At 42.0% G+C, this 288,358-nt stretch overlaps 2 protein-coding genes across 7 annotated transcripts in view; one reads left to right on the plus strand and one right to left on the minus strand.

Moving 5' to 3' along the window:
• The first annotated feature begins 1,113 nt into the window (after positions 1–1,113).
• ATAD2B (ATPase family AAA domain containing 2B) lies at positions 1,114–168,208 on the plus strand. 6 transcript variants are annotated; one of them, XM_042933579.1, is made up of 28 exons: positions 1,114–1,419; positions 23,696–23,847; positions 28,830–28,901; positions 29,339–29,395; positions 30,584–30,686; positions 32,940–33,048; positions 35,210–35,326; positions 37,638–37,713; positions 58,226–58,324; positions 61,484–61,595; positions 64,364–64,479; positions 66,031–66,205; positions 71,203–71,291; positions 87,050–87,209; positions 93,521–93,611; positions 98,889–99,200; positions 101,529–101,664; positions 109,635–109,821; positions 120,594–120,779; positions 133,344–133,479; positions 135,449–135,645; positions 138,730–138,889; positions 151,299–151,421; positions 154,773–154,910; positions 158,005–158,688; positions 161,497–161,624; positions 162,087–162,215; positions 165,194–168,208. In XM_042933579.1, exons 1-28 carry the CDS (start codon positions 1,204–1,206, stop codon positions 165,242–165,244), a joined length of 4,311 nt encoding a protein of 1,436 aa, XP_042789513.1. In that variant the 5' UTR covers positions 1,114–1,203; the 3' UTR covers positions 165,245–168,208. The 6 variants fall into 6 exon arrangements, with proteins under 6 accessions (XP_042789513.1, XP_042789510.1, XP_042789511.1 ...); XM_042933576.1 differs by having other exon boundaries at positions 28,830–28,879; positions 29,242–29,395; XM_042933577.1 differs by lacking the exon at positions 165,194–168,208 and adding an exon at positions 164,107–164,394 and having other exon boundaries at positions 28,830–28,879; positions 29,242–29,395.
• Positions 168,209–195,081: 26,873 nt separating this feature from the next.
• KLHL29 (kelch like family member 29) overlaps positions 195,082–288,358 on the minus strand; it is a 144,512-nt gene continuing 51,235 nt past the window's right edge. The window contains exons 2-12 of the mRNA XM_042933582.1: positions 256,361–256,502; positions 253,331–253,843; positions 217,355–217,493; positions 208,444–208,646; positions 207,463–207,722; positions 204,837–205,035; positions 204,511–204,693; positions 204,124–204,304; positions 198,835–199,028; positions 198,331–198,475; positions 195,082–196,282 (exon numbers count right to left, since the gene is read on the minus strand). Of these exons, the coding sequence (XP_042789516.1) occupies positions 196,099–196,282; positions 198,331–198,475; positions 198,835–199,028; positions 204,124–204,304; positions 204,511–204,693; positions 204,837–205,035; positions 207,463–207,722; positions 208,444–208,646; positions 217,355–217,493; positions 253,331–253,843; positions 256,361–256,502 (2,343 nt within the window). The 3' untranslated portion in view covers positions 195,082–196,098. The remainder of the gene's footprint in view (positions 196,283–198,330; positions 198,476–198,834; positions 199,029–204,123; positions 204,305–204,510; positions 204,694–204,836; positions 205,036–207,462; positions 207,723–208,443; positions 208,647–217,354; positions 217,494–253,330; positions 253,844–256,360; positions 256,503–288,358) is intronic.

Consider the following 288,358-nt stretch of genomic DNA (forward strand, 5'->3'; position numbering starts at 1 on the left):
AGCAAACAGGAAGAACCTTTTACCCAATGAATAGTTCGCTCTCTATCGCTAATGTACCAAGCATTTGGTGAAATTAACATAATTTCTCTTTTACTGGAGAGCTTTTCATATTCTCTTAATTCTTGAAAGTTAAATCACAAATTTAATATTTTGTGTTCAGCTTTTTGTATTAATTCTTCCGCGGGCGGGGGCCCGCAGTGATAAAGGAGACTCCTACGTGAAAGAAGTCATTCTTTGTGACTCCGCCTTACATCTGGCAAAGGTTATAGAAAACAACCCTTTCTTGCTTTGTTTAAAGACACAGCGGTCTAGCGTTTGTTCTTTCTTCAACTTACCATGTGCCAGAAGCCGCACAGATCTAATTTACCATAGTCTCATTTTCACAGGCACGAAAAGTGCGACTCAAGTTCGGTGTCCTGCCTCGGGTACCTCTGGGATTCCAACTCAGGTCACCGCGCCCTCGTCCTCCCCTGTCCCCGCGTATCCCCCCGCCTTTGCCGGTCGTTCCTGGCTGTATCCAAGCCACCTGGAGCGATGGTGGAGATACTAGGGTATTCTGGCCTCGCAGGGCGTGAGAGTCCCAGGGTCAACTCCAGCGCTCTAGCTCGTTCCGCGCCGTTTCTGGTTATTCCCATCCCCCTCCTAGACTCGGGGCCAGACCTATGAACCATAGAGCTCACATAGCCCAGAGCGTCCCTTGCCCCCCCCGCCCCCGCCGCCGCCGAGCGCTGACGCCGCGCCGCTGGGCGGGGCCTGCTGGAGGGGCGGAGGGAGAGGAGGGGGAGCGGACAGGAGAAGGGCTGGCCGACCCTGCAGCGCCCCGCAGCGGCCACGGCCGGAAGCGGTCTCGTCGGCCCTGCGGCGCTGGATCCCTGACGCACGGAGCTCGAGAGCGAGAACGAGAGAGAAAGGGGCAGAAATGGCGGCTCCGCTCGGCTCCCGCTGAGGAGGGCGAAGCCGGTGGAGGGTCTGAGCTGTCGGCCTGGAGTATCGCTCCCGCCTCCCGCTTTCTGCCTTCTCACGCCTACTTCCCTTCGTCTGCCCTACTCTCGCCTGTCCTCCTCTGCGCTCCGCAGAGTCCGGGTCGGCTCGTCTCTCCCGGCCCGGCTTCACTGGCCCTGACTGCCCGGCCGGCGGGCCGGCCTTCCTCGGCTCTCCCAGGCGCGGCGGGCGCTGTGTGGACCCCGTCCTCCTGGCTGGACCATGGTGAACACCCGGAAGAGCTCTCTGCGTCTTCTCGGGTCCAAGTCGCCTGGGCCTGGGCCTGGGCCTGGGGCCGGAGCAGAGCCTGGGGCGACCGGAGGCAGCAGCCATTTCATCTCCTCTCGGACCCGCTCCTCCAAGACCCGCGCTGCCAGCTGCCCCGGCGCCAAGGCCGGGGGAAGCGGTGGTGCCGGCGTCGCTCTGGAAGAGGCCCGGGTAAGAGCGCGGCGGCCCGAGTCCGGAGGCTTCCGAGTGCCGGCCCGGCCGCCGGGGCTTTGTCTGGCCGGGTTACGGCAGGAAGCCTCCAGTGGAGACCGCTTGGGCGGCTGGGGACCGGGTCTGCGGGTGCGGTGAAGGATGGTACCCGGCTAGGTAGGGCTGCGATAGCTTTGCTGCTCTGGCTCTTTTGTGTGAAGAACAGGACTGGGTTCTGGGGGAGAGGGCTCTGGGGGGGGGGGGGGGGGGTCTTTTCGGGGACATTGGAACAGTCTGGTTTCCGTGTCCTTGCCCTGCCTTAGAGGGGAATTCTAGGGGAGCAAGAGCGAAAGGCCGGAGTCCCCGGGTGGAAGGGCTGGGAGAAGAGAAGTGAAAGTTTTCTGCGGTGTCAAACCCTTCTCGTAAGTGTGTCAGCTCCTGCCGGTGTCTAACTCCAGCTTACTCTCAAACTGTTTGGGGGTGGTTCAAGTTGGTGAGGAAGTGAACGGAGAGCTCCAGTTGGCAGCCAGGCAGGGATGCTGAAAAAAGTTTGTAGCGGCTCTGACACCAACTTTAAAAACAAAATCAACGCTATCGCCTCTCCAGGCAGGAGAGATCGAGCATGATTTTGTAGCTGGAGAATCAGCCAGCCAGCTAACCCAGGTTCTAGTAGGGACCTGGTAGAGCTTTCAAGTCACAAAAGGGGCATGTCGAATGTTTTGGAGAGTAGACACTGTTTCCAAATTGTATGGTTTCTTGGATGTGTGCGTTTTTGTTATGGGAATAGTTGATTAGAAGGTGAATTAACACCATCGTTGTCACACTGTTGCCAACACATTTGAAGAAGGCTGGTGATTTAGGTTTTTTAAAAAGTGGTTGAAAGATCTTGAGATTTCATTATAGTATAAAACTCTAAGCTAAGCACTTGTTTTAGCACTTTAAGGGAATTGATAAGTTTGTGTTACAAGATTGGTTATGAATTCAGAAAAGAGTATTGCTTCTGTCTAGCAAGAGGGTAATTTAACCAAGAGTAATTTGGCTGGGAATTGCTATTCATTTAAAATGCTCCTTTAAACCCACACCATTTTGCTATTCTTGTGGGAGGGAAGCAATATTTTATTTTCTATGGGGTCTACAAGATTATGGTTTGTGTGTGCTTTTTCTCTGTGTGTCATACTGTTCTGACACTGATCGGAATGAATCGAGGCAAATACAACAGATATATTTTACCAAAATGTATTTATTGTATCTTTGAAAATATATTCGGCTTTTATTTTGCTAAGATAAAAATGTTTTGAAAACTGTCTTGTTAGTAGACTGTTTTGGGGTTAACAGATCTCTTAGGTTAAAATATGAAAGCTAGATCTTAAAGTTGTGCAAACTAGAATAATTTTTCTGAAAACTTGGCTTTTTGTAGAGATTATTCCAAACGTGTACAGACTTACTGACTTTTTGAAGCTAACATTTATTTTAAAATAAAAGTAAATTTAAGAAAGGTCTGTTCTCTATACCTAAGTTCAAATAAAATGTTTAGTGTACTATTTAATTGTAGTATAATGGTATGAATGCCCAGTCTATTAGAGCAGTGTCTAATTCATCTGAAGCAATTAGCTCATCTGTCACTGATCAGTTTGTGGTCCCATTTTGGAATTCATGCATAGCATGCTGTCCTTATCCCCTGAAGAATAAGGTGAAGTAATTTGTCAAGCAGCTGTTATGGAGATGTTAAAAGGCAAGGAATCAATAATCTAATGTAGAAATGAACATTTGGTAGCTTTTAAATTGCTGGAGGAATGAAAGATATTAGAGCTTTTTCTAGAAGGAGGCTGATGAAACTTTGTTTCAGGGATCCTTTTAGAATGTTTTAAAAGGTCATAAATAATACGCTAATGAAGATTTACTTTAAAATGTTTGTTTTTCAGTTTTAAGAAGACTTGTCTTCTGGCTGTAGTAGGTGATAGAATGCTCTAATGGCTTTCTCTGAGAAATGTAAAGGATTTTCTAATCCTATATTGTGATTGATCCTTTAAAAGAGGAAAGTTATAATTCTGAATTTGTTAAGCTTATGGACTGTATATTTATGAAGAAATTTGTGTATTTTTCGTTGCTGTATATTTCTCAAATGGGTTGATTTGGGTCTGGTAAACTCTTCCTCTCAAGTTGGTTTTATGAATTATAAGAATTTAGTACTCTTTCCAGTGTATTTAAGGGTACTCTCTCTCTGTCTGGAGTTTTAGATATTTGCTGGCATCTGTGAAGACTTGATGGAAAATGGGGTTGTTCATGCTGTTGCTTTAGGAGACTCTTTTTATTTTGGTAGGAAGAAATGATGTATTCTTTATAAGATACATAATTGAGGAGGTTCTTTTTCTGCTTTTGTGTGTTCTTTACGCTTGATGCTGATCTTCCCTCTTTCTGCCCCCCAGGATTCTTTTCTTTCTTTCTTTCTTTCTTTCTTTCTTTCTTTCTTTCTTTCTTTCTTCTTTTTTCTTTCTTTCTTTGTTTCTTTCAGTTCTTTCTTCCTTTCTTTCTAGAGAGAGAGCACAAGCAGGGGAGAGGGGCAGAGGGAGAGAGAATCCCAAGCAGTTTCATGCTCAGTGTAGAGCCTTGATGTGGGCTCAATCCTACGACCCTAGGATCATGACCCGCGCCAAAATCAATATTGGACCCTCAACTGACTAAACCACCCAGGCGTCCCTCTTTTTTAGATTTCATGGGTCGTGTCTACATATTTCATTTGCTTTAAAAAGCCATAGGACCTGAGCTGTGCGTATAGTTTGCCTTTCTCCCAAGTAGGTTATTGGAAGGATTTTCTTGAACCCACACTTTTTAAATGTCAAGCTGACTTCTGCTCTGTAGTGAGTTATAATTACTCTCGTTCCTGGCTTCTTTTGTTTGTTTAGTATATTTAAAGTTTGACCTCTTTTAGGTCAGTTAATCTGATGATCGGTAATTAGCCTTTGCTCCATCAAAGAGTTCCTCTCAGCGAACTAATAATTGTATTCACAGAATTGGAAAGCAGTTTTGAACAATATTTCAACTCTTTTTTCTATTAGGCTTGTTTGCTTTTGGCTTCATCACTAGCTTTTTGTGCTTTTTGAGAAGGTTTTATAGTATTCTTTGAGTCCACATCTTAGTTGAGAGGGTCAAAATAAATATTTTGAGTAACTTTATAGGTAAATTTGCTTTATCGTAATTTCATTAAAAAAAAATCCTTGGGTCCTTCTGTAGTATGCTCCTTTATCACCCTGTACTTATTCTTTTCCAACACTCGTGCATTTACCGATATACTACAACAGAGTGGCTGAAGTTGATGGTTAAACACAGAAAAGAAGTCTGAGAGTAAAATGTAATAACTTATAGGACTCTGAGATAAGTAGGGAAAAATACAAGTCCTTCAGAGTAGAGCAAGTTTTTCCTTATATGTATTATGGAAATGTAATACACATACGTATACATATGTGTGTGTATCTTGAGTAATGTGGTAAACAATATCCCTTCACAGCTTTGAACCAAGGTAGCTGTGGAGTTCATAGGATTATCTGTGGTAACCAATTGAAAATGCAACTTAAAACAAATCAATTACTGATCATTTCTGTAGTCCAGATATTCAAACTTGCAGTTAAAAAAATTTTTTTTTAAATGTTTATTTATTTTTGAGAGAGAAAGCCAAGTGGGGTAGGGGCAGAGAGAGAGGGAGACAGAGAATCTGGAGCAGGCTTCGTGCTGCCAGTGCAAAGCCGGACATGGGGCTGGAACCCATGAACTGTGAGCTCATGACCTGAGCTAAAGTCTAACTACCGCTCAATCCAGTGAGCCACCTAGGTACCCAAACTTGCAGTTTTTAAGGTCCTAGATGAAATTTACAACACCTGTAGAAGTGAAGGATGTTAATTTCTTAAGCTCTTTTCCGTGGCAGGTAGTCTTTGTGACCATTCTTTGATAGATCCTTGAGTGCTTGTCTCTTAAATACCTAATTATAGATAAACCTCTAGCCTCTGGAAACCAGCTGGACAGGTGATAGGATTACTACTTGTTAGAAGAACTAAGGACCAGACCAGCGACTTCAGCTGGATTGATTTGTTGATATTTGGGGTTTTGGTCTTATATTGGGAGTATATTTGTTATGCCTTCCTGCTAGGGAAGGATTTTGTGAAAAGTGAGTTATTGAGTAAAAGGGATTTGGGATTTTTGGATAAACAGTTGTATGAACGTACAAAGGGGAAAAATCATACATTGAATGTTTGCTTACCATACATAAAAACAAGAAAATTTTCCTCTAGACTCTAGACTAGAAGATCAAATAGGTAGTAAGTGATAATAAGTAGATAATAAGTAGATTTAATATTTAAATTTAGTTCTTTCTTCTCTGCTTGTATATTTTACTATCACATCTGTATTTATCACTACTTTTTGTTGCTGTGCAAGCAGTAGTTTCCACAAATATCTGAAAAGGAAAGAAGGCAGCTATTGTACAGTCAGGAAATACTCTATATACTGTGTATAGACAGATTTTTACTAGACTATCTGGAGTTGTGCCTAGGATTGTATTGGGACTGAAAGTGGGAACAGTAGCCTGTAGGGATGTGAAATACAGGATAGCGATTTTCAGTGATTGTTTGCTACCTGATTTCAGGGAGTGGTTGTAGGAAGAGGAGCAGACATGTTGTTCAGAGATCATTTTGCAATATTGTAAAGATGACTTGGAGAAAAAAATCCCTGTGGAGTAAGTCTAGGGCATTGTGGTGGTCTGCATTAGAGGTGTACTTGGGCTGCCATCTTTCCCTTCCGCTTGGCAATATTTATCAGTGTGTACATTTTTTTCTTTGTTAAAAAAACGTTTACTTATTTTTGAGAGAGAGAAAGTGCGCAGGCATGAGAGCAAGTGAGGGGCAGAGAGAGGGAGAGAGAGAGAATCCCAAGCAGGCTCTACGCTGTCAGCACGGAGCCCACCGTCGGTCTTGAACTCGCAAACCATGAGATCTTGACCTGAGCCAAAGTTGAATGCTCAAACGACTGAGCCACCCAGGCGGCCCATACATTTTCTTTCATGCTCTGAGAATCTATTTTGGAGGTACATGTTTTCCCTTTGAAAAAATGTTTCATGTTTTAAAACCTCTTGAAGAGACATTATATGGCATATCTATAAATGATGATACATACTAGTGAATGAAACACATTTAGCATTATTAGTGTTTGTATTCTAGGACCCAAATTAGGATCTTTGAGCCAGGGGTGCTTCACATAACCATAAAATGATATGCTCTCTGATCTTGTGAGATAAGAACTTGGAGATCATTCAATCTGACTTTTGGTAGTGGGACTTGCTTACTCCTTTGTTTTTGCATTTAATCAATCCATGTTTATGACACACCTACCACATTAAAATGTAAGTGCATTATGGGCAAGAAGTTTTGCCTCTTTGGTTCACTGTTAATAGGGCTGCCATATTGCAAAAAGTCAAGAAGGCACCATTCACACTACAGTCTATGTGAAGGGTACCCCCCCGGAGTTGTGCAGTGCAGTCTTTTTGTTATATGCTGTGGTTAACCTCCTCATGCTGTTAATATTTTTTGCCCGTTTTTCTGCTTTCTACTAAAGTTAACTTTTCTTGTTTTCCAAAAGTATCAGTGATCGGTAGCTTTTAACCTTCTTTGTGTCGTAGTGAGGGATACTGTTTAAATTATGATTCTTTTCACATGCTTGATTTTTCCTATTTAGATCTTTGATTTATAACCTATTGTTTATAGTGCTACTTGCTAATATCTATATTGCTTTATTGCTAATATGCTATCTTGCTAATATAGTGCTGTATGCTAAGTTCCTGTATATGTTCTGCTCTCATATTTTTGTTGGCCTGTTCTGGTGTCAGTACCATACTGTTTTTAGGACTAGTTTAGGAATATATCTTAATATTCTAAAAGACAAGTTCCTTCTCTTTGTTATTTTCAAAGTTAACTTAAATTTTCAAGGATCTTCATTCTTTTCATAAACATTTCCAGTTAAGATTAGAATTCCTCAAAAGATCCAGCTAGAATTTTAATTAGGAAATTATTTGAATTCCAAGATTAATTTACAGAGAATTGACACCTTTATAATAAATCCAAGAGCAAGGAACATTACTCACATAACCTAGTATGGAATTAGATGCTTTTTCTTGTGACCTAATACACTGTCAGTTTTGGTAAGTGTTATTTGCTTAAGAAAAATGCATATTTTGTATTTGGTGTAGAAAAATATATATGATGGAAAACATTAGGAGATGGGAAACATTATAGTGTGGATTTATTGATTATTTAGATACTTAAATCTCTTGTTCCATATTAAGATTCTACCTAAGTTTTTGTTCAAATCCTGATGTATATATGTATGCGTGTGTATACATATGTGTATACATACGTATGTATGTATCTGTGTGCATATACATAGGTATACAAATATGTGTATGTATATGTAAAGTTCTTTTATTTTGAGACAGAGAATCCTAAGCAGGCTTCTCACTGGCAATGTGGAGCCAGATGTAGGGCCCAACCCATGAGCTGCAAGACCATGACCTGACCCGAAACCCAAGAGTCAAACGCCCAACTGACTGTGCCACCTAGCTACCCCTGTGTGTGTGTGTGTATATATATATATGTGTGTGTGTGTGTGTGTGTGTATTTATTTATTTAATTTTTAAAGTTTTTTTAGAGAGAATGCAAGTGGGGTAGGGGCACAGAGGGAGGAAGGGAGAGGGAGGGAGGGAGAGAGAATATCAATCCCAAGCAGGCTCTGCACTGCCATTGCAGAACCCATGCAGGGCTTGAACCCACAAACTGTGGGATCATAACCTGAGCCAAAGTCGGACGCCTAACCAACTGAACCACCCAGGCATCCCCTATATCTATACATATCTACATATATCCATAGATATATTTTAAGTAAGCTCTGCACCAACTTGGGGCTTGAGCTCACGACCTCAAGATCAAGGGTTGCATGCTCCACTGACTGAACCATCCAGGTGCCCCTCTTCTGATGATTTTATCTGTCTGTCTATCTATCTATCTATCTATCTATCTATCTATCTATCTATCTATCTAAAATGTTACTGAGTTTTGAGAGAGAGAGTGGGAGGAATGGAGGGGCAAAGAGAAAGGGAATCCCAAGCGGTCTCTGCACTGTCAGCCCATGAGATCATGACCTGAGGCAAAATCAAGATGGTGACCTGAGGAGAATTAAACCAACTAAGCCACACAGGTGCCCCATCTCTTCTGATTATTTTAAAGTTAAATATTCTGTGTGTGTGTGTGTGTGTGTGTGTGTGTGTGTGCGCTTAATTGCTCATAAGACCTAAATTTCTGTTTGTTGACTTCTGTTTTTTTTTCTTTAAAGCCACATACTATTTAACATTCTCTTATAATGTTCCACCTTCCTTCCTATGCTGTATTGTCTAGAATTTTAGTTCCGATATTTTTATGGATATAAGTACTTTGTCTTTTTCTTTAATTTGGAATTTTTTTTCCAGTAACAATAAATTTTTCTCAAGTACCGATATGATTACCTTTTTTTTTTCCTGATTTTTAAAATAGTCTCTTCACCCAGTGTGGAGTCCAGTGCGGGGCTTGAACTCATGACCCTGAGATCAAGACCTGAGCTAAGATCAAGAATTGGTCACTTAACCGACTGAGCCATTCAGGCGCCCCTGATGATCTTACTTTTTGTGTCTCATATTATTCTTTATTTTTCTTTTTTGTGAATATTTCCTCCAAGAATATTTTCAGTTTGGGACTTTTTGTAACAAACTTTCTGAGGCATTACATGGCTGAAAATGTTTTCATTATGTTCTTTCATTTAAATAAAATTGGCTGGATGTAAAATTGTAGGTCTAATACTTAAAGAATATGACTTTATTGTCATCTTGTATCTAGTGTTACTTTTGAAGTTTGATGTTGGTCCGATTCTTTTTCTTTTGTAGGTATTCTTTCTCTTTTGAAGCTTATAGGTTTTTTTTTTTTGTTTTTTGTTTTTAGGTCTTTGTTCATACATTTTGCTAATTTTAGGCTTGGGTTTTTCCTTTACCCTTTTTTGGCAATCTTCGCTCTTTTAGTTTGTGGTTTTTCATGTTTTTTAGTTTGAGGCCAGTTTATCATGTCATTTTATTTTATTTTAATTAGTTTATTTATTTTTAAGTAATCTCTACACCCAATGTGGGGCTCCAACTCATGACCCCAAGATCATGAGTTCATGCTCTTCTGAGCCCCCCAATTTATCATTTCTAATGATAATTTAAAATGATCGTTTCTTCCAATAATACTAATTTCTTGGGGCATCTGGGTGGCTCAGTTAGTTGTGTCTGACTCTTGGTTTCAGCTTAGGTCATGATCTCACGGTTTGTGGGTTTGAGCCCCATGTGGGGCTCTGTGCTGACAGTGTGGAGCCTGCTTGGGATTCTCTGTCTTCCTCTCACTCTGTCCCTCCCTTCCTCACATGTGCTCACTCTCTCTCTCAAAATAAATAAATAAACTTAAAAAAAATATTACTGCTCTCCCTTTTCATTCCTTATGGAACTCATAATATTCAGATGTTGACACCTAGAAAAATTTTATTCCTAAATTGATAATTAAACTATTTTTAAGCACTTTTGATGGTATGCTGGAGAAATTTACTGACAGTTACTTGACTAAACGAGAAACTGACGGTTACTTGAGTTATTTGGTGCTTCTTTCACCTGACTCTTGTTGCCTGTGTGTAAAGTGGCCCATTTGTTGGGATAAAGCCTTGAAGTTGCTTGATAAAAATTCATTTCCTTTACAACTTATTAACACCCTTTAACCAGAGCATACTTGAATACTCACACTTTGGATGAGTGTTGTGGTTGTGTACATGATTGTGCAAGTTAAGGGAAAGCTACTTTTGAAAAACCAAACCCCATTGCAGAGCTATACTTCCTTTTTAATGAATGACACCTTATAGAAGTTTTAAATGTATGTATAGAAACAGGTGAAGCTTCATCAACAGGTGTGCACAGATAAGATGGCGGCACAAATTCATGAACTGGTGGGTGGATTCTATGTTAAAAATTTGAAAATACTTTAAAATTTAGAATTTTTTAAATTTATTTTTTTAATCTTTATTTATTTTTGAGAGAGAGACACACACACAGAGAGTGCAAGTGGGGGAGGAGGACAGAGAGAGAGGGAGACACAGAATCCAGAGCAGGCTCCAGGCTCTGAGCTGTCAGCACAGAGCCTGATGCGGGGCTTGAACTCACAATCTGCGAGTTCATGACCTGAGCCGAAGTTGGATGCTAAATCGACTGAGTCACCCAGGCGCCCCTAAAATTTAGAATTTTAATTTAATTTTAATTTTTTAGTTTTTACTAAAAAATTATTCCAAATTTATTAGATGGAAGAATTGAGGGGAAGTGATAGTTGCTTAAGGGCATGCAGTTAATTATTCAGAAGCAGCATTTCAACTGAAAATGGGTATTTTTTTTTTTTGTAATCTATGCATCCAACTTGGGGCTTGAACTCATGACCCTGAGCTCAAGAGTCGCATGCATTTCTGACTGAACCAGGCAGGCACCCCAGGAAATTTTAAAAAATTCTTTGATATCTTTAATTGGGTAACACTGTGTACCAGATAGACAACTGAACATAAAGGGTACACAAGACGCATGACCTTGGATCTTTGGCAAAATATTTTATTTGTATTAAAATATATGAAGGGGTGCCTGGGTGGCTCAGTCGGTTGAGCGTCCAACTTCGGCTCAGGTCACGATCTCACGGTTCGTGAGTTCGAGCCCCGTGTCAGGCTCTGGGCTGATGGCTCAGAGCCTGGAGCCTGCTTCCGATTCTGCGTCCCCCTCTCTCTCTGCTCCTTCCCCATTCATGCTCCGTCTCTCTCTGTCTCAAAAATAAACATTAAAAAAAAAAATTAAAAAAAATACTTTAAAAAATATGAAATAAAAAATTATAAAATAAATATTTCAAACAATATGGAAGTACACAGGAAAAAAAATAAAAGACCTTCCCCTGTTCCCTAATTCCTACAGTTTGTTTTTCCTAGGAATAACCACTGTTAAAGTTTGTGTACATCTTTCCAGACCATTGCATATGTATTTATGGGTAACTTATATGTGTATATTTTACATATATGGAATTATAATCTATATGCTATTTATGATAGTAAACTATGTATTGTGTATATTCTTGCATATTCTTCTTGATAATTTTCTATTTTGTTGTGTTATTATACCATCACTTCTGTAGCTGTTCCCTATTAGTACACAAATTATCTCAATTTTTTTTGTTTTTTTAAATTTTTTAAAATGTTTGTTTATTTTTGAGAGAGAGAGAGAGTGGAGAAGTGGAGAGTGGAGAGAGTGGCAGAGAGAGAGAGGGAGGGAGACAGAGGGTCTAAAGCAGGCTCTGCACTGAGCAGAGAGCTGGATGTGGGGATCATACTCACAAACCGTGAGATCATGACCTGAGCTGGGGTCTCAGGCTCAACGGACTGAGCCACCCATGTGTCCCTCTATGTTTTTAATATTATAAAAGATGTAGCAGAAAATTACTTTTTTTTTTTTTTATGAAGTGGAATTACTTGGTTAAAGGTGTATGTATTTTAAATTTTTATAGGTTTTTCCATATTGTCCTCTAAACAGGCTAAAATCAATATGCACACCACTCCCCAATGCTCTCAGCACTCTTCTTATATACTTCTCACTGGGTAATTTGAGGAGTTAGGCTTTAACTTTCTTTTCTTTTTTTAAATTTTTTGTGTGTTTGCTTATTTTTGAGGCAGAGAGAGACAGCGTGAGCAGGGGAGGGGCAGAAAGAGGGGGAGACACAGAATCCGAAGCACGCTCCAGGCTCTGAGCTGTCAGCACAGGGCCCCAAATGGGGCTTGAACTCACAAACTGTGAGATCATGACCTGAGCCGAAGTCAGACACTTAACCTACTGAGCCACCTAGGTGCCCCTACTTTAACTTTCTTGAAGGGCAGAGATTATCTCATCATCAAGTATCTTTAGTATCTAACACAATAACAGGTGCTTAATAAATTTTGTTTGTGAAAAAGAATGAATCGCTAAAGGGAATTTAATAAGCTTATGGAATTATATTAATCCTAGAAAGCCAAGCAAGTATCCTTACTTTAGACTGTATCCACTGTCAGGCTGTAGGTTTAATATTTGTTACTTCTACTACCTCACTGGTTCTTCTAAATAATCTTAAGAGGTAAATGGTAGTTTTTAATTCAGTGGTAGTGCTGCAATATAAGACTGGTCCTGTCCAGTATTTAAATTTTGTGGCATTTTTCTGTACCCATGTCTCTCGTTTAAAGTATGTATTATTTTCAGATTGAAAATTATCTTCCAGGAAGAAAAATGCATTAAAACTTACAATAGATTGTTTTTGTCTTTTTACAGTTCCTCAGCTCACTTCTATATATTTTGTCTGTCTATTCTTTCACATATTCATTCTTGCTTAGAAATGTTAAACTAGTAAGCCATTGCTTTTGGGATGTTTGAGGAAAATGTAGGACCTTTTGTGTGCCTGAAGTTTGAGGACTTTGTAGAATAATATTGGCCCTAAGCAAATAAATAGCAGTGTGAGTTTTGTTTTCTGCAGTCATGGTAACTGCTGAAAGAAAAAGAAATTGACCGCACTTCTAAGCTTTCTCATGAAAGCAGGAGTACTTATTTTTTAAAAAGGTAGGGAAAAAGACTGTCTTACAAAGAAAACTGGAAAAGATTGATTGTACTCATATACTTTTTGATCTAACCTGGGCGATAATGTTCTTATTTTGTTTATGTTTTGTCTCTTTAAGGATCTTTTTCTCATCAGTCATCTTACTCTTTAAAATTTTATTTTATTCTCTTCTATGTGTCCTTCTATTTACAAGAAACCAGGTCATCTTATCCTTTTTTTTTTCTTTCTTTTAAAGTAGGCTTCATGCCCAGCTCAGAGTCCAATGCGGGGAGGTTGTGGCGGGGGTGGGGGAAGTGGGGGCTTGAAGAACCTTGAGATCAAGACCTGAGCTGAGATCAAGAGTTAGATGCTTACCTGACTGAGCCACCCAAGTCATCTTATCTGTTTAAAAAATAAAATTCTTAGGGTGCCTAGGAGGCTCAGTTGGTTAAACATCTGACTTCAGCCCAGGTCATAATCTCAGAACATACGGTTTCTGGGTTTGAGCCCCACATCAGGCTCTGCACTGACTGTGTGGAGCCTGCTTGGGATTCTCTCTTTCCCTCTCTCTCTGTCCCTGCCTCACTCATGCTTTCTCTCTCTCTCTCTCTCTCTCTCTCTCTCTCTCAAAAATACATAAATAAACCTTAAAAAAAGAAAAGCAAAAGAAAATTCTTGGGGTACCCGGCTGGCTTAGTTGGTAGAACATGTGACTCTTGATCTTGGGGTCATGGGTTCGAGCCCCATGTTGGGAGTAGAATGTACATGAGAAAAAAAATAAAGGGGGCATTTAAATAAAATAAAATTCTTCCCTGACTTCTTTGACTTTGTAACCTCTTTAGACTATTGTCTCTTCTTTCTTCACAGTGGCACTTCTTAACGAGAGTTGCTCATAGTTATCCCCTGTACTTTCTCACCAAGTACCCAGTTCTTCACCTAGCGATTTCCGCCCTGCATTTCACAGAAGTTGCCCTGTTAGAAGTTATAGTAACTTTTTTTTTTTCATGTTTATTTATTTTGAGAGAGAGAGCACATGTGTGTTTGGTAACAGAGAGGAAGAGAGAATCCCAAGCAGGTTCTGCATTGTCAGTGCAGAGCTGGAAGTGAGGCTCCATCTCACAGACCATTAGATCATGATGTCTTGAGCTGAAATCAAGAGTCACTTAACCAACTGAGCCACCCAGGTACCCCTATAGTGACCTTCTAATTACCAACCCACATTTTTTATCAGCTTTTCTCTCATTGAGTTGTTTCGGAACAAACTTCCACTCCCCAGTGTTTTTATTTCTTTTTTTTTTCTTTTTTTTTTTTTTTTTTTTAATGTTTATTTACTTTTGAGACAGAGAGAGACAGAGGATGAACGGGGGAGGGTCAGAGAGAGAGAGGGAGACACAGAATCTGAAACAGGCTCCAGGCTCCGAGCTGTCAGCACAGAGCCCGACGTGGGGCTCGAACTCACGAGCCGTGAGATCATGACCCGAGCCGAAGTCGGATGCTTAACCGACTGAGCCACCCAGGCGCCCCTCCAGTGTTTTTATTTCTATTTTATTATTATTTTTTTTTTTAGAGAGAGACAGAAAGCCTGAGCAGGGGAGAGGGGCAGAGAGAGAGAGAGAGAGAGAGAGAGAGAGAGAGGGAGAGAGAGAGGGAGAGTCCCAAGCAGACATCACATTCAGAATGGAGCTGGATGTGGGGCTTGATCCCACGACCCTGGGATCATGACCTGAGCTGAAATCAGGAGTCAGATGCTCAACTGACTTAGCCACCCAAGTTTGCCCTACCCCCCGTCCCCCCGCCCCCCCCCCACCCCCAAGCTGTTTTAGTAAAAGACTATATTTTTCATTAGTTTGTACAAGATCCTGTCTGCTCATTGCTTGAATATAGGCATTTTTTTTTTTTAACAGTTTACATTTATTTATTTTTAAGAAACAGAGTGAGACAAAGCATGACCGGGAGGGGCAGAGAGAGAAGGAGACACAGAATCTGAAGCAGGCTCCAGGCTCTAAGCAAGCGGTCAGCACAGAGCCTGATGCAGGGCTTGAACCCACGAACCGTGAGATCATGACCTGAGCCGAAGTCAGACGTTCAACCGACTGAGCCACCCAGGCGCCCCGAATATAGGCATTTTTTAAAGAGTTTTACTTCTGCCCTCTGTTTTTCATTCTGTATATTATCTATGATCCTTTTATTGCCATTTCATATCTATCCTCTAGTCCTCACCTCACTCTGTCTCAGAGCTGCATTTCCCACAGCCTGATACACCTCTCCCTAGATTTCTGGCTAGAATTCTAAACTTAACTTTTGAAATTAGAGTTCAGCATTATGCTTCTTCCTTTAACATCTGTCTCCCGGCTCCCCCCCACACTCACTGAAAAAAAATAACCACTTTTTACTAACCTGCAGTTACATTGTGTTTATTTGAATACTGGTGTCACTAATTTCTCAGTTACTCTACTTTCTGGAATCAATTTATTTTCTGCTTTCACAATTCTACACGAGGCCATCATCAAGACTCGAATTAATCTCATGGTCTGCTAATTCACTTACTTCCTTGACTGTCTCATTTTTTTTATTTTATTAAATTTTCTTTTTAAATGTTTAATTTTGAGAGAGAGAGAAAGACAGAGTGCAAGCTGAGGAGGAACGGAGAGAGATGAAGACTCAGAATCTGAAGTAGGCTCAGGCTCTGAGCCGTCAGCACAGAGCCCGATGTGGGGCTCGAACCCATGAACCGTGAGATCATGACCTGAGCTGAATGAAGTTGGATGTTTAACAGACTGAATACCCAGGCGCTCCATCATTTTTTTTTTTTTTTTAATGCTATACTTGGATATATTCTTTTTGTCTTTACATTAAAATCCTAGGTTCTAGATTTCTGACAAATTCTGATTTGGGCAGGAAGTCTTCCCTAAAAAGTAGAGCAGCATAAGTTCTCTGCTTTATTATTCTCAAATTCTTTTGCCTACTTTTATAAGATTTGTGGTAGAATAGTGGCAAGTATTTGTAGTAGCTGATGAGCACGACTAAAGAGCCTCAGACTCCAGGAGAACATGATTTTTGCTAACTGGAAAAATTTAACTCTTCTTGGGGTTAGAATTCCCACTTAGGTGGGAATAACTTTATCTTTTCATTTTACTTTTATTTTTTGTAGCATTTGGCACTTACTATTATACTTCACTTGGAAGTTTTCTCATCTTTGAATCATGTTCCTCACTATATTATGCCATATATTATCCTTGTGACTGTCAACCCAGTAGATTTTGTATTGAGTTCAAATGGGTCTTAATCTTTTTTTACCATTGTCCTCCAAGTCTTACGTACACAGTAGAGTCCTCAATAAATGTTTGTTAAATGAAATTATTCCCTTAGTCAGAGATGCCTTTCTTACTCATGGATTGTAATCACTCCGACACACATTGCTAAATGACTGTGGGTAGATTGCATAATCTCTCTTAAGTATCTTTGTCCTGAAACTGGCAACGCCTTCCCTCAAAGGGTTAGGTTATAATTAACTAGCAAAATGCTTTGAAGATGAAAAAGTTGAAGTTGAGCATTATGATCATCTTATTAAAGGTTAACTGTTAGTATCATCAGGTTTGTAGGTAAAAGCTTTCCCAAAGCTTGAAGTTAATTAAATGGTGAAGCAATTATTTTGTATGTATTTACATTTTGGTTATTTGCTTTGCTTAAATCCCTAGATTTCTTTGGAGGGAAGGAGCTTTTTATAATGTTACTTATTCTGAGGTTTCTGTCACAGAGGCAAGTCAAAATTAAAACCCTACCAAGATAAGAAAAATACAGTAGAATAGTGCAGCAGTTAGAATGATGTGCCTCATGTACTTAAACTGTTTTATATGGGAGAAGTCCTCAAACTTTGGATACTAAGAATCATTTGGAGGCCCTCATTAAAAATATTCCAACTCCAGAGATTCTAGTTTAGCAGGTTATATTTCTTTAATGAGGAATCAGGTGATTTCTGATTCAGTTAGTGTGCAGATAACGCTTTGAGAGACCTTCCTGAATAGAACTGAAAAAAGCTAGTAGAATATGAGAGAATGACCAACAAATAAACCTACAGACTCATTTAAATTGATATTCAAAGAGTTATGTAGTACCCAAATTATTTAAAAAATGACTGGACTTCAGGTATTTTACTAATGTCTGTAATTCAATAAGTGTGTAGTACTTATTCCCAGAGTATGTTTGTAAAACTTCAGGATCTGTAGATGCTCCATGAAAAAAGAGTTCCATCAAATAAGTCTGTGAAATGTTATATACTGTCCTCCATATTTAGAGGTTTACAGTGCATATTAACATATTAAATAAGACTCGTAGAAGTCCTACAGCAGAAGACCTTGAACCTAATTATTTCCAAACTTACTAGATTCTGAACCTTCCTTTTTTTTTCCTAATAATTCCTATTAATAATTTACTGAATGAACTTTGGGAAATCTTGAGCCCCCACCCTGGTATGGTGTGCAATTAAAAAGAAATGAAGTATTTTTTTTGTACATGAGAACTTAAAATCTTGCTAGAATCTCAAGACTTAGAATATGATATTTTAAAGATGGTAAACATATTATACTAAGTTGAATATAATCAAATGCCAAAATATATAATAGAGTTGCAGCTAGTAGAGGAAAAAGGTCAATTTATATCAGATCCTTCAGGTAAGATTTTCAAGAAAAGATGGGTCTTTTTTTTTTTTTTAAAGTAAGCTCTGCTTACTGTGGGGGCCTGAACTCACAATTCTGAGATCAAGGTTGCATGCTTTACTAACTGAGCCAGCCAGGCACCCAGGAAATGATGGGTCTTGAAGGGTGAGTGATGGGATTTGATTAGGAGGAATAATGCAGGCCTGAACTATCTAAATTGAGGAAGTAGTTCACAGGTATCTGTTCGGTTTCTGTATTCACAAACATGCTTTAGCTTAGAACACATGACATTGCTTTCTCAGTGACTATTTGATAAGTATGTCATATAATAATGCTTTTCAGACACTAATGTGCACAAGAATCACCTGGGGATCATGTAAAGAAAAATGATTTCTGATTGGTTAGGTCTGGGGTGGAGCACATTTTGTAGTGACAAATGTAGACAGTAATTAAGTCTTGGATGAGTAGTTGAGTTAGATGACGATTAATACATACTTTAACCTTAGTATTTTTATAAATATCTAAGGTAGAGTGTTTGAGATAGTAGTAACAGATGTATGTTAGGAATGGCAGGACCTCATTTTTTTTTTCTTCTGTCATTTGTTAGCCATGTGACCTTGGGCTAGTTAATGTACTCTGAAAAGGGTGGGGTTAGAGAAGGCAAGAGCCTGAGGAAGTGAAATAGTACAATTTTGAAAAGCACTCATTTGTTAAGTACAGTAAGCATGTTTATTGATAAAGCACTATTACATGATTGAATTGCTTTTAAATAGTTTTTCCCCCTCTACTGATGATAGTTTGGAAGTAGCTAAACACTTTTTCTTGATAACTTGAAGTGGTACTGTATGTTACACAACAAATAGGTTAATTTTCCTTAATTGTAGACACTCTGAATATCTAGTTGTTCCCTCCTCCTTTTTTTTTTTTTTTTTTTTTTTTTGTTTATTTCTGAGAGAGTGAGTGGGGAAGGGCAGAGAGAGAGGGAGACACAGAATCCGAAGCAGACTCCAGGCTCTGAGCTGTCAGCACAGAGCCAGATGCGGGGCTTGAACCTACGAACAGTGGAATCATGACCTGAGCCGAAGTCAGATGCTCAACTGACTGAGCCACCCAGGCGCCCCATTCCCTTTGTGTCTTTCAGTATGAGTGTGGTCTTGTGGCTGGCTGGCAGGCTTGCTTGTTTGTTTATTTATTGTTAATTGTTTATAGAGTGAGAGCACGAGTAGGGGAGAGGGGCAGAGGGAGAGAGAGAATCTTAAGCAGACTCCATACTCAGCATGGAGCTGGACATGGGGGCTCAATCCCATGACTCTGGGATCATGACCTGAGCTGAAATCAGGAGTTGGATGCTCAATTGACTGAGCCACCCAGGTGCCCCTGGTCTTGTGGCTTTAGAACTAGCTCATGGCAAATTGTATTATAGCACAAAATTAGAAACTGGGCTTTTTGTAAAAAAATTTTTTAGCAAAGTAGGCTCTGTGCACAACATGGGGCTTGAACTCATGACCCTAAGGTCAAGAATCACATGCTCTATTGGCTGAGTCACTCAGGTGCCCCTATTACAAGTATTTCTTTTTCTTGCTTTCTTTCATTCAAGTTTTTATTTATTTATTTTGAGGGTGAGGGAGGAAAAGAGAATCTCAAGCAGGCTCTGCACTGCATTTCTTAAGTTTGTTTGTTAGGCTACATTTTGACTAGTTATTTGTGTAACGTAGTTGTCTTACTTTGGGAAAATATGATTTAGAAATGTGCATTTATGAAATAAATAGTTCTTATATTTTTTTCTTAAATTTGTGGCATAAAAAAATAAAATAGTATATATGGTAGTATATTGAAAATGGTCATATATACCTTTGAAATACTGATCTATAATGTCAAGTAATAAAGCATTAACATATGAATTAAATCTTCTCTAAAGGGAAGGTTAATCTTCCCTCCAGTCTCTTATCCATTTGCCCAGTATCCAGGGAATTGAGTGGTGAAGACAAGAGCTGCTGTGCGGATACTGACCTTCCTGTAGTCAGAGGACATGTGGCTGGGGAGGGAATAATGGAAATGTGATAAGTGGACATCTCTGGTTGAGAAATTGATTATGTTAAGCAAATTAATTGAAAGAGCAAATAAACGGAAGCCAGGTTTCTCCCCGAGAAGAGCTTACAAACATAAAAGGGGAAAGTCTAGAAAGAAACTTAAGATGTGGAATTAGAATTAGAAGCCTTGGTGTATATGCATATGTTATTATTTATGCACAGGTAAAGAAATAGGTATAGATATGTTTATATGTATGTATATATATTCATATATTTCCTGCTCTCTTCTGAGAGGACTCTGTAGCTGTGAAACCCTAGTAACAATGAGCACACTTAATGCCCAGATCTTGGTTTCTAAATACTATCCATGACTAAAAGGTATCAGGTATCTCTTGGAGAAATGGCTAATTTTAGAATCAGGGAGGGAAAGTATAAGATGAATTTAGAGATGTCTTTTGTGTCAGAAAGCAAGGAAGTAGTCAAAATGATGGGGACATATCAAAAAGGTACAGGAACCACTTTCTAAGGGCCCTTGATTGCCAAATGTTGTATAATTTGAGCAGCAAAATGGAATAATGGATTATAACATATAGTATAAAATAAGAATCCATGAATCTACACTGATAAAAGTAGTAAGTAAAGGAATTCTGACAAAGGGATGGAGGGAAAGCTCTTTAAAGTAGAATGCCAACTAAAAAATGGAGAAGGAATGTTGGGATTAGGTAATCACCATCACAATGGTATTAGATCAAAACAGAAATAGTCAATGAATGCTAATGGCTGGTGGATGGGTGAAGGTTTGATGAAGAACAGGATATTGGTGAATTATCAGAATAATTCCACCTTGAGTCTAGATCAAACACAAAGGGAAAAATAGTGACTTTATTGTGGAGAAACCTGGCAGATGCCAAATTGCCCAGGTGATGAAAGTTACACATAATGATGGGTAAGTAAAGCATGCACAGTATCATTTGTGCATATTCTTCGCAAGAATGTGGTTATTTGGAGCATCACATCCAGATTGAGGGTCATCCTAGAGAACAAAAGGCCTGTACTCTTTACAGTCAAGGGCATGAAAGATGGGGGAAGGCCTAAAGAACTATTCCAGATTGAAGGGGACTGAAGAGATCTGATAACTAAATGCAATATATGTTCTCTGATAGGATCCTGAATCTGGATCAAGTAAAGTTTGAATGTGTTTGTGCATTGGCGCTGCACTTTATCAATGCTGATATCCTATTGGGAGGGTTATATGACTCTAATGTATCAAAATATCCTTGGTTTGGCATGTATGCACTGGAGTATTTAGGAGAGAATGAGGAATCATGTCATAAAAAGATACATACATCTTTTCCGTAGGCCTGAAACTATTTTTATTTTTAAAATTTATTGTTTAATTTACATCTAAGTTAGCATATGGTGCAACAATGATTTCGGGAGTAGATTCCTTAATGCCCCTTACCCATTTAGTCCATCCTCCCTCCCACAACCCCTCCAGTAACTCTCTGTTTGTTCTCCATATTTAAGAGTCTTTTATGTTTTTGTCTCCCTCCCTGTTTTTACGTTTCCCTTCCCTTATGTTCATATATATATGTATATTATATATATATATACACACACACACATATATATATACCACATCTTCTTTATCCATTCATCTGTTGATGTACATTTGGGCTCTTTCCATACTTTGGCTACTGTCAATAGTGCTGCTATAAACATTGGGTGTGTGTGTGCCCCTTTGAAACAGCACACCTGTATCCCTTGGGTAAATACCGAGTAGGGCAATTGCTGGGTCGTAGGGTAGTTCTATTTTTAATGTTCTGAGGAACCTCCATACTGTTTTCCAGGGTGGCTGCACCAGTTTGCATTCCCACCAGCAATGCAAAAGGGTTCCTCTTTCTCCACATCCTCGCCAACATCTGTTGTTGCCTGAGTTGTTCATGTTAGCCATTCTGACAGGTGTGAGGTGGTATCTCATTGTGGTTTCGATTCGTATTTCTCTGATGATGAGTGATGTTGAGCATGTTTTCGTGTGTCAGTTGACCATCTGGATGTCTTCTTTGGAGAAGTGTGTATTCATGTCTTTTGCCGATTTCTTCACTGGATTATTTGGGGTTTTTTTGGGTGTTGAGTTTGATAAGTTCTTTATAGATTTTGGATACTAACCCTTTATCCAATATGTCATTTGCAAATATCTTCTCCCATTCTGTCGCTGCCTTTTAGTTTTGCTGATTGTTTCCTTTGCTTTGCATAGGCTTTTTATTTTGATGAGGTCCCAATAGTTCATTTTTGCTTTTGTTTCCCTTGCCTCTGGAGACGTGTTGAGTAAGAAGTTGCTGCAGCCGAGGTCAGAGAGGTTTTTGCCTGCTTTCTCCTCGAGGATTTTGATGGCTTCCTGTCTTACATTGAGGTCGTTCATCCATTTTGAGTTTACTTTTGTGTATGGTGTAAGAAAGTGGTCCAGGTTCATTTTTCTGCATGTCGCTGTCCAGTTTTCCCAGCATCACTTGCTGAAGAAACTGTCTTTATTCCATTGGATATTCTTTCCTGCTTTGTCAAAGATTAGTTGGCCATACGTTTGTGGGTCCATTTCGGGGTTCTCTATTCTGTTCCATTGATCTGAGTGTGTGTTTTTGTGCCAGTACCATACTCTCTTGATGATTTCAGCTTTGTAATAATAGGTCTTGAAGTGTGGGAGTGTGATGCCTCCAGCTTCCGTTTTCTTTTTCAAGATTGCTTTGGTTATCTGGGGTCTTTTCTGGTTCCATACAAATTTTAGGGTTGGTTGTTCTAGCTCTGTGAAGAATGCTGGTGTTATTTTGATAGGTATTGCATTGAATATGTACAATTGCTTTGGGTAATATGGACATTATTATTATTTATTTATTTATTTATTTATTTATTTTTAACGTTTATTTATTTTTGAGACAGAGAGAGACAGAGCATGAACGGGGGAGGGTCAGAGAGAAAGAGGGAGACACAGAATCCGAAACAGGCTCCAGGCTCTGAGCTGTCAGCACAGAGCCCAACGTGGGGCTTGAACTCACGAAATGAGAGATCATGACCTGAGCTGAAGTCGGACGCTTAACCGACTGAGCCACTCAGGCGCCCCTATTATTATTTTTTAAACATTCACCTTTGAAAGGCAGACAAAGCACAAGTTGGGGAAGGACAGAGAGAGAGGGAGACACAAGACCTGAAGCAGGTTCCAGGCTCTGAGCTCTCAGCACAGAGTCCAATGCGGGGCTCAAACCCATGAACTGTGAGATCATGACCTGAGCCGAAGTTGGATGCTCAACGGACTGAGCCACCCAGGTGCCCCTGGGTAGTATCAACATTTTAACGATGTTCTTCCAGTCCAGGAGCCTGGAATATTTTTCCACTTTTTTGTGTCTTCTTCAGTTTCTTTCATAAGCTTTCTATAGTTTTCAGTGTATAGATTTTTCACCTCTTCTGGTTAGGTTTATTCCTAGGGAAACTATTTTATTTTATTAAAAAAATTTTTTTTTTAACATTTATTTATTTTTGAGACAGAGAGAGACAGAGCATGAACGGGGGAGGGGCAGAGAGAGAGGGAGACACAGAATCGGAAGCAGGCTCCAGGCTCTGAGCCATCAGCCCAGAGCCTGACACGAGGCTCGAACCCATGGACCGCGAGATCGTGACCTGAGCTGAAGTCCGACGCTCAACCAACTGAGCCACCCAGGCGCCCCTAGGGAAACTATTTTAAAATAAAAATAAGAAACTATATACTTTTCTGGTTATAAATTTAATCTTTCTAACTCCCTTGTTTCTGTATTTACAGAATACTACATTTGCTATACCTGTAGAGAGATTCACTTAGTAAATATTTATTGGTTGAATATTTTATCAAGAATTTAAGAATTCTATATTTTTTAATAGGGATAATAAATACATTTTTACCTTTGTCTTTCAGAAAGCTGAAGTTGATGGTAGTTTAAGTGATAGCCACGTGTCTCCTCCAGCCAAACGCACTTTGAAACAACCTGATTCTGTTTGCAAAGACAAATCAAAATCACGAAGTACTGGTCAGAGAGAGGAATGGAATATATCAACTGGACAGGCCAGGTGAGAAGTGAGAACTCACCCGTTGGTTTTTCATGAATTATTTGATATGATTTAGGGCTCATATCAATGCTAATTTTCTTAAATTATAAAGCCACTAGTGTCTTGAAATACTTATAAATTATTTATTTTATAATTGTTTTATGTTTTAATTTTCTCTAAATATGACATAGAACATATTTGTTTTATAAAAATCTATAGTATTTCATAGAAACCATTATTTCTAAATCTAAAATGGTAAGAAATTTGATAGGTCTTAAATATGCATACATATTTGTACTGAAAGTTTAAAGACATTTGATTAGAATTATATTTTTATTTGAATGTAAAGTAAAATCTCCCTTTTCTAAAATTATGAAATATTACATTTGAATTGATATGCCAAAATGTAGTAAAATCAAAATTAATTTTTAAAGAAATCTTTTCATTTGTCCGTTTTCAACTTAAATTTACTTTGTGTCTGGTTCATTATGTATCAGGATAACTTATTTTTACACACTTACCAAAGTAAATAGTAATGATTTGTTGTAGGTAGGATAGGTACACACACAGAAAAGATTTAAACATTGAACTCTTAATTCTTAGCTTCTCTTTTCTCCAGTCTTTGATGTAGAAGTGTTGATGATGTGTGGACTACAAACAAAAGTAAAAAGGAAATCCTTTGGTTTCTTTCCTCCTTCAAATACCTAAAAATTATTTGATTTTATATTTGTAGGTAAATTCTGGATGCTGTTACTCTTTAATGAAAAAAAATCTTTGGTGTTTTATAGACTTTCATAGGCAGTGTATATACTGGTCCCTAAAGAGTCTGTATCTATTTCAATATATTTCAGAAGATGGACCACTTTAAGTTTTTTATTTGCGTTGTCTGGGAGCTAAGTAGAAAAATCTTGAATCAGAGCCTTTGATTTTTTTTTTTTTCTTTTCTGATATTCATCTGTGAGATAAAACAGATCCAGGTCGCTATAATGATGTTACTAAAATGAGTACTGCCCTTTAATTACACTTCTAGACTTGATCTACCTGTTGTAATCTGTATCATATTTATTAAATGAGTGAATCAGGCTTCTTTTTCTAGATAAATGTTTCTTAAAAATGTTCTTTTAGTGTTCAAGTTTGACCTTTAACTGTAAGATAATTTTAACAGTTTGTGTATATAGCACATTAGATTTTCTACATCTTAGCCACTCTGAAGGCCTTTATGTAAATTGATCTTGATCATGTCTTTTGTTTAAAAAAAAAAAAAGTCCTCACTCGTTTTGGGGAGAGAATTTTGCTTCCATTTAGGTACCTCAGTATGATACTCCTTTTTAAAACAATGCTAAGTATATCTTGAATAAAAAACTTAAGAAAGAATGAATACCAACAGAATTTATTACTTATATTTTGGCAGAATAGCAATTTAAAAGGTTTTTTCAGTTAAATTTTCATCTAGAAATGTAAGTGCTACAGGGTTAGAATATTTTGGTATTTCTTGTTTGAAAAAATGAAAAAAAATTTTTTTTACATTTATTTTATTATTGAGAGACAGAGTGAGACAGAGCATGAGCATGGGAGGGGCAGAGAGAGGAGGAGATACAGAACCTGAAGCAGGGTTCAGGCTCTGAGCTGTCTGCACAGAACCCGATGCGGGGCTCAAACCCACCAACTGTGAGATCATGACCTGAGCCGAAGTCAAACGCCCAACCGACTGAGCCACACAGACGCCCCTAAAAAAATTTTTTTTAATGTTTATTTATTTATTTTTTTTGAGAGAAAGAGACAGAGTATGAGTGGGAGAGGGGCAGAGAGAGAAGGAGACACAGAATCCACAGCAGGCTCCAGGCTCTAAGCTGTCAGCACAGAGCCTGATGTGGGGCTTGAACTCATGAGTGGTGAGATCATGACCTGAGCTGAAGTCGAACGCTTAACCGACTGAGGCACCCAGGCGCCCCTATTTTGGTGTTTCAGATGACCCAAATAGAAAATGCTGTTTGACCTATTAGCTTCAACAGAACTGAATTTTAAGGAAACCTTGTAAGTACTTTAGATTTTGAGATAGTGTAAATATGAAAATCAGGATTTATTTGAAGGATTGTATTTGTTTTTATGTCATGAGCCTAAGAATCCTGATTCCTTTATTTTGATAATCTATGATGAGTAACTAAAGTAAAATTATTAAAGTTCTTTCAAAAAAACTGTGCTAAAAATATAATTTATTTGGGGGAAAAGTGAATGTATATAAGAATTAGTCTTAACCATGAAAAATAATGAATCCTAAAGGACTTTGTAATGACTACTAAATTAAAAACTATATATATATTTTCAATGTTTATTCACTTTTTTGAGAGACGGAGACAGAGTGTGAGCAGGGCAGGGGCAGAGACAGAGGGAGACACAGAATCTGAAGCAGGCTCCAGGCTCAAGCTGTCAGCACAGAGCCTGATGCGGGGCTCGAACTCACGAACCATAAGATCATGACCCGAGCCGAAGTCGGACGCTCAACTGACTGAGCCACCAAGGCGCCCTTGACTACTAAATTTTTAAAAGAAATTACTGTGGGGGCACCTGGGTGGCTCAGTTGGTTGAGCGTCCAACTGTGACTCAGGTCATGATCTCGCGGTTTGTGGGTTCGAGCCTCGCATCGGGCTCTGTGCTGACAGCTCAGAGTCTGGAACCTGCTTGGGATTCTGTTTCCCTCTCTCTGTCTGCCTCTCCCCAGCTCACACTCTGTCTGTCTACCTATCTCTCAAAAATAAACATTTAAAAAAAAAAAAAAAAGAAATTACTGTTGATTGGCAGAACAATTTTTATTTATTTAAAAATGTGTGTTTGTTTATTTAATTTATTTATTTAGCGAGAAAGAGAGAGAGGAGGAGGGGTGGAGAGAGAGGGAGAGAGAGAATACCAAATGAGCTCTCCTGACAGCACAGAGTCTGATGTGTGGCTTGATCCCATGAACTGTGAGATCATGACCTGAGCCAAAATCAAGAGTCAGATGCCTAACCGACTGAACCACCCAGGTGCTCCAGGAGCTTTCATTTAAACAGTGAACTCACCTAGTTACATTTTAAGCGATTAACTTTTGGGAACTTTGATTCATGGGGCTTTTTAGGCTTATGTATTATTATACAGGAAGGCCAACTCCTAAAATTCTAGTGTTCTCTTCATATCCAGATATTTACTATTCTGTCTCTTTCTTGTTTTTCATTTTTATAAAGAGAAATGGTAATGGAAAAATGATAATCTATGATTGTAAGATAATTGGATTGATTGAAGAATAAGTTTTTATTTTTCCTTTTTAAAACAGATTTCATTAGCAATGAAGTAAAAGCCAAGTAAGCATTGTCTTCTTCAGAGGGACAAAAAGGCTTATTGTACTTTTTTCTCCCAGTGATGTTACTGTTCAGAAAGTTTTAGGTTTCTTTTGTAGAATTATTTCAAGGTTAGCATCTTATTTTTTTTGGATAATTTAAATATGTAAAATTTCAATCGTTTGGTTTTTGCATATGCTAAAATTCATTTTGAGCCCTCACTTGTAAGTAAACTCATCATACTGAGTTAGTATTATGTTAGGTTCAAAGTCAAAGTAGATTTATGATGTAGTAAAATTGACTTTTCTGTGTGGTTTTAAGTGGGTTCCCGAGAATTTGACATGTATAATCTTTTAAGGAAAGACCTGTTAATATACCAATTTCATTACTTTATAGTGTACTTTGTATATAAAGGTACTAAAAATAAAATACTTTGAAGAGGTGTAGTATATTAGAACAAGGTAGTTTTGTTTTTTTCTGGGGGAAAGGAGGGCTGGAGTGTTTTTGTTTTTGTTTTTGACAGTATGTGTACATGTAACAGCTTGAGTTTTTGTGTATATCCTTTAATCATCTGATCCATGACCTTTATTAGGCAGGAGCATTTATCATTAACATTTAATATTTAACATTTAAAATTGAACACGAAAAGTGCTGGAGTAACCAAAAACAGAATATTTTTGTTAAGAAAATGTGTACAAACAGGAGCGGGAGATACAGGCGTCCACTTATGGAATGAATAAGTCATGGGGATAGAAGGCACAGCATAGAGAATAGCGTCAGTGGTGTTGTGTGGTGAGATGGTAGCTACACTACTAATGAGCACAGCATAACGTATAGACTTGTCCAATCACTATGTTATGCACCTTAAACTAATATAATATTGTGTATCAAGTATACTTCCATTAAAAGAGAATTTTGTGCAAACCATACAGAAGATCATGTATTTACTTTTTTCTGAATGTCCTTTCCATTTTTCTTAATTTTTGAAAATACTAATTGTTGGGTATTTTAGAAATATCTTAGTTTACATCGACACTTCTTTTATTATGTAGCAATTTAGTTTTTGTTTTCACAAAGCATACTGTGAATTTTTTAAGTCTTGATGTTTTGATGATCATTTAAGTATCTTCCTGCTGAATTAACATTTCTTTTCCTCCACCCAAAAGGGAGAATTGTACAGTGACTGTTTTGAGAAATTAGCTAAGTTTTCATTTGGTGGGTTAGAATGTGAATTAAATATATTGGAGAAATTATTAAATAGTTTTGGTGTTCAAAGACTTTTTTCTTCTTACAGTCTGTTGTTTGAATAAATTTGTCACTGTTTGAATTTTATTTTGTTAACCAAAACCAATAATAAATGTCTGTAACCATTGCTGCTTATAATATCAGTTAACTTTATACTACATGTTAAACTTAAGCTTCTTCTTTGGACTTTATAGAGTTGAAGACAGAGTAAGTTCAATTTTTAATCTGTTATTAAAGCTTTTCTTGAGGTAATGAAATGATGCTTAGCTGGTATATTTTATTAATTGGTGCATTACCAATCTTAGAGTAAAAAAAGATGTTGTCTTTAGTATTAAAAAGTAATATTGCTGACATTTTAAAGATTAAAATGATTCCACCAGTATTACGTTTCTTGCTTCTTTAAATGAATGTTGATGTGTTTGCATATTAAATATAATTGTGTTCTAGGTTAACTTCTCAGCCTGGTGCTACATTACCAAACGGACATAGTAGCTTATGTGAGTATTCTGTTATGAAATGGTTAGTATTGAAATTCTTACTAATGTTATTAGAGTAAGTGTTAAAGTGGGGTAAAACAGTGATTTACTAGAATGTTCAGCATATCGTTGGAAATGACTGGATTTCAGTCATAGCGAATACTTATGTAATTGTTAAACATTGAGAAATCAGTACAAATGAAATAATTTAAATTGTTATGATGGGTTATAAACAGTTATCAAAAGTTTAGATTATTGGAGATTAAAACTATTTAAGAGGTTATATTGAATTTTTTGTAGTCTTTTAAAAGTAATTTTTGACGTATTTTTTTTTTTCTTTTTATACTCTGTACTTTGAAATGTAAATCTCTCTCTTCTTGTAGCCCTTCGAAGCCATCCCCTTCGAGGGGAAAAGAAGGGAGATGGGGACCTTTCTTGTATAAATGGTGACATGGAAGTCAGAAAAAGTTGTCGTTCCAGGAAAAACAGATTCGAAAGCGTGAACCAGAGTTTGTTATTTGATCAACTAGTAAATAGGTATGAATGCTTAAACAGTAAGCAGTTTCATTTAATTAATTTATTCCCTTGATTTTTCAGATTTCAAAATTTCAAAATCAAATTTCAGATTTGAAAAAACCATTGATTTTTAAGGTTGTTATGTTTTAAAAAATAAGCAGTGACTTAGCGATAAATGTAATTATTTTAAAACTTACTTTGAATTAGCAGTGATTAGCAATTACTATCAGTTTCTAGTCAGTTTATTAGTTTTAGTAGTTTATGTAATAGCTAAATTTTTCTCCTCCTTTTTAAGCTCTTGTGTGTAAATAGTATAGAAAATAATTTTTTTCTGTCTTCACTGTTCTAGTCCTTTATTATTTGTTCATTAACAATTTGTTTTTGACAATTTTCAAGCAACATTAGGTTCCATTATTGATATGTAGTAAGTATAGTTTTGCTTAGTCAAGATTTTGAATTAAAGGTTTTTTGAGACTGGGTATATGGGATATAGCTAGTGAATGAGCCTAGTCGATTGCTCAGTATCTACATGCAATGAAATTTTTCTTCTCAGATGATAAATTATCCTACTTAATCCTTGCAGTGGCCTTGAGAGGGCAGGTCAGTACAATCCCATTTTAGAAGAGAAGAAATTATATTCTATAGTGGTAATGTCAAGTTTGAGTATTAGTTATTATTTGTTAAGTACTTAGATCATTATCTAGACACATAGTAACTACTATATAAATGTGTTTAAAAGGTAAAATGTGGTAATGCCAGCCTGTATTTCATGGAGGTCAGTGTTCTCTAATTTTTAAAAAATATCTGTTCGGTTAACCTTATGTTGGCTTTAAACTTTTTACAGATTGTTTATCCTATAAATTTTCTTAACACCATCTTCAAATAGAAAGATTGAATTCTTATTATTTTCATTGCCTTGGATCTAGTAGTTATTTATAGTGGCATTGTGGAGTTAAATATTTGGAGTATTATGAACAAAAGTTCTATTTTGTAAGTTTTAAATATATTAAGGTAGAAGATGTTCTGGATTTTTAGGGGGGACATTATCTTCTGATGGCTGCTGATTCAGAAAGATGTTTAATTAGGATGCTATCTACAGTTACATATCAGAGATAATTAAATTATGCTTTGATGAAGAGTGCTCTTTCATGTGTATGCCACATGTGGTCTCACAATTGTCTAAATCCTAGTTTTATTATGTGATTGTAGTACTGCTGAAGCTGTACTACAGGAAATGGACAACATTAACATCAGACGGAATCGTCGGTCAGGAGAAGTAGAACGACTTAGAATGTGGACAGATACAGAATTTGTGAGTATATTTACTTTAACAACCTTTGCAAATATTTTTTATTTTGGTTGAGGGATTCAGATGGAGAGTGAGCAGCACTGGATTTTCTTAAATTAACAGAATTGTTCCTTTTCTTTGGTTTCTCTTTAGTTTGGGATTTTATGTTTTCTTCTTCTATCCTTAACTGTATTTGCTGCAACCTTTCCCAAAAGATTCCCTAAACTTTTGCCAGAACAGTTATCTTAAAGTACGGCTCTGATTCTGTTACTTTTCTTTTCTTTTTTTTCTTTTAGTTTTTTTTAAGTTAAGTTTATTTATTTTGAGAGAGAGAGAAGGAGAGAAAGAATCCCAAGCAGGCTCCACTTTGTCAGCACAGAGCCTGATGCGGGACTTGAACCCACGAACTGTGAGATCATGACCTGAGCCAAAGTCGGACACTCAACCGACTGAGCCACCTGGGCGCCCCTGATTCTGTTACTTTTCTGATCTGAACCTTTGATGTTCTTTTTATTGTGTACTGAATTAATTAGAAATACCTTGACCTTCATAATCAGGATTCAACTTTATCTTCTCACACACTATTGCCCAAGTATAAACAAATAATTCTTCCTTTATCTTTTACTTCTGGTAATACTGTTGGTTAGGGACTGCTGTAGTCCTACCTTTGTTTCATGGTTCGTCTCAAATGCTGCCTCCCTTCCCCTTAGCAACAAGAGGATCATCTCTCTGAATTCTAGAGTATGTTGTACCTTTTTTGTTTTTAAAGCATTTTTTAAAAGTCTTTTTAAATTTTTTTTATTTTTTTTTATTTTTAATTTTTTTTTTTTTTTAACATTTATTTATTTTTGAGACAGAGAGAGACAGAGCATGAACGGGGGAGGGGCAGAGAGAGAAGGAGACACAGAATCGGAAGCAGGCTCCAGGCTCTGAGCCATCAGCCCAGAGCCCGACGTGGGGCTCGAACTCACGGACCGCGAGATCGTGACCTGAGCCGAAGTCGGACGCTTAACCGACTGAGCCACCCAGGCGCCCCTTTTTAAATTTTTTTAATGTTTATTTATTAAAAAAATTTTTTTTAGCGTTTATTTATTTTTGAGACAGAGACAGAGCATGAGCAGGGGAGGGGCAGAGAGAGAGGGAGACAGAATCCAAAGCAGGCTCCAGGCTCTGAGTTGTCAGCACAGAGCCTGATGTGGGGCTTGAACTCATGAACTGCAAGATCGTTACCTGAGCCAAAGTCAGACGCTTAACCGACTGAGCCACCCAGGAGCCCCTAATGTTTATTTATTTTTTAGACAGAGAGAGACAGAACACGAGCAGAGGAGGGTAGAGAGAGGGAGACACAGAATCCGAAGCAGGCTCCAGGCTCTGAGCTGTCAGCACAGAGCCCGACGTGGGGCTCGAACTAATGAGCTGTGGGATCGTGACCTGAGCTGAAGTCGGACACTCAACTGACTGAGCCACCCAGGCGCCCCTTAAAGCATTTTTTTTTTAATGTTTATTTATTTTTGAGAGAGAGAGCATACACAAGGGAGGGGCAGAGAATGAGGGAGAGATTGAATCCCAAGGGATTGAATCTGTGCTGTCAGTGCAGAGCCTGATGCGGGTCTAGAACCCATGAACCGTGAGATCATGACCTGAGCCGAAATCAAGAGTCAGACACTTAACCAATTGAGCCACCCAGGCCCCCTACTACCTTTCTTATTTTTTAAAAAATATTATTTTAACATTTATTTATTTTTGAGAGAGAGAGCGCAAGCAGGAGAGGGGCAGAGAGGGAGACAGAATCCCAAGCAGGCTCCAGGCTCTGAGTTGTCAGCACAGAGCCTGATATGGGGCTTGAACTCAAGAACTGTGAGGTCATGACCTGAGCCGAATATCAAGAATCAGACACTTAACTGACTGAGCCACCCAGGCACTCCTACATTGTACCTTTTTTTTTTTTTTTTTTTATGGCATTTAACTTGTTTTACTTTGTTTTATAGTTACCTGTGACTTATCTTACTCCATCCTACTAGGCTATAATTTGCTTGAGGGAGAAAGTGTGTTCATGGCACTGTAGTTTTAAATTTTCAAATATTTTGTAAGTTTGTTTTATTTTTCCTCCTGACTCTTACATTTATTGATTTCAGGAAGCTCCGTTTTTCATGAATCTGTGTCTTGCAAATAGGTGCTCAGTAAATTTCAAGAGTGGTCATATCCCATTAGGTTAATGATATTTATAGCCAGGAATAAATTCCATGTTAATGTTTGACAGATTTTTCTCTTTAACAGGAAAACATGGATATGTATTCAAGAGTGAAAAGGCGAAGAAAGTCACTGAGAAGAAATAGTTATGGGATACAAAATCATCATGAAGTGTCTACTGAGGGCGAAGAAGAAGGTTTGTAAAGCACCTTATGAAATAAATACTACAGAGTTCAGGGGGGAGGGAAGAAAATTATATACAAGTAATACACATGTAATATTGCTGAGTGGGTGATTTTTGGCTTTAGAGGTCTGTATTGTGTAATTTGGAATAATTTTTATTTGATTGGCATTCTGAGTTTTCACCTTCATTTGGAAAAACACCTTTATTTGTAGCTAGCTATTGGTAGCCCTCCAGTGACCTAATCTGGTGACATTTGCCATGAGCTGATTTGTTGTTAGGTGAGGCTTCTTTTGTGTTTCTAATTGGAAGCCCTTATCCACAGTCACCTTCTACCCGTATTCTCTGAATCTCTGATTATTTGGGCCCCAAATTTAGTTATGGACTGAGGAGTCAGTGGTAAAATTTAAAGAAAGAGGGACTGCTAGTTCTAGTGGAGGGAGTGGTACTGCTCTTTTCCAAGGCTTGTCTGGGTTCTGAACTAAAGAACCCCAGCTGAATTTGTGGGACTGCAGCTAGGAACATGATGAAAGTACATTTGCCCCAAAGATTATAAATCCATGACTAGCACACTGTAGGTTTTAATTCTGTAGGTGTTAATCTTCATTGAAATGGATTTTCAGAAGATTTGGTGTATTGTAAATGAAGGATAGTTTTATTTTACAAGGAAATCTTACTAGTTCCTACTATGTGTATACCTTTGATGGACAGGAATGGGTTTATTTCTCAAATTCTGTAATTAATATATTATTAGCAAGTTTTGAAGAGCTGATATTTCTAATGAAGGTGCTTTATTGAGCAAATATTGTTGTTGTTACAGTTAGAACCTCTATATTGCTTCCTTTGGAGAAAATCAGTATAGGCCAGACAGATTTATAATGTGATTTTTGCCTTTTCATTAACTGAACACCTTTATAGAGTTTTCAAAGTAGATTTGCCATGTTTAGAATTTCTTCCCATAATAAATAGTGTGTTATAGTGCAGGTGTTTCTCAAAAAGCAATATTTTTCGAAGGTTTAAAGAGATTTATTTGGGTAGGAGTAATTTAGATAATACTATATTTGGTGATTTTGTCTAGAACTTAATAAAAATATTTATAAACTTAGAATATGCTTTCGGATGTCATGACTAAAATATAAAGTGCTTTGCATTTTAGTATCCTATTTCACTCAGTATCACTAGTGGTTTTATGGTTTTTCCTGTGCTTTAATATGGTTGTGTTATATTGATAATTCCTATGGTTAAAAAGTTAATCACAAAGTGTATTGCATTTGGAGACCATAAACCAGTAAATTTTCATATGACTTAATTAATTTTTTAAAAGATTTTATTTTAAAGTAATCTCTATACCCAATGTGGGGCTTGAACTCAAACCTGAGATCAAGAGTCATAGGTTGTATGACTGAGCCAGCCAGGCACTCCAGACTTTTATTTTAAACTATAAATGGATGTCATATCATAGCTATAGCCAAACCACTTTTTAAAAATAAACTTTTAGATTTGTGTATGTTATAATTTATTTTTAAATAAGCTTTTAAGATTTATGTATATTATAATTTATTTTTAAATGTATAGTTAGGTGAATTATAAAGTGATCACTTATGTCAAGAAATAAATGTATTAACACCCCAGAAATCTGCTTCATGCTCCCTCCCAATTCCTACCTGCATTTTCCTACCAAAATAGAACTAATTTGTGCTTATCTCTTGTCAGCAGGCCTAACAAACCATTGTATTGCCAACAAAAATTGCTCTTGCTGTAACATTAGTAATTATCTTGTAAGCATATTTTTTTGAACTACCGAGTGGTATTTGAATACTAACATTATTCACTGGTGGATAACTGGGCATTAAAATGAAGTTTGCTCTAGTAAAATTTTGATTTGTCTTCTATTATACCTTTGTATGACCAAAGAGATTGAAAGATCATAAGAATACCTAGGTTATTTAGCAGAGAACTGTATTATTTGTTGGAAAGGCTTTTTTTTTTTTTTTTTTTACATCTATCTAGGTTGGTTTTTAATTGTAGTGATACATGCTGTATCATAAAATGTTGACACATTTAAATGTTACCTGTGCAGAAAGAGTAAAAGATAAAATGTAAATATTCAGTTCTAGAGTGAACCATTCCTTGTGGATTAAAACAGTTCTTTTTCCTTTTGTGTGGGGGAAACTAGAATCTCAAGAGGAGGATGGAGACATAGAAGTTGAGGAGGCAGAAGGGGAAGAAAATGATAGACCATACAATTTGAGACAAAGAAAAACAGTGGATAGATACCAAGCACCTCCAATAGGTAAGAAATGCTGAATAATTTCGTTTCTTTTAAAAATTTTTTTTTAATGTTTATTTATTTTTGAGACAAAGAAAGACAGAGCATGAATGGGGGAGGGTCAGAGAGAGGGAGACACAGAATCTGAAGCAGGCTCCAGGCCCCGAGATGTGAGCCCAGAGCCCGACACAGGGCTTGAACTCATGGACTGTGAGATCATGACCTGAGCCGAAGTCGGACCCCAACCGACTGAGCCACCCAGGCGCCCCTGAATAACTTCGTTTTGTAGTTGAGTAGCTTATTCCGTACCACCCCTTCAAAAATACAAGTGTTGTGGAGTTTAAAGTTTTTATTTATTTATTTGTTTATTTAATACTCTTTGTTTTTTTAAGTTTATTTATTTTGAAAGAGAGAGAAAGTGTGAGTAGGGGAGAGGCAGAGAGAAAATCCCAAGAGGGTCCACACTTGCAGTGCGGAGCTCAACATGGGGCTTGATGTGAGGCTTGATGCAGGGCTCAAACTCAGGAACCTCGAGATCATGACCCAAGCTGAAGTTGGGTGCTTAACTGACTGAGCCACCTAGGTGCCCCAATTCACTGGTTTTGAGTTTATTTACAGGGATTATGCAGTCATCACCACTGTTTAATTCTAGAATATTTTTGTACTTCTACACTTTCATCCCCCCAGCCCCTGGCAACCATTAATGTACTTTCTGTCTATAGATTTGCTTTTTTTGTGACCTTTTGTGTCTAGCTTCTTTCGCTTAGCATAATGTATTTAAGGAAGGACTGAGATATTTGTATGAGATACTCAAACTCTTATGCTCTAAAATGATGTTTGATTCTCTGGAAGGAGTGAATCAGAGTTACTATGGCAGCCCTCTAGTACATGCAGCCTAGGTATGCAGACATTACTCCAGTTAGGAGCCATTATCACAGATAGCCTTGTTAATAATGGGGGAGATGTGTAAAGATAGAAAAAAGATTCTGAATCATTTCTTTTTAGATTAAAAAAAATATTGAGGCATGAATGAAATACAGTTTACTGCAGTTGCACATATTTAACATGTAGTTTGACAAGTTGGAAATACCTTAGATATATACCTATGAAACTATCATTACCATCAAGGTAGTGAACATGTTTATCAGCCCCCAAAATATCTTTCTGCCTGTTTGTAATCTCCTTCTAACCTTCTTATGCCATCCGCATCCCAATCCTGAGGCAGTCACTGATCTGATTTGCTTTCTATAACCATAGATTAGTTTACACTCTTTTGAATTTTATGTACAATATACCCTTCATTGTCTTTCTTTCACTCACCATAATTTTAAGACTCATGCATGTTGTTGAATATAACAATGTGTTTCTTCTTGTACAGAGTAGCTTTCCATTGTATGGGTATATCATAATTTGTTTATACATTCATTTGTGGGTAGATATTTGGATTATTGACATTTCTAATATTTAGTTATTATAAATAAGTTGTGAACATTCACGTGCAAGTCTTTGGGCATATTTTTTCATTTTTCTTATAAACACTGAGGAGTGGACAGCTGGGTTTTGTGATTAGGGTATGTTTAATATGCTAAGAAATTGCCAAACTGTTTTCCAAAGTGATTGTACCAATTAGATTCTCCCTGAGAGTGTATGGGAGCCCAGTTGCACCATTCTCTTGCCAACACTTGCTACAGTCAACTTTTTGAAATTAATTTTAGCACATAGTTATTGTAGTTTTAATTTACATCTCCTCAATGACACTGAGCATCTTATGTGCTGATTTGCCAGTGTTATCTCTGGTGAAGTGTCATTTCAAATCTCTTGCCCGCTTTTTCCAATTGAGTTGTTTATTTTCTTAATATGGAGTTTTTTGAGAGTTCATTATGTATTCTGGGTATCAGTCCTTTATCAGATATGTGATTTGCAAATATTTTATCCGTCTGCAGCTTATTTCTTTTATTTTCTCTTGTTTTCTTATTTCTTTCACTTATTTTCTTAGTGTCTTTCAAAGAGTAGAATTTGTAATTTTGATGAACTCCAATTTATTAATTTTTTTAATGGATTATGCTTTTGGTGTGGTAACCAAAAAAAATCTTTGTTTAACCAAAAGTCACAAATACTTAATTTAACATCTTTTTAGAGTGTTTACTTGCAACTTAAGGTATCCACAAAGTTTTTATTTTTGTTGTGCTCCTTCTAGATAGTATTTGGAACTTGAACACCTGTGACTAGCTTTCATTCAGAAAGTTAACAGAAGTAATTTCTACTCCTTTGATAACATCAATTTATCAATTTGTTATTAGTTATTTCTGTGTTGTCCTTTTTTATTTTCTTTAAGTCCCAGCTCATCAAAAAAAGAGAGAAAACACGCTGTTTGATATTCATAGATCTCCAGCAAGAAGAAGCCATATCAGGTATGTTTTGTTGGTTTTCAAAAGGAGGAAATAATCATATCTGTCATTTAGATATATCCTTTAAATAATATATAACAACATTTCTCATAATTAGAATATAGGTATTGATAGTGTTAATAATGCCAATGAGGGACTAAATGGTTTCTTTCTCTTCTTTGCTTTTCTTTCTTTGCTTTCTTTCCTTTAAATGTTTATTTATTTATTTTTGAGAGAGACAGAGAGAGAGTGAGCTGGGGAGGGATAGAGAGAGAGGGAGACACAGAATCCGAAGCAGGCTCTAGGCTCCAAGCTGTCAACACAGAGCCTGATGCCGGGCCCGAACTCACGAACTGTGAGATCATGACCTGAGCTGAAGTTGGATGCTCAACCAACTGAGCCGCCCAGGTGCCCCAATATCTTTCTTTTTTTAATTAGTGACTAGTAGTTATTATGCTACATGTGACTATTTTCTTCCTGGTTCAGTTTGCCTGGAATAGTTACTGTTTTAACAATTATGTTCCCTAATGCTACATAGCTCTCTGCTCTCTTGGTAGAGTTGAATCTAAACCACTCACATTGCTTTCATTTGAAACACTGGTTCAGTTAGTCTTTCCTACCTTTTTTCCCCCCTTTTGCCCTTTCTTTTATATATAGATACAAAGGACACTGGTTTTGAAACTGTCTTATCTATTATGTTTTCTGAAAAGGTAGTATACTCATGGAATAAGCAATTAATAAAAATTTAAAAATAGATATGAAGAGCTTCTTTTTTTCTAGTTTTAGTAGTCTCTCACTCTCCCATAGTAACATATGTTCATATACATGTATGTGTGCTTACACATTGTTAGCCCTTCTTTTTACACAACATATATTGTGCACATTGTCTTATACCTTGTTTTTTTCACTTAATTCATTTTAACTGTCTTTTCATTTCTGTATAGTGAAATTTCACATTTATGTTTATAGTTACCTATTACATTTATAGATATACTCTAATATTTAAATTAGTCCTTTATTGAGAGATGTTTTGGTCTTTGTTATTACAAAATAGGACATAATGAATAGCCTTGCACAATCTTCATTTTACATGTTTACAAATGTATTTGTAGGATAAATTCACAGAAGTTGGATCTCAGAGTTAAAGGGAATAGGAGATTGTAACTTTGATTAGTTTGCAAACCACCAAGTAGTGTGTGAAAGGGCCTATTTTCCCATGTTTCTACAAACAAAATGTATTTTTAAACTTTAGCATTTTTGCCAGTCTGAGAGTTGAAAAGGAGATCTTGGTTTATTTAAAATTTCTGTATCTCTTGTCAGAGCATTTTTTCATATGTTTAAAAGCCATTTGTTTTTCCTTTTTTTGAAACGTGTACAAAGTTTACCTATTTTTCTAATAGATTGTTTTTCTTTTATCTACTTTAAGTAGTTTTTTTACATCCTGAAGAGATTAGTCCTTTGTCATAAATTGCCAATGTTTTTCCTTGGTTCAGACTTTGTCTTTTTTTGACATTGTTTTCAGTTGTCTTTACGAAGAGGTTTTTATTTTTATGTAGTCAAATTTATCAAACTATTTTTTTAAGGCTTTTAGATTTTATTTTATTTTATTAAAAAAATATTTTTGAAAGAGAGCGGGCATGCATGAGCGGAGAAGAGGCAGAGAGGAAGATAGAGAATTTCAACCAGGCTCCATGTTGTCAGTGCAGAGTTGGACATGGGGCTCAAACTCATGAACTGTGAGATCATGACGTGAGCAGAAATCAAGAGTCAGACGCTTAACCTGCTTGAACTACCCAGATGCCGCTAGATTCAAATCATAGTTGGAGAAACCTACCCAAATCCAAAGTTTTCAAGGAGTTCATCTTTGTTTATTTTTATGGTATCATTTTTTTCACGGTTTTTATTATTTATTTATTTATTTATAATATGAAATTTATTGTCAAATTGGTTTCCATACAACACCCAGTGCTCATCCCAACAGGTGCCCTCCTCAATGCCCATCACCCACCCTCCCCTCCCTCCCACCCCCCATCAACCCTCAGTTTATTCTGTTATTAAGAGTCTCTTATGGTTTGGCTCCCTCCCTCTCTAACTTTTTTTTTTCCTTCCCCTCTCCCATGGTCTTCTGTTAAGTTTCTCAGGATCCACATAAGAGTGAAAACATATGATATCATTTTTTTACTTTTAAATTTTGATTCATTTGAATTTTATGGTGTAAGATTTGTAGTACAGATCCAACTTTTTTTCACAGATGGAAAAATGAGTTTTCCCAAGCTCATTTATTGAATCAGTTCGTGATTTCTCCATTGATTCTCTTTGCCACATTTATCATATATCAGATTACATGTTTTGCTCTGCTTCTGGATATTTTTTCCATTCATATTGAATACTGTTTAAGTTGTTGAGGCTTTTTAATATGTTGTAATATTTATAACTAATCCCTTAAATTTCCTTTGAATGTGATTTTACATTATTTGTGTTATTTTTGTTTTTAATATTATTCAGTTATGTTTTAAAGTGTTATGTGTGGTTCTTGCACATTTATTGTTAATTTTTTCTTACCTAACTTACTTTTTCTGTTGCTTCTGTGAGATTCCCTTGTCATTTTTTTTCCATTATATTTTCTCATTATATTTCATTTTTCCATTATATTTTCTCTCTGATTCATATATATAACAATTTCAGCATATTAATTTTGTGTACCCCTCTTCTTTATTGGGGATTCTCCTAGCTTGTCCATGTTATGATTGATGCTTAAGAAAGATGTACTTTTGTCATGTTAAAGATTTATTTATTTTTTATTTTATTTATTTATTTTTAAAATATTTATTTTGAGAGAGAGAGCATGCATGAGCAGGGGAGGGGCAGAGAGAGAGAGAGAGAGAGAGAGAGAGAGAGAGAGGGAATCGCAAGTAGGCTCTGTGCTGTCAGTGCGGGAGCTAGAACTCATGAACCGGGAGATCATGACTTGAGCCGAAATCAAGGGTCAGATGCTTAACCTAAGGCCACCCAGGTGCCCCAAAGATTTATGTGTTTTTTAAGTACTTGAATTTTCTTAAAAAAAAAAAAAAAATCAAAACAAGAATATTGATCGAATGTTTTCAAATTGTTAAGGTCTATGGAGATCTTTCATCTCAGATTTATTATTAAGATTTATTAATTATTTTAATAGATTTTCTAATGTTGAATCTTTTAGATGCAAGTGCCTTTTGTTTTCTGATTTTGTAATTAATTTCTATATTTGTTGCACTGTGATTAGAGAATGTTGTTTGTATTGTACTTAGTGAAGTTTCCTTGTGGTTGAATATATAGTCTATAGGCATTTGAAAAGAAATATTCTTTATTTTTAAACCACAGGTTGAAACTCAATTAAGTATGTTATTTATCATATTTTTTAGGTTGCCTTTATTATTATACTTTTGTTCATTTTGTATTCTTTTCACTTTGGATGTGGACGGAAAGGGTGAATTAAAGTCTTCCTAGTACTAGGATGTCTATATCCCTTTCTTCTTTTGCGTGCTATAAGTTTTGTTTTTTGGGTGTTGTTGCTGTGTTGAGTTGTCCATAACTACTTACAGTCAGAAACTTTATTATGATTTGTCATTTTGCCTTTGAAAATATTCTCCCTTTGGGGCGCATGGGTGGCTCAGTTGGTTAAGTGCCTGACTTTGGCTCAGGTCAAGATCTCGCAGTTTGTGAGTTTGAGTCCCAGGTTCAGCTCTGTGCTGACAGCTCCGAGCCTGGAGCCTGCTTCAGATACTGTCTCCCTCTCTCTCTCTCTGCCTTTGCCCCACCGCACTCTATCTCTGTCTCTTTCTTTCAAAAATAAATAAACACTAAAAAAATTCTACTTTGTTTCATTTATTTCTTTTATACTAATTTATAGTCTGATGTTAGGTTTTTACCCATATCTTTGTTTGGCTTGTATACTTTTGGTTCTTTTATTTCTCATCTCTCTGAATCACATTGAACATCTCCTGTTTTCAGCATAGAGCCATGTTCTGATTTTGCTTTTAAAGTTTTATTTATTTATTTTTAGAGAGAGCTTGTGTGTGTGCATGTGTGGGAGAAGGATAGAGAGAGAGAGAGAGAGAGAGAGAGAGAGGGAGACAATCCCAAGTAGGCTCCATGCTGAGTGTGGAGCCTGATGCAGGCGCTTGATCTCACAAACTGTGAGATCATGACTTGAGCTGAAACCAAGAGTCAGACGCTTAACTGACTGAGCCAGCCAGCTGCCCTGAGCTATGTTCTGATTTGAGATTCAGTCTAAAAATCTTATTTTCATAATTGTGTCACATTTATTTCCATTTGTTGATATGACTGTTGTTTTTACTTCCGTTATTTTATCTTACTTTTGTTTAGTTTTTATGGTCTTAAGCATTTCACTGTGTGATATTTCTTTCTTCAACATTTTCTCATGGAAATTCTCAAATATCTAGAAGAGTTGGAAGAATTTTATAGTGAATACTAGCATACCCACCACAAAGATTCTACAGTTTTCATTTTATACTTTCTTTTTTTATTTTTGTTTTTATTTTATTTATTTTTTAATTTTTATTTAATTTATTTTTTTAATTTACATCTAAGTTAGCATATAGTGCAACGATGATTTCAGGAGTAGATTCCTTAATGCCTCTTGCCATTTAGCCCATCCCCCCTCCCACAATCCCTCCAGTAACTCTCTGTTTGTTCTCCATATTTAAAAGTCTTTTATGTTTTTGTCCCCCACCCTGTTTTTATATTATTTTTGTTTCCCTTCCCTTATGTTCATCTGTTTTGTATCTTAAATTCCTCATGAGTGAAGTCATATGGTACTTGTCTTTCACTGACTAATTTCGCTTAGCATAATACCCTCTAGTTCCATCCACGTCACTGCATGTGGCAAGATTTCATTCTTTTTGATTGCCAAGTAATACTCCATTGTGTGTGTGTGTGTGTGTGTGTGTGTGTGTGTGTGTGTGTATATATGTACATGTATATATATGTGTATATATATATATATATATATATATATACACACACATCTTCTTTATCCATTCATCTGTCGATGTACATTTGGGCTCTTTCCATACTTTGGCTATTGTCAATAGTGCTACTATAAACACGGGGGTGCGTGTGCCCCTTTGAAACAGCACACCTGTATCCCTTGGGTAAATACCGAGTAGGGCAATTGCTGGGTCGTAGGGTAGTTCTATTTTTAATGTTCTGAGGAACCTCCATACTGTTTTCCAGGGTGGCTGCACCAGTTTGCATTCCCACCAGCAATGCAAAAGGGTTCCTCTTTCTCCACATCCTCGCCAACATCTGTTGTTGCCTGAGTTGTTCATGTTAGCCATTCTGACAGGTGTGAGGTGGTATCTCATTGAGGTTTCGATTCGTATTTCTCTGATGATGAGTGATGTTGAGCATGTTTTCGTGTGTCAGTTGACCATCTGGATGTCTTCTTTGGAGAAGTGTGTATTCATGTCTTTTGCCGATTTCTTCACTGGATTATTTGGGGTTTTTTTGGGTGTTGAGTTTGATAAGTTCTTTATAGATTTTGGATACTAACCCTTTATCCAATATGTCATTTGCAAATATCTTCTCCCATTTTGTCGTTGCCTTTTAGTTTTGCTGATTGTTCTTCCTTGCTCTGCATAGGCTTTTTTTTTTTTTTTTTTATTTTTTATTTTTTATTTTTTCAACGTTTTTTATTTATTTTTGGGACAGAGAGAGACAGAGCATGAACGGGGGAGGGGCAGAGAGAGAGGGAGACACAGAATCGGAAACAGGCTCCAGGCTCCGAGCCATCAGCCCAGAGCCTGACGCGGGGCTCGAACTCACGGACCGCGAGATCGTGACCTGGCTGAAGTCGGACGCTTAACCGACTGCGCCACCCAGGCGCCCCAGCTCTGCATAGGCTTTTTATTTTGATGAGGTCCCAATAGTTCATTTTTGCTTTTGTTTCCCTTGCCTCTGGAGACGTGTTGAGTAAGAAGTTGCTGCAGCCGAGGTCAGAGAGGTTTTTGCCTGCTTTCTCCTTGAGGATTTTGATGGCTTCCTGTCTTACATTGAGGTCGTTCATCCATTTTGAGTTTACTTTTGTGTATGGTGTAAGAAAGTGGTCCAGGTTCATTTTTCTGCATGTCGCTGTCCAGTTTTCCCAGCATCACTTGCTGAAGAAACTGTCTTTATTCCATTGGATATTCTTTCCTGCTTTGTCAAAGATTAGTTGGCCATACGTTTGTGGGTCCATTTCGGGGTTCTCTATTCTGTTCCATTGATCTGAGTGTGTGTTTTTGTGCCAGTACCATACTCTCTGGATGATTACAGCTTTGTAATACAGCTTGAAGTCCGTGTTATACTTTCTTTATCAAATATATATCTCTACCCATATGTCAATCTATCTTAGTTAAAAAAAATTTTTTTAATGTTTATTTTTGAGAGAGAGAAAGAGAGAGAGAGCGCACACAGGGGAGGGGCAGAGAGAGAGGGAGACACAGAATCTGAAGCAGGCTCCAGGCTCTGAGCTGTCAGCACGGAGTCAAATGTGGGCCTTGAACCCATGAACTCTGAGATCATGACCCAAACTGAAGTTGAATGCTTAACTGACTGAGCCACTCAGTCTCCCCAATCCATCTCAGTTTTTAGATGCATTTCTAAGTATGTTGCAGACATCAGTATACTTAAATTCTTCAGCATGTATATCAAGTAACTAAAGTTCAGTGTTTATTTAGGTTTTTTTTTTTCTTTTAGGTAAAATTTACATGCAAAGAAATGCACAAATCTTGTTTGCCTTTGCTTTTTTAAAAAAAGTGAACTTCTAAAAAAAAAAAAAGTGAACTTCTTATTGTAGAATAGGTTTAGATTGACAGAAAAATTTTGAAGCTAGTACAGTGAGTTTCCATATAGCCTATACCCAGTTTCCCTTATCATTAACACTTATCACTAGTATGGTGCATTTGTTGTAATTATTGAACTAATAGTGATATAATATTATGTACTAAAGTCCATACTTTATTCATATTTTCTTAGTTGTTACCCAATGTCCTTTTTCTATTCGAGGATTCTATCTAGAATACTACATACATTTTGTAGTCATGTCTTGTTAGGCTCCTATTGTGTTTCTTTAATCAACTTCATTGAGGCATAATTTATATAAACTTTACCCATTTAAAGTATTTAAAACAAAATTTTTTTTTTAAGTTTATTCTTTGGGGGCACTGGGTGATTCAGTTGGTTGAGCGTCTGACTTCAGCTCAGGTCATGACCTCACTGTCCGTGAGTTCAAGCCCCGAATCATGCTCCGTGCCTACAGCTCAGAGCCTGGAGCCTGCTTCAGATTCTGTCTCCTTCTCTCTCTGCCCCTCCTCGCTTGTGCTCTCTCTCTCTCTCTCTCTCAAAAATAAAGAATAAAAATAAAGTTTATTTCTGAGAGAGAGGGAGAGAGAAAGGGAGAGGCAGAGAGAGAGGGAGAGAAGCTCCCAAGCAGGCCCTGCGCTGTTCACTCAGAGCCCAGGGCAGGGCTCAAACTCATGCACTTTGAGACCATGACCACCCGGGCGGAAATCAGGAGTCAGACATTTAACCGACTGAGCCACCTACCTGCCTGCCTCCTGGCCAATTTAAGGTATTTAATTAGATAAGTTCTGACAGATGTGTATTGTTGTGATTTCACTGTTGCAATCAGGATGTAGAACATTTACATTGTCCTCAAGAGTTTTCTTATGTCCTTTTTCATTCGGACCCTAGGCAAGCACTGATCTTCTTTTTGTTATTGTATATTTGTTTCCAATTTCTAGAGTTTTGTTATTATATAGTATGTACTCTTCTGCCTTCACTCAGCATAATGATTTTTGAGATTCATCCATGTTATGTATGTCAGCAGATTATTCCTTTTTATTGCTGAGGAGTATTCATTGTATAGACATACCAAATGTGTCATTTCTTGATGGAAATTTGGGTTTTTCTTGTTTTTGACTATTGTGCATAAGGCAGCTGTGAATATTTGTGTGTAAATCTTTGTGTGGATATAGGTTTTAATTCTCTTGGGTAAATAGCTATGAGTGGAATGTGTAGGTCTTAATGATAGGTGATGTTTAACTTTTTAAGCAATTACCAATCTTCAAAATTTTTGTAACCATTTTACAGTTTCACTAGCAGTATGTTTGAGTTCCATTTGCTTCATATCCTCCTTAACACTTGGTGTAATTTTAACCATTTTTTTAAGTCTGTTTTGGGAGAGAGAGCGAATGGGAGAGGAGTAGAGAGAGAGAGGGAGAGAGAGAATCCTGATCTCTGCCCTGAGAGCGCTTGAAGCCACAAACCATGAGATTATGGCTTGAACTGAAACCAAGAGTTGGTCGCTCAACCAGTTCAGCCCCAACCAGATGCCCCAACTGTAGCCATTCTGATAATATATACTAGTATCTCATTTTAGTTTTTACTTCGCTGTTCCTGAGTCTTTAACCATGTTAAGCATCATTTTATTTACTTATTGGCCATTTTTATATCTTCTTTGTAAAGTTGGTGTTTAAATCTTTTGCCATCTTAAAATCAAGTTGTTTGCCTTCTTATTGAGTTTGAAGTGTTTTTATTATTTATTTATTTATTCATTTTAATGTTTATTTATTTTTGAGAGAGAGACAGAGCATGAGTGGGGGAAGGGCAGAGAGAGAGGGAGACACAGAATAAGAAGCAGGCTCCAGGCTCCGAGCTGTAAGCACAGAGCACGATGTGAGGCTTGAACTCGGGAACCGCGAGATCAGGACTTAAGCCCAAGTCGGATGCTTAATTGACTAAGCCACCCAGGTGCCCCAAGTTTCAAGAGTTTTTAAAATATATTCTGGACATAAATGTTTTGTTACATATATGTTTTGCGAGTGTTTCCTCTGTCCTTTGACTTGCCATCTGTTCTCATAATGATGTGTTTTAAAGGGCAAATGTTTAAAATGTTTTTTAAATGAATTTTTAATTTTGGAACAATTTTAGCTTTGCAGAAAAGTTGTGAAGGTAATATAGAGGTTCCCTTATACCACTTACCCAATTTTTGTCATTATTAACATGTTGTGGCATGTTTGTTAAAACTAAGAACTGACATTGGTACGTGACTACTTGCCAACCTCCAAAATTTATTTGGATTTTAATAATGTTCTTTTTCTTTCCTTTCTTTAAATTTATTAAATGTTTATTTTGAGAGAGAGTGCGTGAGCACGCGCAAGCAGGAAAGGGGCAGAGAGAGAGAATCCCAAGCAGGCTCTGTGCCGACAGTGCAGAGCCCAATATGAGGCTTTACCCTACGAACTGTGAGGTCATGACCTGAGCTGAAATCAAGAGTCGGATTCTTAATCAACTGATCCACCCAGGTGCCCCATTAATGTTCTTTTTCTGCTGCAGAATTGAATTCAGGGTACCATATTGCATTTAGTGTTAATGTCTCCATAGTCTCTGGTCTGTGACAGTTTTTCTGTCTTCCTTTCCTTGTTTTTCATGATCTTGATAATCTTGAGGAATCCTGTCTCTGTATCTTGTGGAATGTCCCCCCAAGTTGTCTAATCATGTTTTCCTCTTTATTAGACTGGGGTTGGGGATTTTTGGAAAGATAGAAAACAGTCCATCTTGTATCACATCAAGGGGAAGCGTATCCATATGACATCACTGATAATGTTAAGTTAACCTTTATCACTTGGTTACAGTCATGCTTGCCACATTTCTCCACTGTAAAGGTACGATTTTTCCATTTCCGTAGTCTGTTCTTTACGTAAAGAGCCACTAAGTCTAACACACCTTCAAGGAAAGGTAGTGGTTTGAGAATTAAAGCTCCATCTCCTAGAGGGGGGAGTATCTACCTATATTACTTGAAATACTTTTGTAAGACATTGGCATTCTCCAATTCAAAAATATTTGTTCAATCATTTATATCAGTATGGATGCATGCATATTTATTTTATGCTTTGGGTTATAATGCAATCCTGCATTATTTTGTTATTCAAATTTTACCTGCTTTAGCTGTTGGAAGCCTTTTCAGGTTGTCTCCTCTGTCCAGTTTACATGCCTCCCTTCTTTTGTTTTTTGAGTACTTCTTTATTTCCTGTCATTACAACATGTGCTAGGCTCATTGTGTATATTCCATGTCCCAGCTCTAGGATAAGCCATCTCACTAAGGAGCCCTGTTTCCTTTTATTGGGGAATAATATTTAGAAGCCAAGATCTAGACACTGTGTATGTTTGTTGGTACAAGGCCTCTCAGATAGCTAGTATAGTGTATGTGTATACACTCACCTATGGATGCAGGCACATTTATAATTGTTTCTGTATCCATCTGTATCTATGTTAAGCTAAAGATTAGTTTGTACTGAAGTTGGCTACTCTAATCCAGTATCAAAGTGTTTGTTCTAACCTTTCTCCTTTATCTTGTAACTTTCAGACATTGAGAAACCTGACTCCCACTATCTACTGTCCATCTCTTACTGGTTTCAAATTTTTATGAAGATCAGAATATCCATTTTTCTTTTATAGTTTGTGCTTTTTGAAACTTTCTTCCACCATAAGATTACAAAGGTTTTTATCCCATGTGTTTTAATAGAGGTTTTATAGTTTTAGCTTTGTGTATTATAGGAGGTAAAAGTTGTGGTTCTTTTTATGTACATGAATATCCAATATCTCAACATCACTTTTTGATGAAAAAGATGCCTCACTGAATTGGCTTGGTACTTCTGTCAAAAATATATTTTCTATATACATGTAGGTCTGGTTCTGGATTTTGTTCTACTTATCAAGCATTACCACATTGTCTTGATTTCTTTTGCTTTATAGTATATCTTGAAATCAGGTACTGTAAGTCCTTTAACTTTAGTCGTCTTTTTAAAGATTACTTTGTATATCCTAGGTCCTTTGCATTTTCATTTAAATGTTATAATCAACTTGTTAATTTCTTTCTTTTTTCTTTTTTTTTTAAGTAATCTCTATGTGCAATTTGGGGCTCAAGCTCATGACTCCAAGGTCAAGAGGTACACACTCCTCTGACTTAGCCAGCCAGGCTTCCCTGTTAATTTTTTTTTCTTTTTTTTTCTTTTTCTTTTTCTTTTTCTTTAAAGTTTATTTATTTTGAGAGAGCATGAGTGCTTGTGCATGAGTCAGGGAGGGGCAGAGAGAGAGAGGAGAGAGAGAATCCCAAGCAGGCTCTGCACTGTCAGCACAGAACCTGATGTGGGGCTCGATCTCATGAACCAGGAGATAAGTGATATGAGCTGATACCAAGAGTTGGATGTCTAAATGCTTAAGCGACTGAGCCACCCAGGTGCCTGCTCCTCTTAGTTTCTTTCTTTCTTTTTTAAGTTTATTTATTTAGAAAGAATGAGTTGGGGAGGGACAGAGAGAGAAGGGGCAGAGGATCTGAAGTGGGCTCTGTGCTGACAGCAGAGACCCCAACTCGGGGCTTGAACTCACCAGCTGAGCCATGAGATCATGACCTGAGCCAAAGTCGGATGCTTAACTGACTGAGCCACCTTAGGCACCCCCTGTTAGTTTCTATAGTAAAAGCCTTCTGGGATTTTATTTGGACTATAGTGAAGCTGTAGGTCAATATGGGGAGAATCAATATTGTAATAATATTTAGCCTGCCAATTCATGAACATGGTATATCATTTAAGTCTTTTGAAATTTCTCTTAGCAATGATTTGTAGTTTATAGTGTAGAGGTTTTTTCTGTATCTTAAATTTATTTTTAAGTATTTTATGTTTAATGATTCAATGGAATTAGTTTTAAAAACTACCTTCTAGGCTGGCTCAGTCAGAAAAGTATGAGACTTTTTTTTTTCTTCAAGTTTATTTGTTCTTTTTTAAAAAAAAATTTTTTTTTTAACGTTTATTTATTTTTGAGACAGAGAGAGACAGAGCATGAATGTGGGAGGGTCAGAGAGAGGGAGACACAGAATCTGAAACAGGCTCCGAGCTGTCAGCACAGAGCCCGACGCGGGGCTCGAACTCACGGACCGCGAGATCATGACCTGAGCCAAAGTCGGCCGCTTAACCGACTGAGCCACCCAGGCGCCCTCAAGTTTATTTATTCTTGAGAGAGAGAGAGCATGCACGCAAACGGGAGAGACAAACAGACAGACAGACACACACACATAATCTGAAATAGGCTTCAGGCTCTGAGCTGTCAGCACAGAGCCCAGTGTGGGGCTCAAATTCTGAATGGTGAGATCATGAGCTGAGCCAAAGTTGGATACCCAACCAACTGAGCTACCCAGGTGCCCCAGAAGAGTATGTGACTCTTGATCTTGGGGTTATGAGTTCAAGCTCCATGTTGGGTGTAGAGATTACTTAAATGAATAAATAAAAACTTAAAAAAAAAAAACACTCTGGGAGTGCCTGGGTGTCTCAGTCAGTTAAGCAACTGACTTTTGATTCCAGTTCAGGTCATAATCTCATGGTTTATTAATTTGAGCCCTGCGATGGGGCTCTTTGCTGACAGTGTGGAGCCTGCTTGGGATTCTCTCTCTCCCTCTCTTTCTTCACCCCCTCTCTCTTTTTCTCTCTCTCTCTCTCAAAAATAATAACAATTAAAAAAATACTGTGTAAAAAAACTACTTTCTAATTGTTTACTACTAAGATTTAAAAACAGAATTGTTTTGTCTGTTAACTTGGTATCCTGTGACCTTGCCAAATTTTGTTATTCTAGTAGTTGTTTTGTATATTACTGAATATTTTCTACATAAACCATATCATCTGCAAATTGAGGCAGTTTCAATCTTTGTGAGTTTTCTTTCCTTATTGTTTCGCTAGGATCCTTGGTACAGTGGTAAAAAGAAGTTGTGAGAGTGGGTATGTGTTGTACTTGATTTTTAGGGAAACGTTCACTATTTCTCCAGTAATTAGACTGTTGAAGGTTGTTTTTTGTTTGTTTTGTTTTTGATGCTCCTTTCTAATTGAATAAGTTTCCCTCTATTCCTGTTTTATTGTGAGCTTTTACATAATAGGTTGAATTTTGGTAAATGATTTGTGTTCTTCTAATTGGTCATAATATTTCTCTTTTATTGTTAATGTGGTGAATTATATTGATTATATTCTCTGGATAAACTTTTTTTTTTGTCATGATATATATGCTTTTATTGTTTGCTGGATATAATTTGCTAATGTTCTCAGGATTTTTTTTTTTTTTTTTTTTTGTTTCTGTTTGCGAAAGGTGTCGGGTTGTAATTTTCTCTTTTTGTAATGTCCTTGGGGGTTTTGGTGTTAGTTATGCTGGTATCATTAATGGAGTTAGGAGGTATTTCTCTCTTTTGCTTTCTGAAAGGGTTTGTGTAAGATTGGCGTTACTTCCTCTTTAAATTAAAAAAAATTTAAAAAAAATTCTTTTTTTTTTTAGACAGAGAGAGACAGAGCACAAACGGGGGAGGGGCAGAGAGAGAAGGAGACACAGAATCCAAAGCAGGCTCCAGGCTCTGAGCTGTCAGCACAGAGCCCCATGCGGGCTCAAACTCACAAACCGTGGGATCGTGACCTGAGCCGGTCAGACGCTCAACTGACTGAGCACCCAGGCACACCCCCCCAAATTTTTTTTAATGTTTATTTATTTTTGAGAGAGACAGACAGACAGACAGAGCATGAATGGGGGAGGGCAGAGACAGAGGTAGACACAGAATCTGAAGCAGGCTCCAGGCTCTGAGCTGTCAGCACAGAGCCCAACGCAGGGCCTGAACCCGTGAACCACGAGATCATGACCTGAGCCAAAGTTGTACGCTCAACCGACTGAGCCACTCAGGTGCCTCTCCTCCTTAAATGTTTGATAGAATTCAGCAATGGGGAAGTATCTTGGGGAAGATTCTTTGAGATTTTGCATAGATCTTTTTTGCTTTTCATCCATTAGTTTTAGTGGATCTTGCCTTGTGGAGTGGTTTTTGATAATTCAGATAGAATTTCACTATGTGGTTCTTTTTGTTGTGTTTTGTATTTATTTTTGTACATAATTATTCTGGTTTTATTTAGGAAGGCATTTTATAGTGGTTTTTACTTTAAATTTTTATAATGGCCTCATCTTTTTTGTTAGTAGTAATTAGTTTCTTATTCTGAACATCATCTTCCCCTGAGCAAGGGTCTATTTCTGTCTATTCCCTTATCTTTTCTACTGTCCATTTTCAATTTTACTCTTTCTTTTCAGAGTTTACCATTGTCCTTTTACATAAACTTTTTTTAATTTTAAGTTTTTATTTTAATTCCAGTTAGCTAACATACAATGTTATAGAAGTTTCAGGTGTACAATATAGTGATTCAACACTTCGATACATCACCTTGTGCTCATCACAGCAAGTGCACTCCTTAATCCCCATCACCTATTTAACCCATCCCCTAAAACACCTCCCCTCTGATAACCATCAGTTCTCTATAGTTAAGAGTCTTTTCTTACTTTTTTTCTCTCTCTCTCTCTTATTTTTTCCCCTTTGCTTGTTTGTTTTGTTTATTAAGTTTCACATTTGAATGAAATCGTATGGCATTTGTCTCTCACTGACTTCACTTAGCAATATACTCTCTAGCTTCATCCATGTCATTGCAAATGGCAAGATTTCATTGTTTTTTTATGGCTGAATAATATTCCAATGTATATATATACCACATATTCTTTGTTAATTGATGGACATTTGGGTTCTTTCCATATCTTGGCTATTGTAAATAGTGTTGCGACAAAGATAGGGGTCTATTTATCCCTTTGAATTAATTTTCTTGTGTTCTTTGGATAAATACTTAGTAGGGTGATTGCTGGATCATAAGGTAGTGTTATTTTTAGCTTTTCGAGGAACCTCCATACTGTTTTTCATGGGGGCTGCACCAGTTTGAATTGCCACCAACAGTACACAAGGGTTCCTGTTTTTCCATATCCTCGAAATCTACATTTTTGAGAGGTTTTATTTGTAAGTTTTAATGATAACCCTGACTTTCTTGCTGTTAAAATTGAAGTATTTGGCTTACTTACCTTATTTGACATCTTTGTCTTTGCCTCCCATTTTTTTTTTTTTTTTTTTTTTTTGGTACAGTGCCATGGATGTTCTCCTGTCACCTTATTTTGTTGCTTTAGTTTTAGAACTATAGGTAAATATATTGTGCTTACAGCCAGCCTATCCTTGTTGCTGCATTTTCCTATTCGTATCTTCATTAGCTGGGATTTGCGCCGTAGCAGTTTTTATGCTTCATGGTCTCAGTATTTCTTAAGTTCTTGCATGTTCTAAACTGTTTGTAGTCTTCATACTTGAAGGACAGTTTGGCTCAGTATAAATATTTTGGCTTATATATACACGCTTGTCTTGAGTATCTTGAATGTATTTTATTGTGTTATTGACATTGAATGCCGCTATGTTGAAACAATGTTGAAATTTGAGGGTAAATTTTTTTTTTTCCCTTTATAAGTCTGTTTGCCCTTTTGGGTGGCTACCCAAGGATTTTTTTCTTTATCTTAAAAGACCAGTAACTTGATTAGTAGCATGTATTTTGTAAGTGATCATCATCTTGAGTCATTTTTGTCTGTTACACATTTTGCCCTTTCAAGTGAGTAATAACCAAATTTTTAATTTCAGTATGTTTTCCTGAATTATATTTTCAAATGTTTGCTCTTTCCTATTATTCTGATTTTTTATTTGAAGATTTCAGTTATTCCCATGTTGAATTTTTCTTTTTTATATCCATCATTTTCTCTGCTTTCCTTTTTAAATTTTTGTTACATTTTGTTGGCTGTTTTCAATTCTCTAGATCCTTTTAGGTATTTTCTAGCTTTTTATAACTAATGTTGTATTCAGTTTATCTTTATTTCTTTGTTGAGTGTTTTCCCTATGTATTTTGAAGTTTCAGTAGCTTAGAGTTTTGTCTTCTCCTGTTTTCTTATGGTGTCTTCAGTTCTTATATTTTTGCTCTATAGTTCGGCTTCATGGGTAGTATTGCTTGATAACATTTTGAAAGTTTATGGTGAAGTTATTCCTACTTTTCCCATGAACTGTGAGATCATGACTTGAGCTGAAATCAAGAGTCGGACTCTCAACTGACTGAGCCACCCAAGGCGCCCTTGATTCATCACCTTTAAACAGTGTTTTCTGATCTTCCTCATTCTCATATAGTGATAGCACTAATCTTAATTCTTCTTTAGTCACATTAAATTTGAATCATTTTACTTGAATGTCTATTTTGTTTTATTAACTGTAAATAGTGCCTTTTCACTCCTACTTTTTTTTCCCTACTATTTTGTAGTCTGAGTTTGTTTGCTTAATGTATGATGAATACATTTCTTGGTCATTAAATATTCTATAAGGTCATTTTCATGACTTCATATCATTTTTATTTATATTGATAATATACCTAATTCCAAATTATTAGACAATAAGATTATTATTATTTATTTAGGTATTTATTTTTTACATTTATTTATTTTTGTGAGAGAGAGACAGCACAAGTGGGGTAGGGGCAGAGAGAGAATGAGACACAAAATCCGAAGCAGGCTCCAGGCTCCGAGCTGTCAGCACAGAGCCCAACATGGGGCTCGAACTCACAAACCGTGAGATCATGACCTGAGTCGAAGTCGGACATTTAAGCGACTGAGCCACCTAGGCGCCCCAGATTATTATTTTTTAATTACAGTATAGTAAACATTCGTTAGTTTCAGGTGTACACTGTAATGATTCGATAATTCTCTGTATGACTCAGTCTTCATCAAGATAAGTGTACTTTTGGGGTGCCTGGGTGGCTCAGTCAGTTGAGCATCTGACTCTTGACTTTAGAAGGTGTTGTGATCTCGGTTTGTGAGATCCAAGCCCTGTGTTGGGCTCTGCACTGAGAGTGTGGAGCCAGCTTGGGATTCAGTCTCTCTCTTTCTCTGCCCACTCCCCCCACCCCTGCTTTGCTCTCTTTCTGTCTCTCAAAATACATAAGCAAACTTTAAAAAGTAAAGGTAAGTGTACTATTAGTCCCCTTCACCCATTTCACTCATTCTCCCACCCACCTTTCCTCTGGTACCCATCAGTTTGTCCTCTGTAGTTAAGAGTCTGTTTTTCGGTTTATCTCTTTTTTTCTTTCTTTCTTTGTTTTCTCTCTTAAATTCCACATAGTTCACTCCTTACTTTTAAGATTAGGACACAAACATCCACTTCCTTCCATTCTACTCCTTCTATCTTTTTATATTATCAGGGCTGATAACATTTATATTTTTCCGTGACAGTTATTAAGTCTTGATTAATTTGCAGGTTAATCCTGAAAGGTCAAAAATCTTGAAATCCTGAAAAGTCAAAAACCAATGAATAGTTTTTACCTTTCTATGAATAATGACAGTGTTTTTCACTGTAGAGCTAAGTAAGGTGCTAGGATTAAATTTCCTTCTTGGTGGATCTTTTTTCACTAACTGGCCATTCAGTGGGAAATACTCCTGTATTATTAAATTTATTCATTCATTCAATGATATATATTGCTGCCTTCTCTACTCACCAAGGGTCATTCAAAGCACTGGATGTTAAGAAGTTAGAAGTGTAAAAATCCCTGTTTTCTTGGAGCTTACATTTGAATGAAGATAAACTAATGGATATGTAAAATACTTAGTATGTCAGATGGTGACAAGTGCTTGGAAGAAAATAGAGCAATGAGGGGGAGCATTGAGTTCACAGGATAGGGATAGGCGTGGAGGAGATTGTATCACTTTCTGCATAGCCTGACAGGAACATAATGTATGCAGGGCTTCTTGTAGTGATTTGTGTATGTGGGGAAAAAGGACCCACTGAATTTATCTCCTGATGGTCTTCAAAAATTTCAAGAGTTTTTTTTTTTTTTTTTATAATTTTTTTTTTTACATTTATTTATTTTTGAGACAGAGAGAGACAGAGCATGAATGGGGGAGGGTCAGAGAGAGGGAGAGACAGAATCTGAAACAGGCTCCAGGCTCTGAGCTGTCAGCACAGAGCCTGACGCAGGGCTCGAACTCACGGACTGTGAGATCGTGACCTGAGCCGAAGTCGGCCGCTTAACCGACTGAGCCACCCAGGCACCCCCTTTTTTTTTTTGTTTTTAAACATTCAGGTAGTTTAACAGTTTTCTAAATTTCTGATGATGTGAAAACATTCATATTCTTTTTGTCAAATGACCTCTCCCCTAGTGTCATCTTCCTGTTCCACTTCAGAGGGATTGTTTTCTAGGCCTGCTGCAAAGTGAATATGCTAAAAGTTAATACTGTTTTCATGAGTTGGATCCATTGTTTACTAGATCCCATGTGTTTTTTCTTTACCATTTCATTTTGTAGGAATGTAATCTCAATAATTTACTAAAAGAATGTGTAGAAAGTAAATTTTGTATCTTTGCTATCTTAAAATGCCTTTTATTTTGATAGCTGGCCACTGGTTTTGTGAATTAAGACAACTCTAAATCCAATACGTTTCCCTTAAACCTTTGAAGTTCTTCACTGATATCTATATCTATATCTATATATCTATATATCTATATCTATATCTATATCCATATCTATATCTATATCTATGTCTCCACACACAGACACATATATATATCTCCTCTTTGATGTATTGTTGCTGATGAGAAGTCAGTCTGGTTTATTTTGTTGTTTCTTTGTAGATGCACATGAATATGTAAATGTATCTTTCTAGGTATCTTAGAGATGTCATCAACTATTTTAATGATATAGTATTCGTTAAATATTATTTTGTTGAGAATGAATTTACCTTGATACATTTTTTAATTCTTCCATAGTAGTTCTGATTATAAGTCATTTTTTTCTTCAAAAATTCTTTATACATTTTATAAGAAATTCAGATAGGATGTATCTTAATTGGGAAGTAATTTCTCTCTCTGTAAGCCAGTGGATTATTTTCTTTAGTGTCTGGATTGTTTCTGATTATTTGGGAAAAGAAAAATAAGAGAAAAAGCCAAACTTTCTTTTCCAGTGAGATTCTAATGTAATTTTTAAATCATTGATAGATATTCCCTTAATAGGGACGCAAATTAAATTTGTTGCTTGACTCCATTCCTGCACAACCCTATTTGAAAAATTATAGACTCCTTTCTTCTTTTTCCTTTGTAGAAGTTGGCATGTTTATACTTCATTAGATATAAACTAGATGAGCTGAAGGATCTTAGTAATATTTGCTGAATAAATGTACTGTAATTCTATAAGTAAATCTACTGATCTAATTAATTATAGATATGATGCTTACAATGTGATTTATTTATTATTTTTTGTTGTTTCAACTTTTTATTTAAATTCTAGTTAGTTAACATACAGTGTAATATTGGTTTCATGAGTAGACATTAGTAGTGAGTCACTTACAGATAATACCTGGTGCTCATCACAAGTGCCCTCCTTGCTATCCATCACCCATTTAATCCATTCCCCACCCATCTCCCCTCCAGCAGTCCTAGGTTTACTCTCTATAGCTAACAGTCTCTACAATGTGTTTTTTTTATTTTTTGAGAGACAGAGAGCATGTGCATGTGGGTGCATTTTAGTGGGGGAGGGGTGGGGAGAGAAGGAGAGAGAGATTCTTTATTTTTTTAATTAAAAAAATTTTTTTTAAATTTACATCCAAATTAGTTAGCATATAGTGCAACAATGATTTCACGAGTGGATTCCTTAGTGCCCCTTACCCATTTAGCCCATCCCCCCCTCCCACCACCCCTCCAGTAACCCTCAGTTCTCCATATTTATGAGTCTCTTCTGTTTTGTCCCCCTCCCTGTTTCTATATTATTTTTGTTTCCCTTCCCTTATGTTCATCTGTTTTGTCTCTTAAGGTCCTCATATGAGTGAAGGCATATGATTTTTGTCTTTCTCTGACTAATTTCACTTAGCATAATACCCTCCAGTTCCATCCACGTAGTTGCAATTGGCAAGATTTCATTCTTTTTGATTGCTGAGTAATACTCCATTGTGTATATATCCCACATCTCCTTTATCCATTCATCCATCGATGGACTTTTGGGCTCTTTCCATACGTTGTCTATTGTTGATAGTGCTGCTATAAACATGGGGGTGCATGTGTCCCTTTGAAACAGCACACCTGTATCCTGTGGATAAATGCCTAGTAGAGCAATTGCTGGGTTGTAGGGTAGTTCTATTTTTCATTTTCTGAGGAACTTCCATACTGTTTTCCAGAGTGGCTGCACCAGCTTGCATTCCCAGGAGAGAGAGAATTTTAAGCAGGCCCTATGCCTAGCATGGAGTCCCACAAGGGGATTGATTTCACGACTGAGATTATGACCTGGACTGAAATTAATAGTTGGACACTTAACCAGCTGAGTCACCCATGTGCCCTTCTACAACGTGATTTTTTTTTTTTTTTTAAGTTTATTTATTTTTGAGGGAGAGAGAGGCAGAGAGGGAGAGAGAATCCCAAGCTGGCTTGGCGCTGTCAGTGCAAATCCTGATGTGGGGCTTGAACGCATGAACCATGGGATTATGACATGAGCGAAATCAGAGTTGGACACGTAACCCACTGAGCTACCCAGGCACTCCATGCAATGTGTTTTTAAAAACAATTTGATGCTGTATAGTGATTTTAAGGATTTTACTCTCTTTAAATAGGAGAAAGAAGCACGCCATTCATAGTAGTGACACAACTTCTTCTGATGAAGAACGCTTTGAAAGAAGGAAATCAAAGAGCATGGCGAGAGCAAGAAACAGGTTAGTAAATTTTTTTATTGTTATATCCATGGTAGAAAAAAGGAAGAAGAGTTATTTTTATTTATTTATTTTTTTAAGTAGGCTCCATGCCCATTGTAGGACTTGAACTTACTACCTTAGGAACAAGAGTCATATGGTTGAGTTACTGAACCAGCCAGATGCCCCAAGAACAGTTATTTTATTTATTAAAAAAATTTTTTTTCTAACATTTGTTTATTTTTGAGAGAGAGAGAGAGACAGAATGTGAGTGGGGGAGGCGTGGAGAGAGAGAGGAAGACACAGAATCTGAAGCAGACTTCAGGCTCTGAGCTGTCAGCACAGAGCCCAACATGGGACTTGAATCCACAAACTGCAATATCATGACCTGAGCCGAAGTCGGATGCTCAGCCAACTAAGCCACCGAGGTGCCCTTGAACAGTTATTTTTTTTTTTTTTTGTTTTTGTTTTTTTTAATTTTTTTTTAACGTTTTATTTATTTTTGAGACAGAGAGAGACAGAGCATGAACGGGGGAGGGGCAGAGAGAGAGGGAGACACAGAATCGGAAGCAGGCTCCAGGCTCTGAGCCATCAGCCCAGAGCCTGACGCGGGGCTCGAACTCACGGACCGCGAGATCGTGACCTGAGCTGAAGTCGGACGCTTAACCGACTGAGCCACCCAGGCGCCCCGAACAGTTATTTTTTGAATGGGATTCTTATCTATACCGCTATTTTGCTAACACCTATATTCAGTACATATTCTCTCTTCTCTCTTCTCTTCTCTCTTCTCTTCTCTTCTCTTCTCTTCTCTTCTCTTCTCTTCTCATTTATTTATCATCTTTTTTTTTTTTAAGTTTATTTATTTTGAGAGAGAGAGAGAACAAGCTGGGGAGGGGCAGAGAGAAAGAGAAACACAATCCCAAGTAGGCTCTGTGCCATTAGTGTAGAGCCTGATGCAAGGCTCAAACTCACAGACTGTGAGATCATGACCTGAGCTAAGGTCATGACTTAACTGACTGTGCCACACAGGCACCCTACTACATATTTTAGACCAGATTAAGGCACTGATTTGGTTTTTACTTACTAATTTTTTAAAAAAAAATTTACTTATTTTTGAGAGAGTAAGAGAGAGAGTGTGAGTCGGGGAGGGGCAGAGAGAGAGGGAGACATGATTCCTAAGCAGGCTCCAGGCTCTGAGCTGTTAGCAGTGAGCCTGACGCAGGGCCCAAACTCACAAACCATGAGATCATGACCTGAGCCGAAGTCAGATGCTTAAGTGAATGAGCCACCCAGGCACCCCTACTCAGTAATTCTTAAAATAGATGTCTAACCTTGGGAGAACTTCTCATAAATTATTTACTATGTAACTACTCAGTGAATGTGCAGGAAGGTAAAGGAGGAAGACCCAAAGGGAAGCAGCCAACCCCTCTGGTAGTCTTTTCTTTGGTACCTCTCCTCTAATCCAAATCCATTTAATAAGCCTGATTTTATGTAATTTTTTTATTAATATTTAAAAAAATATTCATTTTTTTTGGGAGAGAGAGAGCATGAGCATGAGTGCGGGAGGGGTGGAGAGAGAGGGAAACAATCCAAAGCAGGCTCCAGGCTCTGAGCTGTCAACACAGAGCCCAACATGGGGCTCAAACCCATGAACTATGAGATCATGACCTGAGCCAAAGTCAGACACTTAACCAACTCAGCCACCCCTAATGAGGTTGATTTTATTAGATGCTACAATGATTACAGCACTCAGAGTGAGATTTGGTTTCTAATAGAATCATCTCAGGAGCCCTGGATTTTATTGCAAAATTTGTTTTGTTTCATTGAGTGCCATCTGGTGGTCTTTCCCTAACTAGGGTAAATGACTGGTTACTACATGGTTCACTAAAACCTCAAGAATGTTCGCTGTGGGGCACCTGGGTGGCTTAGTTGGTTAGGCGTCTGACTCCAGCTCAGGTCATGATCTCGAGGTTCATGAGTTTGAGTCCTGCCTTCGTATCTGTGCTGACCCATCAGAGCCTGGAGCCTGCTTCAGATTCTGTGTCTCCCTCTCTCTCTGCCTCTCCCCTGATTGTGTGTGCGCGTGCGCGCTCTCTCTCTCTCTCTCTCTCTCTCTCTCTCTCTCCTCTCTTTCTCTCAAAAATAAATAAAAACATTTAAAAAAATGAAAAAAGAATTTTCACTGGGTGAAAACCAGTATTTTGTCTAATAAGTAATTAGAACATCAAATTATAATTTATTCTTTAAAATTTGAGTTAATTTTCTAGCTTATACTACTAGAGATAAATTATATTTAGAAAATGTACATTTAGCAAAGTATTTCTATAATTTGGTATTATGTATCTATTGTAGAAATACCAAATTTTCAGTTAGTATCTCTTGGAAACAAGTTTGGATTGTTGCAGATTATATGCTGAAAATAATTCCACATGTAGGTGATGGAAAGAAGATGTAAGAGAAAAAAATAAGTTTATTTTATTTATTAATGTTTATTTATTTATTTTGAGAGAGAGACAGAGCAAGTGGTAGAGGCAGAGAGAGAGGGAGAGAGAATCCCAGGCAGGCTCTGCACTGTCAGCATGGAGTCTGATATGGGGCTTGAACTCACAAACTGTGAGATCATGACCTGAGCTGAAACCAAGAGCTGGGTGCTTAACCAACACCCAGGTGCCCCCAAAATCTAAGTTTAAATAAAAGAATTTAATGTCTACTTAATCTGAACTATTTTGATACTTGCTTTGGAAATATATTTTTAAGGTAAGTTAAGATTCAGAAATGTGTGTGAAAAGTACATTCAGTTTATACTGAAGTCATACTTTTTTTGAGGCTGTTTATGTCATCTTTTGGTAACTATCCAAGGTTAAAAGAGGAAGTAGATTGTATTTTCTTAAGGGTAATAAAATTAATACAGTATAGGATTTTAGGTGGCTAAAGATCTATTTTAAAGGAGTTAAACAGAAGATAAAGGTTAGCTATCAAGATGTGATCTAGAATTGGTTAGTTTTGAATTAAAGGGAAAGAAATTTCTTTTAATCTTGTAAACTGAGTAGACATACCCATGTAATGCCTGAGGAGTATTAATGTGAAACTTAAAAGTTAAATGTTAAACTTCTAAAAAATTTAAAGTTAAAAGTTAAATGTGAAACTTTTAATGCTATCTACTTGAATTTTTATGAATTTCAGATGTTTGCCTATGAACTTCAGAGCAGAAGATTTAGCTAGTGGTATTCTCCGAGAACGTGTCAAAGTGGGTGCAAGCTTGGCTGATGTTGATCCAATGAACATTGATAAATCAGTAAGTTTTGTAAATGTTTTTCTAGAAGTAACTTAAAAAAAAAAATAAAGGTTGTTCCTTGTTTCTAAGGCAACACATAATAAAAATAAAAACCCAGACATCATCATTATTAGTGTTTTGATGTATGTGTTTTGGAACCTAGCACTCTGGTCACAGGTGATACTTAAGTCCCCCCCGCCCCCCTGTATCAGTGATACTGACGTATATAATAAAAAATGGGTAGGAAATGAGGCTGACAAATATGGCAAGGCCCATAAACCATGATATGTAGTAGGGTATTGTTGAAACTGCTTAGATTTCATGATCAGATTTACATTTTAGATGGAACACTCTGATTCTGATGTAGTTAATGAAGGGAAGCAAGGCTGGCATTAGGGAGACTGGTCTGGACATAGTTGTAACATAGTAATTTGGAGTAATGGTCATGGTAGGGTAATGATGGAAAGAAGTAGGTGGATTTGACAGAATCTTGAGAGAATTTGGTTTGATGGAATTGGGTGAATTTATTGCTTTTGGGGAATGAAGGAGAGAAACAAGTTGAATGTATGACCTAGGTTTCTGGCTTAAGCGACTGGGTGGGATCTACTCTCTGATGTAGGGAACATTAGAGAAAATGTTTAGAGGGGTTACGATGATTTAGTTAGTTGTAGACATGTTTAGGTGTCCATGGCACATCACAAATGGAAGTAACTTGTAGGAAATTAGTTAGGTTTGGCCTTAAGGAGAACTGTATGGGCTAGAAATTCAGATATGGGTGTCAAATATAAAGATAGTTGAGATCACTATGCGAAGTGGGTTATAGTACCCAGGGAAAGTCTGAAAAGAAAGGCAAGATTTAGAGGATGTCATAGATATTTAGTGTTACTAGAATCTTTCTAGGGAGTGTATTTTGGAATAGGTTACTGCCCACCTAAGATCATATTTGATTTTTTTTTTGTTCCCATAAATGTTTCTATATGACATAATTTAACTGATTCTCATATGACAAGCTTGAGTTACCAATGGAGTTGTGTATATATTTAAAAATGAAATGTTATCTCTTCTCAATCTGAAGTCATAGGGGAAAATATTTTATTTAAATATTTATTTTAATATTTATTTTAACGAGGACTTTAGAGTATTGAATTCCCAGTCTCATATCTACTAGTGTACATTCTCAGAGAACCTTACTTAATATTCTTTGCTTATTTTGTTGACCAGCACCTTACTGTCTTGAATCAGTTAACTTTAGATGTCTCTGCCATTTATTTAGAGTAGTATTTTTTTAAATTTGATATCATATACAAATACAGTTTTTCTTATTTAAACTCTGTGTTTATTTTTCTAGATTACTTAAGTTTTTTTTTTATCATAGTAACATTTCACTTTGAAACATTTTCAAGTACTGTAACAGAATAAAGATACAGGGGGAGGCGGTTACTGTTAACATTTTGGCAGTATTTCCTTCAAGTACTTTTTTCTGTACAATATTTTACTCTACAAAGTCTTTTAGGTATTTAAACTGTTATGGACGGGAGGAATAATCTCTCTTGTTTCTTATGGTAGGTCAGTGTTTCTTAAATCACTTTTTCATTGTTGTCTCCTAAGGAGAGAAATTAAATTTCTATCTAGATAAATTAATATTAAAGAATAAGACATGGGGTGCCTGGGTGGCTCAGTTGGTTAAGCATCCAACTCTTGGTTTTGGCTCAGGTCATGAATTCACAGTTTGTGAGTTCGAGCCCCACATTGGGCTCCGCACATAGCCTGATTGGGATTCTCTCTCCCTCTCTCCCTGTCTGTCCCCCACTTGTTCTCTCTCAAAATAAGTAAATAAGCTTAAATTTAAAGAAATTAAAAAAAAATGGGGTACCTGAGTGACTCAGTCAGTTAAGTGTCTGACATCAACTTAGGTCATGATCTCACGGTTCGTGGGTTCGAACCCTGTGTCTGGGTCTGTGCTGACAGCTCAGAGCCTGGAGCCTACTTCAGATTCTGTGTCTCCCTCTCTCTCTGCCCTTTCCCCATTCACATTCTGTCTCTCTGTCTCTCTCTCTCTCAAAAATAAAATAAAAACATGAAAAAAAAATTTTTTTTAATTAAAAAAAATTAAGACTTGGGGGCACGTGGGTGGGTCCGTAGGTTGAATGTCTGACTCTTGATTCTGGCTCAGGTCATGATCCCAGGGTTGTGGGATCGAGCCCACATTGGGATCTGTGCTAAGTGTGGGAACTGCTTAGGAAATTCTCTCTCTCCCTCTCTCTGCCCTCTCCCCCACTTACATGGGCTCTCTCTCTTTAAAAAAAAAAAAAAAGAGTAAGACTTAGTTTTATAAAGTTGAGCTTTGGAGGGTCTCAAACCATTGTAGTAGCTAAGATGTTTTTCACCCTACTTCTAAATCAGTTTTTGCTCCCTTAGGGACAGTACTGCCTTTGCTGGCAAGGCATGTGATAGATGGTATTTTGAAAGGCATTTAAATCATTAGAGTATAAATACAATTTATCATCTCCTCTAGATACCCATTAAAGTGTTAGATTGGACATTAATCTTGTCCTTAGTTACTAGGAGATTAAAGAATGGTAGCTTTATTTAGCTGAACTGAAATGTAAACTTGAATTTTACTGCTGACTTTATTTTTCTGCACTCCAGAAGTGTAATTTTTTGAACTTTATGTTCAACAGTTCCTGCTGAAGGCATGTATTTCTGAATCATAAGACAATCTCATAAATTAAAAAAAATCTTTAGTAGTTAAAATTATTTTATATTGAACTTTTTCCCTTCTTCCCAAGGTGCGGTTTGATAGTATAGGTGGATTGAGCCATCATATTCATGCACTGAAAGAAATGGTAGTATTCCCACTTCTATATCCAGAAATCTTTGAGAAATTTAAGATTCAGCCTCCAAGGTAAGTAATGTCCTAGATGCTTATTATTGTTATTACTGTTAATTTATCAAATTTCAGTTAGTAAATGATTATAGATATAAATATTTCATATGTATTGATTTGATGTGTTCTAGCAATGAGAATTAGGAATGAAATTTTATTAATTAGGGTTCAAAGGCTGTGGTAGTAAGTGTATCCTTGAAGTTTACATTTCAGCATTTAAATGTCAGGTATAAGATCTAAATCTCTGCGCAGGCCTTGAATATACAAGTGGATTGCCCAAATGGATTTTCCATAATTTGGCATAGAGTTTGATGCTGTATGTTGTTTAGTCTTTGGAAACACAATTTCAGTTAAGTGTATATGTGACTTGATGCTGGTAGTTTTGAAATGGTAAGCTTTTTTTTTTTTTTTTTTTTTTTGACATCCATTTTTATGATCAGATTGTGTTTGATCATGAGATAGATAGCTAGGTAGCTATTAGAAAAGGCTGAGAACTTAAGGGAAGTTGGGAGAATAAAGTATTCAAGATATACATGTAGACCATTACATTTTCCATCTGTTTCAGGATGTAGAAAATCTTTTTTAAAGAGTCATCTTCTGTTTGAGCAGATTAAAACTGTGGCTTATAATTCTACAGTGGCTTTTTAAAATCAAAAGCAATGTATTGTTTTTTGTAGGATATAAGTTGAATTTTGAAAATAATTATTACTTTTCCCAAAGTCCTTAAAGTAGCATGGCTGTGGGAGAAACTGAAATAAAATGGAGAGAGAAGCAGAAAGTGTTACAAGTAGAGAGTAATTTTACTTCTTAGGGATGAACAATTTTGTATATTCTTTATAAGCTTGTTTTATACATATATGTGTATGTTAAGTTTAAATTTTGCCTTTATTATGCATATATAAACATTTAATATAAAATTATTTAGTAATGCTTTTATATAACTTTTTTCACTCTACAGTGTATTCTAGACACCTTCCCATATCAGTAATGTGTATATTATTCTTTTTGATATTTTAGTAGTATTTTGTTTTATAGATATAACAGTATATTTATTTATTCCTTATTATTTTTCTAAGTTTTATTTATTTAAGTGTTCTCTACACCCAGTATGGGGCTTGAACTAAGCTGAAGCTCAAGAGTCATGCACTTCTCAAACTGAGCCCTGTGCCTTATTAATAGCATTTAGATTTTTTTAGTTTTTCACAAATTAGAATTGATCCTTTTTTGAACATTCATTTAAAATCTGTATTCATAATATTTTGAGTATTTATGATGCATTCTAAGATGTGAAATTTCTGGGTCATTGGGAAGACACATTTAAAATTTTGGTTTATCTTGCTAAATGGCTCTCATCTCTGATTTGCCTACCAAGGTTTGGTCGTTGAGAACATCCTTGAATACTCTCAGCAAAGTGAAACTTGTCTATATACTACAAAGAGCTTTCTCAATATCTAAGAATTGTCATATATTCATTAATAAAAAAATTCTATGGGAGGTGCATCCTTATGTATTGGTTATTAGTGGTGGCAGTAACATTATCTTATTCCTATTGATTCTTTTTTCCTCTAGGGGCTGTTTGTTTTATGGCCCTCCTGGCACAGGTAAAACCTTGGTTGCCAGAGCATTAGCTAATGAGTGCAGTCAGGGAGACAAAAAGGTGGCTTTTTTTATGCGAAAAGGAGCAGACTGTCTGAGCAAGTGGGTTGGTGAATCTGAACGGCAACTTAGGCTTCTTTTTGATCAGGTAAGTGAAATCACCTAATATGAAGATATTTTCTTCAAAATAGAGTATTTAGGGGACGCCTGGGTGACTCAGTTGGTTAAGCGTCTGACTTCAGCTCAGGTCGTGATCTCATGGCTCGTGAGTTCGAGTTCCATGTCGGGCTCTGTGCTGACAGCTCGGAGCCTGGAGCCTGCTTCAGGTTCTGTGTCCATCTTTCTCTGCCCTTCCCCTGCTCGTGTGCTGTCCCCCCACCCCCCCCAAATATAAACAAACATTCAACAAAAATTTTTTTAAATAGAATATTGAGTGCATTTAGTCTGTAAATATAAACTGTTCACAAGGAGGCATATTTCTAGTAAGTATGTTTAGGTTCAGTAATCTGAATTTGTAAACTTTAGATGTATTTAACAGCAGTTTTACTAGTACTAATTTAATGATGTGATGATTCACAAGATATTTATTAAGGTGGCTACTAAGCATATAATACCACGTTAGATGTTTTTGAAAACCCTGGGTATAATTTCATATATCATGAACTTATAGTCTAATTGAGGAAATGGAACAAGCATAGAAATCTTACAGGGTAGTACATTATTTTCATAAGCTATAAAATATGATGCTGGAAGAATTCTGTAATGAATGCTTTAAAAAGGCAGGGTTAGGTGGGGCGCCTGGGTGGCTCAGTCAGTTAAGCATCAGACTTCAGCTCAGGTCATGATCTCACAGTTCGTGGGTTGGAGCCCTGTGTCAGGCTCTGTGCTGACAGCTCAGAGCCTGGAGCCTGCTTCAGATTCTGTGTCTCCCTCTCTCTCTGCCCCTCCCCTCCCCTGCTCATACTCTGTCTCTCTCTCTGTCTTTCTCTCTCAAGAATAAATAAACATTAAAAAAAATTTTTTTTTAAAAAGGCAGGGTTAGGTGACTGGATATCATGTAGGCAATCTTTTTTTTTTTTTTATCTCTGTAACTTTAAAAGTATTATTTCCTCATACTTAATAAAACTTAGTCCTGATATAAATTCACTTTTGGTTATTGGAACTAGTGAAGGAAGTCATTCATATTTGACAATGCAGCTTCTATTTCATAACATCTAAGGAAATTACATGAAATTAAAAGAAAGCTTTCGACAATTTTCAAGCTGCCATTACTTGAGTTGATGTGTTTCAAAGTGTTTTGTAATTGGTAAAGCACTTCAAATATTACTTTTAGTTAGTATGAAAAAGTGCCATGTTCTAGATAATGTGAGTAGAAAGGGATATAGTAAAATTTTTGCCTTCAAGGTGTTCAGTGTCTATTGGGAAGTTCAACATGCAGTTGGTCTCCTTTAAGAGTATGTATGGGGGTGCCTGGGTGGCTCAGTCGGTTAAGCATCTGGCTTTGGCTCAGGTCATGATCTCGCAATTCGTGGGTTGAAGCCCCGCGTCGGGCTCTATGCTGTGCTGACAGCTCGGAGCCTGGAACCTGCTTCGGATTCTGTGTGTCCCCTTCTCTCTCCCCCTCCCCTGCTCATGGTCTGTCTCTCTCTATCTCTCAAGAATAAATAAACTTAAAAAAAAAAAACAAACAGTATGCATGTAGTTAAAATTTTTATGTTATGTGTATTATACTGCAACAAAGCTGTTTAAAATTAAAAAAATATTTTTTTTAATGTTTATTTTTGAGAGAGAGAGAGAGAGAGAGAGAGAGAGAGAGAGAGAATGAGTGAGAATGAGTGGGGGAGGGGCAGAGAGAGGGAGACATAGACTCTGAAGTAGGCTCCAGGCTCCGAGCTGTCAACACAGAGCCCAAAGCGGGGCTCGAATCCATGAACTGTGAGATCATGACCTCAGCTGAAGTCAGACATTTAACCGACTGAACCACTCAGGGGCCCCTAAGAATTTTTTTTCAGCAAAGCTTTAATTTATTTTGAGAGAGAGTGCATGGGGAGGGGCAGAGTGACAGGAAGAGAGAAAATCCCAAGGAGGCCATGCACTGTCAGTGCAGAGCTTGATGCAGGGCTTACAAACCTTGAGATCATGACCTGAGCTGAAATCAGTAGTCGAAATCAAGAGTCTAATGCTTAACTTCCTGAGCCACCCATGCACCCTCATTATTGTCTATTTATTTATTTATTTACTTATTTATTTTTATAATTTTTTTTAATGTTTATTTATTTTTGAAAGACAGAAACAGAAACAGAGTACGAGTGGGGTGAGGGCAGACAGAGAGAGAGGCAGACACAGAATGCAAAGCAGGCTCTAGGCTCTGAACTGTCAGCACAGAGCCTGACGTGGGGCTCAAACTCACAAACCGTGAGATCATGACCTGAGCCGAAGTTGGATGCTTCACCAGCTGAACCACCCAGGTGCCCTTCATTATTGTCTTTTTAATTGAATGAGTCCACATTCCTAAATTGACGTGATCTATGCACTAAATGAAATGATGGGGGTATTATATATTGGCCAAGAGTTTGGTCTTAGGTGTCAGAAAAATGACTGAGGTCTGACTTTATATTTAGTATGCAACTTGAAATAAATGAAAACATCTGATTTTAGTTGTCTCTTTTATAAAACAGAGGAAAAAATACTAATCTCACTGGACTACTGTGAGATTTCACAGAAAAGAAGTAATAAAGTGCTTGTCACAGTGAAGGGCACAAGATATACCGTACTTTGATATTGTAATTCTGCGAGGCTGTAGTTCTGAAAAACAGCTATGTGTTTCATGTATATAAAAGTGCTGACCAAATCTTTGTTCTTTCTTTCGCTTCAAATACACTTATTTATTTATTTAAGTGATCGATTTACCCAGTGTGGGGCTTGAACTCACAACCCAGAGACCCAAAAGTCACATCTTCTACCGACTGAGCCAGCAGGTTCCCATATTCTTTTTCCCTCAGTATATAATTCTGGTTTTACAAACTTTTTTCTCCTAAAACCTGTTTTGTGATTGAAATGCCCTTCATTTTAAATTATTAGAAAACACTGGAGGTTTAATGCATATCAACCAGGGAGAGATGTGAAATTTGTATCTGGTTTTTAGAAGGTTGTCCTTCCTGTGAACTAAGAATTTGCTGTAAGTAATTTTGAAACATACATAAACTGTATATGAGTAAATTATACAATATAAAGACTTAACATTTGTAATCTAGTATTTATATTAAATCAAATTAGGTTGCTGCTACATTTAAGATTTAAGTGAAAAATGACAACTGTGAAAGTAATAGAAGAAAACTCATGATTTGTTCCTAATATCAGAGTAGGGAGAGTTTTAACTATCAAAGAACAGATTCCCTATATACATTTTATTTTTAGATTCTGCATTGCAACAAAGTATCATAAGCAAAACCAAAAGATAAATGGTACCCCTTGCAGAAAAATATTTGCATTTCCTTTCACAGAGAGAAGTCTTAATTTTTAAAATGAATGGCTCCTAGAAATCAGTAAGCAAAAGAACAATGATCCAATAGAAAAATTGGCAAAGATCTGACCAGAACTTTCATTAAAAAAAGCATTACAGGGGTGCCTGGGTGGCTCAGTCGGTTGGGCGGCCGACTTCGGCTCGGGTCATGATCTCGCGGTCCGTGAGTTCGAGCCCCGTGTCGGGCTCTGTGCTGACAGCTCAGAGCCTGGAGCCTGTTTTGGATTCTGTGTCTCCCTCTCTCTGACCCTCCCCTGTTCATGCTCTGTCACTCCCTGTCTCAAAAATAAATAAAATGTTAAAAAAATTAAAAAAAAAAAACAGTACAAATGGCTCTTAGAGATATGAAAGTGCTCATTTTTATTGAGAGTAGAAATAAAAATCAAAATGAACTGAGATATTTTTTATTCTAAAAAATCAAAGTTTGATAATACATTTTTGGTGAGGTTTCTTAAATATTGGTGGTGATCAGTGGAAGGCAATTTGAAAATAACTATATTAGAAATGACGTTTGCCTTTTGAACCACTTTTAGAATTTATTATATTTATGTGTTTATGTCTATATTTATATAAAAGGCCAAATGTTTATTCAGGCATTATTGATAATAGGAAAAGATTGAAAATAGCCTAGGGCCACCTGGGTGGCTCAGTAGGTTAAGCATCCAACTCTTGATTGCTGCTCAGGTCATGATCTCATGGTTCATGAGTTTGAGCCCTGTATCAGCCCCACATCTGCACTGTCAGTGCAGAGCCTGCTTGCTGCACGCTCTCTCTCTGTCTCTCTCTCTCTGTGCCCCTTTCCTGCTTATGCTTACTCTCTCTCTCAAAAATAAATAATTAAAAACTTAAAAATAAAACAAAATAGCCTACATGTCCACACATAGGAGACTAGTTTAATTATGGCACACCATACAGTGGGGCATTTTGTAGCTGTTAATAAAGAATGAGGCAGATCATTGTGCACTTATATGGAAGCTAATTAAAATATATTGCTCAGGGGTGTCTGGGTGGTTCAGTCTGTTGAGCATCCAACTCTTGACTTGGTCTCAGGTCGTGATCCTAGGGTCTTGGGCTCCAGCCCTGAGTCAAGCTCTGTGCTGAGTATGGAGCTTGCTTGAGATTTGTCCTCTCCCTCTCCCTCTCCCTCTCCCTCTCCCTCTCCCCCTCCCCCTCCCCCTCTCTGCCCCTCTCCACCCCTCTCCACCCCTCTCCGCCCCTCTCCGCCCCTCTCCCACATGTCCACGCTCTCTTTCTCTCTCTCTCTCTCTCTCAAATAAAAAAAATAATGAAAATATATATAGTTACATAAAATAGACTGTGTTATTTGGTAAAAGCAATGTGAATACTTTGTTTAAAATGCATTAAATAAAATAGTATGTTTAAAATATTTGTGTACATATATAAATGACACACACAGAAGGGTAAACAAACTGGGAACAGTAGTTGTCTACTGGGAGAGGCCTTGTGGTTGGAGAGTGGGTGGTAAGGAGTTTTCATTTTTATTCTATCTTTCTTAATTACTGCATGTTGTAGCATTTGCTTATATTACCTATTAAGAAAATACAATACTTAAATGTAAAAAATGAAAACTCTAAATAACACTTGTTTTCTTTTTATACTAGGCATATTTGATGAGACCTTCTATAATATTTTTTGATGAAATAGATGGATTAGCTCCAGTTCGCTCCAGCAGACAAGATCAGATCCATAGGTAATTTTTCTTAATCAGATTGTGTTGGATTCTTCTCACTCACTGACACAGTAGTTAGCTTTAGCCTTTGGATAAGTGCTAGGAGGCTTACAAAAATGTGAACTGTGTCCTTGAGGAAGACTCCTTTGACTTAGCTCAAGGGTGAGCAAACTGTAACCTGTGGGCCACTTCTAGCCTTTTGCCTGTTTCTGTAAAGTTTTATTGGAACATAACCATGCTTGTACCTTTCACATGGCTACTTCTGTGCTGCAAGAGAAGAATTGAATGAGTAGTTGTGAGAGAAAGATTGTATGGCTTGCAAAGTTTACATACATTTAGTTTCACGCCTTTTATAGAAAAAGTTGCCTAATCTTGAAATTTTGATCTGTGTCATGTATACTAATATTTTGTTCTTTTCCATTTCTGAGTAGTCATCCTTAGTTAGGAAGGGAGGGAGGGACTAAGAGTGAGGGAGGGAGGAAAAGTATGTATATGTACCACAATTTATTTATTTGTTAATCCATCTGAGGGAGATTTAGTTCACTTCTATTTTTGGCTGTTATGATAATGCTACTATGAACATTTGCATACACATTTTCGTGTGCACATTTGTTATGATTTCTGTGGAGTAAATACCTGAGAGAGGAATGGCTGGGTCCTATGGTAAGTGTATGTTTAAATTGGCATGGTTTTCCAAGTTTGTTATATTTTATGTTCTTACCTGTAATGTATGAGAACTTGGGTTGCTCCTCATCCTTGCCAACGTTTGGTTTTGCTGTTCTTGTTAACTTTATCCATTCTAGTGGATTTATTTTGAGAGAGAGAGAGAGAGAGTGAGAGAAAGTGAGATAGAGAAACAGACAGAACACAGGTGTGCAAGGGAGTGGGGGAGGGGGAGAGAGAATCTCAAGCATCCTGATCTGTGGCTTGATCTCCCAAACTGAGAGCCCATGACCTGAGGTGAAATCTAGAGTTGGACACTTAACTGAGGAGCCACCCAGGCACCCCATAGCTTCCCTTATTATTAACATCTTTCACTAGTGGGTACATTTGTTACAATTGAGGAACATACAGTAACACATCATAAACAAAACCCATAGATTTACCTTAGGGTTCACCGTTGGTATTGCACATTTTATGAATTTGGACAAAAGTATAGTGACATGTATACATCATTATCATGTCATACAGAGTATTTTCACGGCCCTAAAAATCCTATATATGTATGTTCTACCACTCACCTCCCCTTGCCCTTGGTAACATAGACTTTTTTTTTTAACTGTCTTTATTTATAGTTTTGCCTTTTCTAGAATGCTATATAGTAGGAATCATACAGTATATAATCTTTTCCAGATTCGCTTCTTTCACTTAGCAATATGCACTTAAGATTCCTTCATGACTTTTCTTGGGTTTTGTTTTGTTTGTTTGTTTTGGGTTTAATTTTATTTTTTCCCCAGATTATTAAAATGGAAGCTTAGAGTTTTTTTGATTGAAACTAATTCTTTTCTAATATAGGCATTGAAAATTGTAAGTTTTCTTTTAAACACTGTTTAGCTGCATCCCACATTTTTTGATCTCTTGTATATTCACTGTCATATACTTCAAAATAATTTCTAATGTCATTTTTTCTGACACAATGATTAGTAGTGTGTTTAGTTTACAAATTGTAGGTTTTTTCTTGATTATCTTATTATTTCTTTCTAATTTAAGTTTATTGTGATAAATTTTTTTTTACTGAATTTTTTGGGTCTAATTATTCTTATTTGTTGATTTATTTATTTTTGAGAGAGAGAGAGAGAGAGAGAGAGAGAGAGAGCGTGCGCATGAGGGGCAGAGAGAGGGAGAGAGAGAGAATCCCAAGCAGGCTCCGTGCTATCAGTACAGAGCTTCACACAGGGCTTGAACCCACAAATCATGAGATTGTGACCTGAGCTGAAATCAAGAGTCAGATGCTTCACCGACTAAGCCACTCAGTTGCCCAACTTTTCATTTTTAAATCTGTTTTCATCTGTGTTCAGTGTAGACTTCTCATGCTTTTTGTTCAGGACATTTCTTCTATTAATTTACTATAAACTTTTCTGTGTCTTTATATTTACAGTGTTTTTTAAATAGATAATGTGTAGTTGGGTGTTTTTGTAATCTGACACTCTCTTGATTTATTTTGATGATATAGTCTGTAAATGTTTCTGTAATTACCTGTTCGGATTGGAGGACAACCTTGTTTTCTATTTGTGTCAGTCGTTTTCCTTTTCTATTTCTCCTTTCTTGCCTTAAAAATTTTTTTTTTAATGTTTATTTATATTTGAGAGAGACAGCGAGTGAGTGGGGCAGGGGCAGAGAGATGGAGACACAGAATCCGAAGCAGGCTTCAGGCTCTGAGCTATCAGCACAGAGCCTGATGTGGGTTTTGAACCCACGAACCGTGAGATTATGACTTGAACTGAAGTCTGATGCTTAACTGATTGAGCCACCCAGGCACTCCTCCTTTCTTGCCTTTTTAAAAAGAATTTTTGAATATATTTTAGAATCTCCTTTTTATTTTACTGTTGATTTTCAGTTTTTTTATTATAATTTTTAAGTTTATTTTGAGAGAGACAGAGTGTGAGCAGGGGAGGGGCAGAGAGGGACGGAGAGAGAGAATCCCAAGCAGGCTCCACACCATCAGCACAGAGCCCTATGCAGGGTCCGAACTCACGAAACCATGAGATCATGACCTGAGCTGAAACCAAGAGTCAGATGCTTAACTGACTGAGCCACCCAGGTGCCTCCACTATTGGTTTTTTATTTATTTATTTATTTATTTATTTATTTATTTATTTTTATTTTTTTTATTTTTTAATATATGAAATTTACTGTCAAATTGGTTTCCATACAACACCCAGTGCTCATCCCAAAAGGTGCCCTCCTCAATACCCATCACCCACCCTGCCCTCCCTCCCACCCCCCATCAACCCTCAATTTGTTCTCAGTTTTTAACAGTCTCTTATGCTTTGGCTCTCTCCCACTCTAACCTCTTTTTTTTTTTTTTTTTTTTTCCTTCCCCTCCCCCATGGGTTTCTGTTATGTTTCTCAGGATCCACATAAGAGTGAAACCATATGGTATCTGTCTTTCTCTGTATGGCTTATTTCACTTAGCATCACACTCTCCAGTTCCATCCATGTTGCTACAAAAGGCCATATTTCATTTTTTCTCATTGCCACGTAGTATTCCATTGTGTATATAAACCACAATTTCTTTATCCATTCATCAGTTGATGGACATTTAGGCTCTTTCCATAATTTGGCTATTGTTGAGAGTGCCGCTATAAACATTGGGGTACAGGTGCCCCTATGCATCAGTACTCCTGTATCCCTTGGATAAATTCCTAGCAGTGCTATTGCTGGGTCATAGGGTAGGTCTATTTTTAATTTTCTGAGGAACCTCCACACTGCTTTCCAGAGCGGCTGCACCAATTTGCATTCCCACCACACTGTTGGTTTTTTAAAAGCTGTTTTATTGAGATATAATTGACATACAAAATGTTTATGCAGTGTAAAGAGTACATTTGACATATTTTAACATATGTATATACCTATGAAAATGTAACTATAAACCAAGTAATGAATATGCTCATTTCCCCCAAAACAGGCTTTTTACATTTCATATAACTATTCAAAAAATTTTTTTTGTTTAACATTTATTTATCTTTGAGAGACAGAGCATGAGTGGGGAAGGGGCAGAGAGAGAAGGAGACACAGAATCTGAAGCAGCCTCCAGGCTCTGAGCTGTCAGCACAGAGCCTGATGTGGGGCTTGAACCCATGAACTGTGGGATCATGACCAGGCCGAAGTTGGATGCTTACCGACTGAGCCACCCAGGCACCCCCATATGACTATTGATAAAGTTAAATTTATCATCTTGATGATTGTTAGCTATTTGTCCATCTGTTCTTTGTTCTGTTTTTTCCTTTTTGTTCTTTCTTCCTTCAATTAATTGAATATTTTTTTTAACGTTTATTTATTTTGAGAGAGTGAGTGTGCTCGTGAGTGGCGGAAGGGCAGAGATTGAGGAGAGAATCCCAGGCATGCTCTGTGCTGTCAGCTCAGAGCCAGAGGCTCAATCCCACGAACTGTGAGATCAAGACCCGAGCCAAAATCAAGTATCAGGTGCTTAACCGACTGAGCCACCAAGGCACCCCTGAATATTTTTTTATGCTTCCATTTGACTTCTTTTGTTAGCTTGTTACATTTTATTATTTTCATGGTGACTTTAAGGTTTACAGTATGTGTCTTTACTTTGTCATCATCTACCTTCAAGTGACAACATGCCATTTCACATATGGTAGAAGACCTTAAAATAGTGTGCTTGCATTTCTGCTTTCCTGTGCTATTGCTGTCATACTTTTTTTCCCACTACACATCCTTTTGAAGAGATTTAAATAATAATCCTAATAACCATCATCATCCTTAAAGATTCATTGATGTAGTTACCTTCCTGATGTTCCTTGTTTTGTAGCTATCTCTGTTTCCATGTGCTATAATTCTCTTTCTGCCCACATTAAAAAAAATTTTTTTTAACGTTTATTTATTTTTGAGACAGAGAGAGACAGAGCATGAATGGGGGAGGGTTAGAGAGAGGGAGACACAGAATCTGAAACAGGCTCCAGGCTCTGAGCTGTCAGCACAGAGCCCAACGTGGGGCTTGAACTCACGGACCGCGAGATCATGACCTGAGCTGAAGTCAGCCACTTAACCGACTGAGCCACCCAGGCAGTTTTTTTTTTTTAATTTTTACATGTTAATTAATTTTTGAGAGAGAGCATGAGCGGGGGGGGGGGGGGGGGTAGAGAGAGAGGGTGACACAAAATCCCAGAAGCGGGTACCAGGCTGTGAGCTATCAACACAGAGCCCGGTGTGGGGCTTGAACTGAACTCACAAGCCATGAGGTCATGACCTGAGATGAAGTTGGACGCTTAACCAACTGAGTCACCCAGGTGCTCCTGCCTCCGTTTCTTACAGAGTAGGTCTGCAGGACGTAAATTGTTTCACCTTTTCCATGTCTGAAAAAGTTAACTTTTTTTAAGAAAGCAGTTCTATTTAGTTTTATTTTACATATCAGTTCACTGATATATAAATATCAATATTTAGTTTATCAATAAAACTGTAACAGTTTTTTTTAAGACTTCTTTTTTAAGTAATCTCCACATCCAGGATGGGGCTTGAACTCACAACCCTGAGATCAAGAGTCACTCACTACTGACTGAGCCAGCCAGTGCCCCGTAACAGTTTTATATATTTTATATATTATATATATATTATATATATATGTGTGTGTGTGTGTATATATATATATATATTACATTTTATATATATATATTACATTTTTTATATATTTCATTTCAAGTATAAAATGCAGTGATTTTTTAAAGCAGCTTTTTAAGTTCATTTATTTTGAGAGAGGGAGAGAGCACGAGAAGGGGAGGGGCAGAGAGAGAGGGGCGGGAGAATCCTAAGCAGGCCCCATGCTCAGCATGGAGCGTTATGTGGGGCTCGATCCCATGACCACAAGATCATGACCTGAGCTGAAATCAAGAGTCAGTTGGATGCTTAACTGAGCCTCTCAGGCACCCCTAAAATGCAGTGATTTTAAAAATAACTATACCAAGTGGTACAACATTAGAATAAAGCAATTTTAGAACATTTTTCTTCCCTCTGTAAGATCCACCATGTCCATTTGTAGTAAATCCTTGTTTTCCCCTCCAGCCAACCAGTAATCTAATCTCTGTCTCTATAAAATTGCCTCTTGTGGAGCCAAAGCATAAGAGACTGTTAAAAAACTGAGAACAAACTGAGGGTTGATGGGGGGTGGGAGGGAGGGCAGGGTGGGTGATGGGTATTGAGGAGGGCACCTTTTGGGATGAGCACTGGGTGTTGTATGGAAACCAATTTGACAGTAAATTTCATATATTAAAAAATAAAAATAAAATAAAAAAAATTGCCTCTTGTGAACATTTCATGTGAATGGGATCACACAGTATGTGGTCTCTTATGTCTGGTTTCTTTCAGTGAGTATGATGGTTTAGTGGAGCATCCATGATTTGCCATGTGTTGCTGTTTTTTTCCTTTTTTTTGCTGAGTAGTACCCATTGTATGGATAAGGCACACATTGGATATGTATTTAGATTGTTTCCAATTTGGGCTGTTATGAATAATGCTGCTGTGAACATTCATGTGTAAGTCTTTGTGTTCACATGTATTTTCATCTCTTTTGGGTAGATACCTAGGAGTGGAATTGCTGGGCTGTGTATCTTTTTCCTCTAACTGCTTTTAATGGTTGTTTTCTGCTTTATTGCTTGTTTTGTGCAGTTTGTTTAATGATATTCCTTGGTAGTGTTTTCTCCATTTATTTTTTTTCTCATTCTTGAATTGAGCTCCTGACATATGTGAGCTTCTAGTTTTCATCATAGTTTTAATGTTTTTGGCCATTATTTCTTAAAATATTTATCTGTCTCCCTTGTTTTTGTCTTTCCTGTCCTTGTGGTCCTCCAGTTATAAGTTGCTTGATCTTGTCTCACAGTTCACTGATGATAAGTTAATTTTGACTTTTTAAAAAAAATTTTATTTTATTTATTTATTTATTTTTTAAATTTTTTTAACGTTTATTTATTTTTGAGACAGAGAGAGACACAGCATGAATGGGGGAGGGGCAGAGAGAGAGGGAGACACAGAATCAGAAGCAGGCTCCAGGCTCTGAGCCATCAGCCCAGAGCCCGACGCGGGGCTCGAACTCATGGACCGTGAGATCGTGACCCGGGCTGAAGTCGGACGCTTAACCGACTGAGCCACCCAGGCGCCCCCAAAAATTTTATTTTTTAACTAATCACCACGCCCAACATGGGGCTCCATCTCAACAATCCCGAGATCAAGAGTCGCATGCTTTACCTACTGAGCCGGCCAAGCACCCCTAAGTTTGCTTTAAACTATCTCTTCAGTGTTTCATTTTGGGAAGTTGCTTTGCTCTTTTAGTCAACTAATTTTTTAAAGTGTTTAATCTGTTCTTTGTCTGGTTCATTATATTTTTCATCTTACATGTTTTTATTTTGATCTCTACAGGTTCTGTGTGGGTCTGTTTTGTATCTTTTGTAGAAAAATATAAGAAACTTTTCAACATTTGGAATATCTTTATAATGACTACTTTAATGTCCTTATCTGCCAATTCTAACATCTTAGTTTGGGGTTGATTTTATTTGATTAATTTTTATTATATACTGTATTTTCTGGCAAGTTTATTGGATGCCAGACATAAATTTTGCCTTGTTGAGTCCTAGGTAGGATATTATAAATAAATATTCTTGAGTTTTTTGAGGGGACACCGTAACTTACTTGAAAACAGTTTGATTGGGGCGCCTGGGTGGCTCAGTCGGTTGAGCGTCCGACTTTGGCTCAGGTCATGATCTCACGGTTCGTGGGTTCGAGCCCCGCGTCGGGCTCTGTGCTGACAGCTCAGAGCCTGGAGCCTGCTTCGGATTCTGTGTCTCCCTCTCTCTCTCTCTGCCCCTCCCCTGTTCATGCTCTGTCTCTCTCTGTCTCAAAAATAAATAAAAACATTAAAAAAAAAAATTAAAAAAAAAAAAGAAAACAGTTTGATTCTTTTGAATCGTGCTTTTAAGAGTTGTTACGTGGATCTGGAGCAGTCTTCAGTGTAGCTAACTATTCCCCACTAATGAAGGAGGGTCCTTGTGTGTATTATACACAATGACCTGTGAATCATGAGGTTTACCAATCTGGCTTCTGGGAACTGGCAATACTCCTGGTTCTTTGTGAGTATAAAATACTGTTACTTCTAGTCCTTCTGGGTGTTTTTTTCCCGAAGCTGTGAGTGATTTCTTCACAAGCGTGCAATATTTAGCTGAAGTCTGGAGAGGCCCTGTGGCTATTTCTTAAGTTTTCTTTCTGTGCAGTGGTTTCTTCTCTGGTACTCTTTTTGGTGAACTCTAAGTCCTCTTGGGGTCCTTGGAATCTCAGCTTTGTCTCTTCTACTTACTGAGTCAGTCAGCTGATTCCCACCAGGATTCTATGTCCCCTACATTACAGCCTAGAAGTAGAAAGCCATTAATTGGATCATTCTTCCTGTGCTTTATATAATATATGGTTTTTCTCTTGCTGCTTTGAATATTTGCTCTATAGCTTTGGTTTTTAACAGCTTAGTGGTGATATGCCTCTCAGTATGGGCTTTCTGTTTACTCTTATTTGTGGTTATCATGTGTCTGCTAATTTGTCTTTTTTTCAATCTTTTTGTCTCTTCATCTTGTGTAATTTTTATTCATCTGTCTTCAGTCAGTCATTACTTTTTCCTTTGTCATGTCCATTTTGCTGTTTTGTCCAGCCAACACATTTTTTTTCCAGAAATTATTTTTCAATTGTAGAACTTACATTTAATTATTTTTCATTATTTATATTTTTCTAGTATGATTTTCACGCATTTAAACGTATTTTGTTTTACTTCATCAAGGTTAGTGATTGTTGCTTTAAAATCCTTTTTTGTTAGCTTCTTCAACATCTGGTTTCATCTCACTGTTAGGCCTGCTTGATTTTATTTTCTCATTGGTTCTTCATTTGTTGGGCAATTTGGATTGCATCCTGGATATTATTAATGTTAGTTTATGAAGGCTTTGGATTTTATTATTTTCCTTTTATGCGTAATATTTCCTTTGTTTTATAGATGATTTTCTGTTTTAGGCTTGAACTACAGAGCTGGCAGCTTTGGCCTCCTTTCAAATGTTTTATCTGTGGCTGGTTTCTTTGCTCTCTGCCTTTGTTTGTTAGGGGTCATTTAGAGATGTGGGCAAATAGAGTTTGGAGATGTCTTCACCTGCTCTTGCTCTTGTGGGATCTCCCACACTCTTTTCTGAACTCTCAGGTTGGAAAGCTAAGGAGTTTCCCTACATCATCTTCCTCACCTGCCTCACTATACTTAGCCCTGTGCTGAAAGCCAGAGAGAGGGGGGAGCTTGCTCTCTGTATGTTCTCCTTTTCTGCAAGTGACCATGAACTTCCAACAGAGTCTCTGTATCTCTGTTTACTCACCAGTTCCTTCAAGTATATGTTTATGTATTACTATGTACAGGTTTTATAGTTATTTTCTGAAGTAGAGTAAGGGATCATCTGGCAAAGTCTTCATCCATCAAACTTGGAAGGGGAACCTTTGAGATCCAAGTATGCAGGTTTTAAGTTCTAGAGTAATTACTAATAGAAACATAATTTCTAAACTGTTAGTAAGGGGGAATAGAGTAACAAAAATATCAGTCCAGATGGAATGAAGAAAGGGAGGGGAATCATAGAACTAGTGTGCGAAACAGCACAACATGTAATTGTAGGTTTAAACCCAATTATATAAAAAATGACATGAAATGTAAAGGGACTAAATGTTCTTTATATTATTTAAAAAATTTTTAAAAATGTTTATTTATTTTTGAGAGAGAGACAGAGTGTGGGGAAGGGGCAGAGAGAAGAGGAAGACACAGAATCTGAAGCAGGCTCTAGGCTCTGAGCTGTCAGTGCAGAGCCCGATGCAGGACTTGAACCCATGAACTGTGAGATCGTGACCTGAGCTGAAGTTGGACGCTTAACTGACTGAGCTGCCCAGGCGCCCTAAATGTTCTTTATAAAAGACAAATTTGTCAGACTGGGGAAGACCAAAATTTGATGACATTTTGTTTATAAGAGACATATCTATGTGTAAAGAAAGATATAGAAAGATTCCAAGTAAAATTGTGGGGAAAGGCATGCAAAACCTCAGTTATGAATATTCATAGCAGTGTTATTCATAATAGCCAAAACATGGAAATAACCCGTATGTCCATCAACTGCTGGATGGTTATATAAAATGTGTTATATCCATACAATGGAATGTTATTCCACTTTGAAGAGGAATGGGTGTACCCTGTACCGGTAGATGTAACATGAATGAACCTCAAAGACTTAATGCTAAGTGAAGTAATTCATACATAAGAGGTTACATGTTATATGGTTTTATTCATATAAAATGTCCATAATAGTCATTTAGTAACAATTTAGAATTTGTAATTCCCTAATGACTGTGTTTCCAAATTGTATAAAACAAAAATTGACAGATCTGCAGAGTCCAATTGACAGTCATTGTGAGAGATATGTGCCTCTGAGTAGTTAAAAGACCAAATGAGGGAAAAAAAAAATACGTTAATGCCCTATAGATTATTTGGACAACCTTATTTTATGATCTAGTGGGTATACTTACCTGAGACAAATATAGAATGAACACTGTTTTCAAACATACACAGGATTTATAAAAATTGATCATATATTGTGTCTTAAATCATAACTAATTTTCAAAGTTTAGTGATATACAGAATATAAGAAACAGCAAAAAGATATAAGAGAATTTTGTTTGCTGTTAAGAGCTGTTACTCTAATTCAGTGTTACTAGTAAACAAAAAATAGCAAACAATATGAACTTGAAACAAAGACGTATAGATATCAACAAATCAAAAGTTGCTTCTTTGTAAAAACTAATAAAATTAACAAACCTGTGGCATGATTGGTCAGGACAAAAAGGAGACCTTGATATGCAATATTAGGAATGCAAAATGTGATGTGTCAGATTCTTTAAGCATTAAAGGTTAAGAGGATAAAGGCATGAACTTAAGAGATAAATGTGTAAAACTTTTAGGAACAAACCTATGGGAAAATCTTCATGACTTGTATATGAATGTTCATAGCTGTTTTGATAATAGTCCCAAATTAGGAACAATCCACATGGCCATCAACATGTGACTCAGTAAACAAATTTTGGCATATCCATATAATGGAATATTGCTTAGCCATAAAAAGGAAGAAACTATTAGTAAACCAACAGTGTGGTGAATCTCAAAATAATTATGCTCAGTGAAAGAATCCGGAAAAAAAAGAGTATTTAGTGTGCGATCCCATACATATAAAATTTTAGGGAATGCAAGCTAATCTGTAAGTAAGAACACAGATCAGTTGTTGCCTGGGTATTGGATAGAGGTCAAGGAAGGGCTGTAGGGATGGATTACAAAGGGACATGAGGAAGAGCATGATGGGTAGATTACTTATTTTGAGAGTGATGGTAGTTTCACAAGTGTGTATTTACTTCAAAACTTACCCAATTGTATACTTTAAGTATGTTCAGTGTATTGTATGTCAAATATATCTTCAAAACACTTAATTAAAAAGAAAAACTTATGTAGAATAGTATGAGAAAGTTAATTGGAACCCAGTTTCACTTGTGAACATGGATATAAAACTCCTAAAGAAAATAGTAACGTGACTTCTAGGAAGCTTTAAGAAGGATAATAATACATCATGACCAAATTGATTATATTTAACATGTACAAGGTTTGTTTAACATGAGAGAAATCAATTAAGGTAAATTAATCACATTATCATATTAGTGAAAAATCATATGGTCATCTCAATAGATGTGTAAGAAATGGATGAAATTTAATATTTTTGATAAGATCATTCATCTTAGAGAATGAAGAATATAAGGTATCTATAAGAACCTATAACAAACATACTTAATGTTGAAAGATGAAAACTTTTAATATGAGGTATTATAAGCATGGCTGCAGTGAACAATTCTGATCAACAGTGTACACTGATCCCAGTTAGTGTAGTCTGGCAAGAAAAAACAATACAAAGGTGTGTGTATTGAAGAGGAGTAAACAATACTGTTGTCATTGTAGGTGATATAATTATGCATGTGGAAATTCCAAAGCTGTCTCTAGATAACTTCTTTTTTAAAAACATTTTTAAACTTTATTCATTTTTGAGAGACAGAGAGAGACAGCATGAGTGGGGGAGGGGCAGAGAGAGAGGGAGACGCAGAATCCAAAGCAGGCTCCAGGTTCTGAGCTGTTAGCACAGAGCCCAACGTGGGACTTGAAATCATGGACCATGAGATCATGATCCAAGCTGAAGTCAGATGCTTAACTGACTGAGCCACCCAGGCACCCCCAGATAACTTCTTAAGTATAGTAATGAGCATCTTGCAACATTAAACCAATCATTATAGAGAATTTTGTTTTTCTGTGTACCAATTTTCTGCATAAAAATGCAAAATTACTATTTATAAACTCACTTAGAATAGAAGATACCGGGAATAAATTAAGTTCCATGTACAGTTTTGGGGGGAAGAATAAAACTTTGTTCAGAAACATTAAAGGAAAATAAAATAAATGGAGAGAAATACCATTACATAAGTTGGAAGACTGGATATTTAAAAGTTGTTTGTTCTTCCATATTTATCAATAGATTCAGTATAATCCTGTTCAGAATCAACTTTTTTGGGGCGGAACTTGACAAAATGATTCTGGAATTTGTATGGAAATAAAAAGGACTAAGAATAGTGAAGACTTTTGTGGAAGAACAAGGTGGGAGTATTTGCTCTACTGGTTATTAAGGCCTCTTAGGATTAAGATGATTTGATGTTGGTAGAAGTCTTGATAAATAGACTGATGGAAAAGAGCCAGAGCCATATATAAATCTACACATATATAGATGCTTGATTTATAATAAAAGAGACAGTGCAATACTATTGGGAAAGGATGACCTTTTCAATAAATAATGCTGGGAGAATTGGGTATCTGGTGAAAAAATTGGATCCCTCTTCATACCATACAAAACAATTCCAGTTCATTTTATTTAGATCCATATTTAAATTACAAAAATGCTTTTAGAAGATAATGTAGGAGAAGGGTTAGGGCAGGCAGGTAGGCCTCAAATATAGTATAAAGTAGTTTGGACTTTATTTTGAACGTAATAGGGGTTACTAGAGGATTTTGATCCAAGGGCTGGTCATTTGATTTTTTTTTTTTTTAAAGAAGACAACTGTTGGTAGAATCTAAGCTAAGTTATAATTCTGTTTCTGGCCATGTTTAAGACTTTGTCTTCTGAAAATCCTTGTAGAAAACACTTAAAATGTTGATAAATCTTAAACACTTGACATGCCTATCTGTGATTGGAATGTGCTAAGGAAAAATTTGAGGTAATAAATATGAACTTAGGCTTCAGGATGCTTATTGCACTCTTTATATCTGAAGTGAAACACTTAGGTCATTAATTTTCTCTTATTTAATTAGAAAAGAACAAGCACAGGGTGCCTGGGTAGGTCTTATTGTCAAAACTGGATAGTAGGTGGAGACCAGGGGTGCTGTTAAACATTGCATAATGCACAGGGCAGTCTTTCAGAATAAAGAATTATCCAGTCTAGGGGCGCCTGGGTGGCTCAGTAGGTTAAGTGTCTGACTTCAGCTCAGGTCATAATCTCAGGGTTTGTGAGTTCGAGTCCCACATCGGGCTCTGTGCTGACAGCTCAGAGCCTTGAGCCTGCTTCAGAGTCTGTGTCTCCCTCCCTTTCTGCCCCTCTCCTGTTCAGGCTCTGTCTCTCTCTGAAAAATTAATAAACATTAAAAAAAGAAAAAAAAAGAACAAGCACAAATCCTCTATATGCATGTACACTGGATCTCTAGCATTTTGGTTCCATTTATAGTTTTGAGAAACATTTAGAACAGTTTATTTGGGAGTGAGAATGATTTCTTTAACATGTTGAGCATATTGGAGAAGTTATTTCTGGCAGGTATTAGCAGTAAGAGTAAAGGATATAAATGAGAACAGTTGGGAAACACTAGGAAGACCTTTGTTACTAGAACTGATTTTTGTTATAATTAGACATGTAACAAATTTATTCAGAAATGTTTAAGTCATAGTTTCAAAAACTACTCTAAAATATGCACAAGATTATTTTGAGTTGAACTTAGTTAAAATAGTAGCCATTGTAAAGAAATTGTCTGAAAGGATAATAGTAATGCACATGTAATTCTTTCTTTTTAATGTTAATTCATTTATTTTTGAGGGAGAGAGAGCACAAGCAAGGGAGGGGCGAGAGAGAGAGAGAGAGAGAGAGAGAGAGAAAGAGAGATAGACACACACACACACACACACACACACACACACCACACACACACACACAGAATCCGAGCTGTTTGCTCTGAGCTGTCAGCACAGAGCCCAACCCGCGGCTCGAACCCATGAACTGCAAGATCATGACCTGAGCAGAAGTCAGACACTTAACCAACTGAGCCACCCAGGCACCCCTAATGCACATGTAATTCTATAGGAACTCTAAACATCATATAAATTGTCAGATATAACCCCTCCCCCCAGATTGCTATATATTAAAACAGACTTTTAGATTTTTTTTTGAGATTTTTATATTTATTTTAATTAACTAATTTTTAGTAATCTCTATACCCAATGTAGGCTCAAACTCATGACCCCTAAGATGAGTCACATCCTCTACTAACTGAGCCAGCCAGGCACCCCTGTATTTCTTTTTAAAAACAGCTTTATTGAGATACTGTTCATATATCATACAGTTCAGTCACTTAAACCACATGTTCAGTAGCTTTCAATATATTTCTAGAGTTGTGTAACTGTCACCGTAACTAATTTTAGAACATTTTCATCTTCCCAGAAAGAAAGAAACCTTTTAATCTTTACCCATAACTCTCCAATCTCCTCTTCATCCCCCACTAAACCCTAGGCAACCACTAATATACTTTGTATTTCTGTAGATTTGCCTATTGGATATTTCATATAAATGGAATCATACAATATGGGGACTTTTGTGACTGGCTGTTTTCAGTTAACTCAATGTTGTCAAGGTTCATCTGTATCATAGCATCTATCAGTTCTTCATTTGTTTTTATTGACAAATTCTATTTTATTGTATTGATACACCACATTTATTTATCTGTTGATGGGCATTTGAGTTATTTCTGCCTCTTAGTTATTATGAATACTGCTGTGAACATTTTGGTACAAGTTTTTTTTAGACATTGCTGGATCATATGATCACTCTATGTTTAATAGTTGAGGGAACTGTCAGACTTTTCAAAGGAGGCACACCATTTTACATTTCCATCAAGCACTGTGTGAATGTTCCAATTTCTCCCCATCCTTGCCAACATTTACTATTATCTGTCTTTTTTATTATAATCATGCTGGGGGTTCAAAGTGGTACCTCATTTGGTTTTGATTTGCATGTCCCTAATGATGGGCCCTTTGTAAATCTTCTGTGGAGAAATGTCTATTTAAATCTTTTGACTTAAAAAAAAGTTTTTTTTAAGTTTGTTTATTTTGAGAGAGAGAGAGAGATTGAGAGCACAAGTGGGGGAAGGTCAGAGAGAAGCAGAGACAGAAATGAGAGCAGGCTCTGCAACATCAGTGCAGAGCCTGATGCGGGACCTGAACTCACGAACTGTGAGATCATGACCTGAGCCAAGATCAAGAGTCAGATGCTTAAGTGACTGCCATGGAGGCACCCCTTTTTTAACTATTTTTAAGTTGGGTTAATTTTCTTTTTATTATTGAGTTGTAATTGTTCTTTGTATATTCTGGACCTTAGACCCTTATCAAGTATATAATTTGCAAAAATTTTCTCCTATTCTTTAGGTTGCCTTTTCAGTTTTCTTGATAGTGCCCTTTGAAGCAGAAAAATTATTAATTCTGATGGAATCCTTATCTCTTTTATTGTTGTTTGTTTGCTTTATGTGTCTATTAATGAATTGTTTGAATACTTTTAAAAATAATTTCTGTGCATTATTTTGCGTTAAGATTTATTCATGCTATAATTTTATTAGCATTTAAGACTGATAAAGTGTAGTATAAGCAGCAGTTTTTACAGTTTTTTTCTTTCCTTTTTTTAATTTATCATTTTGTCTGAAACTTTTGTTACAGCTCTATAGTATCAACCCTCCTTGCTCTTATGGATGGATTAGATAACAGGGGTGAAATTGTTGTTATTGGTGCTACAAACAGACTTGATTCTATAGATCCTGCTCTCAGGAGACCGGGTCGTTTTGACCGAGAATTCCTTTTCAACCTGCCTGATCAAAAGGTAAGTTTTTGTTTTCAGTGTGTTAAGATTTATTTGTGATCCATTTATCAACCATGTATGTACTGTGAGAGTGATATTTTATGAATTTTCATTTCTAAAATTTTGTGCTTATGAAATATCTTAGGTTAATTCTCAGAAAAAGCTTGTAATTATTAAATAATTTAGTCTATTTCTATTAATAATTATTCAGGAAAACTCTTGATTAGGTTACTAAAATGCTTACTTTAGTTCACCAGATTGTAGTAATTATCTTGGATGGCAGGTTATATGTCTCCAGTTAGCCAAAATAGCTTTGTTCCCATAAAAATAATGTTTTTAGAATATTAGTGAGCTTATAAATAAGAACCCAATGTGCAAATTTTCATAGAAATGACCATAACATCATATTTAATTTAGAGCAGCAAAAATTATTCATTTCAGTGTATTTTTTTTTAAAAAGAATGTATAATTACACAATGTATAGTCATTGTGTAAAATGTTAATATATTATACAAGTTTTTCCCCTAATTCTGCTTGATATTTTTATTATTCTTGGTTTGGACCAGTTTATTCATTGACTTGTCTTTTCACGAGGATCTCAAGTTTGAGAGGGAGAGATATATGTAGAGAAGATACTATATTTAACAATATTTTCTATGTAATTTAACATTTTAAGCATAATTAAAACATTTATAACATATATCCATACAAATATAACCTAAGGAAAGAAGATGCTATTTATGAATATATAATATACACACATGCACATTTGTAATTGTTGCATAGCTTTGATTTAGATCTCCATGTAAAATGCCTGGTTTACATACATAGATGTGAAATGCTGTGATTAGTAGGACAGTGTAGAAGATTATGGGGAAATGAAGGCAATGGTGCTGTTGTGTAGGACAGTTAATACTTCAGTTTGAAATCGGTCTACACATCCACATTTGTAGTTGTCTCAGTTTTGGACTATCTAACTTAGAGGCTTTACTTTGGTACTGAATTTACCTGACTTTGTCAGGATAGGAAACATAGAATATACAGCATTTTCATTACCCAAGTGCAGCTTCCAGGACTGTATCAATGTGTAGAGGTGTGCTTTGTTGTGGGGACAAGGGTAGAAGTGGGAACAGTCTATTTCAGCACGGGGAAGCACCAGTTATCTTTGTTTGGGACAACTTCAGTCCAAGCACATCTTTTAGGGTCTAGCATACGAGGAGAGTGTGTTTAGTTCTAAGAGACACAGTCTGTGTTCATTTTAGCACAGGAAAGCCATTATCTGAATTAAATGATTATCTTCTATATCGCCCTAGTCATGTGGACCTCAGTCATGTATGCCGTTCACAATCCTCACAATTAATGTACGATCCACACAAAAACAATAAACAAGGTCTAAAACAGCACTGTCCAATTGAATTTTCTCTAATGATTGAAATGTTCTGTGTTTGCATTGTCCATTAAGCAGTGTCCAGTATGGTAGCCACTAGCCACATGTGGCTCTTGAGCTCTTTAAATGTCACTTGTGTGACTAAGGAACTGATTTTAAATTTTCTTTAAATATTTAAATAAAATAGCATTTGTGGTTAGTGGCTTACCATATTGTACGGCATGGATCTCAACATAGTTTTCCATGTTATTTTAACTGTCTACGTTTCAAGGAAACTGCTTTGAGACCTAAACCTAAGATTATTTTTCTTGGACTGTGTCTATGGAAAAGGCCTGAACTAGCTTTTTTTTTTTGCTTAGATAATAAAGTCATGAGATTATCAAGATTAGATGAGATTATCAAATCCTCTGTCCTAGGGAACAGTCAGTAAGGTAAGAGGAAAACTATGTAAGTGGATTCTGGAAGCCAAGTGAAGAAGTGTAACAATGAGTATATGACTAACTTTGTCAGATGTTGCTAAATTAACTCAGATGAGGACAGAAAATTGGCCATTGTATTTATCATTATGCTGGTCATTGGTGAACCTGATGGGAGCAAGTTGATTTAGTGGTGGGTGCAAAAAAGTTTGTCTGGAGTATGGTTAACTTAAGAGAGAACAGGAGGGGAGGAACTGGAGACAGTTAATGAAGGTAAGTCTTTCAAAGAGTTTTGCTGCACAAGGATACAAAGGATTGAGGTAAGGTGAGAGATGTTGAGGGGATTGGAGGCAAGAGAACCTATGTTCTTAAAAAAGCTGAGACAGTTATTCCGTAGAGAAGGAAATTTTGGTGATGAAATTGAGAAAGAATTACCATAGTGTGTCCTTAATAGGCAAGAGGGGGGATAGTATTTACTATATGAGTGGTGAGAATGACTTTACATAGGATTTAGATAGTTCGTCTCTGATACTAGGGAGAAGACAGAATATTATGGGTACATATGCTGACAGGTGGATCCAGTTGCTGTGGAGAGTCTTTGGAACTTCTCTTTTGACTGCTTCGGTTTTCTTAGTGACTTAGCAAGCAAGGTCTGAATGAGAAGCTGAGTGTGCAGACAGAGAAACTGAACTAGTCTGCTAGGAGATAGGCCTAATGAATGGCTTAGGGAAGGATTGAGAGGAGTGTTAAGGTTCCATTTGGCCATTAGTTTAAAGCAATAACCAGTCAATGTCTCATGTTAGTCCTGTAGTTTGAGCGGTGGAATATCATGACCCCTGTTGTTTGACCAACTATTATAAAAAAAAAAAAAAGTAAAAGGAAGCTCTGGTTCTTCCAAATTTTACTAATTTTGTTAACCCTTTATTAGCAAAAAATAACACATATCTTCTTGAAGCAGTGATGCTTTTTAATTTCTTTTGTTTCTTTTTATTACCACCAACACTTAATGATTATTGTTATGTGTTATGTGGGTATTTATGAATCCTGAAAAATAAGAGCTTGAATATGGCTTTGAATCTTTCTTTTTTAATTTGAGAGAGAGAGAGGGAGAGAGAGATGGAGCACATGTGTATGTGCAAGCAGGAGAAGGGTAGAGGAAGAGAGAGAGAGAGGGAGGGAAGAAGGGAGGGAAAGAAAGACAGGGAGAGAGAAATCCCAAGCAGGCTCCATGCCCAGTGCAGAGCCTGATGTGGGGCTCAGTCCCATGACCCTGGGATCACGACCTGAGCTAAAATCAAGAGTTGGATGCTCAGTTGACAGGCGCCCCTGACTTTGACTTTTTAATAGTAGAGGAAGCTACTTTCTAGTAGGGGAAGCCATATAACTTATATATACGGAGGGGGAGAGAGTTAAAGTGCATAATGAAGCATTTCTAATTTAGTTAATTTCATCTTCTATTTCTTGTTTTTATGATAAAGAATGGAGACTCTGGTTGATTATATAGAGAAAGAGCAAGGCACTAAATGTTTTAGAGACCTGACAATAACTTTTGACCTTAAGTAATTAATTTCATTTCTCTAAATCTTTACTTATTTTGTAAAATGACAGGGTAAGAATAGATATTTTTCAAGGTATCTTCCAGCTTAATTTTTTTTTTTTAATGTTTGTTTATTTTTGGGAGACAGGGACTGAGAGACAGACAGAGTGTGAGCAGGGAAGGGTCAGAGAGAGAGGGAGACACAGAGTCTGAAGCAGGCTCCAGGCTTTGAGCTGTCAGCACAGAGCCTGACGCAGGGCTTGAACTCACAAACTGTGAGATCATGACCTGAGCCGAAGTCAGATGCTTAACCAACTGAGCCACCCAGGCACCCCTTAAATTTGTTTTTTTGATGTGCTTCTCATTCTATGAGGGTCTTCACTAAGTGGTGCCTGTGCTGCTAATGAGGTAAAATAGATTCTTGATGTCATCTTCTAGAGAATATAAGCTCTCAGGATGACATTCTTTTTGGATCTTGATTTTATACTTTTTTTGGTATCTATTCAGGCAGATACTTTGAGTTCGAAGAAAATAAATGTCACATCATTGCTTTAATTTTGGTAGCTGAACACCTAACTTAGAACTTGGAATTAGACCAATAGCGAGTGATATCAAATTTTACCAACTTTTTATTTTTCATTTATTTAAAAAAATTTTTTTAATGTTTATTTATTTTTGAGAAAGAGAGACAGAGCATGAGTGGGCGAGGGGTAGAGAGAGAGAGAGAGGGAGACACAGAATCTGAAGCAGACCCCAGGCTCTGAGCTTTCAGCACGGAGCCCAATGTGGGCCTTGAGCTCATGGACCGTGAGATCATGACCTGAGCTGAAGTCGGCTGCTCAACCATCTGAGCCACCCAGGCGCCCCTTTTATCAACTTTTTAAACAAAATTTTAATGTGTATTTATTTATTTATTTATCTATCTATCTATTTATTTATTTATTTAGAGAGAGAGAGGAGGGGGAGGGTCAGAGAGAGAGAGGGGAGAGAGAATTCCAAGCAGGCCCTGTGCTATCAGCCCTATGCGGGGCTCAATCCCACAAACCAGGAGTTCATGACCTGAGCTGAAACCAAGAGTCGGATGCTTAACTGACTGAGCAACCCAGGTGACCATCAACTTAGCTTGATGACTTTGAAGTCCTTCTTGTTCTGGTGCTGGACCCCAAATTCCTCATCAAGCCAATAAAATTATCCTCTTGGTTATAATTTGCTTTTTCATAGTCTTTAAGAAGCTCAAGTAGCAGTGTTGAAGGAACAAGTGTATTCAAGTTTTACAAAGTGTTGTTTTTTCCTTGAAAGAAGGCAAATGTGAAAGTAAAATTCTGATATGCCTCTTCATGATGGTAATATCAGCTGATTATGGATTCTTACTACTTCAGTTTCTTTTTGACTGTGGAAGAAGAAGACATTTCATTTAATTTGAAACCAAGATGTTAAAATTTTGATTGTACTATATAGTCAGATTTAAGGTAGAGAATGCTATTTTGAAAAAAAAAATCAAGGTAGAATTGCTCAAACATTTGACTTTTTAAAATGAATTATATTAATATTTACTGAAATACTACCTTGTTATATATTAAATGCCAAAATATCAACTAACCTACAAGATAATGATATGCATTATATTTCTTTAGTTCATTGAAAACTTTTTCTTTTTTTTTTTAAATTTTTTTTTTTTTTTTTTTAACGTTTATTTATTTTTGAGACAGAGAGAGACAGAGCATGAACGGGGGAGGGGCAGAGAGAGAGGGAGACACAGAATCGGAAGCAGGCTCCAGGCTCTGAGCCGTCAGCCCAGAGCCCGACGCGGGGCTCAAACTCGCGGACCGCGAGATCGTGACCTGAGCCGAAGTCGGACGCTCAACCGACTGAGCCACCCAGGCGCCCCGAAAACTTTTTCAATTGAAAACTTTTTTTCAAGTTTTAAATTGTTGTTTACTTCATTGGCAGTCATAATACCTCATGCATGTGATAGAACCAAACGTTCTGTGAAATCTGAATCTGTAGTTTCAAAGTTATCCCTGACTGGGGTGCCTAGTTGGCTCAGTCAGTAGAGCTTGTGACTCTTGATCTCAGGGTTGTGAGTTCAAGCCCCATGTTGGGCATAGAGCCTACCTAAAAAGAAAAAACAAACCAAAAAACGAAAAACAAAAATAAGTTAGCTCTGAGTAACGTATGCAATTGTTGAATCATTATGTTGTACATTTTAAACTATTACAACACTGTACAATTATAATTATATTTCAGTAAAAGATTGTAAATGTTATAATACATTAAAGTGTTTTTTATATGTATTTAGATGGTAAAAATGATCTGATGTAAAATATTGAAACTTAGTTTTGAATCTAGTCCTAGATGAGTCAAGATCAGTCACTTAGTCACATGTGCCACTAATCGATTCCTTCACGTCTCAGAATATTAAATATCTTGGTTTGTTAAACAGAGACATGATCTCTACCACATATTATTGTATTGTTATTATGGAAAATTAGAGCTGACGTGGATGTCATGGTATTGAAATGTCTTTTAAAATAAATAGTTGCTGGAGCGCCTGGGTGGCTCAGTTGGTTAAGTGTCTGACTCTTGATACCAGCTCAAGTGGTGATCTCTACGGTTCATGGGATTGAGCCCCGCTTCAGCCTTTAGGCTGGCAGTGTGGAGCCTGCTGGGGATTCATTCATTCATATTCTCTCTCTCTCTTTCTCTCTCTCTTTCTCTCTCTCTCTCTCTCTCTCTCTCTCTCTCTGTCTCTCTCCCCCTCTCCCTCCTTCTTCCTCCCTCTCCCTGTGTCCCTGTCAGTCCCCCTCTCCCCCTGCAAACCACCTGCAAGTCCTCTCTCCCCCTTTTCAAAATAAATAAATAAATAAACTTAAAAAAAAAAACCCAAAAAACAACAGTTGTTTTTCTGGGGTATGGTTAGTGCATAAATTTGTTCCAGCTAATACACTTGAGAGGTTGGTGATATTTTATTTATTTGTACTGTTTTTCTTAGGCAAGAAAACACATTTTACAGATCCATACCAGGGATTGGAATCCAAAATTATCAGATGCTTTTTTAGGTGAATTGGCCGAAAAATGTGTTGGTGAGTGCTATTATTTGAATTCTTTCATTGTTACTGTTTGTTCTGCTGGCCCTTTCCCTTTATGTTTGGAATGCGAATGAATATAGTTATGTCTGTGTGCAATAGATGGCTGACTTTGCCTTTAAATGTAACACTTATTTTGAACATTTCACTTGAAGTTTGAACACTTCTTAATTACAATTTTAGCTGCCATTAGGTGTTTGATTATTAACAAAGCTAGTAGTAATATGTTTTCATTGAGTGCTGGATTTCCATGATATTACTGCATTGTGTCCTTTTAGGAATTGTTCTCTCTCAGAAATTTTACTAAGAAAAATAAGCTTAACCTTGAGACATAAAGGTCCATGTCAAAGGCAGGACTACAGTCTTTTACTTTGCAGATTGATTACCTGATGGGCTCATCTTCATGCCTGTGGTCTAGAAAGAAGTTGAGTGAGAGGAGTCTTCAAAGAAAATACTTACTGGCATCTGCTAGTATTTCTCAAAATACAAAACTGTCCAATTTAATGTTATATTATTCACAGAGTGGAAGATCCTCCCCACAGAGTGAATGAATACAACTGTCCTAAAAGGATATAGTGAGAGTATTTTATGTACATACATGATCATACATAGGAGATGGAATTCAAGGGTTTTGGAATTCAGGGTTTTGGCTCTAATTAGGTCTGAAATAAAACTGAATACAGTATTAAACAACTGAATATACACCCCGGTATTTCCCCTTCATTCTTTTTCTGTCTTTTGTCTATTTTCTTCTTATTCTCTCACAAACAAAAATTAAAAAATCTTTCTCCATGAACTTTTTAAGCATTATGAAAAAACCCCCAAATAAGTTCACTAACTATCAGCAGTCTACTTGGGAAAACTTTAAAGTTACCAAAACCAGAAAGAGTAACTTAGTTAAAAAATCATTGTGATCCACCATCAAATATTAAAACTTAAATAGAACATTAGTCCATTCAGTTAGCTACATCCGAATTATCCTCTTCATCCACAGGGACCTCCATCTCCGAAGCAGCATACCTCAACTTTTGAACCACAAAGACCTCGACATCTTCTGGTGAGGAGAAAACGTAAATCTCTCCAGCACTACTCCAGTTTAAGCTTTGCCTGGTATAAGAGAGCATGCGCCAAACCCATTTCATGTAAATTTGGCTTGACCTTTGCAAAGCCTTGTGCTGCTTTATGGGAGAGGGTGGTATTTGGTACAAAATCCAGTCTTTTCCCTTTTTGAAATTTGCCCCCTTTTATTTCCTGCTACTTTTAGGATATTATTTTATTAGAGTACGGATCAGACTGGGAAATCTTTGTGGATTCTTCTGTGAATCTGTCACAGAATATCCTTAACTGAAATAAGCAGAAGTCTTCAAATAATTTTGGAAATTCCCTAAAAGATAGGTATTTTAAAATTACTTGCTATTACCCTATTTACCATCTGAAAGATTACACTCTAGTTCCTCATCCTAAATATTAGAATCCCAGTTTCCCTTTTCATTTCCAAAGGTCACAACTTCTCATTATTCCAAGTGATTTATTTTAGCTTTAAAAGTCAGTTTCTTAAGTTTAAACATTTTTGAGACATAATTTCTTATAGGACTAAAAAATTTCTCTTGCCTTTTGGGGATGGTGGTGGCAGTGGTGGTGGTTTAGAAGAATCTGCTTTTATGGATATACACCATTTTCTTCCTGGAGAGTGACATAAAAATCCATTATAATTAAATGACTTCTGTTTTTGATTTTGACATTTATTCCATTTAAGAAGCCAGTTTTACATAAAAAAATGCAGGTCTTCAAACAGGAACAGAATAGTAATAAGTTTTAAATTCATTATGAACTTAGCGTTTTCTGTATCCCAAACATGTTTTGACATGTATGGGTTAAGTCCAGTAAAATATAGGCCTAACAAAAAGAGTATGTAGTCTTGATGAAAAACTGTAGAGACAACTGACCTCTTGTAGAGGTTATGGATTTGGTAACTTTTACCTTGAAATAAATTCCCAAGTACTTGGAGGTGTTTGCATGCATAATAGGTGTGATTTTTTTAAAGTAGTCCTCACATAATTTCGGTGTCCAGATCACATGCATGAATAGTAGGAGCTTAAGGTTATGGGGACCTCAAACCTAATCATATTTCTCTATTTATTTTCACTGAGAGGGCCAAAACAATGAAAGTTTATCAGTGAGGGGTCTATCTTGTGGACCTTTGTTATGTTTGATGTTTTACTTAAACAGTAACTTCCTAAAATTTTATTATTACCCTTGTCTAGTCTATAACCTATTTAATAGCTTGTATTTTTAGTTTTTCAGACAAATTCCATTTCAGTGGCAATATTTAAGAATGCTTTTTCTTGGGGTGCCTCGCTGGCTCAGTTGTTAGCGCATGAGACTCTTGATTTTGGCTCTTAAGTTCAAGCCCCCACATTGGGCATAGAGCTTACTTTAAAAAAAAAAAGGAATGCTTTTTCCTTGGTATCTAGATATTTGTGTGTGTTCATTAGTATTAGAATTGTAATGGTAGAATTAATATGATTATGGAATTCTTATGAAAGGGATGTTGGTATTTTCTTTAACGTCAGCTTTTAACTTTCAAAAGGCTGTAGTGTGTTTTCTGTATATCTAGGATGATCATATTACCTACATCTAGTTTTCTAAATCAGGACCTTTTAGAAAGTGAAAAAATATACTGTTAATTATGATAAGACAAGAGGCCTAAACCAGGACACATGATACTAAATATAACTTTTTAGCCATGGTTTTCATGTAATTTTAATTGTTTTAGAGTCTAGTAAAGGAAGTATATTATTAATCAAGTAGTTCTCGATGTTTTCTTTCGTATATGAGAATCACTTGTAAAGCTTTCTCAAAATATACATTTATGATATTAAACTGCCAGAGATTCTGATTCACTAGGTTTGTTGGGAATCTGGTGTTGGAGTTTCATTGTTGAGTAGCCAAGACTGAGAACCCCAGATATAAACGAATAATTCTCATTCACGGGCAAATGTAATGAAGATAAATCCATTCTTTTAGTCTATTGATTATGATAATCCAAGTGAAAATTTATTTCTTTAAATGGGATCTATTGTGAGAAACTTTTAAATTATCTTTAGTAGATTAAGAGAAAATGAACAGCGCATTACTATTATGTATGTTGCTGACATTATGTCAAACATAAATGTTATGGGCACCACTTATATAGAATACCTTCTAATGTTTTTTTTTTTTTTTTTTCTGTTTTGCATTGTTTCTGAGCTTGTCTTTTTTAAATTTAGGCTTTTGCTCTTAGAAATAGGATCATATAATATATTCTCCAGCTGTGTATACGCTTTTAAAGAAGAAAAAGAAATGTAGTTGTTTATGTTGTTTGAAGATGGTAGTTTATTTTTTACGTGTTCTGAAATGGTTTATTTGATTAATTGTTTTTAACTGAGCTGGCATTTTATTAAACTAATATAGCTACGATATATATGGCATAGGAAAATGTACCTTTTTTTCCAGGTTTATTCATAGAGAAATAGAATATAAAATGAAAGACTATTCGTAGTTTGAAGAATTATTTGGTAGATTGATTGCTGTCCTGGGACAGTGTTAGTGCTTAATCTGCTTATAGTTTTCTGAATTAGATTCCTAACAGTCATACTAAATTTTCCCTTAACTGAATAAATATTTCTTGAAGAATGCAATATTTTTCTATGTTTTTTCATAATTTTCATTGAAATTTTTATTTTTCATTAATGATTAAAGAATTTAGACATCTTCAAAAAAGATGAAAAATCTAGTAGATACAATTCCTCCACTTTTTATGATCCTATGTGGTAACGTTATAGTCTTAACTAACCAAACTATAACCCTGGAGTTACGCCTTTCTTTTTTTATTCATTCTTTCACTCAAGAAATATTTATTGGATATCTACTGAATGCTAGGCCAGGTATTATTTTCAGTATATGAGATATGTTAGTGAACGAAACTGATGAATATGCGTACACTCACAAAACTCACATTCTAGTTGGGGTAGGCAGACAATAAACATAATAGGTAAATGATACGGTGGTACATGTTATGGAAGAAAGGGAGCAAAGAGGATTTTTCTGTTATTTGTGGGACTTGATGAACAGGATTGCCCTACTAACAGTAGAGGTACATTTCATTATAGATGTGTGAGTTACTTACAGTTTGCTTTATCTGATTTTGTGCCTTAATGTTCTTTTTCTGCCAGTTAGTCTGGGGCTGTTTCTTTTCTGCTCATAGTTTTCCTAATCACCATTTTTATTTCATTATTCAAGTGTTCCACAAGGTCATTGCCTGGAATAAAAAGATAAATAAGCTTGATGCCACTCTTTGAAGAGCATAGCGTTTAGTTTTAAAACTGGTTCAAGTAGTTCCCTCTGCTGGCATAACTGATAAAAGTGACCAAATGCAAGTTTAATTGCTGATATAAAAACAACATAGCTGGTTTGAGTTTTTCTTCGTTTTTGTGGTTAAGACCTAAGAGTTTATTTGTGTTTTTGTATGTATTTGTTGCTTAAATGAGTGAAATGACTTCAAAGCCCTGGGGGCTTGATCTGTTAACTACAATAATTAGTTACATATGGGTAATGGGTAATGTAATACACTGTGTTTGTATAGACTTTAGAACTAGATTATCCATTGTTTTAAACGTATATAAAAAGGAAATTAATATGGAAATTTAATGGATTCTTATTCCCTTTAATACCTTTGAAATTATGATAGATGGTGACAACTTTAAAGTATAATTTTTCAGGTAATTACATATAAATTTGTGGTTGGCACTCAAAGTTGGTAGTAGAATGACTCTGTTTTTGAGATTTCTGCATATATTCTGCTTTGTACTGCTCCCTTATATGTGTTTGCAAATTAATGATATTAGAAAAATTTACAGGTAAGTGTAATATCTTGAGGACTAAACTGATAATTGGGAATACTGATGAAAGATTGATATGAAACTTACTCTTTAAACACCTTTCCTGAAGAAAATTGTACATTATAATCAGTGTTTTTGGCACAAAGTACATGGCTTCTTATAATATCATTAGTTCATGTTTTGTTAATGAAAATATTCAGAATACTTTTATTACTGAGTAATTTTATTAGGTGATTTAAATGGTCAGTTTTTGCTAACAAAATTGCCTATAGTTATTGATTTAGTATTATTTCTTAATATATACATTAATAAAGATGTATATATTTGCAAACTATAGTTGGTACTGTAAGAATGAACTTATTACCTTTGTTATTCTTTTCCTTTTGTGCATTAGGCTATTGTGGAGCTGATATCAAGGCCCTGTGCACTGAAGCTGCCCTCATTGCCCTGCGGAGGCGTTATCCCCAGATCTATGCTAGCAGTCATAAACTGCAGCTAGATGTTTCCTCAATAGTGCTCAATGCTCAAGATTTTTACCATGCAATGCAGAATATTGTGCCTGCTTCTCAACGTGCTGTCATGTCTTCGGGACACGCACTATCCCCCATCATAAAGCCGCTACTGGAAAGAAGCTTCAACAACATCCTAGCAGTCTTGCAAAAAGTGTTTCCTCATGCTGAAATTAGCCAGAGTGACAAGAAAGAAGGTACTATAAATTACTTTTTCATATTGTTAAAATGAAACAAGTATAGGCATAAATAAATTCTGAGTTTCGTCATAAGGTTATTTATATGTTATTCTTTTATATTTGCCATGAATATAGAAAATGTCTCTATTTCACTCACCAGGATATATTCCAGGCCTGGCATATTGCCTAGCATATGGTAGTTGCCTAGTGAATGCTTATAAAAAGAAAGAATGAATGTTCTATTTGTTATTGCTTGGGAGATTCTAAACATAGAAGTGTTACTCTCTTTAGAAAAGTTGACTATAATAATGATGGCTTACATTTAATTAATTAATTTAAAGACTATTAAAAAATATTTTTTAATGTTTATTTATTTTTGAGAGAGGACAGACAGAGAGCTTGCAGGGGAGGGCCAGAGAGAGAGGGAGACACAGAATCCAAAATAGGCTCCAGGCTCTGAGCTGTCAGCACAGAGCCTGATGCGGGGCTCGGACTCACGAACTGTAAGATCGTAACAGCCAAAGTTGGATGCTTAACTGACTGAGCCACCCAGGTGCTCCAAGACTTTATTTTTAAATAATCTCTATACCCAACAGGGCTCAAATTTAAAACCCCCGAGATCAGGAGTCACATGTTCTACTGACTGAGCCAGCCAGCACCCCTGTATTTAATTTATTATAAAGCCCTTACATAAATTGTCACTTATTAACCCCCAAAACAGTCCAGTGGGGCAGGTACTTTTATACTGTAAAGGAGGAGACTGGAAGACTTAGGGACGTATTCACTTATTTAGGGTCATTCAGTAAGTTCCAGGGCTTACTCAAACCTAGGGCACCTAACTCTAGAACCTGTGTTCTTAACTATGTGGCTTATAATGTCCCTCTGGATTCAACTCATCAAATATATTTTGTTGTTCTTGGCAGTGCATTCTGCAGTGTGCAGTGCAAATGGAGTGTAAATCATTAGTAAGGGAGTAAATCAGAACCTGGTTGTATAAGGTCTTGAATTCTAGCCTCAAGATTGGACCTGAGATACAAATAGGAAGTTACCTTTGAAAATTCATTAAGGGGCGCCTGGGTGGCTTAGTCGATTGAGCATCTGACTCTTGGTTTCAGCTCAGGTCATGATCTCAAGGTTTTGTGGGTTTGTGCCTTGCATTGGGCTCTGTGCTGGCAGCAAAAGCCTGCTTGGCATCCTCTCTCTCTCTCCCTCTGTCTGCCCCTCCCAACTCACTCTGTCTCTTTCTCTTTCAAAATAAACAAACATAAAAAAAAAACAAGTCATTCATTTACAGGGAAACTTTAGGTTCATATACTAACCAAAGTAAGGCCTGTGAACTTTGAAGAGAAAGCAATATGCTTTTTAAAAAAATTTTTTTAATGTCTGTTTATTTTGAGAGAGACAGAGCAAGTGCAAGGAACGGTGGGGCGGGGGTGGGGGGCTGGGGTGGGGGGGGGTGGGGTGGTGCTGGCAGAGAGAATCCCAAGCAGCCTGCATGCTGTCAGTGCAGAGCCCAATGCAGGGCTCTGTCTCACAAACTCTGAGATCATGGCCTGAGCCAATATGAAGAGTTGGATGCTTAACCAACTGAGCCACCCAGATGTCCCCAAAGTAATAAGTTTTAATTATCTTAATTTTCCCAGTTTTTAGTACCTTATTTGGCAGGTAGTCTGCACCAGAAAATTGTTCAATTAATTATACTAACATAAAAAATATTATATATAGTAAAATCATCAACATTCAACGCATTTTGCTGTCTTTATAATTTCTATTTTTCAAAAACTATATTTTTCAAGGATAGATTCTCATGAAATATCACATGAATTACTTGATTTCTTAAGTTTGTCAAATAGGAGGTTAAATATTTTATTGTGTATGAACTAGGTACTCTGCTGCGAATTGAACATTTCTTTTCTCTGATTTTCATAACTGAGGATATGTATCTTTCTCCCAATTTTTTTTAAGTTTATTTATTTGAGAGAGCTCATGGGTGTGTGTGCAGGTATGCACAAGCAGTCAAGGGCAGAGAGAAAGAGAGAGGGAGAGAAAGAATCCCAAGCACGTTCTGCACCATCAGCTCTGAGCCCGAGGCAGGGCTTGATCCCAGGAACTGGGAGATGATGACCTGAGCTGAAATTGAGAGTCGGATGCTTAACCTACTGAGCCAAATTATTAAAAAAGACTGCAGTTTGTCAATTTGCTTGGTTGATTTGTATTTGATAGGTAACTTGTTAATGGTACATGATTTTTAAACCTGTTGTCCTTAGCTTTGGAGGGGCACTAATATTAAATGACTTTGTAAGTCTCATAATCTTTGGATTTTTTTTTTTTTTTTTTTTGGAATAGATATAGAAACTCTGATTTTAGATGATAGTGAAGATGAGAATGCTTTATCAATTTTTGAGACCAGTTGTCACTCAGGATCACCAAAGAAACAGTCATCAGCTGCTGCTATACATAAACCCTACCTTCATTTTACAATGTAAGTAACATACCAATTTTTTAAAAATTTAGAGTAATATTTACCACTTTATGGTTAGAATTATGGTATATTATTACTTATGGTTGTAACTTTGAAGACTTTGTTTTTTTCTGTCGTTTGGATATAATTCAGGAACATTTTTACCGTGTATGCTTTTTTTCTGTGGTAATAAAGTGGTGTATTGGTCAACTAAAGATGATTTTTTCTAAGCTGATTGTGTGATTTCTTCCTTTCTCTTTCTTTTTCTTTCTTTTTCCCCTCTTTCCTTTTTTCGTTCTTTCTTGCTCTTCCCTCCCTTTCTTTCTCTTTCTCTCTCCTCTTTTCCTTTTCCTTTTCCTTTTCCCTTTCCTTTTCCCTTTCCTTTTCCCTTTCCTTTTCCCTTTCCTTTTCCCTTTCCTTTCCTTTCCCTTCCCTTCCCTTTCCCTTTTCCCTCCACTCCCCTCCCCTTTTTTCTTTTCCTTCCTTCCTTCCTTCCTTCCTTCCTTCCTTCCTTCCTTCCTTCCTTCCTTCCTTCCCAGAGTGGAAGGAATGTCCCCGATTTTATGTCTTTTATTTTGAACTAAAATGCTCACAAATGAAATATTAACCGTGATCTGGAATATTTTAATTTGTAGCGTGAGATGATAATTTAGGGATTCTAAGAGTACTAAAGAGATTCTGAATTAGAAATCTCTTAGTAAACAGATAAACAGATAACTTTCTGGTTCTTCAAAACTTCATTAGTTTACACTTCTCTGATTTAGATTTTATGGGTTTTCTATTTACATTTACCTTTATCCGTGTTAAAGCAGCTTTCATTATGCACTTTTTATTGGGTAAACAATTTTAATGCTAATGTAATTTTTAAAATTTAAATTCAAGTTAGTTAACATGTAGTGTAATAATGGTTTCAGGAGTAGTGCTAATGTAATTTTAAATTAAGAGACCAAATAGTTTTCAAATAGTAGCAGCTTCATTTACATAATTAGCATGAATGTTATAGGATCATAATGTTTCTGCCAGGCAGGTCTATAATAGCACTTTTATTAGAAAAGGCTAGATTGATTATACTTTTAAGTAATTTTTTCAAATCTATTCTGAACAGATTTAAATCTTCCAACTTGAAGTTTCTCTTATGTAGATTACAGTAAAATGTTAATTTGATTATTTGCATTGATAACATTCTTTTTATTTTTTAAAATGAGACTAAGTTATTTTCATTTACTCTTTTTTCTTTTGTTCTTTAGCAGCAAGCTCTTTTATTAGTAACTTTTCTTCTGTTCTGGATCTTTATGTCCTTAGGGACATTTTTTGGGGGACTTTTTCAGTAATTTCTCAAATCTGTTTTATTGATGGCTAAGGGAAAACCAAACAATCATTTTTTTTTTCTATTACCTGGCTACCCTATATGCGTGTGTATGAGTGTGTGATTTGTTTTGACAGTTTTACCTGTTTGTATTTGAAATATATGATAGGAGCTAGGAAACTATCAAGACTTGTTTCAATTTTATGAGATAGTTCTGTTGTTAGTAAAGTAATATAGAAATAGATTTTGATATTAGAAAACTTCATGTGTAGTTTGGAGGTTGACTTTTTATTAACATTCTCTGTCATTGATTTAATGCGTATCACTGGTATGGCTTTTTTAATTTGGTTTAAACCTTTTTGAAGGAATTGGCTGAATTTTAGCTTCTTTAGGTAAACTTTTCTAGTTCATGATATGATCTTTATTTAGTAGGAAGCCAGCTGTATCCTAGAAATAAGCTTGTTTTGTTTTAGATGTTTTGATAAATTCCATCCATTTATTTCTTTACTCACCTAGCCATTCTGCCAGTTTTTATGTGTTTATGCCAGGCACTGTACTAGGTGCTGAAAAAATATTCATGCTTATGAATAAGATACAAAGTAGGTCTTACTCTGGAGAAGTTCTTGTTATTGAAGGTGACAGACGTTGTGATATGGCTGAAGTGATGTGTTAGAAGAACTAGAAGTTTCCATTGGGAAGTTCAGGTAGGCTTGACAGAAGAAATGGTGATATTTGCTGTCTTTCTGAGTATAAAGGGTTAGGAGTTCGTATCTGATGTTCATTACAAACTAAACATGTGGTAGGTATATAAAGCTTGAGGCTTTATATGTAGCAATACAAATAGGCCTCTCAGCAATCATATAGCATTTGTGGTATCATTGTTTTATAGATTAGGAAACTGAACCACAATGAAAAATAAGTAAATCACCCATGATTAAGCTGATAGTAGGTAGCAGAGCCAGACTCTGTACTGTTTGTTTCCTAGGATCCTATTTTTTTCTATTACTGTATGTGATTTCTAAATTGCTTTCTGAGCTTAATAGGTAGGTAGGGAATTGTATTGCTTTTTTGGGTAGGTTGGACAATACAATTTTCACACTTTCCAAGAAGCATATACTTTAGAATATAAACTTTTGGTAAGGGCTGTACATTTTTGTTGTTGTTGGTTTGGTTTGGCCTTCTGTCTGAATGCTTGTTAGCATGCCAGGTCAATACAGAAAAAGTGCTAGACAAGTAGAAAGCATGATTTTAACACTGGTCTCCAGTAACACTAGCTTGGGCATTGCTGGTGGGTTTCTGTTTCCGGGAATAGTTTCCTAAAACAATGTTGAAACCTTTATTTAGATTAAAAAAAAATGTTCTTTAACATTTATTCATTTTTGAGAGACAGAGCACAAGCAAGGGAAGGGAAGAGAGAGAGGGAGACAAAGAATCTGAAGCAGGCTCCAGGCTCTGAGCTGTCAGCGCTGAGCCCAACGCGAGGCTCGAACCCACAAACCGTAAGATTATGACCTGAGCTAAAGTCAGATGTTTAACCAACTGAGTCACCCAGGTGCCCCAAACCTTTGTTTAAATTTAAGGTGAAATAGAAGTCAAGATGTTTAAGGTCTATCAATCTGACAGAAAACTCTTATGATGGAAAAAAGTTTTCTTTCTTACTGTATATTACCTGCCATAAGGGGATTAGAAACAGATTTCTGAGGTTTTCTAAATGAAAATAGCTTTGTTTTTTCTGATTAGAAAGATGATATACTCTGTAGAAAAATTCAAGTAATAAAGAAGAGCTTAAAGAAGAAAGTAAAAATTAAAGCCCAAGCAGTTGAAGGTAATTTTTGTTAAAGTTTTGGTGACCACACTTCCATATTCTCTCTATGCATATAGATAGACCTACATATTTTTTTTATATAAATTAAAATCCTCCTGTAAGTCTCTTAACATAACTTGCTTTTTTATCCACTATGTTGGGAACATTATTTCATGCTAGTATATGTTTAATGTCATTCTTTTAATATTTTATATTTTGGGTGTTCTGTAATTTTTATAATCTTATTGATAAATATTGAAATTTCCGATTTTCTTCTTTTATGATAGATATGTGGATCTGGATAGGCATCTTTCTCAGTATACATTTTTAGTACTATCTGGTTGATGGTTTAGGGTAAATTTTAAAAACAGTGATTGTTCTATCAAAGCGTATATACATTTAAAAACTTGATACAGGTTGTTAAATTGACTTTCAGAAAGGTTGTACCAATTTACATTTTTATCACTGATGTAGGAGAGGGTTATTTTTCCTATAACCTTGTTATTTCTGAACACTGTTTGCCTTTTAAAATTTTTGCCAACCAGGTAGATGAAAATAATATCTTCTTGCTTGTTTGAATTGTTCATTTGTTCTTTCATATTTGCTCAGATACATTATCAAAGTGTCCATCATGTGCCATATGTTGTCCTAGGTACTTGGAATATGTCTGTGAACAAAATGGACAAAGATCCCTGCCCTTATTGAACTTACATGTTAGATGGAGTGTATCTAATAAGTATCGATGAAACAATAAGTGTAATATATTAAATATTAGAAGATATATACTATGAAAAAAATTTAGAGAATGCTTAAGAGGTAGGGGGTCCTTGGGAGTAGAATGAGTTGCGGAATATCCTTTGTAAACATTTCAGCATATACGTGACATAATTGCCAAGTTTAATTTTGGAAAATTTTGCTTTTTTCCATTACCACGAGTCATGAGAAAACCCAGTTTTCCCAACATCTTCTCACTAATGGTATTAAAATTTATTTTTAGTATATCAATCTAACATTTTCCTCATAAAAGATGTTTTTTTTTTCGTTATTTTCAAAATTTTGTCATCTGTTAGTAACTACCAAATATTTCTTTAAAAAAAATTTTTTTTTTAATGTTTATTTATTTTTGACAGAGAGAGACAGAGCATGAGCGGGGGAGGGGTAGAGAAAGAGGGAGACACAGAATCCGAACGAAGCAGGTTCCAGGCTCTGAGCTGTCAGCACAGAGCCGATGCGGGGCTCGAACTCATAGACTGCGAGATCATGCATGACCTGAGCCGAAGTCAAACACTCAACCAACTGAGCCACCCAGGCGCCCCCAGATATTTCTTTTTTTTTTAATGTTTATTTATTTTGAGAGAGAGAGAGAGTGCACACACGCACACACAAGTGGGAGAGGGACAGAGAGAGAGAGAGAGGGAGAAAGAATCCCAAGCAGGTTCTGTGCTGCCAGCGTAGAGCCTGACGCAGGGCTGGATCTCACCATTTGTGAGCCCATGACCTGAGCTGAAATTAGGAGTTAGGTGCTTAACTGACTTAGCCACCCAGGAGCCCAACTACCAAGTCTTTCTTAAGCCAACATTGGTCTTGAGCTTTAGACCATCTCTAGCTGTCTCTCACCCTTTGTGTGCCACAGATCTTTCATTATGTACTGGACTGGGTCTCCCCTTCTCTTCCAGTGGGTATCAGAGCTCCCATGGACCCAAGGTGATGTTGCAACTAGAAATGGGCATCTTCCTCAACTCCTTCCTCTTTCTTTACTCTGTACCTAGTCAATGTCCAGGTCCTGTAATTAAGTCTCATCTCAGGCTGTTCCTTCTCACCTCTTCTGACACTGTTCTTGTCTAGACTGTCATTACTATCTCATGCCTGGGTTGATACTGCAGACTCCTAACTGGTCATCTTTCCTCCTGTTTTGCCCTCATTCATTTCCTATCCTGGCATAGTGATAATAGAATTTTCTTCTAAAACATGTATATGATTATATCACTTCCCCTGCTTAAGTATCTTAATGCTTCCTCATGGTCTTCAATGTGTGTCCCAAACTTTTAACATGGCTTACAAAACCCTTTGTAGGTTTTCATGGTCTGATTCTCCTTTCCCCTAACCACAGAACCTTTATACATACATGGCTTTAAAACCTTAAAAGAAGCTAGTTGTATGAACTATTACTCCAAAGGGCCAGGAGCCTTTGGTCCTTTGCACATCCTATTTTTGTTTCTTGGAATTGTCCTTTCTGCCTCCGTCCTGTTGGGTTTGTGCTTTTGTAACACTGTCCAGGAAAGCCTTTGTTGAGTCTGTAATTGTGGTCTGCCATAGCATTCTGTACTTAAACAGTGCTGCTTGTTAATCACACTGAATTATTTTAGTTTGTAGATTTCCTTTTTCTACTTCATACCATTCAAGTGTGAGCTCTATGATAACTGGTATTGTTAGATACCCAGGGTGAGGGACTTAGCATAGGAACCATTCTCCAATTATTAAATGAATGAACATTTTAAGAAATGTTATCTGTTTCTATTTTCTTTTTGAATTGTCTGTGTCCTTTGCTCATGAAGCTGTTTTTTTTTGTTGTTGTTGTTGTTGTTAAAACACTTTGAACATAAGCTCTTTATACATTAAGAACCATTCCTGTTAATGGCAGATTGTTTGTCTCATTTGATTGTTTGCCATTTGATTCAGATTGTATTTTTTGAGTTACAAAAGTTTGTAGATTATGAATTAAAAAATACATAATCTTGTGTTTTTTCTTTGTTAGAATTAATTTTGTTCTGTGAAATGAGGGTCTGAATCTTCCCTATTTAAAAAAATTAAAAAAAATTTTTTTAAATGTTTTATTTATTTTTGAGAGACAGAGTGTGAGTTGGGGAGGGGCAGAGAGAGAGGGAGACACAGAATCTAAAGCTGGCTCCAGACTCTGAGCTGTCAGAAAGAGCCAGATTTGGGGCTTGAACCGTTGAACCATGAGATCATGGACCTGAGCTGAAGTCGGATGCTTAACTGACTAAGCCACTCAGGCGCCCCTCTTCTCTATTTTAAAATAACATTTATTTTATAATCTCCCTTCCATTTATTTTTTATGCTTATTATCTTGTATGAAATTCTTTGAACTATGATGATTTGTTTCCTGGCTGCCTATTCTATTGATCTGTTTCTTTTCTTTGGTGTATTCTACATTATATTCTATTATTCTGTTCTGTAATACTTTTTTTTTTTTAAGTTTATTTAAGAGAGGCAGAGTAGGGGAGGGGCAGACAGAGAGGGAGAGAGAGAATCCCAGGTAGGCTCTGTACCATCAGCGTGCAGCCCAATGTGGGGCTTGTACTAATGAACTGTGAGATCATGACCTGAGCTAAAACCAAAAGTCGGACACTTAACTGACTAAGCCACCCAGGTGCTCTTGCAATAGATTTTTTTTAATGTTTTTAAATTTATTTTGAGAGAGAGAGTGCGAGCAAGTGAGGGAGGGGCAGAGAAAGGAAGAGAGAGAATCCCAAGCAGGCTCCATGCTTAGTGTGGAGCCCAACGTGGGGCTTGATCCCATGAACCTGTGAGATCGTTACCTGAGCCGAAATTAAGAGTCGGATGCTTAATTGACTGAGCCACACAGGCGCCCCTGTAATATATTACAATATAGAGTAGTGTACGTGTTAGCATGGTGGTTCAGCTTAGCAATTATATGGACCTGAATGAGATTTGAACTCTTTGACCACCCATTTGTAACAGTCTCATACCTAACTTCTCTGAGTCTTGGTTTCTTCATCTGTTTAATAAGAAGAAACTATGTGTTTCATAGAATTGCTAAGAAAACTAAAACTATGTGAGGTACTTATTATTGAAACAGGTTTAACTGTTCTAAAATTGGGTCTAGCACACTTTACCAAATAGCATGGAGCCTGCTTGGGATTCTCTCTCCCCCTTTCTCGCTTGCTCTTATTATCTCTCTCTCAAAATAAGTAAATAAACATTAAAAAAAGAAAGGATCTTCTTTCCTTCTTTATTTTGGTTATTGATGGTGTTATTATGTTTTGATTTTTCTGTTTCTGTTTTCTGACTTGTTACTTTTGGTAGATTCTGACAGTTATTAATTAGTTGATTCTCTTGGATTTTTTTAGTGCATAATCGTATCCTTTACAAGTAACAGTGTTTTCCTGATTTCTTTCTATTCCAGTTTTTATTTGCTTTATTCTTACTGCATTGCTTAAAATTTCCTATGTTATCTATAATGATAGATAAACTTGTTTCATTCATCATTTTAATGGGGTTGTGGAATCTTGAGAGTGTAAGTTCAGCTTGGTTTAATACATTTTCCTAAATTTGCTTTCTGTATTGTAGGTCTTTAGACATCATGTATTAGGGTGTGGACATTTAGTTTGTATTGGCCCCAAACCAAAATTTGCTGCCACTGAAAAAGTCCTACATTTATTTTCTATCTTAAAAATTGTGGTAAAATATACATTAAATTTACCATTTTAACCATTAAAAAAAAAGTCCTACATTTTGGGTAATCTTCAGATATACCTACTTCTTTGTCAAAATGGGATTCTTAACATTTGATTTTGAATAATTAATAGCTATGTCTCCTTAGTGTCTGAAGTGTTTTCCAAGTAATATGTATGGTATGATAGAATGAATACCCAGGTATTATTACTTTGTTTTAGAATGAGTTTTTATACTTTTACATCATGGTTATTAAAATTGTCAGGGAGATCAACATTTTAAAATGCTAATTAATGAAAAAATGATTCACTGTACTTGAAGTAAAAGAGAAAATTCTATTAATTTGGAGTTACATATTTAGTGTAAATATTTTACCTAATACTTCATACTGATCTTCAGAGTGTATCGTTTTGAAATAATTATCATGTCTTATATGTATTCCAGGTCACCATATCATCAGCCAACCTCTTACAGGCCAAGATTATTGCTGTCTGGAGAAAGAGGCTCAGGTCAAACTTCTCACCTTGCTCCAGCACTTTTGCACACTCTAGAAAAATTCTCTGTGCACAGACTAGATCTCCCAGCACTTTATTCAGTTAGTGCCAAAACACCTGAAGAATCATGTGCACAGGTAGGTTTGTACCGTATCAGAGTACTTCCAACTTTCTTAATTGTTTATATCTCTGTATCTCAGTAGTGTTTATAAAGTCTTTTCAAAGAACAGTAATGCGAATATTAACTCTTTGTTGGTTACTCATTAGCATTCTAATATTAAGGCCAGGGATCCTTTTGATGTATAACATGTTTAAAAGTGAGCTTATTGTTTTCCCCATATTTCATTCTTTTCAGAAATTTTAATATCCTGTTTCTTATATTAAAGTTTTATTAAACGTTATAGAAAGGAAGCTTCTTTTGCCTTCTTCTGACCCTCTTTTCAACACTGTGGTTTCAGAGTCTTTCCAGATTTCAGTGTGTACTTAGAGCCTTACTGTATGTAGTTGGGGAAAATTAACACAAAAATGATAGCAATTTAAAAATTATATATATTTCTATCAGTAGTCAAGTGTGTGTGATATTTGACTTTTAACTACTTTGTGCCGGTTTGTGAAGTGCAGAGTTCTACTGGGGTGTTCGTATAACTATGAATTTATTATAAGTGTATCATGTTGGAACAAGTTAGGGCAATGCCACTTTCAACTCTGATATTTAGCCTACTTTTAGAGATTACATGACCAGAGTAGTAACACTTAAGAGCATTGTGCATAATTATGTTGTGTTTTTGAGTACATTTTATAACTATTTAATACATACACATATACTACCTAATTGAAAACCATTCTGTATCTTGTAGAAAGAAAACATATATATATGTATATATTTCATGGTCCACAGCATTGATTTCGTTTCTCTTTTACTTACAGTTGTCTGAGTATCAGCATCCTAGCATCATTCACTACTTAGAAAACTCTATTTAAAAGTTTTTTTCACCCCAAAACCCATGGCTTAAATAAAAACTATATACAAATAATTTGCTACAAATTTTGTACATTTAACTCATCCTGGCTGGGAGTGTTTTCCAATAATGTTGATTTATATGTTTGTTCATATTTTTCCTTTTTAGTGAGACAAAATTATTGCAGTTTGTATGCAAGTTAAGAGAATTGCCCAGTACCATTAAAAATAAATCCAGTGGAGAGAGGATCTAAACAGACACTAAGTGTGGAAGGAGAAATTGAGTATCAAAAAGTACTAAATCCAGATAGTTTCATGGGTGAATTCTTTTAATCCTAAAGGATAAGATCATTTTGATGCTAAACTGAAATACAGAGGAAAACAGAGTAATTTCACTTAGGCAATGGTGATAAAGTAAATATTACAAATGGATTCTAGTAGCACATCAGAAGTGTAATATGCCATTATTAAGGCATGCAAAATTGATTCAGTTAGACATTGAGAGATAAAAATATTGGAACAGACATTGAAGTTATAAATATTTGCCTGTGATATGATTGTATATTTGGAGACTTTTTAGGACTTACTGAAAAATTATTAGGGACAATAAGAGAATTCTGCAAGGTGGACACCTTTCAAAGTTAATATTATAAAATAAGTAGTTTTCTTTTATACACCCAGTAACAAGTTAGAAATATAATGGAAAAAATGGTCCTAATTAAAATAGCAACTAATTTTACCTAGAAATTAAATAATTAATTTGCAGTGTCTAAAAGAAGAAAAAACAAAAAAAAAACCACACCTTGTTTTTAATTACTATAGTTCAAAGTATGGATTCAAGTCAAATTGCAAATTGATTAAAATATTAGCTACTTGGCTTATTGGTTGTGGCCTTGGACAAATTGCTTAACTTCTTTGAGACTTAATTTTCTTACCTATGAAACAAAGGTAATGATACTGCATAAGGTGGTTGTGACTACTAAAATCAGTTCATCCAATAGGTTTGGTATATAGTAAGTACCCTGTAGCTCTTAACTGTCATTATATTTATCACTGCTACTGCAGCTTCCTTACATAGCTGAGGGCTGGTAAGACTCAAAATTGGAAAGCTGTGAGTTCTTTTCTAAATTAATGTATAAATTAAGTTCAGGCTCAAGTATAATATTCCCAAAATTTAAGAGGAAAAGTTAAAAATAAAAAAAAGTGCTTTGCGTTTCTTCTAAAATGAATTCTTCAGAAAATGAATATGAGCATAGCAAGGAGAGTTCTGGAGGAAAAAGTATAATGAAAGGAGCTCTACCAGATTTTTAAAGGTGTTACAGAATGTAGTAATAAAGAATATGTAACGGTGCAAGAATGGACAGACAAAGTAATAGAAGAGAGAATTAACCCTTAGGCCTACATAGAATGAGAATTTAGTATCTGATGATGATTAGCATATGATGATGGTAAATGATGATGATGATGATAACGATGACATTTGATATCATACAGTAGATGGATTATTTAATAAATGGTCTTAGAAAACTGACTCAATGAGGGGAAAAAGAAAAAAACAAAACTGAGTTTCTACTTTTTATTGTAGCCCCAACATAAATTCTACATTGTTAATGGAAGTGTAAAAGGGGAATTCACAAGGTCAATATGTTTATTATCTTGAGTATGAGAAAGTAGTCTCTAAGCAGTGAACACAGCCAGAAAACATAAAGATATGAACAAATTTGACTTTATAAAAGTTTTAATTATACATGGCAGAAATAATTGTTTTTGTAAAATTAATAGACACAACCTGGCGAAAAAGTGTGTGTGTAACACACATGTTCAGGATAAGTTTCTGAAATATACAAAAATATGTTAAAATCAGTAAGAAGCAAGAATGACACCCTAATATAAAAATTGGTGAAATAGCATGCCATTTATAGGAAGAAAACAATAGAAAAAGCAACCAATAGAAGTTTGAAAAGATTCTTAGCCTTACAGCTGAAGAAAATGCAAATTAAAGCAACACGAATTTAAAAAAATTAAAAAGAAAAGAAAAGAAGGAGCGCCTGGGTGGCTCAGTCGGTTGAGCGTCCGACTTTGGCTCAGGTCATAATCTCACAGTCTGTGAGTTTGAGCCCCACGTCGGGCTCTGTGCTGACAGATCGGAGCCTGGAGCCTGCTTTGGATTCTGTGTCTCCCTCTCTCTCTGCCCCTCCCCTGCTCATGCTCTGTTTCTTTCTGTCTCAAAAAGAAATAAAAACATATAAAAAAATTTAAAAAAAAGGCAACACGATACTATTTTGAAGCAACTGTCTGGTTTGTAAAAATAAAAAGCTTGATGATGCCTGATGATTTTAGAGTCATTGACACCATTTAAAAAAATATTAAGAACATATTCCTTTTGTTCCAGGAATTTTACATTAAGGAATTTTTCCTAAAGATGTATTAGATCTAATAGTCACTGCTGAATGTACAAGGACATTTATCACAGCATTGTATGGAATTCCCAAACTAAATAAGACCAACAAACTAAGTGTCCTTTAATGATGGATGGGCTGTGATAAATTATGGTATATCCTTACATATTATGAGGTCATTAACAAGAATGAGGTAAATTTACATAAGGCTGATATGGAGAGATGAAGGAGATATTTGTGAAAAAGCAAGTCATAAATTGGTCTATTAAAATAGAATCTTTGTGTAAAAAACCTTAAAAATGTATATTCATGCTTTTATATATAAATCGTGTGCAAGAATATCCTAAAAAACTGTTAATAATCATTGCTTTGGCTTTGGGGAAGGAATTTAGAGAATTGGGAAATGAATAAAACTTTTTCATTTTAGGTTACACTCTGCTGTACAGTTTAGGTTTCTTTTTTTGACATGTGTATTTGACAGTATGGAGCAAACTGAAGAAAATCACTCTGAAAGAGGAACATTTTCAAAGTGAGACGGTATTCTGTGTATAGCTGTTCTTTATGGCTAATACATGTATATACATGTTCATAAATCCATTATTGAGTATTAGGTGAGGAGATACTTAGGATCCATTGTAGTAAATCATATGTTGGTATTACTGAGATCCTAGGATATTTTTTTTTGTATTCTACTGGGCATCATTGGGCCAAATTTGAATTCTAACTGTATACTTTTTGGTCTCTTACTCAGTTCCTGGCTTTTACTTTTTTGTTGTGTTCTTGGAGAGGGTGGAGAGAGATGTCCCTTGGCAGTGTAAAGGAAGAAAAACTTAACATTTATTGTTTTGGTTGTATTACACTGCATTTAGTACATCAAGAAGTCTTCTGTTCCTTGCTTTTGCCTACAAGATTGTGGGTTAGAAGTAATGCTTATTCTTGAGTGACCACACCTGGGTGTCTAGTCTGCTCAGGACTGAGTCAGAATTTTGTAGCTATGGTAGCTGAAGCTCGGACTTCTGAACATTGGCCAGAGACCAGATAAACTGTCTTGATTAATCCCTGATTATTTGTATCTCAAGTGCATTTTTAAAGTTATTTTAAATCGTAAATATATTACTGTCGCTCCCCCAGATTTATTTATTAAATGTTTACTTTTTATTAATTTTTTTTTTTTTTACATTTATTCATCTTTTGAGAGATAGAGACAGTACGAGTGGGGGAAGGATCGAGAGAGAGGGAGCCACAGAATCCAAAGCAAGCTCCAGGCTCTCATCTGTCAGCACGGAGCCCAACGCGGGGCTTGAACTCAGGAACAGTGAGATCTTGACCTGAGCTAAAGTTGGATACTTAACTGACTGAGCCACCCAGGCGCCCCAAATGTTTATTTTTATTTAAGAGGAAGAGAGAAAGAGAGAGGGCGAGGGAGCAAGGGAGGGGGGAGAAAGCAAGAAGGACAAGGATCCAAAGCAGGATTCTGTGCTGACAGCAGAGAGCCCGACGTAGGGCTCAAACCTACAAACCCATGAGATCATGACCTGAGCTGAAATTGGATGCTTAACCAACTGGGCCACCCAGGTGCCCCCTAAAAGATTATTTAAAAGGAGACTATTATGTAATAAAACTGAGGAATTTTTTCTTTCCTTTGTCTATTTTAAGTTTATTTATTTATTTTGAGAGAGAGAGTGAGAGCAAGCATGTGCACGAGTTGGGGAGGGGCAGAAAGAGGGGGCAGAGAAAATCCCAAGCAGACTTCTTACTGTCAGTGCAGAGCCCCGATGTGGGGCTCAAACCCACAAACTGTGAGATTGTGACCTGAACCGAAATCCAGAGTCTGACTCTTAACTGACTGAGCCACCAAGGCACCCCAAGAAGTTTTTCTTAATTTGTGGATCTGTAACTGGGTAGAAGAAGGCATAAAAGTCCTAGGTAAGAGAGCATACTAGTCAGGTGCTAAAATGTTGGAAAGAGGTGGTGGGTATTAAGTAGGGTGGACAATTCTTATGATGAGCACTGGGTGTTGTATAAGTGATGAACCACTGAATTCTGCTCCTGAAACCAAAATTGCACAGTATGTTAACTAAAATTTAAATAAAATTTTGAAGAAAAAACAAAACAAAAATAAAAATGCTGGAAAGAATAAAAGCCTCTTCTTTCTATTCCTCTGTTCTGTATTCCCTTTCTTTTGCCTTACTTCTCTTGAGAGCTAGTCTTCCTATAGGCAGGATTTTCTCAAAATAGATGTGGTTTCGTCTGTGGCACATTATTCTTCTGTGTTTTTCTCTTTTCCCTAGTCTCTAAGATACTTAATATAAATTAAATTGGATTATTTAATAGTGTGACACAAACATGGAAAGAAGTCTTCAATTACTTTTAAAGGGCTGTATTTATATATATGATAAGATGGGAAAGGGGAAGAGCCCAGTTTATAGTTCTTTATACATTTTTAATTGTCTTTTCTTTAAAACATATCCACATACAAGCATATATATATTAATCCTTCTTTTCTCCTTCATACTGTCTCAGCTGATGATGAATATTACAAAGTGTGTGAAAATGGTAGAGGAATTCGTGTCTACTATAGGGTTTTGTCATTGTTTCTTAAGATTTAGTGGGTATAAGCCTCTTCTGGGAGTGCTTATTAAAATTTCTTATTCCCTGGCTCTACACCCAGGAATTCTGGTTCTTTAAATTTGGGGTGAGCCCCAGGAATCTGTGCTTTAAACCTGAATCCAGGTGTTACTATTCTAGGTCTTAAGAGATCAGTCACACTTGGAGATTTAGTACTTTGGGTGATAACTGGACACTAGACATTTATTACTGAAAACAATTGCCAGAATTCATAAAGTGGTTTTGTCTGTGTGTATGTCTGTATCTATCTATCTGTCTGCCTGTCTATGTATGTATGTATGTATGTATGTATGCATGCATGCATGCATGTATGTATGTATCTATCTATCTATCTATCTATCTATCTATCTATCTATCTATCTATCTATCTATGTTACTGAGTATTTTATAGTCTCTCAAAAGCTCTAGAAGGAGAATGGAAAAGCCTGGGGTAGCCTGGAAGATTTATGGTTGTTGAGTAAAATTCACAAGTAGTTACTGAGACCTAAAACAAAGCTGGAGATGTTAGTAACTGTACTAAAAGACTTATCTGTATTAACACTCTAAAAAACCAAAGAACAGCTATGATTCCCTTTTTCTGACATCTTCAAATGTATTATTTATATTATTTCTACTGTTGATTTAGGAAATCAGAATTGATAAGTGTATTTTCTTTTTCATTAATGATTGAATTGATAAATTTATATATTGTGTGCCACAAGCTTTGGAGTTTGGATATTATATGTTGTTACAAATAATTTGGTCAATAAGGTCTTTTCTTTTTTCTTTTTTTTGGTGAAAATTGCAGTATTTTTCTTTTCCCAGAAAGAAATTGTATTTGGAAATGTTCAAGGAAAATCCTTTTTGGTTAAGTAGCAGGAAGGAATTAACATACTTACCTATGTGTATTCTTTGGATGCTCTTGTGTTTATGCATAAGGGTTTCTGGATTTCTCCATAGCATTCTGTGTATACTTTGGGTACTCTTGGTTTGTGCACATGGGTTTCTGTGTTTTACCATAGCAACAACCTTTTTTTTTTCTTAAGTTGTAAAAAAGTTAAATTATCCTGGTCCAGAGTTTGTCATATCACATTTACTGAAATTCTTAAAATTTTTAGGCAATGAAAATAACAGAAAAAGAATTTGGGTGACTTAATTTTCATAAAATGTTGCTTTATATTACAATCATCGATCAGAAAGTCTAGTATAGTTATGTTTTATAATAGGCTGATTTGTATGCTTAAAGAAATTCAGCACTTTATTTCTTGCATCCTGATCCTAGACGTTGCCTCCTTTTCACAGAGATGCTCGATAAATCTTAGGTGAATAGAATATAAATGGAGTAAAGTGATGGATATGACATGAAGTTATTAGTATTGCAGATATATTATTAATATTTATGATAGTATGGTCTAAGGAATTAAATACTTATTTTAATAGTGTATATTAATAGTACTTTTTAATTTTTATAAAAATCAAGAATATTTTAGCCCCCAAGATTTTTCTTTTCTCTCTCTTTTACAATGTTAGCACATTCCTAGTACTACAACATGACCAAGACAAATTCTGGAAGTTTATTGATGACAGAATTGTTTCTCTCTTTCTTATAGAGCTTTTTTTTAGGAAAGTGAAAGCTGTGCTGGCATGAGCTTTCTGCTTCATTTACATTTGTGTTTAAAATTACTCTAGTTTTCAGTTTCTCAAGAAAATGGCTTGTTATGGGCTGTATAGACTTAATTTTTAAAATACAGTAAAATTTCATGCACCACATACTTTAATTTGCTGGCTAAAATACTGACTTGAAAGTTTAGCTTTTGAGATGATAAGAACTTTTATAAATATAGGTTCAGTTTATATAATTAGTGCTGCTTTGTGTGGATACTTTTAACTTCAGTGGCCTGATTTTTTTGTTTCATATCTTTAATATTCATAGGAAGTAGTTTGTACTTTTTTTTTTTTTTTTAATAAAGAAACCTTTAAAACAGTTACACAAGGGACCATGATGTCTGGGGCAAGAAGAAGCCAGAAGGAAGTAAAATATATTGTTTAAAGAATCAAAATGAACAGTTCACATACACTGGTGTTTGTTCATTTTATTTGTGCAAGAGTGCTGGTCATGTCAGAGGTGTTTTGAACGGTTGGTTCAGTAATTTGGCCTACTGTCTTTTTTTCTCTATAACAGTTTTTCTGTTTTCTACTACACCTTGCACATCCACCAATCCAAGACACCCTATAGGTGAGTATTTTTCTAGTTATCAAATGGCATCACTTGTTCCCAAGACAGTTGCCGCTTCACTAAAACTAGGCTTTATTTTTCTACTCTGAATCTGGTTAATTGATTTCAGGGAGTGTATGTTATTCCACAACTTTAAAAGTTATCAGCAAACTGCTGAAGAGCTACTTTTACATTATGGAAAAATCACGATATGATTAAACTTTTTTTCTGAATTTTAAAATACTGTTTTTAGACCATTCTTTTTGAATTTTCATTACAAAAACTGGAGAATTAGAACAGGTTGGCTATATATTTAAAGAAATTATGGAAGTTTAAATGTTCTGAAATCACATGGAGTAAGGAATTAAAAATAAAACTTGTTTTAGTAGTGATTTTAAATTTTTATAGAAATTACAGATATTTTTCCTGTAAAGGCTTAGGAAAAAAATTCTGAAAATAGCCCCTGGCTATTAATATTGCATGTAGTCAGATTAATTGTAAAATTAGGTAATTATACATTCATGGATAAGCCTAAGCCTTTTTATTTTTCTATATTTGTCTTAGACTTTTTTCTTTGTTTTCCCCCTTTAGGTTTTCAAATATAATTTTTTAAAATTTCACTGATAAAGATACTTTCCTAAAGGCTTTAGAGATAAGATCAATAGAATATCCAGTTCATTCTGTTGTTTTGGGGAGAATTGAATGAAAAGAGGAAAGAAATAGAAAAAAAAAAAAAAAACAACCCTCAACTCTTTCAGAGCTGGTGATGCTTATGTTTCTAGTTCAGCCTTGCAAATGAGTTAAAACACCTATAGTCCTGCATTATTTAATTTCTGGCTCTATAAAGTTTTTATCACTTAACCTTCTGTTGCTTTGCCCTTACTCTTTGATACTTATTTTGATACTTATTGGCAATTAGATGTTCTCAACAACTATTTCTAGAAAACCTAACCTACAAGTACTAGAATGAGAGGCTACATTTTGTTTTTTTTAAAGGCATGTTTTCTCATCTCTCCTTGGGCATGTGGTAAACTTGCATGGCTGAATTAGGTGGTTAGTTTTGTGAGGTTTCTCAGTAAGTTTTATAAGCTCATTAGTGTTTTTCATGTAATCACCATTCTCTCCCTGCTGACTCTCCCTAGTTTTACTAGCACAGAGTGGGAATTGGAAAGACAAAAGGCATCGGTTATTGTCCTCCACATACCATCCCTGATTTGGGTGGCATGTAGCAATTTTTTTCTTTTTGGGGGGGTGGAAATTAAATGCCTCACTTGCCTTTGTGCTCCTGTGTGGTTCCTTCCTTTTGCCAATATTTATGCTTGTTTTTCTCTTATGAATCTTCTACAAGAACTTTGGAAAACAATAATCCTTGGATTTTCAAGATCCAGGATAAGAGGGTGCGTGTTTGCAGAAAAGGTCAAAATTTGAGAGTCCTGGAGTTGTACTGTACAACTGTTCTGGATTGGTGGATATGCAAATATTAAAGGAAGGGAAGGAGCAAATATTACTTTTGATGTGAGTGATCATAACATCTACATTTCCAATTTGGGGGAAATTTTTTATTTGAGCATCTTTCATCTGGTTTATTAAATTGGCAGTACATTTTATTTTACACAGAATGTTTAAAGCTTTATAAAATGTAGCATTTGAAAAATTCATGCAAGTGATAGGCTTATTCATTAAAGAAAAATAATCATTTTGATTCTCAGGAACATTTCTAATAATCCTAATCATTTTAAATACTAAATCATTATTTCTCTATCTTGCACATTATACAGGTTAATTGAAACATGTTTAAAGGGAAGTAGTAGAGAATTTTAGAAATGGAATTCTGAAATAAATTGAAGGAAGATTTTTACATTTATTCTTTCATTTGTTAGAAGTATTGAAGAGATGCCATATCATCCCACAAGAATTTGTTGATGGGCCATTGAGCTATTGTTGACATCTATGTAAAGGGCAATACTTCTGCTTGGCAACTTACTAATAGCCAACCTGGTCCTTATTGGCATGTGTTGGCAGAGTGTGACTGAAGCTATGGTTAGGATTCTTTTTTAACACCTGAGGAAACTTTATTTTGTATTTTCTGATGATGGGAGTGTCTCAGAGCTTTTTGCTAATTTATTTATTGCTCTTTAGTGATGTGAGGGTATTTTGTGACTGCTCTGTGGAGGATTGAATTAAGGTGATAGGAGGTAAACAAGTGGTTCAGTAGGTAGTTCATAATCTTAAGCTCTAGGGTGATGCATCGTGGTGAAAATATTTAATCCATATATTTAGTGATTTTAGGGAATGTGCACAAACACGGAAACTATGTCTTTTCTTCTTTGTGCTTACTGATCTCATTCTGACGTGGGTGACATGTTGGTGCATGTTTATCTCTTTATTTGCAGCATATTTTATAATGGTGTTTTGCTTTGTTATCTTTACATGATAGATAAGTGGAACAATTTGATACCTTTATATTATTAATAAGTACTGAATAGAAATAATAAAATGGCAAAAAAAAAAACCCCTTCTTTTTTTAGGTGGAGCAAGGGTAGATAGAAGCTATATGTGAGGCTTATGCATCACATCTTGAACAGCTTAAATATTTGAGCTGAGAATAATTACAGTCACAGGCCTGACACATTTCATGTATTTGGGGGTTACTAAGTAAACTTTAGAATAATATCAATTTGAACATTCTTTTCAGTTTGAATTTTTAATGCCAGTTCTTTCCTTAATTAGATTTTTCGTGAAGCTCGAAGAACAGTACCTAGTATTGTTTACATGCCTCACATTGGTGACTGGTGGGAAGCTGTCAGTGAAACTGTGAGAGCAACTTTTCTGACATTGCTACAAGATATACCATCATTTTCACCTATATTTTTATTGTCTACCTCTGAAACCATGTACAGTGAACTGCCTGAAGAGGTAAGTGATTAAATATTTATCTTACTGTTTTAAAATAGTTGATCTTGTAAATTGTACACATTTAAATTTATTTAATAAATTTACTTATTTAACAAAATAAATACTGTTTAGGTTCATGCCTTGTTATACCACTTGTTAGCACTGTGACTTAAGCAAGTTAGCTAATGATTGAAGTTTCAGTTTCTTTTTTGATATAATAGTGATAAATTTGTCACTGTTGCCGTGAAGACTGAGATAAATCATGTTTGTCCCAGAGCCCGACATATGTGTGGTATGTACTCAGAAGGCCTAGGCTCTATCACAGTCAGTTCCATTACAGTTAGCCTTCTCGTCCTTACCGTCTGGTAGATAATTTGGTGGGATTTGACCTTTCAGGTGGTAGCATCATGGTAATTTGACTATTACTACTAGTGTGCATATTTTTAAAATCTGATATGTAGTTTTTGAGTTCAAAGCTGTCTCATATTTAATATATTAGACTCAAAGGTAAAATCACATTTGTTTCAGAAAAAAATAGTAGTCAACTCATGTGAATAAAATTGATATTTAAAAAATTGTGTTTTTAACACCCTGTGCTTACTAGGTCTTGAAATTATCACCTTTAGAAATGCTTAGAAATATTTTGCCCAGGTGACACAATTTATAGAAAAGATTTTGCGTGTTTTAAATGCTATACTGTAAATCTTGATTATGCAGAATTTTATGATTAAGATATCTGTTAACTGATATCTTCTGTTTAGCACTTGTTAGCTGTCTTGTTAAAGTTGACTTGTACATGTACTGATTTTTGTAAGAAAAGTATATTAAATGTAGTATAATTCATTTTTGTTTATTCATAATCTGATATTAGTTAAGACCATTAATTATAATTTTTTTTTTTTTTTGTCATGGGGCCAGTAAAGTTTACTAGAATGCTATATGTAGTAAGAGTCAGAAAACCCAACTTGTACTGACTTACTCTACAAGTCTTTTGATTTTGGGTAAATATTTGGACCCAGAATAGCCTCAGTTTCCTCATCTATAAAATGTGGATGGTAAGAGGCTTGTTGGTGTGACATAGTATATGTGAACTTATTTTGGAAGCCAGAGTTATAAAATATTTGGTATTATGAAGTAGAAATGTACTTGAAATTGATTTAAATGGATTAAACCTGGACATAACCTAGGAGCCACTTTTAAAAATTAGATCCTCACTGTCAAGTAGTTTTATTATAATTTTATGAGAGAGGAAGATAATTGGGGCGCCTGGGTGGCTCAGTTGGTTAAGGGTCGGACTTTGGCTCAGGTCATGATCTTGCAGCTCATGAGTTCAAACCCTGGGTCAGGCTGTGTGCTGACAGCCTGGAGCCTGCTTCAGATTCTTTGTCTCCCTCTCTCTCTGCCTCTCCCTTGCTTGTGTTCTGTCTCTTTCTTTCTCTCTCAAAAATGAATAAATATTTTTAGGAAAAAAAAAGAAAATTTGGGTAATTAAGGTTTCTGGTTAGGAATATATAATTAACTGATGTTTTCCTTACATTGAAAAATTTGTAAATAAAAGTATTATGAACCCAGTTTCTTGATGTAGCAATTTTGCCTACTCCTGTTGTTTATTCACATGCTATTTTACTGTTGGTTGTTGGTTTTTTGTTTGTTTTTTTTAAGTTTAGTATATAGTGATTTCTACACCCATTGTGGGGCTCGAACTCATTACCCTGAGATCAAGAGTCACGTGCTCGTTAACTGAGCCAGCCAGGTATCCGTCCCGCTGTTGGTAGTTGTTTTAAGGCTAACATTAGATCATACAAATCTGCTGTGTTGTTATATTGTCATATTTTTAATGGATCCAATTTATTCATTATTTGTGTGCCAGTAACCTTAATTAGTAGCTAAAATATTAGAGATTTACTAGCGTTGAATCATGAAATGTCAGTTCTTTTTCCTCCCTTTGTTTTCTGTATTCTTTACTCTTACTAATCAAGTAGCTACTAAATCTGTCATCACATTTGTGGGGTGAAGATTATGAAAATTCTCTTGGATTACTCATTACATAACATGTTTTATACATACTGTTCTTAGGAAATCCTTCTCTGCCTCCAAGCCTTTCATTTATTTATTTATTTTTTAAGGTTTATTTATTTATTTTGAGAGAGAGTGAGAGAGAGAGAGAGAGTGAGCATGAGCAGGGGAGGGACAGAGAGAGATAGGGAGAGAGAATCCCAAGCAGCTTCTGCACAGTCTGCATGGAGCCCGATGCAGGGCTCGAACTCACAAACCATGAGATCATGACCTGAGCCAAAACCAAGAGTTGGACGTTTAACCAACTGAGCCACACAGGTACCCCCAAGCCTTTCATTTAAATTTCAGCTTTACCATTAGAATTCTTGCTTTGTTTAGGTCACAAACTGAGATAGTAGTGAATAATACTTAGCACATATTGATAAATATTTGGGGAATGAATGAAAAACATGGAGAGTTGCACCGTAAGTAACTGTAGGTTAGCAAAGTGCCAGATCTATAGAAGAGATGAAGTAGACAGAAAACCAAGTGATTCTAAAAGAAAGAAACGGCCAATTACTAGAGTCCATTTAAGACAGTAAAGTAGATAATTTTTTTTAATGATTTTGTTTTTTTAAAGTAATCTCTGCACCCAACGTGGGGCTCGAATTTACAACCCCAAAATCAGGAGTCACATGCTCTACAGACTGAGCCAGCCAGGTGCTCCAATACAGTGGATAATTTAAAATAAAAGTGAAATGTAAATTTTAACCTATCAAGTAGGCAAATATAAAAAACAGTTAAATAAATCTCTCCAGGGCAGTCCAGGTAATAGACTTAAATGTGTACATACATGTTGGCTCAGCAGTACCATTTATGAGTAATTATCCAAAGAGTTGTTCATGGACTAACACAAAGATACTGTGCAGACCACACAAAAAATACAAGAATATTTGTTACAGCCTTTCTTCATAGATTGGAAACTATCTAAATGTCCTATTATAGGGGATTGGTTATGTTGTAGTAGATTTCTTCCATGAAACAATGTAATATTGATGTAAAAAATGATGTCATGGGGTGCCTGGCTGGCTCAGTCAGTATAGTGTGTGACTCTTGATCACAGGGGTGTGAGTTCAAGCCCCACGTTGGATGTAGAGATTACTTAAAAATAAAATCGTAAAAAAAAAAATGTCGTGAAAAGATGTTGTGAATACATTGTTAAAAAAATACAGTAACCAGTATAGTATTATGCTATACATATAACCATATAGTAGTATATGTAAAGTTATTTGCATACGTATATAACTATTAATAAGTGTAAATAGTAATTATTTCTGGGTATTAAGATTATAGCAATTTTCATTTTCTGAATTGTTATTCTCAGAAAATAAACTCATTCAGAGGCGAAAAGGAAAGGTTCTATACTGAGTTTTTAAAATAGAACAAAACCAAAAAAGAATTAGTTACCATAGGGGCAATGTTTTATTCGGAATATAAAACCACTTTCTTTCTGTCCGACAAAATAACAATCTCATCTTTTAGAGCTCTTTAACAGTCTCTTGTAGATGTTTCTTTGTATGTATATCTCCCCTAATCCAGTAGTCCCCAAAGTAAGTTTGTACTCAAGTCAGTACATTGGAATATTGAAAAAAAATTAGAACTTTTACTCATTTTTAGTCTTCATATTATCTTAAGTATTTTACATATATGTTTTATGATAGAAATAGTAATATTAGTGGAATAGTATATTTAAATAAATATGCATATACTGGAATGAGTATTTTAAAATTTTTTACTGATGAGGTGTTTGATCAAAAAAAAAAAAAGGACTTTTGTGGGCCCCATAAGACTTTCAGGGAGTTGTCACATTCCTCTTTCTTCCAACTACATACCTGCTTGAATATGGGTTTTCTTCATGTACTTCAATCAAAACAACATATTGTAACATTAAATACGGAAACAGAAATGAGAATCCTGTTGTCTTTCATTAAGCTAGACATTAAAGAGATTTGAGGAAATGTAAAACAATGCCACTTTTCTCACTAAACTTTATTTTATATTATATTTTATAAATCCGAAAAATACATTTTTCAAGAGAATGTATTTTTTGTTTTTCTTAAAAAATTTTTTTTAATGTTTATTTCTTTTGGGGGAGGAGGGGCAGAGAGAGAGGGAGACAGAATCTGAAACTGGCTTCAGGCTCTGAGTTGTCAGCACAGAGCCTGACATGGGGCTCGAACTGACCAATCGTGAGATCATGCATGACCTGAGATGAAGTCAGCTGCTCAACTGACTGAGCCACCCAGATGCCCCTTTCTTTTTTCATTTTTTAATGTTTGTTTATTTTTGAGAAAGAGAGACAGAGACAGACGCAGAGCATGAGTCGGGGAGGGGCAGAGAGGGAGGGAGACACAGAATCCAAAGCTGTCAGCAGAGTCCCATGTGGGTCTCTAACTTACAGACCCATGACCTAAGACCTACAGACCATGACCTAAGCCAAAGTCAGACACTTAACTGACTGAGCCACCCAGGTGTCCCAAGAGAATGTGTTTTGTTTTTGTTTTTTTGTTTTTTAAATCTATTTTCAGTGTCATGTAATTGGTTTTTAAGTGTATACATAATTTGGAATGCTCTTGGTTTTAATTTTAACACATAATTTTTGACAGATGTAAACCACATACACAGAAGCTATTTTGGATTCCTGAATAGTTTTTAAGAGTTTAATAGGTCCTGAGACTAAAATGTTTGAGAACCTCTGACCCTAGACCACAAGCTCTTTGAGAAGAGGAGATTGTGTTACCGGCCTTCACTTTTCCACTTCTTGACACATTGGAATTGCCTACTAAATGTTTGTCGCATAAAAAATAGGAATTTACCACTAAATCACCACGTTGGTTTTAACTCTTGCTTAGCCTGATTTCTTTTATTGCGAAATTCTAATGTAAGTAAATTTACTTTTGTGGACCTTGTAGACTCTGAGGATAGTTGGAGAATGTTAGTTGAGATACATGGGAATAGCAAGTTATTTCTCTTCATTCAGGAGAATTAGAAAAAAGAACTGAGGATTGAGCATAGGAAAGGGATTTTTATTTTTTTATTTTTTTTTTGTGATTGGTGAATTTATTTTATTTAAATATTTTTTGTATGTTTTATATATATATTTTTTATTTTATTGTCAAATTGGCTAACATACAGTGTGTACAGTATGTTCTTGGTTTTTTTTTTTAACATTTATTTATTTTTGAGACAGAGAGAGACAGAGCACGAACAGGGGAGGGGCAGAGAGAGAGAGAGGGAGACACAGAATCTGAAACAGGCTCCAGGCTCTGAGCTGTCAGCACAGAGCCCGACGCGGGGCTCGAACTCACGGACCGTGAGATCATGACCTGAGCCGAAGTCGGACGCTTAACCGACCAAGCCACCCAGGCGCCCCTGTTCTTGGTTTTGGGGGTAGATTCCCGTGATTCATCACTTACATATGACACCCAGTGCTCATCCCAACAAGTGCCCTCCTCAATGCCCATCACCCATTTTCCCCTCTCTTCTGCTCCCCTCCTCCATCCACCCTCAGTTTGTTCTCTGTATTTAGGAGTCTCTCATGGTTTGCCTCTCTCCCTTTCTCTTTGTAACTATTTTTTCCCCTTTCCCCCTTCCCCTCCCCCATGGTCTTCTGTTAAGTTTCTCAAGATCCACATAGGAGTAAAAACATATGGTATCTGTCTTTCTGTGCCTGACTTATTTCACTTAGCATACTACCCTTCAGTTCCATCCACGTGCTGCAAGATTTCATTCTTTCTCATTGCCAAGTAGTATTCCATTGTATATATAAACCACATCTTTATCCATTCATCAGTTGATGGACATTTAGGCTCTAGGAAAGGGATTTTTAAACAAGGAAGCAGACGGAGGTATAAATATTTACAGGAAGGAAAGCAAACTTTGGTCAGAAAGAATTGCACTTAAATTTCTGAAGAGATTCACCGAATTGTATTTTGGTATTATTATGGGCAGGCTCAAGATGATATAATTCAGTATATTGTAAATGAATTTTAAAGAAATATTTCCTCAGCTACCCTTAGGAAATTAAAGACTACAAACAGCATATTGTCATCACAGTATTTCGTGTCATTTTGTGTCTCTCAGTTTATGATAGAAACTGGGAGTTAAAAATCAATAACTTAAGTAGAAAAATCAAGTTAGGGGCATTGAAAATGAATAATCATATGTACAAGGGAAATATCTTAGTATTACTTTTTTTGTCGTAAAACATTTATGTGAATCTTAAAATTTACTAGGGTCACCACAAGTTTTTAAATCACAGTTTACTGTCTCTAGTAAATGAACATAAATTATTACTATATTAAAGTATGTGAAGTGTTATTATTTATTTTTATTTAATTATTTACTTATTTTGTTTTTGGAAAGCAGATTTTATTCAGAGAAGCTATATTAGTTTCATTTCTGACTTCATTTTCCATACCTTTGAAGTCTTGAGTCTTAATTATTAATTTTCCCTATTATAGACATTGCATAAACTCTGCCTTTAAAACTGAGGACTGACAACTCTAACATTTAATAGATGAGGTAAAACAAGATTTTGCTAGTGAAAGAATTGCTGCCACTTAAGCAGCTATGTGCCAGGCACTGTAGAGGTCAATTACATATATTATCTAATACAAGGTTTTTTTTAACTCTTTTAGTAAGAAAAGTAAGACCCTAGACCTTGCCTAGGGTCTCACAACTAGTATGGCAGAGCAAAGATTTGGACTCAGGTTTGTCTGATTACAAAGGTCATGCACTTACAATGTACTATATTCTCTAAGTTTGCAGAGACAATTTCTGGGTAATGTGTTGCTTAGTTTAATGAGTGGTCAGGGAAATAAAGAGTTTTGTGTTTGTCAAGTTAAAACCATTGTTTATTCATCAAAATTTATTGTGTGTCTGTTTTATGTAATGCAGTGTTTTCATGAGTCTGAATTTGCTTAAGGCAGGTCAAGTGTCTGGTTTCTTCATGTTTTCATTCACAGTGCCTAGCTGCCTTACAGGGTCTCTCATGTGTACACATACACATGCAGTACTCACAAATAGATACATGTATATGTAAATATTTCTAGTACAGTAAGTCTTTGTTGAATGAATGAATGAATGAATGAATAAAATAGGTGCAAAACCAAAAGATAGCCACTGTTCTCTAATAATTTAAAGTTTAGAGGAAAGAGAGACCTAAAAAAAATAATACAGTATGAGACGTGCTATGATATTATATAAAAACATGATCCATAAGAGGAAAAATTGATAAAGGCAACTTTATCAAAATTAAAAACTTTTTAAAAGACACCATTAACAAAATGAGAAAACAAGCCACAGACTGGGGAGAAATACTTCAAATATATCATGTTGCATATCTTCATAAGACTCAAAACTGGAATGTATTAAGAACTCTTTCAGGGTGCCTGGCTGGCTCAGTCACTAGAGCATGCAACTCTTGATCTCAGGGTAATGAGTTCAAGCCCCACATTAGGTATAGAGATTACATTAAAAAAAAAAAAAAAAAGAATCTTTCAACATACGACTACAACAGATGATTTTCAACAAGAGTGTGAAGACCATTCATGGAGGAAAGGATAGTGATTTCAATAAATGGTGCTGGGAAAACTGGAATTTCACATGCAAAAGAAATGATGTGGGGAACTGGCTGGCTCAGTCGGGAGAGCATGCGACTCTTGATCTTGGGGCTGTGAGTTTGATCCTTACGTTGGGTGTAGAGATTACTTAAATAAATAAAACTTAAAAAAAGTGAATTGGGCCCTTATTACCATATGCAAAAGTTAACTCAAAATGGGTCAAAGAACTAAACAGAATACTTGAAACTGTAAAACCCTTAGAAGAAAACATAATAGGAAAGCTTTATGACTTTGGATTTTGTAACCGTTTCTTGGCTATGATACCACAAGTATAGGCAACAGAAGAAAAAATAGATATATTGGATTTCATCAACATTAAAAACTTGTTGCATCAAAGGTCACTATCAGAGTGAAAAGGGAACCCACAGAATGGGAGAAAATATTTGCAAATCATATATCTGGTAAGGGATTGCTATCCAGAGTATATAAAGAACTCCTACAACTCAAGAACAAAAAAATCCAACCAACCATACTTCCCCGCAATGAGGGTATTCAAATGGCCAAGAAGCTCATGAAAAGATGCTGAACATCACTACTCATTAGGGAAATGCAAATTAAAACCACAATGAGATGTCAGTTAATACTCATTAGGAAGGCTGTTACCATAAAAACAAAAAATGACTAATGTTGGGCAAGATGTGAAGAAATTGGAGCGCTTGAGTATAAAGTTGTGCAGTCTCATTGGAAATAAATGGTGCAGTGATTCCTTAAAAATGTTGAACAGAATAACCATATGATCCAGCAATTCTGCTTCTGAGTATACACCCAGAAGAAGTGAAAGCAGGGATTTGAACAGATATCTGTATGCCCATGTTCGTGACACAGTTGCCAAAAGGTAGAAACACACAAATGTCCTTCGACAAATGGATAAAGAAAAAGTGGCATATACATACAATATAACATTATTTAGCTTTGAAAAGGAAGGAAATTTTAACACATGCTTCAGCATAAATGAAATTTTGAGGCATTATGCTAAGTTAAATAGGCCAGTCACAAAAGGACAAATACATGATTCCTTTTTTTTTTTTTAACATTAATTTATTTTGAAAGAGAGAGAGAGAGGGAAAAAGAGGTCAAGCAGGGGAGGGGCAGAGAGAGAGAGGGAAGTCTCCAATGCTATTAGCACAGAGCCCTATATGGGGTTCGATCTCATGAGCAGTGAGTGAGATCATGACCTGAGCCAAAAATCAAGATATGCTTAACCAGCTGAGCCACCCAGGTGCCCCATGATTCCTTTTTTAAAAAAGTTCCTAGAATAATCAGATTTATAGAGATAGAAAGTAGAATGGTGATTGCCAGGGACTGGGAAAAGGGAGAGCGTGGGGAGTTAGTGTTTAATGGATACAGAATTTTACTTGGGGAGGATGAAAAAGTTCTGGAGATAGATGGTAATAATGGTTGCATAACATTGTGAATATACTTAATACTATAGGCTGTACAATTAAAAATGATAAAAATAGCAGATTTTATATTCTGTTTTACCACAATTAAGTTAAAAAAAGAACACTACAATTTAAAAATGGGCTGAAGATTTAAATACACATTTCGCCAAAGAGTATGTATTCTCTTGGGCTAATAAAGCACAAGAAGAGGTCCTTTTTTTCTTTCCAAATGTTTATTTTTGAGAGAGAGAAAGAGAGACACAGCATGAGCAGCGGAGGAGCAGAGAGAGGGTGACACAGAATCTGAAGCAGGTTCCAGGTTCTGAGCTGTCAGCACAGAGCCCAACACGGGGCTCGAACTCACGGACTATGAGATCATGACCTGAGCTGAAGTCACATGCTCAACCAACTGAGCCACCCAAGCGCCCCAAGAAAATATTCTTAAGATCATTAGTTATTCAGGAATGGGATACCACTGTATGTACGATCACTAGACAATATGGAGTGTTGACAAGGATGTAGAGAAACTGGAGGCCTAATATATTGCTGTTGGAATTATAAAGCGGTGTAGCCATTTTTGAAAAAAACTGGCAGTTCTGAAGATGTTAGTCATAAACTTAGGCTATAACTTGGCATTCTAGGTAACTACACAAGAGAATTATGTTCACACAAAGACTTGAATGCAAATGTTCCTACTAGCATTATTCATAATAGTGGAAACAACTCAAGTATTCATTAACTGGTGATTGGTAAAATGAAATATTGTATATACATCCAGGGAAATACTGTTCAGCATTAAATGGAATGAATTGCTGATACTTTCTACAATGTAGGTGCACTTCGATATATTGAGAGAAGCTAGACAGAAAGGCTACCAATTGTCTGATACACAATTTCTAGAAAAGGTAAATCTCTGGAGACTGGAAGTAAATCAGTGGTTGTTGGGCTGGGAGTATGAATGTGGAGACTGGGGCTAGATGGACACAAGGGAGCTTTTTGGAGGTAATGGAAATATTTTAAGACTGACTTGTGATGATTGCACAACTGAATTAATTTACTAAAAATCATTGAACTTTAAAGTTTGATGGGGGAACCTGGGTGACTCAGTCGGTTAAGCGTCCAACTTTGGCTCAGGTCATGATCTCATGGTTTGTGAGTTCGAGCCCTGTGTCGGGCTGTATGCTCACAGTTCAGAGCCTGGAGCCTGCTTCAGATTCTGTGTGTGTGTGTGTGTGTGTGTGTGTGTGTGTGTGTGTCCCTCCCCTCCTCACACTCTGTCTGTCTCTCAAAAATAAATAAAACATTAAAAAAAATTTTTTTTTTTTTAAGTTTGGAGGGGTATTAGATAGTATGCCCGAGTGTATCTGAGAAAATCAGAGAAAGAATTACCCAGAAAGCATTGGCTTGAGCAGAGAGTTAAAAACAGGGTTGGAAAGAGCTGATAGCACATATAGAGGCCACTGTGAGCCAGTGTGAAAGCACATGATTTCAGGGAATTATCTGAGGTGTGTTCAGTTGCAGCATGTAATTTGAGGCTGGGAATGTCAGAAGATAAAGTTAGGGGCAAATTTAAAGTAAAATGTAGCCTACTTATAAAGTGATGGATTCTAAGCTGTTGGTAATAACCTGGCAGGAGTATCAGGGGATTACTGTAGATTTACTCTTGGTATGCTTTTGTACTCACAAAGTTCAACACAATGTTGAACAATTATCAGAAGGAAGAATATTTAAAACTGAAATTAAATGTTTTGCTGCTCTTGAACAAAATCCTGGTACTTCTAGGGTATTGCATTTTGTTTATTTTTCAAGACCCAGTTAATGTTAGCTATTTTTGCTATATCTAATGCCTCTTCACCCTTACCTCTTGCAGACTCTTGCAGAGTCTCTTCTGTTTCTCTGCCTGTGTTACAACACTCCTGGTGTGGTACTATAATGCTTTCTTATGAAACTTTTAAGATCCTTGACAGCAGGAAGTAACTATATTTTCTTCAAGCTTATAATTGCACTATTTGACATTATATTTAGCACACAGTGGGTGTGCACTGGTAAATTTGCTTGCCAGAACTTTTGAAGAAAGGTCAGTGAAGCATAGATCAATGGGTTGGGGGAATTGTACATGAGAGTAGTCTACAAAAAAAAAAAATATATTGGAGACAGGGTGAAATTTTATAAACTCTTAAAAGGATTTGGCTTTGGGTTGAGGTAGATAGTTCTCTATGCAAATTTTTGAATTCTGCTTTTCATTGATTGTGTCTTTTCTGTCTTAGAATTTTAGAGCTGGAAAAGGCCTTTAGAGATTATGTGATCTAGTGTTCTCTCTTTACTTCTACTTTGTGACCTTAATCCAGTTACTTAAACCTTTCCAAGTCTAAGTTTTCTCATTTGTAAAATGAAGGACTCCTACATACCTCATTGTTATAAGTTCGATTGAAATAATATTTAGGAATTCTTAGTAAGTAGTTAGACATGACAAATTAAACGGATTATGTAGTTTACCTTAAATGTGTGGCTAAATTTGGGCTAGGATCTGATTCCTTGAATTTTCATCCAGTGTTTCCTCATTGTCTCGTAGTTGGTTCTTTTTTCCTTATTAATAACCTTTTCCCATTTGCAGTTTCCAGTTGATCTGGGCGAGGAAAAAAAAAATACAGGCTTTACTCATTCAGTCCATGCTAATTAAACATTAGTATGTACCAGTCACTGTGGTACATATAGGAAGACAGATGAGTAAGAAATGATCTCTATTCTTAGGGAGTTTGGTGTCTAGAAGTGGAATATAGACCTTCTAGAAAAACATAAAAATTAAAGCGTGTAGATTAATATGGATGATGTGGAGGATTTCAACAGCCTATATTGCAAGGGGGACATCTGGGGTCAAAGCCTCTATACAGCAGGTAAATAAAGGAGAGGTAGGTAATCACCAGTAGGAAGGAACTGTGAGGTATGTGAGAATGACTGGCTTAATATTGTTTGGGAGTTTTGTGTGGAAGGTGGTGTTATTGTGGAGCATTCTGGGGAGAAACTGAAGGTATAGTTTATTTGCAGTGAAACCAGGATTCTGGAGGATTCAGTGGAATAGACTTGGTATGAAAAGAGCCCAGGAAAGGAAGTGACTGGATGGGAAGTACACAGAAAGAACATAAGAGAAGGCAGTGCTGTTAGCATGGTTTCAGCTCTCTAATGTAGATTCTAGGTAATTACTGTCTAGCTCTAACACAAAAGTCCTTTGAGATTGTTGCCATCTAACTATTATGATCAATTATCCTTTTTGCTACTATTTGCTGACTCTCCCAGGTATAGTATAATTTATTAACGACTTGGGCAACTGATCATTCTCTCATTACTGTTTAGTCCATGAGGTTGAATCTCTCAACAGCATAGCCTGGGATGAGGTTAACCCTAATCCCACATGAATGAAAATTGAAAATGGTACTGGAAGTTGAAGAAATTATAGTTTGGTATAATAAGTAAGCTTTTAATTCTTTATATATTTAATGTCTTTGTGTGTATGTGTATGTGTGTAGGTTAAATGTATCTTTAGAATACAGTATGAAGAGGTCTTGTATATTCAAAGGCCTATTGAAGAAGACAGAAGAAAATTTTTCCAAGAATTGATTCTCAATCAGGCATCAATGGCTCCACCACGAAGGAAACACACTGGTAAAGTTCCTAAAGCCTTTAGGAAAATGGGGGAGAGGGAGGATGGGGAGTGAAGTTAAGAATGCCCCTTCTTGGAGTCACTTTTTAAAAAAACCATTTCTTTGTGGAAATAAAGTCAGTTTTTTAGATTCTCCTTACCTTTAGATGGACCTATGCGGAAGTGGTCGTTGTGTTTACCCGACTTGAGATTGGGAAGTACAGCCTCATTGTTAAGGCTTTATTAACAGGTGACCATTAATGAAGTATTCACCTTATCATTTCAATCCAGTTACTCTGGTAGATTTCACATTCTGAGGCTTAAAAAGTTGAAGAAAAAAAGTCTTTGGTTCTGCTCTGTTTTAGTCAGTTCAAGTACAGGGGACTTAAACTGTAAGATTGAGAACACCAGGTCGTGTGCTGATTACGTTGTGGGTCAGAGTAGGTGTGATAGGTCAAGAGCTGATCGGAATGTTTGCCTTTTCTGGCTTACTAATTTTTCAAGTATTTATTGAGCACCTGTAATGTTAGTTGTGCGAGGCACTTGGAAACCTATCATGGCTTTGTTTTAAGCATTAGAGTTTTCTTGGATTTGGGCTAATAGCATAATATTTCAAATTTCAGCCCCCTGGCCTAAGAAAGGAATGCATTCTGGGTCAATCAAAAGACTGTTTCTAATCTTAAAGATGTGTAAAGATAAGGTCCTCTTTGTAATCTCTCAGCTTCTTCTAGAAAATAACAATCCTGTTAGAAGTTTTTAAGCATCTTTCCCCTTGTTCTTTTATGTTTCTCATTGTGGTTCTTGTAGGATGTTAAATACATTTCCACCCCTTCCAAGTCCTTCCTTTTCCATATTTGTTCTACTTCTGTTTTTTACTGATTATATTATCCAACACTTTATTTTATTGTTCTTTAGTGACTCCTTTCCACATTTTCTCAGAGTTCTAAAAATGAGCACCTATCATATGGCTATAGTTGTGAGTTTACCCCCCCAGCAACCTTGGAAAATTAAATATGGAAGTTACACCTTCTGATTGTTGGGTGTTGCTTCCTGTTAATCAAAATAACAGTACTTAAAATATTTTATTATGTAATGATTCATTTTAATAAGGTATCTTACTTGTTCTCAGATACATTTTAGTCTCAAAGATTTGAATATTCTGTGTTAAGGATTAACATAATTCTTTTTCTTTTTGAGTTGCTTCTATTTACTTTCATTTTTTGTCTTAGGGGCTATTTAGAAATCAGCAAGAATCCTTAGAATTTTAATCCTGAAGTTCAGTGTGATACTGGGAAAAACTTTTAAGGAATTAGGGAATAATGTGTTTAGGAAAGTTAATACTTTACTTTTTAAGAAGATTTTGTGTTTGTTCAGGCGGAAATGAATACTGTAAATTTTACATATAACACTGTAGACTGGATTTTCCATCTTATCCATGTCTTTGGGATTCTTGTTTTAGTTCCTAATTTTTTTTTGCTCCCTACACAGGTATGTGCCATTCACTACCCCTACTATGTTGTATTGAGAATATCAGAGTAGAAAAGACTTGTCTAAAATCAAAGCTCTTTTGGGAGTGGGAAGGATCAAAGAATTGTTACTTGCCCATTTCACTTTCATGCATATCGGGCAACCCCATTTTGAGAAGAAGGTTTTTAAGCAACATTGATTTTAAGCAAATTGGTATACAGTTCTTCACCTGAAGATATTTTTGTTGAGTTGAAATATTTCTCATAAGTTGTATGTAAATAATATTTCAAAATCAAATTATTTAAAATCATATCATTTGCGATTTAAAGGAGTCCTACTGTGAGTTATTTTGTGAAATAATTCTCTTCTCTAATATACTGTTGGTTTCTGTTCAAATTTTTACTTGCTGGATTTGCAAGTGGTTCACACATATTTGGAATTCTTTTTTCAGAGAATGCCAGAAAAGTAATTGAGGTCCTGGCCCTGCCATGTTGGAGTCTTAACATTTTCTTTTATTTTCTTCAGGTCTTTGTGCTATGGAAGTGCTTCCTCTTGCACTACCTTCTCCACCTCGTCAGTTATCAGAATCAGAAAAAAACCGGATGGAGGACCAGGAGGAAAATACTTTAAGAGAGCTGCGGTTGTTTCTCAGGGATGTAACCAAGAGGCTGGCGACGGATAAACGTTTTAACATCTTCAGCAAACCGGTGGATATTGAAGAGGTCTTGTTTCAGTAGTGTGCAAACAGTGAAGTTGAACTGGCTAAAAGAAAAAAATATTGACATCTTTTTTTGGAAGGAAAAAAAGCAAAGGCATGGATGAATATTACCCCTAGCCTGTAAAATTTTAATCCATGTGATAACCACCAATGTCATCAGCAAACATCTGGTGACTTTTGGATGAAATTAGTGACCAATTCGTATGTCCTCTTATTTACTATTGGTCTTTGTGATCTCTTACTCTTCAATGTAAGAAGAGGATTAAAAGTTACTTTAGTGAAATGTCCATACTAGACTATTTTTATTCCAGGATAAATCTTGCTCTTAAAAAGTATATTGGTATTAACCAATCCATACCAATTAATTTTGGCATTTTCAAAATTATGTATACGATTGTGAAAGAGGTGGCTAAGAAACCTGAAATTTGTCTTTCATATTTTGGAAATGCCTGTAACTAAGATGCTGTTTGATGTTAAGCATATCTTATGCCAAAATTATTTTTTTCTGCAAGGATTTTCTCTGCTCCCAGTGGAAAATTTCTCACTTTCAATGTGTATTGTTTTGTGTCCTTGTGGGAGCATGGTTTGTGGTGATAAGAAATTTTCCATTTGGAATCTACTATAATACCGTAGTTAAAATTTGTTGTTTTTTTGTTTTGTTTTATCCTGGGATAATATAGCATGTGGATGAGCACGATGCAGTCTTTACTGGCCTTCTTCTTATAGTTCAGACTCCATGTTTGAACAGCTTTGGTGTTTTTAGTTTTAAGTTTTTTCTTCATCTTTTTATTAATTTGAATTTTGCAATGATTCATAGTTTAATGTTGTGTACTTCTTGTGAAATCTGTACTTTTGGACCTGAGCAGATTCCTTTGGAATCATTACCTCATCTATGACTGGGAAGAATGAACCAGTGTTGTTTTTCCCCTCTGAAAATAGCTATTTTCCTTTTTTGGGGGAGTAGAGGAACTATCTGTATTTTATTTGTATATTTATCCAAAATACATAGTTTTATCCATTTGATCCTTTTAACAACCTCACAGAATCATTATTTTTAAGTTGCAGCTGAGGAAACTGAGGCTCACAGGCAAGCGACATAGCCAAGACTCGGAGGTTTTTTTGAAATTCAAAGCCTGCATTCTTTATTTTATATCATAGCTACCTTAAATTTTCTGTCGAAATGACAGGAATTGCTAATTTGCTTTTGCAATTAATACATACCATTTTACATTTGTGGAACATTTTTCTTCACCTCTTAGTGTTTTCAGATAAGTTAAAACTTTTAGCCCAACTTTAAGGATTATTTTAGATGTTTATTTTTATTTCAAATTGGGTATGGGCCTCTGACACTTATTTGATAAGGGCTTGATCTCAAGTCAACCTCCTGCACTAAACCAGTTTTGCCTTTCCTCCAGAGAACTCTCTTTCTAACCAGAAGAGATGGTCAGATTTCAAATGCCATGTGTGATAGAGTAAAAGTTTTATAAATGATGGTAAGGCAGTGGAAAGGGATAGAAAAATCTGGGTCAGATAAAACTTTTATTCAAGGGCTATGTTTCTTATTTTCTCTTTTATTCTTTGTTATGTTCATTCTGCTACTGGTTCTTTGTTCTTAAAGCTGAAAAGATAGAGAGGTCTGTGTGAAACACGAGGGGAAAACAAGATAACATTTAAATAACCTAAAACATAAACATTTATATTCAAATAATGAATTTGAAATGTTTAAAAACTATGGAATTCCAAAGCAGACTTCAGAGAAAGAAAAGTTTAGAAAATAAATGTAGAATTTAAAATTAAATATTAGAACAAAAATTTTATCATCTTTACTAGTATAAATTTTTGTAGTGCTTTGCAGTTAATAGACATTTTCCACATGTACTCAAGGCATGCCAATGCCAGGGCCAAGAATCCAACTAATAATACCTTCTGAACTATCGCTTGTTCATTATAGCTTCATTACCTCCCCTATAAGGAGATTGACTGGCTTTTTGACTCCTAGAAGTTCAACAATAAAACATGCACACACAGTTAACCTAAACATTTTAAAACGTGTATAAAATATGTATATATGCGTGCGTATGTGTGTGTGAGAGAGTGTATGTGTGTGTTTGTGTGTGTTTTTGTGTGTTTGTGTGTGTATGTGTGTATTTGCAATGGAGAAAAAGTAGCCTTTAGTTTCAAAGAGTGGAAATTATCCTAGCTCCAGAATTTGATTCTGGAGTAAGTAGATGTTTCTAAGACTGTTTTTATATCAGACCTGATTGCTTGATTTGAGATATGCATTGGGGGAGGCAGTAGAGATAGGTTGGTAAGAGATTTCTTAGTGGTCAAATGATATAAAACATTGGGCAAATTGTGACTTAATAGCTCCTATTTTGAGTTATCTCTTAGAAAATCAGCACAATAGAGCACATTTACTTACGAATTTATTTATGATTAGGGAAGTTCAAGTAAATCTTCTAGTCATGAAAGCAATACTTATTTTTGTTATATAATTGACTCAAAATGTTTGTAATGACTCCAAAGGAGCAGAAAACACTTTCCATGAAACAATTCACCCTGGAAAATTGAGAAAGAAAGTGGTTTTTTTTTTTTTTTTTGGTGGTGGTGGTGGGGGGGGTTGTTTTGTTTTGTTTTGTTTAAAGATTTTAAAGAGATTTACCAGAGAACTTTTCTAATAAATAATATGAAAAATCTATGTTTCTTAATTTCCTTTAAAAAAATTTCTTGAAGTAACATGCATTGATACTTATTGGGTGCTTTTACCCATACATTCTCTTCTCAGGTATGTACAAAGGCCTGGGGGCAAAAACAGCTGACACAAATTGGTTTTATATTTCAAGATGAGAAACATTTCAGAGTTGATTTAGATATGACTTGAAACTGAAGCTTTTCATGGAAAGTATGACTTCAAAGTAGTAACTTTAGTAGCGTAAATTGCTCTACAATTTTATCCTTATTTGTAATTATTTTTTAGATCTTTAGATTGAATTTTTAAATAATTTTATGGTTTTATTTTGTGTTTTTATGAGTAGATCATGTGAAATAGCAGAAGTAATTTTCATTAAAATAATCCTGTTTGTTTTAGGTTTCAGATTATCTTGAAGTAATCAAGGAACCAATGGATTTATCGACAGTAATAACTAAAATTGATAAGCATAATTACCTGACTGCTAAGGATTTTCTGAAAGATATTGACCTCATCTGTAGCAATGCTTTAGAGTACAATCCAGATAAGGACCCAGGAGGTAAGCATGCAGTGGGCAAGGTTCACTTTGGTGATCAATGAGAAGATATTTGAAAGTTTAAATACTAAAGTATGCCGATGTCTCAGATAGATAAGTTGGTTTTAATGATATATTATTGTATTTAGAAACTTTTTGAAGAGGAATGCATAATATACTTAAATTTAATTACTAAATTAATTTATTAAATTAAGTAATGGATTTAAATTAGAGGATTTTATTATTTTAAGTATTCTGTTCAGGGTTTAGTTTCTTCATTTACTTTTTACCTTTTGTACTTAGGTTCTTGCTTTGTTCAGGTAGGGTGGAAAACTGGGTAATTGAGAATTTGATATAAACACTTTTTTAAGAGATCTGCTTAGATTTATAAAGATATTTATTTATTTAAATTCAAGTTAGCTAACATACAGTGTAGTATTGGTTTCAGAAGTAGAACCCAGTGATTCATCACTTATATAGAACACCCAGTGCTCATCCTAACAAGTACCTTCCTTAATGCCCATCACCCATCTAGCCCATACCCCCACTCACCTCCCTCCAGTAGCCCTCAGTTTGTTCTCTGTATTTAAGAGTCTCTTATGGTTTGCTTCCCTCTCTGTTTTAATCTTATTTTTCCTTCCAAAGTTTGTTTATTTAGTCAACACCACCATTGCTGATAAACACTGGGAATTCTAAATTGGTGAGAACTCATTATAGGATATGTTTACATAGTAAAAGACCCCTTTAGGTAGACAGTATGTATTCTATGGATTGTGGGTATTTTTAATGTAAATTTATTGTTTTGTTCCTAATTCCACCCTGTACTGAAATCTGTAGTCCCAGCTCTTTGAGTGCCCTTCAGGGAGGACCGCCAGGAACATATCTGTAGTTAAACAAGATGAATTTACTGATTCCTTGTAACAAGGAAGAATATGTATCATGTAGAACAATATAGGATTTGAGCTTGTGTTAAGAATTTTGGAGAGGATTTAAGTATGACTTTACAGTAGATTGGATGCTATTGGGAAGTGGGGGTAATTTTGTGATTAGGTATTTTAAGAACCTGGAAGACAAGAAGAATGGAGGAAGGCCAAAACTGTGATAGGTAAAGAAGCAGTGGTCACTCATAATCTCCAAGATAGGATTATACTAAGTTATTTTTGTGGCTGGGACAATGTTCATACTTTTGTCTATGTTTACATATGATTTTGGGGTGCTCTTGCTTTATCTTGATTCATCATGGTCACAGAGTGGCCTTTTCTGAGGTTGTGTTCTATAAAATTGTTTGTATTTGATATGAGTACACCAAGGCCTAGCTGATAGCGCCAGTCCAATTTCCAGCTGGCAGGGGCTGTTATTCTCTTTCTCAACCTATTGAGAATTCTGTTCTTCAACAGGTGATACACATCAAAGATGTTTTTTTATTTCTTACGAATGTATGTAAGTTTCAGTCATCTAAAGTATTTAGTATACAGTTTCTGCTTTGTTTCTGTATTTATGGGCAGTAGTTCTTAGGCTACATGTTAGAACCTGTATTTGTCATTTTCAAATGAAATTAAGTATTTCTTATCTAAATTTAGAGCACAGTAAATCACACATCCTAATACCAAGTTAAGAGGCAGAATGAAATTTTACATAGCTGTACCTGGTATCAGTTCTTAAGCTTTGTATTAGGACATTTGCCTCATTAGTTTTTGTTTCTTTTGCTTCATTTTGACTTTTTTTTATATATGTTGTATAGAAAAATTTCTAAAGATTAAAAACAGATTATTAAAGTAACCTTTAATTCCATTATCTTGTGTTCTTTCTTTCTCTTACACAGATGTATTGTATATGGAATACTTACGTGCATATCTTTATTAAAATAAGAACATAATTTTTATAAACTTTGTCATTCATGCAGTATTTTGTGAAAAGCTTATGAGCTAATATATTTCTAAGACATTATTTTAATCACATAGATGTACTGTAATAGCCAATACCCTATTGATGGACATATTAGATTTTTTAGTTTTTTCCTCTATTATAACACTGATGACTGTCTTTGTAGCATAAATTTTATGTACATCCTTAGCTATTTCCTTAGAATGAATTTCTTAAAGTGAAATTTTTGAATCAAGGGATGTATATATCTCTTTTAAGCCTTTTAATCTGTATTGTTAAATTCTTCTCACAATTTTTTTTCTTTTACCAGCAGCATCAGGGTCACTGTTAGCCAGTATAACAATTTTATGTGAACGAGAGAATCTCATTCTTCTGTGTAGATGGCATCCTGCAACAGGATCACAGTTTGGGTGGTGAGAGGAATGGGCTGGATGTCAGCTTCATTTGATTTCCTTGCTGGAGCCCTTGGTGAGGGTCCAGTCTGCACAAGTGTCTATAGTGGCATTGAGCAAAGTATGAGAGTACTGAGTGCCTATACTGTGTTTTAGTTTTCAAGACACAGAGGTTGCTGAAACTGTAGTAAATAAGAGCTTAGACTTTGGATTTATACTTAAGTGTTGGTCCCCATTCTGCAGTTTCCTAGTTCATTAACACAATCGAGTTTAGTCCTCTAAATTTAGTATCCTTATCTGCAGAATAGGGATAATTATGGTATTCTTCTCACGGGGGTCATTGTAAGGGTTAAATGAGAAAATGTATTAGGTTAAACCTTAAAAACCATGATTTTCATATGGTTCAACCTAAATACCTTAAGCCCTTAGCATAGTGCCAGAGACATGGTAAGTGTTCCATAGAAGTTAGTAGTCGTATTTTTATTATTATCATTATTATTATTGAAATTGTGCTTTAATTTTTTATGATTAGGTGCTTAGTGGGTACCAATTGCTGCATATTATATTCCCTGAACCACATTGAAAATTTAATCTATTTTAGAAAAAATTTAGGGACTGATTGTAAAAAATAAATATTTGAATGGTTAGAAAAAGCCAGTTTAGAAGTTTAATCCAGATTTTTCCCCACATGTTACTTAATTATAAGCACATTGAAATAACACTACTTTTAAGAAAGAAGCAATGGTTTCTGGTGCATAATAACCTTTTCCTATCCAATGCAGTTGTATAATCAAAGAACATGGCTGTATCTCAGAGTTGACATGGTACACTTGTAACTTTGTTTCTTCACTGTTTTAGATGCAAAAAAGTCTGATATAATTCAAAAACATCATTTTGGCTCTGTTCAAGTTATTTCATATCTTTACGTTAAGAGGCCTGGTTTTTTCTTAGCAGCAGAACCACTTGTTATGTATTAGGAAAACAACCTCAGGGTCTGTTGTGTAGCAAGTGGAAATTACATGAATGTTGTATTACTTTTACAAGCTCCCATGAGTATTTGAAAGCTTACAGTGTTCTGTTTTGTAGAACCCTTGGCCATTTGGGAAAACAAAAAACTAGCATATACATAGAAGACAAAAGCCAGTATTCTGAAGGCTATACATGTTGCCTAAGTGTTTACCCAGATTCTCTCCCTTGAGGATGATGTGGACAGAAATTAAATATGTTAGCCAAAAGAATTTCAACTTGTGCTAAATGTAACTAGTATCAGATATTTGACCCTAATTATTTTCTTACAGATATGTGATACATATGTTTAACTCTTCCCCATTCTGTGTCTTGTGTCTCTTTTCTAGCCCTCAGTTGCATTCACATACATTCTGTCATTTAGCTAATTTTGCTGAAATTTCAGCCCTAGTCTTGAGTCTTCTCAAAATCTTCCATTTTGTACTAGTTGCTTAAGAATAAAAGCTCACAGCTTCACTCCAGCTTTTGGATCCCTCTGTGGGCTCTGGTTTAGCCATACTCATTCGTATTCTTTATTAGTATTTATGAGTACCATGTACTAGTTACTGAGCTGTGTGCATAGAATACAAAGACGACTGTGACAATCCTTGCCTCTTGTGGTAGAGATACTCAGACATAATAAATGTTGAATAATTACTGTGTGGCAGATACATTATGCTCTGTGTTATGGTTTTAGTTTGCTAGAGCTTCCATAACAAAATGCTACAGACTAAAAGTGGCTTAAAAAACAGAGATTAATTTTCTTACAGTTCTGGAAGCTAGAAGTCCAAAATGAAAGTGTTAGCAGGTTTGGTTTCTCTTGACGCTTTTCTCTTTGGCTTGCAGATGGCTACCTTCTTTCTGCGTCCCCATGTGGTCTTTTCTCTGTGTGCGTGCACCCCTGGTATCTCTTTGTCCAAATTTCCCCTTCTTGTAAGGACACAGATAGATTAGAACATATCCCTACAACCTTATTTTATCTTAATTACCTCTTTAAAGGTTCTACTTCATTTTATTTTTTAAGTTTTTTTTTACTTATTTTGAGAAAGAGAGAGAGGGCGAGAGAGAGAGTGAGCGAGTGAGCACAGGTGGGACAGGGCCTGTCAGTGCAGAGCCTGAAGTGGGGTTCAATCTCACAGTGAGATCATGACCTGAGCAGAAATCAGCACACTTAACCGACTGAGCCACCCAGATGCCCCTAAAGGGTCTGCTTTAAATATAGCCACATTCTAAGGTACTAGGGATTAGAGCTTTGACATACGAACTTTGAGTGGTGGAGGGGAACCCAGGTCAGCCCCTAAAAGTTATATATATAGAGATAAATAAGCCACAGTCCTTACTATCTAGAAACTTACTCTATTATAGGAATGACAAATACAAATGACAATTATAATAGATTTTTAAGGTATAGAGATAGTATAGAGGTGGTGATTATGATTTTATGATTTTTATGATCTTGTCTTCAAGTGACCACAGATGATTATAATGCAGTTTTATAAGGTTTCTATTAGAACTATGTGCACAGTGTGAGTGGAGCACAGAGGAGAAGACCCTACATGGAGTTGAGTAAGATTGGGTAGGGCATTCATTCCAGCCTGAGAGAAGTAGTGTACAAAGTTAGAAAAAGAAAGCAAAGGTGGTTGGAGAATAGAGTCCCTAGAGTGGAGGAGTGTTGGGAAGTCTACTCTCCTCCTCGCCGAGTCTCCATTCATGAAGTATTCTCTTATGGATAAACTGTGGTCAGTACTGAGAATATACAGCTCTGGCCTCTAAGATGCCTAAATTCTACTGAGTAGAGAGTGTCATGCAGATAACTAAATGTCATAGGAAGTTCCCCGTCTTCTTTTGATCATGTGTAAGGACTTCAGAGTTTCTTTTCTAAATGATAAGGAGCCATTGGGTGGTTTTGAGACAGAAGGTGATACAATTCGATTTGCATTTAAGAGTATAGTATTAAAGGCAGTATCAGTTTTGGGGTAAGGTCAAGGGAGTGCAGAGATGATGGTTAGAAGATCAATTACAATTCAGTTGCAGTGGCAGCAGAGATTGAACATAGAGGGCTTAGTGATTGATAAATTAGATATGACTGACAGAAATCAAAATGACTCCTGAGTTTTTGATCTGAGTATTTAAGGAATATGAGAAGTAAACCAATGGAGGAACAGGTTTATGGGCAGTATGCTAACTTTAATTTTGGATGTGTTAGTATGAGATAATCTTTGGTGCACCCAGGTAAAATGCAGACATTATAGAATAGTAGTTGTATATATGGTTCTAGAGGTTGGGAGACATTTGGGCAAGAAACATGGTTGGAATCATCAGTGTGTAAGAGTGAATGAGATCATGTAGTTAGTATATAGAATGAGAAGAGAGAGAAGCCTAGGAGATCCTCCTGTAGGAAATATAGATCCCAATCTCAATGTAGGTTCTTGTCTTACTGTTGGAACCTAGGGTACCTTTGTTAAATGTATTGCCCCTGCTGGGAGTGTGAACATATTTTTTTTTTAATGTTTATTTATTTTTGAGACAGAGACAGAGCATTAGTGGGGGAGGGGCAGAGAGCAAGGGAGACACAATCTGAAGCAGGCTCCAGGCTCTGAGCTGTCAGCACAGAGCCCGACGCGGGGCTCAAACTCATCAACTGAGAGATCATGACCTGAGCCAAAGTCAGACTCTCAACCGACTGAGCCACCCAGGAGCCCCGACACTTTTTTATTCTTCAACCAGTTTCATTGAGGTGTCAGTTATATAGAGTACATTGTTTTTAAAACTACATATATCTTTTAAAATCCTTAGCCTTCAAGGAATATTAAATGCTACATTCGTGGAAGATTTTGTTTTTGGTCCTTCCCATTATTGAGTAATCCTTCCATCTTGGAATCATAGCACTGTATAACTTTTCTGAGACATTTAATACCCATTTCTTTACCCCACTCCCATGACCTGAAGTAGTTACTTGTTTACATATCCCTATCCCTTGTTTTAGACTCTAAGCTGATAGGGAACAGGATCTCTGTAGGCACCTATATGGAGCATATTCTTAGCAAATGTGGCCAGTCAGTAAATTTCACTAATTGTTCTCCAATTGAAGGAGTTTCAGATTAGATAGAAATTATAAAATGGAGACATGATAACATAATGCAGATATAAGCCAATAAATACATAAAATTTCTTAATTATGAAGTAATTTGGGATGAAAAAAATCATCTCATAAAAATTAATTTTTCTTGGGGCGCCTGGGTGGCTCAGTCAGTTAAGTGTCCGACTTCAGCTCAGGTCGTGATCTCACGGTTTGTGAGTTTGAGCCCCGTGTCGGGCTCTGTGCTGACAGTTTGGGGCCTGGAGCCTGCTTCGGATTCTGTGTCTCCCTCTCTCTCTGTTCCTCCTCTGCTCTCACTCTGTCTCTCACTGTCTCAAAAATAATAAAGATTAAAAAAAGTTAATTTTTCTTTAAAACCTTACTAACCTTTCATAATAATTTTATTGAAAAAATAAAACCTAGCTAATATACTTCTGTTTGCCAAAATACAAAAGAAACATTAACACATTGATAATAGTTATCATTTTCTTAAAATTAGTGATTTTGTTAATTTTATAGATACTCATCAATTTGTCCTTATAGCCATTACTTTTTATTGAAGGCAAATGTACATGGTGATATCTTTATAGATATAAGGGGGTTGGGGCTTAGAGATTACGTAATTTGTATGCAAACTCACAAATGTTATATGGCATAACTGAGTGGATTGAGTTCTGTCTTTAAAGCGAATGTGTGTAGTTTTATTACCTGGATTTTGAGAATCTTAAGATCATAAAGTACAAGACAAAAGAATTGGTAAATATGTAGCTTATATTCATGCACAGTTGTAAAGCAAGGATTTTAGGTATGATGTCCATGAGAGAGTCTGAACAACTACATCCAAAATTGTATACCTGTATAATTTTTCGTTTTCATCACATGCTTATAAGGATCTCAGATGACCCCCCTACATCTCCAAAAAAGATGAAGATCTAAGACATGACATCTCTTCTAGTTTTAATATTTTGTAAGCTTATGATTCTTTGCTGTGTATAAACAAAAACACAGCTCTAAGACAAGAATGATTAAAAATAATTATGATAGAAAATAATTATGATAGGCACATGAAAAATATTGTTTCCTCATCAAATGCAGATCTCTTTAGAATAAATTCCTTGTCCTTCAGACCAGTGGGAAATTTTTATGGAATTTTTTTTTCATTCATTCATTTCCCATTTAATTGGGAATGGAATATGGGTGGGAGGCATATATTTAAAAAGGCAAAAAGAAAGTTACTGAGTTAATTTTAGAGTGATAATATGCTAGGTAGATCATGGCTTTATATTTAATCTTACCTCTTTCTTAGCTGTTTTCAAGCTGAGGTAGAAAGTCAGTGGCAGAAAATTGTGGTATCCCCTGCACCACAAACATTGTGTTATCAGCTTGAAGGTATAGCTACTTCTAAGGGTATTTATTGTAGGTTTTTATGTGTAGTAGCTAAAATTTGAAGCAGCTTAAAACTTCCTTTTTAAAAAAAATGTTTATTCATTTTGAGAGGGAGTGAGCTAGTGAGAGAGTGTGCGCTGAGGAGGGTGGGGGGAAGCAGGAGAGGAAGGGTCCCAAACAGGCTCTGCGCTTGAACGCAGGGCTTGAACTCACGAACGGTGAGAACACGACCTGAGAAGAATTCACGAGTAGGAATCTTAACTGACTGAGCTACCCAGGCACCCCGCAACTTAAAACTTATAACAGTCGAACAATAATTTTGAAAAATTAAAACACATGCTACTTTGGATTTTTACACAGCTTTTATAGTTTGGTTCTCAAAGAATATTTGACAGTTATCAGGAGACTTCTGATTTTGGCTGTGGTGGAGTAAAAGGGATTGAATTACTCTCCTACCTGAAACAATGAAAAAACTGAACAAAGTGTATGAAAAAACAAGTTCGAAGCCATTGGATAGCAAGAAATGAAGGGCAGTGATCTCCGAAAGATGAGAAACCAGAAGTTGAGCACTGTAGTTGCCTGGAGAGTTTCCAGACCGTAGTCCAGGAAGGAAGGGCCCAGGCAGAGTCTGGAAGTGGACCTGACAGAGACAGAGCTGGGAATATAAGGTCATAGTAGGTAGAGTTCTCAGAGTATAAAGAAAGAAATCTGCCCAGAGAGAGCACTCTGGAGATCAGAAGAGCCTCCTCCAGTCGGCAGCTGAATACTGATTGGTGTATACATCTGAGGAAACGACCTGAGACCAGAGAAAGGGAATATTCCTTCAAGCTCACACAGGGCTAGCAGTAGTGCAGCAAATAATTAGAGCTAATAAACCAACAAGGAGATAACATGGGATCGTAAATGAGTACACATCCAAATGAAGTGAGAGAAAGAGGGAAAAGGGAACAAAGAGCATATGGGACAGGTAGAAAATAAACAGCAACTTTACTAACAGTCACATAAATCACATTAAGAATAAACTGTCAAAAATAAACCATCTATTTTGGTGTAGTCTCAATAGCTTAAATTTGTTTTTGTTACCCTTGCCTGAGGAGACATATTTAGAAAAATGTTGCTGTGGGTGATGTCAGGGAACTTCTCTGTGTTCTCTTCTAGGAATTTTATGGTTTCAGGTCTCACATTTAAGTCTTTGATCCATTTTGAGTTTATTTTTGTGTATGGTGTAAGAAAGTGGACCAGTTTCATTCTTGTGCACATAACTGTCCAGTTTTCCCAGCACCATTTGTTGAAGAGACTGTCTTTTCCTCACGTATATTCTTGCCTCTTTTGTCATAGGTTAATTTACCATATAAGTTTGTATTTACTTCTGGGCTTTTTATTCTGTTGTATTGTCTGTTTTTGTGCTAGTACCAAACTGTTCTGATTCTTACAGCTTTGTAGTGTATCTTGAAATCTGTAATTGTGATACCTCCAGCTTTGTTTTCCTTTTTCAGAGATTGCTTCAGCTCTTTAGGGTCTTTTGTGGTTCCATACACATTTTAGTATTATTTGTTCTAGTTTTGTGAAAAATGGTATTTTGATAGGGTTAGGTTTTTTGTGTTGAATCTGTAGATCGCTTTGGGTAGTATAGACATTTTAACAATACTAATTATTTCGATTTATGAGCTTGGATATCTTTCCATTTGTTTGTATTACCTTCAGTTTGTTTTCTGACTGTTTTATAGTTTTCAGAGTATAGGTCTTTCATTTCTTTGTTAAAGTTTATTTCTAGGTATTTTTTTGGTGTGATCAAAATGTATACTTTAAATATGTGTACTTTAATATATCTTTTCTATACCATAATAGATCTAGTTTTTTAAAAAAAGATTTAGGGAAGTACAATATGTGAAATAATAAATTCAGATTACACAGTTGTTGTGGTTTTTGGGTCATAAGTTTGTGAGATCTTACTCATTTATCTCCATATATTCATGATACCTCCTTTGGATATTTTTTACGTGTATCCAGACTAAACCTCTTTAAACTTAACTCTAATTTCTAACTTCTTTTCCTCCTTCTGTCTTTATTTATTCTCTAGTTTTTGCATCTTTGTGTTACTTTTCATTTTCCCATTTTTCATGCAAGAAACTAGAGAATTATCTTTGATACTTATCCCATACTTCATCATCAAGTTGTGTCATTGAGAACATATCTCAAATCTGTAATCTCCTCTTTACCACCACCACCACCACCATCCTGGTTCAATTTGCTGTCCTCTCTCACTAAAAAAAAAAAAAAAAAAAGAGTCTTCTTGATTATGTTCCTTGATTTTATTCTTGACCCCTTCAATCTAATTTCCAGGTAATAGCTAGAGATGATCTTAAGAAGATGTTCACTTAAGTCATGTTACTTCCCTGCTCTGATCTTTTTGACGTTTTTTCATTGCTCTTAGGATAAAGTCTGAATCCTTTAAAATTTTTTTTTTCAATGTTTTTTATTTATTTTTGGGACAGAGAGAGACAGAGCATGAACGGGGGAGGGGCAGAGAGAGAGGGAGACACAGAATCGGAAACAGGCTCCAGGCTCCGAGCCATCAGCCCAGAGCCTGACGCAGGGCTCGAACTCACGGACCGCAAGATCGTGACCTGGCTGAAGTCGGACGCTTAACCGACTGCGCCACCCAGGCGCCCCATGAATCCTTTAAATATAATCAGGTTCCCATTTGTCTCTTGTTTATTGTATTCTTACCACAGAGGCTAGTTTTTAGTTTTTTAATTTTTTTTTTTTTTTTCAACGTTTTTTATTTATTTTTGGGACAGAGAGAGACAGAGCATGAACGGGGGAGGGGCAGAGAGAGAGGGAGACACAGAATCGGAAACAGGCTCCAGGCTCTGAGCCATCAGCCCAGAGCCTGACGCGGGGCTCGAACTCACGGACCGCGAGATCGTGACCTGGCTGAAGTCGGACGCTTAACCGACTGCGCCACCCAGGCGCCCCTAGTTTTTAGTTTTTTGAAATCTCCAAGATCTTTTTACTCCAGAACTTTCTCCCGTGGTATTTTCTGAGCCTGCACTGGTTTTCCCACTACTCTTTCAGTGGCTTGCAGTGCAGGCTTTTTAGTCTTCGCTTAAATGCTGCTTCTTCAGAGAGGCCTTTTCTGACTTGTCCAATCCGAATTGGCATCCACACCAAATGTCACGTAGGTTTTCATTGTAGCTATGATTCAGGGTTTTGGGGTGTGAGGAAAGGGGTGAGGGAAGTATTTATTAATATGTGTGTATGAGAGATTATTTGATTAATACCTCTTTCCTATACTCATCCAAAAAGTTCCTTGACAGTGGAGACCTCTCTTGTTCACTACCATCTAGCCATCACCTGGTCAGTTCCTGGTACAATTGACAACACTTATTAAATGAATGTTTAGAGAAAATGTGTTGGAAAGAAATATACCAGTGTTGCCTAAAATGAATGTTTAGAGAAATGCCTTAAATGCCTTAGAATGCCTTAAATGAATGTTTAGAGAAAATGTGTTGGAAAGAAATATACCAGTGTTGCCTAAAAAATATATTTTTGCCATTACTAGGGATGAAAAAGCAGATGTTATTATGAGACTTAGGGTTTTAGTTTTTGATACTTTGTAAAATAAGTGGCCTCGATAATGCTTACTTGACTTTTAATACCTTGGAGCTGCATAGCTCTACACCGTACTTTTTAGGTTGTATTGTTGATGAATACTGGCTTCTGGGTTAGGGTAAAGCAGAGACTTAGTACAAATGTTAGGTATAATTCACCTAAAAGGATGTATGTATTTCTTGCCCGGATCTACCTACAATTTATTTACCATTTTGCATTCTTTAGCTTAGTGTGTCTTGCTGTATTTTTCTAGTTCTGTTAGTTTTTTGATAGGTCATCTTTACTTAGGATATATTATATTCTTCACAGTTTTTACCAGTTTTCACTAAATGGAGAAAATTAAGATTTTCTGAATTCTCAGTATCCATCTATGGCAACTTTGGTGCTGGACATAATGGTGAATATCCTCCAAATCTCTTAAAGTTTTTATTGAAAATCATACATGTTTTTTAAAATATAAAGTAAAGCTTCGTATCTTTGAGATAATGATTTGTTAAATAGGCTTATTAGTTCAGTTGACCCTGAACAACATAGGTTTGAACTGCCTGGGTCCACTTACCATGGATGTTTTTTACTAAGTGCAGGATAGTACTATAAGTGTGCTTTCTCTTACGATTTTCTTCACATTTCCTTTTCTCTAGCTTACTTTATTGTAAGACTACAGTGTATGATATATACAACGTACAAAGTATGTGTTAATGGACTATTTATGTTACATGTAGGACTTCTGGTCAGCATTAGGCTATCACTAGCAAGTTTTTTGGGGAATCCAAAGTTACACATGGATTTTCGACTGTGTGGGGAGTTGGCACCCTAACCCCCTGTGTTGTACAAGGGTTACCTGTACTTTGAAGTTCTGAAAATACAGTTCTCAGAAAATTATGAATGTGACTCAGTGGCTTATTATATTTATTTTTTACTCATCATTTAAATGAACTTGTTTCTCACCCAGAAATGCTTTTTACAATTTTATTTAAATGTTTTTATTCTTTTGTTTCTCTTTTTTAAATGGCCTTTGTTAATGTTATTTTATTTATATGTATAATAAATGTATACCAACTTTTTTTAACAGATAAAATAATTAGACACAGGGCTTGTACCCTGAAGGACACTGCACATGCCATCATTGCAGCTGAATTGGATCCAGAATTTAATAAACTCTGTGAAGAAATAAAGGAAGCAAGAATAAAAAGAGGTAAGTTCTAGAAATGACCTTGGCTACTGAAGACCAAGAGTCATTGAATGTTACTGGGTGGTGTCTCTTTAGGGTTGCTGGCAGAATGAAAATAATGCATCCTGAGGCACAGACTGTATATAATTTCTGATATTAATATGTGTCATTTAAATTCTCAAAGATACATATATTTTTAAGTTTATTTATTTTGGGAGAGAGAAAGTGCATGTGGGGGGAAGGGCAGGGAGAGAGGAGAGAGTGAGAATCCCAAACAGACTTGGCACCTGCAGCATGGAGCTCGATGGGGGGCTTGAACTCTTGAACTGTGAGATCATGACCTGAGCTGAAATCAGACACTTAACTGACTGAGCCACACAGGTGCCCCTTAAAGATATTTTACTTTTACTTTTTGTGAAAGTTTTAGTGCAGCAATGCAAATTACAGAAATAGAGTTCTGTTCAGTGAAATTTTTTTTGCAGGAGTATCTCTTTGTTAATTATTGTTTTTTTTTTCTTTTTTAAACTAAAAATTTTTAAATTGTTTTTAATCTTTTTCTTTTTTTTAGAGAGAGAGAGAGAGAGAGAGAGAGAGAGGATGCAAGTGAGCGAGGAGCAGAGAGAGAGAGGGAGAGAGAATGCCACAAGGGGCAGAGAGAGAGACGGAGAGAGAGAGAGAAGCAGGGTCACCTGAAGTGGGGCTCGTGTTTTTACCCAAAGTGGGGCTCATGTTCACCTGAAATGGGGCTCGAGCTCACCCAGAGCTGGGTTCGTGCTCACCTGATACGGGACTTGAACTCACGGAACTGTGAGATCGTGGCCTGAGCTGAAGTCAGATGCTTAACTGACTGGGCCATCCAGGCACCCTATTGATTTTTATTCTTAAAGGATTTAGATAGACCTTCATATCTGTAGAGGGCTTACTTTTTAAAAGCTTTTAGAAATACTGTTTTTGTTTTCCCTGTTGATAGTTATGTGCAGTTTTGTTAATATAAAAATAAAGAATTAGCAAATGTGGTTTGTTCATTCAATGTATAATCCTGTCCTTGAGGAACTCACACTTTAGTAGGAGACAGAGAAAAATGTAAAACGAATCAAGTACAGTTGAGGTATATGAATCGATTGGAACATGTTTATAGCACAGAGGAGAGACCTCCTGTTAAGGATCCCAGCATTTTGTCCAGAGTTTGGGGAATGAATATAGGGGTGTTGTCTCTAGTGGAGCAGAAAAAGGGAGGCAGTGACAGAGGAGGAGGCGGTATTTGTAAGCACAGCAGATAATAGCATGTGTAAAGGCACAGAGATGTGAAATAACATGGTGTACTTGAAGAACTGAAAACGGTTTGGTATTGCTGAAGCTGTACAGAATGGTGGGAAATAGAGCTCAAGAGATGAGCGGAGTCCAGGACATTGAAATTAAGAAGCTTTTTTTCTACTTCCTTAGGCCCTCCCAGGTCACCGAATCTTATAATATAGGGTCTGGACATCATAGCATGTGGCATTTTGTCTTTTTTTTTGGGGGGGTGGGGGTGGGGGGGGTCTTTCTTCCTTATTTGGAATGTAAGTGTTGTGAATGGTTTGTTCACAGCCCTGCTGAAGTCCCTGGAACTCTGTCCTATAAATATTTGAATGAATCAATGCCAATGCTAAGGAGCTTAGACTTTATCCTGTAGGTCAGTGTCTTTCAAAATGTATGTGCCTAATACCCACATCAGCTTATTAGACTTAGTGAGTTAGATTCTCCGAGAGGAGTGAGGCTGAGAAATCTGCACTTTAACAAACTACTCAAGTGGTTTTTTTGTACGCTAAAGTTTGAGAATCATCGCCATAATGTGTGTCATTGAAGTATTTTAAGCTGTGGAGTGAATTGGTACATTGCTATGGCAGCAGGAAAATAGCAAGGTCTCAATGTGGCAGGATAGGAAGATGAGAGACAATTTAAAAAACTGTTGGAGCCAGTTTGGAAAACAGTTGGGCAGTTTCTAAAAAATTAAGCATAACATTTACCATACGACTCAGTGATTCTACTCCTAGGAAACACCCCAGAGAAATGAAAACACATGCCCATATAAAGACTATTCATAACAGCTAAAAACTGGAAAGAACGCAAATGTCCCATCAGCTGGTGAATGGGTAAGCAAATGGTATACGGATACTGCTCAGCCACAGAAAAGAACCAAGTACTGATACATGGTACAACATAGATGAACTTCAGAAACATTATCCTAAGGGAAAGAATCTAGTCACAAAAGACCACCTGTGTGTGATTCCATTTATGTGAAACATTCACAAAAGACAAGTCTGTGGAGACAAAGGGTAGATTAGTGGTGGCATGGGATAGTTATGGTGATTGCATAGTTCTGTAAGTTTACTAAAATCATTTAATTTCATGCTTAAAATGAGTGATTTTTATGTTATGTAAATTGTACCTCAGTAAAGCATTTGGAGGAAAAAAACTGTTAGAGCTGTCCAGAGTTTTAATTATCGAAGAGGGCATTGTTAGGGAAGGAAAAGTCAAAATTGGCTGCCATATTACAGGTTTAATGACTTAGTAGATGCTAATACTACCAATAGAGATAGGGAATAACTCCATAGAGATAGGGATGAACAGGTTTTTTTGTGGAGAAAGATAAACTAGTTATCTTTAATTCGACCTATCTTTAGGATATCTAGTTGGAGATATCAAAGAGGCAGTTGGATATATGGGTCAGAAACTCAAGACATGCTTGGGGTAAACATGGATTTGGGAATTATTATGTAGTGGTAGTAGAAGCTGAAGGCATGAATGATACTTTATGGTCGAAGGTATAGATCAGAGTGAGAAGAAAAGGGATTCCTGAGACAACCCTAGGAAACATCAACATTTAAGGACCACCTAGAAGAAACAAGTCTAGTGAAGGAAATTGAGATGGAGTGGTTACTCTTAGGAAGATAATATTGGAAAACCAAACTTACTGCAGTGTGGTGTGACAGGCAGCTAACACCAGCTAACCCATTCATGTGAGTGGGGTTTAATGGACCAACAGACACTTACTACATTCTAAGATGGCAGAAATAATGACTTTTAGACCATACATTATCGTTGTCCTACAGTCATAAGAATGTGTGCCTTTGCAAATTAAACCGAGTAAACGTAGGGTTCCTTTAAGGATTATGTGTTAAGCATGGCCTGCTAGGTTATTTTGTTATGATTTTATATCTAATTTCTTTTCCATCTTAAAACAAACGATGCTTTTTTCATCCAAATTACAAACTGTCCAGGTATAATTAATGACTAAAACTTAGTTCTATATTTCAAACTTTTTTTTTTTTTTTAACTTGTTGGTTTATGTAGCTAGGAATATTTAAATGGGTGTTGCTTATCTTCTGCCTGCAGGCTTATCGGTAACAGCAGAACAAATAAATCCTCATGGCACTGGAGCTCGGAAGACAGAAACTAGAGTTGAAGAGGCATTTCGGCACAAACAAAGAAATCCATTGGATGTCTGGCACAACTCTGCAAATAAATGTGCATGTGAGTGTTTGAGGAGACCCTGTTATCCAGTAGTGGGGACACCTGAGAAGGATGCAGATTTGTTAGGAACTGGGGACACAAACCAGGTGCTGTTGTTTCCCCACACATCTTCCCAGCTCTTCTCTGTTCAGAGGGGAAGAGCTTGTGGGGTCGGATGCTGAATGAGGAACATGCTTCTCTAACCGTATTTGCTCTTTTCTGTTTATATTCAGTACTTGCGGGTGTTGAACTAGGTTTGAATATTTTCAGTTTTAAACTTTGGATTTGGGGTAGAGATGTGGAGCCAACAGACTTTTCATCCACCCCTGCCTCCAGTCCTAACCCTTGCTCTATAATGTACCAGATATTCTCTTTATGGTGGAGAGTAGAAACTTTGACTTAAGGGAGTGGCTAACAGTAGGAGGTTCATTTTTCTGAGAGAGTATCTTGTCCTCACTTTGAAAAATGTGTACAGCCCTTTTAATCTATTTTTGTTTAAGTGAGATACACTTAGGGAAAATTTAGTACTAGTTCTAAGTTTTCTTCACTTTTCCTCATTCATGGTGATATATAAGATTTCCAGAAGACAGATGTTAACGAACACAGCATCTTCCTAATACAGTCCATATGTTTCACTGAGGTTAGCCATACTGTTCTGGTATAAAAGTGGCAATACTGTTGAAACTGTCAGTAAAGCTGGCCATAATATGTTCGTTCACCAGTGGCATTGACTTCGAATGGATGAAACATACTCATTGTTTTAGCTTTTGTCTTTGTGATAAGTGGCATTCATATGTGAGAAATTTTGAAGGATTTAGTAGTATATTTGGTTCCATGAAACTGATTAAAGCTATTTGGTGTAGTTGTATCTTGGATCATCATCTGGATTATAGAATATAGCACTCTAAGTTAAACTTTGAAGTCCTGTACATTCTCTATATCTGATGCAAATATTTACTAACTAAAACCCATTGAAAATTGGCTTTAAGCAGTTTAAGTTCCTTTAAACATTAAAATGTTATTTTAATCTACAAATGTGAGTTTTGTTTTCTCTTACCAGTAGATGGCATATGTGACTCATCATTTGTCTGTTTTTACATTAAGTTACTTGAATTATAGATCTAAATATCCCTAAGGGAGAGTTGCTTTCCTGAGGTCTTAGTTTTGGAAACAAGCTCAGAGAGGCTATAAAAATTGACTGTAAAGATTGTGCCCCTGTGTTGGTTTTTTCACACAAAGTGTCCCGTGAAAGGAAGTGGTATGTTAAAGATTAGTTCCATAAGTGTATATACTACCATATGCCAGGTGCTGTGGAGCTACAGCAGCGCCTAACACAAAATTCCCTATTGCTGTGGAGCTTATATGATCAAGTTCTCTTATTTCGCCAAAATCATACTAACCACTAGAAATAATTCTATAAGGAGGGGAAAAATATTTCTAGTTTGACATCCTCCCAAGTGAGAACATTTTTTTGTTGTTGTTAGCTGGGATGAAAGTGTTAGAAATAAACTTGCTTCAGTAGGCCTTCTACAGCCTTTGCTTAGTGTACTACAGATCAGACAATTGAGCTGGCTCTTGATTGAGCAGAGTTGAGTTGCTACTTGTTCTAGAGTTCTGTAGCTTAGTGAGGAAGGGAAAGGGGAACCTCTTGTACTTTTGGTTGCACAGTTGGAGAATAAGTGAGGTCACACTGTCAGGAGTGACTTGTCAGGTAGTAAAAACCTAACAGCTCCACCTTTTAGAGAAAGAACAAGGTGAATTTTTTTCCCCATTTTTGACGTGTACTGGATTAGTTTTTCATATAGTTAATGGAATGCTTACAAATGCCCATCACTTTAGCTTATGTACAGCTTTTAACAGTAAACTAATAAATTTCTTCTCCAATTACCCTGTAACTGTAAATTATAAAAATAGAAATTAGTAGGGGGAAAAGAAATGGTGAGATGATTCAAATGATATGGTTTTGAAAGCAAAATATAGTTTGAACCAAGTGACTAAATAACTTGAATTTTGGAAATAATTTCAGAAATCTTTAGTAGATTTATTCTTAGATAAGAAAGAAGAGTAATGTTTATAACAACATTTGTCCATTTCCTGTGAATACCTTGGTGTCTTTACATACAGAGAATCAATAAGGATTAAAGATGAAAGGATGAAAAAGTATGTAAACGCATATTTGGGGAATTAAAGATTCCTGAGCCTATTGTTAGCTGGAAGTACTCATAAAGCTCATGATGGTTTCTAGCATCTAAAGATAAATACAGTATTTTCAATTTTTGTGGGTCTTCCTTTTCATATAACTGACCAAATATTTATTTTCAGTGTTTTGTTAATGTTGTTGCTACCTTGATAGCAGAGGGCTTAATTTTTTCCCCATATTTTAAAATAACAACTGTGTAACCAATTGATCCTATTTGATGAACCATTTATAGTAGAGGAGACTAATAGTTGGTTAACCAGATTGTCCTCTGTAACTATCATAGGGTTTCTATCCATGACTATACTTAACTGTGGGGATTCCTTCTTCGGGAAGGAGATGTAATAGATAATTCTTTGTGGGGTACCTGTAACTATTCTACCTTGATATACTGGAGCATGTGTTCATTTTCTTTCATGGTTTAGGAGCTTTTGGGTGATGCTGGCAAAGCATTTACCTTCCCGGTGGAAATCCAGGGCTATGGCCCCAAACTTTCTAGGCAGACTGGTAATGTGGTCATTTCTGAAATGTACATAATAGATGCATGGTCCTTGGATGTTAGGAATTAGGAATAGTTGTGAATTTAAGATAATAGAAAATAATTAATGCTGGGTAAACTCCTACAGGAAATAAACTTTTAAAAATTTCATTCTTCAGGAAAAAAAAAAACTTCATTCTTCAGAGTTCATCTCTGACTTCATATTCATTCTACTTGTAAGTTGTGAGGATTAGTCAGCATGGATGTCAAGAGCTAAGTAGTTTTTGTGTGTTATACCGGTATGGGTTTACTTTCTTTTATGTTCTTTTTTGGGGGCGGGGGGCGGTTTACTTTCTTTTGGGTCTTATTTAGTGAACATTTGTAAAACAAATATTGTACTCCCAAGTTCTACATATCTGTTTTCCTCCCCTGTAAAATAGTTCGAGTTCGGAGAAAATCGAGGCGGCGATCACAGTGGGGTAAAGGAATTATTAAGAAAAGGAAAGTCAATAATTTAAAAAAAGATGAAGAGGACACCAAATTTGCAGACTATGAGAACCATACAGAGGACAGGAAGTTGTTAGAGAATGGAGAGTTTGAGGTAAGCACTGACTGCCATGAAGAAAATGGAGAAGAGACTGGAGACCTTTCTATGACCAATGATGAATCATCGTGTGACATCATGGACATGGACCAGGGGCAGAGGCTTAACAATGGAGCCGGCACGAAGGAGAACTTTGCATCTACTGAAGAAGAGAGTTCCAATGAGTCTCTACTCGTCAACAGCAGCAGTTCTCTAAATCCAGAGCAGACATCTGGGAAAGAGCCTTTCCTTAAAGGAAGCTGTCTAAATGGTGAGGCCTCCACCGACAGTTTTGAAGGAATACCAGTTCTGGAGTGTCAGAATGGCAAAGCTGAAGTTGTTTCTTTCTGTGGTAGTGGAGATAAATGTAGTTCTGAACAAAAGATTCTCCCGGAGGACCAGTCAAAAGAAAAACCAGAAACTTCAAATGAACATCTTGGAGATGATCCTGAGAAACTAGAGGCACTGGAATGTAGCAATAATGAGAAGTTAGAACCTGGCCCTGATGCGGAGGTTAAAGATGCAGAACTGGATAAAGAAGGTAGAACGGATATTTTAAAAAACCTGAAATTTTAAACTCCTGAGTTAACTAATTGCTTATTTTGTCTGGTCATCAGTAGCGGTAGTTGATAAGCAGTTATAACTCTCTGAGAATCTGTTAAAGTTTTCATCTCTTTCCCTAGAAAAGTGAACACGTGAATACTACATTTGGGTGGGAGTTTCAGAGGGTTTATGGCCCAGAATGTGTTGCTTTCCTGTCTGCTTACTCTTTTGCTTCCCACCTGATTGTCATCCCGATCCTTTTGGATTTATGGCTAAAGTAAACCCATAGGTGTTAAGATGGAATTCTGATAAGAATTATTGGGGTGGGGTGGGGTAGGCATGGGCTGAGAAGACTTGGATACTAGAGCAGTATGGTATGTTACACTCTTGTAGACCCACGTTAAATTACCACTTCTGTTCATCATAATCATGTGACTTTGAGCTGGTTACTTACGCTCTCCAAACCTGTTTTTCCATCTTCTGAATTAAACTTAGAGTTGTGTCACTGCAGAGGTTAAGTAAGTCATGTATATTAATCACCTGTTCTGGTACCTGACACATACTGAGGTATATTCATTCCAGGCATTCACTGTTGAATCTGAGGGATGTTGAGTCTAAGGTGCTCCATTGCTTTTGTAAGGCCATTGGTATAGGAAACGGTAGAATGAGCACTGTCAGATCTACCTTGTTCTCACAGACTCAGAGCACTCTGCCAGCTTCTGACTTCCCGTGGCTGTGTGATTCTTTTAAGAAGAAGCAGTAATGGGGGCCTGGGGTTTCCTAGCTTTAGTTTATTTTTCATTCTTTGGCCCATAGTGGGATGGGGTGAGTTAGAGATCTACCCTTTGAATATACATTTCTATCCTGAATAGGTACTCTTCTAACGCAAGGCTATTTTGAAATTCTGTCATGCTCTCTAAATTGTGCGGAGTTATATATAGCTTTAGCCTGGGATTTGGGCTATGTGGGAAAAGTTTTTTGCTGCCAGTTTTTGAGCCCTTTAGCAGAATTAGGAAGTAGGAAAATAAAATTCAAAGTCTTAGAATTCTTTTAATGGATAAAGAGATAGGTAGGGGTGTGTGTGTGTGTGTACTGTTCTTAAATGCTACCTATTGAGAATTTTTCTTTTTCTTCAATAATAGAAGGTAGTTTTAAGAGCAGTGTTTATTTTGGTATTTATTTATATTTATCATACGGTCAGAACTTTAAAAATGTGTTGAAGCTAGGGTTAAGTAATGACTGGGACAGAGTGGGAGAAAGGGGGAGCTCTTTCTGATGAGGCACTGTGGGTACGAGGCAAGGAATCCTTTTTAGTGTTCTTCACTATGAGATTTTAGTGAGCTTGCAGAAAAGGTTTAAATTAATATTATGTTCAATTGATTACCTAAAAACTTTAAAGATATTTGTTGTGTAAAAGCTTTACCTGAAGTTTTCACTTGTAAATGTCAGGGAGGGCAGTGTTACCTAGTGCAAGCGGTCAGGCTCCTGGATGTCCATAGATAGGGTAATGAGATCAGTAAGGTCTTAACAGAACTCTTCGCATATGTTAATTGAACTATAAAACAAGGCTTTCACTCTAAAGCCTGTCTGAAATATACAGTTTCTCTGCTACATGGAGGTATTTGTTTTCGAAGGCAATATTTTAGTTCTTTTACTATTTGTCTAGCAGGCATTGATGAGAGGGAATTGTTTGAAGACGTGGGAATAAGAGGATTAAGGCAGGAGGGAGGGGAAAGGTTCTCCTTGGTGTCTGTGATGTGGGCCAGTCCTGTATAGAGTTCTGAAATAGTTTAGTTTGTCTTGGTGTTCCTTCCCCCAGGCCTTCTCATAGAGTATGCAGACAGAGGGGAGCATAGGGCTTGATGGCCTCCAGCCCTGGCTAGCCCTTGGAGTGCCTGGTGCTGTCAGATCATGCTCAGCCACCTCAGAATTTGCTTTCTTCGTAGTGTGGCTGGTCTTGGCATGATGTTGAGAGGAAAATAATTAGATTATAGTATTTCACTCTAAGGTAGGAAAGATCACTAGCCCTATTATACTTTAAACAGGCTTATATTTTTAAGGAAAATTGTCATAACCCAGATCAATTTCTAATAGAATTCTGGGCAATGTAAAAGAGAAAAATAAGAAATTTCAGTTAATGTTGAGGAAGATTTTTTTTCTTTGCAAGGAAATAATGAAGATAGGTTGGCCTTACTTGGTGTTTGCATCTGCTTTTCTAGGTTCCTTCCCCTCTTCTAGTTCTGAAAGCTCCAAATTTTTAAAAAATGTTTATTTATTTATTTTGAGAGTGACAGAGCACAAGCAGGGGAGGGGCAGAGAGAGAGGGAGAGAGAGAATCCCAAACAGACTCCATGCTCGGCATGGGCCCATTGAGGGGCTTGATCTGATAACTGTGAGATCGGGACCTGAGCCGAAATCAAGAGTTGGATGCTTAACAGACTGAGCTGCCCAGGCACCCCTGAAAGCTCCACATTATAAAATGATGGCTATAGTAAAAAGAGTGAATCATAAAAAGAGTGAAGACTGCTTTATAAGTTAGTGCTTAGAGGTGAAGATTGCTTTTCTCTTCCTTTAAGTGGATATGTTTATTAGATGATCTTCTAGTATGGCTTGGCTTTCATAGTTGTGGTTTAGTTCTCTTTAATGTGGGCTACTTATTCTTACAAAAAAAAAAATCATTTACCATTTAAAGAATATACCCTTATTCCAAAAAGTTTTTGTGGTGGGTAAAAGAATTTATAGTTGTTTAAGCCTGATTTTTCTTAACTTTTACTTGCTGCAGTGCATTTTTTTTTTTCAATTGTAGGTGCTTCTAAAGTAAAGAAATATCGTAAGTTAATTTTAGAGCAGGCAAAAACGACAAGCCTGGAACTGGTTCCAGAAGAGCCCTCTGAGCCTGTGCCACCTCTTATAGTTGATCATGAGAGATTGAAGGTAAGCTTAGCTATTCCCAGTTTATTTTTTTAAAGATTTTATTTTAAAGTAATCTCTACATCCATTGTGGGGCTCGAACTCACAACCTCGAGATCAGTAGTTGTATGCTCTTCTGACTGAGCCAGCCAGGTGTTGTCCCCCCATCGTCAATTTTAAATGAATGGAAACACATTTCAATATGTTTGTAGTCAGTTGAACAAAGCTAGTTTTGATAATCTCTTGCTATAACCTAGGAATATAAGTGCTTTGGGGCTTCTAGTAAAAAAAAAGAGTTTTGTGTGTTTTGAGGGATTTAGAAAATGGTCTTGGTAATAAACTAAGCCCTAGAATCTTCTAAAATCAGGTGTCACTGTTACATTATAGCCTGTGGTGTCTCTTGCCTAACCATTTGAATATAACTGTTTCAGTGTGAACAATGAAAACAAACTTTATTTTATTCTCTTTTCTTCTAATTTTTCTTAGAAATTGCTTGATTTATTGGTAGATAAAAGCAACAATCTGGCAGTTGATCAACTTGAGAGATTATATTCTCTTCTTAGTCAGTGCATCTATCGTCATCGTAAAGATTATGACAAATCACAACTTGTAGAGGTAAGTGCTCAGTGCATCCTTAAACAGATACATGCTTTTACTTGTCCACCCCACCTCCCCCAAAAAAGGGAAAAAAGTTAGTCTCTATCTTTCACCAAGTAACTGAAGAATGTTTTGAAGATTTAAGATTAGAAGACTCATTAAGAGTTATAGTTTGAAGAATAAAGCCTTACTGTATCATTTTGTCTCAGGACAGAAGTAATCTGAGATTCTTTGTTTATGAAAACACAGAAATTCGTGGTTCTGGGTTAGGAAATACACAGAAGAGCATGCCACAATTCTCTTGTCCCTTTCTTGTTACTGACTAGTGACTAGTTTAGTGATCACTAAACATATCACTTGGGCCAGTTGAATGTGGGAATGGCCCTACAGTCCTTACCAGTGCTATCAAGGCAGCCACTGCTGATTAAAGGAATGGGCCTGGGAAGTGAGATCTGTTTGCCACCCCATTAATGATTAGAAGAGAACTTAAAAGGCATCTCATTAATCAGATCTAGTCCTATGAAATGGCTGCACAAAGGAGTGCTTGTTCTTTTGTTTAGGCACTTTTAAAGTGAATTGTTCCCTTTCTAGACAACTTCGGGCCATAAGTGAGTTCTTCCTTATAAATAGGAACTCATATCTGTTCATACAATTTACATCATCAAGCCACACTTCTGCTTTTTGAAGTCATCTGAGCAAATAGAAACCCACTAAATGGCTAAGTGACTTAGACTCCCTGTTCATTTGCCTGTTAGCTTATTTATCTGGTGGTCTGGTTATTACATATTTATTGAATGCCTGTAGTTCCAGATACTGTGCTAGATGTTTGGGCTGCAAAACATGAATAAGACAGTCCCTGCTCTCCAGGAGCATTTCTAGTATATTAAAGATTTGTATGCAGAGGATGGGATTATTTTTCATGTGTAATAAGGAATATTGGACTTGAATCAAAGGAAGAGAGCAAAGTATGTGAATGTATATTTAAAAATTGAGGTCATATTGTATATTGTTTTATAACCTGACTTTTTTTTTCTTATTCAGTAATAAGATGATGAAACATTTAGCAAAAGTGATTTTTATTGATCATATATGAGAAATTTTTGATCAATGATAATCTGGCCTATTAATTGTATACAGAGATGTACCAGATGCCTTTGATGTATTTGACACTTGGCCATCTAAGTGAAATGTGTAGGGTAGAGTTCTTTACTACCCCCCACCCCCCACCCACCCAGAACTTGTTTGTTCACATGATTGACATTTGATTAGCTTGAATGTATTGAATACTCTTTAGTACTGAAACATTTTTCAGTAGGGGACTTGGACCTCTATAATCTAGGGGTTTTGTTTAGGGAGGGAAGGGAGCTATAGCAGAATCACCAGTGAGTGGCATTTCTGGTGGTGATGGCAGTGACTATTTCTGGCTCTCTTTTTTTCCCTCCTTTTTTCTTTCAGCTCTGATTAGAGTGAATTGCAGTGGGAACAGGTGCATTCTACTTTGGGTACAAGTTTTACTAGGCTGAATACATTCATTTTGCTTTGGGAGAATATGAGTAAAGGAAGGACTCAGGCTCTGGAGTAAGGCTACCTATATTCAAATTGACTCTTTTGTTTATTAGCTGACAAATTATTTATATACATAAATCTCTCAGTACAATATCTGGCACAATAAATACTCATTGAGTGGTACTAGCATCATCCATTCGCCTAAATATCCAATGGGAGGCATTTGGAAGTGTCCAGGGCAGATAAGATAGTCTTACAGAGAAGCTCCCATATTATAATTAGGAAAATAGTTAAAGCTTAACTTGTACCTAAATTTCTTTCTCTAAAAAGTTAGAGTGAATTTTCCCATAATACTTTTGTCCTTCCTTTAATAGATAACATGCACTTTTTTTTCCCCTTGTAGGAGATGGAAAGAACAGTTCATATGTTTGAGACATTCCTATGAACTTTTCAAGATGAGTGGTTTATCCTCTCCAATCTGCTCCTGACAGAGCAGTCTTCTGAGCCATTCAATTTCAAATTGCACCAATTATGTGCAGAGCCTTGGTGTAAAGTGCTCTCTCACTCATTCTTTCTCTCTGTTGAATTTGGTGCTATTGTCTCAGGTACCTGAAACCAACCAGCCTACAAGAACCAAACAGAACTTCAGAAACATGTTGTATTTTCCACAAATAAAAAATACAACCCCACAGATTGGAGATTTTGGTGCTACAGAAACTGCTCTCACTTCTGCTCCTCTTTTCGTGCACTCTCTTTTGGAGACTTCTCTCTTAGGGAGCAGACCAGCAAACTCGAGGAAACTGGATGGGGCAGTTCTCTAACTGTGTTGAATTGTTTAAACAGTGGGCAACCTGTTTTGTTTTTTGTTTTTGTTTTTTTCCTTCCCCTCCTTTCTGCTCCTTTTAGCGTATTTGTTTTTATTTTTTCCTCTGGGTAATGGACTGAAACCTGTTTTAGAGTTGGCTATGGTATATTCTGGTGGGAAACTGAAGAAACTGGATGAAATTAGATTAGGCTCTTTAGAACTGCCTTTAACGTGCCTTTTAATTCATTTGAGAAAGATAAGGCTAAACAAAAGGATGGGCTTGTTTGTAGCAAATCAGTTAGAATGTCTCTTTGGTCACAACCTTGAAAATAAGTTTTGATACTCTGTGTCGTTGAGAGGCAACCAGTGTTTTGGTATAAAATGCCTATCTTGTTTTCAAAACTCAATCAAGACACTCATTAAGCCACATGATATATACTAAAATGGTAAGTTTTCCTGTATGGTCTGTTTCTGTTTAAGAAACATGTAATAAAACAACAACAACAAATACTACCCAGTCCACCAAAAAACTCACACGTTTCCAGCATTGCTGACAATGATGGCCAGAAAATAGATAGATGACATTTTTTTCTTCTCTCAGTGGCAATTTAATAGTTATTCATGTTTAAGTTCCCAGAGAAGAATGATTTCATGTATAGTAAATTGTTACTGTTTTGTTTTAAAGCCAGGACTTGCCAAATGGACAGAAAAGAGGAATTTGTCAGAAGCTCCATAAAGTTCATTTTCTATATGCATAGTTGCAGGTGAGCTCTGGTATGGTCCTTGAATTAATGGACATTAATGGACATTAACAGTATTAATGTTTAAATCCCTTACCATAAGCTTACCTTCACAACTATTCATTTTGATTGGAACCCGTTTTGGACCTTGTTGAGTGATTTCTCTGAATTGTACTTACCTAAAATTAATTATGGGTTACTAGTTTTACAAAAACTTTCTACAAATTTGGAGACACAGTCTAGGCAGTTGCAAAGAGGCAAAGGGAGTGCAGTGACATTTTTTTATCAGATGATTTTTAAACAAAAAAAGTAGAAAATTTTGACAAGTTGGCTTGATAACTTCATTCATTGTAGCCGTTAGCTGCCGGTGTGTCTTTCCAATATATGCAACACATATAGTTTGGGTTTTAATTAGAGCAAATGGTCTTGGACTACTGCAGAGATACTGAGCTACCTCAGCTTTTTGTATTTTAGTTACCAGTAGTGTTTACAGAGTCCTGTAATCACTTTGCCACCGTTTACACGCTGAAGCTAAGGTACTTGTCTCCTTGTCTCTTGGCTGTTCGGAGTGTGCCCAATGCCAGCGCAGAAAGCACACTTTGGCCGTAGGCTACTGCAGTAATCTTAAGTGCTTCTTGGCATTTACATTAACATTTTGCGCCTTCTAATTATAGCTTAATTTTTTAAGAAATGCCACTTTTTTCTTTATACCTAGTCTATGAAGTTTTCATAATATTCAGTTAAGTCATGTAATTCAAGATGCTACCCGTGTAGACACACTGTATTTTTAAGGTGGGCAAGTGCGATTAACGATGAACCATTTTAAAGGGGAGGTTATTTGAAACCTCTAATTTGATTATTGGGAGGATTTTCATGCTTTCTTTAGTATTTATTACCATCATACCAGTTCAGACTATTTTACTGTCTAATACATTAGCATTTTGTATTTTGATGGAAATTGTTACAGAATTTAAAGATTTGATGAAATAAGATGTAGCAGATTTTTTGTAGCAAGTTTCTGCTAAAAGGGTTTTTTGCAAGTCTCAGGTTCTTGCTGCACTATTTTTTTTTAAATATTTATTCCAGTTACTCTAATTCAGAAGCATTCTGTTCAAGTAACAGCAGCACTTGTGAAAGGAAAAAAAAAAAAAACGCACATGTTCTTAGTAGGTTACTAAATTTGTACAAGTTAATTAAGATTTTAGCCATCAGTGGGTTTGACAAGGGAAATTTATTTATGTTTAGCATTAAAATGCTTCCAAAAGATCAAGTTTTTTTTATTTTAACCTTGATATAGATGGAGAAATAGGAGGCACCCTCAGTATGATAGGAACTGCCACTTTGAACAGTTTAGGTCTTAAAGAGAAAGCCAGTCTAATGCCAAGGGGAGAAAAATTAGCTGAAATTATATCAACTCCTCTGCTCCCCTTCTGCCCCCTCTCCCCCCCAAAAACCACACACTATACCAGTTTTGCTTACTTTACAGATATTTGGTGGTTCTATAGTTTAAAGCAGCTTGTGAAATTATCCAAGTGGACTCAATTTTGTTTACCTTTATGTAAGTTCTTAATTTTTGCTGTATAGCATTGGCGAAAATATGTACAAATTGACCTCTGTTCTTATTTCCTATTGTGAGCATTATAAATGATAGCTCCTATGTAAAACTTTGCTCTCAGATCAGTAAAATATGTATCACAGCACAGCCCAACAATGGTTAATGGTCAGCTGTGGGGACCATGGGAGCTTTTTGAAGATGATGGAACCGCACTAGGGTTGAAACTGATGGCTGTGGAGTTAATTGTGTTTTTGAGCTTGAATCTCACCTGTGATTAATTTTGTTTTGTTTTGTTTTATGTCCTTTCATGACTTGATTTCTCTCATATGCCAATGTATTTGTAGGTTTACTGGATTTTATTTTTAGGGAGTGGGGTGGTAATATCTTCCCATTTTTGATTAAGTTGGTTCAGCTATGGTGCTATTCGGTAGGTTATCTTCAGTGTCAGGTCCCGTAGCTGAATGCCATTGTTATTATAATTATTATTTGTAATCACATTGTAAGCTTGAATTTGGGCTTGTACCTGCATCTTTTGTATTTTGTACATTCAGTTATTTAGACTTTGGGAGTCCTCTTTGGTTTCGGTCACGTATGTCTACTTTGTAGATTAAGTAGACTTCATCAACTATGGTCTATTTTGGGTTTATAGTTTAATTTAGAATTGTGTTAAATTGATGTTTTGCATTTGACTTCATTTTACATTAGTTTGAAGTAAATTATTTAATTTTTGAATTCTGGAATTTTGAACATTTACTGTAATTTGTAATATAACTGCTGTGAAATACTTGAATAAAGATGGCAAGAAAAACCTGCCTTTCTTTAGCCTGATGATGATTACTGTTGGCTGCAGATGCAGTGCTACCGTTCTAACCGAACTTGTCTGTTTTGCAGCTAGAGCCTAATGATGTTTATTAAGTACCGCCCCCCCCACCCCCCGCCAAATCTCATTATAGGATTCTTTTAGATTTTAGCAGTCCTCGGTATTGTTTTGCTAAACGTTTTTCTGTTGGGAAAGTGTGGTTTTAATTCCAGTTGAAGGTTGTCTAAAATATGTTGTATAGAAGCAAATAGATTACTTCTGACATTTGTTTTTCTGTTTGGAAGACTGTTCCAGTAGACCATCAGGTAGTTTGGTTAACTTACTTTATAGTGTTTTCTCTTAGATCAGGTAGTTACCAGCATACTTTGAATAGTACATAGAATTTAAATATGGAAAAATTTCATACCAGAATTTTGAGGGGCTTGTTGCTTCAAGGGAATAGAATGTTCTTGGCTTTAGATTGCCTATGTTTCTGCTATCTACCATGAGATACTTTTCATGTCTTGAGATTAGGATACTAACCTTAATAGAAGTCCTTAATTTTTCTTTCCTTCTTTTCGTTCGTTCGTTTGTTCCTTTCTTCCTTCCTTCATTCTTTCTTTCCTTCTTTCCTTCCTTCTTTCCTTCCTTCTTTCCTTCCTTCTTTCCTTCCTTCCTTCCTTCCTTCCTTCCTTCCTTCCTTCCTTCCTTCCAAATCATAGTAAAAAGGAACTGGTTGAATTTGAATAAGACTTGTTTTTCTTGATTTTGCAGATTGTATTAATTTTTATTTTTAATCATCTGTGTATAGCAAAAGACTGATAGTAATAATTAACCTGGGAAACAGATTTTTAAAAATTTTAGCCAAATGTTTATAAATGTTTAAATTTTTTTTTGAGAGAGAGAGAGCGTGAGTGAGGGAGGGGCAGAGAGAGAGGGAGATACAGAATCTGAAGCTGACTCCAGGCTCTGAGCTGTCAGCACAGAGCCCAACGCAGGGCTTGAACCCATGAACTGCGAGATCATGACCTGAGACGAAGTCAGACACTTTGGTGTCACTGACTGAGCCACTCAGGTACCCCTAGCCAAATGTTTATATAAAAGTAACTTATAAGTGCCTTTGAGTGTCAGTCAAGTTTTTAGAGCTCTGGAGAGAATTTGGGCTTATTTATCCAGTTTTAGTTTCTGTTGGACTCAAAACTACAGTAAAGTGAGAGACTAATCTTTAAAAATTTATTTCATGTTATCCCTATTCCCTAGCACCTGCAAAGTTCTCTGTTGGCTATCTTTTTAAAAATAAATTCCCTCTCAGACCTGCACAGTCATGTCTGTTATGTCCCAGGCACTATGCTAGATACATTCTCTGTCTTTAAGTAGCTTGTAGTACTCTAGGGGAGGCTAGTGCATATACCAGTAGTAATGATTCAGTGGGATAAGGGTTGTAACAGAAGGAACACAAACAGTGTTCAGAGTTATAAGAAGGGAACCAATTAATTCTGTTTAGGAATGGGGAAAATGAAAGTCTTCAGAGAGTTGGCATTTTATTTGCCTTTTGTTTCTTTCTGGCTGTTTTAGAGTCTAGCCCCACTCTACCAAAACTGTTCTTAGTTTTCTTGTGATCCTTCATATTACATCATATTGTGTTTGTATGACATTTATACCACTCACCCTGGAGTATCTTTATTTTCAACTTATTGAAATACTGGTCATATTTCAGGGCTAGGCTTAGATTCTCCACCAATACATCACCCTTACTGTATCATTCCTTCTCAGAACTTAGCTGTATTTTATACTGCATAATACAGTGAATTACTAATATTATGCAAAACAGTAATATATTCATGTGGGAAAGGAAGTATCACATTTCTTCTGCATTCCCTGTAGGAATTTAAAATAGTGCTGGGCTCATGGGAGATGCTTCTTTCTTTTTGGTTTAATTGACATAGTGCCTACAATGTGCCAGGCATGGTTGCAGGTGCTCAAACTAAAGCAGCAAACAAAGCAGAAAAAGTCCCTGTCTTCATGGAGCTTAAATTCTTTTCATGCTTTTTTAAAAAAATGTTTATTACTTTTGAGAGAGAGCGAGTGGGGGGAGGGGCAAAGAGAGAGGGGGACAGAGGATTCGAAGTGGGCTCTGTGCTGACAACAGCGAGCCCGATGTGGGGCTTGAACCCGAAGTTGGACACCCAACTGACTGAGCCACCCAGGCGCCCCAAGCTTAAATTCTTTTAGACGTAATGTGTCATATTTCTGACATGATCGATCAGGTTCAAGTTATTTCTAAAAGGAATTCTCTCTTTAAACATTGAATAAAGCATTTTGTTAAAAACTTGCCAGTAACTCTTCCTTTTCCTCTTTGCTTTCTTCTATTCCCCGTCTTAGTGAATAGAGCCGTATCCATCAAGGATCCAAAACCTGTCATTCTAAGTTTTATCTTCTTTATGGTGCATCTCCTTCTAATCATTCAGCATGTTCTGTTGATCTTTATCACTCTAAACATGCCTCCTGCTCATCACCCTTTCTCCATCTTTATCATAGCTGACCTAGTCTGGGCACTAATGCTTTTGTCTGGACTAGTTGTAATAGTCACCAATATAGGAGAATGCAAACATGGGCAAAGACATTGTGTCTGTCTTCAACAGGATTTTTACCATATGATTTAACATTCTCATATTTACTAGACACTAGGGGTTGTTCCGAGTGCTTTACAAATGCAAATTTGTAATTTTTCATAATTTTTTGAGAACCTTTTGAGGCAGGTGTTACTATTATCCCCATCTTACAAGCCAGGTAAGCTGAGACGTAATTTGTCCAAGGCTAATTGCTACTTCACTGCCTCTTGTCGGAGTAGACAGATGCACAAGCATATTCAGTATACTGTGGCACATGTTGCAGTTGAGTTATGCGTAAGGTAAGGTATGTGGTTTACAGAGGAGGAGTGCGCAGCCCAACCTCAAGAAAGCCTTCCCAGGAAAACTGATGCCTGAGCTGAGGCATCAAGGTAGGAAAGCCTTTCCAGGCAGAAGGAACAACAGAAGCATATACTGAAGAGTAAAATAAAATAGCGTGACGGCAGCAGGGGAAAATACAAGTGGTTCCTAATCACCAAAAGTCAGCCTTTATATAACAAATTATTTGAGCCATGCCGCTGGCCAAGCACAGTTCTTGGATTTAGACTTACAGCTGAGGACAGGACAGCAAGGTCCCGGTTCTTTGGGCGTTGATAGTCTAATGGGCAAAGAGTAAACAAGATGTTATCTCATAGTGGCCGATGCTTAGGTGATAATGAGTACAGTAGTAATACTAGTAGCAGTAAAAACATCTGAGTGACTGGTAGGTACTATTTTAAGAATAAACCATTTAATTATCACAGTATCTGTGAGGTAAGTACTGTTGTTGGTTCCATTTGACAGAAGGGGGTACTGGAATATAATGGCTGAGCAACTTGCTCAAGGTTACAAATCTAATTAGTGTTAGCTGGGATTCTATCTTTTGTGGTTTCAGAGCTTGAATTCTTCATCAATGTATCATTAAGATGAATGATAAATTCATTTGTCCTTGCTCAGGTTTTTCTCCCCTATTAGTAAACATCTTTAAGTTGTAGAATACTGCAGAGAGTAATAAAACATGCATGTTCCCATCATCCAGAATTAAATGTTAACAGTTTTTCATAATTGTTGCAGTTCTTTTTTTTAATGAAAAAAATTCTAGATGGCATTGAAGTCCCCTTCCTACCACTCCCCAGTCCCATTCCTTTTCTTCTTCTCCAGGGGGAGCCACTCTGATCACTTGAATGAACATCTTTCCTGTTTTTAATGCATTATTTGAGAAGGTAATAGTGTGGGTGTTGAAGCCAGACTCAGTCTGAGCCAGACTCAGTCTGAATCCTACGCATGTCCCTTTATTGTAACATGAAGCAAGTTACTTCACCTCTCTGCACATCAGTTTATCCGTACAAAGAGGGGTGGTGATAGCACCAAGCCCATGGTGATTATTATGAGGATTATGAATTTGAATCAGCAAACACATGGTAATGCACTTAGAACAGTCCCAGGCACATAGTGTGTTCAGTATGTTTTAATCATTATTACTGTAATTATTACTATTTGTATGTATCCATAAAAATGGTTTGGGGGTTTCTTAAATGTACATCAATGGAATTATTTTGCATCTTTAAAAATGTACATAGTTTTAATTTGGAAATGCATGTATGTGGTTTAAAGAATAAATTAATTCTAGAAGGCTTGTTATAAAAACCAGTTATCCCCTGATTTCCCCTCCCTCCCCCAAAAAGGAATATTCTTCCCACAGCCAATTGTTTTCAACACCCTTAACTAATTATTTTGGTATGCATCTCTGTGTTTCTAAATAATATTCTTACATGGCTACTTTTTTATTTTCCAGTTTTTGCCAAGATCTTGATTTCCCACCATGGAAGACAATAGTCACACCTGTCCCCCAACACACCCACACTTCCTGCTTTCTCACCCGCCCAGTTAGTTTTAGTTTTTGTTAGATCATTGTTTGGTATGTATATGATTGTGACTATGTAAAAGCTATTGACAGCTGAGATTTTTAGGGGAGAGTATGATTGGTTTCCTTTCCTGTACACTTTTTTTGTTATTTGCCTAATTTTCTATTATTAACAACTATTTTGTCCCTAAAATTCGTCCCCAGAAATCCAACTCTATTTAAAAATTGTTTAACCTTTATTTATTTTTAAGAGAGAAAGAGTGCGAGTGGGGGAGGGTCAGAGAGAGAGGGAGACACAGAATCTGAAGCAGGCTCCAGGTTCTGAACTGTCAGCCCAGAGCCCAACGCGGGGCTTCAACTTACGAGCTGCGAGATCATGACCTGAGCCGAAGTCTGCCGCTTAATCGACTGAGCCACCCAGGTGACCCCAAACTCTCTATTTAATATCTTCAAAAATATAAAGTATTCTAGCATTTCATCATCTTGAGAAAGTTTGTCCAGGAGCATTCCAGTCTTTTTTCATTGGTGTGTAGAAAAGGTCTTACATAGCCGTTTTCCTGGAATCTCCCTCTACACCACCCTTCACCTTTTTCTTAGTGACGTTTATATCCCGTGTTGCTGTTGGGTAGTCCAATGCTATTCTGATTCTTGGTACATTTTCTTGATTTTGTTTTCCTTCCTAAAGCTTTTAGGATCTTCACTTGTACCCTAATATTCTAGAATGTCATAGATATGTCTGGGTAGGTGTCTGTGCTAGTGGGCTTCTCCACTCTGGAAATTCATATCCTTCAGTTCTGGGAAATTTTCCTGAGTTATTTCTTTATGATTTGCTCGCCTTGTTTTCTTTGTTCTCCATTTCTACAATCACTGTTCTTTAGATATTGACCCTCCTAGACTGTTCTCTAAATTCTGCTTCCTTCCCAGTTTTTATTTGTGTGTTTAATTTTTTCAGAGCTATTTTTTCTTGATTTTTTAAAGTATCATTTTGTTCTTGTTTAATGATTGTAAAGTCACTCATTAATCTCTCTTGAGGATACTAATAATTTTTTTTTCTTGGTTTTTCTTCTCCCTGCATAGACTCTTTCCTCCAAGTTGCCTTTCCTGTTTGTTTTGGCCACTGTTTAGTATTGCAGCTTTTTCTTAAGTGTTTGATAATTCTTTGCTATCTGCTCATATTAAAGAGTAGATGACTAAAAAACTGCTTTCAAAGCATTGCACAAGAATATCCAGATGGGGGGGCGCCTGGGTGGCTCAGTCGGTTAAGCGGCCGACTTCGGCTCAGGTCATGATCTCACAGTCTGTGAGTTCGAGCCCCGCATCGGGCTCTGTGCTGACAGCTCAGAGCCCGGAGCCCGTTTCAGATTCTGTGTCTCCCTCTCTCTCTGACCCTCCCCTGTTCATGCTCTGTCTCTCTCTGTCTCAAAAATAAATAAAAATGTTTAAAAAAAAAAAAAAAAAAGAATATCCAGATGGGAGAGTAGCAGGACTTTCTCTGGAAAATACCATAAGCCCAACAGGGAATAAAGCTAAAGATAGTAACACTGGGGATTCCCAAGAAACCATCCAGCCAGATCACCTGACAAAGTTGTATAGATTAGAAATGATACATACAAAGTCAAATAAATGTTGGCTACTTCAGTGTCATTCTCTATTCTTTTAAGAACTGACCCTGGAATTTTGCAGTTTGGTTATCTCAGTTGAAATCTCTTAGCAGAAATGCCTTTGTAGATTATTTTTACAAATGATTTTGAGATTTTTGAATATACATATGTACTCCTTTTGTTTGCTCCCACCTTTGCCCTCTTAACCTCATTTTCCTTTCATTAGGCCAGTATTTTAGATCCAAGAACTCAGAGGGAATTAAAGTGTTCTTTGGAAGATTTTGTACTGAGAGCTTTTATCCCTTTAGGAGCAACAATTATCTTTAAAGTGTTTGGAGGTGATGGAGTCAAGCTTTCTTCTTAGTTTGACTTCTCTTAATGCCAACTGTGTTCCTGACAACACCTCTTGTTCCAAAAACAGAAATGACTGTTCTATATAAGACCACTTGGGTTAATGGTCCTACCATTAATGCTAATATGCAGGTCTGAAAGCCCACACTCCAAAAGCCAGAAGACACTCTAATTTTCTTACTGTAATTTCTGTTTCTTTCTGGAAACCTGGTGGTCTAGAATTTTTTCAAGTTAGCATTTTGATTAACAGAAGAAGCATAACTCCAGGGAAAGAAGTCCTATACTAGTTAATCCTTTTTTACTTGTTCCTGATGACTTTCAAGCCAAGAAAGATGAAGGAGGACTAGACTGGAGGAAAAAAAGGTGAGTAAAGCAGAAAAAAATTTAGTGCTATTCATATATATGTATATATATATGTATATATATGTATATATATGTGTGTGTATATATATACACATATATACATATATATATACATATATATATACACATATATATATACACATATATATATACATATATATATGTGTATATATATATACACACACACGCACACATATATATATAAAGTGTCTTTATAAGTTAAAAAGTGTTTTGGGCCTTTCCCCTGCTACTCATCTACTGAAGATATGGAAGTTAGGAGTGTGACCATTCCATTCAGATATCTATGACAACATTGTTTTGTTTTGTTTTGTTTCTATCTATGTGAAAAAGTAAGCTCTACCTATGCCCAATGCAGAGCTTGAACTCAAAACCCTGAGATTAAGAGTTGTATGCTCTATGGACTGAGCCAGGCACCCCTTGATAACATGTTTTTAATGTCATGCAGCATTGTGGAGTAATTGCTAATGAGTTGCTAAGTAAGTATTGAATTTAAAAGGCCAACATTTTATTTTAGTTTTTAAAAAAGTTTATTATTTATTTTTGAGAGAGAGAGAGAGAGAGAGCACAAGCAGGGGAGGGGAAGACAGAACACACAGAATGTGAAGCAGGCTTCAGGCTCCAAGCCATCAGTGCATAGCCCAATGTGAGGCTAGAACCCACAAACATGAGATTGTGACGTGAGCCAAAGTTGGACGCTTAACCAACTGAGCCACCCAGGAGTCTCAAGGCCAACACTTTAGTAAGTTATAATAGTTTTGGGAGGTAGAGGTCAAAAAGTTAGTTTGAAAGACTGAGTAGTTTAGAATTAAATATTATATATATATATATGGAAGTGAGGTGGAAGATAAAGCAGTGTAAGTAGTTTGGGGTTTTGTTCTGGAGGACCAGCCTAAATACCATGTGACAATCCTTGAATGTTTTTGAACAGCACCATGGCATGGTGAAAATCAAGTTTCAGAAATAATTATTTGATAAGAATGTGGAAAATAACTATTTTCTTTCAACAAGATATGTTGACTACCTACCGTTTGCTAAGTATGTGCCAGGCACTGAGGTTACAAAGCTAAGGAAAGCAGTTTCTGCCTTTGGAAGTAACTACTCTGTAGAAAAAGATACATTAAGAGAAAAAAAATTTTTTTTTTTAATTTAGGTAAGTGCAGTGATAATGATGTAGCTGAAATGCTATTAGATCATAGAGGAAGGGAACTTAACCTACATAGGAATTCTTGAGAAGGTTTTCTGGTGGATGTGATACCTTAATAGCATCTCAGAAAATGAAGGAATGTAGTAACAAATTTGGAAGAGCATTCCAGGCAGAGGGAACAGTAAAACAAAGACATAGAAACAGAGGCAAACATGTTAGGTTCATACCACTATGGGCACATCTAGTTTGCTGTGTTCTAAAGCAAAGAGTAGTGTTTGAAGTTAACAAGGACTTTGTATGCCTTTCTTGTGTTCAAGGTGAGAAATGCTGCAGGCCTGAACAAGGGAATTTGTGGTAAGGATGGTGAGAAAGGGGTAGTTTCTCTTAGAAAACGAAGGGGTAAAATCATTAGAACTAAGTGATTGGATTTGGGGGATGAGGATAAAAGAGGAGCCCCAAATTGCTCTTAGATTTCTGCCTGGTATTCAGGTAGATTAGTAGCACCATTAACTGAGAATGGACAGGAGAGAGTAGCAAATCGGGAGTGAATGCAGCATTGGACATTTTGACATCCAGGTCCAGCAGACCTTAAGATATACATCTTAATATCTTAACATATAATATAATATCTATAGTGTCTTAAATATATCTGAAGCATGGGAGAGTTCAGAATTAGAGACTTTTGGGGTCAGCTGCCCTGAGTGTCGTTTTAACCACAAGTGTGCATCAAGCCATGTCGGTGGTTCTTTGAAGCAGAATGAAAATGGTACATAGAGAAACAGTAGTGTTTAACCAGTGGTAGAGGAAGTCTTACAAAGCAGACTGATCATAACTTGTCAAAAGCAAGACAGCCACGAGTAGTATCACAGAACTCAAGAGAAGATTTTATGTTCAAAATGAATAATATCAAATGTTCTAGTGGAGGCTAATTAAATATGTACTGAAACCTTGACAGTAGATATGACAATTTGGTGATCTTTTTTGTTCTCAGGAAAAAGGGAAGGAGTCAGGGCATAGCTAGAGAGGTACACAGAATTGAAGAAAGGATTTTGATAAAAATGAAGACTGAGCATGTTTATATACTGAAGGTGACAGCAGCTAACGTTTATTGAAGACGTACTGGATTCCAGGCCGTCTTCTAAGGGTTTCATGTATTAACTCATTTATTCCTCACAGTAACCCTATAAAGTAGATACTCTTTTCCTCATTTTCCTAAAGAGGAGAGTTAACCACAGAGAGATTGTCACATGGCTGACAACTGGTAAAAGAGCAGAATCAGAATTTGAACCCTGGGGTTCTGACACAATAGGCCAGTTATTTACCAATATCCTATACTGCCTCCATAGAACTGTAGAGATTGTAGACATGGAGAAGAGTGGTAATTAATGGATTAAGATCAGAAAAGACTGGAGGGGATAAAGTCAGGAACATTTGGTGAGAGTTTTGGTCTTGAACAGGAGTGAGGATATTTAATTCTTGAAGACCAGAAACCAGGCCTACAGGTGGAGGTGGTAAGTTTGGGGATGGGATGAGACAATTGTCAAGTTTAAGAATTTAATCACATCAAACTTTTCCCATCAAATACGTAGCTATTTATTAAATTTATACCTTGTTATTATAAAACATAAACACAGATATGGAAAACTGCTGAGAAACAAATGTATAGCTTATCATGAACTATTACAAGATACAACCATCACCCAGGTAAAAGAAATCATCAGCCAATCCAGAAACTCTCTTTGTGTTCCATTCCAGTTAAAACCCTCTTTATCTCTCGCAGTGTTACCAATATCTTAACATTTATGGCAATGAGGTTTTTGTTTTTCTTACAGTTTTAGCAGATGTGGGCATTTCTAAACTCCACATTTAAGTTTTTCCTTTTTTACTCTTTTGTCCTTTGAATCTCAACCTACAGATTCCTCCTCAGTCTTTTTTCCTTGTCACGAATTTGATGAAGAAACCAGGTTTCCACCTGTTGAATTTCCCAGAGTCTGGATTTTGCTGATTGAATATCTATGGTGAGGCTAATGTAATTTGTTCTTTGTGTTTCCCATGAACTGGTACTTGGATCTTCAGTTGTGCTGCCTAATATGGTAGCCACTAGCCACAAGTGTCTATTGAGCACTTGAAATGTGGCTAGTCCAAATTGAGAAGTGCTGTAAGTGTAAAATGCACACTTACTTTAAAGATTTATTATAAAAATAATATAAAATATCATTAGTATTTTATATTGACTGTATACTGAAATGGTATTTTGGATATTTGGGTTCAATTTATAAAACATAATTTCCATCTAGTTCATTTTACTCTGTGTAATGTGTTTACTAGAAAACTTAAATATGTATATGGCTTATGTTATGTTTCTATTGGGCAGCACTGATCTAGAGGCTTAATCATTAATCAGACTCTGGTTCTACTACTTTTTGCAAGACTACTTCGTAAGTAAGAGTGTGTTCTTTTGTTAGGCACATAGTGTCTGGTAATTTATTTATTTTTGTGATGTCAGCAGTGATTGATACTAAATGCTTAGATATCTTAATTCATTAAAGTTTGCAAAACGGTGAGTTCCAATGAAATCGCTCCTTACTCATTTGTGATTGTGTTGTCTGTTCTGTAGGTATGATTAATACTTGATTCTTTATCTTTAATAGTTTTAGTTACTTATTTAAAAAAAATTTTTAAGTTTATGTATTTTGAGAGAAAGCATGCATGGGAGGGGCAGAGAGAGAGTGGGGGGGGAGAGAGAGAGACAGAGAGACAGAGAGACAGAGAGAGAGAGAGAGAGAGAATATGAATCTCAAGCAGTCTCTACACTGTCATAGTGCGGAGCCTGATGCAAGGCTCAAACCCAAACCTTGAGATCATGACCTGAGCCGAAATCAAGAGTCAGTCTCCCAACCAACTGAGCCACCCAGTTTAAACTATTAACTAGTTTTAAAAATGAATGATCTTCCTATTCAAAACTGATGAATTAGTTTTCTTTGCATCATTATGAATTCATAGCTTTAAACATATTTGATATAGTTTAGTGCATTGTCATTAGTATGCATATTGCTGCTAAAATGTTCCCATCTATGGCCTGTGGGGAGCCTTTTCAAGTTGGTTCTGGAGTCCTTTTGACACAACTCTACTAGTCTTTATTAGCTTTTATGATTTTTTTTTTTTCTAAAGAAAAAGTGTGCCAGTGTGAGCAGGGGAGAGGGCAGAGGAAGAGAGAGAGAGAGAGAGAGAGAGAGAGAGAGAATCTGAAGCAGGCTTGATGCTCAGTGTGGAGCCTGACATGAGGCTCAATCCCATGACGCTGGGATCATGATATGAGCCGAAATTAAGAATTGGATGATTAATTGACTGAGCCTCCCAGGTGCCCCAGTCTTTGTTCACTTTTAAACTCTGCTGTGTCTGTAGTGATATCCCTTTTTTTGTATCTGAAATTAACAATTTGTGGCTTCCTTTTTTTTTCTTGGTTAGTCTACTTTTATTCATCTTTTAAAAAACTAATGTTTGGTTTCATGGACTTTTTCCTACTTTTTTCATTTTCAGTTTCCTGATTTACATTCCTAAGTTAATTCCTTCCGTTTGGTTTATGCTTAGTTTCTTAAACAGGAAGTTTAGATTATTGGTTTGAGACATTTTTCTTTTTTAATATGAAGATTTACTGTTAAAAACTTACAAGCAATGTTTTAGCTGCATCCCAAACATTTTGATATGTTGTATTTTTCCTTTTCATTCATTTAAAAATATGTTCTACTTTATCTTAAAACTTCCTCTTTGACTCCTAGATTATTTAAATTTGTATTATTTAATTTTCAAGTATTTGGGGTTTCCTAGATTTTGTGTTGATTTCTCATTTAATTCTGTTGTCAAAAAACATACTGTGTATGATTTTAATTCTTTTAAGTCTATTTTGATTTGTTACCTTGAGTATGATCTATCTTGATTAAGTTAAAAATTTTAGCTGTTCATTTAGTTAGTAAACTCTGCACCCAACGTGGAGCTTGAACTCACAACCCTGAGATCAAGGGTCACATGCTTTACCTACCGAGCCAGGTGGGTGCTCGGTTAATATTTCGTATCAACCTTAAACAAGGTGTGTATTGTGTTGTTGGGTGGAGGGTTCTATAATGTTAGGTCACATTGGTTGCTTGTGTTGTTAAGTCTTCCGTATTCTTGCTGGTGTTCTGTCTACTATCAATTACTAAGGAGTATTGAACTCTCCAACAATAACTGTGGATTTGTCTGTTTCTCCTTTCAGTTGTGTCAGTTTTTGCTTCCTATATTGATGCTCTTTTGTTTAGTTGCATACACATTTGGGATTGTTATGTCTTCTTGGTGAATTGAACGTTTTATCATTATGTAATATTCTTCTTTGTCCCTAGTAATTGTCCTTGTTCATAGTCTTCTTTGTTATTAATAGAACTACTTTAGTTGTTTTTTTAATTAGTGTTTGTGTGGTCTGTCCTTTCCCATAACTTTACTTTCTTATGTCCTAGCTTTTCATCTTTCCATACATAAAACCTTGTTCAGCAAGAAATATGGCTCCCTTTATTCTGAATATGTATATTTTCTAAATCCTTAATTACATAAAAAGTAGTTAAACCAGAGTTAACTCATACCACTGGGGAAAAAAACCCTGCTAAATATTATGTTTATAGTGCTTTTGTCTTTAGTATGAGGGCATATAGTCTAAATACTATGTTCAGAAGTTACTTGGGTTAATCTCTACCTCTACCCCCATTTACCCTGCTTATATTATTTTTTGAAATAAAATATAAATTAGATTCTGGGGCACCTGGGTGGCTCAGTTGGTTAAGCATCTGACTTGATTTCAGCTCAGGTCCTGATCTCATGGTCGTGATTCGTGAGATCAAGCCCTGCGTTGGGATCCCCACTGGGCGTGGATCCTACTTAAGATTCTTATTCTCACTTCCCAACCTCCACTCATGAGTGCTCTCTCTCCCTCTCAAAAAAAAAAAGGGTTAGATTCTTTTGTTTTCTTGTTTGCATTCAGTTTTAAGTTCCCTCCCATCCTTATTTGTTAGAGTGTGTAAGACATTAACATACTTATAAAAGTCATAACTATTCAAAATAGTTAGATCCAGAAAAGTGTCATTGCCCCCATCCCTTCCGCCACTAATCTCATTAGTTTCTTTTTTATCTGTCTGGTGTTTCTTTTGCTAAAATAAAGTTACACATTCTCTTATCCTCTGCCCCCCTTATTCTTACACAAAAGGGAAGTTATTATAGATACTCCTTTGCACATTGCTTTTTTAAAAAAAATTGACTTTTTGTTTTGTTGCAGTTTTAGGTTTGTAGAAAAGCAGCATAAAGGACAGAGTTCCCTTATATCTCTTTACCTGCCCCCTCTTCACCAGTTTCCCCAATTATTACCATCTTCTACATCACTATGGTATATTTATTATAATTTATGAGCAAATATTGATACATTATTATTAACTAAAATCCATAGTTTACATTAGGGCTGATTCTTTCTATTGTACATTCTCTGGGTTCTGACAAATGTATGACATATATCCATCATGCAGCATCATTAGGAATCATTTCACTGAGCCCTGCAAGCCTCCTGTCTCCCCCTGATCATCCCTTGCTCCCTTCCCTGGCAACCACTGATCTTTTTTTTTTTTAAACATTGTTTTTTAAGTTTTTATTTAGTTTGAGAGTGAGAGGGAGAGCATGCACATGAGCAGAGAAGGGGCAGAGAGAGAGGGAGAGACCGAATCCCAAGCAGGCTCTGTGTTGTCAGCGCAGTTTAACACAGGGTTCACTCCCACAAACTGTGAGATCATGACCTGAGCTGAAATCAAGAGACCCTCAAACTGACTTGAGCCACCCAGGCACCCCCCCTTCCCCCCCCCCCCAACCCCCGCAGTCGCTGATCATTTTACTCTCTCCATAGTTTTGCTTTTTCCAGAATGTCATGGAGTGAGAATCATGTAGGATGTAGCCTTTCCAGTTTGGCGTTTTTCACTCAGCAACATGCATTTAAAGTTCCCTGGTGTCTTTTTATGGTTTGATAGCTCATTTCTTTTTAACACAATAACATTCCATTGTATGGATGTACTACAGTCTGTTACCCATTTGTCTATTGAAGGACATCTTGGTTGCTTCCGACTTTTGGCAATTTTGAATAAGGCTGCTATAAATATTCATGTGCAGGTTTTTTTGTGTACATAAGTTGGCAACTCATTGGGTAAATACCAAATATCATAATTGCTGGATTATATGGAAAGAGTATGTTTAGTTTTGTAAGAAACAGCCCAACTGTCTTCCTAAACGGCTGTACTATTTTACATTCACACCAGCAACAAATGAGAGTGAGTGCCTGATGTTCCATCTTCTCACCAGAACTTGATATCGTCAGTGTTTGGATTTTGGCCTAATAGGTGTGTGGTAGTGTCTCATTGTTCTAATTTGCAATTCTCTAATGATGTGGTGTTGAGCATCTTTTCATATGCTTATTTGCTGTCTTTATATGGAAGATGTTGGTTTAAATCTTGTGTGTGTAATATATATTTTTTAATGTTTATTTTTGAGAGGAGAGAGAGATAGAGACAGACGGCCTGAGTCTGGGAGGGGCAGAGAGAGAAGGAGACACAGAATCTGAAGCAGGCTTGGGACCCTGAGCTGTCAGCACAGAGCTCAGTGCCGGGTTTGAACTCATGAACCATGAGATCATGACCTGAGCTGAGGTTGGACGCTTAACCAACTGCCACCCAGCTGCACCTTAAGATTTTATTTTATTTATTTATTTTTAAGTTTTTTAAATGTTTTATTTATTTTTGGGAGAGACAGAGACAGAGTGAGCAGGAGAGGGGCAGAGAGAAACGAAGGAGGCTCCAGGCTCTGAAATCTCAGCCCAGAGCCTGGTGTGGGGCTTGAACCCACGAACCGTGAGATCATGGCCTGAGCTGAAGTCACACCCTTCACCAGCTGAACGACCCAGGCATCCCTAAGTTTTATTTTTAAGTAGTCTCTGTACCGAACATGGAGCTTGAACTCACAACCCTGAGATTGAGAGTTGCATGTTCTACTGACTGAGCCAGCCAGGCGCCCCTGTATTGTTGAGTTTTAACAGTTCTTTGTATAATTTGAATCATAGTCCTTTATCAGAGGTGTATTTTGCACATATTTCCTCCCAGTCTGTGGCTTATCTTTTCTATTCTCTTATCTGTGTCTCTATCACTTTTTTTTTTTCTTTTTTTTTTTGAGAGAGAGCAAGAACAAGTGGGGGAAGAGCAGAGAGAGAGAGAGAGAGAGAGAGAGAGGGAGCGAGGGAGGGAGGGAGACTAAGGATCCGAAGCAGGCACTGTGCTGACAGCAGAGAGCCCCATGTGGGGTTCGAACTCATGAACCCCGAGATCATGACTTGAACTGGTCAGACACTTAACTGATTGACTCACCCAGGGGTGCCCCAGCTATCATTTTACTTTTAAATTTCTGTACATTATTATGTATACTTTTAATTTCTGTATACTTTTATATTTCAAGTAGGTTTCTTTTAGAAACCTGGGTCTTTCTAGTTTTTTTTTCCATCTCCTAATCTCTGTTTTTAAATTGGGGTATTTAGATTATTTACATTTAACGTAATTTTTTTAAGTTTATTTATTTTTTAAATTTTTTTTAAAGTTTATTTATTTTTTGAGAGACAGAGACAGAACATGATCTGGGGAGGGGACAGAGAGAGGGGCAGTCACAGATTCCGAAGCAGGCTCCATCCAGGCTTCGAGCTGTCAGCACAGAGCCCGACGTGGGGCTTGAGCTCATGAACCATGAGATCATGACCTGAGCTGAAGTCGGCCGCCCAACCGACTGAGCCACCCAGGCACCCCATTAAGTTTGTTTTTGAGACAGAGTGTGTGTGAGCAGGGGAGGAGCAGAGAGAAAGGGAGAGAGAGAATCCTAAGCAGGCTCTGTGCTATCAGCACAGAGCCTGACTTGGGGCTCAACTCATGCACTATGAGATCATGACCTAAGCCAAAATCTAGAGTCAGATGTTTGACCAACTGAGCCATCCAGGCACCCCCATTTAATGTAATTTTTAAAAATTGTGGTAAAATATACATAATTTACCATCTTAACCATTTTTAGGTATACAACTAGTGGTATTCAGTACATTCACATTATTGTGCAACCATCAATCACCGCTATTCATCTCCAGAACCTTTTTTATCTTGGAAAACTTATACTTCATATAAGTAGAATCAGACGGGGCGCCTGGGTGGCTCAGTAGGTTAAATGTCGGACTTCGCTCAGATCATGATCTTGCAGTTCATGGGTTTGAGCCCCACACTGGGCTTTGTGCTGACAGCTCAGAGCCTGTAGCCTCCTTCAGATTCTGTATCTCCCTCTCTCTCTGCTCCTCCCCCCACCCCTCAAAAAAAATTAACATTAAAAAATTAAAAATAGGGGCGCCTGGGTGGCTCGGTCGGTTAAGCGCCGACTTCGGCTCAGGTCATGATCTCGCGGTCCGTGAGTTCGAGCCCCGCGTCGGGCTCTGTGCTGAAAGCTCAGAGCCTGGAGCCCGTTTCAGATTCTGTGTCTCCCTCTCTCTGACCCTCCCCCGTTCATGCTCTGTCTCTCTCTGTCTCAAAAATAAATAAATGTCAAAAAAAAAATTTTTTTTTTTTAAAAAATTAAAAATAAAAAGTAGAATCAGACTGTATTTGTCCTTTGTGACTGGTTTATTTCACTCAGCCAGAATTTCCTTTATTTCTTTTTTTTTTTTTTAATATATTTTTTTTAACGTTTATTTATTTTTTGAGACAGAGAGAGACAGAGCATGAACAGGGGAGGGTTAGAGAGAGAGGGAGACACAGAATCTGAAACAGGCTCCAGGCTCTGAGCTGTCAGCACAGAGCCCGACGCGGGGCTCGAACTCACGGACCGTGAGATCGTGACCTGAGCTGAAGTCGGATGCTTAACTGACAAGCCACCCAGGCGCCCCAGAATTTCCTTTATTTCTGAGGTTGAATACTATTCCATTGTATGTGTATATTGCGTTTTAAAAATACATTAATCGATTGGTGGGCACTTGGGTTGCTTCCACCTTCTGGTTATTGTGAATAATGCGATGAATGTGGGTATACAAACATCTCTTTGAGTCCCTGCTTTCAGTTCTTTTGGGTATATGCCCAGAAGTGGAATTGCTGGGTCATATAGTAATTCTATTTTTAATTTTTTAAAGAACTGCCATACTGTATTCTGTCATGTTTGCACCATGTGCAACCATGATGCACCATGTAAAAACATGTTGCGCCATGTAAAAACATTCCCACCAACAATTCAGAGTGGTTCTGATTCCTCCCTATCCTCATCAACGCTTGATATTTTCTGCATTTTTGATAGCAACCATCCTAATGAGTGTGAGGTGGTTTGGATTTAACTTTTTATCTTTTCTGTTTGTCCCTCTTTTTTACTCTTCTTTTTCTCCTTTTTTGGAGTCTTTTGGATTATTTAAATATGGTTTGGTATACCATTTTAATATATCTGTTGGTAAGAGGGATTTTGTAGATATGATTAAGGATTATCAGATGGGGCGATTATTCTGGATTATATGAGTGGGCCCAGTGTCATCACAAGGGTACTTATAAGAGGGAGGCAGGACAATCAGAGTCAGGAAAAGGAGATGTGATGACCAAGCAGAGGTTGGAGTGACATTCTCTGAAGATGGAGGAAAGGGCCACAAACCATGGCATACAGGAAGCCTCTAGAAGCTGGAAGAATCGAGGAAAAAAGATTCTTCCCTAGAGCTCCAGGAAGGAACACAAGTCTCTTGACACCTTGATTTTAGCACATTAAGACCCATTTTTTTACTTCTGGCCTCCAGAACCATAAGATAGTACATTTGTGTTGTCCTAATTCACTAAGTTTACGGTAGTTTTTTACAGCAGCAGTGGGAAAATGATACAGCTCCACATGTGCACCACCCAGGGGCCAGTCTAGGGGGCTCTGGGGGTGGTCCCCATCATGGGTTGGATGTGGCCTTTGCTCTGTTGATCTGGGTCATTTCTACGCATGTGCAACTCAGGATTTCACACAGGAATTTAAAGGGCCTCATTCTCCTGCTCCCTCCTCTTTTACATCTTCTCCCACACTCTTGGGTTCCCAAGAGTCCCCTTTCCTGGTGGTCTAGATGGAAAGAGAGAAAAGAAGCTTTAGGGATTTGCCTGTTATCATCGTCATTGGTGCCATGAGGACAATTTATCACTGAGGCTCAGCTGGGTTTAGGTCTGGAGAGTCTAGAGAGAGCGTGTTCCTTCTGAGATCCTGGCTGCCCTAGAGTGTAAGCTGAGAAATACAGAAGATAAAAAGGAAACCTGGAAATTCACCACTGTGCGGGTCATTGTGTGAGTGTTGTGTTTCCTACCCAGTTCACCTGCTTTATGTGGTTTTCAGAATCCTTAGGTAATTGCTTATGTCTTTTGTCCAGGACTTGTGGTTGTCATCAGTGGGGGAGAGAGTGGGGTGTGCTCACTGAATCTTAACCAGAACCAGAAATTCTTTCATTTCTTTGTTAACTTAAAAAAATTTCCTGCCTTTTTCTCCCCTTCTGTTTGTCTTAAGGCATTACCTACTGGGTTTGTTGTTGTTGTTGTTGTTGTTGTTGTTGTTAACTTTTATGTTCTTTCTACTTTAGTATACATTTCTAACGTGATCTTTTTTTCTAATTCTGATCTTTGTATTGTTCCAGTTTTAGTGTGTGTGCTGTTGAAGCAAGCACTCTCATTCTTCCTGAGTTATTTCATATCCTTTGTGAGTTTTTCTAATTCAGGTTTATATTTTTTTTTTCATTTTTCTGTTATTGTTTTGTGTCCTTTTGCTTGTTTTGAAATAGGTCATAGTTTTCATGTATTTTTTAGGCATGTCTTTCTGGAGGGCTCTTATTGCCTTTAGGGGGTAGCCTTCTCCTTTTAAAGTTTCTTTTCTTGTAATATATTTATATGAGATTTCCCCTCAATCTGTTTGTTGCTCACTTTTATATGAAATTTCCTTGAACTTTTAGAAGGAAGCCTGAATTTCACAGCGCTGGAGCTCTCTCTTCTGTTATTTTTGTGAAGTGTTTAAAAAAAAAAAATTTTTTTTAATCCTTATTTCTGAGAAAGAGAGACAGAGTGTGAGTGGGGGAAGAACAGAGAGAGGGAGACACAGAATCAAGAGCAGGGTCCAGGCTCCAAGCTGTCAGCACGGAGCCCACTGCGGGGCTCGAACTCATGAACTATGAGATCATGACCTGAGCCAAAGTCAGACTCTTAACTGACTGAGCCACTCAGGTGCCCCGGTGAAATGTTAAATATAGGGCTGCTTACTCTCTGAAATCTCTTGACTGGTTCTGTCTCCTACTTTTATCTGGGTCTCTCTTTCTTTGGTCCCTGTGTTGTTCAGTTTAGACTCTGTCCCTAGTAGCTTTGTCTCTATGGGGTGTGGTCCTGAAAGGGGGCTTTGGCATATTGTTTTTGAGGATTCACAAGGCTCACGTGTGCACAGAACCTTGCCCTCACCTGAGGACTGCAAGGCTTCTAGGCTCAGGTGCTCTTAGTTCTGCCCCCAGCTCTCCAGTGAACGCCTGTGGGGGTTCTTAATTCCATTAGATGCCCATGGTTCTCCTCTTCACATATGGACCACGTTCTCACAGATGTTAGTGGTTTGATCCTACCCACTTGGGATTGGGGGTTCCAGAGATTCCTTGTTACTTAGTTTTATTTTAGATGTTATTCATGAGTCTGTGAATTTTTCATTGTGGTTTCTCTGTTGTCAATGGGCTATTCAGGAAGATTTAAAAAAACTGTACTGCCTTTGTTACCATCCTCCACCTCAGTTGTTTTTTTGCAAAGGGATGCTCTTGTGCCAAGAGAGAGGGATTCTTTTTTTTTTTTTTTTTTTTTTTTTACTGTTTATTTTTGAGAGAGACAGAGTGTGAGCAGGGCAGATAGAGAGGGAGACACAGAATCTGAAGCAGGCTCCAGGCTCTGAGCTGTCAGCACAGAGACTGATGCAGGGCTCGAACTCACAGACCACGAGATCATGACCTAAGCTGAAGTTGGACGTTCAACCTACTGAGCCACCCTGTGCCCCAAGAGTGAGGGGTTCTAATTAGGAAACAAGGGGGAAAGTGAAGGTCTGCAGTAGTCGCTGGTGGAAATAGGAAGGAGCCTCAGGAACAATGAGAAAAAGGTGTGGGCACCATGTATGAGTCATGGCACCAGCCTATGTAAATGTGGGTTTTTATCTCCTTGTAGTATTACCCCAAATAAAGCCTCAGAGGAGGCTGATAGTTAGATTGGGATTACAGTTAGGATTGTAGTTTTGCCTTGTTGGTCTGATTGAAGGACCAGAATGTTAGGTCCTTGAGATAACTTTTGGAAGAGGCATTCCATTCCTGGGTATGAATGGACATGAAACCAGGGTAACCAGAGTAGGACTGCTAACTTGGGAGACAATGGAAAGAATCTAGGAACTGAACATCTGTAATGAAACTAAAGAGCAAATATAGAAGGGGAACCATGTGAATGTGCTAGATGGAGAATTTTGTCAGAGCTAGAGTTTAAAATGTCTTAGGTAGAACAGATACAGGTTTAAAAAAAGGGTCCAGTGTCAGGTGCAGCTTCAAAAATTTCATCCTTGTAGGTTATCAAACGCTCTGGAATTTCCAGTTTCTCAACAAATGGTAAATCAGTAGGCATTACTCTTTGAGAGCCACATGTAAAACCACAGTCTTAAAAAACTTGTGGAACTATTAGTAAAAAACACATGAATAATCTGAATCATGTGTCTGTGGCTATCTACACAGAGCTTAGAGCTTTCCTAACGTTCTCATTATGGCAACAAAGCAAAGTTAATTTTGATATGAGATAGCATTATTTCTAAACAGTGCATATAGTTACTTTGCTTATAGCATAAAGTTCCTTGGGAAAGTGTTGGAAATTAATTACAAATTTCTATTTTAGCATTTTCATGAGGGCAAAATAGTTTAACAAGACTTCACAACAGAATATCCCTTTAAAAAGAAATGTGACAATCCACAAGTAACATTGTACTTATTATATTACTGAAATGTATTTGTGGTGGGAAGTCTCAAATTACTTCACATATTTAAAGGAAACCTCAGTAAGCTGTCAGTTCTGTAGTTTACCACAGTTTAATAAGGAAATTTCTTTAATAAGATTATTTTTAAAATGGAGTTGGTAGCAAAGAAAGGAGTAATTGCCTATCACACTATAAAAAATCAGTTTCACATCTTTGGAATATTTCTTTACACTCATTTCCACATTGTTTGAACTTAAATGTATATACACAGAATCAAAAAAGCAAAAGATCATCAAAAAGCACTTTTTTTCTCCCAGATGCTGAAGTTTTATACTGGAATTAGATGAAAATTTATCTCACTGTTACCACAAATGTTAATCTAAACACAAATATTAAATCATATTTTTGTTTTATTAGTTTTAATGAGAATAGCGGAATTAGAAAATTTCAGTGTTGTTTGAACAAGTGATTTCTCTGTTCCCTGATCTCTGATAGATACAGTCCCCTTGTTGAGAGGATTGTCATGTTGTTCAAAATAAATAAATTAATAAAGTACAAAATGCCTGAGAATCTTTTCCAGGAATTGTCAGGTCATGCATTTGCAACTATCACTGAATATAGTGGGTTGGGTATTTTAGTTGTGTAGAGTGGTTATAGTGTAACTGTTTATTTTGGTCTTTAAAAAAAAAGTTTTTAAAATTATTTTTGAGAGAGAGCACGAGTTGGGGAGGGGCAGAGAGAGAGGGAGACACAGAATCTGAAGCCGGTTCCAGGCTCTGAGCTTTCGGCACAGAGCCGGATGCAGGGCTTGAACTCACGGACCGTGAGATCATGACTTGGGCTGAAGTTGTCTGCTTAACTAACTGACCCACCCAGGCACCCCTATTTCAGTCTTTTTATATTACAGTATAAGAGATGCTGAAATCCTTTTGGCACTTAGAAAATTGTGGTGAAACATATTTTGCTGTATTCAGAAAAAGGATTTGTTGACTTCAAAGAATACTGATCTGCTAACATACAAAAATGTATCAATTTAAGAAACATTTTGAGAATTCTAAATCAGAATTTGCTTCTGAATCTTTCACAATATTACCTTTACTTGCTCTTGTGCTTCTCTCAAAGATGAGGGTCAGATGTATTGACTCCAGAATCCCATGTGACTATTTGAGCTTATATCATAATTTTCGAAGAGAAGTTTTCTAGGGCATGGGGGGCAATTTGTTGCCACATAAGTTTGGAAAACATTGCCTGTGTATCCATTGTAGTGAAATTGGAATGAATGTTAGTCTGTTTTTGACCCTGAGAAGTACTATAGCAGAAGCCTGTTTAACCTTGTTTTACCTAGCATTTCCCAAATTTATTTAATCTCAAAATCTTGAACAGTATACAAAAGTTTATAGCAGCATAATTCTTAATGGTTAAAATGTGGAAGCAACTCAAACATCTATCAGCTAATGAATGGATAAACATTAAAAACAATTTTTTTAAAAGTAACCTCTCTGCCCAATGTAGGACTTGAACTCATGACCCTGAGATCAAGAGTCACATGCTCTACCAACTGAGCTGGCCAGGTGCCCCCAGATGTATCTGTTTTTATGTATATCCACTTAATATACCTGTTCAGTGGAGTATTGGCCATAAAAAGGAATGATCTACACTACAACATATGTGAATCTTGAGAACACTATGCTGAGTGAAAGAAGCCAGAGACAAGAGACCACGTATTGTATGATTCCATCTATATGACGTGTCCATAATAGGCAAATTCCTAAGAACAGAAAGTAGATTAGTGGTAACCATGCACTGGCAGTGGGGAAAGTGGAGAGTGACTACTAGTGGATTCAGGTTTCTTTTTGCGATGATGAAAATGTTCTCCAGTTGAGTAGGGGTGATGGTAGCTCAACTCTGCATATACTAAAAGCCACTGGATTGTATACTTTAAAAGGATGAGTTTTACCGTATGTGAATTATATGTCAATAAAGTTGATATTTAAAAAATAACCGGAAGAAAGAGGCTATAGCAACGACTAAGGCAAGAAGTCATGAGGGCTTAAAAATAAGGCAGTGGCAATGGAGAGGTACTGGAGAGTGGAGGGGTGAAATGTAGAGTCTCAAAGACTGACTTTTACCTGCAGGGATGCAAAGTCCCCAGGCTGAAGCCCTAAGCAGAAAGGCTGATGGATCCCATGGTGCACAGGTTTGCACTAGCAGTGGCTACTTTCACCAAGAACGAAGGAGTTCTATACACATGGTAAATAAAAATGCTTTAACAAAAGCTGTTGCTTCTTTAGTCATCTATAGACAACAGGGATGGCCAAAACATTATGCAGAATCATAGCCTTGCCTTTATAGTTTTCATAACTCAAAACATTTTTCTTGCTGCCAGTAGAGTTTGAGTAATCTGTCACTACTCATTAGGGTGAAGTGCCCTGTGGGGGAAGGTAAGAGGGTATGGCCCTTGCCTGCTGAGAACATAGTCTTATCGACCTAGTATGATCTACTCAAAGGCTGTCCTCATCTTTCACGAGGAAAGACACTCAAGTGATCTGCCAAATGTTAGAGGATAACAGAGCACGTGGATTATAAATTTGGGAAGGTAAACACAGGTTCTTGGATGGTCTCATTTTTGCCATCACGTGATAAAGGCAGACTCTTAGAGTCGGCTCCACATTTCAGACCCTTGACCCAGGTGGGAGAACAGTTGAACCTACTTCTTGGATGCCAAGGTCATGATATGCCCTTTGTAGCTGAGGATGGTGCAGCCTAAGTACGAATGCTGTTCCTCCCTTTCCTTTCCTCTCTCAGGCCCTGGGTTGTGGTCAGCAAGAACATTAGGAACCCCTTGAGAGTTTATTGCAGAGTGGAGGCTCACAGGAGTTTCAAATGAGGCAGCAGTGGATGGTCTGATACCTGCTTTCAGTGGGCTCTTTCCTTCCCGCAGAACCATTTCCTGTGCGGACATTCTCGCAAGGCTTAGGGAAATTTGCTTCTCAACAGGGCCATGTCTAACACAGAGCGGCATGTCTATCGTATTAACAGAATTCCTTTTCTTAGTACAGATTTCGGAGATGGCTTGGGGAAAAGGAAGGAGCCTTAGTCTTAGAGTCATAGGAGCTATGTTAAGTCCAGGCAGCCTTGACGAGGCCATGTGATGTAGCACAGGCTCTCTGGAGTTTCACTGAGCGGGGTTTGAATGCCAATGTGCCTTAGACCAGACTCTGTTTCACGTCTGGAGCCTGTGGAGCAGGGATAGCCACCTACAGGATTGTTAGGAGGAATAGATATGATAATGTATGGAGAGTACTTGGGGTGTGGCAGGACTGTTAGTGCATTCAGGTCGCTTTTCTAAGATTATTTCCTCTTGAAGAGTGAAGATGATGCCCTATGATGTTTAGGGTAGTTGAGAGAATAAAATAATGTATGCAGTTATGCTACACAAATATAGTATTGAGATTAGAGAAGCCCTTCACAAGGATCTTGGTAACCCATTCCAGATTTTTAGCACTCATCCATTCATCCTTATGTCGAACTAGAATGTTTCCTTCTTTATTACTGTCCTTTTTTTTTTCTTGACCTTCCAAGAATGTGAAGTTCATTTGCTTCATGAAAATCTTCATGCCCTGAAAGATATAATCCCTTCACTCTTAGCCTTTAGGTTTGAAAAAACCAATCTTGATTATTACTGGCAATTTTCTTGTCTGTAATTATTTGTTTCTTTATTCTAAACTCTAACTTTTCCATTGCTTATGGTGGCCAAAACAGGAAATAATCGAGAATTTCTCAGACTAAAACATGGGGGAAAGATTACTTTCTGTCCCCGGTTCCCCATTAAAATATCTATATCTGTATCTTTATTATAAAAGTAACATCTCTTTATATACATTTTGGAAAAGAGAGAAGGAAAACAGCCCATAATTGCATCAGTACAACTAATAGTTTCATGACTACACATCTGGCTATTTTTATATACATATTTTATGTATCTTTATAGCTTATATACCTTTGTACATATCTTACATAATCACAGTTATATACAAATATGAATCTTACAGTGTGGTTTATAATGCTGCTTGTCTTTGGTGGCTATCTTGTAGAATTGTAAGGATTCAATGCGCTAAGTGCTTAGCACAGTGTCTGGCATAAAGTTAGTGTCAGTAGGTGGGAGGTAGTTATTGTAGGACATTTCCTGATGGATGCACAGAAGTGGATTTACTGGGTCAGATACTTTTTAGGCTCTTGATACATGCCACCTGCCACATTGCTTTCTAGAAGCCATTTCAGTTCATAGAACCCTTGGCACTAGTGAGTTTCACTGCTCCTTATCAGCATTTAGAGCTCTCCCAGCACCTCTCCCCCTTTTATTTTTAGATTAGGGAAGCTAATTTAGTAGGTGAAAATGGTACCTCATTGTCTAAGTTTCATTCTTTGATAACTACCAACCTGTCTTATATTTACTAGCAATGTTTCCTCTTGTAAGGTCAATGATCTGTTAAACAATTGGAATCACTTAATGTTTTCTTATTGAATTATGTAGGCTCGTCAGTAAAGATATTAATCCCTTGTCATATGGATTGCAAATATTTTTCCTGACTGTTTCCTTATTTTGGCTATGATTTTTTTAAATTTGCGCGCGCGCACACACACACACACACACACACACACACACACACACACACACAATGCGGTCCATCTCTTCTGTGCCTGAGTCTTGCCAGGTCTGATGATAGTACCTTGAGTTCAACAGGGGAGACTCCTCCCATAGTTACATGGGCTTCTAATAACATGTGTCTTTTTTTTTTTCTTTTACACATATCTTTTATGGTAAGAGTAAACAGACTCTTCATAGGCCCAGAGAACATGTTTTCCTTGATATAGGGAAATTAAGTAGAGAAGGAAGGAGCTCACTAGACTATTGCTTGGTTTTTATAACAGGTTATAATTTCAGCTCTTCGTGACTGGAATCTTCTACACATCTTCCGTCTTTTCCTCTAGGACTGGTGTTTCTGAAGATACCATTGCAGATACCTATTTGGCAAGTGTGTGTTCTACCAATATAGGCCCTACCCGAGTTCCCTGAAGAACTCCCACTAACACCTACCCTCATCCACCTTCTTCACATGTTTTCTCGCAAGAAGATGCCAGGTCTTCGTGAGATCTGGGGGTTAAGGGCGTGGGGCTCTTTGCCTGGATGAAATGCTGGTGAATCTACCTTCTCCTACTACTCTGTTCAACTTCTTTCCCTGCAAGAGAGTGAGCAGTCATCCCTTGCCCCCGGGCAAGCCTCGTGTGGATATCCTTAGTAGAGCAGAGTCGGTCTGCGGGTTCCCTTGCCAAGGAGTCCTGTCCTTTCTAATCATCAAGACCTGTACTAAAGGCTCTGAGAGAGCCCAGACAGCTGATGTGTGAGAGCAGGAGCAGGCCTGCATGGACTTCCTCATCACTGTGGCCATCAATGCGCACAAAGGCATTCCACTGGCTTCTGAGTCTAGATCTATAAATATATTTATTATAATATAACAAGAACTTAACAATAAACATATACTATGTACAATACCATTACAGAGAACCCTGTTTTATCATTCACAGAAATAGCCAGTGTTGCTCCAGTGTGATAGATGAGGAGAGAAGCGGAATTTCAATGTCGTCTGTGTTGAGTCTCGCTGACCACTAACGCCTCCTTTGGAGGCAGACGCACGCCAACGCTAACATCGGCCCTGCCCCAGGCAGTTAGAGATTTGTGCTCCGGTCCTTGGGTTCACACTTGCACCCTGTTTGACATAAATACTTTAAATGACATACAACGTATGTAGTTTTGTGCTTATTACTTTTTAAAAGAATAAATAATAGTAAAAACTGCATAAACGAAGCTCGGTATCTTGTCCAAGTGGGAGCCACACTTGTAGTGCTAGAAGTTGATGCCCGACATTAGAACTGGAATTTTGTGTCATCAAATACCGAAAGATGGAAAGCACGTCCTGTCCTGTCCTTTTCTCCTTAGAAATGGTTTTTATTATGAAATGACGGCAAGTTGACTTCCCAGATATAAAAATGGCGAATGCGTATTTGGTACCAACTTCAACTAAACAAGCGCAGTGGTGGCGGCTTTCTTCTTGCCCTGGAATGGAAACTGGTCACCGCGTGAGGTTTGAGGGTCTGAGGACTGGCAGGAAGGCCTTTCTCTCATGAGCCACGGTGTGACCTCCCTCCTGGCTCCCCCTTCTCTGGTTAAAATGCTACAGGAGGAGTGATTCTGCTCATGCCCCTCAGGCCGTGGCTGTCATGGCTCGTCTACGAAGGCTGTCCCTATCCTGAGAGCTCTTGTGGCAGGTGCCTTAATATATAGCTATAAATATCAAAAATAGTCTCCTGTGCTTTGTAGACATTTATTCTCCCTCCCTCCCTTCCTCCCTTCCTACCCGGCCTGGGTCCTCAGCTTGACCTCATGGAGGGAGCTGGACTGGTGTCATGAGCCAGAACTGGTTTCCTTCTAGAACAGAATCTTCTTTGACAATGCCTCCATGAGGCACAGCTCTTAATGGGGCTGTCTGGGAGTTACATTTTTTAAAAAATAAAACGGGGGTATTCACCCCCACCCAGGAGAGATCCTCTATTCTGCACGTAGAAAAAATTAGAGCAAATGCCCCACTCTGGCACTACCTGCGAAGAGCTTTGGGAATTCCTGCATTATCCCTCTCATGGCCTCCTCCTTCTCTCAGTACGTAAAAATAGCCTTTTTGTTTATCAAGAAAATGCCTTGGAAATCTAAATAATTCATATCGGACAAGAGAAAGCTAGCACGGTCACCTGTCCTCCAGCAAAAACAAGGTAGAGAAACCCATGAAGGACAAAGGTTCTCCCAGCTGTCCCTAGGCTGCTCCCTGCGCTGTGGCTCCAGCCACATCTGGCTCTGCATGGGCAGCTGGACTCATCCTCAGCCCAGCAGGAACCAGCAGGGACCTCCTAGGCCTTGTGCAGCACAGTATTGTCCCTTCTCTTCTCTCGGCCACTGAAAAGTGTAGATTGGTTAAAAACAAAAGTAGGAATCAAAGTGATAAGGACACTTTGATCTTATTACAAGAGAGCCTGACACCTAATATTGTCATAGGATAACTGATCTATGGTTGTGTAGGGATCAAGCTTGCTCTGCAGGAAGGAAAAATCAGCTTCTCTCTCCCAGTTGAAAAAATATGTGAAACTCTATTGCACCGGGCAGAGTGAGCGCCTCCGTTCAGAGCAAGTGCCTTTGCAGGAGCCCCCCCCAGCCCTCGGCCCAGCTCCTCGGATGGTTGTGGTTCCTGCTGCTCGGAGCGCTATGCCCCCGTTTCCCCCAAAGGCGAGGATGATTTTCTACATTCAATGTAGAGAGTATTCAAAATGTTTAGCGCAGTGATTTCTTCGATTGTGTCTATCGGCCTCTTATTGGTGTTGCTGAACATTGATCACCGTGAGTAGCATCTGCCTCACCAGACTTGTCCAGACTCGACGTGGGCTTTCTGCCGATGTCAGCCGCTTTGAATATATTTCTTTATCACAACGCAGCCGTGTCTGAACACAGGGCAGGGCATGTGGGGGAGTAGGGTCCACGTGTTGGTCGCGGGCTCATAGGCTTCCATGTTGCCCAGGGCAGGCCCCTCACTGCTAACAATGCCGCCAGTTGCATAAATCTTGCCATCAAGCACCACGGCGCTGTTGGGGAAAGTGGGGGGGTGGGGGTGGGCAGAGAATTAGCCATTTAGTTTCCACCTTGGACCTGGAGATGGATTCTTAATACCCTGTCCTGGTGCAAGCTGCCTCTCCCACCTTGTGCAAGACTCTCTGCCCTGTGACCCAAGCTGGTATAAGAAAAACACCTTTCCTGTAGGGCCCGTCTACAGGATGGGTAGCGTGCTCACACGACCCTCCGTGTTGTGAGTGACACATATGCTGGGCATCCCAGGACCTGCCAGACGGCCTAAAGACAGCTAGGAGAACAGCCATGATTGTGTACGGCCCTCAAATCAGTTCGCCGAGTGTCTGCTGAGCAGCTTGTCTTGTCCACACAGAGACTTCGTACTGCTCAAATCGGGACGAGAACATGCGTCCGCATGATAGCAGACAGGATAATTAGGAGCTAAGCCATAGCTGAACATTGACTACTTGACTGAGAAGTTCGCCCTTGCCAAGGCGCTCATAGCCAGAGCTTCCTGCTATGATTGCCTAACGCGAGTGACCCGATGCTGCTGCCCACCCACGACCGCGAGGGCTGGTGCGCCCTCTGTAGGGTTGTTACCGCGGCAGCCTGGGCTAGCTTCCTGTAAGAGGCTATGCTGCCTTGGTGCTGTCGCCTCAGTCAGCTGTTCCCATTGTGAGAACACCGCATCCTGCTCCTGTCTGCACGTACTACTGTCTTACTGTGTGGTTCAGCCACCCTGTCACATGTACAGCTGTGTCCGCGTCCCCAGCCCTGCTTTCTCCCTCCTTTCAGCTGCTGGCCATGTGTTCTTGACTGTTCCCTGAAGCTGAACAGATACCCTTTCAAAGTCTCCACCTCTTTCTGAAGTTCTGAGCCTGGGACAGAACATGTCAGTCCAGACATCTTACCTGAAGTTTCCAGCCTTATCCCCTGTGGTTCCTTGCCACCTGGGCCCCTCACATTTCTCCCCTTTGTGGCCCATCTTTACCCTGCTTCTCTTGCAAGACCCAGGTTATAGCTCCTCACAGGCATTAAGTCTTTCTGTGCCCACTTTTGGTCTCAGATGAGGCACAGGCATCCTCCCCATAAGCCGTGCTCAAACTCCAGTTGTCTTTATTTCCGACAGTGTGGTCAGAGTGGCCTTCTGCACTGCCACCATTTGGAGAAAGGCTGTCGAATCTCCAAGCTAATAGGAACTTAGCAGTTATCTCGTCCAACCTCCTGTTTCATAAATAGGAGAACTTCCCTAGAGAGTGGAAGTCACTTGTCCAAGGTCATCTGACACATTAGTTGTCGTTTACAACTTTTCTAGCTTTGCTACACCAGCACTGAGGATTTGGTGATTACCTCTGCATGGGCACAAGATATCTTTGGGAAAGATCTGCTATGGAAATGTTGAAAATGGGGTTTCTGGGACCCCTTTACATACCTTGTTCCTCTTAGCCCAGGAAAGGATGGGGCTATAAGATTAGGCTCTGCTGTCTCACTGCCCAAGTTAATTAATTTTTCTGGGCCATGGGACCAGGCAGATTGGGAACCAAGCACACTTTGACAGTGACCCCTCTCTTCCTGTGGGGGCTGGGCCATGTGGGTTTCTGCCCAGTCAGCTGTGCCTTGTACAGCTCCCTGGTTCAGAGCATTCCTTGAAAAGCCACTTGTCCCATGCAGGGAATCACACGGCTCTGGCCTGGCACCGCCTCCTGTCTGTGATGGATGTGCCAGGTGGTCCTGGGGGAGAGCTATCTTCACAGCACCCAGGAGGTGTGGCCTCGAGGGACATGGGGCTGGTGCCTGTAGGAAGCCCTCCATTTCTGGCTTTGAGATGGGTCAGCTGGAGCCACAGGGTTGGGTCTGTGGGCCATGGGCTGCCCTTGGGTGCTTTCCACTCTGCCCTGGCACTAACATCCATACCTGTGGTTGGAGGGGGCTGCCTCTCTGGGCCTGGGAATTGCTTTGGTCATCGAATGGCGGGCAATCGCTATTGTGCTCAAACCTCTCCCGTCGTCTCTCCCTCCCTGCCCTCCGCCTCCCCAACCCTAGCCGAGTTACTGCCGCCCCTCACCTGCAGAACTGGCGAGAGTGATTCATGTTTGGGCCTGCCTTAATGTTCCCTTTCTCAGGGTCGTAGATGGTGGTGGCTCTGGCATAAGCCCCGCCCAGGATGAAAACGAAGCCGTTGAGGGTGACGGCGGGAGCGTACTTGTTGTCTGTGAGAAGAGCAGGGCTGGCAGGTCAGGGCATCTCTTCTTGGCCTCTCCCTCCCCACCCTTTCCTTTGCCAGCAGGCCCTCCAGAGGAAGGGCTCTGGAAGGACTTCCAGTGTCGCTGGTTAACCCCAGGACAAGGCCCGGGGCCAGCAGGCATCTGGCACACGGACTAGCTCACCCTCTGTCCAGGTAGTGGGATCAGCAGCTACACCTGGGCTGGGGGTTTGCCTCCCCCTCCCAGCCCCCAGCCATGGGTCTGCAGCCTTAGCTCGACCTCTGGGCTTAAGATATTGAGACAAATAAAACAGTGAGGTGGGGATGCTGCACTGGCCCCAGACTGAGGAGAAAGCTGGTTCTTACCAATCATTGGGGACTCGATAAAGCTCCATGTGTTGGTCTGTGGAACGTAAGACTGTAGGACGCCTGCGGCTCTGCCTGCCTCGTTCACACCACCAAACACGTAGATCTTGCCGCCACACACTGTGGCTGCTGCGGAGTGCACGGCCTTGGGCAGAGGGGCCACAGCCTCCCATTGATTGGTAATGGTATCGTACCTGTCGAGAGAGGAGAAAAAGAGCCCCGTGTCAAAGATGGGCCTTGCTCAGAGCAGGGGCGACAACCAAGGCAGTGGACATTGCCGGGGAGGGGCACCAGCATTTGCTTCCTGCCCTTGGCATCACTGGCAGAGCCTGAGATCACCTAGGTTCTGGCCCAAACTAGCTCTCTCAGCCTTCCTCCTGAACCCCAGTGGGCTCTTTCTTGCCTCTGTGCAGATTCTGGTCTCCATTCTTCTGCTCGCACAGAGCTCCCCAGCTTCTAGGCCCCTATATCCCTTTCTATCCAGCTCATTCGTACCCTTTTGTCAGACGGTTTTGCACTGAGCATCTCCTGTGTACCCAGGCTCTGGGCTGGAAGCTGGGGAAGCAGTGGGCTGGACCAGGGAAGGATGAGAGGAGGTGGGAACAGGAGAGGTGACCTGACAGGGTTCAGTCATGAACTGATGTTGCCCTTAAGGAAGGTGGAGTCGCCTAGGATGACTCAGGGTCTCTGGCTTGGGAAGTCGGATGGAGGGGGTGCTACCCGGGGGACAGGGAATCGAGGTTGGGGAGTTTGGAGGAGAGTGATGATTTCTGTTTTATTCATGGGGAGTTTAAGGCATCTGTGGGTAACAGACCAGGGATGTGCAGTGGGCCATTGGATATACGGATCTGTGGCCTAGATGTGCAGCCGTGGGATCGCTGTTGGCACAGAGCTGGAAACTGAAGGGAGAGGAGTTTACAGGGGCTGCGTAGGCAAGAGTGAGACTGAGGAGCAGAGGGCACTCTGAGGAAATGCTGGCCTCTAAGAGGGGAGCTGAGGGGGTCCTCGGGGAAGTGGCGGCAGCACAGGGGGCACACAGCTCCACGGGTGGGGGATATGGCAGGAGGTCAAAGGAGTCCCAGACGGGTTCCCGGCGCTCTCGTCAAGAGCTAGTTGTGAATCACGAAGTGAATGAGAGGGAGGCAGTAGACACGATGGGGAGACTTCTCTTGGATGAAACTTAGCTGGGAAAGGGGCAGAGAAGGTGGGACCTAAGAAGGCATGTGGAGCTAAGAGATGGCTTTTGTCGGTGGTATGCTGAGAAATGTTTAAAAACAAGCTTGCTACGGGAAAAGAGTCCTGATATGTAAGCACTTGCTGATTTCTGTGATGTAAATCCTCTCATCTTGGCTGATTTCAAGCTACCAATGGCTCATGGCTGAACGTGGCATTGGGAAGAGGACACTGCCAGTCAGAATATCCACCATATACCCATATACAGACACAGTGGACATATCACCTCCACAGCATAGACAGTGCAAAATATAGTTAAAAAAAAAAAAGCAGTGATGAGTTTTGAGTATGGATTTCCTTTGTTTTTAGTGTAACTTATTTAGTTCTAAGTTTATATGATTTTATTTTTAATAACACCTGTAGCTAACAACTGGCTTGCAGAATTCCTATAAAGGTAGTAGTCACCTCTTGGGAGCCAGTATGAACGAGCTACGGCATACCACGGGTTTTGTTTTAATTTTAGGGGGAAGGGCTTACTTGTGTTTATGTGCCGACAGGAAGGAGGCCAAATGGATAAGAAAAAGATTAAATATATATGAAAGAGAGGGGAGGGCTGATCAAAGGAGGCTCCTGGTGGGGAGATGCAGGTAGGGTCCAGAGTGGAGAGGGAAGTGGTGTCCGTGTGGGCGGGAGAGAGAAAGGCAAGGATGGCGTGAGCATCAGCACATATGCAGAAGTGACGGCAGGGACACCAGAGAGTTGTTGATCGAGGGCTCCACCTTCTCTGTGAAGTAGGAGTCAGTGCCAGCAGGAGTATTGGAGTCTGTGGGCTCAGAGCCTTGATCGGGGAGGAGGAGACGAGAACCACACGCTCTTGAGAGCGAGAGAAACCACTGACAAGACCCTCCAGCATGAAGGACCCAGTATTCGTTGGACGACTTCACTTTGTCATGGGGCCAATCTACTGGACGGTGGGATTTTCTCCACCAGTGTTCAGCCCCCGGGGGTAGGCGTGGAGAAGGGGACGAGTCAGGGCTGAACAGATCTGTGACACGTGTACTACAGGACAAAGTGGCAAAGTAAGAACATGGAGAAGTGATAGAGTGCGAGTACCGGACAAGGCAGGGACAAAAGTGACAGGAAGCAGCTGATGGGGAGAGATTGGGGATGGAGCAGATCAGCCAAGGAACTGGGGTATCTGAGGTCTTCCTGGACAGCTTGGATCTCAGTTCTCGGCGTCTCTGTTAATTGTTCCTAGAGGGCTGGTCTCACCAACATTCACTCTGGACCTTCCACTTGGTGGCCCATCTACCGCTCACCACATGGCTCTTTCGCGTGTTCCGGACCCAAGGTGGGGCCTCCGCTGTGGGCTGGGTTTTTCCCAGCACACCTTTCCTGGGAAGCACACAGGGCCCACTTTTTTCCAGCAGCCTCCCTGGGACACGGGCCATAACACGGTCACAGCTTAGTGATCCAGAAGATGGCCTCTCTTAGCCAGTGCTCCTGGCTCTGAGACAGGGATGAGGGGACAGGGATGGGATGTCCAGCTCTGTGCCTGGGAAGACTCCGGGTTTGAGAAGTGGCTGAAGTACCTTACAGGGCAGCAGGCGCTGATTCAGTTAAGCCCCAGTCGAATGATATGTGGCTTAATAGGCAATGCAGTAAGTGTCTTTTTGGACAGTGTCAGAAGTTCAGATATCTGTTTTTTAAGCCAATATGGCAGAGATCCAAAGAGCTCCTGCAGAAGAGCTGGGTGACAGTGGAAGATTATGTGGCTGTCTTCAGGCTTTCGGTATAATGGCACATTCCGCCAAATGCGAATTTCCCGAGAGTTTGTTATTCCAGGTGGCTGATTGCCAAACCACAAGCCCTCCGTCAGCTCAATCTGTCAGCTTCCTGCTTGAGAAGGATATGCTAATGACATGCAAATGACCCTGTGGAGTGAGGCACTCTGCTATCATTTATCCGGTAACCACAGCTAGTGCGATATATTGCTATGAAGTATTAGACCCAGTTATTTATATAATGATATAATACAGGTTTGTCTATGGCACTGTTGTTTTAATCTATAATTATATAATCTTGCTCTATTCCTGTAATACAGTAATGTAATATAATTATAATGTACCATATATCTCATTCATTATCAATATAAGAGCAATTTGTACCATTAGCGCTTTCTGGGGAACAAAGCACCCTCGTGTCTGTCCCCATTACCCTGACCTTCTTGTCACCCTGAATTCTCATCGCCACCATGTGGCACAGAAATTCCTTGCCCAAAGGGGCTCCAGCTACGTTCCGTTCCTCGGGAAGCAGTGCGCGTCTCCTCTGCCTGTGTCCTCCACCCCATTGGTATGCATACCACCCAGAGCTCTACCAGAGGGCTGAGGAAGGGCTCCGGGCACCCTGTTGTCCTGGGGGGCTCCCCATCTCCTAAAGTTCCCGGGGTGGTTTGCTCACACTGTGCTCGAGCGGGCAGGTATTTCACAGTGGAACGAAGGCCCAGCCCCCAGGGAAGGCCAGTACAGGCTGCTTCCAGGCCTTGGAGAATTGCTCTTGAGCCCAGGGGGAGCGGAGCCTGTCCCCCCCTCTTCGTGCATTTGATCCTTGAACAAATCCCTGTATTTATCAACAAGTATAAGTTTGCAAAATGAGTAATCAGCATCTTAGGAGATTAAAAATAGCTGACAAAAGCAAGACAGGATGACAGGTCTAGCTCAGTTTACTCCTACATAGAAAATGTCTCCTTTTTCATGTGTTTATTATTGGATGACAAACGGTTGGGAGCTGGTGCTTCTGGAAGGCTTGGGACGTGATGGCCGTGCAGTGGGTCCCACTGAAGGCTGTCAGCATCAGGGGTGACCCGGGTTCAACAGCAGTATTAATATCCTCAAACCACACAGGGATTCCCTATTATCTCCAAATCAATATGACAATTAGATGTTGTTACTGAGCCATCTCTGGCTCCACTTGGGGGAGTTAAAAGCCCACAGTGAATATCCAGAGCTCGTCTCACTCTGAAACTATCTTTGCTGTAACATTTGTCAAGTGTCCAATTAGCCACTGAGGGAAAAAATACAAATTGAGGGGTACGTGAGGGTCCACAGGCAGAAAGCTGCCGCACGGGAAGATGTGCATTCTGTGACAGCTGATGACGTGGGCCAAGGGTGGTGGGCAAGCACGTGGGAAGGATGTGGAAAAAGAGCTCTGGGGACCGGAGCTGTGACCTCCTGGGCCGGTCCTTGGGGAGGACCTCAGTCTGACTTGTGGCTCTCTGGGCACTAGTTTCTCACAGGGCAGGACTGCACTGAGGCCTCCTCTGTTTGCTGCTGACTCATGAGCCTTCCTGAACTCTTTCTGTGGCTTCTCCCCACAGTGTCCGTCCTCTGCAAGGATGGGCTCCAGCTCAAAGGAAAAGATGGTCTTTGCACCCTGCGAAGTGCCCACCTCCAGCCTATGCCCCTTCTGCCTCCTCCGGATCCCTACACTACGCGTGGCCAGTTTTAAATGGGCCTCCGTGAGGAAGCCAGCCTGGGATTTCCAGCAGAGGGCAGGCTTACACGCATGGCTCTCTGGCCCATTACTTTGTATTCTAGAGAATTCCAGATGGTTGGCCAGACCTGCATGCAGTGACTGTTCCCCGTGTGGCAAGCAGGTTTCCTGGGATGTGTGGGAAAGAGGGAGGAAGGGGCTCCCTGGTGTGGTACCTCCCGCTCGGCAGGGACCTGGAGTCACAGCCACTGATGTGGCACACATTTGGGCCATTGCTTGCAGCTTTGCCCCATGTCTCAGCGCCGCTCTGGGCTGGGACTTCCAGTGCCAGTGCGCCTCCTAGCTGCCCGGTCAGGCCAGCCGCGCCCATCCTGTGCCTTTGCACCACTATGCCTCCAGCTTGTCTGACCCCTGAACGGGACAAGAGTGCCCCATCTCAGCGGCTGGGCCAGCCGTCATCATTCCTGCTTCCCTCTCACCACCCTCGGTCCTCTCCCTTTGCCGTGTTTGAAGATCCTGGGACTATCACCCTCTAAATGTCCCGTCTCCAGTCGGCCTCGGCCAGGTTGGTGCTGGGGTGGAGGAGCAAAGTGATTTTAGCTTTCGTGACTGTGGCCTCATTACCTCTCCACGTGGTCCACGTTGCCCGCCACGCCAAGTCCCCCGAGGGTGTAAATCTTCCCATCGTAGACAAGGCTGTTGTGCCGGCAGCGGGGGACCGTCATTCTGGAGACGAGGTTCCAGTTATCGAGCAGGGACATGTAGCACCAGACATCGGCCAGCGTCACCCCTGATTCCATCCCACCTGTGAGCAGTACGGGAGGTCCAGAGAGCGAGCAGGGAGTGAGGCGGGGCCCACGGCCAGGCAGGCCCGGCCCCCGGGGCAGGAAGAGAAGACTTCACCTGCAAAGTAGAGGCTTCCGGGCCTCGGCTTTCCTTAGCCCTGGTGTGGGGAGGGGAGCCCTTAGGAAGTCCCTGCCTGGTCCCCAAGCCAGCCCTGGGGGGCCTCACCTGAGAGGTAGATGTTGTCCCCGGCACTCACTACGCTGAAGAACTCTCGGTCATAGAAGGGCAGTGAGGCGAGGGGGTACCACTTGTTGTTCTGTGGGTTCCAGCAGGTGACGGCCACCAGTGAGCGCTGGGTCATCCCCACCATCTGACGGCCCCCAACCAAGACGATGACCTCAGCCACACCTGCAGGGATACAGATGCACGGCCTTCGGACACATCCCCACGCTGTTAGCCTCTGCGCCTGGTGCCTCTGGAGGGGACCACCCAGAGTGGGGCTGACCCTATGGCACCTGCATTTGGGGAGTTTGGGGCATGTCCCTCGGTACCTGCGGAGAGGCGGGGCCGGGTTCGGGGTGTCTGCATCTCCTGGCGGGCGTGGGGCAGCATGTGGTAGCGTTTGGCCTCGTTGACCAGGTCCCGACACGCTTCTGACGACTTGATCAGCTCCTCGTTGTCAACCACGTTGAGCAGATAGCTGGGGTGGATGAAGGGGAGGCGGACCACGGCCAGGAGCTCTGCGGCATACTGCAGGGTGGGGGAGACACGGGATCGACCGAGGTTACACGGACGGAGCCACCCCTGCCGAGTTGGACTGGGAAGACAGGAAGGAGGGGTGTGGTACTGTACAGGGGGCACTCCAGTGTGTATTTGGCTTGAGAGTGTAGACACTGCTCAGCCCAGCCTAGACGGTGAGAGCGGGGGCTCCCACCAGCCAGAGGAGAGGAACGGGGGAGGTGGATGTGCCACGGCTGACCCTGGGGTGAACCGTCCGTCTGCCTCTTCGGCACCTCGTTCCTGCCTCCGCCCAGCTCACGGGCGTCTGCTTCACCCCAGGCTGCAGGGGGGCTGAAACCAGCATCCTGATCCCTGGTGAGGCGCACGTGGGGCAGGAAGTCAAAAACAGGTGCGGCGGCCCGGGAAGGCTGACGGTGACCGTGAAGCTTGCCAGTCACCCCCGTCAGAACCTGCATCTCCCCAGTGCCAACAAACCCCTTCAACGGCACCTGGCCCCTGGCCCCTCTCACCTGCATTGAAGGCTTTTCGTGGACTGACTCAAATCCCTCTTGCCTGGCAAACATTTTGCTCACTGCTCAGCTTTAGTTTCATCCAACAAATCATTGGTGACCCTCCTTATTGGGGGTGCAAAGCCCAGGAAGACCCAGTGTCTGACTTTCAGGTGTACACAGTAAAATGGGGGGGGGGGGAGGATCCATTACATAAAAGGCACTAGTGGGGCTCCAGGGAGGAGTACAGTTAGGGGGTCTGGGAGTGCGGGAGTGGATGACGCCTGAGCTGGGTATGGAAGGATCGCAGATTTCTGCAGGCCTCTGGCAGAGAGGAGGGAGGACGCCAAAAGCAAACACAGAGGCATGGGAACGGTGGGGAGATCGGCGCACGTGGGGAATTCTCTGGAGCTTATTCTTGTCAGGTGCAAACGGTCTTTGTTGCGGCGGGTGTGGTGGCCAGGGGAGAGGGGACTGGAGAAGTTAGTGGAGGCCAGAGCCTGACCACCCCTATGCTTCCCTTGCCAAGGCCCGAGTGGTGTTTCCTGCAGAGTCGATGACGAGCTCACGGGGGTTTAAACAAAGAAATTAAACGATCCAATGTGTCCTTTAGGAAGACCGCTCACTCAGGCGGCAGGGTCAGAATGAGTTTGGAGTGGGGAAGACTGGAGCAGGGCAATCGCGTGGGAGACGACTGCAGTGATGCTGGTGAGATTTGGGTCCTGAATGGGGAGAGAAAGTCGGTCCTCTCCTGAGGGAGTGAGGAGACGAAGCGACAGCAGTGTGTGGCCCAATGGATGTGGAAGGTGTGGGAGGTATCCAGCCTTCTGTTTTGGGTAATGGGTGGAATGGAAGGAAGCAACACAAGAAGGTGTGTAGCTTTGGGGGTTTACGAATTAGAGGGGCTTGAGGGACATTGGCCACAGGTGTGCAGTAGACACTCGGAGGTCTGGGCTGGAGACAGATTTGGGGGTCTTAGTGCATTGGGCAGTCTCTATTATAGCTGCCCAACCTGACGGCCTTCTCCAGAAATGAATCTTGCCCCCTCCCCATCCGACCAGAGCACGCCCTTCCCCTGGGCTCAGGGGCTGGGCCAGGGTGGAGGGCCCCGTGCTACCGATGCCAGCGCCTGGCCCACCCCTCCCTCCCTTGTGTCGCTTCCCGCTCCACACGCAATGAAGTTCCCTTGTCTTCTATCACTCAGCTGCCTCAGGGTGTTGTGGGCCCTGGCCTCCTGTGCTGCTTTCCAGGTGGACTCTGAGCTCTCCTGAGAACTACCTGTGTCCATACGAATTCCTGGGGGTGGGGGGTGCTCAGATGTGAGAACCAAGGCAGTCCCATTCTGAGCAAGGCCTGCAGCACGTGCTTTCTGGCCCAAAGATCCTGTTGGGTTGTGATCGAATTCTGATTCCGGGGATCCTGGAATCCTTCCGGGGACCCTGCCCTCCTCTCCTTCTGCCCTGGACCCTGGCTCCGATTTCCCCAGCTGTCCCCTCCGAGGGACTTCCCTCCTGTGATGCGTGCAGTGGTTTCCCATCTCCGGCGTGGTTTCTATTTGGTCCAGGTGCCCTCCACCCTCTCCATAACCGGAGCATTGGGGGAGGGGTCTCCTCCTGCCCGGTCTGAGCTCACAGGGGCCCTGGGGCACCAACCTCGCCCTGTAGGGCCCTGCAGCCGCTCGTTGGCTTGAGTCTCCTTCAGGTGGGACACAGCCCTTCCAACCCTCTGGCAGCTGACCCCTCATCTCTCATCCCTCCCTTTGCTTCTCTGCTGCCCACAGTGGCAGTCCCAGCCTCCCCCTGCCCGGGCCTCGGGGCTCCCGTACACCCCGCGGATGGTCTGACCAGGCCGTCCTGCCTCTTCCACCTTCCTGCACCCTGGCTCCAGACGCCGTCCCTGCACTATGTCCCTGACACAGGGAGAAGGGGTGGGTGGGGTGGGGGACTACCTGTGCACGGGCCACGGGGTCCTTCTTGATCCACTTGATGACGGTCTCATATACTAGTTCCTCGGCCTTCGTGTTGAGGCTGTCATTGGAGATGTAGGCGATGAAGTCGTCCTTGGAGATGCTGAGGATCTCCTCCTGGGCCGCCACCTCAGGGAAGATCTGCAGCGCGAAGGCCTTGGCCATGTGGTAGAGCTCGCTGCACTGCATGGCCTCAGCCATGGCCAGGACCCCCAGGCAGTTGCTGGCCGTCAGCTGCTTCTCTGGGGGCAAGAGCACAGGACCACTGACCACAGGGCCCTGGAAGGGTGGCCCTCCGTTCCTATCACCTGACACTCTGGATCCCTCTCCAAGTCCATGTCCTTGTGACCTGCCTTTAGCAGCCAGGGTCCCCACAAGACCATTTCCGGTATCCCTGGAGCTGTGGGTGTACCTTCCGGGTTTTCCTCTGCCCTGTCACATGCTTCCTGTCCTGGGACCTCCCTCTGCTCCCGCAGGTCCCAGCAGAAGGACGGAGAGCGTGAGGTATGGAGTGTCAGTACCAGGCTTGGAGGCATCCTCACTGCCTGTGAGCCTTAGAGCTTGGGCCTGGGCTGGGGGCAAGGGCCACGCTGAGGCTTCCAGTGTCTTCTATAACTGTGACAGGCTCCCATTTTAGAATCACACCAGCAGTAACACCACTCATATGCCCACCCGCCACTTCCCATGGGCCTCAGCCTCACCCAACCTGGCCTCTAGACCGGGCATCAGTCTGGCAGGCTCTCCCGAGATCTGGCTATCGGCGATTCTAGCCTGGACGCGTCCAGGTCTGTGCCGGGGGTGCAGTTATCTGAATTTTCATCTTCAAGCTGCCTTGTGAAACCCAGCTCCACCCTGAGGTGGACACACAGACTTTCCCTCTGAATCCTCACTGCTTACAAATTTTTTGCCCACCCGTGCTATTCCCTCCAGGCGACCCATGCTCTCCCCACCCCCCAGGCTCACCGAGAAAGGACACACAGACTTTGCAGAAGGTGTGGAACTGGAACTTGCTGGCGGCCTCCAGCAGCGTCTTGGCATTGGCCGAGTCGATGACCAGGGAGCCCGTGTAGACAAACTCCAGGAGCAGTTCAAGGACATCGGCCTGCAGGTTGGACAGGACGAGCTCCAGCTTCTCCCGGCCACACTGGCTGCCGTCTTGCACCGACCTAGGCACAGAGACCAGGGTGTTCTTACCTGCCACCCCGCGGCCACAGCGCCGCCTCCTCACAGGGCTAGATCTCCCTGCACGCCTCGGTCACGCCCTTCATTTTAGGACTCAAGGGACACGGCAATGACACGCCTGAACCTAACGACCTTACACGGGATCTGAAAGAGAAGAGTCTGACCAAAGACGCCCAAAAGAACAGAAAACCCTGCTTATCACTACTTGGCATGTCCATGCAAAAAAAGATGCAAATCAAAAAGCATGAGCTGTGGATGGGGACGAGGACCAGGACTGGCCTCAAAGGGAAACAATACGATTCCGCCCCACTGCCGGCTCCGGCTCCGGGCGTCTCGGCCAAACAAGGCCGGCGGGTCCGGGGCCTGGCCGCCTCCAGTGGGAGAGCCCCTGGTGTGACTGAGGCCCCCAACCGGCCGTGAACACAGCCGATCCTGAGCCGTCCCTCGATCGCCCCAAGCCGTCCCGGAACCCTGACTCCAACCCCACCTATTTCCAAAAACATATTGTTTCCTTTTTTAGGCATGGAAAGGAAGCCCTTCATGACATTGCTTTGAAACTGAGGACGAGACAAGATAGACGGACAGAATGGTTAGAGCTGGGGGGGGGAGGGGGAGGGGAACAACCAAGGACTTCCGCCACAGACAGCCAGCAGCCATGACCTGGGACCTGGCCCGGGGCGGGGCCCTCCTGCCACATGGAACACGGGGTCAGAGGTCAGAGTGGCCTGCGTGTAGAGTGTGCGTCGGGCTTGTGAACTGGGGGGAGCAGGGGAGGGACACAAATATATAAATATGTTTATATCTGGTGTCTACAGAAATACAAAACCATTGCAAAGGCTCCTAAGGCCTGGCAGCCGCGCCCTAAAGCTGCACCTGGAAGGAAACAGATAAGATGAGGCAAAAATAACAGCGCCACAGAAGTGACCAGGAGGAAAGACACCCAGAGCGTTAAGAGTCAGGAGGCAGGTTTTTCAGAGATGATTGGCTTGGTGCCCCACCACGGCCACTCTGACCGGTCCTGCTTCCTGCACGGAGCCTGGTCCTGCCCGAGGCCGGGTTCTGCCACGTGGCTGGGAAATGACCTCTGTGTTCCCCCCCAGTCCTGAGGAGGCTGGGGTGAGACTCTTGTGACTGGTCCCTTGGGTGCCCCCGTGGCTGGCAGCCAGGGAGTGGAGGCGTCCGGAAGTAAGCAGGCTAGCCCCAGAGGGAGGCTGACTCCTGTGTGGGCAGGGAGCTAGAGGACCTGCGTGCCCCCGCCCCGTCACTGACAGGCCGCCACCTTGCCTCTCTGGCCCTCAGGCTCCTCTTCTGCAAAACAAGAGGGTTGAACTGGATGGCATCTGAAGTCCCATGGAAAGTTTATGTGACAGAGGCTGGAAAACACCTTCCCCGCAAGACTCTGAAATGCGACCACGAGAGCCACATTCTCTCCAGTTAGGCCTGGCCACCAAGCGCTTTTAAAATACCGATACGATGGGGCAGGGAACAGATGTAGCTGTGATCCTGCCACCCTTCCCAGGGTGCCACCCTGGGCCCTCCCCATGGAATGGCTCATCTGATGGAGGCCTGCGGAGCCCTGCCTCCAGGCCTGGAGGGAAAGCTGACAGGGAACGGTGCTGGCAGAGACTCTTCTCAAACCCAGAGACATACACAGTGTGTGTGACTTTTCAAGTGACTTAACACACCGAGTCCTCTGCTGTCGGGATAGATTTTCATGCTTGGGTAACTTTGTTCAGTATAAAACTAGTTCATTATGTGATCACTTGAAACCACAGAAATCTAACACCCCAGGCCTCAGGGGCCATCTGGTCAACCTCTTACTCGGTCTTTGCTGCCTCTGCCTTCATTCCTACATGCCACTGCCTGGCCGTTCCTCCTCACACCTTTCATGCTCTGCAGAGGTCCTGCTGGGCCACAGACAGGGCAGGGCTTATGGGGCCAAAGTCGGGCTGCTCACATTCTCCCAAGGTCCCCAGCCACTGCTGCGCCCACCTCAGGCCAGCCCTCCTGTCCACCCAGGAGACAAGCTCCAGTTCAGTGAAGAGCTGGGGTGGACTTCAGCTGTGTACACACACACACACACACACACACACACACACTGAAGTCCATGTGACATGTGACCCTGAGAACCCTCAGCATCACCCTGGGGGAGGGGTGTTGGGCAGGTGGAACATCAGGGGAGTCCACGGCCCTGAGTGATGAGTCCGATGGGACATGCATGGCTGTGCTTCTGAGAGATGCTTGTCCCACCCAGATTCTGAGCCAGGGAGAGGGTCCTGGGGACAGAGTGGTGCCCACATGGCCAAGGAGTACAGGGACAATGTGAGGAGGCACATGGGGTGTTGACCATGGCAGGTGTCGTCCAGGGTTGGCAAGAACCACTGTCCCTATAATGCATGGCTATAGCTGTTCCTTCAGGCCCCCTTTGAGGCCCCCTGTGGAAAGCAGGGGGCTGCTGGGCAAAGGATATTTGGGGAATGGCTGGAGGCTTTGTTGGCTGGCTGAGCTCAAGATCTATAGGAGGTGAGGCCCCAGGCAGTGAGGCCTTATGTAGCTCATCTGCACATACATGTTCATTGTCCACATGGGTGTTCATGGGGCCAAGGGAAGCCGGTGGTCACTTTCCATTGCTGACCATCAGACTGTCTTGGGACTAGACCTCAGTGATCCCTAGGCCTCTTCCCTATAAGTAAGGATCCCCTGGGAGGCATTGCTTCTTTTGGGTGGCCATTGGTCACCAGTAGGAAGCTGTGTCCTCCACAGATGGCCATTCTGTCCCTGTCCTAAGCTGGCTCTTGGGGTCCAAGCCTCCTGCTCCACTCAGCCACATGGAGTACTGAAAGCTGCTGGGTAGTCTGGGTCATGACGTGGCCTTGGAAGGAGATGGGGCAGGGCAGGAATGAGCAGTGGTAGCCTTGTCAGGTTGGGCCATGAACCTAACACTGGGGGCGGGAGTGTGGGGCAGGTTGGTGTTGCCCCGTCCACACAGGACCCATGGGTTCTGCCAGAAGACCCAAACTCCCTGGGCTCACCTTCTCCTCAGGTATGGGACACACCCTCTGCTTGGCAGGCCTGGATCTGTGGACATGCCAGGAATGCCTCATCCCAAATATGAGATGGTTTGAGATCCCACCATCAGCAATTTGCTCTCCTGGATAAGAACTGCCCTCCCTAGATTTTAGGGCACTCCTTTGTTACTCCTCACACACCTCAGTGATCATATGCTTTCATTTTGCAACTTAGATCTAGAATGGGAGGGACACATGGGGCAGTGGTGGGTGGGGGATGTCATGGAGCAGGTGGTGACTGAGGATGGCATCCTGACTGCTCAGGAGGATGACCCCGCTCCTCCAATGTGATTTCCATCCCACTGCATGCATAGGAGCTCAGGCATGTTCCTGCTCCAGGGCACAGACACGGCATACTCTAGTCTCACTGGGTGAGCCCTGGCCCACCCATGGTGATTTGGCGATGGGTCTGACTTAAATTTTTCTGCTGGGCTTCGAGATCTGTGAATCTCTCATCTTATTATGTGGTCTTCTGGCCACACCTCTCTGTTCTGCCAGGAAAGGGGGCAGACTGCCACCCACAAATGCCCAACCCCACAGGGAAGGAGGGGAAAGGCAGCATATGGCCTGACTACTGTGTTAAAGTCTGTTGGGCTCCCCTACATCTGGACTCTATGCCACTCAGTTAGGTAGATCCCTTTAGCTTCCCCTGGTGAGAAAGATGGAGAAGCCCAGAGCCTATACATGGGGCTTGTGAAAAGCACCTTGGACAAATCAATGTCACCATCTGTTTTTATTTAATATGAAAAGAGAATATAGTTTGAATGAGTCATTGGCTCCAACAGACTTTGTGAGATGAGGGTTTCAGCTAGAAGGCAGAATGCCAGGTCTCTGTCCTATTTGGTATGTTGAGGGGGCAAGTTTCTCTGGGGCTTGACATTTTCTCCCACACCCAGGCTTGTGGTCGTGTTCAGAAGTACTGGCAGGGAGGGCATTCCCTCTGCTATCTCTAAGGACAGCCCCCTGTCCTCTGTGATGGGGCCCACAGCCTACCCGGCAAAGGGGTGCAGCCAATGCCTCTCATGGCACAAGTGGACCCTGAGGGCTCCTTGGCTTCTGGGGATAAGTGAAGGGACTTCTTTGTAGGCTCCCCAAAAGTCCAGAGCAGACCCAGGTCTTGCTCAGCAGGGTTGAGAAGCGACTCTGGACTTGGGAGATTGCAACCACAGAACCCCACTAGCTCTAGTTGGCTCAAAGTCCCTGAAACCTGGGGCTCAGCCCACTCAGTCCTGCTGGGGTCCCCCACCAGCCTGGGTGCAGGAGAGGTGTGGTGGTCACGCAGCAGTCTATCCCTCACATTATCCAAAGGCAAAGCCGCAGCTCCCCTTCCTGCCGTGTTTTCACCCCTGATTGTCGCAGGGACTCAGATGGGGCAACAAAGGGATGGCGAGTCAGGCCCGGGGATCTCAGCACAAGCTTTGCTCCGAGCTTCCTTATGGCCTCCCGGAGTCTCCTCCGGTGCTCCTCACTCCAGAGGATACGGCCTCCTCTTGGATGAGGGCAAGTGTCTGCAACTTAGGTACCTGTTTTAGGTGGGGATTATGTCTTCTCTTGGGCAGATCTGATGTCCAGTTTACAAGTGTTTCTAGCACACACACATGTACACACATGCGCGCGCACACACACACACACACACACACACACACACAGGCTCTCCATCCTTTTTCCTTGTCCATCTGACTACATGGTCAACCCTAAGTTTCACTTTCTTTCCTTATAGACTTCATGCACAAATAAAGACTACATTTTTGTTCTTCTCCAGGTTAGCGAACGGGTGGTAAAAGCATGAGCTTTGGAGTCAGACCTTGATACCAATCCTGGACCTGCTTGCTTACTTAAAATTCTCTGGGCCTCAATTTCTTCATCTGTAAAATGGGGATACTAATGGCACCTGCTTCTCAGGGTTAGTGGGAGGATTTTCAGGATGACATTAGACATTTCTACAAGTCTCCTTCTGGGCTGGGTCTTGTCCTCGTCAGAGGAAAAAGGAGTTTGAAATCCAATCAGGGAAGACTAGTGGAAAGAAGCCGTTGCAGCCACACTAAAGGTACGTGCACATGTGAGGAAAGAACACGTGGACAAAGGTGGGGAGTCGGCCTGGGGCCTGGAGAACGGGGGCTCCGGGCAGGACATCTGCCCAGCCCCGGGGCTCACGGGCAGCTGAGCTGGTCAGGAGAGGACACTGAGATCCTGCTCTCCCGCTCACTGATTGTTATCCTTATGAAACACAGATCTGACCGTGGCCCCTCCGGGCTTCCTGCAAAGCCTTGCGAGCCGGCTCCACCTCCGGCACCGGCCTCACTCTCTCCCTCCTCTGCCAGCAGTGGCTCTGTCCTACTCACCAGCCCGGCCAATTCCCTTCTTTGTTTAAAACCCACACCAGATGCCACCACTCCCTGGGGGCTGTCCCTGAACACCTCTTCTACCACAGTTAGGTGCTTTGCCTGTGAGCCGCTAAACCCCATTTGTGTGCTCAGTCTGCTCTCCTGTTCACACTTCTTTACAGGCTCCCCCTGGCAGGCTGTGGGCCTCCTCGAGGCAGAGACTCATCTCATCTAGCGTTTCCGGCCAGACCTGGCACCCAGGAAGGGCTCCTGCTTGTTAGCTGAGCGAAAAGTACCAAATGACTTGGTTTCCCTAAGGTCTGTCCTGTGGCCCCGGGTGAGGTTGTCCACACCGGGGTCGAGGCTGGGGGCTGGGATGGTGTCCTTGCTGGGGCTGGAGTGGTGAACACATTACTGGCCCCAGGACGGAGGTGGAAAGGAGTCCAGCCTGAGCCTCTGGGTCTGCGGGTCCTGGGACAGCCACCCGCCCTTGACAGTGCTCACTGAGACCCTCATAAAGGTAAGGACCAGGATACCATGTTCCACAAACAGACTGTGCCCACTCCCTCTGTTTCTGTAGTGCAGACGCCCGAGAGGGAAGCCCCTGCTTTGGGCTCAGTGGGCAGGGCCCCATTTCTCTCGCTGAGCCGTCCTGGCTGATATACACCAAGTCTCCAGGGTCACAGACTGAAATGGCCTGTTGACGTCAACCGTCCCCTGACCGCGAGAGTGTGAGCTTCTCCAGAATTTTACAAGGCCAGAAAGGAAATCATCTTTCCGTAGCGAGTCCACTTTCCTCCCCACAAGAGGACTCTTTTTGCAGCCATGGGCAGAAATGGTGATGTGCACCAAGGTCAAGTTGAGGGAAGTAAAAGGTTGAAATGGCTGCAAATTAGCATTGTGACCTTCAACCACAGGGGGTCTCTGGGCTTGGCTTCGGCCTTCCCTCCTCCGCTGAGTGCCCTCCTGTATGCCGAAGGAGTCTCCCCGGGCCTCAACCTGTCTGGATTCAGACCCTGCGATGTGGCTGCCTACCAGATGTGTCTACTTGGACATCCTTCAGCTGCTTAATTCATCACTCCCTCAGCTCTGCCATGACATTGGTCCATGGACCCACCTTCCACCCTGTGATCTCACCATTCTCACGTCCTAGGGCTTGCACACGGGAAGCCTTTGCAGGCCCGGCCATGCCCATCCCCTTACCGCCACCTTGGGATGTCAGAGCTGGAAGGAAACCTGGATGTCATTTGAACCAACCTCCTGTTTTACAGATGAGAAATCTCGAGGCCTGAGAGAGAGGACGTGACTTGCCTGGGGTCATAGGACAAGTGGCAGAGTCAGGTGTACAACCCAGGTCTCCTAGCTCCCAGCGGGGTGCCCTCTCCCTTCCAGTGACTGCCTCTTGGCTCTAGCACCCATCAGTTCCGCTTAGGGTCACCGAGGCACATCCCAAGTTCTTTCATCTTCAGGCGAGCATCCCCTGCTCCTGATGACCCCCACATCCTCAGACCAAGCCCAGGGCCCTAGCCCCAGGGGTCAGGGCTTGCCTGCCTATCTCACCCCAGCTCACACCCATCTCTGCGAAGGCTATATTCCCCTCCACACTGCTCATGACAGTCTCTGTCCCAGCTTTTCATTTCAGGAACCCATCCCCTGTCTGGAGCATTCTAGAACATTCTAGAACATTCCTTGTATTCCAGACCATTCCAAGCAACCCACCCCTTGCCTGGAATGTTCTTCCTCTTTCTTTTTGGCCTAAGAAGGCTTCACTACTTTGGGTTCCCACCTAGTGGTGTCCTCTTCTCTGCTGTGTACAAGTTTGGCTTTGCATGTAAGGTCTCTGAAGACACTCAAATGGCTCTTGTGCTCCTCTTGACTGCATCATTCTAGCCCAGGGCTGGGCCATCGCTTAGTACCAACCTGCCCCTGCATCCTGCCCGCTCTGTGCTCTCCAGCTGGTCTGTAGCAGGGACCAAGGCCCTAGGATGCTGGTCACTGCCAGTACCAGAATTTGCCAAGAATGGCAGCACAAAGACCTCCCTTGGCCTGAAGAAGCCACTGAACGTGCCCCTTTACCCCAGAGCTCATGCCCCTGACCCCTGTGCTTGGATAGCGAGAACCCAAGCACCGGGGGCGGGAGACCCAAGCTGTCCATGAGACTGGAAGTCACAAAGAGCCTGCCCCGTCCTGCATGGCTGGGGCCAGTGTGGCTGGGCGGGGCTTGCACGCCGGGCAGCTCAGCTCTAAGTGAAAGGACACAACAGATTGGAAAGGAGGTGCCAGCCAGTGTGCCATCCTGAAACAAAACACAGTCACTCTGGGGTTAGTTGGCAAGTCCAAACACAGCATTGGGAAGCAAGCAGAGGTCCTGTCCTCTCACTCTGAGCCCAGTCCCGGCTCAGCGTCCGCCCCGGAGAGGCTGCAAGGCAAAATGAGCAGCGGCATTAATCTGCTGATGGGTGAGAGAGACAGGAGCGTTACCCTGGGCCGGCCCCCTCGGCTGCTCTCCCTCACTAAGGAGCTAGAAGGTGGCCCCTGACTCGTTTGCGAGGGTATGAAGCAGACAAATTAAAAAAATCAACAAAATGGAAGAAAAAAAAAAAAGATGCTCATGCACCATTAAAACTCATTCAGGTAGAAAGAGCCGGGGCAGAGGGCAGAGGGCAGAGGGCAGGGGAGCAAAGGCTGAGAGAGACCGTGTTTAGGACACACGTGGTCTGTGCTCAGACAACGCCGGTTTAGGCTCAGTGTACAAGTATCAAGGCATGCAGCGTGAATGAGGATTTGGCTACAAGTCTCTTCTCCCCGACTCGAGCTGTGGAAAACGGCACCTTGTGCTCCTCAGCGGGGGACGGTCTGGTCGATGTGCTTTCCTGGCGTTAAGTTCACTATCGACAGCAGTGATGACGGTGCCTGGGACCCCGTGCTCGACCAGTGGGGACAGTGTGCAGTGGTCCCTTAAAGTGGAGCCTACGTGGAGTCTACAGTCCTCCTAATCTCAGGGAGGGCTTGTGAGCCACTGAGAACTCGGGATCCTCGGGGCAGGGCCGGGGTGTCGTCTACTGCTGACAGTGGCCCCCGGTGACCAGCAAAGCTGCGTGGGGCAGGCCGGGGGCAGTGGCTGCTCTGAGGCTGTGTGTGAGAGGGCACTCGGGAGGAGGGGGAGGAGGGGGAGAGATGGCTACTGGCTCTGTGACAGGGAGTCACGCTTCAGGAACCTGCAAGAGAGGGGAGGAGAAAAGCGACACAAAAGCGTCCTACAAAGGAACAGACCCGACCACAGCTGGAAGGAAGGCAAACCTTTGAATCAGGTCCTTGAAATACAAGCTGCAGGAAGCTAGAACATTTTGGTGGACTTCAAACTCTCTGCCTTCAACAACAATTTTCAGGTCTGTAAACGCTTTCGCTCTGCGCTGCTGGTTCAATTCCTTCAACATTTCTGCAGAACAGAGAAGACAGACAGGGCCAGGTTCCCATTAAGAGTTTTTTTTTTTTTTTAATTAAAATTTTTTCTTTCAAGAAGTAGAGAAATAGGAAAATACTTGATACTGTTTCTTGGCAAGACTGGCTCAACACTGACAGTCAAAAGAAGTCACAAACGATGCGTAAACAAGCAGCAATTGGGAGGGGCTACATAACCAAAGGAACAACAACTTTCAAAAGCAAAGGAAAAAAAAAGGAAAGAAAACAAAGAAATAAATAAAAACAAACCGAAACAATACAATACAGAAAAAAAAAATCAAACCCAGAAATTGAAAGGCTGGGGGAAAAGATTCCCATACTGACAATTGGAAACAGAGAATACATTATCACAGACAACTAAAAACTGTTATAAAACTACAGAACGAGTTCTCCAAATGCCAATGAGTGCTGATGTATCTGATACCAAGTAAAGCATGGCATTGTGATGTAAGATGGGCTGGATATGGTTCAAAGGAATAAAAACCACAAAACCTGCAAAAACAGCATCCTTTATGTTAAACGCTCAAGTCAAGGCATGGGGTGAGCTTCTTAGAGAGGGGCCCCAAGAAGGGAGGGGTGGAATGGGGGCCTGGAGAGCACTTCCTTCCATTGCACACTTCCGGAACTGTTGGGGAAGGCCGGCAAGAGGTAGGACCTGTGTGCGCCTCCTCCCGTTTCCTGGGCTGTTCTCTCAGGGTGCCCACCCTCAGCTGGGGCTTCGGCGTGGGGGAGCCTGGCTTACAGCCCCAGCAGGTCCCAAAGTGGCCTCTGGGGCCTTCCCACCCTGACGCACACCTACCTTTGCCTGGTGTCTTGGCCACCTGGGGTTGGTTCAGAGAGTGTCCCGGGCCTGTGGGCTCCAAACCTGGGGATGTCTCCTAGACCCACCTCAAGGCTCAGCAGGGTAAGGAAGAGAGCCCGATGGCTACCCTGATTAGTTTAGAGAAACTCTTTCCCTTGCAAAAGTTAGGGCCTTCAGACGATCAACACTCCCACTGGCCTTGCCTTGCCTGCCTGCCCCCTGGACCCTCTAGCTGCTGGTTGCTGGACATCAGAGGCCCAGATTCTTGGGCCAGAATGACATAGACTGTTGTCAGGAAGGGTTATGTTCTTTGGCAGATGAATACAAGAGGGTGGTCTGCAGAACTGAGCCCTGATTCCAAGTCCCCTACCATCACCCTGAGCCCTCCAGGTCTATGCTGCACCCTGGCTGGTGTTCTGGAATTACTTTCCAAAATGCCCTGCTGCAGAGTAACCAGTCATTTCTGTCCACATGGGCCAGCATTGGCTGTCTGTCAAGATGCGCTCCCGAGCCCAGCTCTGTCCCTGACACCCGTATGTCCTTGGACAAGCCTATGTCTCCACATCTGCAAAATGGGGACAGAGGCTCCCACTCTTTTCCAGAGCCTGGTGAAAATCCCTGAGCTTGAGCTCAGGGGCTTGTGGGCCTTGGTGTCAGGCAAGCCCTTCTTTGTGAGCACATACCAGGCTCTGGTTCTGCTGAAGACCAAGGCAGACAGTGAGAAAGGGGGTCTAAGTTGTGTGGGCAATGCCAACTCACTGACCACCACCAACCCCACATCAGGCGGAGCTGCAGGGTACCTGCATGGGTGTGTGTGGGCCCTCTGGCTGGGGCCTCTGGAAGGCTCCCGTGGGTGCGCTCAGACCTGGACAAGGGAGACCAGCAGGGCCTGAAGCACTAGGTGGAGGGTGTGCAGGGCACCTGTGGGCAGATTGGGAACAAAGGGACGTGATAGGTCGGCAGGTGGGGTCAGACTTCAAGAACCTTGTGAGAGGGCGGCAGCTCAGTCTCGTGGGCACCAGGGAGCCATGGGATTCTGTTCAGGGGAGGGACGGGCTTAGACCTGGGTGCCAGACAAATCGTTCTGGCAGCCGCGTTAGAGGCGGGACAGGGAGTACCGGTGGACGCCCAGAGGCAGGTGGGGGTGAGGGGAAGCCTCAGCCAGGCCCCGGGGAGAACCTGAACTCTGCCTCCTATCAACTGTATGACCTTGGGAACGTGTCTGAAGCCTCAGTTTCTACCTTTGTTGAAGGTTAAATGAGCTAGTCCATGGTAAGCTGTTAGCTGTGGGCCTGGCACATAGTAAATGCCCAAGGGGAGGCAGGCATGATGTTTTTGCTGATGGTGGTGATCACTCCATGATCTAAGTGAGAAGTGACAAAAGCCTGAACTACAATGGGGACAGAAGGACAAAGAAAGACAAGTATTTAGGCTGTGAAACATGGGGATGGGGGAGGGGTCAGTGCTGGAGGGGAAGGGAGGCAGCCAGCACGAGGGCCACTTCCAGGCTTCTGGAGGGACACCAGGAAGGGAGGGGATGGTGACTTCAGTTTGGGGTTGGGGTGAGGGCCTGTGGGACACATCTGGGAGAGGTGCAGGCGGCAAGGCTGTGGGACCCGCAGCCCCAGCTTGTTGCTCGCTCAAGGACACGATGGTGGGGGAGCCTGCAGGGTCGGGCAGGCCTGAGGCTGAACTGCTTGCCTTGGTCACACATCGGCTCCAAGAAGAGCCACCAACTGAATTCATTCCTGAAACATGAGCCTGGTGGGTGACGTCACCTTTTTGAGTGAAGTTGTGTGGGGGTTAGAGAGTTCTGGGCTGGAGTTCTGGGTCCTGGTTCTCATTCCAGCTTTGTCACTAATTGGCTGTGTGACCCTGGGCACATTGCCCCAGCTTTAGGTGCTCACTTCCCTCAAGCACCTAGAAGCACCTGCTCTTGCCTCCCCGTTGGTTGTCACATTGCTGTGAGTGACAGATGCAGCCATGAGCCTGCTGAGTTAACCATGCCCAGGGGGCCAGGAAAACACAGTGGTTACAAAATACCACGCCTCCTGGGCCCGGAGCATTCTGATTGTTTTTGAAAGCTCTGACTTCAAACCAAGGTCCCAGCAAAGATTGCAAGTGCAGCCCCAGTGCTGGCAGGTACCGCCTGCCGCCTCCGGGAATCCTGGACGCATCTGGGAGGTGCTCGGAGATCCAGGTCACCATCGAAATGTAAGCACTTTCTACTCTCACTTTGCGGAAATCTGGATTTAATAGCTGGGCAGGATTACTCAGTTTCAGAAAAATTTTTCAATTTATGAAAGTGCTCACCAGGGGATTCCTTTTCACAGCGGGGCCCCAAGTGCATTCAAAGTATTGATCAGGCAGTGTGTGCTTATTGCTGCCGGCTGAGTGCCCAGCCAGAGAGAGGATGTTTCAGGACATCATGACCCAGGATCCATGGGAGGAAGCCAGCACTGGCTCCAGGCACAAGCTGCCCTCCCACCTACCCCGTGTCTCGGCCAAGGACAACCACTTAATGTACGAGGGTCTTGGAAGAATGTGGGGTCCTGGGGAAGCTTTCCGACCAGCAACGCTGTGCCCAGTTTGGACAGTTTGTGGGCATTGGGGCAGAGCCTGGCAGGGCCTGGGCCTTCGGGGTAGACCCTACAGCACCCCAGCACCCTGCAGAATCTGGCTGCCTCAAGCTCGTGGAGGAGGGGAAGCCTTGACCTAAGGTCCTTCCTTGTTGGCCGATAACAGCGAACTCTTTTCTGGTCTCCTGGGTTTTGGGTGGGATGCCCCAGCTGTGCCTGCAGGACCCCATGCCCTTGCCTGGCCACATAGTGGCTGCGCTGTGCCCTTGGCCTTGGCCCCTCAGTGGGGAACTCCTGGCTGTTCAGATTGCTGGGCAGAAAGCACAGGCCCAGGGGACACTGAATCTTCCTGCTGATTCCTCTCTTCTCCACCCTGACTCTTTCACTGCCTATAAATCTCTGCTGTTGATTCTCTCCTGGCCTCAGGAACACCTGGGTGTCTGAGCCACTACCCTCTTTCACCTGGGTTAGGGCAGCAGCCCCCAAGGATGTCTTGGCTGTTGTCGGCCCTAAGCCCCCTCCACTCAGCAACCTGGCCATCCATCCGGCTTAAATAAAGTCTTCAAGGCCATCTGTGACATGGCCCGCCTCCTCTACTCCTCACTGAAGCTTTCTTGTACCCCAGGCATGTCCCCTGCCAGCCTTCACCCTTCTCGGGGCCCTCCGCCTCAATCTCTCTTCCTCCCTTCTTCTGGCTAATGATCATTTTGACCTGCAATACCAGTTAAGGTGTTACTGTGTCCCAGGTGTCTGCCTCTTTCCCCTTCTTCTCCCACATCCCGCTGCCCTCTGCCCTCCTCCATGCTCCCAAAGCATCCTGTGCTTACTTCTTTAGAGCACGCTGTACATTGTAATTATTTATTTACGTGTATGTCTCCCGCACTAGACTGTAACTTATTTATATGTTTATCTTCAACATTTATCATGGGGCCATGGCACAACCATACAACTTGTGTGGTAGATGGCAAAAATTCTTTGCCTCCCCTCCCATCAAGGGGTGGAGTTCGTCTCCCCACCCTCTGAATTTTGATGGGCCTTGTGACTTGCTTTGACCAGAGAATGTGGTTGCAAGGACATTATGTGAGTGTGAACCAGAGCCTCAAAAACTTTGCTTGTTTTTGCTCACTCTCTTGGGACCCCTGCCACTACCACATGAACAAGCCTGAGTGAGTCTTTTGGAGGATAAAAGGCCATGTGGAGCAGAGAGGAGCCATTCACACCGGCCAGCTCCCACCAAAATCGGCTGAGCCTCACCTAGATCAGCTGAGCCTAGCCCAAACTGCAGACCAGAATCATAATTTAAATCAATGGTTGTTGTTTTAAGCCACTAAATCTTAGAAGTGTTTGTTACACAGCAAGAGCCAACTGATCCAGAAAGCATGAATAAATGATGGAACTCAAGTGCTTATAAAACTTCTGTGTCGGTTTCTCCTCTACTGGTGGAATTTGAAGATAATTCTTTTTTTTTTTTTTTAATTGCAGTAAAATTTACCATTGTAACTATTTTAAGTGTACAGGTCGGTAGTGTTAAGCACGTTTATGGTGCTGTGCAGTCAATCTCTAGAATGCTTCATCTTGCAAAACTGAAACTCTGTACCCATTCAATAACCACTTCCCATGCCCCTCTTCCCCAGCTCTTGGCAGTGACCATGATACTTTCTGTCTCTACGAATTTGACTACTCTAGGTACCTCATATGAGGGGAATCATGCAGTATTTGCCTTTTTGTGGCTAGCTTATTTAACTTCATATAATACCCTCAAGGTTCATCCACGTTGTAGCATGTGTCAGAATTTCCTTCCTTTTTAAAGCTGAATGCAATTCTGTTATGTGTGTGTACCACAGTTTGCTTATCTGTTCATTTATTTGTCAGTAGACACGTGGATGGCTTCCACCTTTTGGTTACTATGAACAGTGCCGCTGTGAGGCTAATTCTTAACACTCAGTGATGGACATCTCTAAATACCCCATCTCAAAGCCCGTTATAAGTGGTGGGATAAACTGACTCTGTGGACCTGGCAGCAAGTGGCATCCAAGAGAAAGGGGACACTGGGGAGGGTCAGCCTGGCCCCGATGCTTTGTTTAGAGAAGAGGGAGGCTGCAAACAGAACCAAGCCTGGAGATGACACTGCAGCCAAGCTTTTGCATATTTTTTATCAAATACACGAGTTATTTGTCAGAGACTAATGGGCTCATTCCAGCTGGACTAGAAGGGCTGTCTGAGGTGGTAATAAAGAAGAAGAGGTGTCAAATATTAAAAGGCAACGCATTTCAGTGGCTTTGCAGCAGAGAAGTCCATTAAATCAGAGCCCCGAGAAAGGTTGTACAGTCAAATAATTTTTTTCAGAGCTCAAGAAAGAACCCAGCTATGTGATAAATGCTCCTGATTCCAATGGTATTTATGACACATATTTGATAAAGGACTTAAAAAAATTATAAACTCAGAGCAGTTGTGAAATATACTGAGAAAGCCCAGCAAAGATTGTGCCATGCATGCCCAGAGGATAATTCATCCAGGAGTGAAGGAGCCCAGCATGTTCAGATACTATGGGGACAAGTGGTGGCTTTACACAAACAGAGCAAACCCGTTGCTGACAGGCTCCCAAGCTGAATGCTGTCCTTCTTCCTCCCTCATTCCCTGACTGATCACATATACACATCTCCTTTTCCAAAGAACAGCTCAGAATCGACCTTGAGGGCCAGCTGGGCTCCAGCCTCTTGGACAGGAGAAAACCACCTGCAGACCACACACCCGACCCGAGTTGGAGGGGCGTTCCTTTACCAGGGAGTCACACCAGCCCCAGCCCAGGGCCTAACAGCCTTACATATAGGCAAGCCCTCCCTGGAAAAGGGGCCTTCTAGAGAAGAGAGGTGTGAAAGGCTCAGACTTCTTGCCTGACCTAGAGTTATAGGGAGGAGACCTTCTGGTTATCTTGTTGTCCAAATGGAAATTCCTGCCATTTACCAGAAAGGGATAAAGCCCTAAGAACAGTCACTGCCTCTCACCAGCCTGCCTTTTCCAAGTTGTCCAATGCTGGGAGACAAGACCTATTTCTCAAGCGGTGAAATTTGGCACCGAGGGGCCTTTCCGTCCCTACAGCCCCTGCCCCAGGGCTAAGAACTAGAGGGTGCTTGATATGCATTTGTTGGGCAGAACTGAGAGTTACCTTCCAGTTGGAGCATTCTCAGGCCCTCCAAGATGTTATAAAAGTCATTTAAGTTTTTCTCCTTAAAATGAGAAAAAAAAAAACCCTCATAAAACTGCACAGGTGAGGACCAACCCCTGGCTGAGCAGGGGTCAGTGGGCAAACCCCGAGGCTGCAGTTGGAGGAAGTGCCCTAGTCAGGTGGACACTGGCAGGCATTAGTCCTTCCTGCCTCCAGAAAGGTAGCTTTCACCTGGCTCCTGCTTTGAGGATGAAGGCCTAGGGGATGATGGGAATACTCTGAACATGATGAACATGTCATAGAGGGTCAGGGCTGAGAGACCCCACGGGAAGTCCAGAGCTTAGGAGAGTCAGGTAAGAAATGAGGTCAAGACCGATGTTCAGAAGGCTCTGCAGGAGCCAGGACTCTAGGCAGATGTACTGGAGCCAGGATGGGGGAATGTGCAGTTAATTAAGCACCCAGGCAAGTCAAGTCAGGACCCTGAAGAGCTTCGTGGGGAACAGAAGCCTGAAGGTGGGGTTTGCAAATGCCAGGGAAGCCATAGCAGATGGGCAAGGAAAAGCCAGGAGGTCAGAGACTTGGAGGGAAGGTGGCCATACAGTCCCTCTGTGAAACCAGAGCCCCCCCCCCCCCCCAGTGGCTAGAAGTTGGCACCAGGGAGGTAGGTGCCCCGAGAGGCCTTGGTTCTCAGGACCAGGTGAGGATGAGACTTGTGTCTGGCCCCAGGGAGAGAGTTGAATCTGTTGTCTGGGATGGGGAAGGGGAGCTTACCCCTCCCTCTGTGCTCTCATAATGTGTTGTGCCTTTGTGAAATAGTGTTCTGCCTATAGCATATTTAGAGACTTTGCTTCTTTTCCATTGGAGGGTAGATTTATGGAAGGTCGTGGTGGCTCTTGGCTAGAAGGACTAGAATCCAGAGGCCAGGACAGATAGTTGGGCCAAGTGAGAGAACCATGTTCAGCACCTCGGAGAGCTCCAGGTGTCCAGGGGTCAGGGCACAAAGTGGAGAGGGCGCTAGAGAGGTTGGGGGTGCTCTGGAGCAGACAATTAAGTCCATAGCTGAATAAGGCTGAGGCATGGACATCCCTTTTCATAGGCAGACTCTGGGGGCTTCAGACACATTGTGTCTGTCTGACCCACTTGTTTACTCATTCAACAGGTGGACTGGGAACGGGGCTGGGGGTGGGGTCCCCGGGACACATGTGAATGGAAATAATCACAGACCAGAGGAGCTTTAACAGGGGATGCACTAACTGACTGTGATGCCAAGTGTGGGGCAAGCACCGGGTAGAGGAAGCTCAGAGGAAGGACTGTTGGCTGGCTCAGTGGAACTCAGGGAGGCTTGGGTGTGGGGGGTGGTCTTTAAGAAAATACTGGAAAGATGTGTAGCAGCCAACCAGGTGGGTTGGAGGGGCAGGGTGTGAACCATATGCACATGTATGTGTATGTCTGAGTGTGTGATATATGTAAGCATGTGGACACGAACATATAGTATGTGTGAACATGTGGTTGTATATGAGCATGTATGTACATATTTGAGTGTGTGTGTGTGTGTGTGTGTGTGTGTAGTATAAGAGGCAGGCCCGTAGTAGATGGTGAAAGAAACAAACCCATTGTGGTATTTAACCCACAGGAGACTGGGGGCCATTCATGAATTTTATGAGATAGGGTGAGACAGGTTTGTCTCTTACACTCAAAAAAGTCTGCTCAGAGTCAACCACCAATGGCCCCACCCCCACACCCCCACACTCTGCCCCCACCCCTGGCCTTTCTACATCATCAGGCCCTTCCTTTCTGCCATTCCAACCCATCCTGATGCCCTTTTTCTGAATTTACAAGGTACAGGGCACTGGGCCAGGAGCTGGGGTGGAGGAGGGAGCTAAAGACGAGTCGGGGCAATAGATGAGTGAGACAGTCCCTGTCCCAGAGGACAGTGCAGCTCAGTGGGGACACAGGTGCTATATAAATGGTCAGTGGTGGTGCTGAAGGCCTTCTGAGGAGGGAGAGATGAGGGGCCTTGGTGGGGGGGGGCTGAGTGAGATGACCAGGAAGTGCAGGGGGTGTTGGGTGACCACTAGCTTTGTCACCGGTGGAGAACTAAATGCACGTGACAAAGGGTATTCGTCTTAATTTACTAGTTCATAGTCTAATACACATTTACATTTACCTACTATGTGTCAGGACCCGGACTATGAATAGAAGACCAGCTTCCATCCTCAAGTTGCTCACAGTCTGATGGGGGAGGTAGATGCTGCAGTAGACAGAGGTCATTTTGGCTGCTTGGCACGGGAACCCCCTTCTGTTGAGGAGAACCCAAGATGTGCGGGGAACTGGGTCCTGTGCATGAGTCCAGCAGAGGCAGCTTCCTGGCAGCTGGCATGTAGACATGAGACCTGGGCTCGGCCTGTCTGATGCTAACGCCTGGACTGTGACGTTCCAGTGTGGCATGCAGAGCCAGCCGGGATGACTATGGTGGCTGTGGTGAACTGGCGGGGCCGACGGCGCAGTGGTGCTTGAGCCCCCCGGGGGAGGGAGACTGCCAGTGCAGGGTCCCAAGCATCCTGATCCCGGGACGGATCTTCCGGTGCTGCCCCAATTCCCAGCCTCAGATTAATGCCTGTTCTGTTTAATTCTCAGAGCTGTAGTGTGTGTTTGGTGTCTCACCACCCTGAGTAGTGCAGACACGGAATGCATCTGTGTTACATTGTGTCATACGCAGGGTGACAGACACTCCTTGTAGCAAAGCCTGCTTGGAGCACTGGGGGAGCACAGGGTGGGAGTGGAGGAGGGAAGGCCCGCAGGGATAGGGGACTTGGCTTGGTCTTGGGATGTGAGTGGGACTTGTTAAAGGTGGACAGGAGGGCATTTTTGTTAGCAGTCTGCCTGTGCAGAGGCCCAAGTTGCACATCAGCACACTCCAGAGGTGATGGGCAGTAAGGTACAGCCGGAGCCAGGGTGGGGGCAGAGCTGAGGCTGGAGTGCAGGCAGAGGTCCCCATGACAGGCTATAGATTGCAGGCCTTTGAGAAAAATTCAGAAAAGTCACCCAGTTCACCTGGAGTATAAAGAGGTGGGATGGATGGAGAGCAAACATCTGGAGAAAGCGAGACCCTGCCCCCAGGGGCTGCTGGGGTCAGGCAGGTGAGCAGTGAGGGTGAGGCCTGGCCTTTAGCCTGGAAAACCGTGGAAGGGGCTCTGAGCTCCAATGGGGAGGTCTTTGAGAGTCCACGTAGGGCTGGGGTGGAGGGAAGGATTTTCTGAGCACTGTGTCTGTCTTGAGCCCCCCACCCTCACCCCCCGCAGCCAGCCTCCCACTTGGCCCAGGGCAAGGCATTCAGAAAACAGGTGCTGGTTGCTGCCTCTCTCCCCTGCAGCATCGTGGAAGTGCCCCTCAAACTGATGGGTCCCCAGGCTTTGCCTCGCAGGCTGTGAGTACAGAGGCCCTTCTCCGATGAGAAGCCACCAACCAGCCTGTGGTCTATCCTTGGCTGTTACCATTTTATAGCTTTCTATTTTACCACTCACTATTTTAGGGGCAAGACGTCAGATTTCCAAATACATATGCAAATCTGTGGCTGGCCCCTGCCAGAGAATTGAATAAAGATGTATGCTGAATGGAGCCGTGCTGTGTGTGCCCTCAGACAGGTATAAACTCTAGGTATCTCTGCCTAGAAGACAGAGCTCAGCTAAGGCAGTCAGGGAACTGACAGTCACCACCACACCCTCCAACACAGCCCAGCCCCCCAGGTGGAGAAGATGGGGCTCTAGGTGCAGAGCCTGAAAATTCGTCATCACGCTTATCTGGTTTCTTCATCTGGGGTGAAAGTGGAGAGTGCTCGCTACCCTCCTTTCCTGGCCAGTGGGTGGCCGTGGGTGGCTGTGGCAGGGGAGGCCCATAGGGAGCCCTGCTTCGCTCCTTCACTGCCCGGGATTTCCAGAGGGGCTGGGCTCTTTCCCCTCGACTGGCCATCACGACCACCCCCATACTCTTTCCATCCAGAGGCCCTGGCTGAGCTGTCTTCCACCGGGTTCCTGCAAAGCCTGGGTGAGATAGCTGTCTGTGTGGATAGCGCGGGGGAAGAGCCCGAGTGAGGGACCCCAGAGCTTCTGCACCCATCACTGCAGACCCAGGAAAATAGAAGAGCAACAAAAACCCAGAGGAGGAAATGGTATCTCAAATAAAGGCGAAGATCCCAGCAACAAGACACAACCTCGAAGTCTCAATTCTCATGGGCATTGTTCCACAGAACCTTGCTTTGTTGCGAGCGTCCTAAAGACTTAATCCCTGAAAGGTCCAGTCAGCTAGGGCTTTGGTAAAGTCAGCCACCTGCCCCAGGAAGGGACAGGATGGCAAAGAGAAGGGGTGGCAGGAGGTACTGGGAGGAGGAGATGGGGGGCAGGCAGTAGAGAGATACAAGAAGTAGGGGAAACACAGCCCTCCTCGACCTGCTTTAGCAAAAGCCAGTGTTTCCCAAGGATCCTGAGAGTATAGTCCCAGCAAATAAATCAATCGTTTCAAAGGATTTGCAAGAATTAGTGAACCAGAGCTGGGAGTACAATCAGTTCGGTTACCCAGGTAAAGAGGGAAATGAAACGGAAACCCCAGGTGCCAGGGGCTAATGGCAACTCAGAGCACTTAGAATACATCACAGGAGAAGGGAGTTCATAGCCAGAGAGTCCCTGGGGTGAGGATGTGGGGGAGGAGCGTGTGCAGCCCTGCGTGTGTGTGTTTGTAGGGCATAGGGACCACACTTGTGCCCTCCAGTCTCTGGGAAGGGGTGTCCCTCCATGGCTGTTTGCCCCAGGGTCTCCATCTGTGCCCACCCCTCCTGCCGGGCCTGGCCAGTGTCAGGTCTGGGGCAACACATTGCCTCCTGTCATTTCAGGAGAGGTGAGAGCCTAGGAGTCATTGCAGTTTTTCATATTGCTAATGGTCTTTAATACAAGCAATCACCATGACCATTGTAGGAAAATTAGAAAATAAGCAAAAAAAGAAGAAAGTGGGGTTTGTCCTCCAGGGGACCAGGTGCCAGCTTCAGGCCCTGGCACAGAGTCGGAGAGTCAGGTCTGCCTTAAAGCCAGCCTAGGTGTCTTTGGCCACTTGCCAAGAAACCATGACCACTGGGGAGGAACCAGCCCCTGGTCCACTGCTGGTAACCCCGTCTACCCGTCATGGTGGCCTGCACATCTGCCTGTCTTACTGACCGGCAATGTCCTTGGCACCCACCAGCTTGTGGGGGAGGCACCCCAGGCCTGGTCCCAGGAGGTTCCTGGAAGGGTCAACAGGTGGCCTCTGACATCCTTCCTACCCATGCCCCTTCAACTTCATCTCCTGTTTGCCAGCTCAGGCCTCTCCCTTGCTAATCCCTCCATCCTAGGTCTGTGATCCTTGCCTGTGAATCCTGTCTCTGGTTAGACTGAGAGCTCTGAGGTGGTAGAGATGCCACCTTTCACCTCCCTGATTCCCAGAGCCTTGCGCAGCCTTGGGTGCCCACGGAACCTGTCCTGGGGTGGCCCGCAGATGCCGCCAGATGGGTCTACAGTCCTCTGTGATGGCACAAAATCTGGAGGAGAGTCCTCCTTGGCCCCAGCTCCAGCCTCCAGCTCCAGACCCAGGGCTGGGGAAGGCAATGCTGGACTTGACTCAGGAGCTGTCCCTGTACCTGTGTGCTGTGGCCCTCCTGCCCAACTCTGTCTTGGTGGTAAATACTGGGGTCCGTTGGGTGCCACAGCTCCTTTTAGGAACAGAAGCCATCTCCAGGCTCCCTGGAGCTTCTACAAGTCTACTGCGGTGGCCACTCTGGCTCCCACTTGGGGTGAGTATTGCCTCTTGTGGGTGGAGGTGAGAATCTCAATGGAATGAGAGGGTCCGGGTGGGTAGCTACAGACCCCAGGGGACTGCAACCAGGGCCTGGGGCAGGTGAGAAGGCTTTCCCCAGCACAGCTGACCTGGGGTTGGGAAGGGTCTGCAAACCAAACCACAGGGCTCCCAGAGGCTCCAGGAATGACCCCATGTGTTCCAGCAAAGGTGGATCTAGGAGAGGACTGGGCTGGGCCACCCTGACTGCCATCAGAAGTTGCTCTCTCTGTTCCCACCTGCCCCCTGAGGTTGTGAAACCAACACTTCCCTCCTTGCTCACCTCTGCAGGGCAAGATGTGGCTGTGACTGTCTCCTGTTAGCAGGCCTATATCGTCTACCCTGAGCAGTACGTATTAATGGGGTCCATCTCTACAGCAGCAGGAGACAGGGCTTCTCATTTCCCTGAGAGGCACTGGGGAGCGGAACACAGTGGACTTTGATCACTGCTCAGAAAAGCTCTCAAATGCAGAGCCTGGATCTGGCTGGTCTCTGTACCCCAGTGCTTGGCATAGCGATGGAGGGAATGAATGAATAGTTGCTGGATGGGAGAAGGTGCTGTGGAACACGAGGCACTGAGCTGGGTCCTGAATGGACGGGATTTGAGCCAACAGCTGTGGAGGAAGGGCTGTCCCCAGAGCGATGGCAGAAGCAAAGTCACAGATGCAGGGACCGGAGACTCAAGAGGGCGCTGGGATGGGTGGACAGGTGGAGTGATGTCATGAAGCAGGGACAACAAGAGGCTGGAGAGTGGCAGAACCCTGGGAGGCAACCACACTGAAGGACGTTAGGCATTTCCACACCTCCAGCATTTCTCTTTGCCCAGGCAGCGCCCATCAGGGAGGGGAAAGCCTGCAAACCCTAGGACTTGGCCTTCTCCCCAACCCTGAGAGAGGAAGGGAGGGACGTGGATGGGGTCTGGCGGGCTTGCTCCAGAACACACGGCCTCCCTCTCATAAGTGCTTACTTTCCAGGCCTCTGGAAGTCATTGGAAGGACAGGGAACCCTGTGCCTCAGACAGAACAGACCCTGGGTACCCCCTGAAGCACTCACGTCTCCTAGGGGCTGGCCAGAGCTCCAGGTGGAGTCCAGGGTGACCTGGGAGGCCGGGCCAGGAGGAGCAGTCAGGTCTCCAGATGCTCTAGTTCTGCATGGGATGACATAGTACAGGGATGGTGTTGACGAAGAAGGGCACAGAGACATTTTACCGGAAGCCTGTTTTGCCTCCCTGGCACATCACATGCCTCACCGCACTTAAGGTGTTAGTATATGTGGGAGGTGAGGGAGGTGCCCAGTGTCTCCAGCTGGAGGTTGAGGCTGCTTTGATCTGACACGGGCCCTGTCCTAAGGCATCAGTTCCCAACCTGGGTACTCACCCCAAGCATTCAAAAGAAACCCTTATATACGGGTTGCCTGGGTGGCTCAGTCGGTTAAGCATCTGACTCTTGATTTTGGCTCAGGTCATGATCTTGAGGTTCACGGGTTTCAGCCCCACAGTGGGCTCTGCACTGATAGTGCAAAGCCTGCTTGGGATTCTCTCTCTCTCCCTCTCTCTCTGCCCCCCCCCCCAAAATAAATAAACTTTAAAAAACGTATATTTTAAAAATACCTTATATTTCTGCCCCATCCCCAGAGGTTATATCCAACACTATGGGGGACAATCTAGTCACCAGGATTTCTAAAACCTCCCTAGAAAATTTTAATGTGCAGCTAAGTTTGAGAATTTCTCATCTTATGCCCCAGTGCTGTTGTTGTTTTTTGCCTTTTTTGTTCTCATTCCTAAAGTGTCCAGATCTGTGCTCAGAGCTCAAATAAATTTACTGAAAAAAATAAAATAAAATTAAGGAACAACAGCTCAAAGAGCCAGCAATTTATGCAAATGAATGCAAATAAATACACACTCCATACATATGTTTATGCAAATATGCTTGTGGTCCTTGCAAATCACTCACGAGCCTGCAAGCAGCTGCCTACGATTTCTTGGTGAGAACCCTGGGCAGGATGCCCAGGTTAATGACAGGTGATATCACGACCTCCCAGAACAGACATCTCTATTAGCAAACTCATCCCAAAAGTCCCTCAGGGAGCCGCGCACTGAGCCCAGCTCTGTGCACCCAAACCCCCTTGCCTATGCACTCAGGCCTGAGGACTCAAGTCCACAGGCCAGGGAGGGGCCAGGAGCAGCTGCCCAGTGGGTGCTTCAAGGCCACCAGGCCTGTGGGCAGAGAGAGTAGGGGCTTGCCAGGGGCCTGATAGCTGCTGGAGGACAGCTCTGATCTCCGAGGGCCTAGCTGGGCTGCCTTCAGTTCCGGGCCAGGCTGGGTAGGCTGGCACGTGGCTGGGCAATCACCCCCACTCAGACAGGGTGCGTGGTGTGTGCTGTTCGCCTGAGTGGGTCCTATGGCTCATTTACATAAACCCAGTGGGAGACGCGGGACCTCAGAAGAAAACTTGCCTAGTCAAGATAGAGCTTGGCATGAACACCCACGTTCCCTCAAAAATGCTAACTGCCCCAGCCCTAGTTTGCAACCTCTTCTCCAGGCCCCTGTGGAACAGTCATGGCCTCTGGAACTTCAGGACACCCTGGCTTCATTGCCTCAAGGATGAGCCAGTCCTGCAAATCTCTGGCCTCTGCCTCTGCTCCCTGAGAAGCACCAAGAGGAGCTGAAACCTTAACGCTCCCCACGGTGTCCTCCTGGACTGAGCGTATACCTCCGGTGGCTGCATGGGGTGGAAGGAGTTCCCCAAGGGGGGCTGGGATGTGAAGATACATCTGGGAACCCGGCCCTGGCACTGGGGATCCTGGCTCAGTCTGCTGTGGTCAGCCCCACAAAGGTCACACTCAGTTTCCTCTTTCTGTAGTTGCTGCATCCAGAAGGTAGAGGCCAGACCATTTGGGAGGCTTTGGGGAGCCAGAGTGTGAGCTCTAGGAGGGTAGAGAGTTTTAGCAGTTACACATGGTAGGTGCTTGATACATTTCTGTTGGCTGACCGAACGAACGAACATTTCCTCCACAACATACAGCTGTCCTCAGTACAGTGTGAGGTGGGGAAGGCGTGGCCTGTCCCCCTGAGGGAGCTCACCTCTGGGAGGGCAGCTGTAGACACCGTCCCCCATGGAACCAGTGTGCAGTCCACATTGGGAAATGTCTCCTAGTTGAAAGGCCAATTCAGTTGAGCACAGATCTCTCTTTGGGTGGTGCTGGTGGTAAGAACGTGGCAGAGGGGTATCAATCCTTTCAGATCATTAAGGAAACCCAGTGACTGGTATTCCGGTTGGGTGCTGGGAATCAGTTCAGGTATGATTCCATCTAAACAAAGCTGTTACAGCAACCTCTCCATCAAGTACAAAAAGCTTTGAGCCACTGGTGACAACCCACCCATCCAAGCCCTAATGAGTCCTGGAATCCGGTTTAGTGGAGAGAAGTCCACCACGTATTGGGATAGAGGGCTTGGCCTCACTGGCCACCCACCCTCCCCACTCAGCGCCCTCAGGGGGCATTCTTAGTTCTTGTTGGCCCAACTTTCCAAGAGGAAAAAGAGCTTTCACACTCAGAAAAATCTCCGCCAGAGTACAAGCTGGCTCCAGCTCAGCTACCAGCCTCCCCAGAATTGCCGCCCGGGCATGTGACAGAGGCCCAGCCCCTGGAGAGCACTATCTCCCTGCTGCCTGCTTCACTCTTGCAGGCTTGAATTGAGCTTCTAAAGGGTGATTTTATTCTTTAATTATTTCAGTCTGACCCTTCACCTCCTCAGCTTTTCCAGGCTGTTTGGGAGATTCCCTGTGGCTCCAGTCACTCAGCAGCTGTGTGATAAGGGACAAAGGAGATAAAGACTTCTCCTTTGGAGGAAAGGGGGAGTGATTAGCCCTGGAGACTCTGTGGCTGGTTGGCTGTGGGCCTGGCCACTGAGTCTGGGTCTGTTCCATGTCAGGCTGTTGTCTGGAGGGACCAGCCTTTGTCCACATGCTGACCCTAGGCAAGCCTAGCCATGGGCATTCTGAGGCTTCCCTCCTCTTTGTTGAAAAATGGCTGGAAAGGTCAGAGGTGAAAGGAAAGTATACAGGATAAATTTCTGTGGTCAGCTGGATCCGCCAAGCTGACAGCAAACTAAACCAACCAACATTGTTAGGAAGCAGCCCTGCCCCCTCTCCTGGCTCTGGGTATAGATGTACTGTGGGACTAACTCACTCAGGACCTGTGGACCTGGGGTTCGCAACCCAGAGCCTAGATTTGAGAGCCTAGAACCAATCCAGAGCTTAGATCTAGAGCCCGGAACAAACTCAGAATTTACATCTAGAGCCCAGAGCTTAACATTTAGAACCTAAAAGCCCAGACAGAGCCCAATGTTTGATGCAAAGGCTAGATTCCTGATTTAAAACCCTGGAGCTCAGACAACTGGACCAAGTCCTGAGAACCCTCCCAGCCCCAGAGTGCTAGAAAGTTCCCTCTGCTGCTTCCAGCCTTCTGATTGGCACCTGACAGTGTGTAGAGTATTAATTATGGTCAGAGCTTTTCAACATGCAATAAAAAGCCTTTTAAACCATTCCGGTGGGAGGTGATTAACTCTATTAAGTGGCATTATGGATCTTCCTATCTGTTGCTTTCATAAACATAGTTGTAGGCGGAATGTTTTATTAAGGGCATAAAAATGTCCCACATTACAATGCATAAGCACATATTGATGTTATATTTCTTTACTGTGCTGCACGCCCCAGTCCCCAACCACTCCGAAAAGAAACTACATGTCTTAATAATTTATGCTCCAAGTTTTAACCAGGATTATCAATGGCAGCTTTTGAGGTTTCTCTTTTGGCAACACAATAGATCATAGTAAAAATGCACCGACAAGCGATGTGTCCGTTTGATTTTTTCCACCTGAATCAGCAGCCCAAACTCCAGACACAGCAGTTTAGGGCAAGCAGCACACTGAAGAATTTAAGTCTAAGCATTTAATCTGTTCTTTCCATAAATTTCTGCTGCTTGTGCTTTATAATGATTCTACCAGAGGAAGTTTATTTATATCGCAGATTTTCAGCATCAGCACATTGAGAACACAAGGGCGATCGCTCAGTCAATAGCTTACAGCCATGTATAATATCACTCCGGAAATCAAAAGCCCATTTGAAGAAAAGAAGGCTCAGATTAAAGTCACTTTAAGACATCAATAACTTGGAACTGGCTCTAGAGAAGTTATAAATATCCAACCTGCGCATATGCAAATAGGCGCTCGCAGACGCGCCACCACCGCCGCGCGCCCGGGAACCTCCCGCGGCCCCTCCCCTCCCCGCGGCACGTGCCGCCGCGAGGGGGACGGGCCCTACACGTCACTGGGGGCGGGGACTCTCCGGGGCAGAGCGCCCTGGCCCTCCCAGGCAGTCAGCCGGAGCCGGAGTCACCCGCCCGGTTTGGGGTGTGGGCTGGGCTTGAAGGCCGGCGAGGAGTAGAAACCCAGCGTTAAAACCCAATGGGCAGAAGAAACTGGCGCCTTTCTGCGTTGCTTCCCACGTGCCAGGTGCTGGGCCAAGGGGCACTTTAATTACATCAGCCACCCTTAGCCGTCTTTCTGACACCATACCTGTCGTGGCAGCCCAGGGGCCCCTCCCCTGTCTCCTTCTGTTGGGAGAGTGGCTGGCGGGAGGAGAAGGAAGAGGAGGAAGCACCGGGACTTTGTAAAGCCCCACCCTGGGTGCGTGCATCCTGCCTCCCCCTCTGATACCCACCGATTCCATTATCTCATTTTATCCCCGAGGCAACCCTAGGACAGAAGGTCCCCATTTTACAGATGAAGAAAATGAGGTTTGGGGAGAGTAACTTGTCCCTGGCCAGAGTGGAGGCAGCAAGGCTTGAATCAAGCTCTGCTTAATTCAAAGCCCTGCTTTTATAGTTTTAAACCACCGTAGTTTGGTGCTTCCTACTTGTCCTAGCACCCTTCCTCAAGGCAGAGCAGGCCCAGGAGCCTAGAAGAGTTTGAGGTCACTTGGGAAGGTGAAGCCCAGGGTCCAAGGAGCATCATACAGGATCATGATGTAGACAGAGGAAGGAGATACCAGCAAGTTGGGGCTGGGTAGAACTGGCTCAGAAGGCAAGCTGGAGGGCTGGCTGGCAGAGATGAGCTGGGGTGAGGCCCCAGAAGGGTGGAAGGAGCCAAGGCAAAGCCCAGGGTCTGGAGCCAGCTTGGGGCCTGGGCTCTGGTCTTGAGATGGTGAGAGGACCTCAGGCTTTCAGGAAGGGAGGGAAGGCAGGAAGGGCTCAGACCCCAGGTGGGGCTGGTGAACTCAATGGCCACGGACCAGCAGTTGTACCATCCTGGGCAACCTAGAAATTGCCAAGGCCACAAATGGCCAAGGGCTTATATGGCTAAAGATCCTGAGATCACAAAAACCTCTCAGGAGAAAGGGGAATCCTGCTCATTGCCCAGGAGCATGACATGGCCCTGCATAGCATGAGGATCCATCAAAAAATGAGTTACCTGCCCTCAGTGGGCAGCAAGAAGATAATAAGGTTAAGCCCTGCAAAAGTGTCTGGACAGGAGAGAATGTGACAAAGGGCTGAACATGTGAATGAAGTTATACACAATCATAGAAGCTGATGACTGAAAGTAGACCGCTTTCTGAGGGATGGCTTTTGCCTAAAGATGTCCTAACTGTGTAGCCGCTTCTATGTCCTTGCTCAAGATGTCTCATCTCCTTGGATTCCCGCACTCCCTGTTCTATGCCCCATAACACTGTGTGGTTTACACTTCAGTACCGTGGGCAGCATTGAGTACTTACAGCTATAGTCATTCACCCATTCATTCATTCACTCATACGTTCAGCCAGTATTTATTGAGCACATACAGTGTGCCAGGCACTGGGGATACATTGACGAACAAGAAAGACCACAAGCCTTGCCTGGTGGAGCACTGGTTCTGGAGGATGTTTGGTGACCTGCTTGTCTCCCCCTTCTCAAAGGCAGGCATGGTTTAGCTGACTCATGAGGGCTGGTCAGTCCTGCAGAGGTGTCCTCAGTCACGCATTTGACTGCTGCACTAGGTCCCAAAGCTCCCAGCAAATGGCTATTCAGAGCCTCAGGCCTCCTGACTCATCATCTCTCTTCCCTTGTTCCTCTTGTGCTGGGGGGTTGCTTTTGTTTTTTGGAGCTCCTTCCCAGGACAAGGGTCAGTGGGGGCGGGGCGGGGGGGGGGGGGAGGATTTCTCCTCCCGAATAGTAAGGCCAAGTCCTTGTAGGTCAGTGACCTCATCCTGGGAGGGGGATTATACCCTCTTATTCTTCCTGCCCCAGTGCTATGAGGGCTCCAAGCCAAGCCCCAAATAGACCTTAGCAGGGCAGGGAAGCGGCCCCCTGGCAAAAGCAGAGGGGGGCTGTGCACATGTGCGCAGGCGCTGCCTGCCTGTCTGGGGGCTGGGCTATAGTTGGAGTCTGCTCAGGAGGGTCTCCTGGATGAATGGAACATTCAGAGCTTGGGCTTCTCCCCTTACTGACCAGGTCAGAGGCTGGCTGGACACCTGATCTGTCCCCAACTGCCTCCCGTCTCCAGAGGAGGAGCTGGATTCCCGTGGGCTGGGGGCTGGGAGGACACCAGTTACCTGAGCCCCTCTCCCCTTTTTGGCTGTGAGAACTAGCTCTTGCTGGGATGGCATGTTGCACTTTTCTGGAACTCTGAAGGGCACTTGCATTACTGTCTCCTGTACTTCCTTAGGAGGGCTCTCTGGTTTCTGTGTGGCAGCTGCAGGGGTTTCCGGGGATGGCCCTGGGCAACCCTGATGGGGTCACACCTCACTTTCCCCAAGGAGGACAAGCTGCCTCGGCCCAGGTGTGAGCACCTTTGGGAATCAGAAGAGAGAGAGGCCAGTGTTGGCTGAGGGAGGAGGGGGCCAGGAGCTGGGGCTGACCAGAGCCACACCTTGGGTGGAGTTAGATGTGACTTCTGTACCTATTCTTCCGCTCAGGGGACTGTTTGCTGCTGGGCCCCCACCTGGCTGGGCTCTGGCCTAGACCCTGGCTCTGGAGTCCCCTGCTTGGGAAGAAGAGTGAGTCAGAGGAGAGAACAGTCATGTCAGCGCTAGGCTGCCACTTGACCCTTGGGGTTCCATGTGGTGTGGGTGTTCTGGGAAAGTTTTCTGGAGGAGGAACCTGCTAAAGGCAGGTCTGAAGAGGGGTGGGGCATTGTGAGTAACGTGCAGAAGCTGAAGTGAGTGTGTTGTTGGGCAGGGGGCCTAAGGAGCAGGCCTGTGGGGTGGGAGGGTGGAAGAGGCTGGAGGGGTCAGCAGCCTTGAGTGACAGGTGAGGGAGCTTTGTGAGAAATGAGGACCATTGAAGGATTTTGACTAAGGGAGGGCCTGGTCACACGGTGCCTTAGAAAATTTACTTTGACAGCAGAGTGGAGAGTGGCCGCGAGAGGGTAGGCCTGCAGGCAGGAAGAGCTGAGGTGGGGGCTCCGAGGGGCCGAGCGAGGGTGGGCGGTAGAACTGAGACCATGTAGAGGCTGATCAGGTGGGAAGATCACGTGAGGGCCCTGGAGGCCAGTCAGGTAGGGTGAGTCTGAGAAGATGAGCTGACAGGCCGGAAGTCCCTGCGGGGGCTGGGGCTTTCCAGCAGTGGGCACAGCTTGGGTCTGTGCGAGGGCATCAAGTCTGGCTGCATGGCCACCTCCAGCGGCCTCTGTGGGGACTCCGTGTCCTTGAACCTTTGGAGCTTCTGCATCCAGCTCCTCATTGTCTAAACGAGGAGGTAGAGAATCAGTGTGTGTGTGTGTGTGTGTGTGTGTGTGTGTGTGTATGGTGGTGGGAGTGGGGGGTGGCAGGAGGGTGGCTGAACTGGGCTGGAAGCCAGGCCCTTTCTGTGCCATTACAGCAAACACAGCCTTGCTGGGCATCCTCAGGGCCGGACCCAGAACCTGGGACTGAGGATATTACAGTGCGTATATGGCCAAGGGCAAGGCTCCAGGGCCAGACGGCCCAGTGTCCATCCCGACACTGTCCCTGATCAGCTGGGTAAACACGGGAAAGTTACATCATGTTTCTGAGCCCAAGTGTCTCATCTGTAGAAGGGTGGTTAGAACCGAGGCTGCTCCCCACGGCTCTTGTGAGGATTACATGTGTCAGTGCATGGGCCACACTTCCAAGAGCGTCTGGAATGTATATACCCTCAATAAGTCACTTTCCAGCTTCTCATATTGCACAACTCCAGGGGGCGCCATTCACCTCACACTCATCAAGATTTCTTTTGTTATTGTGACAGTTTTCTGGTAGATGGCAAGCAAGGGTCTTGAGAAAAGGGTATCTTTTAAAATTTCACAGAAAGTTGCTAAATTGGCCAGCGGCGGGGGTGTTCTAAAGTCATTCCCAGTCGAGTGGGGGAGACAGACATGAAAATAGACCATCAAGATGCTCGCTGGTGAGACGGGTGAGTGAAGTCTGCACGCATGCTGGGGTGAGCTGAGGAGAGGATCTGATCTTCCTGAGCTCCTCTGTTCCTGGCTGAGGCTGGTGCCCCAGAGTAGTGACTCGAAAACTGGGGTGTTACAGAAACCCCAGCCTCACAGGTGGTCTGGGGGCTGAGAGGGCCTCGTGCCAGGCTCTCTGACTGTCCTGTCCCGACTTTATTGCAAGAGGTACCATGAGGCTGTAGCTCAGTTCTGAGAAACCCAAGTGCCTTCCCGCAGAATGCAAATGTTGAGTGCTCTCCTCTGCTTTCAATTCCACTGTGGGAAAGGCAGGCGAGCACAAAATAAATAACCAGAAGACCTCTGCAATCCGGCTCCCTTGCCCCATGGCGATTCCTGACTAGCTCATAACTCACCTCCCACGTCAGACAACAAGGCAGGCCTGCAACAACTCAGCAGTCTCCTGGGGGGCCTGCTGGCCCACCTTCCCCTGCTCGCCTGGCCTCTCCAGCCCCAGGAAAACCAAGCCTGGAGCTCTGTCTATAAAGGGGACATGGTGGCCTGTGCTGAGCACATGGAGGGGACTCTTATGAGGTTTGTGCAGAGCCCTCCCCTGACTGCTGCCTCCTGTCCAGTCAGCAGGCAGTGAAGGCCAGACCCTGTCACCCCCCCCACCCCCACTGGGCTCAGCAAACTGTGCTGACTGGGGCATCTTCCCCACCCTGATGACAGGGGGTCAGGGCTGATTCCTGAAAGGAAGGGGCTTTCCTAATTAAGACCTTTGAAGCTCCGGCTGGGGTTATGCCCTAGTGGCACAGGCTGTTGGGTCCAGGAGATAGAGACTCTTACCCCTGTGTGGGTCTTGGTGGGGAGTGTGGGACCCTCAATGAGGGGAAGTAGGTTAGGGGAGGAGGACTGAGACAAGGGGGGGCCAAAGAAAGGGAGATTGTAAGGTCTAGTTCAGATGGTGATGCTACTTCTCCCCAGGGCTTCTCATGGTCATTTACTTCAGAGGCCTGATGATCCCTGAGGGCTTTTGTCAGGCAGATGAGAGGTGGTGGGGGGAGGAGGGGGAGGGAGGGAGAAGGAGGGAGGGAAAGGGGGATGCTTCAACTTCTCTGTTCCTGTGCCTATCAGAGCCTTGGGAGCTTGGAAGGTTCTGGAAGCAGGACACCCAACTGGCCAACCAGCTCAGATGAGGCTGATCTGGCCAGAGTGGGGGCCAGTCCCCTCCTACCAAGGCCAAGTCCTTCGTGCTCCAGGGGAGTCCCAGGCCTAGGGGAGGAGAAGATGCCAGCCGGGCCTCTAGCTCAGTCCTCTAGGCCTCATGGAGTCCTGAGCTCCCTCCCAGAGAGGACTAGTGAATTTTTCCTGCTCTGCTGAGCTCCTTCAAAGATATCAGCACATGGTTAATCTTCCTTCTGTTCAGAAATGCAGAGTAATTTGCCCGAATGGGGGTTTCTGCATATTTATACTAATGTCTGTGTTTAAAGCTTATGAGACAGGGAATTGCTGAGAGATGTCCATTAGCAATATATACAGACTGCAATTATTTCTTTATGGTGTGTGGTTTGACTGCAGAATATTTTATTTCAATGGAAGTAGCAGGCTTTGCCTACTGTGTTTTCTTATGGGCCCAAAGAAATCAATAGGAACAGAAGAGAAGTGAAAAGAAGCAAGAATAAAAGGAGTGTGACCTTTTAGGATTCTGGGAGCCTTGACTATGCTACTCCAGGAACTGCCTCCGTCCTCAGAATCTCAATGCATGCAGTCAAGTGGGGGCAATTCCGTACGTTTAAGACTGTGGATGAAAACTTGCAAACCCTCCCTGGGACAGAGGCAAATCTCTCAATTCATTCCCTCCCACCAGAGACACGCAGGGAATGGGAGCAAGGGGGGTGTCCTCAGAGCACCCCACTTCAGAACCTCCAGCACCTCCCCCCGCCCCATGTCCACCCCAGGACAGAAGCTCGGAAGAGAAGCACGTTTTGATCTGAAACAAAATAAGTTTCAAGCTTAGAGTTTCTCCAACTAAGGCTGTCTGGAATCTGCTTGGATTCTGGTAGAAACCCAACATTTTCCAGGATGTGTGTGGAAGGATCCGGAAGACGGAAGGATCAAGACTGTTTCAGAACCACAGAACTGGAGCAGCCAGCATGGAGGCCAAGGAAGGAAGAGCCTGCTGGGGAGTTGCAGCGAGGGGGGGCCCAGCCTGGGAGAGTGTGGCCAGGAGGCCAGGGGAATGCCTCTCCACTGAGGGTCCCACCTGGGCTCACTTGGGCTCCACCTCGATGCCCATTCAGCTTCTCCTGGCTGCTCAGGTGACTTTTCTGTCTTGGTGCTGAGAGGGGCCTCACACCGGACCTCCACACGCTCTGGAAGAACACCTCAATTATCAGCCACTGGAAGGGCACTATTGTGCCTGAGGCAGTCTCCACGCACAACTGTCTTAAAGGGCTTTTTGGCTAAGAGAGGCCAGTCTAGCTGGGCGGAGGAACGCAAATGTCTTTGTGAGACAGATACGTCTAAACTGGCAATGCCATTGTCCGCCCCTTCTACTGGGGGCCCCAGTGCCTCTTGGTCTTTCCCCTTCACCCGCCCTCACTTCCATCTTCCTCTGGTTGGTTCTTTGCACAACTGGAGCACCTCCCCAGTCCCACAGCCATTTCTTTCCCGCCAGCCTCTGCCATCTCGTGGCCTCCACAGAGCCGGCTCCCATCTGCCACCTCAACTTCCCCTCGGCAGGGAGGCACCATTCTTTTCCGGCCTCAGAATAGTTCCCTGAAGTCAGCGCTGACTTCTCACTGCCTTCTTGCACAGAAATCTTTTCCAAGAGGTGCCGGGGTCCAGAAGAGGGACAGATGGTCCCTTTCTTTTTATAACACGGCAAGTCTTTTGAAGTGAAGAGCTATGAACACAAGTTTTGCCTTCAGCAGATGTTCTGTGGGCACAACAAATACCACTTTGTGTTCTTCAGCAACTGTGAGCAGTGTTAACTGGGGAGGAGACTGAAATTGGGCAGAGCATCGGTGGAGCATATTCAGGGGGCCCAGGGGCCATGGCGAGAAGGTCCCTGTTCAGTCTCAGTCAGGCTGACTGCAGACTTGTGTTTCTGCTCAGCCAGTTCCAGGTCTAGGCTTCCTAGAAACCGTGTCTGCTCACCTTCCCCAAGCCCAGGGACCACCCAGCCGCACTTCCACCCGTGCAGGGGCCACCTGTGAAGGGCTAACGGCCGAGCTGTGTTCGTGTGCACCTCTTCGAGCTAATCCTAAGGCTGGGTCGAAAGCTGCGGGCTGGGGTGAATACTATTCGAGATTTGTGGTTGCATTTTATCACTTTCTCCCTTGAGCACTACGGGGTTGTCCAGTCCCCATGGCTGTACTAGGCTGATCTGGGGGCTTTGCAAAGGACAAGAATGGTTGGCCAGGCATGACATCTGTTGAGCTCCTAAGGAGCTGAAGGCTGTCTAGATGTCAGAAGCCAGTTCCCAGGGCTCTGCCCTGGTGGCTCCTCGGGCATCGGTGACAGGGGTACCAGGCGTCAGTTAACTACTTTGAAGTGGCCGTGCTGCTGTTTGGTGATTTCAAGAATTGTGTTCATTTAAAAGGGCATAAGCTCAACTAATAGACCTCATTAACTTCAAAGATCTATCATTTTTGCACGGAATTGGCTCCTTCATAGGATGGCTGGCTCCATTAACTTTATTGCATTGGCAATACTTTGTATAAGGTGTGGGAGATGCTGCGGCAGCAAAGAATGTCCGGGGCTGCCCGATCCCAAGCTCCAGTGGCATCCGTGGTGGCCGAAGCCCTGTCTGAAGTCCCTTCCGAGGGTCCAAAGTCCCTCACGGGTTTACTTGAGGAATTAAGTCCACTCACTCACTCATTAAGTCCGTCTGTCACACGGTACTTTTAGAGATGAGGAAAGAAGCCAAGAGTCACCAATTTATGTTGAGAAATATCAGACACGTGATCCTAGGAGATGTAAGACAGCCACCGTGACCCATCTTTAGCCCAGACATGCTAAGTGACAAGCTAGGGAAGCTAGAAGGTGTGGTGTAGTGGGAGGGGAATGGGTGTCACAGGCAGGAGGTTTTCATCCTGACCCCCGTTCCCCCTCTGCCACTTACATCTGGGCAAGCGTCTTATCTGAGCCTTGGTTTTCCCTCTGTGAATCCACCTCCTAGGGCAGCTGCAAGGGTTACATAAATGCAGAGTGAATGTACAATGAATATAAAACATCCACTCCACGTCCTTCCGAAAGACAAGGCTGCATCTGCTGGCACTGATTGCCGCTCCCACTCCCCAGCTGTGCTCTCCCGAGCAACTCCTCACCTTCTCTGTTGGTGAGAATTTACTCCTGAACAATAACTCATCCCCCCCTCCACCTCCTCACACCCCTTCATACCACTACCATGAATATGAGAGTGGGATAGTGCCTTAAAGGTTATTTAGGACCTCCCCCATTTTGCAGGTAGGGAACTGAGGTTCAGAGGTGTCACTAAGATTTCACACTGCCCCAGGAAACTGTCTCTAGAAAAATCCCCTGTGAAACCATCCCCACTCAAGTGTCCTGTGTAATTACTTCATCTGGTGCTAGGAGTTCTTTACCTGGAAACCTCTGTCCCTGCAAACCAAAAGCCACATGGAGACAGGACCCATTGGGCCAAGCTGCTCTGGGTCACGCCCATGGGGCACACGTTGCCAGGCTGCTGTGATCAGAGCGGTACATCCCACAGGAGCACAGTGCTGGTGCCAGCAGCTCCACCAGGCATGAATGCGAGGAAGAGTAGGGACCAGACACCCACGTACATATGGGGGTGGGGGGCAAGTCATAAGTGGTACCATGTAGGCAATGGCTCTGGGAGTGTGGTTTGACTGGGGAGGAGACAGTGTCCAGAAAGAAGATGACAAGGACAAACTCTAACTCCATTTGCCAACCAGACTGACATGTACCCTGTTATGGACTGAATTGTGCCCCCCACCCCTCACCATTCGTATTTCGAAGCCCTACTCCCAAAGAGACTGTATTTGGAGATAGGGCCTCTAAGAAGTTAAATGAGGTCATGAGGGTGGGACTCTAATCCAATATGACTCTAATCCATATAAGACAAGGAAGAGACACCAGGAGTGCTTGTCCAGGGAAAGGCCATGTCACAGCAAGAAGATGGCCATCTATAAGCCAAGGAGAGATGCCACACCAGAAACCCACCTTGCTGGCAGCCTGATCTTGGACTTCCAGCCTCCAGAACCGTGAGGAAACAGATGTCTGTTGTTTAAGTTGTCCAGTGTGTGGCGTTCTCTTATGGAAGCCCTGACACACTAATATATAGCCCATGACGTTGGTCCCACAGGAAGTGGTGAAAAACAGATGTGTGTTTGCCTGGGATGTGTGTAGATGCGGGTCTGAGACACAGAGCAATGGCAACATTGAGAAGTCAGTTGGAAGAGAGGAGGAAAAGGCAGTGAGAGGCCAGTGGGCAAAACCAGAAAGTTCACGACGCTGTGCTAGGTCATCCAAAAGGCTCCTGGGAGAGCTAGAAAGTAAAACAGGGCATCTTCTTGGTGATGTACTGATGAACACTTGGGCTTCCCTTTAAGACACATTATTTTAAAGAAAGAGAGTTACACTATGAAAATAGGCAATGGCAACCATTTCAACAGATAGCAAACTTCTGGCCATTATTTTTCTTTAAGCAATGTACACAATGTTTTCTGTTCCTCACATGCTTCTGTTATTTTGACCTTTTATGTTTCTAGGATAGTAAGTGTGCTCTTGAATGTAAGGTAATTTCAACCAAAGCCAGTGTTCCGCCATGTTTTGTGTGTATGGTTTGGGGTGCTATGCCCTCCCCATCACGTGGGGACAGGCGGCAGGTGTGCCATAGCTTTGCCAAGCACTCCTCCTTTGAAAACTCATTCCCAACCTAAAAAACTGAAAAATGTTAAGGATCAGCCTGACAGGACATGCCTTTCCTAGCAAAGACAGCACATATTAGATGTTTGCACAGTGATTAGGCAACAGGAAACTTGCCACCTAACCTGTCTTGATAGGAGAGAGAAAGGTTTACAAAGAATTTCTGGACCTCGAGGCTCACCATGATTTCCCAGTCAGGTGTTAATGGCCCTCAAGGGTTTCCTACTTGGATCACAGCCCCTGAAGGCCAAGGGGGTCTTCACTTTACAAGGCCAAAGTGGCCTTCTAAGACCAGAATGACTTGACCTTCACCAGAATGAGTTGAACTTGCAAGACCCAAATGGCTGACAAAATGGACTCTTGCCCAAGATCAGGGATCCTTATCCAGCCATCACTAACTGGGTAAGTAAAGCAGAGAAGCTGGAGGAAAGTCCAGGCTTCCTAAACTTTGGGGACCAAGGGGTCAGGGACTAGACTTGGGTCCTTAAGTTTAAATCACTAGCTGAACCTGTATCAAATCAGGACAGGCCCGATGAACCATTTGATTAGAAGTGTCTGTGTGTGTGTGTTGCTCTATGACAGAAATCATACGATTTCTTGAGAAATCATAATTCTGTGTCACTGGCACTTAAACATTCTTCCCTAAGATGTGGCCTCTGTAGAACTACTTCCCTTCTGTCTCCTCCCCTCCATCATTCTGACTGCCTTTGAAGGCCCAGTCTACACTGACCTCTCTTTTCCAGCCCCTATGGTTTTTACTGCTGGCTCCCCCTGGACTCCGCAAGCGGGGATGCAGCCTTCTCCGGGGAGGCCGCCATCCCTCCCAGCACCTGCCACAGTGTCTGGATGAAACACGGTAGGCATCCCCACAGGGCCTCATGTTCAGTAGGACCAGAGATCGATATGGGGCATGGAGCTAGCACATTCCATATTATCTTTTGAGTGGGAGAAAGCCCCCACTAAGTGTGGGTCTCGCACAGTTGGTGACTAATACTATACACATTACTTGCTCAATAAATGCTTGGTGGTGCAGCAGGGAAGGAGGTGACATGACTCAAGCCCCTCAGGGGCTTCTTCATGTCAGTGATCTAGAACATAGTGGTCATCCCTGCTGGTATCTGCGTGGGCTTGAGACTGGGGTAGCTGGTTTCTTACTGTGGGTCACTGCCATTTCCTGAAGCCCCTGGAAAGGAAATGTTCCCTCCCTTTGCTCTAATCTGAAGAGCCCTCTAATTCCCATGGTGTCTTGACTCTGCTGTCCCTGCCTGTCAACAGTTAGGGCCAGGGCAGGATTTCCGATCTCAAAGATGCTCAGCAGAGATTTGGGGCTGAAAGTCCATATGCTATTTCCAGCTCTGTGTACTCAGCTCAGTGAGGAGGGGGCCCCCATGCACCTTGCTCTAACTGTGTCCTGTTGAGTAGAGCGTCTCTGAGAGGATTGTACAGAGGCTGGGGTCCTGGGGTCACCTCCTGCTCCAAGAATGACATGGTTTCTGGGTGGTCTAGCGGCCTTTGCTGCATCTTTCCGCTTGCCTGGTTCACTCATCATCAAATGATCCGTTAACACAACAGTTAAGCCCTGGACAACCCTCCAATTAATGATTAACAAACCTCAGGAGGATAGAGCCCTGTGAAGGGGAGGAGGGCTTTCTGAGGCAGGGCTGGGGCAGGTACTGCCCAAGCGAGGAGGAAAGACCTCGTGTAGACAAAGTGTCAAATTCCACAGGCTCTGAGACACATAAGTTTTGAGTGAGGGTGTGTGTGTTGGGGTGGGGGGCAGCCTAGAAAGGGGAAAAATTGGGTTGAGGGTCATGTCAATCAGATCTGGGGGATTATTTTGAGCAACCTTGCTTTAGAAACAATGGCGGGCCTGAGCTAAAGGTGTGCCAGACAATGTTTCTTCTCCAGGATTCTTTACAGTAGTGCTGGTAATAACAACAGCTAGCATAAATGTGGGTTTACTATGCGCCAGGCACTGTGTTAAGACTTTGCATACATTATTAAGTCCTTAAAACACGTCTGTGAAGATGGCACTATGATTATCTCCATGTTACCGATAAGGAAACTGAGGCTCAGAGACACCAGTGTTCTAGCACAGTTTCACTGTGGGTTAGTGGTAGTGGAATTGGAATTCTACCCGAGCAGTCTGGTGCAGAACCCGGGCTCCTGGCCACCCTCCACGCTGCTAGCCACGTGCTCATAACCCACTCCCTCCCTTGCATCCCTCCTTGGTTGGTCTGCGGGAGTGACATAATTCTGTTTGTCCCACCTACTGATCTGGCCCTGGAGGAGGACCCATGCTGGGAGTCTGGCACCCTGATATCAAGCTGAGTCTCGCAGGATGCTGAGATCCCCTGAGGGCAGACAGGAGAAGCCCTCAGAAGACAGACAGCTCCTGGAATTAGGGGGAAGGTGTCAGCAACAGCCGGGTTCGTTCTGGTTGTTATGGCAATGTGGAGGGCTGTGAAATGTTACATCGCGGGAAGGCAGTTTCTTCTGTCCAAAGTGGACCCCTAGGAACTAGGTGCTTCAGACATCACGGTGTTGACGCAATCTCCCAAGACTCCCAAGGCAACCTGGTCTTTGGCTTTCTCACGTTACCCTGGGCGCCTAAAAGGCCACAGCACTGAAGAGTGGTCCTGGCACCAGTAGTGAAGATAATAGTAGCAAAGACTTTCACATTGATTACGACATGCTAGACGCTATTCACAAGGGCTTTTATCCCCTTTTATAGATGAGGAAGCTGAGGCAGAGTTTCAGATCGCATTTGCTCTGGGGCAAGCATCTGGGTGGAGGTGCTGGGGCACAGGAGGAACTTTGAAATAGATGGTCTTACGTTCCCAGCAGTGTGGGACAGGTATGGGGGCAGTGACCGGTTGCAGAATGAACTCTCACAGCGGCACTTTCCTGTGTGCTGGGGTAACCAACCTGCACTCACCACACAGAGGGAGGAGGCAGCTGGTGAGAAGTCAGAACCTCAGTGCTGACTTGCAGCCCAGTGCTCTGTGCCTTCTTTCATCTAACCCTTCTCAAGCGTCTCTCGGCACCAGGCACCGGCTGGGATACTGGGGGTGGAACGGGAATGGGAGGGATTCTTGCGGCCCCCACCCCAGTGCCTGGCAGTCTAGCTGGCAGAATGATGCAGGAGCAGGGTAACTGTTGCAGGCACGCGGCCAAGCCCAGAGCACAGCTGGAAGGGAGACAACCCTGGGCTTAGAGTGACTTCGGGGCAGCCTGTGAGCGGAACGGCAGAGATGAAGGTAGAGGCGGCGAGGGGCTGGACCCTGAGGCACCAAGTGAAGGGTCGGGCACTGTCCTGAAAGGAGCAGGGGCTGTTGGAGGCATTTGGCGGGGAGTGACAGGACCGGACTTGCGTTTTGCAAAGGCCACGCTGGCTGGACCTTGGACCTGGCTGGGAGGGGATGCACTTGGGGCCGGGAGGCCGCCAGTGCAACCAGAGGTGATGGTGGCCTGAAAGGGGAGTGGTGGTGGGGATAGAGAGATGATAGATGCAGAGGCGGCAGAATCAAAGGTGTTTTTAGACTTGGTGCATAAGGGGGTTAAGGGCAGGTCAAGGACAACCATGGGCTTTGACTTTGAACTCCTGGATGGACTCATGATGTCATTTCTGAGACAGAGGCACAGGAAGAGCAGGCCTGTGGGAAGATGATTTCAGTTTGGACATTTTGTGCCTCTGTGCTAACCATGCGTGGGCAAACAGCTTTATCATGAATTCCCAGCTGCTTCTAGAATGTGTACTGAGCAGTGTGCCCTGGCATGTCAGAGGGTAGGGTCTGTGCTGGGCTCTACACTGGGGAGAGCAGGCCAGAATCCTCCTGCCAGGAAGGTGACGCATCCACTCCCTTTCAGGAATGGGGACACCGTGGTCCCACGGAGCTGCTCCACCAGGGGCTGCCAACCGGATGAACAAGCTTGGGTTTCTCCCATCTCCTCCGTGCTGGGGGGGGGGCTCTGATTCCCAGCCCTTCACTAGCTTCTCTCTAGACCCGGGCTCAGTGTTGACAGGAACGATGGTTTTCAGAGTTAAGAGGGCAAAGTACGATGTATGTTCATGTCCACGATCTCATTCAATCTTCCTCTATATCTGGTGAAGATGGTACTCCCATCCCATTTTAAAGATGAGGAAAAGGAGGCTCAGAGAGGTTAGGAGACTTGTCCCCGTCACACAGCTGTACACTATGCCTCAAAGTATCTTTACCAGATCCTGTCTTTGCCACTCATGGAGACAGGGTGGCTGCTGTCCAAGCAGAAGGCAGCATAGAGACAGAGCTCCACAGAGTGTGGGCTCAGGGGCAAGGATGAGAAGGGAAGAGGTGTGAAACCACAGGAAGGGGCTGTGCACACCCCACAACATAGCTGCCTGGCCTTGGGAACCCTCGTGGCCCCTCACCCTAGGCCTACAAAATCGAAGGTCAGACGAGACAAGCCTCACCATTTCAGGTCAACCTGGATTTTGTTTTTTGGTTCAGAAGCAGGTAAGAACAGGTGCAACCTTGCTTCTCTCTCCTTGGACATGCAGGTAAGAAATATAATCACCTTTCTGCAGCTCAGCTCACCGCTAGTCTGGGGCTTTAAAAGGTCTCTGGCTACCCTGTTAGCCACCAAGAACCCTTTGTGGAAAAAGATAGGGGATGGAAAAAAATGACACCAATAGATTGCACCTGTGCTCTGACACAGCTGGGCTCACGTGCAGTGACATCAGACTTCGCTCATCTCACAAGGCCTGGCATCGGCCACCAGCTCTGCCTTTGGATTGGTTCATGGTTTCCAATCCAACCAGACAAGGCCTCAGGTATTTTATAACAGAATTCAAATGGAACTAATTCTTTTTTCCTCCCTTATCACTTTGCACACATGAAATCTATTTTAATTAGTTTTCAATACATAATCTTTTTTTTTTTTTAAAGAATGAAATCCTATGGATTGTTCCCACCCCCAAATTGTTCTTAGAGAAGGAAAGATTTATCTTATAAGTTTCCTAAGAAAATCTATATGTGCTCAATGCATTTAAATAACACTCATTAACGCGAACTGCATGCAAGCTGGCTTCTCTAGTCACAGATGAGAGACAATCGCTTGACCTATTGCAAATCAAAAAGCATTTCTGCACCACCTTTATTTTTCAATTGGTTAAGTTTTAAATTAAAGTCCCAACGCCCTTTTTGGGAAGGCAGACTAACATAGCCCCAACAGAAATTTCAGCTCAGTCGATTGGAAGATAATTATAAGAAACAAAATGTGAAATTTTAAATCAGGGCACTAATGAAGTCTAAAAATACCGGTGGCCCATCCCTCTGGCTGGCGAGACCTGTTCCTCATGGAGGGGATCTCTCCATAATTACTCAACCCCGTGAGAGGCCAGGTTGTCATGTCAAACAATAGAGGAAAATCGCGGGACTTTAATGAGCTAGATCTCAAGGAGCTCCATGGTGAATCTTATTATAATGCCGGGCAAGCTTTCAAACAGAGAACAGGAGAAAAGTTCTTTCTTTTTTTTTCTTAAGTGGAGCTCTGACTAGTGTTGATGTCATCATGCAGTGCCTCCTGGTTCCCACTTGGAGCCAGCTGTCTGTCATTTAGGAGTGTGAAATCAATTGAGTTTTGGAGATGTAAAATCCCTAGGGGCAAAATTAAAAGTGACCCAAATCCAAACCCACATGGTCTTGTCAGGAATATGATTCTCACATGGCAAGTTTCAAAGATTTGGTTTCAAAATTCTGGTTTCTTATTTTAAAAAATATGCAGTTTGACATTAGATCTGACAGACAAATTGTAGCTGTAGCAATAAAGGCTTTTAAGATTAGAAATGAAAAGAGAAATTACTTAAAAAAAACAAACAAAAAAAACCCAACAACCCACCCAGGCTTGAGTTTGGAGACATTTGTACGTTCATGCTTCATTGTCTTTCTTCGCCACAGATATAAGGGGATAAGTCAGCTGATGAGGGCCGTAAATAGAGAAGTGAGTTGAATGTAATTTCTGGGGAAACCACCTTCTCACTGGTGAACTATGGAAATCAGCGTGACAGATGGGTCACCGGTTGTTGTCGGCTGGAGCCAGGGTGGGCGAGGCGGGTCTCACTGGTCTACCGGAAGGCAGGGCTGTGGACACCTTCTAGGATTACCCCACGCCTGGCTCTCACCTAGCACTGAATCCGCCCTAAAGGGGCTGGCAGAGCGAACCCCATTGGGGGCCGTCTCTCTTCTTCCTTCCTGTCTGTGGGCTTGGGTTCACCACAGAGGATGCTTCATGCCCTCTGGCCCCAAAAAGATGTTACAGGTGTGGTTCTGCAAATGGCCAGCTGGCCCAGTGTGCACAGGGGCCAGCGGGGGCCTGTCTCTACCACCTGTAACTTCCTGATCTTATGGGTTCAGGTGCCTGATGATGGATGCACCTGTGCCTGGCAACTTTGGGGAGGTGGATCTCAGTTCTGTGCTGAGCCCCAAACCGTGGACTTCAGACCCAACGGGGCCAGTTACCTTTCAGCCCAGAATAAGTCCTTTTCCTGGATGTATGTCTGAAACTTGGCAAATTGCCAAGACCTTTCATCAGCCCTAGGAGGCCTCTGGGGGTGGCGGCAATGCCCCCGTGGTTGGGGGAGGGAAGCCCACCCAGTGCCTCAGGCTTTGGCAGGAGCAGCCAGGATACCCAGTTCTCAATGTATTAGAGCTGGAAGCATACAAACTGGGAGTAAGTTTTTTTTTTTTTCTTTTTAAAGGGAGAGAGAGCTTAACCAAAACAATTCAAACAAAAAATCAATTTAGTCAATTTTTTTTTTTAAAGATCTTAAACAAAGCAAGGGTTTACCAGAATTTAGATGTAATTTTCTATAATTTTGTCATTTAAAACTAGTGCTGATTTCCAAAACAAAGGCAGTTGGGGCGCAATCAGATTGGGAATTAAACCCAATGGAGATCTAGACACGGCTTTGTTGTTGGGATGCTTGACAAGGTCTGAAAATTGCTCAAAAGGATAAAGAGAGAGATGCATGAGAGCAGGCAGGAAAGAAGGGCTAGTGGGAGTCGTTCTCTGCGAAGAGGCAGGGACCCCTGCCAGGCTACCTCCAGGAGCTGTTAGCAAGGAGAATGAGAGGTTGTGCCCAAAGGTCCACACTTCCTAGAACCATCTACTGTCCCCTTTCTAAGAGGCCTGTGTGCCCCAGCAGGGAGACTGCCCACCATATGCCCTCTTGCCTGCAACTGGGTCCAGGCCTGGCTGCCTCCCCTCCCCACTCAGCAAGAGAGGGGCCTGGCTATCTTGAGCTCTAAGGGATAGTGAGCAAGTCTGGGGCAGATGCACCCCACCAGCCTAACATCTGTGGTCCCGGTCCTCCTGCCCCCTTCCGCATTCCGGCTGGATAGATAGATCCCTCGGTCAGACGTCAGGAGCGATGCTCTTTGTTGTAACCCTATGGCTGGGGGCTCATCTGAAGGCTCTGTTCTCAAAGATCTGCCTTGAAAACAGGAGGTGCTCTTTCCCGGACCCTCACAGAGCCACCCTTGAGTCCTTGAAACAAAATAATCGAAGTGGCTCAGGATGGTCTGTGAGTGTCTCTTGGGGAGACATTCCTTTCACCTAACATCTGGGGAGCTGCTCTCATCCAATGGCACAGCACAGGGCGCCTTTCTAGGGAAGGACACAGTTCACATCCTGACTGTTCTCATGGGTGGAAAATGCCCCACAAAAGACTGTTCCATGGAACCCTAAGAGGAGCAGATGATTCCTGCTCATTCCACACTTGGCCTGGCTTTGGGGTGAAAGGTGAGAATGGCCTAAGGCTTGGGCTAGAGGCAGAAGGACCCTGGACTTGGCAGGCTCTCCCCTCCCTCCCTCTCCTTGCCCGCCCACACGTCCTCGCCTAGCTTGTCCTTCCCTCCTCCACTTTCCCCTCTGCCTCCTCTGTCTGAGGCCAGACTGTCTTGGGCAAGGGGAGGCCCCACTACTGCTTCTGGGTTGGGTGAGGCCAGTGAGGGAGCTGCTGGAGAGCTCAGGATGCCAGGAACACACTCCTGTCTGCGCTGTGTCGTGGTGACCACTCAGGGAGGCACAGGTGTGGGCACACGGGAGCATGTGAGCAGCGGGACTTACCTTTGGGGTGCCCAGGGTCGGTGAACTCATACTTCCCCACGCCAATTGTCCGCAGCATCTGCAGCCCATGGGCCGAGTCAGTCGTGGGGGGCCCATTGGTGGCAGGGGCACCGCTGGGGAGGGTGGCAGACGGCTGGGCTGGTGCTGGTGGAGGCAGCAGGGGCCCTGCCATGTGGCCGTTGCCCACGGCAGTGGGTCCCGGACGGGCCACCTGCCCCACGCCAGGCAGTGTGGACATGGCCAGGGGCTGTGGGCTGGCGTACAGGGCCTGGGCCGGCATGTTGACCACCACGCTACTCAGTGGCTGAGAGGGTGGCTGTGGGAGCGAGTAGTGGCCTGGCATCAGCGGGAGCTGGGGCCCCACGTGGGGAGGCAGTGAGGGGGTCACCCCAATGACTGGGGCCTGGACGTTCACGGCCGGGCTGAAGGTAGGAGGCTGGGCCACTCCATAGGAGTGTGCGATCAGGGCAGGCTGGTTCCCGGCGGCCACCGTGGTCACCCATGGCCCTGTGCCTGCAAGGGAGACAGAAGAGAGGTCATCTGCCGGATACACATTCACTCAATAAACACCGACTGTCCCAGGCCCTGGGCTGGGTGGTAAGGTCACCGAGGTGGACAAGACACCTGCATCCAGGACCCCCCAGATGAAAAATCTGTGATTACGGTAGCGTTGGGGTACATGAGCAGATGGTCGTGGAGGCTCAGAGGGGGAGCACAATCTACACAGAGGCAAAAACACAGAGAGAAAAAAGCAGAGTCCTTCAAAGAATTCTCGGTTCAAATCTTGGCTCTGCCATTCATTAGCCAGGAGCCCTGGGCAAGTTGCTTTTCTTCTCTGAGCCTCATTCTTCCCATCTGTCAAATGGAACCAGCAACACCTACCTCAGAGGTCTCCTGGGAAAAATTGAATGAGGGAAATGTATTTGGGGGAAAAAAAACTAGCAGAGTGGCTGGTATGTGTTAAATGTTCCATAAATGTTGGTGTTTTTCCTTCCTTTCTGGAGAATAGCTGTCTGGAGGAGGTGGGGAGAAAGCTAGATTGTGAAGATAGTAGGTGTTTCCTGTGCAAGGCGAGAACACCAGAGCCTGGAGCTGTGCAAGAGCCCTGTGGTGCAGGAAGGGGGAGCAGGAGGTGGGGGCAGTAGGGGAAGGCTGGCAGCGGCTGTTTTCCACTGCCTTGCTGGGGGACCAGGCTTTCTCCTAAGCAGCCTCTGCATGACCAACCCTGGGGGAAACAACAGAAATGCATTTTGGCCCTTAAAGATATTTTGACTGAACAAGGGGGTCCAGACACACGTCCTGAGACTTGACACAAGATTCGACACCAGCTGTGCCCAGGCCAGGCAGAGCAGGGCCAGGTTCCCCTGAGCTGCGCAGACATTGAGGTGACCCAAGTGGGCTTGTGAGTGAAGCCAGAAGATACTGTGACAAGGGAGGGCAGTCTGGGTCACCTCTGACCGAATGAGTGTGGGGTTAGGTCTCCATCACCCAAATGCCACCTTGGTTTTCATGATGCCACTGGAGTGGCAGTGTAGACTGGGGGCAGGGAGTCTGAGGAAGAGAGTGGGGGACAGGGAGCCACTCAGGACCCCTAGTTCCAGAGGCTAGAAGGGGAGTTGGGAGCTCTCTGACAGAAAACTAGAAGCTGGAAAATGTTGGTGAAGCAGTGCCAGCAAGATTCTAGAACAGGCTGCTAAGGGGGATTGTCCCCAAGCCTGAAGACGGTATCACTGTGAGCTAGGCTGCTGTCTTAAGGACAAGGTCCTTACAGCCCTACAGATATCTGACACCCACCCATCCTAAGGTCCCTTCTCTCCAGGATTAGCCACGGAGCCTGGAACAAGGCACCAGAGCTTCGGAACACAGCTCGTGACTTCTCTGATAACTCTGGTGAAGGTATGAGATGGTGGGCCATGGTGGTGAGTGACTTATGAGCGGGTGATTGGCTCAGAGGATGCTGGGGACTGGAAGGAGGTCTCTAGTGATGTGGACCGAGTCCTGCTCATCACTTTTACCAATGATTTGGATGATGATAGGGAAGATATCAGCACCAACTCTGCAGGTGGCATACTGGGAAGGTTAGGCACAGGTCAGCAATAAAAGCTGGAATCAAGAGTCATATGGGAAGATACTGACAGGGACTTGCCCTTGAGTCCCCACACCCCTCTGCCTAAGGTAGACTGAGAGAAGATGGACAGGGGTCAGGGTTACTGCCTCGACAGTCTTGGGGTCTGACTGGTGACAGCGCATGTCTGTGGCTAGCAGCAAATCAGAGGTGATCTAAGACTGCAGTGGTCAAAGTGGAGGGGCTGAATGAAGGGGTGCAGGTCATAGCACGTGTGGGTTCTTTGCGTGGGGCTCTGGCACCGATGGAGGCAGAGGGAGAGGTCGTTCTCTGGAGGGCAAAGGAACTGGCCGCCACGGGCTCTGGAGTGTGGCTGAAGGGCCAAGGGTGTTTATCCCGCAGAAGACTTGGAGGGGGGATGGGTGGGTGTCAGATATCTGTAGGGCTGTGGGGTGAACACGGATGTGTCCTGTGTATCCTAAGGGGAGGTCTGGGACCAATGGGAGATAACAGGGAAGGCTTTTGTCATAGTCAGGGCTGACCAAAGAAGGCTTGGGGGGACGTAGGAGGTGGGGAGCCCCCAGCCCCAGGGGGGTGGAGCATCCCACTTCTCACGTAACCGTTGGCAAGGCAAAGCCTCCCTGGAAGGTGTGACTGGAGAAGTGGGCGAATCAGAGTCCTGAGGTTTGGGAATGACTATTCAAAATAACACAAAGCAGATTCAAAGTCGCTCCTGGGATGTCAGTCTTACTTCCTCAGCCTCCCCAAAGCTTTCTCGAGTAGCAGAGAAAGCGGCAGAGACGCAGCTACTGCCCAGGCTGTACAGCGTCCCGACCCCCATGCAGGTGTGGGCTGCCGCAGGCCCATGGGCCAGGGCCTGCTGAGGAGTCACAACATCCAGGAAGCCTCCAAACCCCGCTCCCAGCCTCCACGTGGGAGTCTCTGGCTGCCGTCCAAGTACACACCTGGATTGTCGCTCTCCCTCATCTGTTTGGAGGGCGGCTCATCAGTGTCCCAGGGCGTGGACTGATTGATGGGCGTCTGCCCCCACCGGATGCTGGTCGTGAGTCCCTGGGACTGACTATCCGCTTTGGAGATGCCGGGAGCCTGGGGAGAAGCAGAGCAGGGGGATGAGCATGGCCTGGCGTGGGCTGCTGCCCTGGGGGCCCATCTCCTGAGCACTACTCCTGCTGCCTGAGCCACAAGGCCACACCCAGGGCCACCTGGGAGATGCGGGCACTTTGGGTAAACTCCCGCCCCCAGGAACACCCAATCCAGTGCCCCCCCCCCCGCCCCCACCAGCTGACACCCTCTATGACCACCCAGTCCACCTGAACTATCATAAAGGAAAGTGTTCTGTGCTGTGAGATGTGAAGTCCCCCAGGCCGTTGGATTGTTAATAAACTGCAACATTTATGGGCATGTGCTGAATACCAGCTGTGTCCTCAGTCTAGGCTCAGTGCCACCACGTGTCTGGCCTTCTGACATGTGAGAGGACGGCTTTCCAAAGCACCACCATTGGGCCCCATATCAGCCACTGGGCCCCCCAATATGCCAGTCCATGGAGGAGGCGTGGGGGGTGGGGTGGGGACTGAGGCTCATGGGAGGACAGCTCGGAGCAGGGAGCATCTTCCCTGGGACCCTCTTTGTTGTGAGAAGGAGACAGGCTCTCCGTTTCAGGATCTCATTCTCTAATTTAGATATTTAGATTAATGAGAAAATGAACCCCAGGCTGAAGACAAACATTAGCACTGCACTGGTCTCTGAGCTACTGCCTTGATGGAATATTATATAGTCATTAAAAATCATGTTTACTAAAATGCATAATGAGATGGCAAAATGCTTACACTATCATGTTAAATGAGAAAAGCAGGACATAAAGTGACACAAATATAAGCTCATATATAAAGCAATATGTGCAGGAGAGAAAAAAACAAAATGTTAGCAGAGGTGTTATTCTTGGTGACAGGAACATGGGTAACTTCTATTCTCTTGTCTATACCTTTCTGTATTTGCCAAATTTTCTACCAGGGCCATGGCCTTTGTAATAAGCCAGAAAAGAAGAAGGAGAAGGAGGAGGAGCAAGAGCAGGAGGAGGAGGGAGGGGGGAAGTTGGAGGAAAAGGGAGAAGAGGGAAGGGGAGGAGGGGGGAAGAGGGCAAGAAGGTGGAGGAGAGGGGGAGGAGAAGGGGGAGGGGAGGGGAAGGATAAGGAGGAGGAGGAGGAGGAGGGGGAGAAGGGAGAGGGGAAGAGGGGGAGGGTGACAGGGAGGAGGGGTAGGAGGGGAAGGAGGACAAGAAGAAGGAGAAGAAGGAGGAGGAGGAGAAGAGGGAAGAGAAAGAGGAGGAGGAGGAGGAAGAGGAAGAGCAAAAGGGGGAGGAGATGGAGGAAAGGGGGAGGGGGAGTAGGGGGAGGGGAAGGGGGAGGGGAGAGGAGGAGGAGGAGGAGAAGAAAGAGCAGGAGGGGAGGAGTGGGAGAAGGAAGAGAAGGAGGAGGAGGGGAAGGAGGAGCAGGAGGGTGAGGTGGAGGAGGGGAAGGGGGTGCAGGAGGGGGAGGAGGGGAAGAAATCCAAAAGCAAGTTGGAAAGCCTGGGACTGGGATAACTGGGGTGTGTGTGGGGGTGTGAGTCTCAGCAGAGGTGGTTTCTGGAAATTTCTGCAGTTCCCAGGAGTGCAGCCAGAGCCCAACCAGGTTTGGGGTGAAGGATGTGGTGGGGTGGGGGGCAGAGATAGCTGTGCACCAGGGACAGTCACAGAAGCTCCAAGAGGCCACAAGGGGCATCTGTGGGCTTCTCTTTGGGGAAGGCCGTGGTCTTCGTGACTTCTCACAGAAGCTGACCCAGTGTCCCAGCGGTGGGGGGGGGGGGGGGGGGGGGGGAAGGGGCATCGCCCTCACTGGGCCTCTCTGAGCAGCTGGAACAGCCGGCACGGGTGGATGGAGGGGATGGCCATGGCTGACAGCACTTATTGGGTCTTTGATGCACAATGCCTATGACAAACAGCACCTGCTTGGGGCTGGGAGGAACCGTATCCCATTAGGACCTGTAGGCGGCACTCAGCTAATTGCATTAGGCTGCACTTTATCTCTGGCCTGCATTTCAGAAGCTTTGCTTCTGTGAACAGAGCAGGAAACAAAGGGAAAGAGTGAATCTCCTGAGGAAAGAACAATTCAATGGACAAGATTCCTTCTCAGAGGCCCCTGCCCCATTTCTGTCTGTGGGACAGATGGGAGCTTGGTTGGGGTTGGCTGTGATGGCGGGGGTGGGGGTGGAGGGGGGGGGAAGGGAGGGGGGAAGTTCCATCAGGAACTCATGGAACAGAAGTGTGGCTTCTCTAAACAGCTTTCCAGTGTGCCCTGTCTGCAAGCCTCCTCTGCATTCCCAGGTTCCCCTGGGTGCTAGGGGGCTCAGAGGTGCAGAGGTGGCTTCCCGTAACCGGCGGCATCCGAAAGGGAAGGAGCCTGTGCCTTGTCCTATTCAGGGCCCTGGGTAGGGGTGAAGTTTGAGTGGTGACACTCCAGCCTCCTGGGGCACCCTCCTTCACTGACAGTGCAGAGACCCGGCCTGCCAGTAGGGGGCGCTGCAGCCCCTCTCTGCTGCACCCTGGCAGGTGGGCAGGGGACATGGTTCCCGGAGGCTTCTCAGGCCAGAGGTAGGTGTGGTTTTCAGGGTCCTCCCACCCTTGCCATTTCTTCCCTGCTGAATCAGAATCCGTGCCCCCAACCTGGTGCTTTGACAGGGTAGGGAAGGGCTCTGGAAACTTGGAGGTTCTGGTCCGGGGCCCTTACATCAGACATTGCCACCAGGAGACGGGGTGGGGGTCTCCTCCTCCAGAGTGGGTAACCAGATATTGAACTCTAAAACTTCAGGAGTTCCTGTTTCTGCCCTTAAATTGGGGGTGGGGTCCTTGACTTGAAAAACCGCACACTTTTTCAAGGGCTTAGTCCCTTGGCTCTAAGACACTCCTGCCAGGTCGTTCACTTGTGCATTTGCTGGTTAGTTGGTGTGTTCAGTAAACAAGCACTGGGCCGCTGCTCAGTGCTCGCCCAAGGCCCTGGGGACGAGATGACTGAGACTCAGCCCCTGCTTCCTGCCAGGCCCAGCCCCAGGGCCCAGGGGACATGATGACTGAGGCTCAGCCCTGCCCTCAAGCGGCTGCTGCCTGGGGAGCACAGCCCTCAGCTGTGCAAACTGCACCCCGTTAGCCTCCAGAAGGAAGCCAGGTGCAGGGGGGCGCCCCGAGTGGCCGGGTGGGGGCAGATAACTGGGTGAGGCCCCAACAGGCCTGCTGTGTCTGTCATGAATAGTACAAGCAAATTCTTATGTACAAGAAAGCTGTTCTACTGTGAGAAGGAAAACAGGGTCTCTCTTTTTCCTTCAAGAAAGATAAATAAGGCCACTCATTCTAATCAGCCCAAGCAACTTCTGAAGCTATGAGCAAGTCACAGCTCAGAAATTTCTATTTATTTCTTTAAAACAATGAAATGAACATTCCTTTCTCTACTCCCTCCAGAAAAAAACTGGACACGCTTGTGCACTTTGCCAGGCGCCTGGGCACCCAGGTCAGGGAGGAATGTTGTAGCCGGGGATGTGAGTCAGCTTGGCCAGGCCAGAGCCCTTCCTCCTGCAAGGGGCTCCAGGCCCAAAGTAAACACATAGTCCCCAAATTCTGGAGGCTTCTGGGGCATCGTGTGCAGGTCCATGGCTCCAGCTCTGAACTCAGCTCCTGTTAAGACTTTCTCCCTTGGTCCAGAGTCCCCAAAGGTCCGTGACTCCACTAAAGGCTTTCCAGGTCTCTCCCACCCTGAGCAGGCTGCCCAAATTCCCCTTCTTGCCAGGGGGTTGCCAGCACAAGAATGCCACAGAACTCCCCCTGCCCCCCCCAGGAGAACAGCTCAGGCCAGGGGAGGAAGGCAGGGCTGAGGGAGCCCCCTCCCACTGCATCATCTGGGTTATCAGCGAAGCCACCCAGACATCTGGCCTTTTGCCAGTGTTCCTGGCCATGCTTCTGCTCCCTGATATGATGACACTGGGCAGAGAGAGGCAGATGAGGAGAGCCCTCCTCCTGCCTGGTGCTGTGGAGTGGCCCTGTCTGCCCATCACCGGGCTGGGCAGGCTTCTCTCTGCTTCCCTCTAATGAGATGCTAATAGGATGCATCATTAACGCAGCAGCTTTTAAACCCCGAGCTCTTGTAAATTTTCAAAGGTCACATTTTTACGGCAGCTGACAGCATCCTGCTTCTTTCAGCGACTGAAGAACACTAAAGACCCCGATGCTTTATGGAGGAAGCTCTCTGTGAGGCGGCAGCACGGGCTGAGGCACCTGCTGGTCCGGGGGCTGGGAACTTCCACCCTGCGACAAGACTCACAGGGCCCCTGGGTTGTGCTCTGCTGGCTTGGGGAGAACCAGTTACACATCGCCACAGAGCCGCCCCCGGGGGCTCTGCTCTGTTTAGGGGAAGGAGTGCACAATGCAAAGATGCTTGGTAGAGGGGGTTGGGGGCACCATGGGCTCACCAGGCGGTTCACCCACGAGGCTGCGACCGCCCAGAGGGGCTACTTTCTGCTCGTTTGTCCACCCAGAGGAAGTACCTTTTTCTACTTTGCACAAAGGTGCCATGTAAGTGAGCAGCATCCCAGGTGGTCAGGAAGATTTGAAAGATGATGGGATGGAGCTCAGCCGGGGCCCTCACATGCCCGCTTGTTCTTGGACCCACGTGTTGTGCACACGACAGTCGCAGTCTCTGCACACTGCCTTGCGGGGTGAGGTGTACTGACCCTGTACTGGCGAGCCAGCTCCGCGAGAACACGCACCCGGCACAGCGCTCGGCCTGTCGTGGGGCCCAGGGAGTGAATGAAGAGGCCGTGTCTCTGAGCTACGGTGTTGGCCAATAATAGGAGCATCCGGTACTGTTGCAAGGGCTACATGAGTGCACGGAGTGTGCTCCAGAAGAGCGAGCCACATCACGGAACAGAGATGTGAAAGGGCTCCGTGCACCTGGGACACGTGAATCAATGAGTTCCCCTTACTGGGGAGATGAGGTTCCAGACTGTGGGGCCTTGTGTGTTGGGCCCCCCAATGTCATTGCCTTGAATGCTGCCACGGGCTGCTCGGAGGCCTAGTGCCTGCCTCCCCTGGCTCCCTCCCACGTGCCTGAGTGGGGTGCAAGTACTGAGGTTGGTGCCTCCCTCTGTGGGGCTGGGAGAAGCCAGGGCTCAGCCCCTTCCTCTCTGCGCCCGAAGAGGTCAGAAGAGGGTGAATCAATGGACTCTGGAAGTCAGGGAGTGCTTCCTGGAGGAAGGGAGCTGGCACTGCGCCACAAAAGCCAGGCAGATTCACTAAGGGAGATGGATTCGGGCCAAAGTCACTACCAAGGACCTTATAGCAACTAGCATGTTTCCAGCCTGGATACATTTGACAGAGCCAGGCTCCAGAGTCCACTTCGGGGTTCAAGTGGCCTCCTCTGGGGGGACTGACAATGCCACCACCCATGTCCATCTCCTGCAGACTGGAACCTGCGAGCCTTGACATTCTTGTCACTTGTGTGGTGCTGATGGGGCTGGCAGGGACGGCCTTCTGCTGAGCGTCACTGAGCACAGCTGGCCCCATCCCTCACAGCAGCGAGCCTCCTCCCCTCAAGGGAGCCCGGAGTCCCCCAGCCCTCATCTCACCAGTGTCCACTGGTGCTCCTGGCCTAGAGTGATAGCCAAGCTTAGCTCCTGCCCTCGAGACATCTACACCAGCAGGATGGGGTAGGTCTGCACCAGGGACCCATGAGGACGACATAGGCTGGGAGAGTGGCCGCAAGGAACACACCCAAGATGCTATGACACTATGCCAGCTGGGGGCCAAGCCTTTTAAGGGATTCTCAGCCTCTTCCTGGGTCTCTCGGATCCCCTGGTCAGAGGAATACCACCACGTGACTCTAGTCAACACCACGGAAGCAGCAGATGGTCCGGCCAAGACCTGTCAGAGTTTCTGTGCACAAATTTGTGAGATACTATGAACCATCGTTTAAAGCCACTGCAGGGCGGTGGGGGTGGGGGTGTGTGGAAACATACACAGTCTACTGTGTATATTGCAAGATAGCAAAAGACCAAAAAGTCATCTGTGTGTTGCTGTTGACATACATACGCATATGTATCCTCTGTGTTCTAGAGAGGATGCTCCCAGCAAGACTACAGTGGGGACTGTCATTCCATACATGCTGAAGCTAAAGCTGGGGTAGCCTCTCCCCAGGCACACCCCAGGCTGGGTGGGTGGGGGGAGGGGGCCTTGGGTGAAACCGACAAGCCACGGGGAGGACAACAGGGTGGGCAACCTGGGGCTGACTGTGCTCTGAGCTTGACCTACAGCCTCGTTTTGCCTCATGACTCCCCATAATTTCCTGATTTGGAAAAGACAAGCTCTGGTGTGGCTCCCTGAGAACCACTGGTCTGGATTTTGGGGGCCCCCTTCTGCGGAAGCACTGCGGACCTGGCCTGAGCCCCTCAGCGGGCCTCTGGCGTCTTCTCTGGCTGCCCGGCACCTCTGCCACACCCCCATCTTGAGGTGGGAGCTGGAAGACTTGCTCTGCCAGCAGCTTCCCTTGCAGCTCCATTTCCAGGTGTGTGCCCTGCTGCTCAGACACTCTGGGGTGAGGTTCCCCGTCCGGAAGCTGGGCAACGTGAGGAAGCCAGCACGGCTCCATGCTCCGCAGAGGCTGGTGGCAGAGACCCACGGATTTGGGAGCACACAGATGATGGAGGCTCTGGTGTCCCAGGCACAGCATCAGCCGTGGAAGCTGTCATCTCCTTTCCCTTCTTACTCTGGAGGATGCTCGGGGCAGGAGTCGGTTCCCACACGGCTCCCAGCAGAAGTGAAGATGCACCTCTGATCACCAGGCCCTGGGTCGCCATGGGGAATCACAGTGGCTCTAGGACTGCACACGGCAGGGCAGGCCACTTGCTGCAAGGACTGGGTGTTTCACTTCCTTTTCAGGCATCCATCCCCCCGCAGGGCACTGAGGCTTTGCATGGTGTTGCGTCCACCTGTGGGGACTGACTCCCTGGGGCTCTTGCATCACAAAGGTGAGGCCCTATGAAGGCAAGTTTTACTTGAAGAATGGTGTTCCGATGTTGGAAATCCAGTTTTGGGAAGAAGCCATTTTGGCGTCTGGGGTTTTTAGACTATAGCTCATGCATTTCTAGCTAGACTGTTGGCATTCTAGGACCAGCAGGTTGTCAGCAAGAGGACTGGTTCCAAGATCACACAGGTAGAGCGTTGACCACGTCTAACATAGGGGTTCTCCAACATGAGCGCGTGTGTGGGTTAGGAATGCGGGTTTCTGGACCCACCCCAGAGCTTTTGTTTTTTTTATTTTTTTATTTTTTTATTTTTTAATATATGAAATTTACTGTCAAATTGGTTTCCATACAACACCCAGTGCTCATCCCAAAAGGTGCCCTCCTCAATACCCATCACCCACCCTGCCCTCCCTCCCACCCCCCATCAACCCTCAGTTTGTTCTCAGTTTTTAACAGTCTCTTATGCTTTGGCTCTCTCCCACTCTAACCTCTTTTTTTTTTTTTTTTTTTTTTTCCTTCCCCTCCCCCATGGGTTTCTGTTATGTTTCTCAGGATCCACATAAGAGTGAAACCATATGGTATCTGTCTTTCTCTGTATGGCTTATTTCACTTAGCATCACACTCTCCAGTTCCATCCATGTTGCTACAAAAGGCCATATTTCATTTTTTCTCATTGCCACGTAGTATTCCATTGTGTATATAAACCACAATTTCTTTATCCATTCATCAGTTGATGGACATTTAGGCTCTTTCCATAATTTGGCTATTGTTGAGAGTGCCGCTATAAACATTGCCACCCCAGAGCTTTTGATTCGGTAGGTCTGGGACAGGGGGCCCCTAAAGGTGGTGGTTTAACAAGCGTATCAGGTGATGTAGGAGTTCCACTGACCCCACTCTGGCAAGCGATGACAGTCTTGATATTCAAGTTTGCAGGCCTCTGTGCCCGAATGTGGGGAAACTTAGGGGCTGGAAACTGCCAGGCGAGTCCTGAATGGGACAGATTTTGAGGTCCTGCTCATGTGCCTCATGGGAGCCGGCTACTTGGTGACACTGTCTTCATGGACCCCTGGTCCCAGCCTAGGTTTCAAGGGGTCAGAAGGACATTTTGTCAGATGCTAAAGCTATAAATCTGTGGCCTCTGGGAAGAGCAAATGACATTTATGGGTCTCTCAGTTCTTCATTTCATGATTGCTACTGAACTACATACGAGAATAATCACAGTCAAATCCCCACTTGGGGCTAGGGGACGCTCTCTGGAGCCCCTCCTGCTCTCATGAATGAGGCTGCCCTCTCTGGCCCCCTGGACCCCGGCCGGCGCCCTCGGCCTCCCCTTCAGAGCACCACCATAATGTGCTCCGGAGACCGCTGAAATTTCTAATAATACTAACCAATGATGTGTTAAATTGAGACACTTCTGGCTCGAATGCCGGAAACTGCATGATGGTTTAAAGGACCAGTGCTTACCTTTCTCTATCAATTTGCTGCTAAATTACTGCTTTCGGAGCAACTTACAGAAAAGTAATTCTTTATTTAAATTTTAATTTCAATCTTGTCATTTTAAATATATATTCAGATTCCAATCATATTACAGAATATGATGATGTCTCTGGGGGGGAGGGGGGAAGTGTTCCTGCCAGGATCCCGGGTGGTGGGGAGAGGGTGTGTTGGGGGAGGGGTAAGACACCATGGTAAGGAGTGACCCCAGGGGACAGCTTGGTGAGGGCAGCCATGTGCTGGGTTGCTGGGGATAGGACTGGAGGCCAGTGGCCAGCCTCTAATGTGGCCTTGTGATTCCAGGCTTTGTGCCCGGCCCCGAGGGTCACCTGCAACCACTGACCACTTCCTGTGCCTTCTGTCTCACGGGTCACCACAGGGACCCAACCAGCTCAGCCATAAACACATGCCAGGCACAGATGAGCTAGAGCTGCCTGGACTGCCTCTATCCTCATGGCTCACGTTTATCGAGTGCCTCCTACATGCCAGGCACGGGCACGGTAAGATTTCCTTCCACAAGGTGTTTTCACCTTTATTTTACAGAAGAGAGTGATAGGACCCAGAGAAGTTCCGCAATAGCTAGAGTAGGCCGACTCGGTACGGTGACTCATGTCTATTCTATCCTTAGAGCCTCCGAAGTGATCTGGGATGGGTGGAATGTTCCAGACCACCCGGCCCCAGCCCCCTCCTGCTGTGGCTGACAGCCCCACAAACTGGTTTAGCCATATCAAGGCTTCATCCGCAGTACCCTTTTGGGGTAACACTTAGACCCTTCCCCTGTGCTCTGAGTACCAGCCATGGCCTCCCCTTACCCCTCTGTGTCCAGCCCAGCTGAGCCTCCTGCTCTGACCCTGACAGCACGCTGGGCTTCCCTCATGTGTCCTGCTGCCTCAGAGTCCCTAGACCCTAAGCAACCACCGACGTGTTCCCCCAACCCCTGCCAGTGTTGTCTTGACACTCTCCACTGGGGCCAGTTCTTCAGTGTCAGAGCTGGGGTGGTACAGACACCTCTCCTCTCCAAAGTGTGCTGCAGGGTCCACCGTCACGTCCCTTCTGTCCCCAGCTCTCTCTTCCCTCCCTCTGGTCATCAGGCCTTGGATCTCCAACATGGGGACTGAAAACTCGATGTCTGACCACTTCACCTGCCATTCCAGCATCCATCCGTGTTCTTTCATGGTCCTCCCCTCCGTGGGATTCCGGATGCCTTGGCTTTCCTGCTTACCTCTGTCGACCTCTACACTTCAGTGCGGCCGTCCTTTCTCCACCTTCCTCCTTCTCGAAACTCCCTTCCGTTCCCTTTCTGTGACAATGCTTTTCCTGGTTTTCTACCTAAACCTCTTCTGTGCCGATCATTTCTTCTCTGGTCAGTTCTCTGACATGGACATGACCCAGGGCTCAGGCCAGGCCCCCTCTCTCAGGTCTGTTTGGGCCTTAGCTTCAGTCACAATTATCTTTCAGATAGGAAGCATCTGCACGGTGGCCCTCGTTTCTGATAGAACCCAGCTTCCTATAGTATTCTGGGAGTACATTTGCTTTTTTCCTTTCCCCACATCAAAGTCTATACCTTGGAGACATTCCTGCTAAAAGTGCAGCTCAGACGGCTGCCCTCGCGGACGTAAAGCAGCCACGGCTGGCGCTCGTGTTGGGGCTGTGCTCTCTCACGTGCCCTGTCTAGGCCCCCAGCCCCTTCCTCCGGCCCCCCCGCCCCCACCCCACGGATGGGCCTTGTGGACAAAAGACATGATAAATCTGGCAGAACCTTATAACTCAGAGCTTTCAACTTGCCTCTAACAACTTTCAACTGAAAACTTCTTAGTCCCATTTCCAAGTTACTTTTCATCCATTACAAAACCCACAAAATTTTCAAAGGGGCTTTGAAATAAGATCACCTAGAAAAAAAAAAAAGCCCATCACAAATGAAAGTCTTTGAAAAGAAAGAGGCCCTTTCCTGTGCTTCAGTTCCCTGTGATATCAGTTTCCCTTTCATTCTGCTGAAAGGTGCAGGGCAGGCCAGGCCCTCAGCAGACGCCTGTGATGTGATGGAGCGAGTGGCCCAGACGGACAGACGGGGACGAGGAGGAGAACGAGGGGCACCTGCTCGCAGAGCTGGGATGGGCCTTTCATCGTCCCCCCGACAGCCGTAACCCGCTTTGCCCGCTCAGAGGCCCAGCCGCCCCGCGTGTCCCCGCTCACCTTGGCATTGGTGGCGACGCAGCTCCCTCTGGAGCAAGGCGACCTGTCTTCATTCTTAACACCAAAGTGGGCGGGAAGGGAGGCATGGCAGGAGCAGCCTGGCTCTGGCCTTTGATGGGACATTTCCCAATGCCAGCCCTGCAGGCAGCGACACTCGGGAACCACCCCTCAACCTCCCAGCCTCAGAGCCCGTGACACACCCATCCTCCCCAGGGTCAACTCCAGACTCAGATGCACATCAGATGCTAGCCATTTTGGAAGCTTTGTCATTGTCAGACTTGAAATCCTCAGTGGATCTGCTGAGAAAACTCCTGTGTGAAGGGCAGCTGAGCCAGCAGTCGATGTGGGGATACGTGCGGGTCCCTTACTGAACCGTGTGTTGATCCGGCCTGGCCCTCAGAGGCCTGGGCCCTGAGAATCCAGTACTAATTTTGAGCCAGGCTCCCGGGACTTCCGGAGACGGTTCCCGACTACCCCTGGGGATGCAGAGGGCTCTTTCGTGCACCTTGGCCGGGGACCGGACTGGCCTCTCTGCCCCTTGAGGCCCTGCCAGGCCCTCTGTAGAAGGCATTCTAGGATTAACCAAGCCCTCCTTGAGTGCAGGACTCACCTCAGAGCCAGAAGAACCCCAAAATAAGTACTGGCTGGCTGTCTGCAACTCTTCCTCAGGGTCCTTTCTTCAGCAAACACCTAACACTCCTTTTAAAACTCCTGCAGTCTACCCTTCGAGTCTCGGGCCTCGGCGGAGCATTCCTTATTTTTTCCCACAGACAAAGGCCTGCCAGTGAGAGGGGACAGTTCTAAGTTCTAAAGCCCTGTGCCGTGTGACTCACACAGCCGACTCTCTGAGCACGAAGTTAACTGAGAGCTCGGCAAGGCGGTCCTGACACAGAGACGTCTTTAGCGACCTCATTAGAGCCTTAACAAGAGAGGGGATTGTGGCAGGGTCACCCCAAGGTCAGGCAGGACAATGCAACAAACAACGCAGCACAAATGTCCCTGTGAGGCAGCTCCTCAGGTGGGTGGCAGAGCCGAAGGAGCTAAGATAGCTTTACTGCCGGGACTTCAAGACTCACCGAAGCAAGTCCACCCGAGCGTGTGCCTCAGGACTGGAGCCTGGCTTCTGACTCAGTACGGGACTGACCAGCTCTGTGGTGGAATGTTCCAGAAGCACACAATGAGGGACTCAGTTAACATCCTCCCAGCTCCCTGGTCCTCTGTCTCTCTGCTTTCTGCCTCCACAGGCTCGCTGTCATGAGAACGATGTGCAGCCAGGCAGGGTCCTGAGGGAGAGGAGTGTCCTCTGGCCACAGTCCAGCTCGGATCCCTTAGTTCAGGATTGAGGTGGTTTGAGTGATTTTTTTTTTTTTTTTTTTTTTTAAAGAAATGGCATCATTCAGCACCAGTCTGTCTCTTCAGAAAGTTTGCTGGGCAGACAGATTCTATCCAAATCACTGCAGGTCCAGGTGCAAGAGGGAAAGAGACACAGGGAAGCGGCCCTCTTGGGGAAGATAGGTTTCTGGTCCTCAGGAGTGGCACTGGAGGAGGAGCAGGGTGGTGGGTCACAGAGCAGTGGGACAACCACAGTACTGTGTGCTGGGGGGCTTAGACCTGGCTCACCATGGAGCCGGCTGAGAGATGGCATGCAGGGCCTGTGGCCACTTGCTCTGGATCCCTGGGTCAGGGAGAGGGGTCCAGACACACCCCCTCTGCTGACACCCCTTCCTCAGCAGGGGCCCAGACTGCCTGGTCCCAGGCTTCCTTCCCTTCACTGTTGAGAGAGGCCTCCTCTCTTCCATGCTGTGCTGCCTGGCTACCACAGCTTCATCCATTGTGTGCTGGGGCTCATTGGCAGAGAGAGAGAGAGAAAATTCTAGCCTCTCTTCTTATAAAGCCACAAATCCCTTTGTGGGGGCCCCACCCTCATGATCTCATCTAAATCTAGTTTTCTCTCAGAGTCCCCATCTCCAAATACCATCACGATGGAGGTTAGGTTTGTACCGCATACGAATTCTAGGGGGACACAATTCTGTTGATTGCACTTACATAGCCTGCACACAATGGGTGTTCAGAAAATGCTGTCCGAACCTAGTGAAGCTCTGTCTGCCTGCTGTTTTTGGGCTCCACCTCGTCCACCAGAACTGGGGGGTATTTAATAGAGGGACATGCAAGGGCCTGACCAGCATATGGCGGGTCTGCCCACCAGCCTGAGCTCTAATTTTCGGATGGTTTGCTTTTTTCTCTCACAACATAATCTCCATGATCTTTAGTCTTTCCTGAATGCTGTTGAAAGGCTTGTCGTATTTATCTCCGGAGAATCCGCCGTGCCCCTGTGCAATTTTCCATTGTCATGGTTCATTTTAATTTCCTCTAAGGCTGTTGGCCACTCTTGTGTTCAGAAATAGCTTGTTCCACTTAATAAAAGCGCTTAAATATGCAGACACGAGAAGTTTCCTTTGCTTGCTCCTAAATATCACAGTAAGTGGAGTGAGTTGCACGCCGAGCCTTATGCAGTTAGGCTGAGCACACGCCAGGTGGCTTCCCAGGAAGGAGAAGCTTGGAATGAAAGGTGCAAGGGTAGAAACAGGATCCAAGAATTTCTAGGGGAAACCCAGCCAGCCTGGACGCCACACATTGCATCGTCTGGCTGACAGCACACAGGTCTCCTGAAGTGCCTCCCCTCTCCAGAATGATCAGGGCTCTGAGTTCAAGGCCTGCTCCAGACCTCTAACTTACCCTATGACCTTGCACAAATCAGTTCACCCCTCAGAGTCCCTGCTTCTTCACCTATAAAGCCGGCCTGATAATCCTGCTTCCAAAGACCAATTTTGGTGAGGAGTGGATGTCCTCTATTTCCAGGGCCCTAGCACAGAAGCTGGGGCAAATCAAAGGGCACACAGCTTTCAGCAAATGGCAGCTATTATTACTATTAGCTCACTGGAATTGCAGGTCAAGGTCTTAGAGCTGTGATGGGCTTGTAGACCCAGATAGCCAGGGGCAGAGTCACAGGGCATCTTCTTTGGCTTAAATAACAATAATTAGGAACCAAGAGCCTAGGGTGACTGGTGGATGGGAATAGGAAGGAAGAGGCATGAGTCACTAACTTAAAATTCCTGATAGAATGGCAGCTCGGGGAGGCCAGTTCTCACCCTCAGCAGGTGGTCCTCAGCAGGATGTGAAGCCTCCTGGCCCTACAGACAAACCCTAAGCTTAGCTCTGGGGTTGGGGTGAGGCAGGCAGGGCAACACAGCATCTGGGTCAGAAGCGCCCCAGAGAAGGATGTTCCGGAAAGCCACATGCTGCCCACCCTCAACACCAGTTTCTGCCCACAAGAGTCACCCCTGGGGGCTTTTCACTTCTGTAAATACCCACACATAAGGCTGTCTCCTCCCACATCTTCACCCAGGGTCAGCTCTGGCATCATAACTTCTACTGCTCAGGCAGGGGGGTAGTTTAGAGATCCATGTGAGGTCACATACATAAGTTGAGAGCGGTGACCTGGACCTTGGTCACAGCCAGACTGTAGCTCTCCCCTTCCGCATCTATGTCCTTGTGAACACAAGACTCCAACCACCCACAGTGTGTGCATTCTACAACCCCGTTCCTGGACAACACACGGGTTTACACATGTGTGCACGTTCTTGAAGATGCACAAGCGTGCACACACACACTTGCCTACTGACACACCAGGCCCACACACACGCCTTCTGTACAGCCCCAGTCTGCTCGGGCTTCGGGGGGATGCCGGCCCCCATGGGGCAGGAGACGCTAGCAGACTCTCCCTTCTTGCCCCACAGAATCTTTTTTTTTCTTCCACAGCTCTGAAACACGGAGTCCCCCATGGCCACTTGGAGCTCCCCTCCCAGACACTTTTTCCTAAATCAGCTTCCAATCTGACTCATTTCAGTTTTAAAACAAGAAAACATCAACAAACACGATGGAGGGAAACAGATGGTAACAATTACAAGAGGGAGAAAACAGAGCCGTTCCCTTTACAAGGGGCAGGCAAACATATTGTCCCCAGGCAGTGCATCGACCCCCAGCCACGCTGTATGAACCTGGATGCCGGGCTCCCAGGGCCTGTGCCCATCACAGGGGACATAAGGGGTCATAAGCCTCTGAGAACCGCAGGGCAGGTCTGCTGAACCTGGCAACAGCTAGTTCTCCAGGGAGGGAAGGATGGACGTTCCAGCACATACCAGACTACCTCTACCTCTGACGTCCTGTCTAAGGCCCAAGATGTGGGTGGGACTCTTCCTCCCCTGCTGTGACTGACCCCGGCTGCCTCCTGACAACCACAGCAGCCTGCCTCACCTGCCAGAGCCCCTGAAGGAGGGCAGGATGTCACCTCTCATTGTGGGTGGTGGCGAGAGCCAGGCTGCCTGGTCCAAATGCAAATCCCGCCACTTATAAGTGGCCAAGCTAATGGACCTCTCTGTGCCATCATTTCCTTTCTCCTAAGATGGAGACAGTTCTAGAACCTACACGATAGGAGTTATGAATTAATATGTGCTAGGGACTTAGAAGCAGGCCTAACACACATGGGTGCTATGTGCGGAAGCGGTTTTGTTCTTACCCATGCAGACAGCCAGCTTCTGGCCTGGCACTCAGCATCCATAAAGGCCTGCCGAGTGGAGGGGCAAGGAGGCAGGCCTGAAGCTGTGCCCTGCAAGATGGACGAGGCATTCCAGGCAGGGGATGCCATAGGCTGGAGTTAGGGCTGACGGGAGAAGCCCCGCTGTAGAGGCAGGGTGCCCGAGGCTCTGGGAGCAGCAGACGGCCAGGTCTGGGGTCCTGAGCAACGCGTCCTGCCGTTTGTCCATCCTGTGTGTGTTGAGCAGGACAAGGGTTCTGCCCTCTAGCAGCTCAGGCTGGTGGAGGCAGGCGAGGAAACAGGTGCAACCTGGGGACATCAAGTGCTTTGACAGAGGGGGGCACCCACCCCAGCCCCGTTGGCCCGGGAAAGCTGCCTGGAGGAGAGGCTGAGTCCTGAGTGGCAGGGGAAGGAGTGTGGGGGTGTAAGGATGGGTAATGTGGCATTCTGGGCATGGGGGACATGATGTCTTTGGGGATCAGAACAGCAGGGCATTGAGAGTGAGGGGTCTGAGTCATTACTGGAGTGCCCCAGGCAAGGATTCCACATCTCTGAGCCTCAGATTTCCCTCATGCGGGATGAGAATTACAAATTCCCAGGCGTTGTGTGAGAGGTAGAAGTAAGAAAGCGTATCAAAAGTGCCTAGCTGACTCCTGGCACAAGAGGTGCTCACCACAGGGAACTGCTGTGGGCCTGCCTTTTGGATGGGACTCTCTCCCACGGGTCCTGCTCTTAGACACATTTATGCACACAAGCTCTCACGCAGGATAAACGTTCCCCAGCGCTCCGTGATCACACATGTCCTCACACACTGCTCTGGACTGATTATTTGTGCCCCCAGAACTCCTAACCCCCATGTGATGGGAGGTGACTAGGTCTCAAAGGTGGAGCCCTCATGAAAGGGATCCGTGTCCTTATGAGAAGACAGGAGAGAACTCTCGGTCCCTTTCTGCTCCCTGTGTGAGGGAACAAGGGTAAGTCAGCAGTCTGCAGCCTGAAAGGGGCTCTCACGAGAGCCTGACCGTGCTGGCATCCTGACCTCAGCCTTCCAGCCCCCAGAACTGTGGGAGAGAAATTTCTGCTGTTCGTAAGCCACCCAGGTCATGGTACTTAGTTATGACAGCCTGAGCTAGATAAAACATGCACCCTCCCACATGTTCACACGCAAGGGTACAAGGAGACACCAGTTGGCATGCACTGTGTTCGCCATATCTCCCCCTTTGCTTCCATCTGGTCCCCTCTCCCACCCCCGGAATCTGCGGAGACTTTAGCCTCGTGGGATGTGCTGTGGCCACCCCTATTCCAGGGCCCTGGATAAGGTGGGCTGCATTTAACCACCAGAGAGAGACTTTGTTGTGCGGTGGCAGCAGGCTGTGGAAGCCCTGGGATGAAGGGGAGGAGGGTATATTTCATTCCTTCTCGCCCCCTCCCGGGGCCTGTTCCTCACAAATGCGCATCAGGCAGCTTATCTGGTAAGCGTCCCAAAGTGAGGAGGGGAGGCTCTCTGGCACACGCTATTTTGGCGGCTACTTCTATTTTAAAACCTACTGACATCCCCTCTTGTTCTCCTGGAGGGCTCAGCATCTTCGAATTCTCCGTCTGTCCATTCCGTGGCCTGGAGGAGCCTGTCCTATTTGCACCAGGGGCCAGCATGCTCCTCTCTGCCCATTTGCTCCAGGCTCCCGCTGCTGTTTCTTTCTTTCTTTAAAAAAAACTTTTAAAAAAAAAATGTTTATTTACTCTTGAAGGAGAGAGAGAGAGAGAGAGAGAGAGAGAGAACGTGAGTGGGGGAGGGTCAGAGAGAGAGGGAGACACAGAATCTGAAGCAGGCTCCAGGCTCCGAGCTGTCAGCACAGAGCCCGATGCGGGGCTCGAACTCACGATCTGTGAGATCATGACCTGAGTGAAGTTGGTTGCCCAACCGACTGAGCCCCCCAGGCACCCCCTGCTGCTGTTTCTTCTTCAGCTCTCTGGGTAGCCCAGACAAGACCCTTCTCTCCTCATTTGAAAAACAGGCTGTTGGAAAATAGCAGAGGGTCTCGGCTGTCCCTTAAATGTGTGTCTTGAGATGCCAGGCGGTGCAACCGTTTAAGACATCCTGCTTGCTCTCTGAGCGCTGGTCCCGTAACGGGGACCTGGCTTCCCATGCAGGTTTGCCCGTGTGGGTGTCTCATCACATACGGCACACAACGGCCTCTGCTTACACACCCATCTCTGTGGGCTTGGCCTTCTCTCTAAGAGCTGGTGTTTCTCAGGGTGCTATAGTATTCTCACGCCTTCCTCCCCTATACCTGTATAGGATCCTGTTTGCCCTTCTGGACTTAATTATTGCCCAGTTGCCAAATCTTCATCACCTTTAAATTCCAGACCCCATGACCCCACATGTTCAAATGCTTAGCAGACATCTTGACTGGGCTGTTTCACCTGCACCTCCAACACAGCCTGTCCTCCCCAGATCTGCCCCCTCTATTGTACGGTGGTCCCATCACCCGCTGTTACCCAGGCAGGAGCGGGGACTGGGCTTTAGCGGCCCCTCCTCGGTAGCTCTCCAGCAGCCTTGACCACCCTGCTCCTTAATCTGCCTTCCACCCAGCCTCGGGGTCACCCATGGGATGCACCCCAATCTGTTCTTTGTGTTGCCGCCCCGTTTTCCCCTAAAACGCAAGTATGACTGTGTCACTCTTCCCTCCCAAACCCTCCAGCCTCATAGTCTAAGGGTCATATCCCAACTCCTTGATGTGGTTCTCAAAGCGTTGCTGGCCTCCTGGGCCCCATCTCTCGTCACTCCTAGTCTGGCCCTTCCTCCTCCCCAGGATTGCCTCACACACGGTTTGCAGCTTCACGTCTCCAGGCATTGGCCCCAGTGTGTCCATGGGGCTCCCCTCCATCAAGGCTCACTCCGTCTTATCCTTGAAGACTCAGCTTAGGCATGCTCTCCCGAGAAGCCTTTCCTGAACAAGCTCCTTGTCCCCGCTGGGCCACATGTATCGCCCCTGGTCTCCTAACACGCCCACGAGGATGGAGCCCCGTGTGTTTCTATTTGCTCACCCCTCCCTCACTGCACTGTGAATTCCTTTGAAGTGGAAGACTTTGCTTTGCCTCCAATAAAGGGTCCAGGGCATAGTAGGTGCTCAGTAAAGGTTTGAGGTACGAATTAAGTCTTTTTTTATTTTTATTTTTATTTTTTTTTCCGAATTAAGTCTTAATAATAAGGAAGTTTCTCAATGATGCTCTGAGAGTGTGGGGCAAGGCAGGCTGAATTTTATGCAGTTGTTGGCTTTACCTAGGTCCCAGAAAGGACTCGATTTCTCTCTTCCTGGTACGATTCCAGGGCGAAGTGTGTTTTGAGTCCTTTCTAATCAAGCTGTCAATAGGGAGTCCTGACATCAGGCATTGATTTTTTGCCAAAGGGGAGGCAGCTTCCCCTGTGCGTTCCGCATCTCGGCAGTCAGTTCATATTTTTAGACCCTAATCTCTTCTGTCATCACAGACCATGCCCACCTCCATGCCACTGGGACCCAGGTTTCTAAAATCAGTGTCAGAGTTCCTGTCACTGAGATGTTAGAAGAGTGCACACCAAGGCCTGCACAAGTGGACCCATGCCCTTAACCCATTTCTTCCTCCTGCCCCCTCCCTGCCCCCGGTCACTTTGAGGCCTCAGACACCTCTAGGAGGGGTGCTCTTGGAGCACCCACTGCCTTCAAAATATTTCGCCAGCCACTGGCGAACCAGCCCGGAACCAGCCACTTATCACTGCTGGAGAAGCGAGCTCTGGTTCTTAGATCAGCCCAGAGATGTCCCCAAGTGTGACACATCAGGCTCAGGGCCCCCCTGCTGCAGAGACGATCACAGACCCATTACTTTAAAACATTTCATTCACGTTTTCCTTTCCCTTCTAGCAGGGAAGGAGCAGAGGAACGAACAGTCACTGAGTCTGGGGATCCAGGAACAGGGGCTCTGGCTGCAACCTGCCATCTGCAGTTGAGAGGCCACCTCTCCTCAGCTGATAGCTGCAGCTGCCGGGTGAATGTCCGGTCCGGCTGCTCGGTCTCCTGGCAGCCAGGTTCAGGTGTGGTTCAGGGACAGGAAGCACGCAGGAGGTCAGAAGGCAGAGGGCCATGGACACAGCAGGTTTGGCCAAGCCACTGTATATATGTGGTTGTGCAGTGTCCTTCTCTGCTTGCATGAGCCATGTGCCCTGACAAAGGGACACCTCCACCTGGAGTGATGCCTGTGATGGTGAACTTTCCTTGTCTGCTTGGCTAGGCCATGGTGCCCAGGTATGTGGTCATACATCACTCTGGATGTTTCAGTGAGGGCATCTGGGGGCAGATTAACATATTTTAAAATTTATTTTTAACGTTTTAAGTTAAACTCCAGTTAGTTAACATACAGTGTAATGTTAGTTTCAGGTGTATGGAGATTAACATTTATTTATTTATTTAAAGTTTATTTATTTTTGAGAGAGAGAGAGAGAGGGAGAGAATGAGTGGGGGAGGGGCACAGAGAGAGGTGGGTGGGGTGGGGTGGAATCCCAAACAGGCTTCGCACTGTAAGCACACAGCCTGATGTAAGGCTCAATCTCACCAATTAGGAGATCATGACCTGAGCCAAAATCAAGAGTTGGATGCTTAGCTGACTGAGCTACCCAGGCGCCCCTGAGATTAACATTTATATCAGTGGACTTTGAAAAAGCAGATTGCCCTTCCTAATGTGGGTGGGCCTAATCCAATCAGTTGAAGCCTAAATAGAACAAAAGATTGACCTCCCCTGATCAAGAGGAAATTTTACCAGCAGACAGACTTTGGACTTGAACTGTAACACTGACTTTTCCCGGGATCTCCAGCCTGATGGCCCAAACTTGCCAGCTTTCATAATCACCTGAGCCAGTTCTATAAAACAAATATTCTCTCTCTATGCATCCTACGGGTTCTGTCTCTTTGGAGAGCTCTGGCTAATACATCTCACTTATCAAAATTGCATCTTTATTGCATAAGGACAAGTGGGCACCTGTAAGGGTTAAGTTGTAGTGTAGGGCTAACCTGTAACCTTAAGAAATAACAGCTTTGTTTTAACACTGTAGATTAAGAGATAACAGCCTTGTCCTGTCAATCAAGGGAACAAAAGTTTAAGGAAAATCAACTGGTTTAGTGTTTGATTGGATTGGGGCAAGGGCATGTCTGAACAGTTTCCACCCCAATCTGGGAACTATTTCTTTGTTCTGTCCCCAGGTGATGATGATAAGACGATGTGGTTGGCTATAAAAACTCTGTACCCCGGCTGTTTGAGACCGCACTCTGGTCAAGAGTGTCGGTCCCGATCGGTTGGCCTTGACTCTCATTGTAATAAACTTTGTTGTGACTGTCACTGGTGCCCGTAGCATTCTGTTTCAGGAGTTGTGTGGATACAACACACCCTGGAAGGGAGATCTGCCACTTGTCTGGGACATAGGTACTGATCTGCATTAAAAGTTTGGGCACGCCCTGACTTGAAGGGTCTCATGGGTGATGTTTTTATAGGGGAGGAATCACTACTACATCCCAGGTTGTGACTTTCCAAGGCAGGCAGACTAGCAGGCCCCCAGGTTTTTAAAAAAAAGCTAACCTGGCCATGACATTCCTGTTTCAAGCTCCTCAGGGGCTCTAGGGCAAAGCTTGAGCCCTGTACGCAGCCCGTGACTCCCCTGGGGACCAGGCCCTGGTCTGGTTTCTAGCTTCATGCCACACCACACTCCTCACACGCTCTTGAACCTTCCCTCTCCACCCCCACCCGTTCTTTTCTTGTCTTTCTGCCTTTGTACCTCCAGTTCTCACTGGAGTGCTCTGCCACCACCTCTTTGCTTGCAGAGCTGGAACTTAAACTTCAGCACAGGTGTTACTTCTCCAGGAAGCCTTCCCTGACCACTCCCTATGCTCAAGTCTGGGCTGTATCTTCCTCCTCTGGGCTGTGACAGGACTCAGGGCTGATCCTTTGGGACTCCTCCCACTATAGCCTGCTTCTTCCTCCAGGCTTTGAGTTTCTTGAGGTCCTGGGCTGAGACGTAGTTGGCCTAATAAGTGTTTGTCGAACGAATGAGTGAGAGCACAAATGAAATGGTCACTTCATATGGTTTCTCTTGGGTTCTTCCTAGTTGAAATGCTCTGGTGGATCACTCAGACTCATTTTGGCATCATTTTCACGGACAGGGTAATGTTATTGCCCAGGCTCTAAAGTCATGTGTCAGCTTGTGGGTATTGATATATCCGGTAAAAAGTGCTGATGATCTAAATAAGAAAACGATCACAAAATTTTATTGAGCATTAACTCTATTAAGTACTGAGCTAAGCTTTTTATTATCTAATTTAATCTACTCCTCATAACTAGGTTCACTAGGTGAGCTTCAGAGAGGTTACTTAACTCTCTCAAAGCTGCACAGCTAACAAAGTGGAATTGGGCTATGAAACTGGATTTGATCAGAAAACCTGTGTAGTTAACCACCGAGCTTCAAAGCCTAGGATTATTTTCTTGGTAACAGTGCCTAGGTGGGCTGTACAATCTGTACCAGCTGGAGCCCTCACCCCATATGGACCCCATAAAGGAACACCCATAGAAAGCTGGACTTTGTGTGTGGGTGCCAGGTGCTACCCAATCTCTCAGGCAGGAATCTCAGCTCCTCTCAGTTCAGGATCAGGTCTGTGCCCTGTGGCCCCTCCCTGCCCTTCCTGCCAGCCCCAGGGCCCCACTGCCTGGGCAAAAACAGAGGCTGTGCAGGCAAGAAGTTGGGACCTCTCTGTGGCTGACGTCCACCTCGGAGAGGGCAGCTGTCCAAGGTGGCCAGTTTTCTGGTTTTTTCACCAAAGCATTTCTGAGGGTGTGGGAGGTACTCCTCCAGGGACCTGGGTCCCAATCACAGTGAGAGGGCATATACAGCATTCAGATGATGGCAGGTTTTGTTTTCAGGAGCTCAGCAGGATCCTGGGCCTAGAAACAGACCAAGCTGGGAGAGGGGATGTGGTGCTGGACCTGAGTCCTTTGCTCTTCCAAGGGCCATTCTGAGTGGGAGGAGCCAGGCGGTACCAGGTGAGAGAGGCAGGTGGGAGAGGCTGGCGCTAGGCCCATCTCCCTCTGCTCATGTCCATTCGTGGCCTCTGATTTTCTCAGCAGAGAGGTATGACCAGAGAGCTTTCTAGAGCCACTGACCATATTTTGAACAGTTTGGGGATTCAGCAACCCTCTAGAAAACGTAGCTAATTTGGTCAGATTATGGATTCAGGAAAGATTGTAATACTTCAGTCCCTGACTTATTAACGCCATCTGTATTTTCAGGGTTCTCGAGAGAAACGGAACCAATGGGAGATATATGTATGAAGAGATTTATTACAAGGAATTGGCTCATGTGATTATGGAAGCTGAGAAGTCCCAAGATCTGCAGTTGGCAAGCCGGAAACCCAGGAGAACCAATGGTGTAAGATCTAGTCCAAAAGCTGGCAGGCTCAAGGCCCAAGAAGAGGCAATGTTTCAGTTCAAGTATGAAGGCAGGAAAAAAACCAATGTTCCAGCTCAAGCTGTCAGGCAGGAGGAGTAGTTCCTTCTTACCCATGAGAGGGTTAGCCTTTCTGTTCTATTTAGAACTTCAACTGATTATATAAGGCCCACCGACATTAGGGAGAGCAATCTGCTTTATTCATTCCACTGATTCAAATGTTAATCTCAGCCAGAAACACCCTCACAGACACATCCGGAACACTATCTGGCCAAATATCTTGGCCTCCCTTGACCCAGCCCAGTTGATGCATAAAATTAACTATTCCACCATCACTGCTTATTGTAATTTTTATATGAATCTGTGCTCTGGGTAGGAAGAGTCCAGGCAGGGAAACACACACACATGCGCACACACACACACACACACACACACACGCACACACACGCAAAACCAAAGCAATAAGAATACTAAGCAGGGCTTGAGAATTCCTTCCATGCTTACAGAACTTTTCCACTGGCTCTGCCTTGCCAGTAAATACTGCCCACTCCCAGGAGAGGAAGGGTCTGCCTCTTCTCCCCTCCCCCCCACCAGCAAATAAAATAAATAAGCCGCTTCCCAGCTACAACTGCTCCCCGGTCTCAGCATATGCTCTGCCTAGCTTGCTTAACTGTTCAGACTCTAACGGGCAGTGTCCTCTGTGCCTCCGCCCCCCTTGGGGCCTTCTCCTGGCCCGGCCTTCCCAAGCTGCTGCTTCATGCATTACCCACAACATCAAAAATGTTCCACTGGTGGTTTCAAGATTCCTAAAAAACAGATTCAAAACATCTTTAATACTCTCTGAAGAAGCAATATATCACAGAAAAAGCTGTAACCTTTAGTACAGCTGATATTATCCAGACTGGGGGCTGATTAGCGAGGTAACCGCAGCCACTTCGTATTCCGCAAGGCTGCTGGACGTGCGCCGTAGTCTGGCCACCCACTGTTGGCGCTCCCAAGAAAGGAGGCTGCTGATTTTCCAAGTGTTTGCCTAATCCCCTTTTCTATAACCTGAAAAAGAGTCACAGTCCTCAAAGGGGGTATTTTCCAAAAAACAGCCTCCCCCTATTAACACAACATCTCTGAAAATAATACGGACAGTTCCTCCAGCATGGTATGAATTTTCCTTCCTTTTCTTCCCATCGCAGAGCCGAGAGCACAGAGCTCTGGCTGAGCCTTGCCAAGGCAGCCAGACAGAGGGAAAGCTCAGTGAACTGTTATGTATGCGAGCTTCATGAGGACCAAAAGCCAGCAAGGAACTCCCTTCTCCTAGAGGACGGGGGACAAGTGTGGGGTGGGCGGCGGGCCCACCCAGGCCTCCGTTTGGGTGACTTCCACGAGGGGCTGCGGCACTTGCTGCTGCCTTGCCTGAGGGGGATGTGGCCGGGAAATCAGATACTTGGATTTGCCAGGTTGTTTACTCTTGCTTCTTTCTGAAGGTTAATGTTATGGGTAATCAAAGCAAGCTGAGAGGAGGAGACGAGAGGCAGAAAAATGGAAACCTTCAAACCAGTAAAAGGTTTCGTTTACCTTTGGTAAATAAAAGTGTGTTCATATTTTCACAAAGATATTTCTATTTCACCAGCTTACAATTCAAACTGGGCTGGGCAAACACGCCGTGATATGTCACAGTGCTAATCCAGAGAGAAACGGAAAACAGAGACTAAACGTAGGGATCCCCCTGTGGCTCTCCCTTAGATCCAGAAGGCAGACCAGCATCTACATTAGCTGATGCCCAAGGAGGCTCTCCCGTCCTCTGCCTGCCTTGGTCTGGGTGGGGATCCCAGGGAACAGAGCGACCCCGGGAACAGAGCCAGAGACCCCCAGACTTAGTGCAAACTACAGAACCAATCCCTCCCCCCGCCCCCATTCTGTGTTCTTGGACAGGTCGCCAGACTTCTCCCAACCTATTTCCTGTTTTCTGTGGGACAGTGTCAGTCTTACAGTTCATGGGGTGGCAAAAATGATGGATGCCAAACCCTCAGCCTGGGCCTCACGCAGCCTGGGTCCCTCCAAGATGAGAGGTTGTATTATTCTCATTATTCTAGAAAATGTCGTAGAGAATTGTTTGCTTGGTGATTGGAACTATGTTTCTTTTTAATAAAATCTTGATTTAAAAAAGGCCTGGAGGCACCTCTATTTTCTTTATTCAGCAGGATGGGGAGCGTGGCCAGGGCGACATTTAGATTCCCAGCAAATGCCTCGCTCTGACTAGCCGCGCTCCGTTCTCCTCTTCCCATCTTTCCCGCCTCCTCCCAGTTTAAGAAAGGGGAGATTAGATAAAATGAGAGCTATGAGGCTCCCTCCCAGAATAAGTTAAACCCAGGCTGGGTGTGGACTCTCTTTGGGGCTCAGTGGAGGAGTAGAAGTTGGCAGAAAAGGAAGCAGGGTGCTCCTTGGAGCTGGGGGTCAGTGGGGGAGCCTGCCTGGCCACTGGGGGGAAGCTCGGGGACATGCCACCCCTGGGGAGGCCTGGCGACCCTGGGAACAGAGCCGGAGACCCCCAGACTTAGTGCAAACCACAGAACCAACTCCCCCCGCCCGACACTCTGTGTCCTTGGACAGGTCACCGGACTTTTCCCAACCTATTTCCTGTTTTCTGTGGGGGCAGTGTCAGTCTTACAGTTCATGGGGTGGCAAAAATGATGGATGTCAAACCCATGGCAGATGGGCCTGAGGGGTCTACACTCCCCACTGGGACCCACAGCCCCAGTGATGTCATTCTCATGAGTCTGAGGGGACCGGCCTTGGGATCCCTCACCAGGAGGAATCAAGGCCTGGAAGACCAGAGGCCATAGTGAGCCTGGTTCCCAAAAGAGAAGCAGAGGTAGGTCTTGCAGGTCCTGGAGCAGGGGTGAGAATGTTTGCTGACGGGACAGAAAGGCTTACTGCCCAATAGGGGGACAGTGACATTTCTCTGCTGAAGACCCATGCAGCTGAACCAGACTGATGTGGCCACTTCATTTTCATCCAAGACCCTCAGCGCCAGCCACATCTACACATTAGCCAGGTGCATAATCGTCTGGCTGCAAATGCGGAGCCTGCCGGCGCCTGTGGGTGTGAAGCTACCTAGACTGGAATAATGGGTTTTCTCCAGAGAGCCGGGAAGTGGGGGGCAGGTGGCCCATGCAAGGTGAAGTATCAGCAGCTATCCTTCCTGCCCAGTGCACTTGTCAGGTGCTCTGCAGTGTCCGGGCACTGGGTGCACCCTGTCAGATGAAGCCTGGTGCCACAGAGCCCAGGACCTCCTCTCTGGCGTGATGCCCCTTCAGAGCAGGACGCAGTAGAGAGAGGCCGCTGGGCACGTGGGCTCTTGGCTTTGGGCCATGAGCATGGCCTTGTCTGAAGGTATGCTGACCTCACTGAGCTCTGCAAGCTCCTAATGGCTCCGAAATCGAGAGCAGGGTTGGGGGAAGGGGTGAGCATCCTCTCTAAGCAAGGACCGCCAGGATAAAAGCATTATTAGTGGCAAACACGAAGCACTGGAAAAAATACTTTGACTTTTGTGCTAATTATATTAAGGTGGAACAGGATTTTAAAACATGCTCTGAATAAACCCACACAGTGCTAGAGGTGTTAAGCAAAGCCCACGGATACGGAAGGGCCTGGAGGGATGCTCTGGAGCCCCCTGTACCCAGAGTGGTACCCAAAGCACCACATAACCCTCTCTGGCAGTTGTATCTCGTTGCTTGGTAGTGTGGGGAAAGGAACATACCTTGATGCTCAGAAGACCTGGGTGTGGCTCCTGCCACTTCCTCCAGGGACCCCCGAGGGATATTAAGTCTTGGTCTTTCCAATTTTAAAATGGGATAATAGGGGCGCCTGGGTGGTTCAGATGGTTGAGTCCGACTTCAGCTCAGGTCATGATCTCACAGTCTGTGAGTTTGGGCCCCGTGTTGGGCTCTGTGCTGACAGCTCAGAGCCTGGAGCCTCCTTCGGGTTCTGTGTCTCCCTCTCTCTCTGCACCTCCCCTGCTCACACTCTGTCTCTCCCTCTCAAAAATAAACATTAAAAAAAAATGGGATAATAACAGCAGCCTCATTCAGTCACTTATTCACCAAATATTTAGGCTCCTGCCACAGACCAGCATCGTTCTAGATCCCTGGGAGATAGGAATGGAAAACAAATAAACCCTGACCAGGACCCCATCCCACCATCAGGGATCTAGTGGGGTTGAGAGAGCAAAATAAAACAGGAGGATTTAGGTAGTGATGAGCACTCTTAAGAAATACGAAGCAGGGCAGGGGCTTCCAAGTAATGGATGCAGGACTGGGTATGTGGTTTCATCCCTTCAGGTCCACCTCTCACTTCTTGGGCCTGTTCTGTGCGCTGGAAGGTGGGGTCTGAGGACTTCAGCAGGCTCCCTTGCCCTCTGGCTCCAGGCACAGGAGATGGGAGGGTGGGTATTTACTCCGGCTCTCCCCTTGGGGCTGATGTGGGTGGTAACTGCTTCCCTCCACCCAAGGCCACGGCTCCCAGGCACTGCCCCTCCAACAGTACAGCTCTGTCTCTGCATTCTGACAACCACACCCTCCTCTCTTGCGGCTTCTGGCAGAAAGTACCAGCTTCTTCCCGTTGTCTGCCCTGCGGCACTTCGCCTTCCCTGAACAGAAGAACACTTTGGTAAGCTCACCCTTCATTAAGCAGTCTCCCATTGCCCCTCTTTGAGTGTGCCTTTCGCTGAGACCCTGCCAGGATGTGACTTCAGACCTAGTGGTCAGGTGAGGCCTTCCTGATGACATGCCTTTGGGCTGAGCACTGAGCCTTCATCTGAAGACGCCTGGACTCACGACAGTGTTCAAGTGGTGGACACATCCTCACTATGTGAGAAGGACAGTCAAAACACCAGGGAGGCTGAGGCACAGTGAGAAAGACTGGGGATGGTAGGTGAATGCGGAGGAGTAGCCGGGGTCAAATCTTGTAGTCAAGGGAAGGGGTTTGGTTATTTTTGAGTGAGACAGAGAACCACTGAAAGATTTTGAGTAGAACATGACATGGTCAGACTTATGTTTTGAAAGAGTCACTCTGGGATGCCTGTATGGCTCAGTCGGTTAAGTGTCTGACTCTTGATTTTGGCTTGGGTCATGATCTCACGGTTCATGGGATCGAGCCCTGTGTCGGGGCTCTCTCTCCCTCTCTTTCTCTGCTCCTCCCCTACTTGTTCTCTCTCTCTCTCAAAATAAATAAATAAACTTTAAAAAAATTAAAAGAATCACTCTGAGAGTACACTTATCATGATAAGCACCGAGTAATATATACGGTGTTGAATCACTATACTGCATACCTGAAACGAATATAACACTGTATGTTAACTATACTGGAATTAAAAAAATTAAAAAAAAATTCATTCTGGGTGATGTGTGGACAACTGACTGTGGGTGGGAAGACTAGAATCTGGAAGACTAGTTAGGAGGCAATACCAATGGCCCAGTGAGAAAGAAGGTGGCCTGGACAAGATGGCGGTCTGGACAAGATGGCGGCAGTGGAGGCAGTGTGAAGTAGTTGGATTTGGGATCTCATTGAAGGGAGAGCCCATTGGATTTCCTGGGATATGAGAGTTGACAAGGACTATGGTTTCTGGCTTGAGCATCAGGGAAGAGAGTTCTTGTGAGGCACAGATAGAGGAAGGTCAGTGAACACATTATAAACTATAAAATGCTGGCCAGTGCTAAGGGGCTGAGATGAAGGTGTTCAACAATGGAGCTAGAACCTCACCCAACCTCAGAATCCTGAACAGTATTCTTCTCTTCCTCCTTGGGTGATGGGAAGAGAAGCCATCAGAAAGCCTCAGGCTGGTTAGAAAGATAAGACTCATATGTAGCAAGAGTAGAGGTCAGTAGGAAGCCTTGGGTGACAGGTGAGAAACTAAGCAGTGTGGGCCACATGTCCCCCAGAGAGGGGGACTTTGGGCCTGGAGAGCTGGATGGAGGAGAGGGAGAGAGAGGCTCTCCTCTACCTTCCCTAGACCAGAGGCTGGGGCTGCCCTTGGCATTGCCAGGATGAGGATGAGACTTGCAGAGGAAGGTGGGGCTGGGTGCTGGAATCTGCCCTGGGAAAGGATAGAGAGCCATTAGGGGGAGAAAGTGGTATTGCCTGAGGGTCCCATCTTGTTCTTGGAGCCCACACGTAAGCAGAGATAAGTACAGGGTAGGAGGAAGAGCAGAGACCCCTGGAAGTTGGGCCACCAGCAGAACCTGGTGACAATTCAAATGGAGGGTAACGTGAGCATTGGTGAGGAGGCTAAGTTTGCAAAGAGCAAAAGACTCAGAGACCATTTTCTCCTCATCAAATGGGAATAATAACAATGCCCACTTCCACGCTTGTGAGGATCACATAAAGTACCTGGGGAAGACTGGTGTGCTGCAGAGCCCCAGTGCATGCTCTGTGAACACCAGGTTCAGTGGCTTCCCTGAGATGTTGGCCAGATGGGACATGGGGCAGGGGCTGAGCTATGGAAGGGGTGTAATTCCAGAGCTGATGGGAGCCCAGAGGGCTCAGCAGACATGGACAGAAATAAACCTGATGTCCTGGGTAGAATTCTGGAGGAGCTTTGTTTTGGTGGAGGCGGTGCTGACCTCAGTCTGGAGGGAGCTGCAGGCCCAAATTCCCATCAGTCACATCCAGGGTGTGGGTGCCACGGCCCTGTGGGAACCATACAGCCTACGTCCTCCCCACTGGCGCTCTGCTACATCCATGTGGGCCTCTTGCTGTTTCCTGAATGGGCCGCACATGCAGCCTCCAGCCCGAGCCCTTCCTGCAGGCATCTGTGTCACCCCCCTTCTCTCCTTAGGGTCTCTGGTCAGGTGCTTCTTCCTGACCCTGTTGTTTGCACACCCAACACCTCTTTATTTTTCTCCATTGTACTCATAAATATTACGTGTGTGACTCAAAAGAATGTGTATTCTCTAGAAACAGTTTTCTCTTGTGACAGTATTCTATACCTGTCCATTAAGTCATATTTGTTTATTTATTTATTTTTTAAGCATTTATTTATTTTTGAGAGAGTGCAAGCCAGGGAGGGACAGAGAGAGGGGGATAGAGGATCCAAAGCAGGCTCTGTGCTGACAGAACTCACGAACCGCGCTTGAACTCACAAACTGCAAGGTCATGACCTAAGCTGAAGTCGAATGCTCAATCGACTGAGCCACCCAGGTGTCCCTAAGTCATATTTATTAATTGCATCAAATCTTCTATACTCTTACCTTTTTTTGGGGGGAGGGGTCTGCTTGTTCTTTCTGTTTTTTAGAAAATGGGTTAAAAATCTCCCATTGGGGTTGTATGATTTTCCCTTTTTTCTTTTCCTTGTAGTTCTATCAATTTTGGCCGTATGCATTTTGAGCCTTTGTCCTTAGGTGCATACAGTTGTATCTTCTGGGTGAGCTGAGGTTTTGTTTTTACATTATGTCATTTAACTCTAGTATTGCTTTTTGTCTTAAAGTCTACTCAGTCTGGTATTGGTGTCGCTACACCTGCTCTTTGCATGGTTTATCTTTTTTTTTTCCTTCTTAAAATTTTTTTTTTTTTAATGTTTACTTATTTTTGAGAGGGAGGGAGAGAGAGAGACAGAGCAAAAGCAGGGGAGGGGCAGAGAGAGATGGAGACACAGAATCCCAAGCAGGCTCCAGGCCCTGAGCTGTTGGCACAGAGTCTGACACGGGGTTCGAACCCACAAACCATGAGATCATGAGCTGAGCCTAAGTAGGGTGCCCAACCGATTGAACCACCCAGGTATCCCTCTTTTTCCTTCTTTTAACTTTTAATCTTTCTACATCTTTTATCCTTTAATGTGTTTTTTATAAAAAGCATATAATAAGAATTCTCACATTCAATTTGAAATGGTTGATCTTTAGTTGGAACATATATATTTGATGTATTTAGGTTTAAATTTATCATTTAACAAAATGGTTTCTACTGGTCTCACCATGTAGAACAAGTTTTCCCTTTGCTTTCTTTTGGATTAAGTGTTTTGTATTATTTCATTGTAATATCCATAGATGTTATCATCTGCATCCTTGACTAAAGGCTGATATCAATTGATACTTATACTCTCTTCCTTGCCAATTCAATGGTCTTAAAATAATTTAGCTCCATTCCCCCGTCCCTTGCCAGTTTTGCATCTATTTGATTTCCCTATATGTGTTAAGGTCTGTATGAGAGTATCTTTTATTGTTTTATAAGCCAATATTCATTTAGATATACATTTTTTTACTTTTTTTTTTTTTTGCTACTTTTCATTAATACCTGAAACTCTAACCTTTAATTTTGAATTAATTTCCTTCTGCTTGAAGAACATGCTGTAGTATATTCTGTAATGTGCATTTTTCTGGGGACAAATTATCTCAGGTTTTGTTTGGACACTAAAAAAAAAAGTCACCTTTGTTCTTGAAGGGTATTTTCACTGGGTATAAAATTCTAAGCTGGCAGTTTCTTTCAGCACTTTAAAGATATATTCCATTGTTCTCTGACTTCCAAAGTTACCTGTTAATTACTGTACCTTGAAAGTAGTCTTCCTTTCTTGATTTTTAGAATTTTTTCTTTGTCTTCTGTTTCCACAGTTTTACTATGAGTGCCTCAGTGGACTTTTTCTTTATCCTGCTTGGAGTTTGTAGTGATCTTTGTATCTGCGACAATGTCTTTTCAATAGTTTGGGAATGTTCTCAGCCATTATCTATTTTTTATCCTTTAAAATTTTAATTCTTGTGTAGCTAACATACAGTGTTATATTAGTTTTAGGTATACAATGTAGTGATGTAACAGTTCCATATATTACTCAGTACTCATCAAGGTAACTGTGTGCTTAATTCCCTTCATCTATTTCACCCATTCCCGCCCCCCCCCCCCCCCCCCCCCCCCCCCACCTTTCTGGTAACCATTAGTTTGTTCTCTATAGTTAAGAGTCTGTTTTTTGGTTTGTCTCTCTTTCTTTTTTTCCTTTGTTGATTTGTTTTGTTTCTTAAATTCCACTCATGAGTGAAATCATACAGTATTTGTCTTCCTCTGACTGGCTTATTTCACTTAGCATTATACTTTCCAGATCTATCCATGTTGTTGCGGATCGCAAGATTTCATTTTTTTTATGGCTGAGTAATAATCCATAGTGTATATATACCACATCTT

The sequence above is a fragment of the Panthera leo genome, chromosome A3, assembly GCF_018350215.1.
Source record: "Panthera leo isolate Ple1 chromosome A3, P.leo_Ple1_pat1.1, whole genome shotgun sequence".
Taxonomy (NCBI): Eukaryota; Metazoa; Chordata; class Mammalia; order Carnivora; family Felidae; genus Panthera; species Panthera leo.

Excerpts from the sequence above, each read along its gene's own strand:
- ATAD2B (XM_042933576.1), top strand. The coding sequence starts at position 1,204 with ATGGTGAACACCCGGAAGAGCTCTCTGCGTCTTCTCGGGTCCAAGTCG. Across the intron at positions 58,325-61,483 it reads ATGGCGAGAGCAAGAAACAG|ATGTTTGCCTATGAACTTCA; the intron begins GTTAGTAAATTT and ends TATGAATTTCAG. Across the intron at positions 64,480-66,030 it reads TTTAAGATTCAGCCTCCAAG|GGGCTGTTTGTTTTATGGCC; the intron begins GTAAGTAATGTC and ends TTTTTCCTCTAG.